The sequence below is a fragment of the Rattus norvegicus genome, chromosome 3, assembly GCF_021556685.1.
Source record: "Rattus norvegicus strain SHRSP/BbbUtx chromosome 3, alternate assembly SHRSP_T2T, whole genome shotgun sequence".
Classification (NCBI taxonomy): domain Eukaryota; kingdom Metazoa; phylum Chordata; class Mammalia; order Rodentia; family Muridae; genus Rattus; species Rattus norvegicus.
In genome coordinates this window covers 8013115-8290401 of record NC_141536.1, presented here as the reverse complement: position 1 = coordinate 8290401, position 277287 = coordinate 8013115, and the positions used below count along the sequence as shown (strand labels likewise).

Genomic DNA, 277287 nt, shown 5'->3' with positions numbered 1-277287 from the left:
AGAAGCTCTGAGGCCAGGTCACTTCTGTGTCTCCAGCATGGCTTCCTGGGCTCCTCCAGTGTTCTATTTCCTTCTTCCCTTGCCTTGAGGGCGAGTATATGGTGATGGCCCTAGGCTCTGCCAGTCAGAGGTGGAGTGCCCAGCCTTCTTAATCCCTGGCAGTCACCGTACACAAAAAGGAACCCGCCTTGAGCCCCAAGCCACCCCACATGGCCCCTCCTGGACTCAGCCAGGATGTCCCCAATTCCCTCCCCCACCATCACTCTTTTCTGAAGATCACAGCTTCCTGAGCCAGCTCTAGTCTGGACAATGGCCGGAAATTCCCCGCTCAGGCTTCAGGGTCAGGCACGTGTGATCTGGGAGCTGTGGGGGACTGGCGAGTCAGGGGCTGGTAAGTGAGGGAGATGCTGATAAGCAGCTGGAGGCTGGCGAGTGGGGGGTGATGAGTGGGCGGGGGCTGCTCAGAGTGTGTTGATGGATGATAGGGCTGGTGGGCAGTAGAGGCTGGTAGAAAGTTGATTAAGGACTGATTAGCCGTGAGGTGGAACTGGTGGTCAGGAACCCGAGGAGCCGCCCAGACAGCTCCAAGCTGTCTTTAAGGGGCCTTCCTGCTGGGTGCGCAGGCCACGTGCGGACACCACCGTACGTACGGAGACCTGAGAGAGCAGAGTATTCACAAGCAGACCTCTGAGCTCAGAGAGGACCCCCCGAGCTTGTACTGGTTTCCTCTAAGTCTCTGTTATGAAGTAGAAGGACTACAGCCACCTTTGCCATCTGGACAGGGGCTAATTTTAGAGAAGCAGCATACACGCCACTTCCAGAGCTCTGCCCACACCGCTGCTGCGTCTCAGAAATGGCCACCACTCCAGCCTCACAAGCCACTGATAGACAGAGCCCACACCCACAGTGCCCAGGTCACAGGCCAGCAAGGCCTTTGGACTAACAAGCTACTCCTGCCCCGTCCCCGGGTAGGGTGTGGCAGGATACACAGCTGCTTCCTACTAGGAGAAGAAGCCCCAACCTGTGCCTAGAAGGTGGCTGGAAAGGCTACCATAGGACAGGGACTACCTGTTTCTTTCTTCTTTTTAAATGAAAACTGGAATTGTTGAGTGGACTGTGAAGAAGTTTGGAGTCTTCAGAAGAGACACCTGGATCAGGGCTCACGAACGAATGCCCCCAAAACCTGGTGTTTGCGGGGCTGTGGTGCTAGTCACACACAGCTTGATGATAGGAGGTCCTGAGGACTGAAAGGGTGGCCCCATCCCAAGCCACCTCCCAGTCTCCGAGGAGATGAGAGGGGCCAGCCTGCAGCCCAGCAGAGGATTTTTAAGAGGACTTATGCTTTGTTTTGGACCGGTTTTAGGTTCACAACAGAACTGACTGAACCAAGTGGAGAGATTTCTGTGTGTCTTCCCCTCACCATGAGACCTCAGCCATCACAACTGGGAATTCTCCTTGTACTTAGGTGCCGAGAATTCTTAGGGTTCCGACGAGTGTGATGGCCCTGTCTGCCATGGAGTTCTCTACCCCTAGAGCACCAAGCAGCCGGTTCCAGTACTGGGCAGTTGGGCTTGGGGAATCCACCACCGTGGACCTATTGTGAGACACTTTTCTGTTCCACAGAAGCACCCCTATGCCTCATGCAGTCCTTAGGAAATCCCTGAAAAGTCTCCACTCCTCCCTGGATCTCCATGACCCTGGAGCTGTCCAACAGGGACTCTTCATCACCTTTGAGATGCCGCATGCCACAGGGGAGTCCGTGCTTGGTTCCCTTCTACTTCTGAATGGGAATCCGTGGGTTGAGGGGCCACCGTGGTCACGGATGTGACTCGACCGGTAGAGCACTTGCCTAGTGAGTGTGAAGCCCTGGCTTCCAACTCTGGTACTACAGAGAAGCATGCAGTGCCAGTGCTGAAGAGGAGGCGGGAGGAAGAGGAAGGTTCAAAGGACTCACGATGCCCTGTGTCAACAAGAATAAAACAGCCCCAATTTCTAAAAATTACCATACCTTCCAGCAGTTCTGCTCCCAGGTAGCCTCCAAACAGATTGGAAGTGGGTTTTCCGTCTACCTGGCCTGGACTAGGATTTACAAGAGTGAGGAGGAGAGCGCCACAGATGGGTGATATCAGCCGGGGGCTCAGAGCACTACTTACAGAGCATGCACAAGAGCCTGGCTTCTGTTCCCAGAATACAAGCAAGTAAATAAAAATTAAGGAACAGCCAGGTGTGGCAGTGCAAGCTTTAATCCCAGCACTGGTGAGTGTGAGGCCAGCTGGTCTATATAGCCAGTTTCAGCTACATAGTGAGACCTTGTCTCAAGGCGGGTGGGGAAGTTCTGGTTTATGCTATTCTATGGGGGAATTGCCCAGGAGGTGCCCAGGGGAGGAAGCCGATGGTGTACGACACACACTAGTGGTTCCATGTACCTGGGGTGTCCAATGTGGGAAACAGAAATAGCTTCTCAGTAGTCACAGGAGTTGGTCACGGGGATGGCTGTTAATGGGGAAATTTTCAGCTTGAAGGAGGAAAAAGTTTTGGAACAAATGACTATGCTGATCACATTGTGAGTACATTTATTCTACTAAAAGATACTCACAGATGGCAAAAAAGCAACCTGGGAAGGAGTGTGGGCTCCTCTAAATGTCAAAGGAGAAGTACTGTGAGGTCAGCAGCAGCCCCCTTAAAGGGTGTGGGAAAGAACACGAGGTCAGTGTTGGAAGGGACATCACCCTCCCGTGTTCACTGTAGAGCTATGACAGCAACCAGGGCAGCTGTCAGCTCCAGTCTGGCCATGACGGGTGGGGAGGACGCGCACTTGCATTGGAGCACCGCCCAGAAGAGAGAGAGCCCATCACTCACCCCAGCAGAATTAACTAGGCAGGGGAGACAGTTCTGTGACCTCGCTCGCGTAGAGCCTGAGCGTAGAACCCTCACAGTGGCTGCAGTTGCCAAAGCGGTCACTCAGCAACCAGCCGCCAGGCACGTAGCGACTGCGTGATGACCACACAACAATCATACTTCATACTTTGACTACACAGTGTCTGCAAGGACTGTGTAGTGATCACATGATAATCTCAATGGCCATAGGGACCGCATACTGACAGTGACCATGTGGTCACCACAGTGAGTATTCAATGAGGACCACACAGTCCATTGAGCATGTGATAAACACATAATGACCAGGTAGTGATCATGTAGTGACATTGGTGACCTCATTGTCACCCAAAGACCAGGTAAGACCACACAGTGATCATCCAGTGACCACAGTGATCACAGAATTTCAGCAGCACAGTGACTGCCAAGTGACCATAGTAGTCACCGACAGTCATAACAGTCATGCAGTCACCATGACTACAAGGACATGTAATGACCACTAGTAACCACCATTGAACACAGTGACCCATTTCGTGCATGGCCACTGTAGTTACTTGGTCACTGCATGGGGACTGAGTTCACTCTGTGTTCCTTGTGGTCACTGTGTCACTGGATGTCCACAGTATGGCCACTTTAGTCAGTGTGGCCATCGGCAGCCAGTAATTATTGTGAAGCTATTCTGAGGTCCTTCCATCAGCTCAGTACCCACTGAGTGGTCACGACTGGCAACTAGCTTGTCATTGGGTGGTCACTGTGATAGCTAGATGGTCACAAAGGATTCACAATGTGGTCATTAATGTTACTGTGTGGGCTCCAGGTGGTCACTGCTTGGTCACTGAATACTGTGAGGACCACGGGGGCAAGGATGTCAGTCTCTCAGTCTTTCATTGGGCTGGGGCGCAGTGTCACGGAAGACAGACAGACAGAGCAGCCTAGGGACTTGCTCTCAGGCCAATGCCTCTTTGGGTTCCCAGGCTAGAAAGTCACAGAGGGACCCTAGAGTGGAGTCAGATGCAGGAGTGCCTAATGCTGTCAGGGCAAGGAGAGTAGGAGGGCTGTCTACCTCCCACACCCTACCCCACCCAAGAGGAGAACCCAGAGCCCTGGTGAGGGCCTTATGCTCTCCGTGGGCCCGGGCTGCACCTATAATGTGAACACTCTCTTGTGTGTGCTCATTCCAGGAGTGGCTGTGCCTGGGGTTTCAGATTCTCTACCATCCCAGGCTGAGAGGTGCAGAGGGAAGGGAGACACAGGCAGGCCACAGTCCTCCCGCCCTGGCAGACATGAGCAGGAAAGGCTGGTGGGGTTGGGACAAAAGGCGGACGTGCAGAGGGCCATGTGTGCCTTATCAGGGCCTGCACTTGCTCCCCCTGGCCCAAGAGGAAATGCTGCTCTACTCTGCCCGCCTTCCTGTCTGTCCCCTATGCTACCAGGGGCAGGAGAAAGGGGAGGCCTTCGAGGGGACCAACACCTACTCCCAGCAGGGAAAGGGAAAGGGCAGTTGGCAGCCACTCTGGAAAGATGCATGGACATCATTTCAGCCTTGGGCTGCACCGTGGCAGCCAAAACCATCCACGTTTGTCAGATGAGAGAACCGAGGGAGGCCTAGAGAAGCTGTGAGCCCTGCAGGTCATACTAACCTAGGAAGGGAGCTCAACACACATACAAGCTCCCACCCTGGCACTTACTGCCAAAGCTCTGCAGTCCCCAAGGGAGCTGGAACTGCTGAAGGTGAGGGTTGTCGACTAACAAACTCCCAGTCCTTGTGCAACGGTGCTGTAAGAGCCCAAGCCCCATGCTCACTTTGGCAGCACATACACTGAAGTTGGAACGATACAGAGAAGATTAGCATAGCTCCTGGGCAAAGATGACAGGCAAACCGGTAAAGCGTTTCCCTACTTTTTCTTGACGCCCCAGTGTAGGGGAATGCGAGGGCCATGAGGCAGGAGTGGGTGGGTAGGTGGGGGAGCACCCTCATAGAAGCAGGGTGACGGGGGATGGGATGTGGGTGTGCAGAGGGGAAACCGGGAAAGGGGATAACATTTGAAATGTAAATAAATAAAATATCCAAAAAAGAAGAAAAGCGCCCAGGCCGCAGCCGCCCTCTAGTGGATGTGGAACAGCACTGGGCAGGCTAGGCTGTGGCAAGGGGCGCTGCACTCCCTTGCTCCCTCCAGCCTTCCCTCCTGGGGAAGCAGGCAGTAGGTTGGAAACCTTGCTGTCTGCTCAGGTCCTTCTTGGATGGTCTGTCTGTTGCTGCTACTGTTGCTGCTGCTGCTGCTGCTGCTGCTGCTGCTGCTGCTGCTGCTGCTGCTGCTGCTGCTGCTGGTTTGTAAAACGGGATCAACAGCCTGAGCTCATTCCTTCCACCCCAGCAGAAATCACAGCTCCCTCCCATCCTCTCTCTGGTTCTCTTTTCACTTTGGTTAACCAACAGTTTATTCGTTTTGTGTGTGTGTCGGTACAAATGTATGTGTATGCATACACGTGTGCTAGAGTACATGTGTACAGAAGATCACGCACTTCTCTCCTACTGTGAGGGTGGAGTGCAGGTCTTTAGGCTTGGTGGCAAGGACCTTTATCTGCTGAGTCATCTCAAAGACCTTTATCTGCTGAGTCATCTCAAGGACCTTTATCTGCTGAGTCATCTCAAGGACCTTTATCTGCTGAGTCATCTCAAGGACCTTTATCTGCTGAGTCATCTCAAGGACCTTTATCTGCTGAGTCATCTCAAGGACCTTTATCTGCTGAGTCATCTCACCCTTTCTATTTCTTTTCCTTTCTTTTTAAGACAGTCTCACTGAGTAGCTAAAGCTGGCCTGAGGCCTGTAATCCTCCCGCCCACCCCTCCTGAGTACTGAGACTCCACACAGCCTACTCCACATAGCCTACTCCACACAGCCTACTTGAGCAGGGCATTCATACCCTGGAGAGACTTTGGAGTCCTGGCTCTGCCTGCCTCCTCCTCTTTACCCTTGTAACAGCCGGGGCAAGGCCAGCCTGCTGCCGACAGCCTACAGTGGCTGACCGGATCTGTCATAACTGTTGGACCCATCTGTGCCACAGTTCCTAGTCCAGCAAACACGTGGTCAGGGCTTGCTCTGACCCTGTGATGCCTGGGCTGTGGAGACTGGAGGGTGGGACGTGGCCCAAGAAGAGGCCTACACTCATGTCTGGAACTCATCCGAATGCTAGCCCTGGCCTGGCTCGGCCTGGGGAAGGTTCTGACTCCATGAATCCCAGAACCAGAGGCCCCAGTGGCCTCTAACTTCCCCTGCTGACTTCACCACCCATTCCTCCAGGAAGCGAGGGCTGTGCTGTGGAGGCCTGACCCTTTGGCTGCTGACCATTGTTGCTTAGGCCCAACCCTACACTCCACAGGACCTGCCTGCTGGAGCCCTGGGACTGGGCTCCTACTTGGGTTTCATCTCTGTACTACATTCACTGAGACTGGGGCTCAGACTCCAGGTATCTCTGAGTCTTCACCCAAGACACAAAGCCTAAGCCAACCTGCCCAGGGGCCACCACCTCCAAGCCACCAATACCTGTCCCCTCCAGGGACATAGTTGGGTAGAGTCCTGTTCTCATGACCACTGGGGACTCCTGGGACTGGGATCCTTTAAGCCTCAGCAGAAAAGGCAGACCCCGCTCATGCAGTTCACCAACCAACCACATGGGGGCGGTGTTTCCACATATAGGCAAAGATCCTGAATCAGGAATAACTCAGAACTTCCTGGTACCAGTCACGCCTCGCTTCCAAACCACTGAGTGTGGGAAGCACAAGCAACAAACTGCCAGCTCATCGCGCGAGGCGACTTTGCATAGCTTCCTTCAAAAGGTCCCTGAGACGCAAAGATGAAAGGTCTTACTAATTCAGTATGGCACAACATCCTGCTTGGTTGACTGCTACTGTTCTGAAAGGTGGGCACCTCTTCAGGGAGCTAATCTGGAGACAGCACTTCCCTGAATGCCTGCCAGGCTCTGCCCACAGGAGGTCTCTTTTAGGGCCCTGCTTTTTCTCTGGGACCAGCTGGCCTAGGTTGGATTTCAGCATTTGAGGTATGAACCCACAAAGCAAAGAGGAGGTGTGCTGTCTAGTTTTATGTCAGTTTAACACAAGTTAGAGTCATCTGAGAGGAGGGAGCCTCAATCAGGAAAACTCCCCATAAGATTGGGCTCTAGCTGGCCAATGGTGGTGCACACCTTTAATCCCAGCACTTGGGAGGCAGAGGCAGGTGGCTCTCTGAGTTCAAAGCCAGCCCAGTTTACAGAGTGAGTTCCAGGACAGCCAGGACTATACAGAGAAACCCTGTCTCAAAACAAAACCAACTGAATAAACAAAGATTGGGCTATAGGCAAGTCTGCAGGACATTTTCTTAATTAGGGTTAATATGGGAGGACCCAGCCTATTGTGGGAGGTACCACCCCTGGTCTAATGGTTTCTATAAGAGAGCAGACTGAGCAAGCCATGAGGAGCAAGTCAGTAAGCAACGATTCTTCATAGCCTCTGTATCAGCTCCTGCCTCTAGGTTCCTGCCTGGATTGGGTTCCTGCCTCGGTTTCCCTCACTGGCCTGTGATTTAGGATATGTAAGCCAAACAAACCCTTTCCTCTCTGAGTTGCTTTTAGTCACAGTATTTCATCACAGCCTTAGTAACCCTGATAAAGACAAGGAGGTTCCAAGCAAAACCCGGGAGTGCCAAGAGTCCAGCCTGCCACTTGTATTCAGTTCCTGGGTCTGCTCACTGTGCAACCCAGCTCCATGACACTGCAATCCTGCCCAGGAACGCAGCGTCAGGAGACAGGAGGGTCGGGGTGCTCGACTCCTATGGTTTTTATTTGGTTGGTTTCTTAACTTATTTTATATGTGTGGGTGTTTCATCTGTGCATATGCATGTGCATCTTGTGGGACCAGAGTTGCAGGTGATTGTGGACCACCATGTGGTTGCTGGGAATTGAACCCAGGTCCTCTGGAAGAGCAGCCAGCGCTCTTAACTACTATTCTGGTCAGCTTCTGACCAGAGGGTGGAAAATGAGGTCCTAACGTTTACATCTCTCTCTGCCTCCCCCTGCACACACACACTTCTGCTCTCCTGCCCTCCAGCACCTCCACATCTCAAGTTATGAGTGGGAGTGACAGTCGGCCCAGGTAGTGTTCTAGATGCATCGTGACCACCACAACTGATCCCTCTGCGTTTACCCTCTCCCACCACAGTGCTAAGAACCCAACTAGGCCTCCCACATAGTAAGCATGTACTCTTGTGTATCGTGTAGTTTCTGCTACCCCGCTTTAAGCTCTGGGAATGGGTTGCACTACCAGCCCCCACCCAGATTCCCTTGGATCCATGGATGAAACACACATACCATTAATATAATTTTCAACCTGCCTTATGACCCAATTGCTTCTAGTCTCCTGCCACTCCACCTGAGATGTCACATAGTTGGTCATCTTTGCTCACTCCAAAGTTGACAAAAAATCCTTCTCTTCTGCGTCTCTAGTTTGACTAAGGGGATCCCGAAGTCCCGCCTATTCCTCCCAGCTCATTGGCCACTAGCATCTCTATTGCTGCATCAAGAACCAATAAGAAATAGGACCTTTAGCACCAGAACCACCGTCTATACTTGAGCCATATCTCCAAGCCTGTTCCCTCTCCACTCTACTCTGGCTTTCTGCTGACTAGACAAGGTCCCCTGATTGCTACCAGGGTGGGTGATCAACTTTACTCAGTGTCATTCCAGTGTCACCTGGAAACATCCCACAGATATGTCCAGAATGATAGGTGTCAAATATCTGGGCACACGGGAGTTAGCGAACGTCAACTTGACACGTGAATGCTTGTGAAAAATGGAGCTGCAAATGTTCATCCTTCTGCAACTGTCGGTTCTGCTGAGTGTGGTGGAACTTGTGTGTGAACTCCCTTCCCTTTCAAGGCTTCATAGAGGGGACAACGTGGAGAACGGTAACACCAGTCGATGCTTACTTCCTGGAATGGAGCAGTGAATGACTCTTTGCATCTTGGGGAAGTTCTTTTTTTTTTTTTTTTTTTTTTTGGTTCTTTTTTTTTCGGAGCTGGGGACCGAACCCAGGGCCTTGTGCTTCCTAGGTAAGCGTTCTACCACTGAGCTAAATCCCCAGCCCCCTTGGGGAAGTTCTTAAACGACATGCACATATCCTTTTAATTTAAAATGAAATTAAAAAAAAAAAAGCTGGAAGCCTGGTGGTGGTGGTGTAGGCCTTTAATCTCAGCACTTGGGAGGCAGAGGTGAGCGGGTCTCTGAGTTCAAGGCCAGCCTGGTCTACACAGCAAGTTCCAGGACAACCAGGACTACGTATAGAGACTCTGTCTCGAAAAACAAAAAAACAAATCAACCAACGAGCCAACAAATAAACAAAACCCCAAAACAAAACCAAGCACACAGACAGAGATTTTGCTGTAAAGTGTTTGCTGGGAAAGCTGTAGGCCCTGAGTCAGATTTGCACCAGTCACAAAATCACACACAAAGCCCGAACTATACAAACTACTGAGTGTTTGTAACCCCAACACTAGAGAGGTAAGTACAGAAAGAGGCTCCCTGAGGCTCCCTGGCCAGCTCTGGGCTATGACGTGCCTCAGACACTCAGTTCTCTGGTGACCCTGGCAGCTCAGAGGCCAGCTGGGTGGACGTTTTAACTCCCCTTGGTGGCTTATAACTGCTGTAACTACGGTGTTGTCCTGCAGAGGCCACCCTCATCATGCACCAGCCTTGATGGCCAGGAAGAACCTTGCTAGGCTGCTCTGTGGGAAGCTGCCATCCCAGCCTGCCCCTAGAAAAGGAAGGTACTGTGTCCTCGCCCCCATGTGGAGGTGTGGGTGTGGCCTGTGAGGTGCCACAGGTTTAAATGTGTTTAAGTGTTGCCATTGACTTCCGCATAGGCTGAACCTAAGTCTGACCATGTTTCGGGTGCATGAGCCTCTTCAGCAGTAAGGAGGACTGGCCCTGAGCTCATGAGAGTGATGAGAGGGTAAGATTTATTTTTATTTTAAGTCGTATGGGGTATGTGCACGTGTGTGCGGTGGATTGCTGAGGAGGGCTCAGATCCCTTGGAGATAGAGTTAGAAGCAAGGTGAACTTCCCGATAAGGATGCTAGCAGATGACTGGGTCTTCTGCAAGAGCAGCACACATTCTTAACCCTCTGTTCAGCCTGACTGTCCTGTGCCCACCTTTTTTGACATAGGGTCTTGTAGCCCAGGCTAGTCCCACACTTGCTCCTCTCACTCTCCCGGCACTGGATTGCAGGAGTGCATCACTACATCAGTCAAGTTTAGTGTGCGTGCGTGCGTGCGTGTGTGTGTGTGTGTGTGTGTGTGTGTCTATGTGTGTCTGTGTGTGTATATCTGTGTGTATGCTGTATGTATGTGTGTATGTGTGTACCTGTCTATATATGTGTGTGTGTATGTGTAAGATGTGCGGGACTGACTGTGTGAGATGTGTGTTTGTCTGTGTGTGTCTGTGTGTATGTTGTGTGTATGTGTGTGTATCTGATGTGTGAGATGTGTGTGTGCGTGTGTCTGTGTGTGTGTCTGTCCATGTTGTGTGTATGTGTATGTGTCTGTGTGTATGTTGTGTGTATGTGTGTGTATACCTGTGTGTGTCTATGTGAGATGTGTGTGACTATTTGTGTGAGGTGTATATGTGTGAGATATGTGTGTATGTGTGCATGTCTATGTGTCTGTGTGTATATACCTGTGTGTGTGTGTGTGTGTGTGTGTGTGTGTGTAATCATGCTCATATGGAAGTCAGAGGACATCTTCTGGGAGTCAGTTCTAATTTTTCATTTTGTGGGTCTCAGGGATGGAACAGGATCCTTCCAACTGTTAGACTTAGACCATAGACCTTGGTGGTAAGTACCTTTAACCTCTGAGCCATCTCACCCTGTCCTCTGCTTGTTTTGGTTTTCATTTTGTCTTATGTGGCACTGGGAATCAAACCTAGTGCTTAATTCGTGACAGGCAGACACTGTACCAACTAAGTCTCATCCCCAATCTTGGGCAAGGGCTTTTCCCTTTTTTTTTCACACTTAAACATTTTATTTGTTTATTTTTATTTATGTGTATGTGTATCAACATGTATGAAGAGGTTAGAGGGACCTGTGGTTTGAACTCAGGTCCTCAGGCTTGGCAGCAAGTGCCTTTTTCTTTCTTTCTTCCTTTTTTTCTTTCTTTCTTCCTTTTTTTCTTTCTTTCTTTCTTTTTTAAATTGGATTTTTTATTTACATTTCTTTTTTTTTTTTCTCAAAGATTCATCCATCCATCATATACAAGTACACTGTAGCTGTCTTCAGATACACCAGAAGAGGGCATCAGATCCCATTACGGATGGTTGTGAGCCACCATGTGGTTGCTGGGAATTGAACTCATGACCTCTGGAAGAGCAGTCGGTGCTCTCAACCGCTGAGCCATCTCTCCAGCCCCTTTATTTACATTTCAAATGTTATTCCCTTTCTGGGTTTCCAGGCCATAAGCCCCCTATCCCATCCCCCTCCCTTCTATAAGGATGCTCCCCTTCCCTGACCATCCCCCATTCCTGCCTCCCCACCCAACATTCCCCTGTATTGGGGGGTTCAGACTTGGCAGGACCAAGGGCTTCTCCTCCCATTGGTGCCCAACAAGGCCATCCTCTGCTACATATCCAGCTGGAGCCGCGGGTCTGTCCATGTGTACTCTTTAATGGTGTCTTTGAGTCCCTGGGAGCTCTGGTTGGTTGGTATTGTTGTTCTTATGGGGTTGCAAGTCCCTTCAGCTCCTTCGATGGGGACCCTGTTCTCAGTTGAATGGTTTGCTGCTAGCATTCGCCTCTGTATTTGTCATGCTCTGACTGAGGAGCTATATCTGTCAGGAGACAGCTATATCAGGCTCCTGTCAGCATGCACTTCTTGGCTTCATAGCTATTATCTAGTTTTGGTGGCTGTATATATATATATGGACTGTATCCCCAGGTAGGGCAGGCTCTGAATGGCTGTTCCTTCAGTTTCTGCTCCAAACTTTGCCTCTATATCCCCCCTATGAATATTTTTGTTCCCCTTTTAAGAAGGTCTGAAGCATCCCCAGTTTGGTTGTCCTTCTTCTTGAGCTTCATGGGGTCTGTGGATTGCATCTTGGGTAATTCGAGCTTTTGGGCTAATATCCACTTATCAATGAGTGCATACCATGTGTGCTTTTTGGGATTGGGTTACCTCACTCAGGATGATATTTTCTAGTTCCATCCATTTGCCTATGAATTTCATGATGTCATTGTTTTTGATAGCTGAGTAATATTTCATTGTGTAGATGTACCACATATTCTGTATCCATTCCTCTGTTGAAGGGCATCTGGGTTCTTTCTATCTTCTGACTATTATAAATAAGGCTGCTATGAACATGGTGGAGCATGTGTCCTTGTTGTATGTTGGGGCATCTTTTGGGTATATGCCCAAGAGAGGTATAGCTGGGTCCTCAGGTAGTTCAATGTCCAGTTTTCTGAGGAAGCTCCAGACTGATTTCCAGAATGGTTGTACCAGTTTGCAATTGCACCAACAGTGGAGGAGTGTTCCTCTTTCTCTACATCCCCACCAGCATCTGTTGTCACCTGAGTTTTTGATCTTAGCCATTCTGACGGGTGTGAGGTGGAATCTCAGGGCTGTTTTGATTGTGCAAGTGCTTTTGATTATTAATTGAACTTTAGTAGGTGCAGGATTTTCCCGTGTCAGTGTTAGTAATTTTTGTCCTTCGAGGAATTTTTACATGTCATCTGAGTTGCCAAAATTTTGACCATCAGGTGTTTTATAACTCTGATACATTATTTTTCCTGTCTCCGCTTTCTTCCCCATCCCACGATGTTCCCTGGGCTAACCATGAGCTCTCCTCTGGTCTTTTCCTCCTCAGTGCTGATCACGCAGTGGCTCCTGACTGAAATATTGTTTTCCCAGTGTCTGCTGAGTGTGAGGCAACGCTTCGTCTTTGGATCCTGACTTTGGTGGAGTATGTCTTTTCCTTGGAGAGCTACCTTTTTATAAGTCTTTCCAGATTTAACCGCATTACACTGACTTTTTGGTTGGCCCATTTTATTTATTTATTCATTTTTAAAAGACTTGTTTATTTAAAAAATGTTTTATTACCTCTTATTTATATGAGTACACTGTAGCTGTCTTCAGACACACCAGAAGAGGGCATCAGATCTCATTACAGATGGTTGTGAGCCATCATGTGGTTGCTGGGATTTGAACTCAGGACCTCTGGAAGAGCAGTCAGTGCTCTAAACCACTGACCCATCTCTCCAGCCCCTTAATTTCAATTCTATCCACTCATTTTTCTTCTGCTTTATTGGTATTTAATCTCTTCATCTACAACCCTTGGAGGTGGCAGCCCTGCCATACCTTCACACAGGCCTGGATCACGGGGAAGAGCAGGTCCTAACCTACCTCTGTTGGCCCTGGCCCTTCTCTGGAGAGGTCCTGAGTCCTCTTCTTTCCAACACTGGGGTGTATGAGGGAAGTGAAGGTTTCCAGGCCAGAAACCCTGGCTCTGAGTCCAAACCACAATGTTTTAGAGCAAGGGGCTCCCCAGCTCCTTCCTTCCTGGGGCCCTGTAGGCCCCAAGTGGCCAGCAGCATCCTTGGCAGCCTGCTCTCAGCACCTTGTATTTCTCATTTCTGGTCTGGGAGAGAACCCAGATGATGCAGAACCACAGGCGACCACAAGGGGACAATGTGGCTTTAGAAACAGTCATGGACATGAACTGTGTACACAGGTGTGTATGATCCCACTCTCTCCCAGGTCCCCATATTTTGTACCTTCCTCAGCTTCTTTCCCAGCCTAGACCCAATGTCCATCAATATCCAAGCCTCTGGAAGCCCTTCAGTATCCTCATGGCCTACCAAGGGGCACGAGGAAGGTTTGTGCAGGATGGGAGAAGACATGATGGTGGTGGGGAGAACGAAGGAAGGAAGGAAGGAAGGAAGGAAGGAAGGAAGGAAGGAAGGAAGGAGGGAGGGAGGGAGGGAGGGAGGGAGGGAAGGGAAGGGAAGGGAAGGGAAGGGAAGGGAAGGGAAGGGAAGGGAAGGGAAGGGAAGGGAAGGGAAGGAAGGCTGTAGTCCAGGCCTCTTCTCCAGCCTTCCCTCAGAGGGGAGCTCCCCATTTTCAGAGACACAGACCTCAAGAGCTGACAAACTTGACGGTCCTGACTGGAAGTCAGCACAGGGCCACAGGTGGGTCCACACCAGTGCTACTGTGGAATGGAGAAGCCTTTGGCAAGGCAGACAAGGATGTGTGTTGGAGCTCCCGAGGCCAGCAGAGAGCCACCCTCCCTTTGCTGCCTCCGGAGCTGATGTTGCTCTCAGGTTCCATTTACTGACATCCCCTGGTTAGCCCCTCACAGGGTACCTCATGCTCAGGCAGCAAAGCAGGCGGCTGAGTTGTAACTCCTTTGGCTTGCGGCAGCTGGGATGCTTATAGCCCAGCTGAGGGGGGTCTCTGAGAGGCTAATGGGGCACAAGGACATGCACAGCCTGCCTGCAGGGTGTCCCATTGTGCCAAGGTGGGTAGGGTGGAGTGTGTCAGCCGCTTCTAGCCCTCGCCCCAACAAATCAGAGCAGCAGCATATGGTCAGCAGGCCTTTGTGTGCCCAGAAGAGTGGGCTGGGACGCTGCCAAGGTCCCATCACAGCCCATCCCTGTTCCGCCTTACCGCCTCTGCTCAGCTCCATCCCTGGCACTGGCTACAGCCAAGTCTGGCTCCCAGCTGGCCCAGAGCAACAGGTAACTGTGCTGTCAGAGAAACCAGGGTGCAGAACAGGCAGTGGGTGCGATGTCCAGGGAGGACCCCAGTCTCCAGAGTCCCAAACAAGCCACACCTGAGCTTGCACGTGCAGAGTTCTGTTACGCAGAGGCACGGCGCTGTGTCCACACTTACGGCACTGGAAGGCAGCTTAGGGCTCTGCACTCTGCACTCAGATACAAAGGCTGGGGAGGACAGAGCTACAGGCTTTGTCCAGAGATTTGTGGTGTCTGGGTTTCCTCTTCTGAGAAGCAGTTCCAACTTCAGGGTGTCTGGCTGCAGGCTTCGAGCTGCTCACCTGGCATTCACAGGACTGCAGGCAGGTCCACAGCCCTGAGGCCGCAGCCTGGTGGCATGCCTCAGTGTCCCCGAGAGCCTTCGCAAGTATGGCAAGCCCCAATTGGGTGCCAAGACAGATTGTGGAGGGCAAGGACTGTGGGAACAGGAGAAAGCAGATGTCACTGGTGGCCACATCTCCCTGGGGATGTGAAGAGCTGTTATTCACAAGTGAAAGAGAGGGATAACTTGAGGCTGACCTGTGTGGTTGCTGGGCAAACAGCCCCAGGTGGCCAGGGGAGGAGAAACGTGCACAGGGCTTTGTCTGTGCAGGTACCCGGACCCCAGCTTGAGACACTGGTGAAGACACTTTCCCTCAGCCCATGCCTCCCCCCTTGGATTTTAAGGAAGCTCTCCAGGGCTGTCTTTGCAGACTGAGGTCTGTCCTCTTGGTCTATCTAGTGGCCTTTTCTGCTCAGTGAGCCTGTGGAAGCCTGGGACCAGGCACACACAGCCTTCTACACCCCAGCAGCCTTTCCCTGAGGCCCCAGGCTGTGGCCTCAGTTCATCACTATGTCCTCACCTCTTACTCCGTTATGTTGATCCCCACCCTCCTAGTCCAGTCTGACCTGCTCTGAAGTTCAGAACAGACCCTGGGCTTAGGCTCCACTGTCCAGGGCCACTGGGCCCCTCTGTCCTCTGCTATTCAGATTACCTTCAATCTCCTACCCTTATATCCTGACAGACCTCTCTGCTCTCTGACATCCAACCTGCCCAGCCAGACCTAGGTCACATGACCCAATGGACATGCATAGCACATGAATTATCTTTTTAATTAAATTTACATCCTACTGAAGCTTCCCTCCCCCCTCTCCTTCCAGTCCTCTCCACTACCCCTATCCACTCTTCCTCCCATTTTTCTTCAGAAAAAGGGAGGCCTCCCATGGTTACCAAACAGCCCTGGTATATCCAGTTGCAGTAAGACTAGGAGCATCCTCTCCTATTTAGTCTACATGAGGCAGCACAGTAGGGGGAAAGGGTCCCAAAGGCAGGCAATAGAAGCAGAGACAGCCCCTAAGCCCACTGTTAGAAGCACATGAAGACCAAGATCCACAACTGTTACACATTTGCAGAGGGCCTAGTTCAGTCCCATGCAGGCTCCTCCTGCGAGCCCTGGTCAGTTGATTCTCTAGGTTTTCTTGTGGTGTCCTTGACCCCTCTGTCCCCTCATTCTTTCCTCTCCATCTTCCACAGGATTCCCTAATCTCTACCTAACGTCTGGCTGTGGGTCTCTGCATCTGTTCCCATCAGGTGCTGGGTGAAGCCTCTCTGATGACAGTTATGCCAGGCTCCTGTCTGCACGTGTAGCAGAATGTCACTAACAATATCAGGGGCAGGGTACCTCTGATAGCATCACATGGATTATCTTAACTTCCTTTAAAACAAGGTAGAAAAGTAACCTTTGGGGGTAAGAAAATGTTTTACTTGTAGTATTAATAGCGTTGCTTTTGCTAGTTTGACTTTCTTTTCCCTTTCTGTCTTCTTTCCTTCTTTTTTCTTTCTTTTTTTTTAAAGATTTATTCATTTATTATATATGAGTACACTGTAGCTGTCTTCAGACACACCAGAAGAGGGCATCGGATCTCTTCACAGATGGTTGTGAGCCACCATGTGGGTGCTGGGAATTGAACTCAGGACCTCTGGAAGAGCAGTCGGTGCTCTTAACCGCTGAGCCATCCCTCCAACCCCCTTCTTCTTTTTTCAAGTATGTCATTTATCATGCCAAAAGACACCGCAAATCATACTCATAATCGGGATCTTGTTTCCAGAGCTTAGGTTCCACTCGTCACTCTGGGCCCTCTTCAGACATAGATGCCATCCAAACACTTTCTGACGTCCTTGTTTTTAACTGTTACGACTTGAAGAATCAGAGCCGCTGGCTTTGAAACAAGTTCAATATCATTTCCTTCAAGGATGAATTCATCCTTCTGAGGTTGAGAAAAAGAGCAAGCAACACCCTTCATCCAGGCTCTGCAGATGTATTTTTTTCACCCAAGAAATTTCAGATTTCAACCAAAGACCCATTCCACTATCCCAAATAAGGGTGTTGGTGGGGAAGGGAACATCCACAGACGTCATCTTGTAACGGAAGCCCAGCATAAAACCTTTGATCACGTTCTGAACATGACTGCAGATGGTTCTGACAGTGGCCAGTCCTTTCTGTTACCCCACCATCTGTCAACACGAGCCTCTTCTTTTTCTTTCCAGGGAGACTCAGCTCTACATTGACGTGATTGAAGTCCCTCCCGAGGGTTCCTCTGGGGTCCTTCATAGTGACTGTGCACCCCTTCAGAGTGACGTCGACACTGTCTGAGATGTCAACAGTCTAGTGCTCAGAATAGTCTTCATTCTCCCAGTAGATGGGACACAGAGCTTTGTTGGTTTGCTTTGTTCTGGTTTGGTTAGTTGGTTGGTTTTGGTCTTGACTTTTTAGACAGGGTTTCTCTGTAAAGCATTGACTGTCCTGAGAACTTATTCTGTAGATCAGGCTGGCCTCCAATTTACAGAGATCTGCCTGCCTCTGCCTCCTGAGTGCTGGGATTTTCTGTGGTGGAAAGGGAGGATGACCTTGTGTACCACACTCACCAGCCCCAGGGCTCTCTCACCTTAGCCTGACTGTCATGATGTCACTCTCTAGGATGGATATCCTGCTGGACTGAGAGTAGGGCCAGGCATACATGGACATGGCACCTGCAGGTCTGACTGTCCCCCTGAGGCCCTCAATGACAGCAAACCCACTTGGCTCCCCAACATGCTCTCTTGGCTTGTGGCCTGTGGGGTGGCCCAGAGCTCTACAGAACATATAGTTGAGAGTTGCTGACAATTTGACAGTGTGTTTGTCTTCTTCCACAAGGCTGGGATGAGACACCATGAGCAAACCTGTGTGTGTGTGTGTGTGTGTGTGTGTGTGTGTGTGTGTTTGTGTGTGTGTGTGTGTGTATACTATATATATACATACATATATATACATATATGTATATATATGTATGCATGGTGGTGCTCACTCATATATGTATACATGAGGGTCAGAGGTCAACATTAGGTGTCTTTCTCTATTGCTCTATACCTTATGTTTTGAGACAGAGTCTCTCACCAAACCTGGAACTCACCATTTTGGCTAGGCTAATCAGCCAGCAGAGCCCTGGGATCTGCCTGTCTTTGTCCCTAGTATTGGGATTACTGATGGGCCCCAACATTTACAACTTTTTGCCTGTTGCTGGCAATCCAAATTTGGCTTCCCATTCTTGCTCAGCAAATACTGTATCCACCAAACCATTTTTTCCTAACTTGTTTGTTTGTTTGTTTGTTTTGTTTTGTTTTGTTTTGTTGTTCTTTCAAGACACGTTCTCACTGTGTAACTCTGGTTGCTCAGGAGCTCACTATGTAGACTGAACTGTCCTTGAATTTACAGAGATCTACCTGTTTCTGCCTCGGGGTTAAAGGTGTGCTTTAAGCATCTCATTTTATAGCCAGAAAACTGAGGCTCCTTAGTTACATGATGCTCTTGTCAGTGACACCTTCTGGATACATCAGCGGCAGGTTTCTCATTCGGGCAGAGTCTGGCATTCCATGGAAGGGCTCTGACCCAGGGCAGGGCTCTACTTCCTGCCACTCCCCAAGTCTAACCAGTTGTCTGTTGTAGAGTGAGAGCCAGAGCCTATGTCTGAGGCTTAGCCCAGCCCTGGACCCCCTGAGGCTCTCCGTAGAACAACACAACCTTGGGGCTTTCCCACGGTGCAGGTGTGGCTCCAGACAACCTCAGGGAGTAGCCTTAGGGAGCAGGGGGCTTCCCTATGAGAAAAGGCTCTTCCAACCCTGCCATTGTCGGTGACTCTATCGGAAGCCAAACACAGAGCTGGGGAATGTCAATACCTCAGGCTTGCCACCTGGCATCTGGTGCCCAAGTGCTAGGCGGTGCCTGTGGAGGACCCTGCAACCACCCACAGCCAAGAAGCTCCAGGCTATTTATAACATGGCTGAAAGTAGCTGGGCAAACATCAGCCATCCCTCCCCACTCCGTTGACCTCCAGACCTAATGTTTAAACTCTCACTGGGCAAATAGGAGGCAGATAGGGGCAAATAGGAGGCAGATAAGGTGCAGAGATTAGAGGAGTAGTTCATCTCTGACAAGCAGCTTCCTCCCTAAGTACAAGATTATCAGCATGGGACTTGGGCAGGCGTGGGGAGCTGGACAGGCATGGGGGAGCTGGTGTTGTCTGTTGGCTGAGTCCCTATAATGTCCCTTCCCTCTGCTGTCTCTGTTTCTTCTGACCACCCCCATCTGAAAAGCACCCCACCCAGGCACCTGCCTCACATGTCTGGACCTGTCAAACTGAGGTCTGCTCCTAGCGTGTAACTGACCTAGTCAGAGCTCAGCACACCATCCACAGCTGTACGTACTTGGGCACAGGGTGGACTAGCCTGGGCAAAGCCCAGTGAATCCTGTTCACTCCTTGGAGCTAGCTTAGAAAGGCTATGATACAGCAAGTATTCAGAAGACCCGGGAGCCCCCTCTCCTCTTCCCCTCCCCTATCCCCCAGCTCCTCAGCCTTTCTGCAGGTCTACAGCTGGGTTCTGTCCTTAACCCTGCACTAGCTGCCCCAATTTACTTTGAAAATGAACACAGGAAAGTTTCAGAGCCCAGTGGGGACGGGGTGTTACCTTCTGTGTTCCGCTGCTCACCTCGCCTCCCCTAAGGCAACTAACCCACAGGGTCTTCAGTCTAGGGAATGAGGGACACAGGGCTGAGACAGGCACAGCTAGAGCTGGGAACCTGCAAAGAGAAAGCCAGCTCACCTTGGAGTCCGGATCAGTTTAAAGTCAGGAGCCACGCTCAGGTTGTGGTCCTGGTCAGTCTTTTATTCTGTGCTTGTGTCAGAGCTTAGTGTGTGGCAGGGATCAAGGTTTAGTCAGTGCTATGTCAGTGTGTGGCTGGGATCAGGATTCCACAGGACCACAGCTCAGTTTGTAGATAGGATCAGAGACGGGTCTATGGCTTTGATTAGGGCTCTGCTTGGGTTAGAATCAGGGCTCGCCTTGGATGTTGTTGAGGGGCTCAGGCTGTGACGAGGACCAAAGACAAACTTGTATCTGAAATTATGTATGTGTCTGTGGCTGGGGTCAAAAACTGTTAGGCAGATAGCATCAAGACTAGTGCATGAATCGCCTAAGTTAATCTGTATCTGGGATCAGCGGTCAGGAGGGCTACTCATGACCAGGGCAGTCTGTGCCTCTGCAAAGCCTCCATCCGTGTCTCGAATCAGGGTTCACACTGTGACTGGAATCCAGGCTCTGACTATAACAGGAATTGGGGATCGTCCCAAGGCTCGGCCTGGACAGTGTGCATCTACCCAAGGCTTCCTCACTTTCCAGTGGTCTTGGGTCGTGTTGGGCAACGGAGCTGTGCTTCCTCTTCAGATCAGAGTGTTCTTGGCCAGCACCCAGGTGCTGATTCCCGGGGGAGAGGCCTGTTCCTGCCAGCCACATTCCCACGCTTGCCTGGGAAGGTGCCAGTGGGTGGGGAGTGTTGGGGGCTGCCGTCTAGGGGGCCTGCGTCTTACCCTCCTAGGTGTTGCCTCTGCCACCACAGGAGGCTCCTGCAGAAAAACCCCTGCTCATGGGTCCATCATCCTCCTGCCCTAGCAAGGATTAGAAGATGGAGAATTTGGGAGGTCTGCTCCCCAGAACTAAAAGACCAAGTTATTTCCCCCAAGCGAAGTAGCAATTCCTGAGGTTGAGTATGGACTTGTGCTTCCTTGGGCCTCAGTTTCCCAAAGTGATAACAGAGTGAGGATAGGTGGCAGCTAGCATGGAATCTATCCAAGGGCCCTCTGCTGGGGCAGCTCTGACAGGTGGGGGATGTGCAGGAGTTCCATTTGTCACTGGAGGGACTTCGTTAGCCTGGGGACTCCCAGAGAGGAGTACGTCCTTAAAACTACAGGCCCATCCCAAGGCTTAGTGGGATAGAGAGAAGATTCAGGGGTCAGAGGCCTAGCCTGACTCTAGGGATTTTCACTCCCCTCGGGTCTGTTACCAGAGGTATGCAGCTAACTATCAGAGGGCAGAGCCATTGCCGGGCAGCAAGGTAGTTCTTGCTCTCCTTGGGGCCAAGGAAATCCACCAGTGTAGCTAGACACATCCAGGGACTGAATCCAATATTAGATAAGATCAGTGAGGTAGAAACTACCAGTCTGTTAGTGACAGGACCTAAAGAGATGACCACCTGGTGGGGAGACAAGATCTGTGCACCCAAGTAGCCATTCCCATCACTGTGTTTCTCTCCAAGGAGTCTCACCGGGGCCTGCGATGAGGGTGCCACTGTCTGTGGTGGATAAAGAACACGGCTGAGCAAGGCTGCGTAAGCATGTCCCAACCAGCTTTCTCACCCCAGCTTCAAGAGGTGGGGATAGGACCAGAGAAGGCCAGGACCCTGGCTGGTCCAGGCCTCTAGACTAGCTTCAGGGAGGACAGACAGGCGCTTATGCCCTAGCTGGCTTGGGGTCTGGGAGGTATGTTTCTCAGGGGCCTCCTAGAGCTGTTTGGCCCGTGTTACAACTTCTCTATTCCTGCCATGTCCAGACTTGCCGCAGCTCCTGCCCCCCGGGCCCAGAGGAGAGCCTCTCCTACCTTCCAAAGACCAAGACAACAAGTCTCAGCGTGGCCTGGTCTCTGTGCCAGCTCTGAGCGTGAGAACATGCTGAGCAGAGGAGGGAAGAGTGGCAGGTGGCCAGGTGTGAGCACCAGCGAGTGCCCCCTCAGGAAGCCACAAAGCTGTCCAGCCCCAGCTGCTCCCTGGCTGGTTGTCCAGGTCACTACTGGGGCTAGGGAGGAACCCTCCCTCTATACCCCCAAGTTGACCAGGACGCAAGCCTATCTACCCCATTGGCTCTGCCCACATCGCCATTGTACAGTACACAGCTGGTGCTCAGTAATTGCTTCTGCCAGGAGGTAGATAGAACTGGGAACTTTGACCACATGATCGGCAAAGGACACTGGTGCCTGGCCAGGGTTGTGGAAATCAGAATTATGGAATCTAGATACTCCCAAGGCTATTGTCCCCTAGTATGAGGATGGAGAGCTACATCTAGAGTCCTCTGGGGCCGCCGTGACGGCTCAGGGATGGAGGTAAAGAACCACTACACTAGAGACACTCAGGGCTTGGCACACTGATTGGGTGATCCCTGGTCCCTTAGGAGCCACTCGGTAATGGAGAGACAGTAAGAGGGGCTCCCTGGGGATGGGAGAGAGAGAGCTCTAGGGACCAGGGGATCCATCCCTAGCATCTAGTTGCATCGAGCATTGCCCGGGCATGTGCCCTGCTTGATACAGCAGCTGCCCTGAGAGGCATCATCCGTAACTTACCACTAGAGAAGCTAAATAGTGGTCTTCAGGCACTGACCTTGGCATTAATAAATAGCTTGCCCAGGACACCCTGGTGTGGTTTCAGAGCCTGTCCAGGTTCCAGGACATGAAGAGGTCGAGTCAAAGGCAGGGGGCCCTTGGAAGAGGTGGACATGCCCTGGACCACAGAGTTATGCTCTGTTTATATCTGAAAAGATACATCCTGAGGAGCCGAGGAAGGGAGCTTTGGCCATGAAGGTCCAGGCTGGGTGCCCTACAAGGCAGGAAGGGGCAGGTAGGTGTGGATGGGCACCTGAGACTGTGCCCGGCCCTGACCAGGGCCCACCCTGGGCTGTTTGGTGCCACCCTTTGTTCGCCCATCTCTGTTCTGAGCCCTTCCCCACTGTCACCAAGCTTCCCTGGGTCTGTGTCCTGGACACTGAGGGCGGAGGCCCCTGGAGAGGCTTTTCTCAGCCCCCTAGTAGCTGTAGGAAAGCCCTCAGAACAGTGAGTGCAATAGAGAGGTCAGACAGGGCCTGTACCATGATCAAACACTGGTGGGGCAAGGAAGAAACCAAGGAAAGAGGAGACCAGGGAGCTGAGGAAGAAGTGTAGGTGGGTAATAGGGTACCACACTAGTCTGAGTTCCAATGTGCACCGTTGAAAGAGCCTTGGGGTAGGCCTGGCTGCTGCAGTGCTGAGTCCGGTGAGCAGTGCACAGCTTGCATCATGGCAAGGAGAGCTTTGCTAGGCGCATCCAGAAAGGCCAAAGAAGTATTTCCTTGGCACAGAGAGGAGGCTGCTCCCTCCGGGAGCCTCTGTCTAAAGTCAGTCCCTTATACCACGCACCCCGCCCCCCCTCTAGCAGTGCCCCAGCAGGGAGAGTACCTTCCTTGTTTATCCCCAACTTACTACCTCTGCTTCATCTGCCCAGAGGAAGGAAAACCCTGTCACTGGCCCCACCTGCGGCAGCCTGCGATGTGAACAGGAAGTCCAGGGCATGGGGCCACCACCCACCTGCCTGCAGCCAGGAGAAGCCAGCAAGGAAGGGGCTGCTTGGGTCTTGGCTACATGTAGGTCCCAGGCCCCCCACCCGTGTGTCTATCCCAAACTGCCTTTCTCTCTAGCTTGGTCCATACTCCAAAGAGACTTCTCAATTTCCAGACATGCCTGGGCAAAACTCCGCTAGGCACCCAGGGTCTCTGAGAAATAGGACGCTACCCCCTCCCGAGGGCATAGGGTGCAACTGGGGACCAGGAAGAGGAGCCGATCTCAGTGTGTCCCTCGCTCACACGCATTTCCCCAAAGTGGACCAGGCTGAGAAGTGGCATCCCCAGGCATCTGATGGGGGCTTTGGGCAGAGGACCCTTTGACTATGCAGAGACCAAGGCAGCAGGACCCAGTGATTATTGTGAGGCCCTGGTTGTTTGGGGTCTGGGCATAGGGCATTATTTCCCAGGCAACAGAGACAAGCAGTGCCCACCACCACTCTCTCAGGGACCTGCAGCTCAGGGACATGTCTCCACAGGGTCTCTGGGCTGATACCCCCTCCCCCGTGGGAGAGAGCCTGGGAGCCCGAGGCAGGCAGCAGGTTGGGGCCTGAAAGTGACGAGGGTTTCCGCCACAGCCTTCATATGATGTTGCAAGAGGAGCAAGAAGGCTGGCTGCGGGCACTGGGTGGGACCGAGGAGGGTGGGGGTGACTGAAAGGCTCCGTGTAGGATGAGGGGCTCTATGGGATCCCAAAGAGCCCCAGGTTCTCTGAGACCCCCCACATGGAGAGTCAACTCCTTGTCTGCTCCTAGGAAGCCTTTGCTGGTGTCCCTTCAGTAATGTTGAGGTAAGCAGGTCTCTTTCCTGGTCTCCAGTCATGAATCCTATGCCTGGTCTGCAAAGAGCCTGGTGGGGGGGTATGGCCTGGAACATGGCAGGCAAGCTCTTGGAAACTGGCTGGCTGTCCCTCCAACCATGTCCCCCTTTCCAGAGAGCACCTAGCAGGGCCTGCAGTGGTGTGACCACATGATGAGAGGAGGAGGGCCCAGTGTAGTCCATGTAACTGCGTGTAGTCCATGTAACTGCACGTACCTGCAACCGCAGGGCATGTCACCTCCCTTTCCTCGCCTCGGTTTCCCTCGAAGAGCCACTATGGCCGAATCAGCCCCTGTAGACTTCTGAGATTCCCTGGCCAGGGCCACAGCCCCTGACCATGTTTGTGAGATCTCCCTCCTTGGCCCTGTGACAAGTTCCCACCATCTGCTCCAGCTATAAACAATTATCTCTGGCAGGGCAAGGCAGCTCCAGATAATGCCGCCCGGAGGACAGGGGACCCACGCTCCTCCCCATGCCAGCCTGGCTTGCTGAGGTCATGCACACAGGCCCTGATAGTGGTGGCCAGGGTGGAGCCCTGGCTCTGTTCTATACTTAATCAGGGACGCCACAGTAATCAACGACCCTGTCCCCTTCCCTCCCCTGCACTTTCAGGGTTGTCCCTCAGAACACTGCTACCCCTGGAGGCAACTGGGCACTTGGGCACCTACCTGCCCTCTGGAACCTCTCTGTGGAGGATGAGAAGGGCTCCCCCAAAACATCTTATGTTAATTGTTGCTGTTGCTCTGTTCAACACAATCCCGACCCTCCCATAGGCACAGAGGCAGGGGGTAGCTCCTTCCCAGCCTCTCTTGCTAGTCAGGGTAGATGCCAAACTCAGTGACTACAGTGCTTGTCCTTGCTCCAGGCTCTCTGGGGTACTACGGCTCTTCACTCACAGCCTAGCCCTGGGTCTTACCTGACACCTTTTCTACTTAGTCTACCCAGGGTGCTGCCCCAGTGCTCACCCAAAGGACCTGCTTCAGTTCCCACAGGGACTTCTGAGAGCAGAGTTTAGACAGACCATCATTCAGACCAGAGTTTGGCTCTGACCCAAGGGCCAGGCCTCCAGCTTTGTTCTGAGAGACATCAAGGACTCAGCCAGGTCTGGCGGGAAGACAGTGTTTGCATATATGGTGAGGAGTGTGGTCTTGTCCCCCAGGCTCTAGAGTAGGTGGCACAGGAGCCACATCAAGGGTGGGTGCAGAGCTGAGGACTGGCAAGCCTGTGGGGTAGGATCCCCTGCCTGGTTCAGCCTGCAGGGTAGAAGCCCAGCCGGGGGGTTATAACCCTGCTATGGCTTGGTGGAGACACCCTGGGCTACTCCTGATGACCCACAGCTGCCCCTCGCGTGCAGCCACAGACAGCAGGCTTTCCGGGCCCCACATCCATTGCACAAGTTCATGGGTCAGCTACACAAACATCCCTCTTTCACCAGAACTTGTGCCTGCTTCCTCTTTGCTCTGCTGAGGCCTTAGCCAAGGGCAAGCAGAGGCCCAGTTGCTACGATCCTGCCCATCCAGAGAGCCCATGTGCTTAGTAAATCACTGGAGCCACAGGCTTTGTGAGATGGGTTCGGCCCCCCCAGATTGCCTGGCTCCCCAGTGAACTCCAAAGCACAGTGTTTCTCAGACCTGTCCCAAAACACAGAGACAGAAGCACAAACTGGGAAGGAGCCTGGAGCCTTGCCCACAGGTTCATCTGTCCTCACCAGAAACGGCCAGGGCAGATAGGACCAACTCCCATCACACAGAGGACTGCTTAGCCTCTGAAAACTCTGGAAATAGTCTTCTCCCTCCAGGAAGGCCTTCTGGATGACAGCCCTCCCCTCAGAGGCGTTTGTCTCCTCAGGTGACAGGTACTTCTTGAATTCTGTACACACTTGGCACTCTGTAAGATTGTTGATTGCCTCATCTGATTAACACATCTTCTAACTGAGTGTCTGCTCTCTACCTAGAGAGCTGTTTTCTGTCCTGGCACTGACACCTCTAAACCACACAGATCTGTCTGCTCTAAGACAGTGGAGCTGGAGAGAGCTAGGACAGTCTGGCAGAGCCCAGAACCTTTGTTCTTGCCTCATGCTATGGCCATGGTCCCTGTGTCCAGAGCCTGTGTCCAGCTGCCTATCCCAGTAGACATGGAGGTTAGGACATAACTCAGGGCCTGAACCCAATGCCACCCACAGAGACTTGAGTGGGGCCTCCCTCATGCTGGCCGAAACAGAGGACTAGCCTGCTTTGGTCTGTTTTTCTTTCTTTCTTCCTTTCTTCCTTCCTTTCTTCCTTCCTTCCTTCCTTCCTTCCTTCCTTTCTTTCTTTCTTTCTTTCTTTCTTTCCTTAGTTTTTGTGGGTTTTATTCTGTTCTGTTCTGTTAGGTAATTTCTTCCCAGAGAGAAGAAACAGGACATGAAGTGAGTCCATGTATGGCCCAGTTACCAAATAGTGGGTATCCACCAGGATGGGTCAATCACAGTCCTGTCCTGTCCACAAGGGCCCATTCTGCTGAGTGTTCTCTTCTGGGAGGTGGCCTCAGGGCCACCTGTGTACTTCAGAGGATGTGCAGGAGGCAAAGAAACTGTGTGGGCGCCAGCATACCTACACCTGTCACCCAAGCCAAGTCTGGAGACAGGTACGGCCTGCAGCACGCAGAACTGGCTTAGCCAAAGGCTTACAAGCCGCAGGTTCTGTTGATGTGGGGAAGCTGGCAAATGTAGAGGGAACAAAAGAAAAACAGGACATCCCTGTTGCCCGGCGGCCTGAGTCTCAGGCCTTCTAGACAGGTCTCACAGAATCTAACAAGTTGCCTTGATTGCAGGCCGGAGCCTGACAGCTTTTTTCCATTTTTTATTTCAGGACTTGTTGTTTGATCATCTTTTCCATGAGAAAGTGATCCCCCACTCAGCTTCAACTCTCTTCCTCACAAACCCCCAGCATCACCCAGCCCTGCAAACCACCCCATTTCTAGTCACCTGTGGCCTCCAGCAAGCGGGTGGGGCTGCCCTGTTGATGCTGGGCTGGGCCTGAGCAGGCCTGGGCAGAAGCTGGTTCATCTTCCTCCAGGTTTCGGCTGCTGGGGAGTTAATTGCCCCCGAAACGCAGGTTCTATACACAGCTGTGGCCTGACTCCTTGCACCTGTCAGAAGGTGTCCTGGCTCAGCCTCTGAGTGCAGGGAGTCCCTAGGAAGAGTCTGAGAGCAGCTCTGTCCTCCTCCTGATTATGCCGAGATCGAGAAACCCCCATGCAAGCTGCCAGGCAACTCACAAATTAGACTCAGGCCCAGAGAGTAAGAAGTTCCCTCGAGGATGGTCTAAGCCTCCTCCAGTACTCCCTTACTGCACATCCCTCCCTGAACACTGAGACACAGCCGCCTTCACCAGGTCTTCTGTCACAGTCAGCCCCATCCCCTGTAGCGTGCAGGCCTGAGCTGATCCTACATGGGCCTTGCAGCAGAGACACAGAACATCCACGCAGCAGGTATTTGGCAAGACCCCCCCAAACCAGTGGGCTGTTGCCACTCCATCCACCAATGTGTGTCTCGAATACAGCCTGGGCATCAGCCCCAGACCTGGCATCCTGCTGGGTTCCTCACACCGAGAGCACAGACCCCACTGGTCCTTTCTCACAAACCCACATGGTTCCCCTATGTCCTTTGTAGTCCTGAGGGGCTCCTCATGGTACCCTCTTTGTCCCCCTCTTAAAACCCAAACACAGGAAGCTGATGTGTTCTCCAGACAAGACAGCATTCAAGCCATGCAGGAAGTTCTGTCCAACCCCTAGCTTGATCCCACAGCTCAGGGCCTGGGAAGGCAGGTTGGAGGGGTGAGATCAGTAGAAAGTGCTCCCAGGTGGCTCTGCAGGCTGTGTGGACAGCTGCACACTACTGTGGGAAGCCTTTAGAGGGAGGGAAGTGCCTTACGGTGGTGGTGAGCTGATGAGGCATGGGCTCTGGGTCCGAAATGGGGAGAACACAGAAAGGGTGGGGGCTCTGGGAGAAGGCTCTGGAATGTATGGCTCCCAAAGGCTTCAGAAAGATGTGAGGAAGGTTTTTCGTGGCCAGAGACAGCAAAATCCTCTGCATCCTGTGGCCCCCATTCCCCTGCTGAGAGCACAGAGGTGGGGCATATGGAAGCATGCTTGTAAGAGCCGCTATGGCCCTCAGAATAGCTGGTAGAGTTGCCCAGCTTCTTAGGAGACAGAAAAGGCCTCGAGAGGCCTTTAGGTTAATCTAGATGGTCTCTCAGAGTTAGAAGAGGAGATGGAGTCTGGCGGGGTAGCTGGAGAGAAATGTCCTTGCTATGGGGACAGGGTGTAGCTGCCAACAGACCCTCTGGTCAGTGAGGAGCTTGCTCTGGGACCCTCCGGGTCCCTCTGTTCTGATAGCCCAGAGGAACAGCTCCTGAGAACGTCCTAGGTGCAAAGGGATGCTTGTTTATCTAGTCTGACCCAGCCCAGGGCAAGCTCAAAGCAGCCCTGCGTGGTAAGTGGTTCTATTCTCCTAATGAGGTTTTGCAGCCTAGAGAGGTTAGGCAGTTTACCCCAAGCCCCATACTGAACAGTAACTGACGTCACAGTGCTGCCTCCCTTACTCTGTTCATGCATGCCCTTGATCCCAGAAGGAAGGTGAAACAATACCACAGCTAAGGTGAGGTATTCAGGATGGCTAGCCTCCCGGGAGGGGAGTGGCTAAAGGCTTCATGGTGGGACCAAATGGGGTGTTTGGGGTCAGCTGGGACCTTGAACGCAGGGAAGAGGGCGCATCTGGGAAGCATGGGTCTCCTTAGATAATGAAAACCGAGAGAGCTCCATCAGGGACAAAAGGCCAGTTCTCTCTTGCCTTGGATGATGTATACTGGCTGAGAGATCTGAGATACTGGGAGGAGGCTGATCCTGCAAGAGAGCACTCCCTACTGAGGAGGAAGTCCCCCAGGATTAGCCTCATCCCCAGTGGTTTCAGGGGCTGAGTAGTGTCCTCTTGAAATTCTTGTGTTGAAGCCCCAACCCCCAGGGCCTCAATATGTAGCTTTTGGGGACAGGGCCTTTAAAGAGCTTGTGTTAAGAAGTGGGGTGTGAGAGAAATCCCTAGGCAATATGACAGATGTCTTCCTTACAAGAAGAGACCAGGACACACCGGGAAGGATGGTCACACCAGGGACCAGGGAATAGATGGCCTTTGCAGTCTTAGAAGGATATCTTTAGAGGAACCAGCCCTGTGACCTACAGGTTGGCCTTTGTATTTTAAGGCTAATACTGGCAAGATGGAAACCCCAGAGTGGGATTAAAACTTTCTTCAACAGTGACCCTCTGATCTCAGACCGCTTTTCATATATGTGGCATGAGAAATGGAGTCCAGGGCCTTGAGCAATCTATGTCACAACCTCTACCTCTGACATCTGGCTATAAGGAACCTTGAGACCCTAAGTTCACGTTGTTTAAGCTGCTAATCTATGTGACTCTGTTACCATAGCCCAAGCCAAGTGATAGATCTGGCCTGGCTCCCTTGTCCTCACCCCATTAAGGAGATGGGCATGGATGGGTTAATGTCCCCCTAATGCCCAGGTCTGGGCTCATGGGGCCTGCCTCAACTTGTGTAGCTTCATCCTTTCCTCTGGTCTCTTTGACAATCACACCCCCAGTTGTAGTTGTTGGGAGTCAGAAATTGCCTTTCCTAGCTTCCTGTGGCTTCTGGGACACAGAAGGTTCAAGAGAAGCCAGAAAGCCCCTGTAAAAGGCCCAATATCACACATCCTATATATATTATACCTACTCTGTCCAGCAATCTCTCAGGGCGACTTCTCAGCCGACCCCGAGATACTCCTCTTCTTTTGGGGTACCTAAGTGTCCTATACCCCAACAGGAACAATAAAAGCAGAGGTTAAAGTGCTTTGGGTCATGGCTTCTGACTGACACCACTTGAAGCTGGTTACAAAAGGCACATGGACAGTTCCGGAACATGTGCTCAGTACTGGAGACACATGGTCATTCCTGGGAGTGGAAAGTTAGTCCTAGTGTCACATAGGCTGCATGGGCAGTCATGAGGGTATGATTAGTCCTAGAATAATGTGATCAGTTTGGGGTGCATGAACTCTGTCCTGGGAAGGGGGGTGAGGTAAATGATCAATACTGACATTTCAAAGACACATGACGTCTGGGGTCATGTGGTCAGTCCAGGAAGACATGTAGTCACTGTTAAGAGCATGTGGTCTGTCCTCATTGGACAGTCCTAGGGGTGCACAGTCAGTCCTGGGGGACATACAGTCAGTTCAGGGGGTTGCATGAACAGCAACCCACTCTGTGACCCACAGGACCCAGGGTCAGCCAGTGGGGCTGGGCAGTAGGTAGCTACCTTGGCTACTGGTGACTAACATGCCAGTTTCTGGGAACCCCTGCCTCTGTATCCTGATGGCCCAGGACTCAGTATGGGGTCATCTACAGGAAGACGTGTGACTGTGGCTAAGGCCAGTACTGGGTGGGAAAGGAGAGAGGGCTGGAGAAAGGACAACTCTCTGGGCCACCAGGCAATGGACGGCCTAGCTGTCCTAGACCTCTCTGGCCCAGCATTCCTTCACTCTTGGACAGGGGTCAGAGGCCTGGATGTCACCCACAAAGGGGACTGCATGAGTCTCCTTCCTGAGTCTCTCTTCAAGGCCCTCATACTCAGGGTCTGTGACAGGCCCTATATATGGAGCTCACAGTGGGCACAGCCTTCCCACGGTCTGGGCAGTCCTGGGTCTCACCACTCAGAGGGTCTCTGCCTTGATGCTGGACACAGGCCACTTGTTAGCAGGGGTGGGACGTGGGGCAGCCCCCACCAGGCTTCCTGGGCCACAGTCCAAATGCTGTTTGCTCTTCTGTTTCCTTCTGGGAAGATTGTGGGAGGGAGGAGGTCTAGCAGGGTCACAGTTGGGGCCCGGCCTGCTGAGCAAACTGCAGCCAGATGAAACCCTCCCTCTTCACTCCCGTTGTACTGTAAAAGGCCATGAGGGAAGGGACAGCCCTGCCCCAGGCCCACATAAACCTGGCACCCAAGTTGTGGACCCAGGGCAAGAATTTTAGTTTTGCTTTTTTTTTTTTCAACTTTATTGTGAATTAACTCACCTGGAACTTTTACAGGCTGGCACACCCCCGCAGACCCAACCATCCATCCACAGCACCTCAAGTTGATATTGCTTGATGGGTCCCATTCTGTAGACTTGTCTCTGAGACAGTGACATAAATTGTGGCCTGCTATGTGACTTCCGCAGCTTTCTGAGTTCCTTCTAGGTTCCTCCTAGACCAGCAGCTGTCAGACCATCTTTCCTTATTGTGGCTGGTCCGTCTGAGAGCTGAGTCACGCTTGTGTATCTGCCATCCACGATAGCCAGGCCCAGCTCCCCTCAAACAGCTAAGCTTTTTGGGCTGCAGGTTTCAATGCCTTGCTTTCTGTGGATGTGATATCCTCGCAGGACATTTAGTCTGTGGCCATGCTTAGTGACAGGATCATCTGGTACCGGCTTCCAGCGGAGACGTGGGTTTAGAGATGGATATCTGAAGCTGGTCCCCACTGGCTAGTTTTTTCTAGGCTTTCTCCAGGGGCACAGGACCCTTCTACCCTCAAGTCCCACACTCTGCTCAAGGCTCAGCTTGGCTATTGAGCTAGAGAACCTGGAAACTGAAAACTCACGTGTGTAGTTCTAGAAGGTTATCAAGAATTCTGGAAATTTCTGCAAGAGTCTGGAGCTCCCTAACTCCGGATCCAGACGTCACAGGCTCCAACTCTGTGGTCTCCCTCATACCACAGGCCTTTTGTTTCTGAGTGCTTGGCTGCAGCCCAGGAAGCCTGGGGCAGGGTCAAATGCACAGCATCCTGCTGGTCAGCTTCTCATCCAGCTGGTCTGGATATGCAGCGCGAGCACCCTTGTTCCAAACACTCCCAATAACCTCTTGGGGGGAGGCCAGCCTCACAGTGAGTACCATTGCCAGTTAGGTGGGTATGGAAGTATCAGGCTTGAGGTCAGACGAGAAAATAAGCTGACTTGACACTCCTGAGAGGTGGCTCAGTTGGTCAGAGCCTCCATTTTAAAACGCCAGGTTTAATAGTATATACGTATAATCCTAGCACTGAGGAAGCAGAGACAGGCAGATCCCTAGGGCTCACCGGCCAGCCAGCCTAGCTTAATCTTTGAGTTCCAATGAGAGACTGGTCTCAAAATAACGAGGCGGTGTGTGCAATGATACCCAAGGTTGACCTCTGGCTTCCGCTTGCACACGCAGACATACACACATAAAGAACTCTATACCCTGACGAGCCATTACACGCATTGGCACAGCAGCCTCCAGGGACCACCCTATCCCCATTCTGAATGCCTGTCATTTTTCCTCCAATGGCCTGAAAGGTGAGTATGCCATCTACATTTGTGGGGAAACTAAAGTTTGGGTCACTGTTTCCCTCCAAGATGGCACCCGGCAGGTACTGGGGTATCTGGACAGGAGCAGCTGTAGTACCCTAGCTCTCCTGTTTCCAGAGCAGCTGGTCCCTGATACTGTGGTCTTTCAAGGCTTGGCTGAGTTGTGGCACTGTGCTCTTATAGGATGTTAGGTCCTCAGACCTTTTAGCCCTGTTTATTCGCCCCTTAGAAACCACTGCTCCTGTCCTGACTCAACATGCCAGGCTCTCTTATTTCCACAAGGACTGTGGATGCTGTAGTCTTCCCTACCCATGATGCCATTGTCCTTGTAGACTGCCCTATATGGAGTCAGGCCTGCCATTTCACAGGGCCTGGGAAGAAGTTTTTGCCACAATGGCTAGGTAGAAAGACAAGAGCCAGGGTAAGGATGAAGATTGAACCCTGAGCTCCACCAGTGGCTTCCAAGGCAGCCTAGAGGTACCCAGAAGCCCAAGACCAGTGGCCACAGACCTAGCAGTATGGTTCTCAGGGACTGTATCTGGGGCTTGGGTAGGACTCTGTGGAACACAGAGTACCAAGGGCCCTGTGCACAACGTGCGTTCAGGAAAAATTTGAGGAAGAGGGTGTCAGAGTCACCTTCAGTCCTCTGGGAAGGCAGAATCTACCACACTGATGATCCCTAGGGAGGCATCTCCCCAGAAGCCTGGCATGTTACCCTCAAGCTGAGGAATGAATCCTAGACAAGCCCTACCCAAGCTAAGGAGCCCTGGCAGGTAGGAATGAGGCCACCTAGGTACTTGCCAAGCAATGGGTCTCAAGGAAGCTGAGCCATAGGAGTCAGGGAAAGAGCAAGGCCAGGATAAAACTGCCCTGGGGCATGCAGTTGATGCGTGGGAGGGGCACCCAGAGAGAAATGTGAGAACCAGCAGCTGACTAGGGCCTGGAGCTCTAGTAGTTTCCAAGACCGCCCTCAGGGGCAGCTGTAGAGAGGGATGGGTGCAAAGCTGGCTGCTGGGGCCTCCACTTGGCTGAAGCTACCATTCCAGCCCTACCTAGGGGCCTTGGCTATCTCACAGAATAGAAATGGGCAAACTCCAGCTCAGATCGTAGTATCACTGGACTCTCTCTTCTCTGGCCACTCTGTACCCTGTCCATGACTTAAGAGGAGTACAACACCTCTAGAAGTGGGGGACCTTGTGGGAGCCAGGTGTCCATACCACATACACCATTTGGCGAGGCTGTGGGCCAGCTGTCAGCTTGGCTTTCCCCCACCCAGGAGACAGATCCAGCCCATTTGCCATTTGTTCCCATTCAGAGACCTGCAGTGTCTATTTTCCTAGGAAGTATGGTCTGTAGTCACACACACACACACACACACACACACACACACACACACACACACACACACAGAGAGAGAGAGAGAGAGAGAGAGAGAGAGAGAGAGAGAGATATCTTGGAATCCCAGTGTTGACCAAGGACAGACAAGAGTCTGGTGTGAGAGGGAGCCATTGCCAAGTCATCTGGCTTGTAGAAGTACAGGTAAACCAGGAGCCCTGTCAGGCCCACAGGCCAGCAGGACACAGGCTGGAACAAAGACCCCTTTGAAATCAACATCAGGTGCTTGTTTTATTTGAGCTCTGCTATAGCATGCTAGCAGGAGCTGCTTCAAAGGCCACAGGTATCCCTGAAGGAGGTAGGAGGCCAGAGAGACTTGTTCAACCAGCCAGTGCTGACCCAGGACCGGCTTAGGTTGGGCCAGAGAGGCAGAGGGAACCATCCACGTCAAGTCTGGAGACCACCTCTCTACAGAGCCCCCTTTTCTAATTAGCCCCTGGTTCTACCTACTGAGCCATGTCCTGGGAACCTGGGTACTGCCTCCTCACACCCCACATCCATCCCCTAGGCCATTGCTCCATGAGCTTCTAGGGAAGCTTCTTCCCGCTCACTCCTTCCCATCTGGCCACAGCCCCGGAACTGTCTGTCTGATTATGTTTGTGCCCGTGTGCTCGTTGTGGATAAAAGTTAGTATGCAGGATACCCAGGACAGTTGGTCAAGATGGATGTGAACAGAGAGCTGAGAGAAAGTGGGGTCTGCCCCAGGAAAGGAGCTGATCCCCAAACCAGGACTGTTTAGCATGCTACAGTGAGAGCCTCAGCACCTGCCACCTGTCTAATCAGGGCAGCCTGCCCACTCTCAGGACCCCTTCCTGCCCACGAGGAGCAAAGGGGCTGGAGTGAGACTCTAGAGTCTCCAGGCTGCACCTCTTGCCTGAGGCAGATGCTCCTGAAAGGGTAGGTGGAGAGGGAGGGCTCACAGACACCCAGAAACTTTCCCTGGCTGCCTGAGGCCAGCTGCCTTTGAAGTGGGGCAGCCTGGGAGGTGAGATGGTTCAAGTTGCAATTACAGCAAGTTTCACTCTCTCACAGGGCGTAAAACCAGTCCTGACTCCCAGGACAAAGCTGGCCTTACTCCTGACTTGAGCAGGGTCTTCAGCTCTGTGACTTGTCACCCCAGGAGGGTGAGCGGCTGTACCCCAAGATGTTCTAAGAAGGCCAAGTAGAAGGGTCAGCGCCCTGCAATATTCCTTGTTGCTGAGTTTGCTCCCTTTTGCCTAGTATCGCATATTCTGTCTTTAGGGAATGTGAGGATATGAGTGTAGATGATCTAATGCCCAGTCTCCTGCCAACATCTCCTTTGACCTAGGAGTTTGGAGCAGAGCACGATCCTGGGCTAGGTGAGGTTCCTTTTCCTGGGGGAGCACAGTCCAGACTGAGCTACAGTCACTCTATCCCCGAGTAACATGCCAGTTCCCCATTGCTGGCTCTGAAGCCTAGCTCCATGTTGATGGGGCAGCACGCTTAGGGCTGGGACTCCTTCACTTTTTCTTCCTTCCATATCTGCTTGCTTCTCTCTGTTTCTCCTTCTATTTCTCTCTCCATCCCTTTATCTTCCCGTCCCTCCCTCCTTCTATCTCCCTACCACAAAAACAAAAACAAAAACAAAACAAAAACAAAAACCACTCTCTGTGTCTGGTAGACCTTAGCAAGGTCTAGAGCTAGCTGCTTTGCCTTGAAGGAACACCTCGGAAAGGCTCCATCACAGATAGGATCTGGCAGAGCATCTCAGATGGACCAGTTCAACCCAGGGTGGGTTAGGGTCACTAGGCTTCCCAGAGGAAGAGGTTTCCTTGACCCTAGCAAAGAGGAGTGGAGGCAACTCCAGGAATGGTGTGCAGAATTCCTGGGTATATTTTGGTGTGCAGTGGCAGAGGGTTTGAGGGCTCTTAATGGGCATAGTTGGGGATGAGCATCAGATTTGGGGACAAGCTTTCAGGCAGGGGAGCTTGCGTCCTGTGGATAGAGGAAGCCAGGGGTCTGCTGACAGAGGAGGGTCTGGCCGCTTCTTCCCTTCATTCTTCACCATTGATTTGAACAGAGCTTTGCAGCGAGTCTGGCCTCTTGTTTAGGAACAGCTTTGGGAATACAACCCATTCATGTGCTTCAAGGTATAGTCATTCAGGAAACCCTGGTCCTGGAGTTGTGGGGGTCTCAGAGCTCAATAAGGACTTGTCAAGCATCTGAGACAACCTTCTGACAGTGCCTACAGCCATAGACCTCCCTGTACCCTCCACATCTGGATGCCTCTGTACTTTGGCTCCACTCCTAAGCTGCCCACCCTCACCTCTGATCCTGTCCTCTTAGGGCTGCAGACTTATCAGCCTCAGACACGGTAGCCCTTCTCCTTAGGAAAGTGTGGAAGGTCACAGCTTTAGAGTTCTAGAATCTCAGGGACCAGGAAGCCTCCACAGCCTGCCCTAAGAGGAATCATAGGTTGGGCCTTAGCCAGATGTGGTGTTTATAGTCCATTTATAGTCCAGCCCTCAGAATGCTAAGGCAGGTGGATCAAAAAATTCAAAGTCATCCTGTACAACATATTGAGACCTTGCTTTCAAAACAAAGTTTAAAGCCAGGATAGGTGGCACAAGCCTGTAATCTTAGTGACTTGGAGTGCTGAGGTGAGAAGATTTGCAAGTTCAAGTCCTGCCTGGACTACAGAGTGCCACCTGAGCCAGCTAGTGAGGCCCTGTTTCAAAACAAAGAAAGGGCCAGCACAGTGCCTTTAACCTGACACTCAGAGGGCAGAAGCAGGCAGTCCTCTATTAGTTTGAAGGCAGCCTGGTCTATATGCTTTACCATGTACACACATGTGCACATGTGTTTGCACACACACACACACACACACACACACACACACACACATTAAAATAAAAGAAAAGGCACTGGAGATAAAACATGATGGCAGAGCACCTACCGGGCATGTGCAAACTCTCCATTCAATTCAAACCCCTAGTGTCGGGGCTCAGTGGAAAAGAGCAAATGGGGTGATGTCTGGGAGGAAGTAAGGAAGGTAGGAAAGGAAGGGAAGAAAATAGCTTCTGGGCAGAGGTGGAACACTGCACATCTACAATCCCAGCACTCAATGTAGAAGGACCATGAATTCAAGGGTAGCCTGGACTACCAAGCAAGACCTCGAAAACAAAACATAATAAAACAAACAAACGTTTAAAAAGAATGCATTTCCGAGCAGGAGGAGCAGGAGGCTGGGCCAGTGAACAGAGTGTGTCCAGCTCTGTCAGACAACATGGAGCATCCTGGGCACGAGAGTATGTTGACAGTTGGGCAGCTTAAGTTGCTCTGGGCAGGGCAGTCTGTTCCCAGCTGGCCAGTCTCTTACAGTCACCCACTCTGCCCAGTACTAGGTCCCAGGATCCCAGCATAGAAAGAGCCTGACCTCTAGGCTCCGATCTCAGCTATAGCCACAGTTGGCTATGCAGTCTGGAATTGTGTGTAGTTCCCCCCTGCCTCAGTTTCTCTAACTCAGACGTACAACCTCCATATCCAAAAGAGCCCGAAGTCCAGGATACCTTTGCAAAAGTCCTGACTGTTGTATGGATGCTCCAACCAGGTACACTGTGAACGAATCCATCCGCTTCACCCTGTAGACGCCAGCAGTCTATGAGCCCAACCATGGTGTCCCCAGCTGGGACGTGAATGGCACCCAGGATTATAGGAGGCCTGGAAGAGGGCCTGCTAAGTACTGAAGAACCAGTAAAACCTGGCGTGTGGCTAGGGTACTGTGCAGAAAGCTCTGTCCTAGTGTTCTCCAGGGCTTGTGGTCCTCAGATAGAAGAGCCAAGGGCTTGTCATGAGGAGATCACCCAGGGGAGAAGGCATGGACACTTGCTCTTGTTCTGGGCAGCTAAGCAGTGCCAGGCATTTGGGTCAGAGTTGCTATATTAGAGCCCAGTAGGGTACCGAGGCGAGAACACCATTCTCGCTAGGTGCAAGTGTCTGCTAACTGACCGGACTTAGATGCTGGGTGTGGTTATGCTCAACGTAAGTAAGCAAAGAGCCTTGGTAAGAGGATTGGAGGAAACCATGGAGAGGCTGAATCAGGGCTCCCTTCTCAGGGTTCCCATGGTTCTTGCCATGTGATCAACAAGGGACCACCCATCCCAGATGTTCCGTCCCTCCTTTCTCTTGCTCTGCAGGCCTCTTGGGAGTAGAGGTGCAGGCCCAGAACTGGTTCCCATGACACCAGGCCATGGCGGGGTGGACTGGCGGGGGGAGCTCCTTTTACAATACTTAAAAAAAAACACAGCCAGAGCCACAGGAGCCACAGCTGCCACCTGCTGCCACCTGCCAGTGCTGAGCCAGTGCATAGGAAGGCCCTTCACGTGCCCTCCTGACCAGGTGTCTACAACCAGGGCCTCTGAAGTCCACACATGTTGCACCCTTCTAGAATTTCCATGCTAGTCTGCCCAGCCTCAGTTTCTTATTCTGTGTCACCCACACCAGCCTGGCAGCTCAAGGGCAAGACAGGGTCTGTCCAGGCTCTCTCAGTGACTCCCAGGGTTGGCATGGGCAGTCATAGCACACCTAACGCTCACAACCTTGCAGAGAGCCCACTAAAGTTAAGGGGAAGCTGTCTCTGCCGCTACCTCCCCACCTTTGCCTGGGATGTTCCAGCTCCCTGTGTCCATGGGAAGGATGCTGGTGCCCTAGGCTACGTGTCTGGGTGTCAGAGAGTACCCCCAGGAAGTTGGGAAGGAAGTGTTGACGTCTGCGGATCCTGACTTGTTCAACCGATGGAGAGGCGTGCATATGGGTGCAAGCCCTCTACAATGGATGGGGGAGCTGATGATAGAATAGAGCTACCCTGAGCCCAGAGGCCCTGTGTACTGTGCTTCTGGGCCTCAAGCCCTGGGTCTAGGATGGTGTTCAGAGGACTTCAAGAGACCAAGGCTTGGTAGGGTGGGGATGTCCACTCTTTCAGACCCTGGGGTAGCTGGTCATGGATGTAGAGAGGAAGCTTTGCCTCCCAGCTACCTCAGTGTCACCAACACTGAAAAATGGCTCTAGACATAGACAGTGGGGCTGCAGGGTCCAGCAGCCAGAGACAAAGAGGCCTTTGTATTGCAGCCAAGGCCCCTCTGCCTTGGGTTAAGGCAGCTGAATGAGTTCCTTGGAGGCAGTCCTCCCTCTGCATGCCAAAGCCACAGGGACAAACAATGGCCATTAGCATAGGTTCCTCCCAGGCACCCCAGCCAAGTTGGCCATAGGATAAGGGACTTGACCTTCAACCTCAGAGGCCTCTCTTGGACATGGGAGTGAGGATACCCAAGGCCCTCAGCCCACTAGAACTCCACTGGCCACCACCACTCACTGTCAGCGGGGTCTCTGCCTGAGACCACAGGTCACAGGATCAAGTGCAAAAGCGGCTTAGGGGGAGAGTCACAGGGGTCTCAGACCCAAGCCAGTTCGCCCTTCCTTTTGAGTCTCACTGGATTCTGGCATGGGAAAAATAGGATGGGATGCCCTTAAACTCGATTACCCAACTCAGTCCTGGAAGAGATACAGGGAGCCTCGCCCTAACTGAGGCCACAGCATTTGTGTGGGGATATCTCGGGCTCCTAAGCAGCAACCAAAAGGTTCCTGTCCCTTGATATTGAGGACAGCCCAAGACCCAGCGGAGATGGGCCAGTTCTCCATGACTTGCTCTGTATGTATAAGGTCTACCATGGACTCCACTGTGGAGGTGAGTAGGAGGATGGGCAGAGGGATGGCACCAACCCCATAGTTGGTCTGAGCAGGGGTGGCTAGAGAGCCCGAGGTCAGCAAAGGCAGCACATGACCTACGGGCTCTTCCAGTGTAGAGCATGGAGTCTAGGACAGGGCTAGCAGAAATCCAGGGCTCTCGTCTCTGCACTGTGTGAGATTTCCTATACCCAGCAGGAGTCTCGAGTCCTGAGAAACCTACTTACATGACAGACCACTCCAGGGACAAATGTCCTATAGACAAGGAGTGGTCCTGATGGTCTTGTTGGGAGGGCTGAGGACTTGTGGCTGGGATAAATGAGGGTGGCATATGACAGCTGCCAAGTGTCATGAGGGCCCAGAGGCATTTCAACAATCCTATCCCTCAGGCCTGCTGCTGCCCACAAGGGCCCAGATACTTTAGACAGGCCAGAAGAAGTCTCCTAACTTGTTCAAGTCAGCCATCTCCAGAAGGCCCTGACAGCCCTGACAGCATTCAACTGACTAGTGCCCAGCCCCACACTCCAGGTACTTCCTCTTAGTTTTATTATCCATCCCAATCAGTCAGGACATTTACAAACCCAATCTCCTGCAGCCTGGGCCCAGCATACCCCCTCTGAAGCTGGACCCTACCAGAGAGGGCGAGAAGGGGGCAGTGCCCTCAGAACACCTCACTACCCTGCTCACAGACTTGAGTGTCCTCAGTTTCCCCATTTTTGCTAAGTAGATGGACCCTGTTTCTGTTCCCATGTAGGCTGTAAACCCCTCCCCCCGACCCATTTCTGGGGCCAGTCTGAAGCTGGTTTGGTAAAGAAGGTGGCCCAGGCCTGTCCAGACTGAACCATCCCTGAACCTGGTGGCATAGCCCCTTTCCTGTGCTGCAGCCAGCCCAGCACCCTCTTCCTGAAGGTTGGGGATGTACCTTCCCCAGCTTGTCATGGAGGCTGAAACCAGGATTAGAGCCCAAGTGGAGTGGAGACAGGGACAATGAGGAACATGCTGGTTTTGGGGTCCCCTACCCAGAGCTTCAGTGGCCGGCAAGCACCCCCTGATGCCAAGCAAGTGGCCAGACTTTGCCCTCTGACATGATCCTCTTCCCGTACAGAGACACTGCGAGCTAGCTCCAGAGGGGCCCACTACTGCCTTCCTACTTCAGTGCCCCCCGTTGTCACTAGGCAGCTGGTGGCTGTGCCAAGCCCCTGGCACATACTCAAAACAGCACCTGCCTTGTCCGACCCTGGTGAACCACTGGCTACTTGACAACATCTCCAAGGAGCTGGGGCAAGAGCAATGTCCTGGCGTGAGGGTCCCAGAGAGGAGTGTCCTTCTGGTCACATAAAAATGGGCCAGCCCAGGCTTGGACCCTTGCCCCGTCCTTTGCTGAGAAGATAAATTCTATCCCTCCATCAGTGCTGGGAGGAACAAAGAGGCCTCGTGCAGCCTTTGAGTGACAAGCACAGTGTTTTCCCTCCACATGCAGGATGAGGTATCAGGGATCCTTTCTTCATAGCCTCTCCTTTCCCAGCACCGAATCATCCTGTTATAGGCGGCAGGTTCATGGCAGTCACAGAGGCTTTCTACTCTACACACGGAGGGGGATGGGGGGTATGCAGGGGCTGGGGAGTAGAGGGGGCAGCCATACTCAGGTTAAAAATGACCCCACCCAACCCACCCTCATAGAACATGGGGGTGAATCTAAAGAACCCCACACACCACTATAGAATGTCCAGGGATCTTTCCTGTGATTTCAAGAGTTTCTCAGTCACTGAAGTAACAAAAGAAGTGTGCACACTCATACATGGATACACACGCAGTTACACACATTGTCACGTACAGGCATGTGACATGAATAGACACATGGTTACATATTCGGTCACACATACAAGTGGCACACTTACAAAATTACACACAATCATGTGTGCAAATATACACACATCACATCACACGCGCACACAGAATGGGGCCCCACCAGATACTTGTGCACACACACTGGTGCACACAAAGATGCAAGGCAGCCTGAGACCTGCTTGTCTCCTGTTTTTCTCTGTTTTTATAATTTGCATCCTGCTTCATGAAATTGGAATCATACCTTCCTTCATTTGTTTATCCAGCCATTCATTCCCTCCATAGTAATGAATTACTCACAGCCTTACTCATCCCAGGGACACTGTTAAAACAGCTGAGCTCAGCCCTGCTCTGCCTTGTGGGGTCTATCAAGGCCACACGATAGACCACAGGAAATCTACGTATGGGACCAGTGCTCAGCCACTACCCAAATTCTCTTCTTACTTCTAAGTGTCAGTCCCCTGCAATGTGCCCTGTCCCATCACAGCTGCCGTGACAAGTTCCATCATTCAACGAGTTGGTATAGTGCGATGTTTCTTAAGAGATTCATTTTTCCACTTATTTTCTGCGCGTTGGCGTTTTGCATGTGTGTCAGTGTGAGGGAACCAGAGCCACTGCAACTGGAGCTACAAACAGCTGTGAGCCACCATGTGGTGTCTGGGAATCGAACCCAGGTCCTCTGGAAGAGCGGCCAGTGCTCTTAACCTCAAAGCCACTTCACCAGCCCATAGTGTGATGTTTTTATGCCACTCTCTACAGAGATGTGGCTTCTTAGAACCATCCCTGTAGGTGTGTACTGGTTTGAGCCTGCTGTGAAGACGTGAAGACCTGGCCAGGGGGAGGGGGAGTAGGGGTCCGTGTGACCCAATGACGACACGCCATTGTCTGACTTTGTAACTCCTCATGGAGCAGTCCTTAAAGCACTTCTTACAGGTTCTGACCTTCTTTTTAAAAATATTGTTAAAATATACTTGACACAAGCCCTACCGCCTTACCTGGGTCAAGAGCACAGTTCAGAGCAGGAAGCATCTGCAGTGCTGGGCAACACCACCTCTTCCGGTATGAACACCCAGGTATGTTAACGCCTGGTCATGTGAGGCAAGAGGGTTATGTGGTTCAGTCCCCATGTCCCGTGTCCAGTAGTCAGCACTCTTGTTATTGTCCCCAGCTGCCACAACAAAGTGTCAAAAGCAAGAGGCTTTAGGGCTATGGAAGAAAGAGTTTTTCTGCCAAGATCTGGGGTGAGTTGTGGCAGGGCCTCCAGGCTCTGCGTGGGAGCCTTCCTGTCTTTTCCTGATCCCGGTGCCTATAAGTCCTCCAGGCCCATGCAAGCATTGCTCCAACTGCTGCCCCTCTTCCCTCCTCTTGGAAAGACACCTGGTATTGGATTGAGAGTGACCTAAACTTCAGATAACATCAACTCAAGATTCCTCATTAAATTACTTCATCCCAAACGTTAGTCCCAACTAAGGCTACACTGTGAGGCGCTGCCAATATGGACTCGGGAGGTTCTACCCTGATCGCTGGACCAGCACCCCAGAGATTAGATGTAAAGGCCCTCCAGTCACTCTAGGTTCATCTCCAACGCAGGTAAGTAACCAGCTTCCCTTACGAAACCTGCTTCCCCAGTGGATCTGCCGAGCAGGTGTGCCAAGACATACCTAGACTCGTGGTGAACTCTTACTTCATGGCCCAGAGCTGAACCCAGACTGCCCTAGGGCCTCCTCTAAAGCACCAATCACAATCGAAGAGGTCCCCAGGAATCCAACAGCAGGCCAAGGTTTGCCAGCTGCCAAATCTAGCCATAGGACAAAGACAGAAGGAACCTCTGTCTTCACCCTGGGGTAGGAGACAGTTGAGAACCATCCCTGGCCAACTGTGACCATCTTCATAGTCAGTGGCTCACTCCCAGGGCATGGCATGGGTCTGCGTCCGTCCATCCCTGCACTACCCAGTAGTGATAGCTGGGGCCTGCTTATGAGCAGTAGTGAGGGCCAGGAGGCTCCTGGCCAGGTGCCAGGTTTTTGAACAGACACTTCTGCCGACTGATTTGTGCCAGCTTGAAACAACCTAGATACACGTGGAAAGGGACAACATTTGTTGTCGTCGTCATCGTCGTCGTCGTCGTCGTCATCGTCGTCGTCATCGTTTTCAAGACAGTGTTTCTCTATGCAGTCCTGACTGTCTTGGAACTCACTCTGTAGACCAGGCTGACCTTGAACTCTCGGTGCCTCTGCTTCCTGAGTGCTAGGATTAAGCAGGGCAGCTCTCCTATGGCCTCTACACCAGTTCCTGCCTCGACTTCCCTCAATGACGAAAGATGTTAACAATCTGTGAGACAAAATAAACCGTTTTCTTCCCAGTTTGCTTTTGGCTGTGGTGTTTTATCATAGTGGAACTCTAAGCCAAGGGCCCTTAAGGGTGAGAGAGGGAGCATGGGGGTGGGGAGACCTCAACCCTCTGGGAGGAAACCCAGGAAGCCTTCCTCAACTTAGGTCTCAGTCTCCCCCAGGGTGCATACTTATTCTCTGCACCTTATTCACACGTAAGGAGCTCCTATGGCCACTGTAACATTGAGGCAAGAAAGGAGATCAGGCATTCTATATAATTTTAAATTTTATTGTGGCGTGTGTGTGCATCTGTGTGTGTATATATGTGTGTATGTATGTTTGTGTGTATATGTGCGTGCGTGCGTGTGTGTGCATGTCTGTGTGTGTGTCTGTGTGTATGTGTGAGTGTGTGTCTATGTGTGTGTGTTCATATGTGTGTGTTTGCATGTATATATGTGTATGTAAATGTTCATGTGTGTGTTTGCATGTATATATGTGTATGTATATGTGCGTGCGTGTGTGTGCATGTCTGTGTGTGTGTCTGTGTGTATGTGTGAGTGTGTGTCTATGTGTGTGTGTTCATATGTGTGTGTTTGCATGTATATATGTGTATGTATATGTTCATGTGTGTGTGTCTATGTGTGTGTTCATATGTGTCTGTTTGCATGTATATATGTATATATATGTTCATGTGTGAGTATGTGTGTGCATGCGTGTGTGTCTGTGTGTGTCTGTGTATATATATACATGTATGTGTATGTATGTGTGTATATGTGTGTGTGTGCATGAGTGTGTGTGTTGGCACTCGCTATGTGTGCACCGGTGGAGGTCAGTGACTAAGCTTTAGAAGTTGGTTCTCTCCTCCCCCATGTGGGTCCTGGGCCCCAAGTTCAGGCTGCTGAACTTAGCCACAGGCTCATTACCTTCTAAGCCTTCTCACAGGCCTGAGAACATGTCTTCTACCTGGGCCAGGGCTACAGCAAGTGAGCAATGAGGAGCCGGCCCAGTTCTCAGCCTTTTGCCTGTCTTCACTTTAAAGGCCCTAGGTCCCCCCACCACCACCACATTCCTGCCAGGAGAAGGGAGTTCAAGCGTTGCAGCTCTGAGGGGAAATGCTTCCCCAGTGGAAGAAAGGTATCATGGCAGTCAGGAACCAAGGAATACCACAAAGTCACACTGTACAACCAACCTTGCACAGGAGATTTATTGGTAGAGACAGAAGAGAGTGGTTGCCTCTGCTCGGATGGGAAACAGCACTGAACTGAGCAGGAGACAGGCTTTATATAGGGTTTCTTGGGGGCAGAGTTTTCCAGGGTGGATGGAGATTGGGGAGATTCCACATCATGAGCTTGGATTGAGCCCAGGATTGGTGGGATTTTGAGCTCAGGAACTGGTGGGGTTTTTTAGCTCAGGGGTTGATGGGTTTTCAAACCTAGAAGTAAGCTTGAAGCTTGTGCCCTACAGGCAGGCTTCCGAGCATTCCCAGCAGGGAACCCGTCCACCCTTCCCAGGGCGGCTGCAGCAGCTTCTTTTCCTTCTTCAACCCTGGGTTTAACCCAAGCCAGCTTCAGATAGCCAATCATGGGTCACGGCATCCACTTCCTAAGGGCCTTCCCTAAGGGCCAGATGAAGATGCAGTGTATCTGGAGGTATTGTGGGGTGTCCCTGCCATCCCAGCACTCAGGAGACTGAGGCAGGAAGATTGTGATTCAAGGCCAATGCAGCCTGTACAGTGACAGTTTGTCTCAACAATAACAACAACACCCAGAGGGCGTCCCAGAGCCTAGGAAGTAGCATGTGACAGTTACTTTACCTGCCAGTTGCCTGGCAGCCCTAGTCACCCTTTTCTGTTTCCTGGAGGCATCAAGTACCTTTCTGCCCAGGCTGCACAGGGGCATGCAGATAGTGTGACCTTTTTTGTTTGTTTGTTTGTTTGCTTGTTTTGTTTTTCAAGACAGGGTTTCTCTGTGTAGCCCTGGCTGTCCTGGAACTCGCTCTGTAGACCAGGGTGGCCTCAAGCTCAGAGTCAGCCTGCTTCTGCCTCTCAAGCACTGGGATTAAAGGGGTGCACCACCACAACCAGCCTGTCCCCATCGCTTTAATGCAGGTGCAACTGTGGACTTCAGAGTGGGTCTCCCCCCTAGAGTCAGGGGCTGTCTTGCTAAGGCTGCATCAGAGTCCCTGAAACAAATGGAGGATGATTGGAGGAAGGTTCTATACTGAGTGGCTCTGGGTGACTTGTGTGATTCCCATAGGCCCAGGTGTCTCCCAGAGTCCCAAGTGACCCCGACCACCTAGCTGGAATTTCTGGAGACAGAGAACAAGAGGCCTTCTCCCAGTCAACAGGGAGCCCTTGCCCACCCAGGGTTCCCTTCCTGCCCTGCCACTCTATGGCTCCAGGGATCTGGGGGACAGTCCCACCCGAGCAGAGGAAATCCTTGAATTTTCCGAGGGTGAATGGAAGCAAACCTTCTTGTTTATTTCCTGGTGAATTGTAGAGGGTGGGAAAATGGCTGGGGGCTGGCTTTAACTCTTTCTCCCCTGGATTTAATTGTCCCCTTTCCGGCCAGGCTCCTCCAAGCTCCCGGCGCCTGGCTTTCCTGAGACTTGGGATGGGGGGAGGGTTGTGTGAAAAAAACACAACAAAAAACAACGTTCAGCAATAAATAAGTCCCTGGCGTGTAAAGTCTGGGAACCAGGAAACGCTTCCCCAGGCCCCGGCTGGAGCTAGGATGCGAAGGGGGTGGTGGGGGCGTACACACCTGACCAGGAGCCAGGCCTGCTGAGGCTGGAGGAGGCCATAACATCAGCTCCTGCCCTTGCTGCAAAGCTCCGACATCCCACCTCGTCCCACCCACCCCGCAGTGCAGAATAAACTCACAGGCAGCTCTGGGGTTCTGGGATGTTCAGTTCTGGCAGGGGGGCTAGGCAGCCAAGGCAAGCTTTTCCCATTACCTCACCGGAAGGGCTGAGCGGAGGCTCTCAGTGGGTTATGGATCTGGTCTGAGCCACCCCTGCAGATGTGTACCCCAAGCCCAAAACCTAGGGGTCTCCTTCCAGCTAGGACCAGTTTAGGAGTGGAGTAAGTCCACTGGGACCCCAGATGCAGCCCCAGTGTACTAAGGACCTCCTTTGTACCCACCTGCGATCCTCTGGAACACCCAGGACTGTATGTTCTTCTGAAATCCTTCTCTCTGCATAACAATGGATGCACTCTTGGGCTCAGTCAGTAGAGCACTCCCCTTGCACCCCTGACACCTTGGATTTCATTCCGCAGCGTTATAACCCCCATACTTATAAGTTAGCAATTTATACCTGTAATCCCAGCACTTGGGAAGCTGAAGCTTGGGGGCCGTCGTGAGTTCAAAACTAGCCTAGGCTATAGAGTTAGACACTGACGACAACACTAAACCTTCCAGACAGAAGCCTGGTCCATGGAGGAGGCACCCCTCCCCCCACCCCAGCATCAACACCTGATCTGAACATCTTAGTACTGCTTTGGCCTGCTCACCAACTCTCTGAGTCATGTCCTGGGCCACCCCCTCCCCCCAACACACACACACTAGCCTGGGACTCGCCAGGAAATGTGATCTGTCCCTGTGACCGGCAGGCCAGCTCCGCCCTCCACACACCAGTTCTCACAGCCCCAGAAGCAGGACCCAGACTCCCACACGGCTGATTCCCTCAGCAGATGCTCCTCCGCCCCCAGCTTGCTGCAAACACCAACCAGATGTTGGGACGGTCGCCCATGGGGGGGTGCTGTGAGGAAATGTTTTCTCTGGGGAGCCCAGCCTGGAATAAATAGGACCTGGAGGGGTGCAGATCTATACTGAGGACACAGCTAAGAACATCAGAACTAGAGCACTGCAAGCCCTCCGTGTGGCACAAATAGGGAGGCCAAGAACGGGGAGGCCACCAGGTTAATCTGCCTGCAAGTAGAAACCCAGGCCTCCTGAGTCTGACCAGCACAGACCTCAGGCCTCCCTGAGCCTGCCTTCCTTCTGTCCCCATGCAGTAGTTGGAGATGTTCTCATCAGGGAGAACAGCACAGCAGATTCACAAGGAGGAGGATGAGCCCACACAGCTCAGCTCACCTCTGTATCACTGTGGAGAACCCACAAGGGTCAAGCCTCTGCAGGCCAACCCTTGCTAGAGACCCATGTCCTCTAGGTTGGACCTGGGTGATCTCCGTCCCCCCATTCCCCCGCCACTCAATGTTATTGTTTATGCATATATGCTTACACATGCACACACCACAGGTTACATACCAGTAGGAGTATAAAACCAGGAACTTACACATGCATGTGAGCACGCACACACACACACACACACACACATACTCACAAATACATATATACTTTCACACATGACAGCAAGAACTTGAGCAAAATTCACATATAGACACACACACACACACACACACACACACACACACACACACACACATTTGTACCCCACAAAGCTGTTTCTGGAGTTCACCCTCCACCCTCTATGGAGTAAATGACTGTTTCACAGAGTCACTCACCCCAAGCCTTTGCCAGTGCAGCTCTGCCAGGATCTGCATCAGTGAAGACTCAGAGCAGAGTCAAGATGGCCTGACCCAGGGGACCCCAAAAGCCACCACAAAGCTTCACAGGACAGGCCTCTCTTCCTGAAGACTTCAGGGGTAGCAGCATTGCAGACCTGGACAGAGGAGAGGTGTGTACCCAGAAGACACGCAGGCACCTGCCAAGCTGCAAGAAGTTAGTCTTGGCACAGTGCAGCCAAGATTGCCTCCAGCTACCAAACCCAGGGAGTAGAGACTGGATTGGTCCCCTCCATAGAAGCAAATGAGTGACTTGCTTTTTCAGGTTGGCTCCTGCCACTTGGAATTCACACACACACACACACACACACACACACACACACACACACACACACACACACACACACACTCTCTCTCTCTCTCTCTCACACACACACACACATACACACACTCTCTTTCTCTCTCTCACACACACACACACTCTCTCTCTCTCACACACACACACACACACTCTCTCTCTCTCTCTCTCTCACACACACACACACACACACTCTCACACACACACACGCTCTTGGGTGAGTGTCTTAGGAACTGGCTCTGGAGTTCAGGCTCCCCACACCGCCTGTTGTCCTGGAGGACGGCAAACACCTTGTCCTGGCCTTTTCTGCAATTCATCGCACCCTTCACCTGTACACTTTACCACGCCACCGTGCCAGTGAGAAGGCCCGGTACGTGAGCATAGGCAGTTGAGTGTACGGGGAGCACACGGGTAGCGGAAGTGGGTCAAGTCCTCTTTTTCTGGCCTCCGGAGCCACAGAGCTCTGCAGAAATGATACAAAAGCCCCCTCCTTTGGAGTCTCCAAACTCTTTCCTCGTTTCACCCAGAAAGGTCCTGCTGCTTCTCTTGAGAGCCCGAGAGCCCACTGGCTCCCTGGAACCTGGTGTCCATGTCCGTGCTGGGGTGTGGGTTCTGAGAGTTGAACCTGGGTCCTCTGAAACAGCAATAAGTGCTTTTAACCACTCTTGGTTTTTTTTTTTCTTTCTTTCTTTTTTTTTTTTTTTTGGTTCTTTTTTTCGGAGCTGGGGACCGAACCCAGGGCCTTGCGCTTCCTAGGTAAGCACTCTACCACTGAGCTAAATCCCCAGCCCCTCACTCTTGGTTTTTACAGTAAATTACATCCCCAGTTTACCAATCCCAGGTGGTTAGGCATCCCTGCCAATCTTCCCTCCCCTCCCCCGTTTCAGCACTAACTCCAGGGTTCTCATGGTCTCCATGTACGCACTCGTGTTGTGTGGCAAAACATTTCCTGGGGAGATCAACACACCTGTCTATTCACGTCAGATAAGGAGCCCATGACAGACCAAAGTAGGGACACCATCCCGTCAAAGGGCAACTTGGCGAACCAATGAGTTTTATTTGGTTTACTTACAGGAGCAGAAGTGACTCAAAGACCTACATCACCCAAGCCCACCCAGCGTGGGTGACAGCTCACAGGGCTGGGAACCTGGAGCAACTGTGCAGTCTGCAGGCAGCTCAACGGGTTGAAAGTGTTTTTTCCAAGTGTCCTGGTCTAAACCTTCCAGGAAGCTAGCTTAGCTTTCTTTTCTTTCCTTTCCTCTTCTCCCTCCTTCTTCTACGATGTAATATTTTTATTGATTATTAGCAATTTTCACATCATGCACCCGGATCACAACCACTTCCCACTTCTCTAGGTCTGCCACCCACCCTCGTGACTTCTCCCCTGCAAAAAAGAAGAAAAAAAAAAAGGAAAGTTCAATGTGTGTTATCCACATGCTCGTGGAGCATGGTCAAAATAGCCGTGGCCAGTCCCTTACGGAAAGTCCTTCCTCACCCGCACGCCAGCCGAGGCCATCGGTGGTGGAGAGCTACACTTCAGCATCCTCATCTCATTTTTAAAGACTTCTCTTGGGCGGCTTCCTCTCCAGGCTGTTACTTTTGGGGGGATTACGTGGGCGTAGGAGGTAGGGGTTGTCACAAAGGCCTTCTGTGTCCCTCCTTCTCAACTGTGAGTGTGCGGTAGGAGGTAGGGGTTGTCACAAAGGCCTTCTGTGTCCCTCCTTCTCAACTGTGAGTGTGCGGTCATCGACACCACTGCAAAAGTGGCTCCTTTGCCCTTCGTGGTCAGCAGGAGCATGGAGCATGGACCCAGACGGCTTCTAGTGACATCACGACCATGGCCATCCGCATTGCCTTTGGTGGTAACGTTTGGTTGGTTCTCTTTCTTACTTTAGATTCTTTTTATCTTTATGAATATTTGGTGTTTGGGCTACATGTAAGGGAGTCAGATCCACTGGAACTTGAGTTACAGACAGTTGTTGGCTGCCACGTGAGTGCTAGGAAGTGAACTCAGGACCTCTGGAAGAGCAGCCAGTGCTCCCAACCACTGAGCCATCTCTCCAGCCCAGTTAGTTTTCTAATGGTAAATAATTAGATTTTTTTTTCTTTTTTCTTCAGAGTTGGGGACCGAACCCAGGGCCTTGTGCTCTCTAGGCAAGTGCTCTACCGCTGAGCTAAATCCCCAACCCCAATAATTAGATTTAAAATTTTCAAGACTTATAGACATTATAATGATCCAAAAATAATACAAGTTATAAACATCCAGGATATGAAAGGCTAAATAAAGTATGAGGGTCCAAGAAAATAAAGTACATAAATACGTAATATATATAATATATATAAAATACATAAAATAAAATTCGAGGCCGAAAGATATAAAAATAATTTTAAACGAGCAATGTTTCAGAATTCTTTTCCCCTCTATGATATTATTATACTGAGATTTCGAAAGTTCACAGTTTAAACATCAGTCAATGAAGTTCTGGGACGCTGGAAATAAACTCCGAAAAGCACTCTCTGCTATTATTGCCAGAAGTGAAAGATTTTAAATGTTTTCTGGGCGTCTTCTAAGTATAAACGTGAAGACGTTTCTCATCAGGCTAAAACATCTCTGTCCAATCTACTTCTCTAACCACGCAGACAGAGAAAAGAGCTTTCTCTAATTAACCTAAAGCCTTCACCTTTGCTGCGATTCACAGCAAGAGTTGAGAACCCCAGCGGTTTTGCAGGCACCTATTAGCTGCTTTTTCTACAGTGTGGATTTCAGGATAGATTACAATGATTGGTTGGTAATGCTAGTATATTTAAAACCTTTATCTCTTTTTGTAGCTTCAGGGAGTCACAGGAGTCATAAAACTTGAATCCTGCTTTCACAGTTCAAGTGAACTCCAGACAGGTACTCCTGTCAATCAACACCCTGTCTCCCCCACCTCCTATTCCCCCTCATCTTGGAACTCCTCACCTTCCCAACTACCAGGACCATGGGCCTGAAAGTTCCAAATGTCAGATTTCCCTTTAAGTTTCTTAACTTTGACTTCTGTCCCTAGCCTATATCTGTCCCAACAGATTTCCACTCAGCTACTAGATACTATACAGAAATTGGCGGTAGATTACAAACTGCTCCGAAAGCAATCTTCACCACGTCAGCCCTGGGTAGTCCTACAAAACTGGAAAGTTCTGGGCTTGCTGAAAGCTGATGTGAACAGTCCAGCCAATGTGATTTCTCCCTGTCTCTTCAGCTGGGTTAGAGATCTGAATGCTTCTGATGAAAGTGCCATTGTCGGAATCCCATCCTGGCCACTGACTAAGGGCCAGCTTTCCTGGGCCCTGACAATGACATTCCAATTTCATATGGGAAAGCAGTTACAGAAGGGAGTGTGTCGCCTCTTATCTTCAGTAAAAGGCTGAAGTGTTAAGCTAAAAGTAGACACTCTGATAAAGCGGACAAAATGGCTACCTTTAAGGTCTAGTGACATACCAACCAGGAAAAGTACCTCTTAAACAAACAAACAAACAAAAAACAAGGCAGGAAGGGTGTGGGGCTAGTGAATCTTGTCAGTTTCAGGGACTTCCTGAAGATATTTTGGAGTTGTTTACCATCTGGGAGGAAACTATTACACAATAAGGGTTTATGTTTCTGGGGCTATCAGCATGTTGTGCTCCCAAGGACATTCTTGTGCCTTACACAAGACCCAACTTGGTGAGGTTTATAGCTGCATACTACATAGATGGATGAATGGATAGAGAGATGTGCTTTTGACCAAGAAGAGCAGGGAGATACGGGGAAAAGGGACTCAAGGTCCATGGAGACAACTGTATACCACACAGTACTATCTCCAGGAATACCCCCAGGGATCCTGTTCCCTATTTCCCCATCCACTCAATGAAGAGGACAGGGTTGTAGAGTTCCACACTGTGGTCCCAGGGGAATCAAGGACAGCAAACTGGAATCTTTGCTCAAAGTCATACAAGGGATTCTACAAAAGGCTTTAGGTTGTGGCAATGAAAGTGGCTTCTACCAGATGCTGCGGCTAACCTTTACAGGTTCAAGTGGGTGAAGGAGCAGAGACCAGGGACAGGGATGGGAATCTAACTAGCATCTGGGCAGGTCTCGCCCTACTCACCCAGAGTGTGGTGACGTCAACAGTGGGCCTTGCTGGGCCTGCGCAGTTTTCCATCCTCTGTACATGTTTCTGAACATGGCTGTCTTGGCTCCCAACAAGGACCCAGAGTACCTGAGGCACAGAGGCTGGGTGGTGAGCAGTTGGTTGGCTATGGGAAGCAGTCTTGAGGGGGAAGGAAGGCTGGCTCCAGACAACCCAGGACAAGGGTGACAGCCCGTGGGAGCTGCTTATTGTGAACTGACAGCTTGGGAGAGGGAGGAAGTAGGGTAGGGGTGGGGCCTGCAGATCCCAGACTGTAGGAGGGGAGAGGAGCCGCAGGTGGGTGGGAATAGCTGTCCCTGGAGACTGGCTCCTTGTGACCAGCTGACAGGACAGCTGATTTGGAAATGGCTGTCAGAACAACAGAGCTGAGGACTTATTGTATGCGGTCCATTTGAGGAGTTCACTGCCTTAGTGTAAGAAGCTCCCAGCTATGGGTCCTGACTAGCATGGAGTCCAAGGGACTTAGGGGATCACTCCGGGCGGCTACTGGCCATGCCATAGGGTTTAAGGCACCAGGACATCTTACCAGTGTCTGTAACCCAGTTTTGTCCTATGTCCTTGGAAAATCCACTGCCACGGTGCATGTGCTGTGTGTCAGAGCACCACAGCCCCGGTGTCTTGAAACAGCAGAAATTAATTCCCTCTCTCTCTCCACCAGAGAGGTCCCAACAAGTCACACCCTTGTCCCTCATGGGTGGCCTGCCTCCTTACCATGAACCTAGAAGGCTCTGGTCCTCAAAGCCAAGAACAGAGCTGTGGGTAGGAAAAGCTGTGGGCCGAGCCCGGCATGGCCATAGAAAGAAGACACCTCCTGTGGGTCCAAGAGCCTGGGAAGCCTGTGGCAGGCATGGTCCCCAACCCCCAGGTCCCAGCCAGGGTTGGGCTAGGGTTTCCCAAACTGGTGCCACCACCAGGCTGGGGCCTCCCTGGCATGTCCAGCCTGTGGCTGGCTCCCAGGACGCTGCAGAAATGTCCTTTTGTTGGCTGAACAAAGCAGCTTTGAGCTGGGCCCTTATCGCAGGCTCTAGTGAGATGGGACACCATAGATCCGGGCAGAGGCTGGCTGGCCAGCCTGAAGAGGCATCCCCCCAAGCCCAAAGAAGCATAGAAAGCCTGTGAAGGCTTGGGGGAGGGACAGGCAGGTGCCACCTGAACTCAGGAAACATTTATACACAGCAGACACAGATGGTCACAGAATGGGCAAACTCTAGCACACAGGTAACCAGGCAGGTTTCTCTCTCTGGGCCAGCAAGCTAGTCAAGTCCTTTTCTTAGAAAATCCACTGCCACAATGCATGTGCTATGTGTCAAGAGCATCACAGACTGGGGGTCTTGAGACAGCAGAAATTAACTTCTCTCTCCACCAGAGAGGACCCAACAAGTCACATCCTTGTGCCTCATAGGTGACCTGTCTTCTTCTTTTTTTTTTCTTTTTTCTTTTTTTCGGAGCTGGGGACCGAACCCAGGGCCTTGCGCTTGCTAGGCAAGCGCTCTTCCACTGAGCCAAATCCCCAACCCGTGACCTGTCTTCTATGCATAGTCCCCAGTGAATTTGGTGCTGCTCACCCTGTGTCCATGCCGGGGTCATCCCAACAACAAAGCCGATGGTTCTGGACACCATAAGGGTTAGACCGTGTACTGCTAGGCTAGGACCCCCTTAGGATATCATGTTGAGCCATCTCCTGCCTTGGTCAGCCTGTAGGGCTCTGAGCAAGCTTCTCCGGCTTGGTCTGCATCCTGTGCCAAATGAATCAGGAGACATATGTCAAATGAACAAATGACTGAGTGAGGGCAGAGATAAGGCATTCATGTAATATGCACAAAGCCCCAGGTTCTAAACCCCTTACTACAGAAGCAAGGTGTGATCTTAGCACTTAGAAACAAGCCGTAGCAATGGCCACCAGGGGTCTTAGCGCTTAGAAACAAGGTGTTGTGATCTTAGCATTTAGGAGGTGGAGAGAGCAGGATCAGAAGCTCAAGATCATCTCTGGAGTTCAGATCTAGCTTGGGCTACATGAGACCCTGTCTCAGAAAGAATACTATGGCTTTTCAGGTAAGGGCCCTTGCCACCAAGCCTGATGACTTGAGTTTGATGTCTAGAGCCCATATGGCAGAAGGTGAGAACTGACTCCTGAAAGTTGTCCTCTGATCCAAATGCATGCAACGAATAAATGATTAAAACAAAACTGGAAAAAGAATGAATAGGGTTAGGAAAAGAGTCTCAGACCACAGCCCTCCTACCCTAATGGCTCACAGAGGGAACAGGTGTTTCTCAGATCCCAGATTAAATAGGGGATCCCTCTAGATGGAAGGAGGCCAGATAAAGTACCTGTCTTCTCCATATCGTCTTCTCCAAGAGGCTTTGCTCTGCTGGACGCTGGGTAGGTTCTATACAAATAGCTTCATGACTGGGCAAGGCACCAAGGTAAAGATCATTACAGGCCTGTCGGTATCCAGCAGAGGATAGGTACCCAGCAGCCATGCTGCAGGCTCGCCTGGACCTGGGCTGGTGCTGAAGTGGGAAGAGCATCTGATGGTCCCTGCCTTCACATTCTCCAGCTCTTCAGCACTGGCTCCCATCTTAACTTGGCTCCTAGCGTGGTGCCCAGGGACACCAGTGGTCAAATGATGGGGACGGGTCCCTCACCTCTGCAGCTGGTCCTTAGCCAGGCCAGTCTGTTTCTCCTTTGTCCCTTGAGCTCCCCACCCCTGTAGCCTCGAGCATCTTTCCACCTATAACTGAGGTCTCCTGTTATTCCTCACTCCAGCCTGCATAACTTTCCCACAAGCATTTTTAATTTTCTGGAGACAGGATCTCATGTAACCCTGGCTAAACCTGAAACTTTATCTGGTCAAGGATGGCCTAGAACTTTTGAGCCTCTACCTCTCAAATGCAGCAGCAATGCTGTTTCTACAACATCAGAGCCCAGCACAGAGCTTCGTACTTGCTTGTCAGCACTCTTTTTTTTTTCGGAGCTGGGGACCGAACCCAGGGCCTTGCGCTTGTCAGCACTCTATTAACCTAGTAAAAGTCCTGGCCTCCACCAGCAGAAAAGTAACATCATCTGCATATATACACACATGCACATACACACTCACACACTCACACACACATACACATATATACACATACCTCACATACACATACACACACATACACACACATATACATACACACACTCCCACACACATATATACACATACACACATGTACACACACATATACATGCACATACTCACACACACATACATACATACACACATATACACACTCATGCATATACTCATTCACTCATACACACTCACAAATACACTCCTTCACACACACATACATACATACACACATATACACACTCATGCATATACTCATTCACTCATACACACTCACAAATACACTCCTTCACACACACACACATACATACACACATGCACATACATACATACATACATATACACACACATAAGCACATGACAGGAAAAAAGGAAGACATTTTCAGTTAACTTGTCCTAGGCCTGACAAAAATGGACAAAAACCTAATACAGAAAAGTGTTTTGATGAACTCAGCTATGATGAACAGCATAACTTCAACACAGCAGCAACATGGAATGACTGACTGTTCTGCATAGCAACAGCCTCTGAGAAAACCAGACAGAGCAAGAGGGCTCAACAGCCAATGGTGCTTGCTGCCAAGAATGACAGCCTGAGTTTGGTCCCTAATTTCCACTTCCACCCCTATGGAGCTTGCTGAGGAGGTAGAAAAAGAGGAACAGCTCCTGCAAATTATCCTTCACACACACACATACACACACACACACACACACACACACACACACACACACACACACACACACACGTGTGTTGGAATAGTTTTCTTTAAAAGTCCAAGTCTGCTCTTTAGCAAAATGGAGAATAAAGAGCTACATCAAACCAATGGCCAGTGTCAGGGTGTGTGGAAGGCGGAGTTGTGAACAGCTGGGCCTCAGGAGAAGAGCTGGCCCACAACACTTTGAGAGAAATGCAAATGAAAGCTGTGCTAACTATCAGATTGGCAGGGTCTGCTTCCAAGGCCGCAGCAGCAGCAGCAGCAGCAGCAGCGGGAGGCACCGAAGCTCACACACTGTTGTCCCGCTTGCGCCTCTGCAGTGATTGGGGGATTGCCCCAGCATTACCTGTGCACAGCCTTTGACCTCATCCTGGGAAGGCATCATGACATCAGTACATTACAGGAAAGCACCTTGCAAAGGCTGTGCAGACCACTCTGGAACATTCTACAGGCAGACACAAAATGAAGGGAAGCGCTTTCCATCCCATCACTGGGAAAAGAGGGTGCAGTCAGAACCAGTCACAGGACACAGTGCAGTGCTTGTAGGACCTGCCCAAGGAAGGGGCCACTGGACCCTGTCACCTTGGTTGTTCTTCAGAGAGAAGTTTCTCTGAACGTGGAGCAGGTGAGCCTCTCTCTTTTGAACCCCTTGCAGGAGCAGAGAAGGTGGCTGCATCCCTCCTGCTCTCTGCCTGGGTCAGAGATCTGGGTACCAAGTGGGAGGCGGGAAGGATGAGGTTGTCACTCCTTTATCAGGCACTGCTGTGTTGGGTAGGCAGAGTTCAGTGCTGACCAAGGGAGCCTTGTCTTCTCAAACTCCGGCTTGTAGACGGTGCAGTGACAATCTTCATGTGTCCTGCTGTGCAGGGCCAGACGCAGAGAAAGGAAAGAGCAGGGCAAAGACTGGTAGCTGTTGGGCCCTCTCCTGCTGAGGAGAGTCCCCTGGTCCTATGCAGCAGGCTAAGTGGAGTCTGCATAGCCAGGCTGGCAGAGAGCATTGTGTGCCCCGAGTGCCTGCACACCTAGTGTCTCCCTGTATGTGGCATGAGTTTCCCATGAATGTTGCCAGAGCCAATGAGACTGCCTGGACCCCCACCATGGGGCCACCCCAGAACTGGCTGGTCCAGCAGTGTATAAGCTTCCCAACTTCTGAATTTCCTCATCACTCATGCCTGCCAGGAGAGAAGGGGAAGTTCACACACTAAGGAGAGGCTGAGGCCTACTGAGCACAGTGGCCCAGCTAACACACTGAGCAGCTAGCTCCTAGCATCTCTCCAACATCTGTTGCCTCGGTGATCGCAACTGTAAAAGGGACAGGAGACCCCCTCCTGAGGGACATCAAGTTTCAGCCCAAGGTGTAAGGGGTGGAGGGAGATGAGGAGAAGGAAGAGAACATTCTCTCTGGAGATGAGCACATAGTGTTCTTGTGTATCTGGTCATAGTCTTGTGAGTTATGGGTTCTGTCTTACTGCCCTCTTCTAGTGGGCCAGCTGTGGACAGGCTGAAGCTCTAGAGGCTGCTCCTTCCCCTAGTGGTCCCACAGGATGATAGGAAGGCACCAGGTATCAAGACCCCAGGGACCAAGGTGACTACAAGCAACAAAGCTCAAGGTTGACCCCAGGGGCACAACCTTGCTTCACCCTAGTACTCCACCTCTTTGTTAACCCAGATCTTACAGGGCTGACTGCACATTGAGACCATCACCCTATGGACCTACCTGAGGGTACAGTTTCAGGATGGATTTACAGCTTCTGTCTTTACTTATGGCATTGCGTATGGGAGTGCACTGTTATGCTCCTGAATCAGAAGAGCCAGCCAGTGGCCCTGAAATTTCAGGCAGAGAGGCCCAGAGCCAGTTCCAAAGGAGAGCAGCCAGGTTGCCAGACATTGGCCCCAGGCTTGCAACAGTGGGCGTGGGCTGCAAGAAGAAAGACCTGGACGGGTAGCACTTGTGAGTCTGGAAGCTGCACAGGGTGATCACAGGATAGGGGACAGGCAAGTCACAGGAGCCTTGAGGTAGGAGAGAGATTTGGGGAGAGGGGAAGACGTGGGGGCAGTAAGGAGCTGAGGCTCGGAGTGCCTACCCCTCTCTATGCCTTCACTCTGTCATGGGAACAGTTGCTCTGTAGAAGACACGGAAGCTAGGGTAAAAGGGGCCAGGCTTTGACCTTCCCCAGTCTAGTGTCCAAGTCCTCTCAGATGACTGACAGGAACCAGCCTGGACCAGTGTTTGGCTGAATGCCTGTAGTAGCTCTCCTCCTCTCTGTGTCGGGTGATGCTTGCCTAGCTGTCTCCTCTAGGGGATGGACAGAGGGTTTATTCTTGTCTGCATCAAGAGAATGTGAGCACTCTTTGGCGGATAAGAGTTCTGATTCTAGACCCTGCCCAGCCACATGTTCCTAGTGTGTGATGTTTGACCAGTTGGTCTCTGCTCTCACACTAAGTTTTCCCATCTTTAAAATGGGTTTGGTGACTGTCCATATGTCAAGGCTGAGGTGTAAACTCTGAGCCTGGCTAAAGGCAGCAGGCTGGATGGGCCTATGGCCAAGGGCAGGCCATAGGTGAGATCCTTGGGGTTGGGACAGCAGGCTCTGCGTGTAGGGGAGGAAACACGAGGCATCGAAGTGGTAGGGACTTTCCGAGGATGGAGCCTGGGAAAGAGCGTTAAGTAGGGTGAGCTTCGGGGCCTCAGAGGTTAGTTACAGTGTTGAAGAAGACAGGGAGAGGGACGGCAAGGGCTGGAAAAGAGCTGTGCCTACCAACAGGCATTCAAGGTAGCCTATGAGCCTTGGATACCTCTGGGCCATGCATCGGGAGGTGGAAGCTGATGGCCAATAGGATGCCTGCTGTCACAGGTCACAGAGATACACAGAGCAGCGATGGCCTGGGCCGACATGACTGTAAGTAAGTGTGGCTAGGGAGATAACGTGGTCACACAGATACCTCCCATTCTTTGGGATCCAAGGCTCCTCCTAGCAGGATCTGGTCTGTACTTGTTACTCAGAGCTCTCAAAGGCCGCTCTAGGCTTTCGACCCCTGCACAGGCTGGGAACTCAGAGAGGCAGTATCCTAAAGAAAAAGCCAGTGTCCACTCCCCAAAGCCAGTGCTGTGTTTGTTTCGGGGGCCTCCCTCCCTAGAGCTGTCCCTAGGCTCCAGAAAGAGATCCACAGACCATGGTACTTTCCATGCATGCTGTCAGCCCTCAGGGCATGGGTGCTGATGGAGGCACTTGGGTGTTAATAGTGCCCCAGCTCAACTAGGACCCTCTTAGGCCTCCCCTCTCTCTCCCCTGGGTGGCCCTGGCTCCAGTTCCCTGGAACCACTGGGAGACAGTGAAGGGAAGGCGCCCTGGTTCTGGAGTAAGGGCCACAGGGATCAGAAGAGGCAGAAACTGGGCTGGGGATTTAGCTCAGTGGTAAAGCGCTTACCTAGGAAGCGCAAGGCTCTGGGTTCGGTCCCCAGCTCCGAAAAAAAAAAGAACCAAAAAAAAAAAAAAAAAAAAAAAAAAAGAAGAGGCAGAAACTGCTGGGCCAGGCCTCTCCTGGAGCCACCAGACCCCTGCCTCAATCTCAGACAAACTGTGCCCCGTTTGGCCAATGTCCCTGTTGTCCCTGCCTCTGAAGATACCCTGGGAAACACAGGCCTTTGACCTCCAGAACAGGATCTGACCCTTCCCTACACTACAGACTTGTGTGCTTCAGAAGGAGAAACTGAGTCAGGTTCCCTTGTCCACACAGGTGCTCTGCAGGATACCCCACCTGAGCTGTTGACTCACTTTCCCCCTAAGGCCTCCCTTTCTGACACATGAACTACGAGCTGGGGTGGCCTTCACACACACACACACACACACACACACACACACACACACACACACACACACACACACACACGTGATGAACAGAATTCCTGTAGCACAGAGGCTGCCTTTGCCCAACATTGAACATCCAGCGTTGTCACCAGGCCAGCTAATGCAGGCCATCAAATACAGCATTTTGTTACCACCCAATATCCCACACTCTCTCTTGCCTCATGTCCAGCAGCCATGAGTCTCAGCAGATTTCTACCCTGGACATATCATATGAAGGCCATATAACCCATGGCCCTGACCCCAGTGCACGCTGGACCTGCAACCGGAGCTTAGTCTCCTTCCTTGTTCCTTCTCCAGTCCTCTGCCTTCGTGTGTGTGTGTGTGTGTCTGTCTGTGTGTGAGTGTGTCTGTGTGTGTGTGTCTGTGTGTGGGTGTGTCTGTCTGTCTGTGTGTGTGTGTCTGTCTGTGTGTGTGTGTGTGTGTGTGTCTGTCTGTCTGTGTGTGTGTGTGTCTGTCTGTGTGTGTGTGTGTGTGTCTGTCTGTGTGTGTGTGTGTGTGTCTGTCTGTGTGTGTGTGTGTGTGTGTGTGTCTGTCTGTGTGTGTGTGTGTCTGTCTGTCTGTGTGTGTGTCTGTCTGTCTGTCTGTGTGTGTGTGTCTGTCTGTGTGTGTGTGTGTCTGTCTGTCTGTGTGTGTGTGTGTGTGTCTGTGTGTGTGTGTGTGTCTGTGTGTGTGTGTGTGTGTCTGTCTGTCTGTCTGTCTGTGTGTGTGTCTGTGTGTGTGTGTGTGTGTGTGTGTGTGTGTGTGTGTGTGTGTGTGTGTTGGGGGGTGGGGAGCTGGGATGGTCATGCTGTAGTGCCCTTGTTACCCTGCTGGCCTTGCACTGGGATGTGGGAAGGAAGTATCACTCCGATGTTCCAGTGAGAAGACCAAGGCCAGGAGGTGACAGAGACTTTACTGAAGTCCCCAAGAGTTTCCCCATGGGGGAGGGGGGATGGAGAGGCCCCGCTGACCCTCCAGGTAGGGACTGAGCACCTGTCAGGTTGTCTAATGTGACTCTGAGTAGGGGTATGGGACTTTCTCTCTGGAACCCTCCCCACAGCACTGCCTGGGCATCTCAGCAGCCCAAGGGAGGTTTGCCCAGCATGGTGAGGAGATAACTGCCCCACTGAGCCTAGTAATTGCGTCTGGAGAACAGGGGTGATTGATTCTGGGCGGACACCACTGGGCCACGGCATGCTTTCCCAGAAGCCTGGTTGTCTCCTCTTTGTTCTAGATCATTCCAGAAGCTGGAATGTACTAAAGCCTGGCACAACTGCTTCCCAGATGACCCCCAAGCTCCTGTCTATCGCCTCCCACACCAGCAAAGCTCTGTGCTGGCCTCCAGAACGCTGGGACTCTCAAGAGACGACGCACCTATTCCCGGCTCCTCAGCTTAGGCAGAGACCAGAATGGCAGATCTAGGAGGGGCTGGGCCCCCACAGGATACCAGGAGGTTCTACAGTGTGTATCTCAGAGGGCCTGGGGGAGACTCAGACTGTCAAAGCTGCAGGAACCCCACAGTATCCTCAGAACCTCTGAGCCAGTGGTTCCTTATATGTGGTGACCCCCTCCCCCAAGCATAAAATTATTTTTGTCCTGACTTTATAACCATAACTTTGTTACTGTTGTGAATCATAATGCAAATATCAATGTTTTCTGATTGTCTTAGTCAACCCTTGTGAAAGGATTGTTTAACCCTCAAAGGAGTCACAACCCACAGGTTAAGAACCACCCCCCTGGGCTGTGTCAAAGTTTATCTCTGGTTTATCTCTGCCTTTGTCTCCATGGTGACTCAGTTTCCCCATTCTTTTATTTTCTTTTCAACGCAGTGTCTTATTATGTAGGCCTGGCTGTCCCTGAACTCACTATGTAGACCAGGCTAGCCTTGAATTCTGCCTCCTCTACTTCCTTTGTGCCACTATGCCTGGCTTCAGTTTCCCAATTCTTTCTTTTTCTTTTTAAGATTTATTTATTTTATATGTGTGAGTACACTGTCGCTGTCTTCAGACGCACTGGAAGAGGTATTGGTTCCCATTATAGATGGTTGTGAGCCACCATGTGGTTGCTGGGAATTGAACTCGGGACCTCTGGAAAAGCAGTCAATGCTCTTAACCACTGAACCATCTCCCCACCCCCAGGTTTCCCATCCTTAAAGCAAGCCTCACAGGTTACTGTTCCTGATGATAATGCATCAGGAAAAGTAAGTGGCTGATTTCCACAGTCTAGGGCCTGGGGACCACCAGTGAAGTGAGCTAGGGTTAATCACCCTTATTCACGAAAACACCCTGACCAGGAGAGTGCCAACCCAGCTCAGGTCCACAGTGTGGGGCCAGAGCAGGCACTGAGCCTAGCTCTGCGACTGACCCCGCTGTTTGGGGTGCAGTATCCATCCTCTGTCCAACTTGGCTAAGAGGAAGCTAGTAGAGATAGCTGCGCTCTCTTGGAGTTGCTCATGACAGGCTTCCAGGCCTGCCAGGCCCTGCTGCATCTGGCCAAGGCCGTGGTTCGTGAGTATAGTCAGTCCCCGGGCTGGGTCAGTAGTCCCGTCAGCCATCTGGTCTCCAGGTGTCGAGGGTCTTGTCCCCACCCTCCCCATTCCTAGTGTAGTTTCCATGGTTATGGGGATACCGTCATACTCCTGGCAGCTCCAACCCCACCTTTGGGATCTATACCCCATCTCTATTCTCAGGAATTGACTGGTAGGCTTGTGCCTAGATGATAGAGGTTCTCAGCTAATATACAGGGAGCAGGAGAGACAGACAATGAGGACTGGAGGGCTGAGAGACATGGTGAGAGCAGTTCAGAATGCCACCCCTTGCTTTCTGACCCCCCCCCCCAAAGCACATCTGGCTATGCATCCTCCAGGAGCTGGGGCAAGACCTAGAGATGTCTCTGCCCAAGCTCTGGAGATTGGTTGGTCCAGGTGTTATGACCCTGCCCTCTGCCCTGCCACCTACTCACCCCAGCCCACTCAGTGACCCGGAGACAGATCTGGAATCCGAATAGAGCAGAAGGCTGCAGCTTCCCACCCTCATGGCTGGTGGGTGGTGATCTCCCTCCTGTGTGTTCAGGCACAAGCTGGAATGCAGACTCCATTGCTCTCCCTGGCTGGAGCAATGCGGAGCTCAGCTTTCTGTCTGCCTCAGTCCTGGCCTCTTCTCTTCCAAGTCCGTCCCTGTGAGCATTTCCCACGCTGTCTGTTGGACTTTCCGTGGTTTTGCAGGCGGCACTGGTTACTGTCAGCAGCCCACTGCTTAGTCAGATGGCGCCGCCCCACTCCACACATTTGGTCCCCTTCCAGGTCTGGGGTTATAAATAACACTTCCAGGGGTCCCCGCGGTGTCCAGCTTTCTGGCTCCCACGATGCTTCCTCAGGAGGAACTCCCAGAGGTAGAGCCATCAGGACTCTAATGCTCTCATTACCCATGGTCGCTGGAGTGGATCTGGGAACCAGCTGAGAGAAAAGAGAAAACTGCCAGGCCCTTGCTGCAGCAGGGACCTCGATTGCTCAGGACCAACAGAGTCTCCTCGGGCCCCACACTGCTCAACTTGCCCAATTCTAAGGAGTTCTCACGCTATCAGCCCACACGACAAGCTCACATTTTTTGATGGACGATTCGGATCTTCCGGGTCTGCTTTAAAATGTCCCAGGGCTTTTTTGTTTGTTTAGTGATGCTGCTGGAGATGGAACTTAGGGCCTTGTCCGTTAATAGGCAAGTGCTCCATCAGTGAACCCCAGTCCCGCCCCTCCTGGAGCTATTTCATCCATAGCAGGCATCAAATCAGAGACAACCTCAGGATGACTTTGACCTTCCTTTCCTACTGGGCCTCAGTTTCCCCATATATCTCTAGTTGGGGGCTGGGGCAGCATTGGCTAGAGTTCCAACACATGCTGAGGAAATCATGCTTGGGTATGTTGAGGGGAGCTGTACTGAGAGGCCAGGCCCCAGAGCCTAGGGGAGCTGGCTAGGGACTCTGCCTCTGTCTGTGATCTTGAGCCTGTCCTGTTCTGCAGCCCAGGCCCTGGGCTCCTGAGACATCCACTTGGGTAGAGCTGTTGTGCTGGCCTGAGAGCTGGTTCAGCCAGGTAGTAGACACAGTATAGGGAAGTCAGTTTCTTGCTGATTTCACGTGTTCTGTGATGCCTCTGGCCTGTTCCTTCCTTTCTCTCAGGACCTCCAGTCTCTGTGGGCTTTCCTGTTTACTGTGTCCCAGAGGCCTGCTTGGATCTGGATGGTTGGGGTTGGTTGTTAGAATTTATTGTCATCCCATTCACAAAAGGTCACAGCACTGTTGGGCAAGAGGGTTGGCAGAGGCAGCCTCCGACATCTACCTCTGACACCACGCAGCTGGCTCTGACTCTACTCCAGACCCTGGCTTACTGGCCCAGGCCTCTTCAGCAACCCAGTCCAGCTTGGCTGCTCCTCCTATAGGAAGCTTCTCCTAAGCTCGAGGAAGCAAAGGAACAGCCTATCCTCAGTGCTCCCCACCCAAATCTACCTCCCAGGCCACCTAGGCAGGCCCCTGAGCAGTATGACTCTTGGACTGGTGCTCAGAACCAGGGCCTTGAGCAGGGCCTAGTTAGGGGACCGTGAGTTCCCCATACCGACACATCTCAGACTATCATCTTGTTTGGTGATCTTAAGGAAGTGGGGTATAGGAGGAATACCTAGAAGTAGGGAGGTCTGTCTACTCCCTATCACAGGACCTCCCAATAGCAAACTGCAGGTAAGCAGGTAGGACTGGGGAGAGAGGCTACCCAGGGCTCAGAGGCTATCAGGAAAAAGGTTCAGTAAACTAGGAAGCGAACGGTGAAGTGCCTGCCTTACTCTGTGAATTACCCCAAGTCCAGCTCAGATTCAGTCAATGTTTCCCAAGCAGGTGTGACCAGATAACGTGGCCGGAATGATCTAAACTTTTTAATTTTATTTTAATTTATTATACAGAGTCTCGTGTCTCAAGCTGATTGTGAACTCACTATGTAGCTAAGGGTGACCTTGAGTTTCGGCTCTTCTTGCCTCTACCCTCTGAGACTGGGAGTACAGGCATGTGTTACCATGGTCAGTTTACAGTTTATGCAGCGTCTGAGAGGCCATTGTGTTTCCTAGGCCATCACCCTACCCTCTACCCATGGAGTCCCAGCTCCAGCTTACACTTTTAACTACGTTGTCTCATTTTGTTTGGGAGGGATACGGTTTCTCTGTGTAGCCCTGGCTATCCTGGAACTCACCCTGTAGACCAGGCTGTCTTGGAACTCAGAGGTCTGCCAGCCTCTGCCTCCAAACGATGGGACTAACTGTGTGCTCCGCCATGCCTGGGAGGCACACATACACTGTAGTTTATATTCTTGGCCCATGCACGGGAAAGTACGGGAAAAAGAAAGTATGGACCCTTTTCACATGAACACTTAGGGAACGCCCACAAAACCTGCCTCCTGGAGGAACAAGCAGGCCTAGGACCCAGACTTCTCCTGGTAGTGAGGTGGGGGACAGTCTCCAACACCCTCTTTTCCACTCAGGTTTCCTTCCTGGCTGAGCATGGCATCCTGTGAAAAGTCTTCTTTCCTACAGTACGGAGGAAGCAAGATGGTCTTGAAAATGGTGACCACCTTCCTAGGATGAATGAAGAAGCGAGGCTGGAGGTTAGGGACCCAAGGGACTCCCCCAGAGCTGGCTGTGTACCCTAGGCAAGCGTGACTGCAGCTGCAGAAGCAGGGCATTCTGGGACTCGCTGTCCTCTAGATAAGATGACACCACAGATTCTGAACTTTACACCCCACATGGTGGAACCCCACTCTTTCACAGCTGACCACTGCCCACATCTGGATAGAGTCCCCAGCCTTCACCCAAGCAATCCGCTGGATCTCTCCGTACCCAATCTCTGCATACCTCCCTGCTTTTACCATCACAGTTCCCTGGAACCTTCTCTCTGTTTTAAGCTCTGAGCTGTGCTCTCTAAGACTTCAGGGTCTCAGGCAAGCAGGAACAGGTGGTAGAGAGTCACCCCAGGGCAGGCTCTCCCCACACCCCCAAAGGAAGCTTTCTTCTTCCAAGAGCAAACAAAACCTGCAGTTTGGCTGTGGGGCCCCCAGCACCTCTGACCCCATGGTGAGGCCCTGAGTCCTCCCAAGCGCCTGGGTGTGCGGAAACACCTGTTGGCCCTAGGACGCTGGCAGCAGACACAGTTCAACATGTGGGAGAACACTGGGCGGCCGTTTCCCTAAGGAGCCACCAACCACAGCCACAACTATAGCTGGTTGGATTGAGGAAGTGGGCAAGGGGTGGGTACATAAATGTCCTCAACTGAAGAGGGAGTGTAACTCGGCCAGGTGGGAGGGGGCTCCTGGTCCTGAGGCAGCCATTGTGGCAGGCTGAAGACTGCCTCAGTAGCTTGGCGAGGAAGGGCGTGGTGGACACAGTACTGTTGTGACAGACTTTGGGCCAAGGCCTTTCCTATATACCCTGACTGAGCTATGGCTGTGGAAAACAGGCTCTGTACGCATGCTGGTCCTTGTGCTGGCCAGCCTGGTTCATCTCAGACATAGTCTGAACAGAGGTAGAGAAGGGGAAGATTGTAGGTCCTCATCTCAGCTGTCTGCTAAAAATACTGACCACAGATGCATCAGGACAGTACCCTGAGAGTTCAGCTGTACCAGTTACACACAGTTCTAAAAGCAGATCCACAGCGGGGAGCCTGAGGCACTGTATATATTCCACATGCTTATAACACCTATGGAGGCCAGAAGAAGGCATCATATCTCGTGAAACTGTTGTGAGCCTCCATAGGAGTGCTAGGGCCTGAAACTGTGCTCTCTGCAAAAGCAGGAAGTTGGGTTTTTTTTTTTATTTTTTATTGATTCTTTGTGATTTCACATCATGCACTACAGTCCTGTTCGTCTCCCCATCCCCTCATATCCACCCTTTGCTCTTGCAACGTCTCCCCCCAAATAAAATACACAAACACACACTCACATACGTACACACAAATAAACAAAAGCAAAGCCCAGAAAAACATCTCGTGGTGGAACCTGTGCTATGTCACAATGTGTCCCACAGGATATCCTTCTGTCCACACATCTTTACTTGCAAATTTTCTTTGCAATGAGTCATTGGACTGGTTAGAGTTCTCTCCCTGGCCATCAATATTGTATCCTCACGGGGACTCCTCCTGGTTATGCAGGAAATGTTAACTACTGAGCCATCTCTCCAGTCCTTATACTCAGGTTTTAAAATGTGAATGCATAGTTAGTGGAGTGGGAACTAGGGAGTTAGCCGGTCTTCACAGAGATGATCTACAGACCTGAGTTTCTAGTCCTCTCCCTACTGTTCTGTGGGCAAACTCCCTCAGGAGTCCTCTCCCTGTTTCCAGGGTGTCTAGCTACCCAAGAAGCTCAAATAGAGACCAAGAGTCCAGGGAAGGACAGATGGCCATACACGCTAGAATGCCCTCCAGTCCACCTTGCCACAAAAGCCACTGGTTACAGCAGGCTCCCGACACCATGGGGCTCAGACACACATCAAAACCAAAAATTACCATAAGTCCTAACCCACCTTGTCCTCAAATTGAAAGTCAAAGGATGTTCCCAAGATGCTGGAGTCTGTTTTGGAATACATTCATTTTTGCTTAAATTTCGTTCCATCAAATTTGGATGTCCTTGGTGGTTCCAGACCACTCAGGACCCAAGCTTCTCTTCAAAACAAGGGCTCTCAGTGGCAAGGGATAAGCTTCCTGGAAGGCTATGACCATGGAGTACCAGGGACAGGATGGCAGGAGGAAGGAGGACACACTACCCTGTGCTGGCACAGGGGGCCCTACCAGATCTGCTCTCCCATCCATGGTGAAGTGTCTACTCTGTGTGAGGCAAGCTGGGCCAGCATTTCTGCGGCTCTGTGAGTCCCACCCCGACCTGCAAAGTAACTGATGTGAACCTTACTCACAGGCCCAGTAGGCTGTGCTGTTGGGAGGGAGGGCACCCGCTTAGAGGAGTAGGATGCTCCACCTCACCACATTGCACAGTGTGAAGGAGGAAGGACTACCTTAGTTCCCTGGAGGATCCTAAGCAGGGCACCTGGTTTTCAACCTGTCTTGTTGAATTTTTATAACGGGTGGAAAAGCCATTTTGTGTGTGTGTGTGTGTGTGTGTGTGTGTGTGTGTGTGTGTGTGTGTGTGTGTGTGTGTGTACATGTAACCAGTAAACACAAATTTACTGTGGCTTTCTCACAGAGGAGAGGTAGGCATAGAGGCCTTGAGGGCTAGGGCCCTACCTTTCCCACATTTAAAGCCACCTCAAGATGCTTGTGACTCAAACCAGTTCTGTCTGGTTATCTTGTTGTTTCCTTGGCTATGGTTGGCCAGACCAGTGCAATAGCTAAAGACACAATCTGTCACTTAGTTCCTTCTGTGTGTCTTCAGAACGCCATGGGGCCCGGGATCCAAGAGCGCTTGTCTTTGGAAACCCAGGCCTTGGGGGCATTGCTGGGTGATTTATAGACACTAAGACATTTCATCCTATTTCATCTAAAGTCCATGCTGCAGGTTTGCACGACACAGGTACCTACCTGGCAGCCTTAGGAAGTCCCAGTTCACCTCCATTGAGCCCGTACCTATGAGCCTTGGACAAGGCTATGACCTGAAGAACTACCTTTGTCAGCACGAAAGTACACCATGCTGTATCTGCTTCCAGCACGGCAAACTACCAGGAAACCCAGTGTCCTAAAACCATGGAAATGTATGCTCTCTCCATTCTGGAGGCTAGGACATGATTCATTTATTCCTTCACTGAGACGGGCTCCTCCCCTGCAGTTCTTTATTTCTGAGGCTGGCCTTCCTTTTTCTAACAGAATAGAGAATAAAGAGCCGATTCTTGATCCTTGCCTCTATCTCGAGTGCTGGGATTATTGCTGGACCAAGAGCCTCAGCGGAGGTGTGGCAGGGCCTCAACCCCTCCACAGAGTGCACCCTGCAGTCTCCAGTGTGCTTCTTCCTTCTGTTTGTACCTTTAGATTACTCCTCCCTACCCCTCTCCACAAAGCCTTCTCTTCTCCTCGGGCACCAGCTGAGCAGGGACACTCTGGTGTGTAAGGACCTTATTTTAATCAATTACGTCTGCAAATACAGCTACATAAGATTCCTGGGTAGCCCATCAACCTACCTTTGGGGGACGCACCTCAACTCATAACACCCTATGATGAGGGACGATGCAGGATCTGGATTCTGGTGGGGAGAACCAAAGCAGAGCTAGGTGAGAGTGGCTTTGAGGGTTACACCATAGGGCCCGGCCTGACCAGCCTCATGTCCCCTCAAGCATTCACTGCTCTCAGTCCCTCCAGACTTGGAGAATCGTCCCATAGGTGCACAGCTGGGCTCCAGGACAGCAGAGAACTGCAGGCACCCCCTACCCTCACCTGCTCGGTTCTTCATTCACACAGTGCTTCTTTCGGGCCTACTACCCCAAATGGCACCCAGTACTCCATCTCTCCCGTCCCCACCCCAATCCTAAATCCTCAGACTCCCTTTCACCCTGGAGACACCTGTTTTCTGTCTTCCTCCTTCTAGGGGCTCTACCCATAAGGGTCTCTATCTTGGTTACGGTATCCAAAACCCTGCTCAGCAGGGAGAGACTTAAAATCTAGGCTCTGAACTTACAGAACACTAGCTCTACACTCTAAGGCCCTGTTCCTGCTCCCAAACTTCCTCCATTTGGATCTTATTAAAACCTGAGATGTTCTCTTTTCTTTTCTTTTTTTTTTTTTTTTGGAGCTGGGGACCGAACCCAGGGCCTTGAGCTTGCTAGGCAAGCACTCTACCACTGAGCTAAATCCCCAACCCCGACTCTTTTCTTTTTTACTCTCTCTCTCTCTCTCTCTCTCTCTCTCTCTCTCTCTCTCTCTCTCTCTCTCAGATCTCAAGCCCTTCAACAACAGTTGTCTGCTGATCATTCCCTCAGACTCAGTAAGAGACCTCTGGGCCCAGGCATCAACTCTGTAACCACCAGACCTGGGAAGACAGCTCTAGCCCACCGAGAGGCTCAGACACACTGACCAACAGATGTAAGGATGGAGCAACGTAAGGGACAAGCTACTGTGGCCTGTCCGTAGCTGCCTGCGACTCTCGAATACCTGTTCAGGTTCCCTGGGCTCTGTGATCCCCTACAGTACCACAAAGCCCAACAAGCTCTCTCTCCAGCCCCCACTCCCACCCCTCCTAGTCCCCACTGACCGCAGACTTGAAGCTTCCCAGGCTCCCGGGCCGTGGAGGAGCGCAGGAGCACAGGAGGTCTCAGTACAAGACAGCATCTGTTTTGCTTCATTGCTCTCTGGAGGGGCTCTCCGACTCGCTGTTCTCTAAGTTTGCTGCAGATGTTGTCCTGATTGGACTCAGGACCCCCAGTTTTGGGGGAAAGAGGTTAGGTGCTCCCAGGAGTGTGGGCTCTGAGGACCAGAGGAAAATATGATCAGGTCAGATTCTTCGTAGCAGTCCACCTTTCCCGTTGTCCCCAAGTGTCACCCTAGCTTAGAAGGACTTACCGGGCAGTTCAATGTCATCAAAGAATGACAAAAGGAAACCCCCCAACTCACACACACACACACACACACCACACCACACACACACACACACACATACACACACACCACATACACACACACACACACACACACACACACACACACCACACACACACACCAAAGAGGTCCTGGGCTGTCACCCCCACCCTTGCCCCACACTCACTTTCTTTCATTGGTGAGAACAGAAGAGTGGAAAGACAAGTAAGTTGTAAGAAGAAGCCCCTGAGACTGCCCTTCCACAAGGAGCTCACAGAAGTGCTGTCAGTACCCAGCCTGGCACAACGGGTGCCTGGCACGTGCTCACCAGCATTCAGTCCTGGTCCCACATGCGTAGCCCTGGCATCTTGGTTCCCAGGGTTTTCATGTGCTCTGGCCAGGCTAAGAAGCTCTGCCTTGCCTGTCACTGGGATCCCCTGGGAATGAGTCCTACTACAGTTGGTTGGTTCTGCCCCCTTCCACCCTTGCGACAGTTCCTCTGATTTATGTGCTGCAAAGACCTCAAGTACCTCAGAACTGAGCACCAAGAAGTGCGGAGGACTCCCTGTCCAGCTCAGCAGCGTCTTAGGCCGCATAGAGGACTGACTGGTCTGTCTCCACTAATTTTCATATGTTCCTTGTGATAAGCAGCTTAATCTCGACCCCCCTTCCTGGGTCCCGTCCCAGAAGTACCAAGCACATTCGAATGGCATTGCCACAGAGGTGCCTGTTTTTGTTTAAATGGCCCTGAGCAAGACTGACTAAACCAACGTTCCCACGCCAACCCTCGGCGGTGTCCCTGGTTTGTGCGATTTTTTTTCCCTTTAGCTGTCAAGGCAAAAAATATAGAATTCTGGTATTACTTAAGGATTGTTGTTTTTTTCCCCCTTCTCTCTAGAGACCCAAAAATAGCTCACAGATGTGCTGTACCTGCTATTGTTCAAGCTTTGGTTGCTTTACCACCAGAACTCCAGGCTGTCCCTGTAACCCAAACCCTGATTTCCAGGTCCATTTTCTTTTAAAGAGGGGCTGTGGGAGGGAAGAAGGCCTAGAGGACGGAAGCTCTAAACATGTCTAAATGTGTCTGCAGCAAATTCCAGGAAACCAGTGAGAAGCTATCCCGTGGGGGGTGAGGGGGTGGGGGGGTCTCTAGGATTGTGGCCAGGGCAGAAGTAGGGAGACAGAACGGGTGCAGGGCCTCACAGATTTCTGTCTGGGCAGGCGACTACAGTGGGAAGCCCATCCAGTCCCCGGAGAACTGAAGTGGACTTTTTTTTCTTTTTTCTTTTTTTTTTTTTTTTTGAAAAGGCAACTTCCTAGCTATTTTTATCACCAAAAAGGAAAAGAGGAACGAAGAGGAAAGGAAGGAGAGGAAGAGAAAGGGAAGAAAGAAAGGAGAGCCAAGGGGCGGGAGAGTTGGCTTTTCCAGTGACTCAGCCTCTAGGCTGGTGAAGGCTGAGCTGGTACTGAGCCCAGGGGGTGGAGCTTCGCAGTTTCGTCCCCTGGGGCCTTTTCTTTTTGGAGAAAGTTCTGAGCTGGAGCGGGCAGGGGGCCAGGCAGGGTGGAGGCTCCCCTCCTCCCAGCTCCGTAGGGGTCTTGGGCCCCAGGATCCTGGGACTCTGAGGGTGTGTGGGCAGACCCTGGCCAGGCTCCACAACCCTACACAGGGTAAGCAGGGTAGCATAGTGACAACCTCCTGTGGGCCCAACCCCCCCCCCCCCCCCCCCCCCCGCCTGGAGGTACCGTTTCTGGGTTCAGCCTCACAGCTCTCCTGGGCTCTTCCTCTATAAAACTCCCCTGGTTTGAACGGGGGAGTGCTCAGCTTCTCAGTGTGCCAGCTCGCATGATGCCCACCCAGGCACTCACGGCCTTCCTGTCTTCCTTGGAGCTCTTGGGAATCAACAGAAGTGACCCACCGTAGGCTGTGTGAGCCGTTGAGGGGACCCTAGGGCCTGGATAAACTTCAGTAAGACACTGCTCAGAACATCCCCCCAGGGCTCTTGCTAGCTTTTCAGAGCCCAGGGTCTGTTCCTTGAGCAGTTTGGGGACAGGCAGATAGATGGCCTCCATCAGAGGGTAGGGTACATGGCATCAGGCCTGAGGCCATCTCTTGGATGACTATAGCAAACCTGCCCGGTAGGCTAGGCCTATAACCTGAATGCACATCATGTGGGCCCTGGCAGCTCACCTGCTTGGGAGCTGGGTACCTTGGGGACTTGCCCAGGCAGCACACTCTTGGGCCTCCCCACAGTAGGAGAACAGCAGGGCCTGCTTCTGGGATGCTTTTGCCCCTTCTAAGGCTTCCTGGGCATTGGGAAGCCCTGGGCAGGTGCCCAGCCATACACAGGGCCCTTGACCTTGTAGATAGCTCAGAAAGGTCCTGCCCCTTGCTGAAGAACTGGTCAATACATTACCAGCTCTTTGGGATGCCAGGACACTGCACTAAGAAATCCTTGAACCTTCCCTGCTGGCCCCCGAGTTATGTGTCAATCAGCGAACCTCACAGAGTATTTGGTACTGAGATCCAGCAGGGTCAGACCCTTCCACAGAGACCCAAGCAGACAAGGTATCACCAAGGCTCGTCTGACAAGAGTTTTTGGGAAGAAAGCCCAGAACTGGGGGGTGGGGGTGGGGAGGGCATCTTGCGAGACAGGGGCCCTGGAATGTGCTTTTGCATTGGCACAGCTGGGGTAACCAACACCAGTCACAGGGGAGCCAGCTCTGGCCTGCCCGTCTGGAACTGAAATCACATATAGAGATATGGTCAAACCTCCGAAAAATGTTCAAAGCGGTACTCAAAGTGAAGAAGGGTAGACAGGAGCTACAGACTTAGTAGGGGAGAAGCTGCCTGTTCGGATGGCACCCCACTCAGGACAGAACACTCACCACCACGGACCACTCCATGCTCATACCCCTTCCCTGTGTTGTCTCCGTTGTCACTCCAACCAAGCATACTGTGTGCCCTGGGCTGACTTGACCTAGAGTTATTCTCCTAGGGATACTTCTGAGCCTCTCCTGAGAACTGGGTAGTCTCACTCTACCTGCATTCAAACTTCCGGGTCCCGCAGGGCACAAGTGCCAAGGTGAGATCCTGCAGGAGGGAAAGGCACCTGCAGCCCAGGCTCGGGAGGCCTAACCCTGGTACTCCTGGGACTGCGTGCTGCCCATCACACCCCCGACGCAGACCTGCTCCCTCCAGGACAACTGGTCTGTGTTCATGATGCAGGTGGTTATAGTGTTCCAAGCCTGTCAGCAACAGCATCTGAGGCTGAGTATTCAGCAGGAAAAATGGCTTCCCACTGAGGTGGCCTTGCTAGGCATCCTCTTCCTTGCTTCCACTGGGTCTTTGGAAGGCCTCTCTTGTGTCTGATCAGGCTTTGGTTTTGGGGTGTGTGTGTGTGTGTGTGTGTGTGTGTGTGTGTGTGTGTTGTTGTTGTTGTTGTCATCTTGGTTGTTTTTTACACTCCAAGCCCTTTTCCTAGTAGACACAGATTAGAAGGCCCAGTATCTCCTGCCTACTGTGTGAAACAGCTTCACACCCACTTGCCAAGAGCTCAACCTCAGCCCTGCCCCCACCCAGGCCTTTTTTCTGGCCCAGCTATCTGAGGGTTCTACAGCTAAGTCCCCCTGCCTGTGTGCTTGGCCTCTACCTACAAAAAGAGCCAACAAGTGTCTGTGTTCAGCTGGTCCAATGTACAGCCATATTCATTGCTGGACAGAGACAGTGGAAGAGGTACAGACACCCATGGACAGACGGATGGCAGATGCTGTCAGGACAGCCACTCCCCCAGACTCCAGAAGGATGAGGCCTTCTTTGTATCCAAGTCAGGTTGGGTAGCACGTGCTGGTGAAGCTGGAAAAGAGTTGCCACACACCCAGACAGCCAGAGGCCTTCAGGACCCATCTCAGAAGGGGCACTTGAGAGCCAGACGTTCCTTCTATGGAAACTGCTCTCCGGGGCTGCAGATCTCTTATATAAATATTTCTGTAGCATTGGGCGATTTTTCTCGCGGGTGTTGACCCCGTGTTGCCAACCCCCAGGCTTGAGGCCAGCTTCTGAGAGGAGCAGGAGAGTGGGGGCCTGGACAGCTGTTGGCACTGGCCCTTCAGTGCCTTCTAGAGACAGGTGTGGCAAGGGAGATGGGAGGCTCGTAGGACAATATAAGCCTGGGCCCTTACCCTGTGTCACACTCACCATCCTGTTTTGGGATGGGAAGGTGTTGTTTGTGCCAAATTCCATTGAATTTTGGCCGCAAAGGGATTAGGAAGATATCTTGGATGTCCAGTGCTAAGCAGCTTAGCACAGGATGTCCAAACCTCAAGGTGGAGAGATTTAAAACACGAGAAGCCGTGCTGGCGCTAGCATCATTGTAATGGGACAGCACTTTTCCGGGCCACCTAAGTGGCAGAGCCAGGGACCAGTGAGAAGAGTTACCGTGGAACGTCTAGACTCGGGTCCCTGCTGGGACTGGAGAGCGCAATCTGTCTAGCAAGGCACCGGTCCTTGGGGAGTTCCCTTGGGGAGCCCCGAGCTCCCTTCTACAGAGGCTGCGGGCGCGATGCCACCATCCTTTAAGGTCAAGCGTTCCGGAAGTCATGGCTAAGAGTGCCTGGCCTCAATCCTCCTGATGCCTATAGCCAAGACCAAACGACTCCCAAGAGTGGAGCCCCAGGGTTAGGACGCACGAAACGCTGTCAGGGTGCCACATCTAAACTCCTACCCCGGGAGTCCCCAAAACTTGACTTCAGCTGATCCTGCCCACGGCCCCAGACCTAACTCCAGGGTAGAGCTGGTTCCTGGTGCAGCTACGCCTTTCCCACCAGACCCGCACCTCCTCTACTATTGAAATGCAAATTCTGGCCAAATGTCGCCAAGGGCCGCTACACACAAAACCTGATCCTTCCGCAGCCCCAGTTCAAACTTTTGGTCTATGTAAACTTTCGAACAAGAAGTAGTCCCTAGGTGCCTGTTCCCTACACCATGCCTTCTTGTCTTGTGAACCATAAGATCCTGACTAGAGACGCTCTCCCTAGCCCGGGGAGGCGCAGAGCCCACCAAAGCGTTGAGAGAGACAGGGTCCACAAGGGGAGTAAGGGTGCGCAGGAACCGGGGGCGGAGCGCGGTGGGATGGGGCGGGGCAGGGGCGGGCCCGCACGGGGGCGGAGCGCACGCCTGCCCTGAGCCTCACTAGTGCCTCTGCCGCGGGAGGGAGCGCAGGGGCGTGGGGCGCAGGGCGCGGGTGCGAGCGCAGTGAAGGAACGAGCCTGGGTGCCTGTAGTGCCGGGGAGACCCTGAGAGCCCAGCGCCGCCCACCCGCCAGGAAAGAGGGCAGCAGCGGGTGGACGCCCGCGGGACCGCCCGTGGTGCGCGTGAACGTCCGATCCCCGCCGGCCACCTCAAGAGGCCGCCGCCCCGGCAGCGGGCAGCTGGCGAGCAGGCATGCCGCGGCTCCTGGCGCCCTTGCTCTGCCTAACGCTGCTGCCCGCGCTCGCCGCAAGAGGTAGGCGCCCGCGAGCCCGCAACTTCGGGCGCCCTTCGGAAACTTCTGGTGCGCCCTGCGCACTCTCTGGGTAGATAGGATTAAGGGACCAGATGCCAGAGCGGGTGGACGGGACATGGAACCTGATGTCCTGGTGTATGAGAGGGACTCCTCCTTCCAGGGGTACCGATTTTTCTCATAGCGCCCAAAGACGCTGAAAGTTTGGTATGGGGCTCTGGGGCTTCGAGGCCGGGTGGCCCGGGAGGCCCAGCCCTGGCTCGCACTTGGGCAGACACTCCTGGGGCTCGCCTCGGGGGCGGACATGCTGCTTGCGCCTGCTACTTTTCGATTTGAATCGAATCGGTTTTGGTTTCCTGTTGCTTCTTGGGACCATTTATTTTCTTTCTTTTTTGCCTCCGGCCCGTGCTGGGGCGGATGTTGGGGTGCAGTATGAGGTCAGGGGCGCTATGCTCGCGTTGCTTACTTAGAGCAGGGCGGAGACGATGTGCCCTGACTTCTAGTATGGGGTTTCAGGATCACTGTCCCCTAGCCGGAATCAAACTTTAGAAGAGGGGCGATGTGCAAGCGGCAGCCTAGGGTGGGGGTGGGACTGACTCACTTTGGAAGTTTGGAAATCCTGCGCCGATTGGAACGGGGGTGGGGGTGGGGCGCTTATTTCCCTGCCGGCTCCAGGAACTGGGGACTCCTGTCGTAGTAACCAACTGCACTCTTCTCCCAGTAGTTGGAGAGAACTGCCTACCCTTTCCTTAAAAGTGGGGTTTTATGTGATGCTCCAGTTTGGCCCCCACTTCGGGGCTTAATTTCTTAAGATGGGGTGGGAGGGGCTTGATTAATAGCCCCTTCCCGAGAATAGGGTGGAATTCCTTCTAAGTGAGGTTTCTAAGACCCCCTCCCTGGGTGCGGCGGGGGCTGCCCCTGGAGATGCCTGCGAACAGGTATTGGGTGTCGGAGGAGGCGGGGCAGGTCTCCGGGTGCGGCCCCGCTGCCCCAGGAGGCGGCCCTGGCGCGACAATGGGCCGCTCTGATTCCCGGGCCGGCGCTTTGTTGGAGGGCGGGGTGGCGGGCTCCGCAGCTGTCGCTTTTTCCCACGATCCGGGGAGCTGAGTGTGGCCACCCCCTCCCTCCTGCGGCCCCCTCGTATCTTGTGTTTGAACTGAAGCAAGGGTGGAGGTTGGTCGGGGGCTTTTTCTGGGCTCCTTAATCCACTCCCACTTCGACTGCGTGGTTAGAAGTTTGGGAGAATTTCCTAAGTTTTTCTGTTGCCGTCCACTTCGCCTCACTGTGAATGGGGCTGTACACCTGCCACATAGCCAGCCTATCCCTTCCCCACTAGTTTTTGACTGCCACGCTGTGAGCAGAACATTGATCCGTAAGGGCTACCCAGAAGCTCCCCCTCCCACGCTTCACCTCCGGACTGCCAGTAACTCTAGTACATAGGCACCATGGCTTTAGTCTCCGTCCACCGGCAGGACCGAGACTGACCTCTCTCTTCTGACCCTTTCCCAGGCTTGAGATGCTCCCAGCCAAGTGGGACCTGCCTGAATGGAGGGAGGTGCGAAGTGGCCAACGGCACTGAAGCCTGTGTGTGAGTACCGCCCCTGAGGGGACCTGTTGCTTTTGTCAGAGCAGAGCCCCTGCCTTCTGGGGACAGAACACTGGGCTATTGTCTTCGGAAGACAGCCCAGAGGTTGAGTGCAGTCACGTGCTGACTTTTATTGGACAAAGTCTGGCAATTACTTAATCACCAGCAATTATGCCTCGTGTGGAGCTACTCTGGCCCCTGGAGGTTGGCACGCTCCCTCGTGGGCCCTCAGGCTCCTGGGAATCCACGGCACCCTAATTCCTGTTTAAAATACTTGAGAAACAGTTGTTTTTGGTGATGAGACTGAAAGTCTGAGCCCCCGCCCCTTGTCACCTGAGATCCCATTCTGAGCAAGAGTGCCCTAGGCAGGAAATTGAGTATTGCGTGTGTTCTGGTTTTGTTGGTACTGGTGTTTTGGGTTTTTTTTTTTTTTGTTTGTTTGTTTGTTTGGTTGGTTTTTTTGTAGACAATATCTCACAATGTATCTCTGGCTGTCCTCAAACTTCACTATGTAGACTTTGAACTCAAGAGATCTGCCTGCCTCTGCCCAGTGGAAATTTCCTATTTTAAGACAAGATCCACCTCTCCCTGAGGTTAGGAGAAGTTAGAATGGTCCTTGTTGGTACTGCTGTCTGGGTGGTGGGTGTAAGTGCTGGAGTCTGTCTTCTGTCTTGGCAGCTGCAGCCCCACCTCTGCACTGTGTTCCAGGGGTCCTCAGCCTCAGGCCATCAACTGTGCAGCTGGCGTGATTTGGGGATGGGAAGGAGTAGGCAGCCAGGGGAAGTCTGCTGGTGCTAGGGCTCGTGCCTTTCAACTTGAGCTCCTCCCCGATGAGACTAGCAAGGTGCTGGAAGCTGAGGCCTCCCCTGGAGGCTGGAGACAGAGAAGGCTCCAGCCTGCATGGCGCGCCCTCATTCCAACTGCTGAAGGGCCCATCCCCTTGACAACGGTGCTGCTGCCTCCAGTACCCAGCCTGTGGGCTGCAGCCCCACCTCCCTGGCTGGCCCGCCCTGTACTGAAGCCAATTAAGCTGGTCTGTGAGCAGTTTATTGGACAAAGCCGATTGTGCCTCTGTCAGACACTAATGAATGCACACTACTTTTTTTTTTGCTTTTTTTTGGGGGGGGCCTCTCTCCCCCTTGCAGAAGCCTCACGGACGCTTGATGCCCTAAATCTTATTTCCTTCCATTCAGAGGCCGACAGCTGGGATTCAGTAGAAGGGCAGCAGCTATTGTTGGGAGACGATTAATGCTGTGTGATTAATTATGCGTGGCTTCCCAGAATGTACAACCCCCTTCCCCCGCCACTGTGCTCCTTGCTCTGCCTGCCTCACTCGCAGGGCAGGGCTGAAAGGCTTCTTCCTTCTGCCCAGGACTTGGAGGGGTCCTGCCAGACTGGAGAAATTGAGGGTAGTTTCTTCTTAGCCCCACCAGAAAAGGGGCACGGTCTGGTCTGCTGCCTGCCATACTTGGTAGAGTCGTGCATGGGGGTACAGTCCCTTTGCTGCAGTCCCCCAATAGCTCGTGTCTTAGTATCTGTGTGAAGACCTCTTGAGCCAAAGGCACAATGGTGCTGTGCTTTCTTTCCCACCTCCCAGAGTTGGGGAAGCTGCTTACAAATCCCTTGCAGTACAGGCCAGGCCACTGAAAGGATCTCAGTGCCAGGCCTTCTGTCTTGCACTAGATCCTAAGGCCCTTCCTCCTTGGCAGAAAACTCGCTTCAGTTTGGCTCAGAGTTCCACTGAGTTCTATCCACAGAGGCCCCATTGTGCTCACTCCGTAAGTCCAATGAGATGAAAGAGATATGCTCACTTCTGGTCAGCAGAGCTGGAGGCCAAGGCTACAACCAGGCCTGGCTGGTGATAGGCACAGGTCTGGACTCACTGTGCAATTTGGGGTGGGGGGCTTACAGCCAATCCACAGAGGGGTTCAGCTCACTGCATAGGCTTGGGTGCTTGCAGGTCCTAGCCCGTTCCATGGTGGTATCTATGTTTCCATCCCAGATTACTTCTTCCCATGTCCGCCGGAGGCCTGCCCAAGAGTTTGCCAGAGCGCACACAGAGGGATCCACCTCTCCTGACTGGGAAGAGGCAGCTCCCCCTTTCCTCATAGCTTGGAACCTGTAGACTTCTGTCACACCTAACCACAATCCTAATGGTTTTCAGCTTCTTGTGCTGCCTGCTCTGAGAACCTGGGAACCATGGAGTCATAGGACAGCGAATTGGTACCTTGTAAATCATCTTTTCTACCTGAACAGAGAACCTGCTCCCAAAAGCTGCTGGGCAGGGAACTTCAGGCCTCGTGATTTCGAAGTGAATCCTCTTGGTACCAAGTTCCTTGTCTTTTTTTTTTTTTTTTTTTCCGGAGCTGGGGACGGAACCCAGGGCCTTGCACTTGCTAGGCAAGTGCTCTACCACTGAGCTAAATCCCCAACCCCCCAAGTTCCTTGTCTTAAGTACTAGAGTACCACTGAGGTCTAGTCTAGCTAGCCAGTGACCATGTAGGAAAGGCCTGACTTGGTACCCCATAGACAGAGAACAGTCTGGGCAGCTGCTGTGTGTTGTGGGATATCAGAAGCCCTTTGGGGGAAAGTTTGAGGCTCACCATACCTTTCTTGTAGGCCTAATGTGTGCTGAGAGGGAATGCTGACAAAAGGCGATCATTTGAAGAGCCACAAGAACCTATACACTTGAGTGGATATGAGTTCAGCTCAAAAGGGTTTATAAGGGGCTGAAGGCTCTGAACTGAGGGAGCTCAGGAATAGTGTTAGGGAGACTAAGGCCACCTTCACTGGTGGCTAAGTCAGATGTGAGGAGGACTTGCATTTTAAATGCATTTAGAAGTCAGGTGAACTATGCCCAGAGAAACTCAGTGTGGTGGGTGATAATCTTGGGACATCCTATGTTTGAGAGGTCTGACCTTAACTTTACCATCTTCAAGTCAGGGCAGAATCAGAACTGATATCTTGGTGGTACGCAAGGATTGCGTAAGAGCTATGAAAGGGGTGGGTAGCACTAGAACGTTCGTGTCCTTTTCCCACTCTGCTGGCGAGCTCATGGGGCTGGTTTCAAGTGCCTCATTTTCCTATACTAAGTTGGGTGATGAATTAATTCACCATCCCAGGAGTGCTATCCGGTGGGTCTGTTTACCTATCTGCTATCTGGGTGGTTACCGTTTAGGGACGGCCGAGCTGGCTGGCTCTGAGGATTCTAGCTGGGGACGGGGCTGCAGTTGTCAGATCTTTCGATTTCCTTTTTTGGACTTTCTGTGTCTGTGCACTCAGAGCAAGTATACGTATGGAAGTCCCAGGACGACTTCTGCGAGATAGTTCTCTCCTTCCAGTGAGAGATCTGGGGATCAAAATCAGGTAGTCAGGCTTGTGAAGTAAATGCCTTTACTCTCCGAACCATCTCGCTGGTCCCTCAGACACCTTAAAGCAACTACTGTGCTTTGAGTTCCGCTCTAGGGAAAGCCTAGAACTGGGACAGGACCACTCAGGAGTAAGTCATCCAGCGTGCATGTGATATTCATGTACGTGGTAGGCCTGCCCCACCATGGCCTGACAGGGCTCTCAGCAGATCCACCAGGATCAGGCACAGGGAGAGAAGTTAGCCATGCTTGGCCATGCAGTGTTGCAACTGATGCCATTCCCTCCCTTCCTCCCTCCAGAGTGTGCGTCGTAGCCACATCCCTGGCCCATCACTTCCCGCCTGTTTGATGAGGAAGCAGGGGCGAGGCCGGAAGTGATTGGTGGGCTGAGGAGGGACCCAACGGAATGTTCTCTGTCTTCTGTCACCCGGCCCTGCTACTGTTCCATTGAGTCACATGCCATCTTGGGCTGGTCCCATCCGACCCAGTAGGAGAGCCAAGGCTGTCCCTGGCCTGCCTGTCTGTGCAGTGCCATGTCTGGCCTTCAAGGACGTGAGGTTAGAAAAACAGGTTAAAAAAAAACAACAAAACAAAACAGCCTCACAACCTCACTTGTCACGGAACCTGTGGGGAGACGTCCAGGTACTGGAACACCTGAGCAGAGGCGAGATGTTCCATGAAGGAAAACGCCTCTGTGGGCAGCCCTGCCTCTGGCCAGCAGCCAATAGTTTTTCCATTGAGGGAGTAATAATAAAGCTGAAAGGGAGAGACAGAGCAAGCCGTGACCTCAGCAGGAAGAGGGTGGGGTAGGGCAGACAGGAGAGCCCTGTTTCAAGGAGCTGCGCAGGGTGTAGATAACCAGAGCTGGCTATTGGGATCCCCAGAAGGTGGGCAGAGGTAGAGGGGTCTCCACAAGTTTCCATGTCCAGGGTCAAAGATAGAAGCTTCACCGGGGAAGATGGTTCTGGCCCTTGCTCCTGGCCCCTGTGGTGGGAGAGTAGACATCACGGTCAGAGAGGGCCCAGAGGGCAGGCAGGCTAGGCTGAGGGGTTGGGCTGTCTTGTGTGTGGGGAGGGTTGTGCTTCGTGTGTCATCTCTAAATGGTGAGAGGATGTGGCTTTGTAGTCAAGTGGCGTCCACGTTGCTTTCCTCAAAAACATGAAGGCGGCAGCTCTCTCAGGGCTGTGATCAGCCCTGCAAACTTGGTGGCAGAGGGTCGGGTTTTCCCAGAGGGCCTGGCCCACCCTGCTTGTTTCATCTCCAGTTTATAGGTGGGAAAAAAACCAAGGCTAAGGGTGAAGAGGCTTGGGGGATGGGGGACCTACGGGCAGCTTGCATCAGCTCTCACCTTCATGTGCAGGCGTATCCAGAACTTTCCAGACCTTTCCCAGAGGCTGAGGGGGAATCATCACCGGTTTTAACGAGCGGCTGGCTTCAGGGCATCGTGGTGACTAGGTCAGGACGTGTCTGATCCCCCTTGTTTCCCAGGCATGGCACACCCTGACACCTGCTGGGTGGAAGACACAGCCCAGCTGGTTGCGATGAACTGTACTCCAGTCTCAGTTTACCCTTTCTGCACGAGAGGGCACCGGACCCTTCTCTGCCATATCTAGGCTGCTGTTGGAGGTAGCAGCTCCTGGGATGGACTATCCATGTGGCAGTGCCAGTTCTGGGAGCTGGGACATATTTTAGCCTCAGGCTGGGGACATCCCTGCTGGAAGGGGGAGTGATTGGCAGGGTGGGAGGGCAGTGGATGTCTTCCTTGTGGCCTTACCCCACACTCTCTAGCTGTACCAGAGTCTAGGATTCTGAGGACTGATTGGGGAGATGGAGCTCTGGGGTGGTAGATTACGCATTTTGTGAAATATGCCATTCGAGCCATGGAAACTGCACAACCCACATACTTAGTAGAGAGGCATGGATTGCATAACCAGCCCACCTATCCAGTTCCAGACTCCTTAATCGCCCGAAGGCAGCTGCTTCCCACTCCCTTCCCCTCCCCGGCAGCCACTGAGCTGCCTGCCCTCTGTCCCTGAGCCTTTGCTGTCCCATGTCCTGTGAGTGAAGTTGACACTGAGTTCTGCTTTCTGAGCATGGATGACGTCAGGGTCTCTCTTTGCCACCATGGGAGCCAGCTCTGCACCAAGGGGCCAGAACGTACATCTCTGGGCCTCTGCTCCCTGAGTGGGACCTGGTGTGCTCCCATGTCAGTCACTGATAATGTGCCCAAGGCCCCACAGTGCCCAGTGCCCATGGCAGACTCACAGCCAGCCAGCCTTGTCTTGCCTTCCAACAGCCATCTAGCCTCTTGGCCTTACTAATGGAGGAAAAGCTAGTGGAAGAGCTAGTACAGGACAATGGAAGTGGAGGGTTTTTGTTGAGGGCTTTGTATGTATGCTCTGGAGCCTAGGATCTAGGGCAGGCAAGGCAGCCGCACAACTAGGCACTCAGCTATGAGGAGATGGGAAGCTAGGGAAAATGGACTGCTGGAGTCTCTAAAGAGTAAAGCTTGGGGAACCGTGTGTCTGAGTGCCCTAGGCCTTCCACAGCTTAGCATGAGGCCCACCACAGGGTGGCATCTACAGTAGCCTGGATGGGTCTACAGGCAGGGAGCCTTAGCCAGCAGGAACAGTGTGTAGGAGCAGTAGGGAGGGAAGCTTTGGCTCTGCCTTCCATAGGCTTGTGCTGTGGTTTTTCCCTCCACAGACTAGGAGCTTTGAGCAGGCCTACCAGTCTACAAATAGGCACAGGCTATTCCTTGGGAGGGACACCAAGCTCTGTGAGGTGAGGACCTTAGAGGTAGAGACTACCCTTCGGTTGTCTCCGATGCTCAGAGGGATGTAATGTCTCCTGCAAAACTGTATCCCTAGCCAACACAGGAGTCCCCAGTGGAAGGGGTAGGGATGGTTGGATGGACTTGGCATATAGGGGCTATGGGATTCTAGGACTTGCCCCTTCCCCAGGGACCTCACCTCTAGACGGACCTTTTATTTCTTTAATTATTGATTTATTTTTTATTTTATGAGCATTGGTGTTGTCTGCGTGTGGGTCTGAGTGAGGGTGTTGGATCTTCTGGAGCTGGAGTTACAGTGCGGGTGCTGGGAACTGAACCTGGGTCCTCTGGAAAGGCTCTTAACTGCTGAGTCATCTCTCCAGCCCCTAGACTGTGCCATTTTGTTGCAGTCCCCAGACCTGAAGTGCTCTGGGTAGAAGGCTCCTGCCATCTGCACTCTAGAGTGAATTAACTAGGCTAATTCTCCTCCTTCCCCCAAACCTCCTAAAGTAGTTTATTTGGTTGGTACTCACCAGGTGAGCTACGTCCACTGCTGAGACACAGGTAAGAATGCCTGTGTCCGGTTATGGAACGGGGCCAAACGCTGGTTCCAGCCCTGCCCTAACAGGCAGATAGGAGGAGCTGTCATTGGGTTTCCACTGGTTTATCCCATCACCTGGCTTGGTGTCCCTATGCAACTGAAGTGCTTGTAGTACTGCCCTTTTGAACCAGGTAAATGAGCCCCTTGTCATCATCTGAGGTCGCTGCTAATTTGCTGAACAAATTCTACCACAGGTAGTGCCAGAGACCAGCCTGAGCCGAGCCCCAGCACAGGCCTGGGGAGGCAGGTCCTGCCACATGTGTGAGTGACGTGCTCTGTGCAGTCAGCTGAGGATTCTGAGATGTGGCTATGCCCACCCCTTAGACCTGAGTGGGAGGACAAAGGACTGTCCTCCCAAGATGATACCCAGGCACTGAGGCCATAGTTTGGCTCTGGGCCTCCTGCCTTAACACCACATGTGGGTCACCCTGTATGAATCACAGCCCAGCCACAGGGAGGCCAGGGAGCCGCAGGCTGCATGGAGGCCACTGACGTTCCTAGAGAAACATCTGTGTTTGATCAAGTTCAGGAAGAAATCTGGGCGGCAGCCTGCTCCCTAGAGCAGGTTTTCCCACGGTCCAGAAGCGCGCGCGCGCGCGCGTGTGTGTGTGTGTGTGTGTGTGTTTGTGTGAGTGGTGTGTGTGAGCGTGTGTATGTGTGTGTGTGAGCGTGTGTATGTGTGTGTGTGCATGTGAGTGTCTGTGTGAGTGTGTGTGAGCTTGTGTGTATGTGTGAATGACTGTGTGTGTGTGCATGTGAGTGTTTGTGTGAGTGGTGTGTGTGAGTGTGTGTGTGCATGTGAGTGTGTGAGTGTGTGTGTGAGTGAGTGTGTGTGTGCATGTGAGTGTTTGTGAGTGTGTGTGAGCATGTGTGTGTGTTTGTGTGAGTGATGTGTGTGTGTTTGTGTGAGTGGTGTGTGTGAGCGTGTTGTGTGTGTATGTGCATGTGAGTGTTTGTGTGAGTGTGTGAGCTTGTGTGTGTGTGAATGAGTGAGTGTGTGTGCATGTGTTTGTGTGAGTGTGTGTGTGTGTGTGTGTGTTTGTGTGAGTGGTGTGTGTGAGCGTGTGTATGTGTGTGTGAGCGTGTGTATGTGTGTGTGTGCATGTGAGTGTCTGTGTGAGTGTGTGTGAGCTTGTGTGTATGTGTGAATGACTGTGTGTGTGTGCATGTGAGTGTTTGTGTGAGTGGTGTGTGTGAGTGTGTGTGTGCATGTGAGTGTGTGAGTGTGTGTGTGAGTGAGTGTGTGTGTGCATGTGAGTGTTTGTGAGTGTGTGTGAGCATGTGTGTGTGTTTGTGTGAGTGATGTGTGTGTGTTTGTGTGAGTGGTGTGTGTGAGCGTGTTGTGTGTGTATGTGCATGTGAGTGTTTGTGTGAGTGTGTGAGCTTGTGTGTGTGTGAATGAGTGAGTGTGTGTGCATGTGTTTGTGTGAGTGTGTGTGTGTGTGTGTGTGTTTGTGTGAGTGGTGTGTGTGAGCGTGTGTATGTGTGTGTGTGAGCGTGTGTATGTGTGTGTGTGCATGTGAGTGTCTGTGTGAGTGTGTGTGAGCTTGTGTGTATGTGTGAATGACTGTGTGTGTGTGCATGTGAGTGTTTGTGTGAGTGGTGTGTGTGAGTGTGTGTGTGCATGTGAGTGTGTGAGTGTGTGTGTGAGTGAGTGTGTGTGTGCATGTGAGTGTTTGTGAGTGTGTGTGAGCATGTGTGTGTGTTTGTGTGAGTGGTGTGTGTGAGCGTGTTGTGTGTGTATGTGCATGTGAGTGTTTGTGTGAGTGTGTGAGCTTGTGTGTGTGTGAATGAGTGAGTGTGTGTGCATGTGTTTGTGTGAGTGTGTGTGTGTGTGTGTGTGTGTTTGTGTGAGTGGTGTGTGTGAGCGTGTGTATGTGTGTGTGTGAGCGTGTGTATGTGTGTGTGTGCATGTGAGTGTCTGTGTGAGTGTGTGTGAGCTTGTGTGTATGTGTGAATGACTGTGTGTGTGTGCATGTGAGTGTTTGTGTGAGTGGTGTGTGTGAGTGTGTGTGTGCATGTGAGTGTGTGAGTGTGTGTGTGAGTGAGTGTGTGTGTGCATGTGAGTGTTTGTGAGTGTGTGTGAGCATGTGTGTGTGTTTGTGTGAGTGATGTGTGTGTGTTTGTGTGAGTGGTGTGTGTGAGCGTGTTGTGTGTGTATGTGCATGTGAGTGTTTGTGTGAGTGTGTGAGCTTGTGTGTGTGTGAATGAGTGAGTGTGTGTGCATGTGTTTGTGTGAGTGTGTGTGTGTGTGTGTGTGTTTGTGTGAGTGGTGTGTGTGAGCGTGTGTATGTGTGTGTGTGAGCGTGTGTATGTGTGTGTGTGCATGTGAGTGTCTGTGTGAGTGTGTGTGAGCTTGTGTGTATGTGTGAATGACTGTGTGTGTGTGCATGTGAGTGTTTGTGTGAGTGGTGTGTGTGAGTGTGTGTGTGCATGTGAGTGTGTGAGTGTGTGTGTGAGTGAGTGTGTGTGTGCATGTGAGTGTTTGTGAGTGTGTGTGAGCATGTGTGTGTGTTTGTGTGAGTGATGTGTGTGTGTTTGTGTGAGTGGTGTGTGTGAGCGTGTTGTGTGTGTATGTGCATGTGAGTGTTTGTGTGAGTGTGTGAGCTTGTGTGTGTGTGAATGAGTGAGTGTGTGTGCATGTGTTTGTGTGAGTGTGTGTGTGTGTGTGTGTGTGTTTGTGTGAGTGGTGTGTGTGAGCGTGTGTATGTGTGTGTGAGCGTGTGTATGTGTGTGTGTGCATGTGAGTGTCTGTGTGAGTGTGTGTGAGCTTGTGTGTATGTGTGAATGACTGTGTGTGTGTGCATGTGAGTGTTTGTGTGAGTGGTGTGTGTGAGTGTGTGTGTGCATGTGAGTGTGTGAGTGTGTGTGTGAGTGAGTGTGTGTGTGCATGTGAGTGTTTGTGAGTGTGTGTGAGCATGTGTGTGTGTTTGTGTGAGTGATGTGTGTGTGTTTGTGTGAGTGGTGTGTGTGAGCGTGTTGTGTGTGTATGTGCATGTGAGTGTTTGTGTGAGTGTGTGAGCTTGTGTGTGTGTGAATGAGTGAGTGTGTGTGCATGTGTTTGTGTGAGTGTGTGTGTGTGTGTGTGTGTGTTTGTGTGAGTGGTGTGTGTGAGCGTGTGTATGTGTGTGTGTGAGCGTGTGTATGTGTGTGTGTGCATGTGAGTGTCTGTGTGAGTGTGTGTGAGCTTGTGTGTATGTGTGAATGACTGTGTGTGTGTGCATGTGAGTGTTTGTGTGAGTGGTGTGTGTGAGTGTGTGTGTGCATGTGAGTGTGTGAGTGTGTGTGTGAGTGAGTGTGTGTGTGCATGTGAGTGTTTGTGAGTGTGTGTGAGCATGTGTGTGTGTTTGTGTGAGTGATGTGTGTGTGTTTGTGTGAGTGGTGTGTGTGAGCGTGTTGTGTGTGTATGTGCATGTGAGTGTTTGTGTGAGTGTGTGAGCTTGTGTGTGTGTGAATGAGTGAGTGTGTGTGCATGTGTTTGTGTGAGTGTGTGTGTGTGTGTGTGTGTGTTTGTGTGAGTGGTGTGTGTGAGCGTGTGTATGTGTGTGTGTGAGCGTGTGTATGTGTGTGTGTGCATGTGAGTGTCTGTGTGAGTGTGTGTGAGCTTGTGTGTATGTGTGAATGACTGTGTGTGTGTGCATGTGAGTGTTTGTGTGAGTGGTGTGTGTGAGTGTGTGTGTGCATGTGAGTGTGTGAGTGTGTGTGTGAGTGAGTGTGTGTGTGCATGTGAGTGTTTGTGAGTGTGTGTGAGCATGTGTGTGTGTTTGTGTGAGTGATGTGTGTGTGTTTGTGTGAGTGGTGTGTGTGAGCGTGTTGTGTGTGTATGTGCATGTGAGTGTTTGTGTGAGTGTGTGAGCTTGTGTGTGTGTGAATGAGTGAGTGTGTGTGCATGTGTTTGTGTGAGTGTGTGTGTGTGTGTGTGTGTGTTTGTGTGAGTGGTGTGTGTGAGCGTGTGTATGTGTGTGTGTGAGCGTGTGTATGTGTGTGTGTGCATGTGAGTGTCTGTGTGAGTGTGTGTGAGCTTGTGTGTATGTGTGAATGACTGTGTGTGTGTGCATGTGAGTGTTTGTGTGAGTGGTGTGTGTGAGTGTGTGTGTGCATGTGAGTGTGTGAGTGTGTGTGTGAGTGAGTGTGTGTGTGCATGTGAGTGTTTGTGAGTGTGTGTGAGCATGTGTGTGTGTTTGTGTGAGTGATGTGTGTGTGTTTGTGTGAGTGGTGTGTGTGAGCGTGTTGTGTGTGTATGTGCATGTGAGTGTTTGTGTGAGTGTGTGAGCTTGTGTGTGTGTGAATGAGTGAGTGTGTGTGCATGTGTTTGTGTGAGTGTGTGTGTGTGTGTGTGTTTGTGTGAGTGGTGTGTGTGAGCGTGTGTATGTGTGTGTGTGAGCGTGTGTATGTGTGTGTGTGCATGTGAGTGTCTGTGTGAGTGTGTGTGAGCTTGTGTGTATGTGTGAATGACTGTGTGTGTGTGCATGTGAGTGTTTGTGTGAGTGGTGTGTGTGAGTGTGTGTGTGCATGTGAGTGTGTGAGTGTGTGTGTGAGTGAGTGTGTGTGTGCATGTGAGTGTTTGTGAGTGTGTGTGAGCATGTGTGTGTGTTTGTGTGAGTGATGTGTGTGTGTTTGTGTGAGTGGTGTGTGTGAGCGTGTTGTGTGTGTATGTGCATGTGAGTGTTTGTGTGAGTGTGTGAGCTTGTGTGTGTGTGAATGAGTGAGTGTGTGTGCATGTGTTTGTGTGAGTGTGTGTGTGTGTGTGTGTGTGTGTTTGTGTGAGTGGTGTGTGTGAGCGTGTGTATGTGTGTGTGTGAGCGTGTGTATGTGTGTGTGTGCATGTGAGTGTCTGTGTGAGTGTGTGTGAGCTTGTGTGTATGTGTGAATGACTGTGTGTGTGTGCATGTGAGTGTTTGTGTGAGTGGTGTGTGTGAGTGTGTGTGTGCATGTGAGTGTGTGAGTGTGTGTGTGAGTGAGTGTGTGTGTGCATGTGAGTGTTTGTGAGTGTGTGTGAGCATGTGTGTGTGTTTGTGTGAGTGATGTGTGTGTGTTTGTGTGAGTGGTGTGTGTGAGCGTGTTGTGTGTGTATGTGCATGTGAGTGTTTGTGTGAGTGTGTGAGCTTGTGTGTGTGTGAATGAGTGAGTGTGTGTGCATGTGTTTGTGTGAGTGTGTGTGTGTGTGTGTGTGTTTGTGTGAGTGGTGTGTGTGAGCGTGTGTATGTGTGTGTGTGAGCGTGTGTATGTGTGTGTGTGCATGTGAGTGTCTGTGTGAGTGTGTGTGAGCTTGTGTGTATGTGTGAATGACTGTGTGTGTGTGCATGTGAGTGTTTGTGTGAGTGGTGTGTGTGAGTGTGTGTGTGCATGTGAGTGTGTGAGTGTGTGTGTGAGTGAGTGTGTGTGTGCATGTGAGTGTTTGTGAGTGTGTGTGAGCATGTGTGTGTGTTTGTGTGAGTGATGTGTGTGTGTTTGTGTGAGTGGTGTGTGTGAGCGTGTTGTGTGTGTATGTGCATGTGAGTGTTTGTGTGAGTGTGTGAGCTTGTGTGTGTGTGAATGAGTGAGTGTGTGTGCATGTGTTTGTGTGAGTGTGTGTGTGTGTGTGTGTGTTTGTGTGAGTGGTGTGTGTGAGCGTGTGTATGTGTGTGTGAGCGTGTGTATGTGTGTGTGTGCATGTGAGTGTCTGTGTGAGTGTGTGTGAGCTTGTGTGTATGTGTGAATGACTGTGTGTGTGTGCATGTGAGTGTTTGTGTGAGTGGTGTGTGTGAGTGTGTGTGTGCATGTGAGTGTGTGAGTGTGTGTGTGAGTGAGTGTGTGTGTGCATGTGAGTGTTTGTGAGTGTGTGTGAGCATGTGTGTGTGTTTGTGTGAGTGATGTGTGTGTGTTTGTGTGAGTGGTGTGTGTGAGCGTGTTGTGTGTGTATGTGCATGTGAGTGTTTGTGTGAGTGTGTGAGCTTGTGTGTGTGTGAATGAGTGAGTGTGTGTGCATGTGTTTGTGTGAGTGTGTGTGTGTGTGTGTGTGTGTGTTTGTGTGAGTGGTGTGTGTGAGCGTGTGTATGTGTGTGTGTGAGCGTGTGTATGTGTGTGTGTGCATGTGAGTGTCTGTGTGAGTGTGTGTGAGCTTGTGTGTATGTGTGAATGACTGTGTGTGTGTGCATGTGAGTGTTTGTGTGAGTGGTGTGTGTGAGTGTGTGTGTGCATGTGAGTGTGTGAGTGTGTGTGTGAGTGAGTGTGTGTGTGCATGTGAGTGTTTGTGAGTGTGTGTGAGCATGTGTGTGTGTTTGTGTGAGTGATGTGTGTGTGTTTGTGTGAGTGGTGTGTGTGAGCGTGTTGTGTGTGTATGTGCATGTGAGTGTTTGTGTGAGTGTGTGAGCTTGTGTGTGTGTGAATGAGTGAGTGTGTGTGCATGTGTTTGTGTGAGTGTGTGTGTGTGTGTGTGTGTTTGTGTGAGTGGTGTGTGTGAGCGTGTGTATGTGTGTGTGAGCGTGTGTATGTGTGTGTGTGCATGTGAGTGTCTGTGTGAGTGTGTGTGAGCTTGTGTGTATGTGTGAATGACTGTGTGTGTGTGCATGTGAGTGTTTGTGTGAGTGGTGTGTGTGAGTGTGTGTGTGCATGTGAGTGTGTGAGTGTGTGTGTGAGTGAGTGTGTGTGTGCATGTGAGTGTTTGTGAGTGTGTGTGAGCATGTGTGTGTGTTTGTGTGAGTGATGTGTGTGTGTTTGTGTGAGTGGTGTGTGTGAGCGTGTTGTGTGTGTATGTGCATGTGAGTGTTTGTGTGAGTGTGTGAGCTTGTGTGTGTGTGAATGAGTGAGTGTGTGTGCATGTGTTTGTGTGAGTGTGTGTGTGTGTGTGTGTGTGTGTTTGTGTGAGTGGTGTGTGTGAGCGTGTGTATGTGTGTGTGAGCGTGTGTATGTGTGTGTGTGCATGTGAGTGTCTGTGTGAGTGTGTGTGAGCTTGTGTGTATGTGTGAATGACTGTGTGTGTGTGCATGTGAGTGTTTGTGTGAGTGGTGTGTGTGAGTGTGTGTGTGCATGTGAGTGTGTGAGTGTGTGTGTGAGTGAGTGTGTGTGTGCATGTGAGTGTTTGTGAGTGTGTGTGAGCATGTGTGTGTGTTTGTGTGAGTGATGTGTGTGTGTTTGTGTGAGTGGTGTGTGTGAGCGTGTTGTGTGTGTATGTGCATGTGAGTGTTTGTGTGAGTGTGTGAGCTTGTGTGTGTGTGAATGAGTGAGTGTGTGTGCATGTGTTTGTGTGAGTGTGTGTGTGTGTGTGTGTTGTGTGAGTGGTGTGTGTGAGCGTGTGTATGTGTGTGTGTGAGCGTGTGTATGTGTGTGTGTGCATGTGAGTGTCTGTGTGAGTGTGTGTGAGCTTGTGTGTATGTGTGAATGACTGTGTGTGTGTGCATGTGAGTGTTTGTGTGAGTGGTGTGTGTGAGTGTGTGTGTGCATGTGAGTGTGTGAGTGTGTGTGTGAGTGAGTGTGTGTGTGCATGTGAGTGTTTGTGAGTGTGTGTGAGCATGTGTGTGTGTTTGTGTGAGTGATGTGTGTGTGTTTGTGTGAGTGGTGTGTGTGAGCGTGTTGTGTGTGTATGTGCATGTGAGTGTTTGTGTGAGTGTGTGAGCTTGTGTGTGTGTGAATGAGTGAGTGTGTGTGCATGTGTTTGTGTGAGTGTGTGTGTGTGTGTGTGTGTGTGTTTGTGTGAGTGGTGTGTGTGAGCGTGTGTATGTGTGTGTGTGAGCGTGTGTATGTGTGTGTGTGCATGTGAGTGTCTGTGTGAGTGTGTGTGAGCTTGTGTGTATGTGTGAATGACTGTGTGTGTGTGCATGTGAGTGTTTGTGTGAGTGGTGTGTGTGAGTGTGTGTGTGCATGTGAGTGTGTGAGTGTGTGTGTGAGTGAGTGTGTGTGTGCATGTGAGTGTTTGTGAGTGTGTGTGAGCATGTGTGTGTGTTTGTGTGAGTGATGTGTGTGTGTTTGTGTGAGTGGTGTGTGTGAGCGTGTTGTGTGTGTATGTGCATGTGAGTGTTTGTGTGAGTGTGTGAGCTTGTGTGTGTGTGAATGAGTGAGTGTGTGTGCATGTGTTTGTGTGAGTGTGTGTGTGTGTGTGTGTGTGTTTGTGTGAGTGGTGTGTGTGAGCGTGTGTATGTGTGTGTGTGAGCGTGTGTATGTGTGTGTGTGCATGTGAGTGTCTGTGTGAGTGTGTGTGAGCTTGTGTGTATGTGTGAATGACTGTGTGTGTGTGCATGTGAGTGTTTGTGTGAGTGGTGTGTGTGAGTGTGTGTGTGCATGTGAGTGTGTGAGTGTGTGTGTGAGTGAGTGTGTGTGTGCATGTGAGTGTTTGTGAGTGTGTGTGAGCATGTGTGTGTGTTTGTGTGAGTGATGTGTGTGTGTTTGTGTGAGTGGTGTGTGTGAGCGTGTTGTGTGTGTATGTGCATGTGAGTGTTTGTGTGAGTGTGTGAGCTTGTGTGTGTGTGAATGAGTGAGTGTGTGTGCATGTGTTTGTGTGAGTGTGTGTGTGTGTGTGTGTGTGTGTGTGTGTGTTTGTGTGAGTGGTGTGTGTGAGCGTGTGTATGTGTGTGTGTGAGCGTGTGTATGTGTGTGTGTGCATGTGAGTGTCTGTGTGAGTGTGTGTGAGCTTGTGTGTATGTGTGAATGACTGTGTGTGTGTGCATGTGAGTGTTTGTGTGAGTGGTGTGTGTGAGTGTGTGTGTGCATGTGAGTGTGTGAGTGTGTGTGTGAGTGAGTGTGTGTGTGTGCATGTGAGTGTTTGTGAGTGTGTGTGAGCATGTGTGTGTGTTTGTGTGAGTGATGTGTGTGTGTTTGTGTGAGTGGTGTGTGTGAGCGTGTTGTGTGTGTATGTGCATGTGAGTGTTTGTGTGAGTGTGTGAGCTTGTGTGTGTGTGAATGAGTGAGTGTGTGTGCATGTGTTTGTGTGAGTGTGTGTGTGTGTGTGTGTGTGTTTGTGTGAGTGGTGTGTGTGAGCGTGTGTATGTGTGTGTGTGAGCGTGTGTATGTGTGTGTGTGCATGTGAGTGTCTGTGTGAGTGTGTGTGAGCTTGTGTGTATGTGTGAATGACTGTGTGTGTGTGCATGTGAGTGTTTGTGTGAGTGGTGTGTGTGAGTGTGTGTGTGCATGTGAGTGTGTGAGTGTGTGTGTGAGTGAGTGTGTGTGTGCATGTGAGTGTTTGTGAGTGTGTGTGAGCATGTGTGTGTGTTTGTGTGAGTGATGTGTGTGTGTTTGTGTGAGTGGTGTGTGTGAGCGTGTTGTGTGTGTATGTGCATGTGAGTGTTTGTGTGAGTGTGTGAGCTTGTGTGTGTGTGAATGAGTGAGTGTGTGTGCATGTGTTTGTGTGAGTGTGTGTGTGTGTGTGTTTGTGTGAGTGGTGTGTGTGAGCGTGTGTATGTGTGTGTGTGAGCGTGTGTATGTGTGTGTGTGCATGTGAGTGTCTGTGTGAGTGTGTGTGAGCTTGTGTGTATGTGTGAATGACTGTGTGTGTGTGCATGTGAGTGTTTGTGTGAGTGGTGTGTGTGAGTGTGTGTGTGCATGTGAGTGTGTGAGTGTGTGTGTGAGTGAGTGTGTGTGTGCATGTGAGTGTTTGTGAGTGTGTGTGAGCATGTGTGTGTGTTTGTGTGAGTGATGTGTGTGTGTTTGTGTGAGTGGTGTGTGTGAGCGTGTTGTGTGTGTATGTGCATGTGAGTGTTTGTGTGAGTGTGTGAGCTTGTGTGTGTGTGAATGAGTGAGTGTGTGTGCATGTGTTTGTGTGAGTGTGTGTGTGTGTGTGTGTGTGTGTTTGTGTGAGTGGTGTGTGTGAGCGTGTGTATGTGTGTGTGTGAGCGTGTGTATGTGTGTGTGTGCATGTGAGTGTCTGTGTGAGTGTGTGTGAGCTTGTGTGTATGTGTGAATGACTGTGTGTGTGTGCATGTGAGTGTTTGTGTGAGTGGTGTGTGTGAGTGTGTGTGTGCATGTGAGTGTGTGAGTGTGTGTGTGAGTGAGTGTGTGTGTGCATGTGAGTGTTTGTGAGTGTGTGTGAGCATGTGTGTGTGTTTGTGTGAGTGATGTGTGTGTGTTTGTGTGAGTGGTGTGTGTGAGCGTGTTGTGTGTGTATGTGCATGTGAGTGTTTGTGTGAGTGTGTGAGCTTGTGTGTGTGTGAATGAGTGAGTGTGTGTGCATGTGTTTGTGTGAGTGTGTGTGTGTGTGTGTGTGTGTTTGTGTGAGTGGTGTGTGTGAGCGTGTGTATGTGTGTGTGTGAGCGTGTGTATGTGTGTGTGTGCATGTGAGTGTCTGTGTGAGTGTGTGTGAGCTTGTGTGTATGTGTGAATGACTGTGTGTGTGTGCATGTGAGTGTTTGTGTGAGTGGTGTGTGTGAGTGTGTGTGTGCATGTGAGTGTGTGAGTGTGTGTGTGAGTGAGTGTGTGTGTGCATGTGAGTGTTTGTGAGTGTGTGTGAGCATGTGTGTGTGTTTGTGTGAGTGATGTGTGTGTGTTTGTGTGAGTGGTGTGTGTGAGCGTGTTGTGTGTGTATGTGCATGTGAGTGTTTGTGTGAGTGTGTGAGCTTGTGTGTGTGTGAATGAGTGAGTGTGTGTGCATGTGTTTGTGTGAGTGTGTGTGTGTGTGTGTGTGTTTGTGTGAGTGGTGTGTGTGAGCGTGTGTATGTGTGTGTGTGAGCGTGTGTATGTGTGTGTGTGCATGTGAGTGTCTGTGTGAGTGTGTGTGAGCTTGTGTGTATGTGTGAATGACTGTGTGTGTGTGCATGTGAGTGTTTGTGTGAGTGGTGTGTGTGAGTGTGTGTGTGCATGTGAGTGTGTGAGTGTGTGTGTGAGTGAGTGTGTGTGTGCATGTGAGTGTTTGTGAGTGTGTGTGAGCATGTGTGTGTGTTTGTGTGAGTGATGTGTGTGTGTTTGTGTGAGTGGTGTGTGTGAGCGTGTTGTGTGTGTATGTGCATGTGAGTGTTTGTGTGAGTGTGTGAGCTTGTGTGTGTGTGAATGAGTGAGTGTGTGTGCATGTGTTTGTGTGAGTGTGTGTGTGTGTGTGTGTGTGTTTGTGTGAGTGGTGTGTGTGAGCGTGTGTATGTGTGTGTGTGAGCGTGTGTATGTGTGTGTGTGCATGTGAGTGTCTGTGTGAGTGTGTGTGAGCTTGTGTGTATGTGTGAATGACTGTGTGTGTGTGCATGTGAGTGTTTGTGTGAGTGGTGTGTGTGAGTGTGTGTGTGCATGTGAGTGTGTGAGTGTGTGTGTGAGTGAGTGTGTGTGTGCATGTGAGTGTTTGTGAGTGTGTGTGAGCATGTGTGTGTGTTTGTGTGAGTGATGTGTGTGTGTTTGTGTGAGTGGTGTGTGTGAGCGTGTTGTGTGTGTATGTGCATGTGAGTGTTTGTGTGAGTGTGTGAGCTTGTGTGTGTGTGAATGAGTGAGTGTGTGTGCATGTGTTTGTGTGAGTGTGTGTGTGTGTGTGTGTGTGTGTGTGTGTGTGTGTGAAGGGGAGGAAGCAAGGTTGACAGTGGCTTTCTTTTCCCTACATGCTAGGGTCTCTCACTGAACCTGAAGCTGTCACTTCAGCTAGCCAGTCAGCCTTTGGGGTTCAGGAACCCTTCTCCTATCTTCCCTCTCTGGAAGACTGGGCTACATGCCAACACGCCCAGAGTCTTACCTGGGTTGCAGAGGTTTGAACTTAGGTCCATGTGCTTACACAGCAGGTACTTTGCCTATTGAGTTGACATCTTGTGTGTGTTTGTGTAGGTGTGTTCACATATGTGTGCTTGTGTGTTGGTGTGTGTGTAGAGGCCAGAGGTCAACACTGGGTGTCCTCCTTTTGCACTCCACCTTATTTTTTGTAACAGGGTCGCTCACAGACCCTGGGGCTCACTGCTCCAGCTAGAGTAGCTGGCTAACGAGTTCCAAGAGCCTCTTGCCTCCCCCTCCCCAGCGCTAGGATTACAAATGTGTGCTGCTGCTCCTGGCTCCTGTGGATGCTGAGGACTGACTTCAGGTCCTTCTGCTTGCTCAGCAGATACTTTACTGACAAAGCCAGTGTCCCGGTGTTCTTACTCTAAAAGCAGATTTGCAGGTGGAGTTCTTAACATTTTTTTTCTTTTTTTTTTCTTTCTTCTTTTCTTTTTTTTTTTTTTTTTTCCGGAGCTGGGGACCGAACCCAGGGCCTTGCGATTGCTAGGCAAGCGCTCTACCACTGAGCTAAATCCCCAACCCCGCAGGTGGAGTTCTTGATACACAGTGTCCCCTACTGTAGACCAGATCCCAGAGAGACCCAGGACGGGAAGAAGCGGCTGACACTGCAGTCTAACTTGCTCTCCCCAGGCTCCCAGGGCCATTGCTCTGCATGAGGAGGAATGTGGGTGGTAAAAGCTGGAACGATCACTCAGGTCTGAATGGCAGCAGCCCGGCCTCCCACCATTTCCTCTCAGTTTCAGTTCTGAGTGAGCGGAAACAGCAGTTACTGGAAATGAGAGGTTTGGGGGGGAAAGTAGGGCTTCCAGTGTATGTGCCCAGCCCTGAGGTGGCTGGGGTAGGGGCAGATGCTGCCTGTGTGCTTGACCCTCTGCTGCTCTGTTGCTTGCCTGGACTGGATCTGGTCAATCGTGTCTTCTAGGGGTTGATCCTTCGAGGTGGGGCTTTCCTTCTCACTTCCTCTTCTAAGGGTGAGACAAAAGTGACCTCAACTCTGTCTCAGAGCCTGATAGTGGAAACCAGGTGGGGCGCTGGTTTGTGGGACTGTGATGTGACAGGTCAGGCCATGGCTGTGTCCTATCTTCATGGCTCCGAGTCTGGCCTACTCTGTGGCCTTGGCAGCTGGCCTAAGCTGGGACAGTCCAGTCAGGTGGACTGGGGCAGGCCTGGTGCCCGGTGGGTAGCTCCAGGTTTCTAAGACCTGGCTTACAGTTTCAGAGGCCACAGTGAAGGCTGGATCCCCCCTCCCCTCAGAGTATACTCTGGACTTGGCCTCTGAGCCAAGCTTGTCCCCCTCCATTAGGCTGTGTCTGGTTAAAGCTCAGATCGCGGACACTTCCTCCCGAGCTGGACTGCACTACAGTCCCACACTTCACTTCCTCTTCTTATGGCAGGGGTGAGTGGAGGATCCCATGGAACCACTGTAGCTAAAGGTGCTGGCTGGCCTTGCTGCTGGTATATGGCCTTCATTTGGGGGTCTCACTTTGAGAGCTCTACCTGTTACTAGGAGGCTACAGAAAGTGTCTGGCTGACCTGGGGCAGCTCAGATTTGATTGGGGCATGCCCTTTTCACTGTGCCCAGTCTCAGCTAAGGGTTGGAGAGGTCAAAAGAAGGCCTGTGAAGTGATACCTAAAAAGAGGTCAGGCATGGGATATCAGTGTCCACAGGGGCAGAGGGGCCAGGATCTGCAAGCTCAAAGCTTGTCCTAGACCCACTGGCCTGGGACACTGTGGGTCCTATACAGTTCCCTCCCCAGAGCACCTCTGTCTCACTCTGTCTGCCCTGCAGCGGGTGTGGCCCTGCCCCCGTGGGTAGCTAGACATGGGCTTCACCAGCACACCTTCAGTGCCACCAGTTGGAAAGGGTAGCCACAGGGATGATGACAGGTGACCCTTCCACTAGGAGGGTCCTGAGGGGTTTGGGGAAGCTGGGAGTTTCTAGGTTACCCTTGCACTGGCAGGGGCCTCCCAGTTCCTGGGTCCCTCACTGAGAACCCTGCCCCCTTCCTAGGAGTTTTGTTTCAGCTAAACTCCTCCATTGTGGGCCTTTGCCTTGTTTTTTCAGGGAGATCAGGTGTTCAAAGAGATGAGGCGGTTTGGGATAGAGGGAACTTCTCACATTCCCAGGGAGTCTCTGCTACTCTATCTTGCCTGTGACTGTTTTCTGAACCAAGGCTGCTCCACAGTGGGCAACAGGAATTAAGCGCTACAGAATCTGGAGTGTGTATGTAGAGCCTCTGTCTTCCTATCTGTAAAATGGGTCTAGCCCACCTCCAAGACTGTAGTAAGGTCTAGTGTGGTGAAGCTTCTGGCATCCAAGGACCAGTTTAGCCAGATGGGAGTATGTCTTCTCTTTTGGACCTTGATGGGGGGAGGGGACAGAGGGACAGAGTAGCCTCTGGGCATCTCCCTCTTAGCGTTTTCACATTTATTTGGGGAAGCAGAGATGGACAGGTGCCATACTGCTTTTGGCTTTGGGGTGTGAGGTGTGGGGTGTCTGGCTTCATCTTCCTCTGGATGAAGCTTTTCCCTCTGCTTAGTTGGAGCAGCTTCAGGTCCAGGGCTGAGTTCCACCCTGCACAGGCTGGAGAGGCCTGTAGTTGTCCACTGTGGGCATTCCTAACCTTCTTTGGTACTGCTGCACACACAGAGGCCTGTCCCTGTGAGTCCCAGGGACGACTCAGAGTGACAGGCAGGCATTGTGGAGTGGCAAAGGAAGACACATTCCCAACCTTGCTTGCAACTTGGGACTGTCTGTGTTTGGGGACAGTCAAGCAGGAAACTGTCCCCAGTGGAGGCAGGGAGCTTAAGCAGGTGTTTTTCACACCCTAGCAGTGACCCCTGCTTCCTGGTGACCCCAGTTTGCTGGATGGTGCTTTCGCCAATGTTGGAAGGGGCAGAGTGGGCGGGGTCTCCCACCCCTGCTCCCATGGGTCACCACTTCCCACAGACCAACTCCAGGAAATTGTTTAACACCCCCCACACCCCCAGGAGTCTTTTTGTCCCCTCAGAGGGGCCTTCACAGGCAGCAGTGGGGAGGGGGGTATTGTTTTCTCTGTAGTGGGAAAAGGTGGCTTCCCTGGAGGGCAGGTTCCAACCTCAACTGTCTCCCACACAAAGGGCTTCCCTGAGCCAGGCCAGGAAGCGGGTGCTTTTCCTGAGCTTCCTTTTCCAGCATATTTTAAACCACCCAAGGATGCAACTGGGGGGAAAGATTTGAAGACAAAAGAGCTGAGTGTGCTGGGAGTGGTTCTTTGGGCTACAAAGCCTGAACCCTGGCTTCAATCCTGGCTAGCCCTGTAGCCACCTGTAGGCGTGCTATACCTGCCCTAACTGTGACCCACGTTCCCGCTCTGTCCACTGCTGTCCTAGTCTGAGCAGCAGCTGATGCTTGGTGCGGGCGAGTCTGCGTCCCCCAACCCTTACTGTCTGTCTTCTCAGCTCCCTGCTGCTCTGAGAGCCAGGGTCCATAAGGCTGCAGAGGCTGAGAGGAGACCACAGCTCAGTCATTCCTGCCTGCCTTCCCTGCTGGCACAGGCGGTGGCACAGACGCTGGCTGTGAACAGCAATGTTGCTGTTTCTGGAAACAATGCTAGCTACCCACGGGCTTGTGTACCTCATCCAGCCGCAGTGGGGAAGGAAGCTGGGGCAGGGGTATGAAGGCCATGAGGTTGAAGAGGGCTATTCTCACCTCTGAATGATCTTCAGACAAGTGTCTGGATCCAAGCAGGTTTAGCTGGAAAGCTGGGCTCTTGTATGCTCCTTGCCTTGCAGTCTGTGGGCTAGAGAAGGAATGGAACTGTGGTCTGCAGGAGTCTCCTGCCTTTTGGACTTTGGCTTAACTGTTCTGAACCAGGGAGAAGACCAGGGAGTCACTCAGCCTGTTGTGAGCACCTTCCTTCAGAGAGGCAAGGGAATTTGGGGGCCTTGGGCTGCTCAGGTCCCAGGACTGAGGTCCCAGAAGCCTTTGCCATGGGTGGGGTTGGCATTGTTGATGCTGTGAAAACCCTACAGGCAGGCTGGGCTATTTGATGAGAGGCAGCCCTGGTCTTGGACCTACTGTGCAAAGGCTGAATGCCAGGCAGCCAGCTTTACTGGGTTTTAGCTGGGGTACACAGCTAAAACAGAACAAAGTCGGGCTGGGGTAGGGATCTGCATCGAACCATGCCTTGGGCACAAGAGAATGGTCACTGTTTGTTGAGCGGGAGCTTGCAGAACAAGGGCTTCAGCAACACTCGGGTGGTTCCCGAGGCAGGTAGAGCAGACAGGGTCTTCCTCCACTACCATCACCTGGTGCCAGATACTCTCAGTCGTGCACTGAGCCACCCTCTGCCCACCCTCTGCCTCTGGATCATAGATCTGGTGTGTGCTCTGGGTCCCAGGAGTTCAGATGCCTTAGGGCGGGCCCCTGGTCCCAGAGACGAATAAGCAAGAGCCTTGGTACTCAGGGGCCTCTGGTGCCTCCAGTCCTCAGATGGGTGATTTTACCTGTGCCATGAATACATTCCTTGAGGACAGGACTGGACCTTTATGACTCAGTCCTAGCCATGCCCAGAGTGAGTCCCTCAGCACCTTGGATCTGCTGGTGCCTGCTGTAAGGGCCTCTCTTCGACCTCCCTCCTACAGATAGACACACGCACACACTGAACTCTTGCAAAACTGAGGTAAGCAGAGTTCCATCTCACCATGTACCAGCTGAAGCTGAGCAGGGAGGGTCCCACAAGACGCACCCACTTCTGGAAGTGTTTTCTCTTACCCCAAAGTTCTTCTGGGCACTGGGTTCTGGGAAGCCAATGAAGGGACTCCAGCGTTGACAGCCCACCCCACTCCCACCCCACCCCACCCCAGCTATCTCAAGTCTAGTAAACGTTCTACTCTTTTCCCCAGCCCTGCTTGACCATAAACCCACCAAGGGCAGGAGCTAAGGAACTCTCACTACAGTCCCTCTGCCCTCTCCAGATTTTGGGGTGGAGGGAGCTGTCATCTGTCCCCTGGGGGCGGCAGATGGCCATGTAGTTTAGAAAGGAAAACAGTACAATTTAGAATTAGTCCCGGGTGAGAGGCCACAGCAACATCTGCCTCTGGATGCTTTGGGGAGTCACATTTCCATGGAGTGGCGCTGCCAGGGAGGTGGGAGGCAGCACAGTGGAAGTACTGAAGCAGCCACCAAAGCGCAGGCAGCAGTCGTGGGACAACAGGATGACAGGCACAGGGGCCATTTGTGCTCCTCTGCATCTGCGGAAGCCCACCCCTTCCTGCGCACAGTCTGCCCGTTACTCACCTGCAGCCAGCCACAGTGGGACAGGTCGCACCCCAGGCAGTGGAGTCTGTGGTGTAGAAGAGCCAAGGTGAAGAAGTAGGTGCCCTAAGAAGGAAATAAGGAGAGGGCACACCTGCCATGGCTGGGTTCCCACTGCAGAGGCCCAGAGTGCCAGGGGAGAGCACTGAGCGCACTGGGGCTTCTCGTCTGGTTGATGGTTCTCATCCTGAGGAAGTCCCACCTTTTAGTCCTGGGAGGGTCTTTCCCTACCTAGACAGGAGGCGACTCAGGAAGCAGAGGGCATCCTGGGTCACTCAGGGAGGCTCTGGTTGATGCTCAGGGACTCCCCAGAGAGCGAGGCTTCCCATGCAGGCCTCTACGTTGCTCACATCCATCAGTCAGTGTTGAGGACCAAATGGCCACTGGACATATAGCAGTGGGGGCTGTGATCATGGCTGCAGCCCAACTGTGTCCTCAATGTCCCTTCTTAGGGACATTTGAATGCTGTGAGGAGAGAACGTGGCCAGGTGGTACAGAGGTCAGACAGGTAAGCCACAGACAGAGAAGGGCATTTGAGCTGTTGTCTGACCCCTAGCCCCCTACCCCAGCCCTAGAACCTGCCGCTTGGCTCCAGGCACCTGAGGGATGGTCCCATCCAAGTGGCCTGCTGGTCTTGCAGCTATGGAATGCTGGTGGTGGATGGCGGCCTCACCCATGGTGGTAGGCCCAGATAAGCAGCATGCCTGCACTGTGGTGTCCCCAAGCCCAGGGTGGCGGTGGAGTGGACAATGGGCCTTCTCAGCCACCACATTCCCCCACGGAGGAGCTTTCCTGGCCACCAGCTTCCCAGCTCCTGCCCCACCCGCTGGTGTTGGCGTCTGGCCTCGCCCAGCGGGAGCAGCTGTCCCCTCCACAGATGCACCTGCTCCCTGCTGCCCTTTGTCCGTGCTGCGGTGCCTGATTTATTGGCCATATTTTCCCCCTCGCTGGTCCAGCAGAGCAAAGCATGCATCCCAGCAAGGAGGGTTCCCCCAGACTTCTCATTGTCGTTCCTATTCAGGGTGCTGTAGGGACCGCAGCCATGGCCTGAGGGGAAGAGGAATGTGAGCAAGCTTGGAGCCTTTGGTTACATTCAGTGTCTTTACCCTAAGAGACCTAGCAGGGGGTTGCGTAAGGACTTGGAGACCTAGCATGGCACTGGGCTTGCCCCATTTTTCCCCACCCCAGGGAAATCTTCCCGCCTCTCGGAGCCTCCTTCTCACTGGCCTAGAGCCCCACCCCCACCCCACTCCCTTCGCCCCGCAGGAATGGGTGGACGGCAGCTCCGTTTGGCTTTGAAGATGAAGCTCCCTCTGTCCCTTAACACTCCCTCCCCCGTGACTTCACCAATGGCTGGGAAAGAAAAAAAAAACCTTTTCTCCAAGTGGGCTGAGGCCAACCCTACCCCGACAAAGGGGCATTGATCCAGAGAGGAGAGCTTCTAGGGGCCAGCCTCGCCGGGCAGAGCCAGGCTCCCGGCAGCCTCCCCAGCCAGCTAGTAACTGGACCCAGCGTGGTGCCGGCAAAGACTGCCTCCTCGCCTCCACAAGGTTGATTCTACCAGAGCCTAGGTGCCCCAGAGAAGCAGATGTGGATCTCAGTGGCTGACCACACTGGTGGGGAGGTGCCCTCCAAGGCTACCCCATGCAGGAGGAGCCAGATGTCCCCCATTCGCCCCCACCCCTCCCTACACCAAACACACACATCCCATGCTGGACAGGAACCATTGCAAAGGCTTGAGTTAACTCCCCGGGGGGTGGGGGTGTAATTTGTTTTCTTTCTGCCAGTTGGTTTGAGACTTTTGGCTTCTGGCAACAGATGGTCACCAGAGTGGCCATTTTGTGTCTTCCATACCCAAGCGGTAGACACAGATGAAAGGCTTCAGAGAGGACAGATGCCTCCCAGTACTTCTACTGAGATACCTGACCCCAGGCCCCACGCTGCCTACAGCAGCTCTTATTAGGGAGGCCTCTCCTGGGGCCACCGTCACACAGGGGTTTGGTTATAAATAGCAGTTCAGAAACAAGTGGAGACTACCAGGTCGGCTGGAGGTAGGGATTGAGGCAAGTTACAGCCATAGCTTTGGGTGCTTGGCAAGAAGAGGGAAGGGGCAGTGAGCAGGCTCTGGAAACCAGGATGGCTGTTAGCAGGGGCTTCGTCCCTGGCTGGGACCCTGCTGTAGGGGCTGCCCTGTCAGCTAGCACGTTCTGCCTCAGAGCCTTCGCCTCTGGGAAGAGCTTGGCTTGGCGGCTCCCAGAGCCTTCTGTGGGAGTGTGGGGCCAAGAGGTGGGGCAGGAGTGGGGTCAGGAATTTATGGCCCAGGCTCTGGGAGTCGGCAGGCAGGTGGCTGAAGAGGCTACCGAGGCTGGGGCAGCTGTGGACCTTGAGCTTGTCCCTGCAGGGAACCAGTAAGTCTAAGCCTGGACACAGGAAACCCCTCACCTGTCTGAAGGTGGGACAGGCTCTCCGCTTCAATCCTTCAGTGTTTCATGTCCTCAGAGGACAGTGCTGATGCTGCTGGGTGTGTGCTACAGAGAACTTGGAGGTTTTATCTGTCCCTGAGGGGGCGCCATTATGGTTGGGGGTATGATATGAGTTGTAGAGAGTGGGCACCAGCCTGCATCCTGGCATAGCCCCCTTGCTACTGGGCAGGAACTGAATAGAGAGAAAGCACATACAGTCTCCAGTCTGCTCTGCTTCCCGCGTTCACTGTGCTATTGATGTTTGAAAGTGGAAGGGACCGTGAACTCTTTTATTACCCAGATGATGCATATTCATGACAGAAGCTGGGAGAGAAAAGCAGATCGGCCTCCTAAATGAGAGTTTCACAGAGTCGTTGACATCCCCCCACTGGGGGTGGGTGGGGTGGGGGCCTGCAGGGGCTTCTTCTCCATGGCTGACTGCGAGTATAGACCCAGGTTTGAAATCTGCCTGGTTTGAAATCCAGGCTGGTCTTGTCTGTAGCCTGCCTGGCCCCTAATTAACAGTCGTTATTATTATTTTTTTTTATTGCACTGAAGTTCGCTTGTTCTGTGAAAGTAACCATTTTATAGTGAGCACCCACGGCACTGACTCATGCTTTGGAGCTTACATCATTTCAGAAACCTCTGCCCACCAAGCAGCCTCCATTCTAGAGCCTGATCCCAGTTGCACCTCCAGGGTCAGGTAGCTGTGGCCATGAGGAACTAGGGCTGGGGAGCTAACTGCCCTACGTGTCTGTCAACAGCTGCAGCGGAGCGTTCGTGGGCCAGCGATGCCAGGACCCCAGCCCTTGCCTCAGCACACCATGTAAGAATGCTGGAACGTGCTATGTTGTGGACCATGGCGGCATCGTGGACTATGCCTGCAGTTGCCCCCTGGGTTTCTCTGGGCCCCTCTGCCTGACACCTCTGGCCAATGCCTGCCTGGCCAACCCCTGCCGCAACGGGGGGACCTGTGACCTGCTCACTCTCACAGAATACAAGTGCCGGTGCCCGCCAGGGTGGTCAGGTAAGCTGTAGAAAGGCTGTGAACTTCACGGCTGGACCCTGAGGCCTGGGCCTACACTACTATTCGTGCTGGCTTGATATACTCTAGCACACCAAACTTTATCCTCCTGGCTCAGTTAAGCTGGGATCTAATATCCAGAAAAATCTTGGTGGTTCTTCAGGAACTCCGGTCCTTTCTGGCCCCAAACTATCTGATTTTTGGCTGCCCTATTCCAGGGCCCCAAACTCTCACTGTTTCTGTGAGTAAAGGGGCAGTTCTCATGTAGCCCTGGTCTTACCATCTCCCTGTCAGGGTCCCCCGAGCTGCCATTGCTCACGTACGTGGGGTCCAGGAGACAGCTAGGTACAAGTTTTAGACGACTTTGCCTACTTTCTGTCCTTGGGCAGTGGCTTGGTCTCTTGTGACTTCCAGTCCTCTCTATGCAGACAGATGGCCACATTTTGCAGCAGGTACTGAGAATCATGAGGATAACACTTTAGGTCTATCCCTGGTTGGTGCCTCCGTGATGTCCAAATCTGCCATGAGCTCATCGGGAGGCCCTGGCTACAGCTGACCCTCTTCCCTGCTCCTCAGGAAAGTCATGTCAGCAAGCCGACCCCTGTGCCTCCAACCCCTGTGCCAATGGTGGCCAGTGCCTGCCCTTTGAGTCTTCATACATCTGTGGCTGCCCGCCCGGCTTCCATGGCCCCACCTGCAGACAAGATGTTAACGAGTGCAGCCAGAACCCTGGGTTGTGCCGTCATGGCGGCACGTGCCACAATGAGATTGGCTCCTATCGCTGTGCCTGCCGTGCCACCCACACTGGTCCCCACTGCGAGCTGCCCTACGTGCCCTGCAGCCCCTCACCCTGCCAGAACGGAGGCACCTGCCGCCCTACGGGGGACACCACCCACGAGTGTGCCTGCCTGCCAGGTAGGTTCCATCTCGTACGCCGGCCTCTAACCCACGTCTGTGCCTGTTCTGCTGTCGAGCCTAAGGGATGCAGAGAAGGAATTAATGCCCTGTGGAGGGTGCCCAGAAAGAAGCTTGGAGCAGGGCAGCAGCTATGGAACGGTAGTTGTGGTGTAAGAGCAGGTCAGGGTAGGGATACCAGAAGCCAGTTGGCACTCTTTTTTTTTTTTTTTTTGGTTCTTTTTTTCGGAGCTGGGGACCGAACCCAGGGCCTTGCGCTTCCTAGGTAAGCGCTCTACCACTGAGCTAAATCCCCAGCCCCGCCAGGTGGCACTCTTAAGTGCACCACACATGTACGTCAGGCCCCACTGGTCCATTTCTGTCTGGGCCATCTGCTAAGATCCACATAGCTTGGTGCATAACCCCCAAGCCTTCTTTCTGCTGTCAAGAGTGCCTTCCCTTGGTGTCTTCTTCGTGCCAGGCCTCCCCTAATCCCTGACTGACTAATACCTCTTGAGTCTCCGTATGTCAGGGGAGCACCTTGACATGGGCAGTCCCTGGGGTTTCCCCTGTCTCTGGGGATGATAATTGGATAACAGGGCCTTAAGGGCCTTAGGGGCCTCATGTCATTCATTATTTCCTCCACAGTGTTCCTTCCACTGTGCCTGATGTCTCTGCAGGGGTTGGGCCGGCAGGCACAGCCCTATTCCTTTCTGTTGCCGCTCACTCTAACATGGTAACTCAGATTTGAAGCAGCATAGAGCTGCCACCAATCCACATCAGGCAGGGTGGGGTGGGTCAACATACCAGGCAGTTGAGAGGAAGGAGGAGTGGGCTCAGGAAATAGGAATAGACTTGGTTGCACAGGGGAGGGGGTGTGTGTGACCTCAGGCCACTCCCCTTGCAACCCCGGGGCCACCTTACCCCCTGAAAAAGGGAAGTTCCCTTCTGCCCCAAGCTCGCAGAGCTAGCCTCAAGACTCTGCGTGCAGACACTGGCTTATGCATTTCCTGAAAGTCATTGGACAAGCTTGGAAGAAACAGACAGCCGCCTACACACTCCCTGGCCAGTTAGGCTCTCCGGAGGGCTGGGACAGGATCTTCATGCTCTGTAGGGCCCCAGAGCTGTGGGCTCAGATCTGTCTTGGGGGCCACATAAGACCTCAGGTGTTAGAACCTGTGCTGAGAGGCTAGAGTGGGTCTGTCATGCAGACTGCGAGAAAGCAGCCAAGTTCAAGGAGCTTGTGCATGGAGCTGCCAGCCATCCACCTTAGGCAAGGTGGGTCAGATCAAGTCAGAGTGCTGGGAGGTGGGCAGGAGGGAAGCAAGGGCTGCATGGGGTCCAATTCCCATAGCTGGTGTGTCTCAGAGGCTGGTGTGCAGTGGCTGGGTCACCCCTAAAGACGGAACGCACACTACCCTGTGTGGAGACAGGCTGTTTCAGAGTAGGGAGAGGTGAAAATTGTCTACCCAAATTGCTGTTGAAGGGAGGATGCTGTACAGGCAGAGAAGGCGTTGGCCAGGCTCCACGTAGGACCTACGATCCCTTCTCCTCTCCCCCAGTGAAACCCCACACCTGCTCAGGGCACCTCCAGGCTTGCTTCTTCCTGGAAGCTTGCCCTGTGTTAGAATAAATCTCTGCCCAGGCAGAGAGACAAGCTACTTGGCCTTGCTGACCCCTAGGCGGGCACTAGCCCCCAAGTTGGTCTCTCCCTCACCCAAATAAGCCTTTTCCAAGCCTCCAGCTTTTTGCTGTGGTGCAAAATGGTGGGCTGGAGGGGGATCTTTGAGGAGGAGGCAAACAGGTGGGTTCTCCGAGGGCAGGAGGGGTTCAAAGGCATCCCCAGAGATGGTGTTAATTAGTAACCGGCCGCAGGTTTGGCTGTTGCCAGACTCGCCTTTCTGGGTTGATCATTGAACCGGCGGGAGTTGAGGAGATTAATAGCTAACCGGCTGCTGCGGAGGCCCTCATGAAGGCCACCCTGCAGGCCACACCTTGGGGCCCAGCCCCAGGCTAGATGGGTTGCCTTAGCCTGTAGAGGAGAGATAGTTGCCCCGACTGTGCCCCGAGGAAATCACAAGTCCCAATTGAGCAGGCCTGCCAGGATCCCACCACTCTGGTTTCCAACTTAGTCCTCCCAAGCCCCAGTTTTAGCTCCAGGAGTTTTAGGTATTTGTGGCTGCTTCACTGGTTCAGTGTAGACAACCCCAGTGTGCAATCATCAGAAACCCCGTTAGTGGTTTTGCGGCGGAACCTTCTAGAACACTGTGTACCCAGATCCCTGTCTGTTTAGTCAGCTGTTTACATACCAGCTTTCTAGAGAGGAGCTGTCACCTGTGGACACAAGAGTAGGGGTGTCATGGAAGGACAGACAGATGCCTTGTCCAGAGTAGGACATTTCAGATCCATCTAGAAGATACCGGAGCCCAGCAGAGGCTCCTCGGCAGACTACTTAGGTCAGGCTAACCTATTGGCCTCACAGGCTTTGCTGGACAGAACTGTGAAGAAAATGTGGATGACTGCCCAGGAAACAACTGCAAGAACGGGGGTGCCTGTGTGGACGGTGTGAATACCTACAATTGCCGCTGCCCACCGGAGTGGACAGGTACGCACTTGGGACTTACATGGGGCAGCCTTGTACTCACTAAACTGCACACAGCTCTGCACTCAGTCCTGTGCTGGGGAAGCCCACGCTGCAAGAGGCAGGGTGGCCCAGGAGACTGGTGGGGCAGCTCCTGTGCTTCCAGTTGGGGTCAGCGCAGCTCAGCCTCAGATGGTTCATGTGAGCTATTAGCAGCTCATATCCAGAATCAGGTTCCTGGCCGCACAGGAGTCTAGCATTCTGGTCTAAGCTACCAGGTTGATACAAGGTTGTCCTTGGGGACTCACTGGATAGTGATAGCCAGGTCAGCCATGACCTACGGGCTGGCCGCACAAGTCATCTAGGAGGACTTCCTGGAGAGAGTGGCTTTCAGCCCCACAGCCCAGAGTGGGGAGCTTATCTTGTAGCAACTCCTGAGGTTGATGGCCCTGTGGCCCCTTGCAGGTCAGTACTGCACAGAGGATGTGGACGAGTGTCAGCTCATGCCCAACGCCTGCCAGAATGGCGGAACCTGCCACAACTCCCACGGTGGCTACAACTGCGTGTGTGTCAATGGCTGGACTGGTGAGGACTGCAGTGAGAACATTGATGACTGTGCCAGTGCCGCCTGTTTTCAGGGTGCCACCTGCCATGACCGTGTGGCTTCCTTCTACTGCGAGTGTCCACATGGGCGCACAGGTGAGGGAGCGCAGGAGTCTCTGGGAGAAGGGGACTTGGTTGCTCACCACCCCTGGCTGCAAACAGCTGGTGTATCACGAGTGAGGTGGGAGGGACCAGTTTCACTCAGATGTAGGTGCAGGCCTGGGAGTGCAGCTCTGTCAGTAGAATGGCTACCTAGCATGCACAGGTCCTGGATTCAACCCCTAGTGCCACATAAACCGAGGGTGGTGGCACATGCCTGTTGAGGAGTGGATCCAAAGTTCGAGGCCATCGTTAGCTCTATAGCAAACGAGTTCAGCCTGGAATATGTGAGACCCTGTTCCAGGAAAGGAATGGGGAGAGACAACGCTGTGTCTCTGTGGCACCTCCAGCAATGACCTCGTAAGCCTTGCTGAACAGAGGTAGCCTGGTGCTCTGGGCTTTGTGGGATGCTCGAGGGGGTCACAGAGGTTCACCCCAGGGCGTTGGGTGAGACTGGCCCAGCTGCAGCAACCTGTTAATGCCAGGATGGGGAGAAACAGCACCCACTCACCGCGGCTGCCTTGTCTAGGCCTGCTGTGCCACCTGAACGATGCGTGTATCAGCAACCCCTGCAACGAGGGCTCCAACTGCGACACCAACCCTGTCAACGGCAAGGCCATCTGCACTTGCCCCTCGGGGTACACGGGGCCAGCCTGCAGCCAGGACGTGGATGAGTGCGCTCTAGGTAGGTGCAGATGTAAAAGCACAAGCAGCAGGAACAGGCTAGCTGCGCTGAGGGGGCTGTGACCTGTCCTGGAGGACCGCCAGCTTGAGGCATGGGCTGGGACATTGTGGGTGGTCTGGAGGCCAGAGAGCCCGACGAGCCCTCATCTGTGCCTCCCTCACCAGGTGCCAACCCGTGTGAGCACGCGGGCAAGTGCCTCAACACACTGGGCTCTTTCGAGTGTCAGTGTCTACAGGGCTACACTGGGCCCCGCTGTGAGATTGATGTCAACGAGTGCATCTCCAACCCATGTCAGAATGATGCCACGTGCCTGGACCAGATTGGGGAGTTTCAGTGTATATGTATGCCAGGTATGTCTTACGCCACTTCGGACCATGGAGCCTGCCAAGAGCAGGGAGTGGGAGAGTGAGTCAAGGCTGGATTGCTTCAAGTAAGATTTCTGTGAGGGTTGGCAGCATCTGGGAAACTGAGGCCAGGATAACAGGACAAAGTGGAGAATGTACCCAGAGTTGGGTGTACAGACCCCAGAACAGATATAGACATGAACCCCAATGGGCACGCTCGGCCTGTGTGAGGGAGGGTCATTTCTCTCCCAAGCCTTCAGCTGGAGGGCTCTGGAAGAGCCTAGTGAAGCCATCCTCCATCCAACCATCTCCCATCCCCAGGTTATGAGGGTGTATACTGTGAGATCAACACGGACGAGTGTGCCAGCAGCCCCTGTCTACACAATGGCCGCTGCGTGGACAAGATCAACGAGTTCCTGTGTCAGTGTCCCAAAGGTGAGGCCACCTACTTACCACAGGACCTGTGTCCTCATGCTCTCTTCCCAGACACCTTTGAGGGAGGAATTTGCCTTGTGAGTTGACTAGGAGGTTTTCAGGCTTTCCTCAAAGGTAAAGAAAGGCCCACATGAGAGTGGGCATTATAGAGAGCCTGGCACCAGAAACCCTTTACTAAAGGGGGGAAAGATAAACAGGAGCTGCGGTGCTCCCGAGATAAGGGGGTCCACCTGCGAGTGAGACACAGTGTGGGGATCTGACCTGTATATCTGGGAAGGACTTGGAGGAACTGAGGAGGGAACATAAAAGCCCCGGGAAGGTGTCTCTTGCCTACCCCAGAGCTGGACCAGACTTTGGGCCTTGTGAGATGTAAATCAGCCATCTTAGACTTGGTCGAGCAAGGGGAGTCCCATTCACAACCTAGTGCAGCTGTAACCATAGCAACCAGACGCTATTTAGGAAAAGGGCCCCTCTGTTGGGCCAGGGAGGCAGCCACTGAGCAGTGCTGAACCAGGAACTGATCAGAGGGGTAAGGGTACCAGGGCAGGTTGAAGCCTGGAGGTCAGTGGCCACTGGTGACAAAGTACCCTCTAGGGAGCCCAGGTGAGCAGTCATTCAGCTAACTATAGGGTCTGTGGGTAGCAACCGAAGGGCTAGGATACTGTCAGACATAACCATCTCCTCTTCCCTGGCCACAGGCTTCAGCGGGCACCTGTGCCAGTATGACGTGGATGAGTGCGCCAGCACACCATGCAAGAACGGCGCCAAGTGCCTGGATGGGCCCAACACCTACACCTGCGTGTGCACAGAAGGTACAAGAGGCAGTGTGCAGGGTCTGGGGGAGGGGACTCGGGCTTAGATAGTGGGAAGAAGGGACAGGAAACTGGGGAGCCCTTCGTTTGGGGCTATATAATCTGAGCGTCAAGAACTTAACTCTGCTTTGACTCCAGACAGGAGTGATGAGAACATCCCGGGGTATGTGACACTCCCACATCCAGTGACCCTGGGCTGGGCCTGCTCAGTATTTTCCCTAGGTGTAGCCAACTGAGTGTTGAGGGAGTAACTGGCCCTGAAGCTCACCAATGTCCACCTTTCCTGCCATCTAGGTTACACGGGGACCCACTGCGAGGTGGACATTGACGAGTGTGACCCTGACCCCTGTCACTATGGTTTGTGCAAGGATGGTGTGGCCACCTTTACCTGCCTCTGCCAGCCAGGCTACACAGGCCATCACTGTGAGACCAACATTAATGAGTGTCACAGCCAGCCGTGCCGCCATGGCGGCACCTGCCAGGACCGTGACAACTACTACCTCTGCTTATGCCTCAAGGGGACCACAGGTGACTGGCCAGAGCTGGCAGTGGGTGGAAAAGGGTGAGGCTAGGCTTGGAGGCTGACCACATGTCACGCTGCCCCTAGGACCCAACTGTGAGATCAATCTGGATGACTGTGCGAGCAACCCCTGTGACTCTGGCACGTGTCTGGACAAGATCGATGGCTACGAGTGTGCGTGCGAGCCAGGCTACACAGGTGAGCGGCTGAAGTTGGAGGTCAAGGTCAACCCTAGAGCCTTTAGATGAATGAGGTCTGGGAGGGACTGTGGGGTTAGCAGGGGTCCAAGGGCTGGAGGACACAAGTTAGGTATCCGCCTCCCAGATCTTGGTCTGCCCACAGGGCGGTTATCATAAGGACTGGGTGGCCTCCACATGCCTTCTGTCCCCTGTCAGTGTCAGCCCTGGCCACATCAGACTTAATGGCTGAAGTGGGGTGGCTAGAGCTCCGAGGCCAGGCTTTCGGACACACGTTCTGCCTCTGACACCCTTATATCTGATAAGAACCTTAATTTCTCTGAGCCCTGGGAACCTTGTCAACAGAGGGACAGTGTCCCAGAGGTCTCAAGGGTGTAGTAAAGTTTGGCTGAAGAATGACTCGGTTGGTAAGGTGTTGGCCTAGCGTGCAAAACCCCTGCCACATACATGTTCAGTTCTCCTGCCACATAAGCCAAGCGTAGCGGCATATGTTAGTACTCTGACATTGAAAGCAAGAGGATCAGAAACGCAGGCTGTTCTCAGCTATGCAGTGAGTTTGTGGCCAGACTGGACCAACAGGAGACCCTGAAGCTACTGGCACCACAGTCACTTAACTCATTGCTGCATAAGGCACTTTCCCGTGGCTTAAAGTTCCATAGATTGGCACACGGGGAAACTGAGGCCCAGCCAGGTTTAGCTCCAGGAGGGTTGGTCTCTGGGTGGCAGGCCTGGTATCAGCCCCTTCTCCCCCACAGGGAGCATGTGTAATGTCAACATTGACGAATGTGCGGGCAGCCCCTGCCACAACGGGGGCACCTGTGAGGATGGCATCGCCGGCTTCACTTGCCGCTGCCCCGAGGGCTACCACGACCCTACGTGCCTGTCTGAGGTCAACGAGTGCAACAGTAACCCCTGCATCCATGGAGCTTGCCGGGATGGCCTCAATGGGTATGGCAGACTGGCCTGGGGGGAACCAGCTAGAAGCCTGGGGCAGATACGGACTGGGTGAATGGGTGTTCCTGTGAGACCAGTAGTGTGAGGTCAGCCCCAAGAGTCTTCCCAGCATCCCTGGGTTGTGTCCTTATTGGCTAACATCAGCTCAGGATATAGACCTTAAGCACCCTGGCTGTTGAAACGGTCGTCTGATACCTGTGACAGCAGCCCTCTGTCAGTGTGTATATGGGGAGACTGCTAAAGTCCTTATTCAAACTGTTAAAAAGTTTGGTACAGAGGGTCAGTACTGGATCACACTGTCCCAGTCTAGAACCCTTGCATGGTCTTGGGAAAGGCGGGTACCTCCAGTCCAGTAGATGATGTGTCCTTGCCCTCAGACTGGATCTGTAGTCTAGGAACTGTATCTGTAGCCCAGGCTACAAACAGAGGCCTCTCTACAGATACAAATGTGACTGTGCCCCTGGGTGGAGTGGGACAAACTGTGACATCAACAACAATGAGTGTGAGTCCAACCCTTGTGTCAACGGTGGCACCTGCAAAGACATGACCAGTGGCTACGTATGCACCTGCCGAGAAGGCTTCAGTGGTGAGTGTGGTGGGTGACACAGCAGAGTGGGTCCTCCCTGGTGGCAATACAACCCCACGGTGTCTTCTTTCTTGGTCTACCTGATGAACAGGAGCTGCTGGCATTTCTCAGGCTGGGCCCCTGGCTCTCCCGAGTAAGGGCAGAGGGCAGAGGCTCAGGCCCACCCACTCTTGCTCTTCTTCCTACAGGCCCTAACTGCCAGACCAACATTAACGAATGTGCTTCCAACCCCTGCCTGAACCAGGGCACCTGCATTGATGATGTCGCTGGGTACAAATGCAACTGCCCTCTGCCCTATACAGGTATGAGCAGCCAGGGACTGTAATTGGCTCTGGTGGTAGCTAGTGGGGCCGAGAGTGTATGGGCTCACCAGGCATTGGAGAAGGTTCTGCTCCTCACTGAGTGGGGATCTTGGATCCTGCGGCACTTGGGCCTGGGGATTAGTCCCCAGATGAGCAAATACAGAGGGTGCCTAGGAGGAAGCTCCAGGGTGTGTGTATCCAGGTGTTCACCTGGCATGTCTGGAGTGAGGGGAGCCCTGGACTCCTCCAGAGAAAGTCCAGGGGCCTGACTGGTAGAGACTGAATGGATCACGGTCCACTTTGCCTGTGCCTCTGGGGGCCCTGGCTGCCCTCCTCCTCTGGCTGAGCCTGGGATTCCTTTGATGGCAGCTTCTTTGTGTGAGGAGACAAGGAGCCCTCTGTTCAGATGAACAGTGGCAGCTCCTGCCATGGGCACTGCCTGAGGAATGGCGAGAAGTAGACCCCCTGCAGGAGAGATGTGCATTGAACATGAAAGCCATGGCCACATTGCCCCCCAACCCCTGCAGCTCCCAATACTGCCACTGAATACTGGTGGCTTTCTTGCTGCTGCTGCTGCTGCTGCTGCTGCTGCTGCTGCTGCTGCTGCTGCTGCTGCTGCTGCTGCTGCTACTGGGTTCTGGACATCGCAAGTGGGTCTGTGAAGGTGGAGCCCTTCCAGTTCCTATGGTGCTTTGCAGCTAGTGACCAGGATGCTGTTTTCTTTGACAAAGTTAAAGGGCCTGGATTTTGTCTCCTGCGTTGGTCAGTGAGGAAACTGTCAGCCGCCAGGCACACCCCTTGTCCCTTTTGGTCCTGTTGCTATCGAGGCTGGCGGGAGGAGTCAAGCCGCGCTGACCAGCTTCCTGCTGGCCTGCTTCCTGCTTCCCTTTGCACAATTGTCGGAAACTCTGTCAAAGTTCCTGTCTGCCCAGGTCACCGTGGAAACCGATAGAGAGAGAGGCCCTGGAGACTCTCACCAGCGGGCTGGGGACATGGTGGGAGACAAGGAAGATAAGGCTTCCTTGCTTAGCTCCTGGAGCCAACCATGGCCATAAACAGGAAAGCTAGCTGGGATTATGAGGAGTCACCTGGGTCACGCATGGCTCCCCCAGGCGGTTATCAGATGCACTGCCCTAGTGTGAGGCTGCACCCCGTGTAGGATGTGCTTGGGGTAGCCATGGTAGCTCTGTCTCAGGAGTGACCTAAAACCTCAGGATCAGCTCAAGGTTTTTCCTGGAATGGGCACCAGGCCAGGGTCCTCCAGGCTCAACCACCTGTTATAGTAGGGTTTTGTTTTGAGGTTCTCTGGTTGAGCAAGGCCCAGGTTTTATCTCGCAGCATTTGGAAGATGAGCAATGGCTTCTGGGATTAGATAGATGGCTCCTGGAGAAAGAGTGCTTATTGTGGAAACCTGAGACCTGTTCCATGAAAACTGGGTACCGTAACCCCAACATTTGGGAGCACAGACAGATGTATCTTGAGAGCTCACTGACTGGCCATCCTAGCTAAAATGATGGCAGGCTTCTGATTCAGGGAGACTGTCTCAAAGGAATAAGGTGCAGGGTTGGTCGAGGACCCCTGACCTCCATCTCTGCTTCTGCATACACACTTGTGTGTACTTACATGCCCATGTGCATACACTATACACTTTTTAAAAAAGTAGCTTCAGAGAGAAACTTGATTCTGCTTTATCTCTAACTTCCTGTCTGCAATCGTCATTCCTCCCGGGATCAGAGTCTGGCTGGCCAATCATACAGCATCTCCTATACTCCCCCAGCCCCTCTATGGAAGACACTGTGGGCCAGGTTAGCTGGGTCCTATCTACTACGTATCTTTCTTTCTAGGAGCCACATGTGAGGTGGTGTTGGCCCCATGTGCCACCAGCCCCTGCAAAAACAGTGGGGTATGCAAGGAGTCTGAGGACTATGAGAGCTTTTCCTGTGTCTGTCCCACAGGCTGGCAAGGTGAGGCTTGCCTGGTCCCACCAGACTGGGACAAGAATGGTGGGTGGGAAGTCAGGGGCCCCAGCTTGGCTGTGGGATGGTCTCCAGAGATGAGCCCATCCGTGCTGAACCACCAGCTCTGGGAAGCCCAGGAGCAGAAGAGGACCTTGGATGGCCTTTCCCATCCTGACTCCATAGCCTCTGTTCTCCAGAGGTCAGGGGAGAAGCCCTGGGGATAGCCGGACCAGCTAGCACAGAGACTCAGAGGCTGGGGAGGTAACCAAATGAGTTTTGTCCTCACAGGTCAAACCTGCGAGATCGACATCAATGAGTGTGTGAAAAGCCCGTGTCGCCATGGTGCCTCTTGCCAGAACACCAATGGCAGCTACCGCTGCCTCTGCCAGGCTGGCTACACGGGTCGCAACTGCGAGAGTGACATCGATGACTGCCGACCCAGTAAGTGGTACCCGGCTCTGTCCGTCCTATATTCGTATGCCTCTGTCCCTAAGCACACATAGCAGAGAGCTGCTGAGGTGGGAAAACAGTCCTGGTGCCCAGCAGTCATGTAGGGCTGTGGGTAGCTGTGCCCTCAGCTCAGTCCACCTTCCTGTGCATGAAAAGAGACAGGTCAGAGGCTAGAGACAGGCCAGGAGGTGGCTGTTGAACATCATCAATGTGTGCTTCACACGGACTGAGCAAAGTCTCTAAAAGGCTTTGTTGCTACGTTTCCCAACCCAGCAGAGGCGCCAGTCACTTCAAAATGATGACATGGGGACTAGCTCTATTCAACCTTGACCCCCCCCCAGTTGTGTAGGGCTTTGGGGATGCCCCCATCCTGAGTCAAAGATAAAGACATTGAGGGAGGGTCCACCTGGCACCATCAGTGGGGGAGGGGGGCTGGCTTCCCCATGACTGCTCTGTGAAGCCTTGGGCCTGAGGGAAGGAGCGTTTGCAGAGCAGATCCCAGGCTCAGTGCTGGGATCAACCTGAGGTGAGTGGCCCCATCAACTAGTGTCATGGAGGCTTGCTAGTGAGCTCTTGCCATCCCACACCGCCTTCTCAGGTCCCCGTACCATGGCCAGTGGCCACCCTAAGGCTCATCCCTCTGTCCCTTCAGACCCATGTCACAACGGGGGTTCCTGCACTGACGGGGTCAACGCGGCCTTCTGCGACTGCCTGCCCGGCTTCCAGGGTGCCTTCTGTGAGGAGGACATCAACGAATGCGCCAGCAATCCATGCCAAAATGGTGCCAACTGCACTGACTGCGTGGACAGCTACACGTGCACCTGCCCCACGGGCTTCAATGGCATCCATTGCGAGAACAACACACCTGACTGTACCGAGAGGTGGGTCCCCGCCTCCGCTGGGAGGGGACAGAAATGGGTGGGGGAGGACACAGCCTTCACAGCATAGCGTGTCAAGCAGGTGTCTTGTCCAGACCCAGGGGGCATTCGGCACTAACTGAGCTGAGTCCAGCATTGCTCATTATGCTGCAGTGTCCCTCCTGAAGGAGCCTTTGTGGCCTTCAGTGACTTAGAACAGGGAAGTTTATCCAGAGGAATTGGGGAACCAGCCTCCTATCAAACAAGAGTTTTGTAATTCATCTTATTTCCCCTTTTGCCCTGGTTGCCAGGAGGCTTACAGTTAAATATCAGTGTCAAGCCTGAGGTGTGATGTGTTTCCTACAGTATTCTTATTTTGCCCTCGATTTTTTTTTTAACCATCATGCACCCATATGTTATAAAGTCTTCATTCATGATTTGAGTGTAGGCGTAGAGTTGTCTCTCCTGGCAAGGACCTTAGGATCCTCCTCACTCTTCCCTGCTTCTCGTCTGCCTCCAGCTCCTGTTTCAATGGTGGCACCTGTGTGGATGGTATCAACTCCTTCACCTGTCTGTGCCCACCTGGCTTCACGGGCAGCTACTGCCAGTATGACGTCAATGAGTGTGACTCACGGCCCTGTCTGCATGGTGGCACCTGCCAAGACAGCTATGGTACCTATAAGTGTACCTGCCCACAGGGCTACACTGGTCTCAACTGCCAGGTGAGCTGAGGTTGCAGGGTGTGACCCGGAAGGCCTAGGACTCCCCACTGCCCAGTCCTGAGCCATGCTTCCTTCAAAGGGCTCCCCGCGGTCATCATTGGTTCATGGAGTCAGAGTGAGCCCACATCCTCTGGGAAAATGCCAAGCTGGGTGCTTCTGAGAGAGACAGTTGGGCATGGGTGCCAGCCAGGCCCTTGCTTCCGTGGAGTGTATTATGTGGCCGTCTGTGTGGAGCAGCCTGGGGGCAGGATGTCCAAGGGAAGGCAGCCAGTGGGCTGTAGAGAGCCTTGAAGGAGAGTAAGGAGACATGGAGCCCAGTCCAGGTTGTTTCCAGGGCAGGAGGTGTTTGCGAGGCCTGTGCCTGAGAGTCTTAGGTGACACTCTTCTTGAGCGGGTGGGGACAGGAAGGAGTGGAGGAGTCAGGACGTAGAATGCCTTACTCCACTGGTGCTCTGCCCGTGGGTCACGACCGCAGTAGGAGTTGCATGTCAGATATCCTGCATATCACGTATTTACGTTATAGTAGCAAAATTACAGTTATGAAGAAGCAATGAAATAATTTTATGGTTGGAGGCCACCACAACATGGGGAACTGTAATTAAAAGGTCGCAGCGTTAGGGAAATTGAGAACCACTGTGCTACTCAAAAGCCAGCCCAGACCAGGGCAGGAGGGTGCCCCTGGCAGTCAGAGTCGGTGGGGGAGAGGTGACCACTGCCTGTCTCCTCAGAACCTTGTGCGCTGGTGTGACTCAGCTCCCTGCAAGAATGGCGGCAAGTGCTGGCAGACCAACACACAGTACCACTGCGAGTGCCGCAGCGGCTGGACTGGCTTCAACTGCGACGTGCTCAGTGTGTCCTGCGAGGTGGCTGCACAGAAGCGAGGTAACCATCTGTTCTCGCTCCGGCCCAGCCTAGGCCAGGAGCACCCTGGTGCTACCAGGTCGGGAAGGAATGGGCAGTAGTCCTGAGAGTTGGAACCCAGGCCTCATCTCCTTCCCTTCTTGTCCCCACAGGCATCGATGTCACTCTCCTATGCCAGCACGGAGGGCTCTGTGTGGATGAGGAAGACAAGCATTACTGCCACTGCCAGGCAGGATACACGGGCAGCTACTGTGAGGACGAGGTGGACGAGTGCTCACCTAATCCCTGCCAGAACGGAGCCACCTGCACTGACTATCTCGGTGGCTTTTCCTGCAAGGTGTGGGCCGTCCTGGGGTGGAGGAGGGTGTCGGTGTGAGTGTTGCTAAAGGAGGGCAAGGCTAGGACATAGTGTATCGTAGCAGACTGAGCCATGTTAGAGCCAAGTGTCCCGTATCTGCTCAGGATCCAGTCACATGACAGATGTGCTGGGGGAGGAAAAACATGCCAGGCAGTGCTTAGGGTATCTCTTCCCTCTGGTTTCATGGTATCTGACACCTGGTCCAAGTCCTCACCCCCGGGGAGCCAGGTGTTGTCCCCTCCCCACCTTGGACACTTACTTCAACTTACTGAGGTCCTACCTGGGGTCTGCTGGGTGGAGCTCCCACTTGAGGGCTGACAGGATATGGCTGCATGGCAAGTGGGGGACATGATACCACAATCCCAGCTAAGCTGTGACCTATGCCATTTCTACAGTGTGTGGCTGGGTACCATGGCTCTAACTGCTCTGAGGAGATCAACGAGTGCCTATCCCAACCCTGCCAGAATGGGGGTACCTGCATTGATCTGACCAACACCTACAAGTGCTCCTGCCCCAGGGGCACACAGGGTAAGGGTGGGGACCTGGGTGGGGACCTGGGTGGCATGGGAAGGATCCAGCCAGAGATCACTCAGTCTTGTCTTGTGAGGCCAAGGTGATTCAGAGCTGACCACGGGACAGGGATCTTAGTGGGAAGATGGGCCCCAAAAGCCCTGTGCTCCCTTCCCTTGGTCCCAGTTCCTGATTGGTTGCTGGACTGGGCCACACAGGACAGTACAGCCAGTATCTTCTGATGGTGTCTGTTGTCACTCTGCAGGTGTACACTGTGAGATCAACGTCGATGACTGCCATCCTCCCCTAGACCCTGCTTCCCGAAGCCCCAAATGCTTCAATAATGGCACCTGCGTGGACCAGGTGGGTGGCTATACCTGCACCTGCCCGCCAGGCTTCGTCGGGGAGCGGTGCGAGGGCGATGTCAATGAGTGTCTCTCCAACCCCTGTGACCCACGTGGCACCCAGAACTGCGTGCAGCGTGTTAATGACTTCCACTGCGAGTGCCGGGCTGGCCACACTGGTACGTGCCCCGGGCAGGCGGGTCGGATGGGTGGATGGGCAGGGTCAGCAGGGCTGGCTCCTTACTGTCTCTCCCACAGGACGCCGCTGTGAGTCGGTCATTAACGGCTGCAGGGGCAAACCATGCAGGAATGGAGGTGTCTGTGCTGTGGCCTCCAACACCGCCCGTGGATTCATCTGTAGGTGCCCTGCGGTAGGTGTCCCTGGCTCTGTGCAGCTGCAAGGGCGCCAGGTCTGAGGGTGCCTGAATCCTGACTCTTCTGTTGTGTGGATCTGTCCCTCACTCTGAGTAGTCAGCCTGACGACCTCCGGCAGAGGCTAGGGTCTAGGTCACATGCTTTCTCTTGTCCCCAGCTTGTTCATAAAACAGAGTGATCCTAGCACTCTGGAGCCTGAGGCTGAAAGATGGCCTTGTATTTGAGGTACCTTAGGCTACAGAACAAGCCCCAGTTTAAAACATTTATTTCCTGCTATACTATGTTGGGAACTCACACATGCTGGGCAAATGTTTTGCCACTGTATCCCAGCCCAACATCCTTAAATAGATATTCATTTTAGAGCAGTTTTAAGTTTGCATGAGAACTTAGCAGGAGGGCCAGGTCCCCACCCTGCCAGCCATTTCCTATGGTTGCTGCCTTGAGTGGAAGGTGTTGAAAGTCACAGTCTGAGCTGGCACTAATATGCAGGGTTAACATACTAATATGGGTGTTGACACACAGGGATTTGTACACGTACAGTGTAACAGTATCAGCCTTGGGTTTCATGGATCTAAAATCTCCTAGGGTTCTACCCATTCAGATATCCCTCCAATATGAAGCCCTTGGCACTCCTGACCTGCCTGTGGTGAGGACTTTTCAAGGGCCTCGTTACTAGGGCAAGGCTATGGACACCTTTCACAGATCACAGACAGTGGCTGGCCTAGGCTAGAGTGCATGTGACGTCCCTGAATCCATGCACCCATACGTTCTCTCTCCACCACAGGGCTTCGAGGGTGCCACTTGTGAAAATGACGCCCGCACTTGTGGCAGCTTGCGCTGCCTCAACGGTGGTACGTGCATCTCAGGCCCACGCAGTCCCACCTGCCTATGCCTGGGCTCCTTCACTGGCCCTGAATGCCAGTTCCCAGCCAGCAGCCCCTGTGTGGGTAGCAACCCCTGCTACAATCAGGGCACCTGTGAGCCCACATCCGAGAGCCCTTTCTACCGCTGTCTATGCCCTGCCAAATTCAACGGGCTGCTGTGCCACATCCTGGACTACAGCTTCACAGGTGGCGCCGGGCGCGACATTCCCCCGCCACAGATTGAGGAGGCCTGCGAACTGCCTGAGTGCCAGGAGGATGCAGGCAATAAGGTCTGCAACCTTCAGTGTAATAATCACGCGTGTGGCTGGGACGGCGGCGACTGCTCCCTCAACTTCAATGACCCTTGGAAGAACTGCACTCAGTCCCTGCAGTGCTGGAAGTATTTTAGTGACGGCCACTGTGACAGCCAGTGCAACTCAGCTGGCTGCCTTTTTGATGGCTTCGACTGCCAGCTCACCGAGGGACAGTGCAAGTAAGTAAGGCTGGGTCGCTTCAGAGGCCCAGGGCCCAGGAGGCACCAAACCAAATACCAGGAACATGAAGCCACTGTCCGTCCCTTCCCCTAGGGGGGTCACCGAGCACATTTCCCAGGTCTGGCCCAGTTAGGGTGGGTTTGAGGCCCGCAGGCTGGGATGGGACTGACCTCGTCCTGTACCTCCTCAGCCCCCTGTATGACCAGTACTGCAAGGACCACTTCAGTGATGGCCACTGCGACCAGGGCTGCAACAGTGCCGAGTGTGAGTGGGATGGACTGGACTGTGCAGAGCATGTCCCCGAGCGACTGGCAGCCGGCACACTGGTGCTGGTGGTGCTGCTTCCGCCCGATCAGCTACGCAACAACTCCTTCCACTTCCTGCGGGAGCTCAGCCACGTGCTGCACACCAACGTGGTCTTCAAGCGTGACGCGCAGGGCCAGCAGATGATCTTCCCCTACTATGGCCGCGAGGAAGAGCTACGCAAGCACCCGATCAAGCGTTCTGCAGTGGGCTGGGCCACAACGTCACTGCTTCCTGGCACCAATGGTGGGCGCCAGCGCAGGGAGCTGGACCCCATGGACATCCATGGGTGAGTGAGCTCCTGCCACTGTGGGCTGGTTCCCGGTGTGTCCCTGGGTTCTCGAACCAGCTCATCCCTGGAGCTGTGACCTCACCTTACCTTAAGGTCAGAAAGCACCAGGAACGATGAGGCCATCCTTCTGCTGGATGCCCAGTGTTTGCCCGTTGTGACTGTCAGGCCCCACCGTGTACCATGTGTTGGAGACCAGGCTGATGTCCCCTGGGGCTAAGCCATCCTAGGCCAATCCTGCACCTCAGTTGTAGTGACTCATCCATACCACAGAAGAGGAGTGAGGGGTACACAAGGGCGCTCTTGCTGAGCCTTAAAGGCCGAGGAGCCTAGGGTGGCGGTGAGGAGGCAGAGATAAGAGTGTCTCCTGGAGGGGTTGGGGATTTAGCTCAGTGGTAGAGCACTTGCCTAGCAAGCGCAAGGCCCTGGGTTTGGTCCCCAGCTCCGAAAAAAAGAAAAAAGAAAAAGAAAAAAAAGAAAGAGCTGGCTCTCTGGCATCTGAGCCTGCTATTGCCTCAAGCTACCCACTAGGGAGTCACAACTGCATCCCTGCACTTCTGTGGGGCACCAGGCACTGCTCTCAAGAGGGCATTGTATGCCTAGAGGCTATCTGTTCTCTGAAGTGAGGAAAAGGGGCGCTGTGCACCTAAGGGGCAAGGCTGGACAATAGAATGAGCCCCTGCCGAGTGCTAAAAAACTGGGGCTGCAGGGAGACTGTTCCACTGCAGGACTGTTGTCTGATATGCCCTCGGGGGGTCAGGGAGATAGGTAGGGAGTCAGAGCTGTGTGCCCGCAGCACACTGGAGTGTATCTGATCTCACTGTGCTGTGTGTTCTCAGCTCCATCGTCTACCTGGAGATCGACAACCGGCAGTGTGTACAGTCATCCTCGCAATGCTTCCAGAGCGCCACCGATGTGGCTGCCTTCCTAGGTGCTCTTGCCTCCCTCGGCAGCCTCAATATCCCCTACAAGATCGAAGCCGTAAAGAGTGAGTGACCAAGGGCTGGAGGGGCGGCTCAGTGGTTAAGAGCACGGGCTGCTGTTGCAGAGGAGCTGGGTTCAAGTCCCAGCACCCATGCAGCATCTTAATAACTTTCTGTAACGCCAGTTCCAGAGCGCCCAGGACCTTCTGACCTCTGAAGGCACCAAGCGTGCACAGGGTCCTGACATACATGCAGGCCAAACACCCATGCACATTAATTTTTTTTTTAAATGAGTGCCCTACCCCTGCCAGCCCTGCCTCTTCGGGGATGGGTTCCTTGCGTGGAGGAAAGTCTGAGAGGGTCACAAGCAGGCCATCTCTTCACTCCTTGTGCCCAGTTGTCATCCCCAGCTCAGGAAGTGCTTTTCTGGAATATTTTCCATGGCCTTTCCCCGCTGTGGATGGTGGGAGCTATAAGTACAAACTGCCCCCTAAGATGAATACATGTACCAGAAAGTGTGGAGGAGCCTTTCCTCTCTCCCCATTTTCTACCCCTGATTTTTCTTTGTTGGATATTATTTCAAAATCATTACTGGGGTTTTGTGTGTGTGTGCGTGTGTGTGCGTGTGTGTGTGTGTGTGTGTGTGTTGTTTTTTTTTTTTTAAAGAGAGAGAGAAGAATTGATCGGTGTCATGTGAAGTGTTGAAGTTTGTATCTTGAAAATCCCCCTAAATCCTTTGTCTTAACAGCTCAATGCGAGCGCAGTGATTTGAAGTTCGCTAATCCTCCTTCTCGAAAGGGGAGAAGTGAGCACTGTCTCCAGACAGATCAGCCGGTGCAGAAGAGAATTTAGCGATAGTTTGCAATTCTGATTAATCACGTAGAAAATGACCTTATTTTGGGGGGTGGGATGGAGGAGAGTGGGTGAGGAGGCACTGGCCGTGGAGCCAGTCCGCCGCCCCCCACCAGCCCACAGCATCGCCACGCCTGACGTGGGGTGCTTGCCTGCCGCCCCTGCCCGCAGGTGAGACGGTGGAGCCTCCGCTGCCCTCACAGCTGCACCTCATGTACGTGGCGGCAGCTGCCTTCGTGCTCCTGTTCTTTGTGGGCTGTGGGGTGCTGCTGTCCCGCAAGCGCAGGCGGCAGCATGGCCAGCTCTGGTTCCCTGAGGGTTTCAAAGTGTCAGAGGCCAGCAAGAAGAAGCGGAGAGAACCCCTCGGCGAGGACTCAGTCGGCCTCAAGTGAGTGGACACTGATGCCACTGTGCGGTGGGGGGTGGCTGGCAGGGTTGGTGGGGGTACTTAGCTCCTGCTGGCCCATCCATCCCTGTCCGTTACCCTAAGTCCATCTGCACGTAGAGGACACCCTTGTGAGTTGTGGCTTCAGGGCATTTCCTGGAGGACCTGCTCAGTCTCCCTACCCCCACACCCAGGCCCCTGAAGAACGCCTCAGATGGTGCCCTGATGGACGACAATCAGAACGAGTGGGGGGACGAAGACCTGGAGACCAAGAAGTTCCGGGTGAGTCCATTAGGCTCCCAAGCTTCCCTGGGTGGCATCTCCCACTTGAGCCCCAAGGGACGACGCTCTGCTTACTCTGCCCAAACTCAGTTTGAGGAACCAGTGGTTCTCCCTGACCTGGATGATCAGACTGACCACCGGCAGTGGACCCAGCAGCACCTGGATGCCGCTGACCTACGTGTGTCTGCCATGGCCCCAACGCCGCCTCAGGGGGAGGTAGATGCTGACTGCATGGACGTCAATGTTCGAGGACCAGGTAAGGCCACTGGAGATGCATGCACACAGCCCCTAGCATAGACTTAGAGGCCGGTAGGGATTGAGGAGGACTGGGGCACCGAGCGGCTCTGCCGCCACCCCCAGAATACACTTTTTCATGAAATGCTGCCTTTTGTTAGTCAAAGTGTTAATGTTTGTTTGTTTGAGACAGGGTCTTACTCTGTAGACCAGGCTAGCACCAAATATGATTTTTTTGTCTCAGCTTCTAATATGCTGGAATTATAGGTGTGGTCCCATGCCCAGCTAAAGTGTTGACTTTTAAAATTATATGCATATATAGGTGTATATAAAATATATACATATACATTTTATTTTATGTGCGAGGTCCTGCCTACATATATGTGTGTGTGTGTCATGTGCATGCCCAGTGCCTGTGGGAAGCCTGAAGAAGCCAGTGGATCCCCTGGAACTGGAGTTACCGATGGTTGTGAGTGGCCCTGTGGTTGCTGGGAATTGAACTCAGGACCTCTGGAAGCACTGGCTATCTCTCTAACCCTTATTTTATGTTTTAAATCATGTATTCATTTGAGTACAAGGGGCACACATGTACCATGGTGCACACGCGGAGGTCAGAGGACAACTTGCCAGGGCAGGTTCTCTCCTGCCATGTTGGTCTCAGGGTATCTTCCAGGTGGGCACCACTGCGTCCTTGGGGACCTCGTCTGGGGTCCCTTAAACTGAAGGCCGTGTGGAAGGACCGCCAGGGCCAGGGTTGGATGTTGGCCCTCCCTGAGGCGGACATCACCCTTCCCACACCTACCCATTTCTGTCCTCTCTGCAGATGGCTTCACTCCCCTAATGATTGCCTCCTGCAGCGGAGGGGGCCTGGAGACAGGCAACAGTGAGGAAGAAGAAGATGCACCTGCTGTCATCTCCGACTTCATCTATCAGGGTGCCAGCTTGCACAACCAGACGGACCGCACAGGGGAGACTGCCCTGCACCTGGCTGCCCGATACTCTCGTTCAGATGCTGCCAAGCGCTTGCTGGAGGCCAGCGCAGATGCCAACATCCAAGACAACATGGGGCGTACCCCATTACATGCCGCTGTTTCTGCAGACGCTCAGGGTGTCTTCCAGGTGATCTTCCAGGTGTCTTCCAGGTGATCTTCACGCCAGTGACTGGTGTGGACCCTGCCATCTCTGATTTCAAGTGTGACTGGGCAGGGTTAACTGGCACCTCTACACGGGAACTGCACTTTGAAGGAAGTCCAGGTTACAAAGGGCACCGAGCCCCACCTGTGTTCTCTGAACAGGCTGGCTGAAGGTGGTCTTGAGGAACCTACGGGGTGAGGCAGGGCCTCCCTACCCTCAGTAAGACCCTCCAGTCTCAAGGCTGTGGCCTCGACTTGAGGTCTCCACCCCAGAGCTATAACCTTTGCAGCCTAGTCCCACCCCATTCAGCTGTGGCTGCAGGCATAGCCCATGGCAGCAGAAAGAGCTTTAGAGGCTGCTGGTTCTGGCCTGCAAACCTATCTCTTGGCTTTGCCTAGAAGCCTGGAGGCAGCCAGGGTGATTTAAGGATTTAGCTGCCTGGGTCTCCAGGGACCATCCCTAGTAGTTGCTCTTGCGTCTCGCCATCCAGTGACCCCCACTACCAAACCTGTCCTCTAGGCGGCCCTGGAGCAGGCTCCAATGGGGAACAGACCAGGCATCAAAAATCATTTAATCATTGTTGTTTAATCATTTCTTAACTTGAGCCACACTTTGTTGATCTACAGAAGAAATTAAACAAGACAGGGCAATGTACACCTGTTATCCCAGCACTCTAGAATCTGAGAGAATTGTGAGCATGAGGCTGGCCTGGTCTTCATAGAAAGACCCTGGTTCAAAATAGCAAAGAGAGGTTGAGATCAGCCCAGGGTTAAGTTGAGCTCATGGCAGGGGCTGCCTGGTGTACAGCTCTCCACACGGTCTGCTTTGCTTGCATATGCAGATGTGTGCACTTTTCTAGGCCTCTAGGCAGTGCCGAGAATCCTTACCCAGGTCACAAGTATGGCTGTGGGTCGTGAGCGGGATTCCATCCTGGCTACCCTGCCCTCTGTCCCCCATGCTATTCAGTTTGATTTCTTTAGCCTGGAAGTAATTCTGACAGCCATGACCAAAAAATGAGGCCACCTGTGGTCCCAGTGGGTCCCCAACACAGCCCCTCCTGTACATGAAATACAGCTCCATAGCATCCAGTCTTCCTCAGGGGCTCATCCGAGTCACGGGAGCAGCTGAGCCCCGTCCAGGCATTGGTTCCTGGAGGTATGGGCTTGTGTTTAGCTCACTGCCTGAATCCATCCCTGTTTTCCAGATCCTGCTCCGGAACAGAGCCACAGATCTGGATGCCCGAATGCATGATGGCACAACCCCTCTGATCCTGGCGGCACGCCTGGCCGTGGAAGGCATGCTAGAGGACCTCATCAACTCTCACGCTGATGTCAATGCTGTGGATGACCTAGGTAGGCCCAAGCTCCAGCCCAGCTCCTGAGGATGTCAGCCTAGCGCCTGATCCGCTCAGCCTTAAACTCCTCTCTCCTCTCCTCGCTTCCTCTCCAGGCAAGTCAGCTCTGCACTGGGCAGCCGCTGTGAACAATGTGGACGCTGCTGTTGTGCTCCTGAAGAACGGAGCCAACAAAGACATGCAGAACAACAAGGTAAGCAGAGGGTGTGCCTGAACCACAGGGGTAGGCCAGGGACTCCGTCTGGTGCACCCATACGTTGGCCAGAGTGTGAAGAGTGTCTGGGACGCAGCTAGCTTTTCTGACTTGTCCAAGAGTGGGGACTGGAGCAGCAGATAAAATAACCCATGCCCTTGCTGGAGAGGAGATGAGGCAGCAGCTGTCTTACGTCACTGTTAATTGAGCCTTGCCTTTTGTTCCCTTCTGTCCCTGGGGGTGTGTGGTGACCTTAGGGGCTCAGGATCGGCCAAGGGCAAGGATGGGGTGGCCCTGTCTCTTAAGGCCTGCAAGGCCCCTGGCCCACTCACTGCTACCATCGTCCTTCCTTTGGGATAAGGAACTGTACCGAGCTGGGCCGCAGCCTTGCCTCCCGGTGTCACTGTCTACAGGGCTAGTTGTTTCTTCAGGACTATGCGTAGTTACTCAGAAGGGCAGAGTTTGGGCCTCCCTTACCAGGTCCACTGCAGGCTGGGACGTGCACCAGGAGTCTGGCACCAGGTTCCCTGCAGTCCAGGGTGGGCCTAGTAGACAGTTCTGTAGGCTCCTATGCCCTTTGCACTCCTCACAGAGAGTCATATGACTATGTCTACTGGGCAGAGCAGACCAGAAGAAGCTGAGATGCCTTAGCCACCAGGGACCCTTTGGACAGGAAGTACCTTCCCCACGTCCATTCATTTGCCTTATGGGTTCCTGAATCCCAGGATTGCAGATTCCGTACCTGCATTTTTGGGAAGGAGAGCTAAAGGCACATGGTTCATTAAGTTTCTTGGCAGCCTGACGCCACACAGGGGAAGCCCTATGGATTTATCCCACAGACCTTCTCTGGGGGTGTGAGGAGATAAATCTAGGTTCTCTAAAAAAGGACTCAGGATCAGCCGGGTGTGTTTCCTAGCACCAGGAAGCTAAGGCAAGACGATACTGGGTTCCTGGCCACTCCGGGTAATATAGGGAGGCCCCATGATAAACCCTCTTCTCCCCCAGCCGGGTCCGCTAGGGTGTTTGGTCTAGATAGGTCTCTCCCTCTGTAAGGAAGCAGAAGCACTGCTTCCCTAGCCCCTCCTCCCAGGCCATCCATCATAGATGGCTCAGCGAGTTCTACGCCAGGCCCAGCTCCCTCATGTGCCTCCTGTCCATTACCTACAGGAGGAGACTCCCCTGTTCCTGGCCGCCCGTGAGGGCAGCTATGAGACTGCCAAAGTGTTGCTGGACCACTTTGCCAACCGGGACATCACGGATCACATGGACCGATTGCCACGGGACATTGCACAGGAGCGCATGCACCACGATATCGTGCGGCTTTTGGATGAATACAACCTGGTGCGCAGCCCACAGCTGCATGGCACTGCCTTGGGTGGCACACCCACTCTGTCTCCCACACTCTGCTCGCCCAACGGCTACCTGGGCAACCTCAAGTCTGCCACACAGGGCAAGAAGGCCCGAAAGCCCAGCACCAAAGGGCTGGCTTGCAGTAGCAAGGAAGCTAAGGACCTCAAGGCCCGGAGGAAGAAGTCCCAGGATGGCAAGGGCTGCCTGTTGGACAGCTCAAGCATGCTGTCACCCGTGGACTCCCTCGAGTCACCCCATGGCTACTTGTCAGATGTGGCCTCACCACCCCTCCTTCCCTCCCCGTTCCAGCAGTCTCCATCCATGCCTCTCAGCCACCTGCCAGGTATGCCTGACACCCACCTGGGCATCAGCCACTTGAATGTGGCAGCCAAGCCCGAGATGGCAGCTCTGGCCGGAGGCGGCCGGTTGGCCTTTGAGCCACCCCCACCACGCCTCTCCCACCTGCCTGTAGCCTCCAGTGCCAGCACAGTGCTGAGTACCAATGGCACAGGGGCTATGAATTTCACCGTGGGTGCACCGGCAAGCTTGAATGGCCAGTGTGAGTGGCTTCCCCGGCTCCAGAATGGCATGGTGCCCAGCCAGTACAACCCGCTAAGGCCAGGTGTGACTCCGGGCACACTAAGCACACAGGCAGCTGGCCTCCAGCATGGCATGATGGGCCCGATACACAGCAGCCTCTCCACCAATACCTTGTCCCCGATTATCTACCAGGGCCTGCCCAACACAAGGCTGGCCACACAGCCCCACCTGGTGCAGACCCAGCAGGTGCAGCCACAGAACTTACAAATCCAGCCTCAGAACCTGCAGCCACCATCGCAGCCACACCTCAGTGTGAGCTCAGCAGCCAATGGGCACCTGGGTCGGAGCTTCCTGAGCGGGGAGCCCAGCCAGGCAGACGTACAGCCGCTGGGCCCCAGCAGTCTGCCTGTGCACACCATTCTGCCCCAGGAAAGCCAGGCTCTGCCGACATCACTGCCATCCTCCATGGTCCCACCCATGACCACTACCCAGTTCCTGACCCCTCCTTCTCAGCACAGCTACTCATCCTCACCTGTGGACAACACCCCCAGCCACCAGCTGCAGGTGCCAGAGCACCCCTTCCTCACCCCATCCCCTGAGTCCCCTGACCAGTGGTCCAGCTCCTCCCCGCATTCCAACATCTCTGATTGGTCCGAGGGCATCTCTAGCCCGCCCACGAGCATGCCGTCCCAGATCACCCACATTCCAGAGGCATTTAAGTAAACAGAGATGTGGGATGAAGGACCCCAGCTTCCGTTCCCAAGCTCTGTTGGGAGTCCTTTCCAGTGCTCCAGGATGCTGGGGCGACCAAAGGAGCCTTTTAAAAAAAAAATGTTTTTATACAAAATAAGAGGACAAGAATTTCCATTTTTTTTTTAGTATTTATTTATGTACTTTTATTTTCCACAGAAACACTGCCTTTTTATTTATATGTATTGTTTTCTATGGCACTAGGGGAAAACATCTGTTCCAAGAAAATAAACTAGTTCTGAGAGCCTCGATTTTCCTGGTCAGGGTGAAGTTCCCTGTGTGTTTGTAAAATACGAACAAGGATTCATGATTTGTAAATGCCGTTTATTTATTGATTGCTTCTTTCCAAAATCGTCGAGAAAGAAAGAAAGAAAAAGAAAGAAAGAAAGAAAGAAAGAAAGAAAGAAAGAAAGAAAGAAAGAAAGAAAGAAAGAAAGGCATGCTAGGAGAAAGGAGGAGGAGGCTGGAAACTGCCTCGCCAGATTTCCCCCTCCCCAGATGCCTGCTACCCCACTCACTGCCCCTCCTCCCAGTGTCACCTGGGATTTGCAGATGTGTTTAGAAACAGGCCAAGACCTTGAACCTCGGGTACATGGATTAGTTTTGTATCTAAAACAGGAAACAAGTAAAATGATGTGGTTTGTACATTTTCTGTAACCACCGCATGGGCTTGGAGAAGTGTCCTCGGTGTGTGTGGAGTGTTCTACCCAGTACCAGGTATGAATCTGCAGGCTTCAGTGTTCTGTACTAGTGTTTATGGCCCTTGGGAGTACTACTCCCCTGCCCTGCCCTGCCCTGCCCTGCCCTGCCCAACTGTCCCCTTCCTGACATCTTGAGCCAGTAAGCCAAGTGGGGTGTGGTGCCTCCTGGAGAATGACACTGCCTGGACTGTTCCGTGCGTCACCCCTGAACAGCATCATCCAAATTCAACTGAGGATGGACTGTCCCTGCCTGGGCCTGGGCTCCTGACATCCGACTGCCAAAGGGCTCCAATGTGCACTGTGAACTCACCAGAGCAGCCTACATTGAGACCTCAAGAAGATATAAGCTGTGTGGCCTCTGATCCCCCAACTGGCCTGGGTGGGGACGTGCCTTGAGTGTGCTGGAATGTGGGCGGAGCCTGCCTCTGGGCCACCCCTCCTGGTTCAGGGCGGTGCTCACAGCAGATTTTTGCAGTATCAAGTATACGCCTGTGGCAGAATAAGTATCTGTAAATACATGTTTAAAGGTGGATTTTGTTTAAGAAATCTAAAGGAACAAGTCTGTCCCGTGTCAAGCTGATGAGGAATGTCAGACCATGGCTCAGCTCGGTGTGACCCAGGCCTTGTGACCTGACAGTAGCTCCTAAGAGCACAACCCAGGATGGCCCATCTGCTGTCCACCAAGCCCTTTCCCAGCCACTGTGTGCGGGGAGGGGGGCTTTCGGGGGCAGCTGCCTACCTCCTCAGGGCAGCTCCTCCTGGCCTTTTGGGAAGCAGTGTCTGCGCTATACCTAATAGATATGACCAGACACATCCTAAGATGTTGATTCTTACTGTGTTTTATTAAAAAAAATGTAGTTTACAGAAAAAAGAAACTTAAAAAAAAGTTATCTACATGTAAAACTGTAGGTAATAAAAGTGATGTATTTTTTCATCTTTTTTGTTAACTAATTTGCAATAAAAATGAAGCTGATGGTCTTCCATGTTTTGCTAACCTTGGAGTGTGGTTTGGTTCACTTTTCAGAGAGTATGGCCAGGCAAGGGCCACCCAGCACTGAAATAGCCAAATCCAAACCCTCTCTTACACAGAAATACCAAGAAGTTACTGAGGGGGACACACCGTTCTCAGAAGGGCAGCAAGGCGGGAAGACAGAGTCTTCCTCTCAGGAGGGATGTGGATTTGATGTCAGCTCCATTCCTATGAGCGGCAGAGGGGTAAAGGCACCGTACATTGTCATAGATGACTATCCTCTGAGCCCAATAATCCCCAACCTCTTCAAGTTCAGCCATTCCTTCTTGCAAGGGGTCATCCCAGTCGTACTTTTCTGACTGCTTATATTCCCCCTCAAAGGCTTCAGAAGCCATGGGACTCAAAGCACCCTCGCCTGATGATCCAGTCACTCCATGATGCCTGTTGTATGCAATCCTGTCCTGATTGTGCATGACCTCAGGGAGGGACAAGAGTATATAGTCTGGGAAGACTGGTGGAGGGACTCTCCACCTATGTGGCTGTGGGGAAAGCCTTATCCCTGCTAGGTAAATGTATTAATATTTATTTAATAAATCCCAGCAGCGGGCTGGAGAGATGGCTCAGCGGTTAAGAGCATCCGACTACTCTTCCAGAGGTCCTGAGTTCAATTCCCAGCAACCACATGGTGGCTCACAACCATCTGTAAAGAGATCTGATGCCCTCTTCTGGTGTATCTGAAGACAGCTACAGTGTACTTATATATAATAAATGAATAAATCTTAAAAAAAAAATAAATCCCAGCAGCAGGCACCACCCGACTCAATGGTTTAAGTTCCTGAATGAAAGGCACACACACGGTCTTTATATTTTAATATGTCCTATTCGGCACAATAGCTGGGCAGCTGCCTAATCTTCATGTTGCTAAAATCTACCTCTCGTCGATAATTCTGAGTTATTACTTACTAATTCTGTGTTCTATCTTGGCTGGTCTAGACCCAGTTGGGCATCCTTTAGGCCAGCACTCTCCTGGCTCCTTCATATGGTGGCTATGCCTCTCTGCCCTGCTCTCTCAGGCATGGTGTCCCTCCTCTCCCCCACCCTCTCCCCCACACTCTCCCGGCATGGCATGATGGATCTCCCCCTTCTCCCTTCTCTCCCCCCACTTCCCCACTCCCAAGACCAGGAATCCTAAAATCCCGCCTTTGTCTGTCCTCCCCAGCTAATTGGCTATTGACATCTTTGTTTACCAATCAGAACCCACTGGGGATAGGTTCCCAAATGCTACATTGTAAACCTTCTTAAGCAGTTATTTGGGGTAACATAATTAACATTTGTAATACAAACAGCTACATTTTGTGACTCAGTAAGTAACCCTTCACCTGTGTTCTGCTTGTCATTCCAAATCCATTGGTGCCCCAGTGAACTTTGGTAGAATTGTACCTAGGAACTTAGGAGGAGGGGTAAGTGTTGTTTCTCCCTGGGAAAAAAACAACAGCGGGGTTGGGGATTTAGCTCAGTGGTAGAGCGCTTGCCTAGGAAGCCCAAGGCCCTGGGTTCCGTCCCCAGCTCCGAAAAAAAGAACCAAAAAAAAAAAAAAAAAAAAAAAAAAAAAAAACAAACCAAACCAAACCAAACCAAACAAAACAAAACAAAACAAAAAAAAAAAAACCAACAACAGCAGTGGAAGGGAAGGTGGGGAGGGTGCCTTAGGGCAACCACCTTTGTCCAAAGAAAGGACAAAGAAATCTGGAGAAATAACAGAACAGGGTACCATGGGACAGGGCAGGCAAGTCTGGATTGTTCTATGATTTAAGATTAAGTGCTACAAAGGCATCTAAGGACAAGTGTGAATCCAAGTCCAGATGTCCTGTCCCTGCCCAGGGTTGCACATTGTTATAGCAGAGGGGGCCCAAGGTCCTGAAGGGATGCTCACACACAGAATTGTGATAACTTGTCTCATTCTTGCCCTCAAGGGGGATTGTCTGAGCCCGAATTCTGCCCAGAGAGCTAGCACCCCTAAAGTTCCATCCACAGTGGAAATGACAGCTCAGAAAAGGTTTAGCAGGCCCATATGCCTCAGTGTTCTCTAGAGCATCATCTGCAATGGCACATACAGCCCAGTGTCCACAAATGCAGTGGCTGGACCATTGGGAACACGTTTGGACTGGGTTGGGGGTGAAAAACATATACATTTGCAGACCAAAGCAAAGGCCTGCCCATGTGGGCAAATCTTCTCCAGTGAGAGGCCAGACACCGAAAGGCGAAAGGGGACCCTGCCTACATGTGCAGAACATGAATTCTCTTCCAACTTCAGACTCCATGGAAAGAGTGTCTGTTCTTCTTGGGTCTCCAGAACTTGGCAGCTCTGGGGACTTGCCAATCCTACAACCTCTCTGTGTTTATACCCTAGTAAACATTCAGTGGAGTATTCTTCAGCCATTAAAAGGAGCAAAGCTCTGAGCCGTACTAACGTGGGTGAGCTGTAGGAGGACCCTGGGCTCAGGGAGAGGCGCCTCACAAGTAACCACATGATTTCATCTTTATGAAATATCCTCAGTGACTAAGGCCACAAAGGCAGAGAACAGAGTGGCCATTCCTGGGTCCGGGAAAATGGGTGTGACTGATAACCTACAAGTTTGACTTTGCATGGGTAGTCCGGCACTGGGTCCATCTAAGGCAGGAAGCTGCAAGACACTGTGAAGGCCCCGGACTTGTCAATACTAGAATTCCACACATCTGTCTGTGCGTCTGCTAAAACTAGCAAAGAAAAGTAGCAAAGAAAACTGTGAACTTTCAGAAATTTGTTCCCAAGGACATGACAGCAAGTTCTCTTTTATTTTGTGACAGGATCTTGCTGGGTTTGTTGACCTCAAACTCACCATCCCCTGCCTTAGTCTCCCAAGTGTTGGGATTCCAGGTGGTATACCGCCATACCCAATTAAACATAGTACTCTTAAGGGACATCCATCTACCCCTAAAGTCACTGGAAATAATTTTTAAAAATGTAAAACAATATTTTTAAAGGACTAAAGATGTAGCCTCGTAGTAACTTACTGTGCACAAGGCTCTGGATTCTGTCTCCAGGACTGTCCTCGTTAGGGTTTCACTGCTGTGAACAGACACCATGACCACAGCAACTCTTATAAGGACAACATTTGGGCTGGAGAGATGGCTCAGTGGTTAAGAGCACTGTCTGCTCTTCCAGAGGTCCTGAGTTCAATTCCCGGCAACCACATGGTGGCTCACAACCATCTGTAATGAGATCTGGTGCCCTCTTCTGGCCTGCAAGCATACATGCAGGCAGAAAGCTGTGTGATGTATACATAATAAATAAATAAATGTAAAAAAAAAAAAAATAAGGACAACATTTAATTGGGGCAGGCTTGTAGGTTCAGAGGTTCAGTCCATTATCATCAAGGCAGGAACATGGCAGCATCCAGGCAGGCATGGTGCAGGCGGAGCTGAGAGTTCTACATCGTCATCTGAAGGCTGCTAGCGGAACACTGACTTCCAGGCAGCTAGGATGAGGGTCTTAAGCCCACGCCCACAGTGACACACCTATTCCAACAAGGCCATACTTCATAATAGTGCCACTCCTGGGCCAAATAAAGTAATCAATACGTTGGCTTGGGAGATAAGCTTCCATAAGTTCCCTGTTCTGTAAACCTGAGCTCCTCATTTTGAGCCATGTAAAAAAGCTGGGAGAGATCATATGCAATCACATGCTGTGACCCCAGCGTCACTGGGGTGGGGACAGATCCCTACTCAGCCTTGCCTATCAGTGAGCCCCAGGTCCCAGGGAGATCCTGTCCCAAACCCAAACACAAAAGGACTGAGGTCTGGGGAGATGGCTCAGGTAGTAAACATTCCTACTGCCCTAGCACAGAGGCCTGAGTTTGGAATCTCCGGCATCCACATGACAGCGTGACTCCCATCTGTAACCCTGTGCTGGGGTGGAGAGGGAGACAAGAGGGAGCTCCATTGGCCTAGGCAATGATCAACTGAGCAGTAGGTCCAGTGAGAAAGACCCTGCCTCAGAAAACAGGGTGCAGTCAGGCAGTGCCGCACATGTTTACCCCCAGCACTCAGGAGGCAGCAGCCTAGGGCCCATAGTCTCTGTCTCAAAAACAAACTAAAAACCAAGATGGAGAATAAGGATGACAATACCTTATGGCTTCCATATGCATGCACATATACACACATGCACATTTATACACATGCACATATACATACACGCACATATACACACATGCACATATACATACACGCACATATACACACATGCACATATATACACATGCACATATACACACATGCACATATATACACATGCACATATACATACACGCACATATATACACATGCACATATACATACACGCACATATATACACATGCACATATACACACATGCACATATACATACACGCACATATACACACACGCACATATACACACATGCACATATATACACATGCACATATACACATGCACATATACACACATGCACATATACACACATGCACATATACACACATGCACATATACACACACGCACATATACACACACGCACATATACACACACGCACATATACACACACGCACATATATACACATGCACATATACATACACGCACATATATACACATGCACATATATACACATACACACACATATATACACACACACACATATATATACACGCACACACATACACAGAATATGGCCATATACAGGCTTGGGAGCAGAGGTAACTGGGTAGTCTTGGATCAACCTTCCCTGTGGCACCTGGTCGTAGATATCAGCCTCCAGGACAAAGAAATTCCTGTGAAAGCCAACTGCTATAGGGCTGTTTACACAACCTGGATACATTGATCCAATCTCAGGCTGAGGTCACCTCTTGGATGCCAAAATCTCTCAGGGGGACACAGGCCAGTTGAGTCCCCTAGGTACTGCTTTTTCCCCACTATGACATGGCGTCTGTGTGGACTAGTTGTATGTCAACCTGACACACACGCTAGAGTTATCTGAAAGGAGGGAACCATAACTAAGGAAATGCCTCTCTGTAAGATCTGCCTGTGGGACAGTTGCTTAATTAGTGACTGACGAGGGAGGGCCCAGTCTACTGTGGTGGTGCCATCCCTGGGCTTACGGTCCTGGGTTCTACAAGAAAGCAGGCTGAGCAAGCCAGGGGAAACACGCCAATAAGCAGCACCCTCCATGGCCTCTGTTTGCATCAGTCCCTGCCTCTAAGATCCTGCCCTGTTTGAGTTTCTGTCCTGACTTCCTTCAGCGATGGACAGCATTGTCTAAGTGTAAGACCTTTAACTCCTTTCACCTCCAACTTGTCTTTTGGTCATGGTGTTTCGTCACAGCAGTAAAAACCTTAACTAAGACACCTCCCCTCCCCAGGGATCTGCCATCTTGTACTGTTTTTGTTTGCTTAGAAGAACAGTTATCGTGTATATCTTACTAGAGGGCCATGAGTTGGTCAAGAAGTGGAGTAAGCAGGGGCACACTATGTCCTCTGGCTGGACCTTGGTCCTCCTGCCTCAGCCTCCTGGTTCTAGGATTGCAGGTTTGCACATCAGGCTTGACTTTAAGTCCTACTTCTCAACATTCAAAGTGTGTAAGTAGTGGCAGGCAAGCACGGTAAATCCCACACTCAAGACAAGAGGCTGAGGCAGGAGGACTGCCACAAGCTCCAGGCCAGCCTGAGTTATATAGCTAGACTCTGTTTCAAAACAAACAACCAGGGGTTGGGGATTTAGCTCAGTGGTAGAGCGCTTGCCTAGGAAGCGCAAGGCCCTGAGTTCGGTCCCCAGCTCCGAAAAAAAGAAAAAACAAAAAAAACAAAAACAAACAAACAAACAAAAAAACCCAAAACAAACAACCAGGTATAAATAACCCAAGAACAGCCTGGCGGTGATGGTGCTGTACGCCCTTAATCCCAGCACTCTGGAGGCAGAGGGAGGCAAATCACTGAGTTCCAGGCCAACAGAGTGAGTTTCAGGACAGCCAGGACTACAAGGAGAAACACTCTGTCTCCAAAAACTGAAACCAAACCGAATAGCAACAAAACAAAACCCAAGAACTAGTCCTCTTCCTGTCCCAAGTGTCATTCGTCTGGCTGCCTGTATGTGGGGGTCCCATCCTTTTGAGAGAGAAGGGCTTCCTTAGCCTCTTGGGGTCATTCAGAGAAACCGGTGCCAACAGAAATATGACTGAAGCCACATAGGTCATTCAAAAATACTTCATAGCCCTTCATAAAAGTACAAAGGAGCAGGTGAATTTACTTCAATACTACATTTTGGTTCATTCAATGTAGCCACAGCTACCACTGAATCAGTAGTCAACTTAAGCAAAGTGGGGAAGAAGACAGAGTTCGCAGTCTCTGTATTATTACTTGTATGTATTTATTTACATGTACTAACACGTGTCATACATGTGGAGGTCAGGGGACAACTGGAGAGAGCCAGCCCTCTCCCTCTACCATGTGGGTTCTAGGGATTGAACTTGGCTTGTCCTCCTTGGCAACAGGCACCCTTACCCACTGAGCCGTCTCGCCTGCATTATGATTATCTGCACCTGTGGGTGAAACCCAGGCTCGGAGTGGCCATGCTGAAGGTGCTCAGAGGCACACATGGCTCAAAATGTCATCCTTGGCAGGACGGTCTAGACTTCAAAGGCTTTGCCCCCGGTACAGATGTACCTATGGAGCCAGATGTTGGGAGTACATGGGAGGCAAAGGCATAAGGTTCAGGAGCTCGAAGCCAGACCCTGTTTATTATAAACAAGTAAACAAACAAGTAAAGAAGGTGAGGAAGAAACAGCCATGCTGCTGTTTAGTTTGTCAGAGGAGGCACCAATGTGGCTCTGCATTGCTCTGTCCAGTACAGAGGGGGACCCGAAGCCAGCCAAGGCAGCAGGGCTGTGCCTGCGACCAACAGCAGTGGAGTGCTACTGTCCTCTTGAGGCTCCAGGAACCAACCAGCCATGGGTCTTGCCTTGCCCTGAAAGCCATCAGGGAAGCTCCATGGAAGATGATTTTTACTGTGTGACTCCAGACCCTACCCTGTGAAGTTGTGGTGACCCAGGCCACAACTTCAGCTGCACACGAGGGCCTCTGGTGGAGGCAATAGTGGTCCTGATAAATGTCCCAGCAGAACACAACGTACAGTGCCTCTTAGCACGGTCCCCAAAAATGGCCCTTGAGGGCTGGAGAGATGGCTCAGCGGTTAAGAGCACTGACTGCTCTTTCAGGGGTTCTGAGTTCAATTTCCAGCAACCACATGGTGGCTCACAACCATCTGTAATGGGATCTGATGCCCTCTTCTGGTGTGTCTGAAGACAGCGACAGTGCACTCATGTAAAATAAACAAATAAATCTTTCAAAAAAATGGCCCTTGAGAAACCTGGGATTAGGAGTTAGGGGAAATGGGGCCCTTTTACTACGGTATCCTCAAGCCTGAATGTCTGTGGATTTTGAAAGAAGGGTGTGTGGAGCTTCTCCAGAGGATCCCACTTTAATGATGGTATGGATCTACCCTACTTCCTGACCATCCTCATGGTTGGTGTTTACATGTACTACCTGGCAACTGTGGGACAGAAGGTGACCTCCAACGTCTATGTGTGGGTGCTTTGGCCATCTACAGAGAACTCACTCTGGAGCATGGTAAGGACCCAGAGACAGCATGGCTGCTGTTATCACAATGGATTTTAAAAGCAGTCGAGCCTAGCACACATAGTCACTGGTCACCACCATCTCACGGAGAGATGGTGTCTTAGTTAGGGGTTTAACTGTTGTGAAGAGATATCATGACCAAGGCAACTCTTATAAAGACAACATTTAATTGGGGTTGGCTTACAGGTTCAGAGGTTCAGTCCATTATCATTAAGGCAGGAACACAGCAGTACCCAGGCAGGCATGGTGCAGGAGGAGCTGAGAGTCCTACATCTTCATCTGAGGGCTGCTAGCAGAACACTGGCTTCCTAGCAGCTAGAACTAGGGTATTAGAGCCCACGCCCACAGTGACACACCCACTCCAACAGGGCCACACCTCCTAATGCCACTCTCTGGGTCGAGCATGTATAAACCACCACAGATGGAGACACCAGGTTTCCAGTGACCAAGAATTGTGTGCTGCTGGGCTTCTTTATGCACACACCACCTACGATGTTCCACAAAGTGCGGGGTTCAGTGCTTGCACACGACTCTGACCTCATGGCTTATTTCCAGATTCCACTGCTTGTGAGATCCATTCTCTACAACAGCATGTTAATTCTATGATTCTATGTATAACACTGTGCTCTGTTTCTCATGGGTGTCCTCTGCATGGGGTGAGCATGCTCTCTCCTGAGCTGTGGACACTCTGGTACTCAGAAACATGTCTGACCTAAGTTACTTATTTCCTCCCCATCAACCCAGTCTTCTTAATCTGGAAAAGGGAAGGGGAGAAAAAATGTCCCTGACCTTAGCCTCAGCAGGCCAGGTGGAATGGATGGCACAGAACAAGGTCCTTTCCTCTATCTTAACAGCAATGCCACTGGCTCCCACAAGGTAGAGCCTGGAGATCCAGTGTGTTCTCTGACTCCAGTGCGCTCAACTCAGGGAGCGTTTACAGAGCGCCTGCTCTCTTCAGCAAGCTCACCACCTCAGGGGAGTCCAGAAGTAAAGACTTCCCTCGGCAAGGGCTCCTGTGGGGAGTCTGCAGGGTGTGCACCTAACTGAAGACGCTCTGGAAGGAGTCCTCAGTGGCCGGGTGGATTTGTAGGTGGCTCTCTGCCTCCCTCTGCTGGCAGCCTTCCACCAGTGCGCCTCCAGATGTCATTTGTGGCCACCCCAAGATATAATTCATACGAGGAAACTGAATGAAACAGTTCATTCAGCTTTATTCACTAAATCCATAGATCTATGAGAGAGGTTGTCTCCCCTAGAAAGAATGTAAGGGATTCATCTATGTTGCTCACAATCACTTCAAAGGCAGAGACGGATGCTCGGGGAGAAGGAGGGGTTTGACAGGGCACTTTTCCAGGGTCCCTGGAGACAGACAGTTTGTCACATGGCATCCTTACACACTGGGGTTCCTCCTGGATCTCTCAATGTCCTTGTTCTTTCCCTGCCAGGACTCCTGGGGGTCCACCCATTCAATGCAAATTACCACCCATGTTTCAGATTCATGCCCTGCTGCTATGCTGGTGCTGTCAGAAGCAGTTACAGCCAAAGAGCTCAATCTCTGCCCAAGGGCTTCATTAAGGTGGGCTCCACATTTGCTCCAGAAATACCACTTGCCTGGGGGGTCCACGGCTAACTCAAGCAGGCCAAACTGAGCTGAAAAGCCCCTAGGACCTCCCTTACTTCCAAATATCCTATGGCAAATATCCCTTGGCAGGCCTACAGACCCACAACCAACCCTTCCCTTTCTTTTTTTTTTTTTTTCTTTTCTTTTTTTCGGAGCTGGGGACCGAACCCAGGGCCTTAGGCTTGCTAGGCAAGTGCTCTACCACTGAGCTAAATCCCCAACCCCAACCCTTCCCTTTCGATACACAGCTTTACACACTGTCCCAAAGAACAAGTACCCCACCCCCACCCCACCCCCTGCTTTGACAAATGCCTCACAAGAACTTTCTAGTGTCCACGTTCCAGGACAGAGGGGTGGCCAGTTGTCCCAATTCCAGACAGCTGTGTGTGAAGTACAGCTGGGGTCCTGCACCATCTTTGTATGTGTGTGGGAACGCAGTTTCCTATGCTCTCTAGGACCCCAGAACAGCTGAGAGACCTTCCTGCTCTGTCTGTGCCCCTGCGTTAATAGCAGCCAATAGGGATGAAGTAGAAAACACAAGGCAGAGGTTGACATCACATTAACCCAGGGGCACAGACAGAGCAGGAAGGTCTTATAGGGTGGGTCTGTGATCTAAAAATGTCCCCGAGACACACAATAAGCCAAGCTGAATGCAGGACTCTGGAGACACGAAAGTAAAGCCATAGGCCAGGAAGCTGATAACGGTGCGGTTAACATGTATGAGCCCTTGTTACCCAAAAACGGTTCGAGAAGCCTTCGGGGAAAGTCTAGGACAGGTTGCGATTGCTTCACAGGTGGAGAAATGCAGGTATCTAGTACCCTGAATCTCTGGCTTCTAGAATCTTACAGTACACTCGCACTAAACCACCACCCAACAAACTGCTCAAGCCATTTTATCCATGTTCCAGCAGCCAGGCTGGGCACACAAAGGTGTGCCCATTCCCGTGGGGAGGAAGGACCACAGTCCCCATTCTCAGCAGGCCAGATAGGAATAAAGGGCCCTGGCGTCTCTGGTTGGTACCTTTTATCCACAGGTCAGCCCTCATCCCTACCCACAGTGAGTACCCGGGGGCCCATGACACTGTGGGTGGGAAAGCGGGGCTGCCGAGGTGTCACTGCCTGGTACGGAGCCCATCTGCAAACTAGCCTTGCACTACGGGCATGAGAAAAAGTGAAACTGGCCTGAGGCTCCTTTCGCGCTGTCTACCAGGGCTCTCGGGGGTTTGGTCTTAAGCTTCAAGAAACGCTCTCCACTCACCTTGGCCACAAGGGAGCCAGCCTGCGTGGCACCGCTACATACTATAGGGCCCGGAAGCAAACAACACACAACCAAATCCCAGCTGTCTCTGCTTCCGATCCCCCTCAGGCCATCACCTCCTCACCCTTTAGGAAGCCTTCCTCCCCGTCAGCTCTTTCCACTCCTGTGGCCCTACCATGCTTTTGGCTGGGACTACTCAGGGAGCCCTGGCTCCCGGAAGCTGATCCTTTCTTCTCTTCAGGTTTTGTGTCTGAGAGTCTGTCAGGGGCTGAGCACAGGGCCACAGAGCAGGCACAGACCATCAAGAACCCCTGATGGCTGGAACTACACTTAGCAGGTGTGAGGGACAGAGGCTTGAGGCCAAGAGATACTCTCTCTTCACCAACACTGCTACCTCTTCCTTTAGCACTCCTCAGAGTGCTTCCATAGAAGTACCCCATTCCAGTCCTCAAACTGCGCAGTGGCTCTCCCAGTGCCCAGAAAGGTTACAGTCAACAGAGCAGGGCATGTGGGTACAGACTGGTCCTAAAACTGGAGTCTCTGTCACTCAGAGGCCCGGTTAGTTTGGCTGAATCATGCCAGCCAGTCTACAGGCAATGAGTACCTAGGAAGGAGTCAGAGATAGGAGCCAGCACCGCTGTCCCTCTAACATCTCATCTGGGCTCTAGAGTAGGGATGCCAAGTACACAGCATTTATGCTAGCACTGTCCAGGAGGAAGGTACTGTCAGCTACACATAGAATTTTAAACTTCCTGGTTACATTAAAGAAAAAAACATATCTTTTTTTTTTTTTTTTTTTTTTTTTTGGAGCTGGGGACTGAACCCAGGGCCTTGTGCTTGCTAGGCAAGCGCTCTTCCACTGAGCTAAATCCCCAACCCCAAACATATCATTTTTAATAAGAACTTTTATTCAATATAACATACTCAGTATACTCAGAATTCAATAAACACTCACCAATGAGTCACTGTGAATTCTTACCTATCTGTGTACTTTATGTTCACAGTCCGGCTCAGTGTGAACCAGCTAGATGTAATGGGAGAGGCTGACTGGGTAGAGCTACTGAGTCACAGAGTCAGAAACAACAGGAAGTTCTGACATGGTTTTCATGCACAGAAGTCTTGTGTGCTCTGTGGTGCAGACTAGGCTGTAACAGCTTTTACCAGATTCTGCCTACATAGGACTCCAGGAAGCTAGGCGTGCTGTGCCCAACTTCCAAAAAAAATGAAGACTCCCAGGCAAAGAGGAGGAGGCATAACCAGGAGTACCCATGGTAATGGTGGGGGTACCATGGACCTATCTGCCTCAGGCTGTCCCAGTTTGTGCCCCTTGTCTTTGCATAAGCATTAAAGTACCCCATTCCAGTCCTCAAACTGCCCAGTGGCTCTCCCAATGCCCAGAAAGGTTACAGTCAACAGAGCAGGGCGTGTGGGTACAGACTGGTCCTAAAACTGGAGTCTCTGTCACTCAGAGGCCCGGTTAGCTTGGCTGAATCATGCCAGCCAGTCTACAGGCAATGAGTACCTAGGAAGGAGTCAGAGATAGGAGCCAGAACCGCTGTCCCTCTAACATCTCAACCCTTGGGGGCGGAGAGTGGAGACCTTGCATTTTATTATTTACCTATGTATTCATTTATTCCTTCATTCTTTTTGAGAAGAGGCCTTTCTACTATGTAGCTCTAGCCATTCCAAGGTTGGGTTTACTGCTTCTCTTTAGGGGCTTAAAGATGAATCTACATGTGTTCTCCTGTGTACAGAGTTTGGAAATCTGGCTCTCTAAAGACAAATGTTAGCTTTACAGAGTGGCTCACAGTGCCACGTCAGTGTAGATGAAGCTGGCCCTCAGCACTCCCAACTCTGCTTGCGTGGCTGAGCGCTGGCCAGCTCCACCACACTCCCTCCTTCCCTGCCTCTAGATTCAACACTGACCAGGCGTCTTCGCTGGGGCACCACCTTCATGCCCTCTGGAGGGCAGGTGAAGGAGCCAGGACTGGTCACTTCCCTGATGACAGCACCCACCTTTTCCGGAGAGCCACTGCTCTGACAGACGGAAACCTGACCTGCTGACATCCCTGGTCTAAGAAGGCCAGTGCTCAGCCGCGGGCTTTAGGCTAAGGGAGACTGAAGGACTTGGCCTCCAGGATCTGGCTCCTCTCCCCTAGGCAAAGGTTGGAGGGGGTGGAGGTGGGACTCTGCCGCTAGCAGATAAAGGTATCTGCTTTAGCCGCGCGAACTGCATCCAGCAAGCTGCAGCAGAAAGCCGTAACCAAGCAACGGATGCAGCCCCGCGCACGCGCGTGTCCAGCCCGCAGAAGACGACCGCCTAGCTCTACTCGAGCAGGGTGGCGCACGCGTAGTGGTCCCGACCGCATCCAGGAGAATCCAACGGAAAAATGGGGAGGGGGCAGGCGGCAGAGCCCGCTGGGGCTCTGGACTCAGCGGAACCTCTGGCTTCGGTTTTTCAACACTGTTTCTCACTGGGGATCTGGATTGAAGAATCCTGTCTGCTCAAATCCTAGAGCAGGAGACAGAACCGGCGTAACCAGGGCGCCTTGAGAAGGCGGGGCCCGCGCTCTTGGCTCAGCAAGTGGGTGAGGGCGGGGCCACGGGTGGAGCTGTACTGACGTAAGAGGGGCGGGGCCTAAGGGTGAGACGAAGAGATGAGGCGGCGAAAGACTGGAGAAGAACAAAGGGCGGAGTTAAAAGGAGCACAACGAAAGGCTCTTAAAAGGAATGGGCGGGGAGATCCTGGGGGCGGGACAAAAGGATGAAGCAGTGAAAAACTGGACGGGAAGAGGGGGCGGGGCCAAAGGGGGCGTGACGTGATTGATGCACTGAAGACGGACTGAGCACGGCCAAGAGGGCGGGGCAGTGGGGGCGGGGCAATGGGTGAGGCAGCAAAAGACTGGGCGAAGCGAGAGGAGGGGCGATTAAGGGGCGGGACGCGCGCTGACGTCTCCGTCGGACACGTCGGCGGCGGCACCTGGAGCCGGATGTGGCAAGATGGCTGCGGCTGCTGCTGGATACGCGCTAGTTCCCACTACTGCCGCCGCCGTCGCCGGCTAGGTTTCAGTTCGCGGCTCCTGAGAAGCCAACCGCAGCTGAGCGGGTGAGGGCTGAGTATATGGAGCACGGTGGAAGCCCGAGTGCGGGCGAGGCTGCGGAGGTCAGGCAGGCTCAGTGAGCATCGGGCCTAGCCCGAAGTGGCGAGCGCATTTAAAGAGACACCGTCAGGCCAGGGGAGAACGACAGTACCGGGCCGCCTGGTGCTGAGACACCGGACAGGTTACAGCCCGTGTCGCCTTGGTGAGTTGTCTAAGGGTCTCGTGATTCCCAGGCCTGACGTGAGGCATGGTCTGGGCTGCGGGAACTGGTCTGCCGCTGGGAAAGGTGTGTTAGCTTGGCCAGACAGTGACGCCTCAGAGGAAACCTACAACTTATTTAGAACGAAGGAAGATGCAAGAAATTGCTAAGCTTGACTTTTGCCGGGTTCTGAAGAAATTTGATTCTTGTTGGCTCGAAGACTTCCTCAGCAGAGCTGGTGATCATGGGACACATTTTCTTTTGAAACAGAGAGTAGCAGCATTTATTTGTAACCTCTTGGCTGGCGGAGCAGGATGTCGCAAGGGAGGTCGTGGTTTGTTTTTTTACCAAGGTGTAGAAAAATGTCGGCATGTCCGTGGAGCGTCCTGTAGATAACTTTGGCTGTCCTGCTTTCACAGGTTTTTAAGTGGCATGTAGAATGGTTGTGCACTGAAGGAGAGATTTCCTTTCAAACGTGTTGACTAGAGGCGTTTTCCATCCTAAATTTGGCAGTAAAAAACAGCAGATTCACAAATTACTGTTTCTGCGGGTTCTTTTGCAAGTTGCAGCCCAATGCAGCCTCCTTACACTTTTTGTCCACAAACCCTTCCTAGGGTTTCAGTTCTCATGTCTTGCAGATGAGATAAGAGGCAAAGTAGAGACTGTTTCTTCTTGTGATTCACTATTCCCGAATGAATCTCCAAATTGACCTTGGAATTTTCTGAGATATTGTGCAGATTTGATATCCCATCTTGCTTTTATGAGCAGTTTTGAACATCCTCACTTCCTGTGTGTCTTCCTCACATAATACATAGCTCTTTCTCTTCTGTGACTGCCTTCTTCAGCATTGAAAGGGCTCGGATATTGACTTAGAAGAGAGGTGTTTATCTTGTCTATCTGTTAAGAGTACCACAGGCAGTCACCTTAGGGGAGATTGTTGGCCAAGTGGAACTCACTGTTTTTGGGTGCCCCTGTGTTTTACAGTTTACAGCTGTTAAATCTGGCAGTGAAAGGATCAGGGAATGTTTAAATACCTCAGTCACACAGAGTCATGCTTAAAATGTCTTGTGTAAGCATGTATGTAGGCATGAGGCAATTGAGCTACAAGGCTGAGTTCATGAGTACTGCATCTGAGATCAGTCGGTCTCTGAAACAGGTGCTTTTTTGAAAGGTAGAAAACTGGCTGAAGAGAATAAGTGTGATCCTGAGATAAGTGACGCGCAGTTCATTATCTTTCTGTTGGTAAGTAAAGAAGATTAAAAGACTAATGTTCCAAGTTACAGTGTTGTTTCACCCGAAGCAGGCATATTGTGGGAAGTCCTCTGCGTGGTAGCTGTGGGTTTTCTTTGTAGGTGGTAGTATTAACTCATAAAACAGCTCTTAGTCCATTACAGTTGAGGAAATAGTTTCAAGTTTCTACAAACAAAATAATAGTTAAGTACAAATTTAAGGCAATTTATGTTCTGGTAGGCAGCATTAGGAATTGGGCCCTTGAAAGAAAAACATGTGGCTAAAATCTTTAAATAGTGAGTTCAGAAGACACTTGAATGGGAAAAGATGGTCTTCTCTCATTCTGTGAATGTAGAAACTAGCTGCAGAGAGAGGTGGCTGCCCTTAGCTGCTCAGTGGATACCCAGCCTTTGGACACTTGATGCTTTAGCCTGTATCTTGTGATGTATTGTCGTTTAGTTTTTGCTTGTTTGTTTGTTTTTAATTGTTTGATGTGTTTGAGATTGTTGAGATAAGGACAGCCTTTTATGCTTGCCAGCCAGGTTTCAGGAGGAACATGGAAGTGTGTGTGTCCAGTCTAGGTCCAGATCCGTGTTATTGTGTCTATGGTGGCTCTGCAGCTGGTCAGATAAAATAAGGTGGCAGTTCTCCTACTTTTGGTTCATGTAAAGTGAAGCAGCAGTGTTCTTTATTATGTGAATGACAAGGCAGAGCCTAATGAACTCCTGGCATTACTATTTTTTTAAAGATTTGTTTATTTTATGTATATGAGTGCTCAGTTTTCATTCACAACAGCAGAGGGAATTGGATTCCATTACAGATGGTCTTGAGCCACCGTGTGGTTGCTGGGGTTGAACTCAGGTCCTCTGGAGGAGCAGCTAGTGCTCTTAACCACTGAGCCATCTCTCATCACCCCCCTGGCATTACTTCTAATTGAAGTTTCATTGTAATCCATAGTCAGGTGCTAGTCAGTTGATAGGGTCCTCTGTTGACATAGGAAGGAGTGTATGTGGGCAATAATGGAACTGAGTTAATAGATTAATAGAACTAACATTTAGATAGGGATTAGAGACCTTTTGTAAATTGCTTTACTCAATGGTTTGTTTTTTAAGCTGAGTATCAAGAAGATATTCAAGAACAAAGTGTGCATCTGTGAATTAAACTGTCTTCGCTTTATTTTTCTGTGGATTAGCTAAATACATTTCTTCTTAAGGATGGTGCCAAGAAGAAGGACTGACACAAAGAAAAGGGCTTGGCTTTTAAGATGTCACACTTGAATTGTGTCTTGCTCAAAAACAAAAAAACACTGATGAGGACCTTGTCCTATCTCAAAGCACCCCCCTCTTCTTTTTTCCTGAGGATTGTTGGAAGCTGTCTGTTGGAAGTGTGAGATCAGTAAAACTGCTGTAAATTTCCTTGAGAATTTTAGTTGCAGCCTTGTTACAACTTCAGTGGTCAGAGGCAACTTTGTTTCACTGTTCTCAGAGGACTACCTTAAACGTTTCACTTGGTTTAGTAACTTTATAACTGTGTTTTAGGAGGTGTAAACTCTTCTAGACTTTAAATTAACATTACAAAACGCATGATTATGTATGTTTCTTACTTTTGAAATTGGCTCTGGATGTGGTAGTGGTGGCTTAAGGAGGTGTCAAGGACTAGGGAGCATCGGGTAGTCTGTCAGACTGGCAATGGGGTTGTTGCTTGTCCCTGACAATGTGGGGTGGGATGTGGAGAGCTGAAGTCTTTGTATTTAAATGATTTGAAATCACATTTAGTCTTTTTATTTTCAGAGTTTTATTGATTGTAGTCAGGAGTGTGAGACTATAGGCCTTATGTTCCTCTTCTGTTTTCTTTTTTAGCACAAATTACAGAAAAGACCTACCCTGCCTCCTTTATAAGCAGCATCTCCTGCAGGAAAGACTCCACCATGCAGCCACCACCTCAGGCAGTCCCGTCTGGTGTGGCTGGCCCACCCCCAGCTGGGAATCCTCGAAGCTCGTTCTGGGCCAACAGCCCTTACAGGAAGCCAGCCAATAATAATGCACCAGTGGCTCCCATAACACGCCCACTGCAGCCAGTAACGGATCCGTTTGCTTTTAACAGACAGACTCTTCAAAACACACCAGTGGGCAGTTCATCCAAAAGCAGCCCACCTAATTTGCCTGGCCCAGCCCTCCCTGTTTTTTCTCAGTGGCCTGGTTTGCCTGTGCCTCCCACAAATGCTGGGGATAGCTCCACAGGACTTCATGAGCCTCTGCCAGGAACTCTGTCACAGCCTAGAGCAGACCCCAGTCTATTTCCTCCTGCATCTACCCCTTCTTCATTGCCTGGGCTGGAGGTGAACAGGAGTGCTGAGGTTGATTCCAGCTCAGGACCTGAAGTCCAGATGCTGCCACATCCACCTCACTACATTCCAGGAGTGGGTCCTGAGCAGCCTCACGGAGGCCATCTGAATGACAGTGGGGCTGGGCCTGACCAATCCATGAATAGGCACGCCCCACATGATGGTGCTGTGGCCCATGCAGCATCTCCTTTCTTCCCTCAGCCCCAGATGCCAGGTCAGTGGGGGCCTGTGCATGGAGGCCCTCCGCCCTCCTATCATCATCACTCACCCTGCCTGGAGGGCCCTGTTCAGGACATGGGGCCCCAGGCTGCCAGCTTGCCCCATTTCCCCTCTCCATCTAGTCTACACGAGGGACCTGGCCATGAGTCCCGTGTCCCACAAACGTTTACTCCAGCATCCTTGGCCAGTGGTGAAGGAAATGAGATAGTCCACCAGCAAAGTAAAAATTACCCATCGAGTAGCTTCCCCCCTAAACACAGTTTTGAGCAGAATTCCAGAGTTGGGAATATGTGGGCAAGCGCGGAGTTCAGGCAGAATCCAGGAGTTAATAAAGAGCATCTGCTAGACCCTGCCCATGTGAATCCCTTCACTCAGGGAAACAGCCCTGAGAACCAGGTGCACCATCCCCCAGTGGCCGCAACTAACCATGCCCTGCAAGAAGCAGCCTCCGGAGCGCTCTCAATGTTTTTTCAAGGGGAGGAGACAGAGAACGAGGAAAATCTCTCATCTGAAAAAGCAGGCCTTGATGACAGATTAGACTCGGGTAGCTTCTCTTCTACCTCCAGACTGGGCCATCCACCACTCCCTGGAGCTGGTGGTGTCTACCAGGCCGCTCAGGAAGGAGATGTGCAACCTTATTTTTCTCAGTTTGTGGGCATCCGTCATGACAAACAGACCACTATGACTCCTGCTAATGATGCGTGGGGTGATATTCCGGGTGCTGGGACCCACTGTGCTAGTGGGCCACAGTGTGAGAATGTAGAGAACCTAGAATTTGTTCAGAATCAAGAAGTTTTGCCACGTGAGACCGTGAATGTGGATCCCTTTTCCCCGAGTGATCAGTTTCGATATGGGCCCCTTCCTGGGCCAGCTGCCTCCAGGCCTGTTACTTCGGGCCTCACTAGAGGAGGAGGGCTAAATCTTGAGGCCCCTGACATGCCACTGCACCCTACACGACCTGACAGTGTGTCATCCAGCTACAGCAACCATAGTCACAGAAGTCCTCCTGGGTCAGCCAGACCCCAAGAATTGGTGGGCACATTCATTCAGCAAGAAGTTGGAAAACTCGAAGATGATACGTCAGGGAGTTTTTTTAAGCAAATTGATTCTTCTCCGGTTGGAGGTGAAACAGATGAGATGACCAGGAGTCAAAATTACTGCAGCAGCCTGTCCCAGCCTTCAACTCCAAGCCCTCCAAAACCTACGGGAGTCTTCCAGACAAGTGCAAATAGTTCTTTTGAGCCAGTAAAATCCCACTTGGTTGGAGTGAAACCAGTTGAAGCAGATCGTGCCAACATGGTGGTTGAAGTGAGAGGGACCCAGAACTGCCAGAAGCACGGGGCCGCTGTTCTACCACCTGATGCCACCCCAGGAAACCTGGAACAGCCACCAGACAACATGGAGACCCTGTGTGCACCTCAGGCCTGCCCTTTGCCTCTTAGCACCACTGGAGAGGCTGGGCAACTGGTTTCACACACAGCAGGGCCACCCTTGGATACTGTGCGCCCCATGCCTGACAAGAGGTCCTCAGCCAGGGCCCAGGGGCCTGTGAAATGTGAGAGCCCAGCCACAACTCTGTGGGCACAAAACGAACTGCCAGATTTTGGGGGCAATGTCCTTCTAGCCCCTGCTGCCCCTGCACTTTATGTTCCTGTAAAACCAAAACCTTCAGAGGGTGTTCATCATCCAGAAAAGGGCATGTCTGGACAGCAGTCATGGAAATCAGGGTCTGTGCCCCCTTTGCAGAACCAAGACCCTCCTGGTGCTTCTGAGAACCTTGAGAACCCTCCCAAGGTAGGAGAAGAGGAGGCCCTTCCATTGCAGGCAAGTTCTGGTTATGCGAGTTTGCTGTCCTCACCACCCACTGAATCTTTACACAATCAACCTGTCCTGATTGCCCAGCCTGATCAAAGCTATAATTTGGCTCAGCCCATTAATTTTTCTGTGTCCTTACCGAATCCTAATGAGAAGAATCAGTGCTGGGGAGATGCTGTGGTGGGGGAGAAATCCATGGTGAGCACCCGGGCTCTTGGTGCTGACCATGAAGAACATGCTGCCTTGTCTGCAATTCCAGCCAGTACTGTCACTGGCTCGTCTTTGCCTAACAGTGTCACCCAGAACTGTGCCCCTCGAGGTTCTGGGTCTTCTGAAATGATTGCTAGCCAGCCTGCCAGTTGGTTGGTTCAACAGCTGTCCCCTCAGATTCCTCAAAGTCAGCACCCCAATGCAGAGAAGGGTCCTTCTGAGTTTGTTAATAGCCCTGCTAATGGAAGTGTGATGCTAGCTCCACCTGCAAACAGTGCTGTGATACCTAACAGTAATAAGGGGTATCACTCTAGAAACCCGGAAGAAGCCGTCGGTGCCCTAGACTTCACATTGAGTAGAACTTTGGAAAATCCTGTGAGAATGTGTAGCCCATCTCATTCAAACAGCCCAGCTTCTCAGCAGCCTCTTGCCAATCATCCCAGACAATCTGGGCCTGGGCTGCATAACCAGGATCATTTCTACCAGCAGGTAACAAAAGATGCTCAGGATCACCGTAGCCTAGAAAGAGGCCAGTCAGAGCTGGTGCCTCCTCCGCCACAGAATTCTCCCCAACAAGTACCCCAAGCTGCGTGTCCAGAGCCTTCAAATCCAGAAAGCCCACCCACACAAGGACAGTCTGAAGGCTTGGTCCAGCCATCAGCAAGTCCAGCTCCAGTCAACACAGGCCAGCAGCCTCAGCCACCGCAGTCCTCCAGTGCATCGGTTACATCTACCAACTCCAACCAGGCAGCTGTGCGGTCAGAACAGCCATGGCTACACCCACCTCCCACTACTTTTGGCCCAGCACCTCAAGACTTGGCATCCTACTACTATTATAGACCCCCGTATGAAGCCTACCAGTCTCCGTACCCTTCACCGTACCCATCAGATCCTGGAGCAGCCTCTTTATACTACCAAGTAAGAGCACTGACATTTAACCATCTTGCTTTCCTCACTTCACCCCCTTTTTTCTCCTCTTAATGCTGTTTCTCTCAGTAATGACCTTTCTTTAGACCCATGTGGTCCCCCTGAAAAGAATCTTCCCTGCCCACCAACAAAGCTCTTCTTTCAGAGAGTCCTGTAGCATGTGGCATTGGTTGTATTGCCAGTGTGATACCGACCTCTGGCTGACAAAGTGCCATGCTTCCCAGAGCATTCTTGGGCTTGCTGCAGTTATAGTGCTAGACTGACCTCTTTAGGGAGGAGCCTAGTAGGTAGACTGTGTGCTGCTGTTTATTTGTTTGTGCTTCCAGACAGGTGTCACTGTGGGCCAAGTTAGATGTGAATTTAAAATCATTAACATTTTACTGGGCCTCACTTTTGTGTATGTGGTGGTTTTGGTTTTGACAGGCTTCATTTAGCCCTGGCTAACCCCATATGTAGCTAAGGATAACCTTGAAGTCTTGAAGCCCTTATATTCCTGCCTCCACATCCTGAGTAGTGGAATTACCAGTATATGTCACCATATCCAGCTCTTTTATATATTTTAAAACATTTATTTATTAAGTGTATATATATATATATATGTTTATGTATTTGCATGTGGGCGCACACACGAAGAGGTTGGAAGATAATTTTCAGGAATTAGTTTTCTTCCTCCACCATGTGGCTTCCAGGGATCAAACTCCAGTCAGCCATTTTGATGGCACCTTTCATCTGGTTTAAATAACAAAAACAACTTATGAAACTAACGACAGGTTATATTCCTAATAACTCTAGGAATCTTCTATGGCCTTCCTTGAGAATAAAGTCTTGAAGGAAGACTTTATTTAGATTGTCCATGTGCAGTAATGAGCAGAGGTGAGGGACAGTAAACCTCTCAGGTGCATGGCAGTGATCCTGCAGACTGGGAGGCCACTGCAGAGAGGGAGGCCACTGCTGGTTAGGTCCTGCTTAATCCTATAGTGGTGTGAAGTACCGTGCTTGATCGCTCTTAGCTTGTCCTTACCCCTGGCCCAGACTCATCACTATTCCAGTTAGAGGGATTGTATTGCTGAAAGGTGAAAGACCCAAGTCCTCCAGTGTTTGGGGCCAGGCGGTGTTGGATTCTTGTGTGGCCTGAGAGCAGTTGGCACTGTGTCAGAAGGAACCTTAGAAACAGTTGTAGCAGCTAGGCCAGAGCTGCCGTGGCCGTAGGCCTGTGCCTCCCTTCCTATCAGCCTAGTATAGCATCAGGTGTACATGTGTGAGCAGTTACAAATCTTCCCTAAAGACTAGTAAGTTCTAGACTTTAGAAGAGGAGCCATAGCTATTCTTTCTGTAGGAGGCATTTCCAGTTTGTGGCCTGATGCTGTGCTACAGAGTGTGGAGCCACAGATGGGCTGCAGGCTCCTTCAGAATCCCAAGCCTTACAGCTCTCCTCTGAGTGTGCATCCGTGCCTCGTCATTGCCAAGGTTCTCAGGAGTCAGAAGAGCCATTTCCCACGATTTCATATTACCTGTCAGCTGATGGCAGAGCTGAGGCTTTTGCCTGTATCACTTCATTTCTTTTTAGATCTCCACATGTCCTACGTAGCCCTTTTTCCAGAGATAGGGCAGAGCCATGGTTTTGTTACAATGGGGCTGAAATCCTCATCAGAATAAGATACAATTTCCTTTTAAAGCCAGGTATGGTGGTTCAGGCTGTAATTCTAACACCCGGGAGGCTGATAAAGGTAGATTCTACAAGTTCAAGGCCACTGTGAGCTTCATAGTGAGTTTTAGGCCAACGTAGGCTAAGTGTGAGACTGCTGCAAAACAGCAGCAACAGAAAAACAAAGCAAAGCACCCCTAGATTTGAAAACAGTGACCAATGCTGTCTTTCTTCGTGAGGCTTTTGGGGCTGACTCACATGGGTCCTTGGCCCTGTTGCTTTACTGAGGGGTGGTGCTCTATTTATGTTGTTCAGACTATCATCTCCATGTTTAAGACTGCAGGGGGAAGCTTGCCCTGGAGGGCCTTAGGGAGATGCTGCCGGCTGCCCTTAATGTGGACTATGCTTTGGGCTTTGTTTCCATGGGAGAATCCTATCCACAATACTGCTCTTCGACAGTGGGCATCTGCAGCACCTAGAGCTAGTTCTGTCACGAAATGTCTGCTCTCCATGGAGTCTAACAATGCCCCAAACTTCTTTCCACAGGATATCTATGGCCTGTATGAGCCTCGTTACAGACCCTATGACAGCTCGGCATCTGCTTATGCCGAGAACCACCGCTACTCTGAACCTGAGCGGCCCAGCTCCCGTGCAAGTCACTATTCTGACCAGCTCACTCCCAGGTGGGAACACATCCCTTGTGGCTGCTTTACTCTCATACTCAGTTGTGTGTGCTGTTGGCTATGATGGTGACTTAGTGATGATAGTAATTCTTTATCTGTAGAGAATCCTTCAAACCCATTCTGTCAGCATGAACAGACCAGAGCTAAGTACACTGCCACATGTAGTCCTAGCAGAGCTGTCACTTAGCATTTGTCCACAATCTTTAGCCAGGCCAGACTCTAGGTAAGGCCATAAAGAAGTGATCTCTATGCTGATAGATGAATGGTTGTTCCTGTCCTGGGCACACCCACTCTGCTGCTGGCATTTTGGTTGTGGGTGATTAGGGATCTTAGATTAGGGCCGCAGATGTTTTTAACGTCATGAGGACCCTGTCACAGAGATGGCATAATCCACCGTCCACCAAATGATCTCTAACACAAGGACGGACTAAAAGCTGTGTTCTGTGCCCAGCTCTGCCCACACTGGTGAAAGTCCCCCGCCCTCCCCAGCCTGCATATCTCCTATACTGGCTATCCACCACCCTGGCATTGTGCCCTCTGAGTAAGTCTGTAAGCCAGGTCAAAGTTCCATCTCATTTTCAGTTGCCCAGAGCCTGCTTTTCATCTTGTATCACTCTAGGCCATTGACTCCATTGTGAAAAATAGTGGGGTGCTGGCCTTGGTCAGTACACTCTTTTACCTCAGTTTCTGCAGTGTCCTCTTACTTAAGCCCAGTAGTCAAGGAAAGCTCATGGTAGCTGACTTTGCTATAAGAATCCTTCTTTTCCTTAGAAACTCCCAGCTGCTAAGGTTGTATGTACACTTGCTCTCAGAGTTTTCTGTAAGTTCTTGAGGTATCTGGTAACTTGTCTGAAGACACACTGCTTTGCGTGTGAACCTTTGCCCATTTAGCTATCCTAATGTACCTTGCTCCAGAGGTACATGCTGAACCATGCACAGGCATCCATAGCTAATCATTGTAGGTCTTTATGAAGCAGCAGTACGGAGGCTTGGGTGAGTTCCGGAGTGCCTGCCTGGTAGATATGAGCCCCTGGATTGGATCCCTACTACATACACTTCAAGCACATGCACACGTGTGTGTTTGAGGAACAGAGACAGGGAGACAGACAGACACATACTTGGTTGTGAGAAAGTTTGGGAAAATCTTAGATGGGAAGTAGCTTTTGGACTCATACAGCTCAGCTTTCTGATTGAAAATCTGTGAGAGGAGTTGGGGATTTAGCTCAGTGGTAGAGCGCTTGCCTAGCAAGCACAAGGCCCTGGGTTCTGTCCCCAGCTCCAAAAAAAAAAAAAAAAAAAAAAAGAAGAAAATCCGTGAGAAGGCAAGAGGCATGTGGATCTGTTTGCTGGAGTGCAGAAGGGAGAAGGCATGGGGGCAAGAGCCAGGGTGAACCAGTTTGCCTTCCACGTGTCTGCCTGCAACTTTATTTAAGAACTAACTTTGAAGAGTGACTGTGTCAGAGGCTCAGGCTGGGTGATCTGTCTATGATGACAGCTTTCCTTCCTCTCTCTGGGTCCTTTGAGTGTCTCTCATTTGTCACAGCCCACAGAAGCTTGCTCTCTTGTCTGTGTGTCTATGTGTGTGGATGCTCAGTGCTGATATTCAGTGTTAGGGCCATAGCATCCCTGGAGGACCTGCTTGAGGTGGGACACACTTCTCATGTTTGTCTGGGTCCTTCCTGAACTGTATGTAGGTAGGTTGGTGAGAGCAGCTGAGGTAGTGGCAGGCTCTTGATCTCACTCTATATCAAGGTGTTTTTCTGGAATCAATGTCAGATGAAAGTCTGGGGTGGCCAGCCTGAATGAACCTTAAGGCCAGGTTGGTGGTATTCCTGGGCTGCACATCTGGCCAAGTAGATGCTATGCTAGCCAAACAGCCAAGCTCAGTTGAGCAGTTTCTTAAAAGGGTCTCAGAAAATTCAATAGTGTTTAGCGCTTTTGACATTCCTGAGAGTGTCAGATCCTCTTAAGTAAGTGCACTTACTCCCTCTTTTTTGAGTAAATCTCACCTTCTCTGTAATGAGTCAGGGGCATGGTTCAGTTATTGGGCATAGAAGAAGCTAACTCTTTATTGATCTGCTGGCGCTGGCCCTGGCTCACCTCACAGATCCACTCCTCCAAGGCCACACTGAGCACTCGTAATTAGTAAGGTCACTTTCTTGTGGTTCACCTTTGTAATTCCATCACTATGGAGGTACAGGCAGGAAGCTTGTCATGAGTTTAAGGCAGGCCTAAGCTACACAGTGAGACACAGTTTCAAAAAAAGAAAAAAGAAATGCTTCTGATCTGGTCAGAGGTTTCCATAACTGAGGTGTCCTCATGCATGTCTATGAGCTTTGAGTTGGCTACTCTCTCAGTACACTTTAGAAATAGATACTGTGTTTAATAGCTCTTTTCCACCGCAGGCAAGGATATCCTGAAGGATACTACAATTCTAAGAGTGGATGGAGCAGTCACAGTGACTACTACGCAAATTACTACTCTGGCCAGTATGATTATGGAGGTACGTTTAGAAGTTGTAAGCATTAGCAGGGGACTGTCCAACTACCGCCTGTGATCATGCAGCCATGTAGAAGTCATGTTCTGGCAGGTGAATCAAGATCACTTCTCCTTTCACTGTGTTTTTATCCCAAGAGTCAAAGTAATTAAGAATTGTGCACATCTGGAAATGATCGTTTTGACAACTTCATTGAAAAGTCACATTGTACCCATAGCATAGTGTCTCTGTCATATTGACGTGAAGTGCAGTGACTACTTCTAAGACTACCTGGTCCACATGTGACTGACTTCTCAAGAACAAGCTAATGAGGCTGGGCAGAATGCAAGGCCGGCTCCCCAGTCACGCTGCCATGCTTAAATGCTCAGAAGCCACATGAGGCTGACACTCGCTCCTTGGTGACAGCTACAGACTGCTTATTGTGGCAGTTATGGTTACTTGACCCTGCTGTGTGCTGTTTTGCCAGGTCCACGTGCTGTTTCCTTCTGCCTCCCAGGGGCGTCTGTATGAATTTTAAACAGGGGTATTGTATGTAACAGTACCTTGTGTTGGTTATAACATTAGTATTTCTTTTTAAGAGTTGGCTTTTGGCTTTTTTGTTTTTGTTTTTGAGATAGGGTTTCTCTGTGTGTAACAGTCCTGGCTATCCTAGAACTCACTCTGCAGACTAGGCTGGCCTGGCTAGTTCTGCCTGCCTCTGGCTTCTGAGTGCTGGGATCAAAGGCATGGGCCACTACACCCAGCTTATAGTTTGCTTTTTTTTTTTCTTTTTTCTTTTTTCTTTTTTTTTTTTCGGAGCTGGGGACCGAACCCAGGGCCTTGCGCTTCCTAGGTAAGCGCTCTACCACTGAGCTAAATCCCCAGCCCCATAGTTTGCTTTTAATGAAATTATTTTCTTAAAATATCCTGAAACATGAGCTGGAGAGATAGTATAGTCTTAATTAAGATTAACAATTATAAGTATTATTGGGACTGGAGTTGTAACTATGGCATCTAGCTATAAACTTGAAGCCTTAGGTTTAATTCTTCACATTGTAAAATAAACCAAAAAAGGTGAAAAAGAGCTTATATAGTACTCTTAACTCTTGCCTTAAGAGAATGACCAGTGCCTATTCCATCATGGGCAGGAGGCAGGCAGCTGGGCCCTCTGGGTCAGTCAGGGCTTGTTCTCTAGGCCAGGCCTGTCCTTCATTCCTAAGCTGTCCACCTGCTTCAGGGGAGCTGGGTCTTCTGTGTGTGGCCGCCACATTCATGCCTTTGTTCTTCACTGACAGACCCAGGCCGCTGGGACCGTTACTATGGGTCTCGATTTAGGGACCCTCGCACCTGGGACCGGAGGTACTGGTATGACTCTGACCATGACCCATACAGGAAGGACAACTATGCTTACAGTGACAGGTTGGTGACAGGCACATGAATGAAGGAGGTTGGAGAAAGCCGAGGTGTGCTCTTGCTTGCCCTCGTCCTGTCTTTGGGAGTAGTCAGCTACAGTTCTGGAGCTTCTGAGCAGTAATCTAGGGTTTGAAAGAGGAAGCACTGGCCACCTCTCCCTGTGCCCACCTCCAGCTTATGGGAGGAGGACTGGCTTAAGTGTGTTTCTTCCTAGTAGTCCTGGGAGGACCTGAGGGCTGCCTCCTATTTTCTTCTGTCCCTTCTCCATCCTGCCCATAACCCAGGACAGGGACTGCCCTCATTGTACCTGCAGTGTATTCTCTGAGATCACCTGCATCTGAACCCACGATTTGGTTTCTTGTGCCGGGCCTGCAAGGTTAGCTGTAACTCTTCAGGATGAAGACTGCCTCAGGATAGAAGAGGGGCATCGAGCAGTGAGAGCTAGCTGTAGCCTTAGAAAGTTCCTGGTAGTTGTGTGGTGTCCCAGGGAGCTGCCCTTCCAATCTCCTGCCTTGGCCCCCTGCTTACTCTAGGCCTGAGAAATGTGATGATCACTGGAGGTATGACCCTCGCTTCACTGGGAGCTTCGATGATGACACTGAGCTCCACAGGGACCCCTATGGAGAAGAAGTAGACAGACGCAGCATCCACAGCGAGCACTCAGCCCGGAGCCTGCGCAGTACTCACAGCCTGCCCAGCCGCCGCAGCAGCCTCAGCTCCCATTCACACCAGGTGTGCTGGGCAGGCCTGGCAGGGAAGAGCAGGCTTTATGTCTTGGCCTGCACTTTGTCTCTGCCTGGGACTAACAGTGTGCCCACAGTCTTTGTGGTGTTCATGGGTACTTACTTTCTCTGCTTGATCTCTTTCCCAAGAGTCAGATTTACAGAAGCCACCATGTGACTGGCGGTTCCTTTGAGGCCCCCCATGCCCCAGGCTCATTTCATGGTGATTATGCCTATGGTACCTATGCCAGCAATTTCAGCGGTGCCCATGGTTTTCCAGAGTACAGCTACCCTGCAGACACCTCCTGGCCTGCTGCGGAGCAAGGTGCGTTCTCAGCAGTTGAGCGTGCAGCCACCAGGTTGGGGTAGAACAGTAGAGCAGTCAGCTCCTCTCTGCACTCTGCGCTCACTGTCCTGGACGCCATGGCTTGTTGGTACAGGCCGACATTGACCCTTGGATTGACATTTGTCTCAGGGCCTAAGAGCTGTCTGCTTGCCCAGCGTGCATTGTTAATGGGTAATTTTGATTCCAGTGTCCTTTCCAGTCAAGCCTTGGGTGTCTCTTCTCTATGTTCTCACACTGGCTATGTGGGTGAGCGCTCTTGGATCTCCTCTCAGTTCCCCTGAGAGACTCTTGCTCTGATTTGTGCCAGTGTCCCATTCTGACTCTCTCCTGAGTCTTCACCTCCTAAAGTGTCACTGAGAGCTCTCCTGAGTGAAGTATTGGTTAGCATTAGAAACCACTTTTGTGTGTGAACTGCTCAGCTTGTTTGCTCTATGATAGTCTGAGATAGGCAGGCAGGAAGCCTGAGCTGGGAATCTGTTCTAGACGCTGTGAGACACGACCAGCCAGCTCAGTGCTTCTCTTCCTATTTTATTTAAATTCAGTTCCATCAAGACCGACCTCTCCTGAGAAGTTTACAGTGCCTCACGTCTGTGCCAGGTTTGGTCCTGGTGGTCAGCTCCTCAAAGTGATACCCAACCTGCCTTCAGAAGGACAGCCCGCATTGGTGGAGATCCACAGCTTAGAGGTAACCGTGGACCTGTGGTGCTCTGTAACCCATGGCCTTGGAAAAGATGCTTCCCTGAAAGGCTCAGGCTTCTAGGGCTTGCGTTTAAAATTTGAAAATCTCCATTGTAGTTCATGCTCCTATGATTGTATCAAGTGCTTTTACCCTCTGGGCAGAGGGATGGGTGTGGTTCCAGAATTGGTTTTTGTGGCTCAGTCTGCCGGTGGTTCTGACTGCACACACGGCCCACTCCGTCCCTCTCATTGCAGACCTTGCTGCAGCACACACCTGAGCAGGAAGAAATGCGCTCCTTCCCAGGACCTCTCGGCAAGTAAGGTCCCCACTGTGCTGCCTCTCGATGTCTGTCATAAGGGCGGCTGCTGAGTTTGGCTCACAGCTTTGGTACCACCATTCACTGGGTGTTCATTCTTTCCCCAGAGATGACACTCACAAAGTAGATGTTATTAACTTTGCACAAAACAAAGCGACAAAATGTTTGCAGAATGAAAGTTTAATTGACAAAGAGTCTGCAAGTCTTCTTTGGAACTTCATTATTCTGTTATGCAGACAGAATGGGGTATGTTCCCTTTTACTTGTTGAATACTCTCCCTGTTCGCCTGTAGTCCCAGAATCTGTTCCCTGTTCCTATCCAGAGCTGCAGTCAGTGTCAAGCCTGCCATGCAGTGCTCCCTCAGGAAGAGCATCTACCCCATGCAGTGCTCCCTCAGGAAGAGCATCCTACCCCATGCAGTGCTCCCTCAGGAAGAGCATCCTACCCCATGCAGTGCTCCCTCAGGAAGAGCATCCTACCCCATGCAGTGCTCCCTCAGGAAGAGCATCCTACCCCATGCAGTGCTCCCTCAGGAAGAGCATCCTACCCCATGCAGTGCTCCCTCAGGAAGAGCATCCTACCCCATGCAGTGCTCCCTCAGGAAGAGTGTCATGGCCACAACCTGGGAAAGTAGGACAAAAGGGAGGTGTGAGGTTGGGGGTGAGCTGCCATCTCAGCTCTTATGGGAGGCTGAGAATCAGTGTGTCCCTGCCCACATGAAGAGTCAAGTTTCTTTCTTGAGGTCTAACATGTGTTACCTGTTGTAGACCTGGCTATGTTCTGACAGCCTGGGAGTTGTCTTGTTATCTGGCTGGAAACCCTGTTTCTAGTAAAGTCTTATGTTGCTCTCCATCCTGTCTGTGTTAATCCTGTAGACCGTCGTGGGAACAGACATCGCAGAGCTCTTGTTACGGGACCATAGAACTGTGTGGCTTCCTGGGAAGTCACCCAACGAGGCAAACCTGATAGATTTTACCAATGAGGCTGTGGAGCAAGTGGAAGAGGAGGAGTCAGGGGAGGCCCAGCTCTCATTTCTCACAGACAGTCAGACAGTGACCAGCAGTGTGCTGGAGAAGGAGACTGAGCGGTTCCGTGAACTCTTGCTGTACGGTCGGAAGAAGGTAGGTAGCCCTGCAGATGTTTTTTATTGTTTGTCTGTTGGCCCAGGGAAGAGAGACCAACTTCCTCTAGGGAGCAACTGTCGTGAGTGCCGTTCAGTGTCAGTGAAGGTATTAGTAGTGTTTCTTCTGAGAAGAGCCCATGAAGAACTCCAGCCAGCTCAGTTTAGTCATTTAGAGAGCGTAGTTGCTCGTCTGTGTGTAGAACCAGGGTGAAGTCTTCTTACAGACTGAAGCGTCAGACTACTCTTGTGTATTTTTGTTAAAATAGGGTTCTATAAACCTGAGGCTGAAAGTGTGTACAGGAGTGGGAAAGTCTGTATATTAGGGCAGAGGATGTTCTAATAGTGGGAGATAGAGCATACTGGCTCCTAGAGTTCTCTATGGCAGGGCCATCTGATGGGCCCAGAGTTCTCTCTCCTTTACATTATGATCAATTTAGAGGTTCATGGTTTTGGTTTGTTCGGGTCTAAGAATTGAACCAGGCCATGTGCACGATAAGCAAATACGCCCAGCTATAACATAGAATTTTAACTCTGAAATGGGGTCTTGTGGCCCAGCGTAGCCTCAAACTCATCCTCCTCCTGCCCCAGCCTTTAAAGTTCTGTGATGTCAAGTGTGTGCCACCACACCTGACTAGAAAGCTCTTTTTATGAAACAGTCTTGCTATGTTACCCAGGCGGGTCTTGAACTTTTGTGCTCAAGTGGTTTCCTTCTCTCTGTTTCTTGAGTGAGACTGCAGTAGCCCCCATGCCCAAGGAAAGCGCACATGTGGTCCTTGAAATTTTAACATGGAGTTTCACAGCTGGTTTAAATCATATACCCTATTGGCTTTTGTGAATAATTTCTTCTGTTGCCAAGTTTTGCCTCCTAGCCCAAAGTGCCAAATTGTACCAAAGATTATTGGGGTGCTGGGAGACTAGCTTGAGGATGGAGAGTGTCTGCGGGAGGGAACCCATGCTGGTACTGCACTCCACAGTAGTAGTGCTGTCACTCGTTCCCAGCTGCTGTGCTGGGTCCTCACGCAGGAGTGGGGAATGAAGGCAACATGCTTTTCCCTCACTAGAGGGAAAGGGCAGAAGGAGGAGACTGTACTGTTCTCTGTAAACTTTGAACACATGCTCATTGGTCTTACCTACCACAGCCATCTTTTTTTCTGTATGCGCATGACTACTGTGGTTCTATCTGGTCCACAGTAAGCACTGATTATTCACACAAGCTCTGAAATGCATTGCAGGATGCTCTGGAGTCTGCCATGAAAAATGGCTTATGGGGTCACGCCCTGCTGCTTGCAAGTAAGATGGACAGCCGGACACATGCCCGTGTCATGACCAGGTGTGTCAGCTTGAGGTGCACCCCATTCAGTTGCACAGCCTGACTTTGGTACTCAAGTACCTTGCCTCTGCTATGGGGTTTTCAGCTGTGGACTTGTAGGCTTCCTTCCTTGGCTCTTTCTCCGGTTACACTGTTGAGGAAGTTTTAAATTTCATATTGCCTGGTATTCTTTAATACTTCTGTAAAACCTCAGTTGGATAAAGGGCTGAGAATGGGCTGTGGTTTCTTCTTGTTGAACCAGAGGTGGATCTCCCCATTCTCTGTACATGTAGGTTTGCCAACAGTCTTCCGATCAATGACCCCCTGCAGACTGTCTACCAGCTCATGTCTGGACGGATGCCTGCTGCATCCACGGTGAGTGTGCAGGTCCACAGTCCACAGTCCAGTGTGATTTGTGAATACTAAAGACTGACTGTGGAGTGTCTCTGAAACCTATGATTCTTGTTGTTACTTTCTCATTGGGCTTGGCCATCAGGAAATTAAAGGTGACAGTCTCTGAAGGATAAGAATTTGTTTGATGTTCTTCTCATTATAGTGTTGTGGAGATGAGAAATGGGGAGATTGGAGGCCACATCTTGCAATGGTTTTGTCCAACCTGAACAACAACATGGATGTGGAATCTCGGACCATGGCTACCATGGGTGATACCCTAGGTGGGTTAGGTGTGAAGTGGGCCTTTGGCTGTCATGTGATTGACCCCAGAGTCTGACTGTGTGAATAGCTGTGCCAGAACCATAAGAGACATGGCTTTCCTAAGTCTAATGTCTCTGGCACCTTCCCTGAAGCGTTTCCTAGGACTGATGAGATGTGATCGCTTTCTCTCTCTCCAGCATCAAAAGGCCTGCTGGATGCCGCACATTTTTGCTACCTCATGGCCCAGGTTGGATTTGGGGTTTATACAAAGAAAACTACCAAACTTGTTTTGATAGGCTCAAATCACAGGTAAGGAATCAAGTCGAGATAGCAGGATCCATTTTCCTCTAAGAAGCAAATGACCCCCGTTTCTTCAGTTAATCCGGAATGGCCAGCCTTGCAGCTTTGCTACATGATGGGGCGTACTTGGGTTTACTTGCTTTGAGATTTATGGTGCCAGTATTGGCCACTTTTCAAAGTGAGTGAGTAATTCACTTCTTCCACAGTTTGCCATTTTTAAAGTTTGCCACTAATGAAGCCATTCAAAGGACGGAGGCTTATGAGTACGCTCAGTCCCTTGGGGCGCATACCTGTTCCTTACCTAACTTCCAGGTGAGCGGGGCTGTGAGGGGTGGCTTCTTAGGGTTTTGAATTCTCACAAAAGTAATGACGAGGTGTTTTGTTTTGTGAGGTTTTTTTCACTGTTTGTTTAATTTGGTTTGGTTTTTGACACTTTGAATATACAGTTGGTCAAAATGCTATACTGAATAGAGAATTTTTTATATTCTTGTTCTTAATATTTCAGACTATATTTCAAAAGGTTTTATATATAAGGTATTTTTTAATGAGAGTTGTGTGTATCTGTGTGGAGGTGGGTGGGTGTGTGTGTGGAGGTGTGGGGGGGTGAGTGTGTAGAGGTGGGTAGGTGTGTAGGTGCGTGTGTGTACATAGGTTTGTATATATTAGTGGGTAATGTTTATAGTTTGCCCATAAGAAAGCCAGTTGTCTGGACGAGTGGCAGCAGCAGGACATCAAATCTTGAACCTGCTGGCTGTGTCAGAGGGGTCATGGGGAGTGCACGTGTCTACTTTGACACTACACTGTCACGGAGGCTGCTGTGATATACAGCTTCTAAGACCTTAGGGCCGTGGGAAGCCCAGGATTGTGACGTGCACTTGATGGAAGCCCCAGGACTGTGGTGATGCACTTGTCGTTTCAGGTGTTTAAATTCATCTACTTGTGCCGCCTGGCTGAAATGGGACTCGCTACACAGGCCTTCCACTACTGTGAAGTAATAGCCAAGAGTGTCCTGACACAGCCTACTGCATACTCCCCAGTGCTGATTAGCCAGTTGATTCAGGTAGGAGCTTCCAGGGCCTTCCTGTTACCGTCTCGACAACTCTGGAAAGGCACAGACTTCATCTTGCTGGTCTTGGGGGTGATGGGTGGTTCTTAACAAAGAGAGATCCAGAATTTAGATACTTTAGATACTTTGGTGCTCTTGGGTGGCTGTTTTGGACTTTGCATCATTAACAGTCACTGCTTAACAAATTCATCTTGATCCATTCAAATCCTTTAAGGCTCTCAGAGGACTGCATCTTCCCTGGTTAGTTGAGCACTTAGACAGGCCAGTTAGTATCCATCTAAGTGTGAACTGCACCCGGAGCACTCTGACCACTCAGCTTGGCACAACCCACACGCGGCCTTCTTCAGGCCCACTGTGTTGCACTTGGGAACAGTTTTGTTGGTGCCATTTGGCAATAACAAGGACCTCTGTTCTCTGGGGTCTAGATGGCTTCCCAGTTACGCCTCTTCGATCCTCAACTGAAGGAGAAGCCAGAGGAGGAGTCCTTTGTGGAGCCTGCCTGGTTGGTGCAGCTGCAGCACGTGGAGAGGCAGATCCAGGTACGCCTTTTGACAACACAGCCTTGTCCTAGAACTTGGCTTGGAAGCATTTGGTGAGAGGGTTTGTGCCCCTGTCGTTTCCGTGCTGAAGCATCTGATGGGTGCACTGTGACTTGAGAAGTATACACTCTGAGAGTCCCTCCTTGCCAGGAGAGCATCAGTGTAGACCTCTCGATGTGGAGAGTTCACCTGCGCTCACGTGTACTGTTGAGCATGGCTGCAGCTTGACTCTGTTTTCTGTAGGAGGGCACTGTGCTGTGGAACCAGGATGGAACTGAACCCCAGCAGTGTCACATCACATCGGGCTCTGAGGTGGAGCAGCCAGATGGCCCTGGACTCAACCAGCAGGCAGGGCCAAGGGCCGACAACCCTCTCCTGATGCCAAGCACTGAGCCTTTGGTGCACAGCGTGCAGCTGCTGCCCACAGGTGGGACCCACAGCACCCATGTACTTGCTTACTGATGTCTTCTTTGAGAGACAGAACACTGCTGCCAGAATTGGCATTGTGTATACCACGGTGATTGGGATGTTTGGACTTTCTCCTTCTTTCTCTTATGCGTCCCCATGCAGCGATCATGTAAAGTTGCAGAACTTTAGATGCCCTCCTGCTGATGTCATGAATGCCTATGCCCCCTGGCCCTGGCCCTGGCCCCTGACAGACTCAGGGCCATTTAACTGCTTGCTTCCTGTGGTGCCTCGTAGCTCTGTCGGAGCAAGTACCACTACTTCTCAGTCTGCAGCTGCTTCTCCTCATCTTTGGGAAGGGTTACCCATCCCTCCAGGAGATGAGGTCCAGACCTCTCACTCATTTCTTAAACCTCTTTCCTGGCCAGGCAAGCATCTTTTCCGTTGCCCTGTCTCTCATTCTGCCCCTGCTCTGCAGGTATCCTCAACCAGCCTGACAGCAGGCAGTTCAGCCCTGATACCCTGATACCCTCTTACCCTCTATTCCAAAACTCCCCTCCTACCTGGTGTCCCATCCACGCTTGACTCAGACGGCTTCTGGTGCCCACCCTGTGGCCTTCCATCTCTACTGATAGCCACTCCCCACTCCTACATGTTTCCTGCCGCCACACTGGAATTAACCCCCTCGTTTTTCTTCTTCCTGATTCATTTCCTACATTGGGAATCTTGTTTTGTGCTGGGAGATGGAGATCTCACAGCATTGCTCAAGCTGGTGTTAGTTAGACTTGTGGTTTACAAATTACCTAAGCCTCCTGAGCAATTGAGATCGTAGGCCTATTCCCTTGTGTCCAGTGTTGAGCTGACAGAGAGGACTCACTTAGCCAGTTGAGCTGTGCGGAGGATGCCTGCCTGCATAAATGGTCTATTTGACCCTAGCGATGGGCAGAGTGCTCCCAAAACAGCACTGTGCTAGGGGTCACTTGGTGTAGTTTTCAAAAGCTCCTGCCCCACATCACATTTACTGCTGGTCCTTGGCACACCCATCCTGACCCTGAGCTTCTAGGACAGGAACATTCTGCTCCATCCTAGAGCACTGGGGGGTGCTGTTTTTCCAGCTACCTCATCATAAAAGACGCGTGCCTGTGCAGAGCAGCGTATGTGCTTATCATTACTTGCCTGGAAGTCAGCCACAGTGACCTTAGAGTTCCTGTTCTCCACTCTCCCCTACAGCTCCTCAGACATTGCCTGATGGCCAGCCTGCTCACCTTGCCAGGGTGCCCATGTTCCCAGTACCAATGTCTCGTCCCCCCCTGGAGCTGAGTGCTGCCTATGGACCCCCGGGGTCTGTACTTGGCTTCCCAGAATCCTCCAGATCTGATCCTGCAGTGCTGCATCCTGGGCAGGCCCTACCACCCGCTACACCAGGTCTCCAGGAAAGTGGGCCACCACTCCAGGAGGCCAGAAGCCCAGATCCAGGTATGTCTGCTGAGGGGTAGATGTTGTCCCGAGAGCAGAGCTAATTAATTGGTCTTGGTGTTAAAGGAAGTAGCTCGTAGAAGCTATTATCTGGACTAAAAGTTCTAGCATTGCAAACTGCTAAGAGTCTCAGTACGGTTAAAGCGGTAATGTTAGTTTCTGTTGTGGCCTGGCCTCGTGTTACCATTTGAAGCCTAACTGCCATTTAGAGAGTAAGAGAATGGTCCCGGGGCATTTGCGGGCTCTGTCTTGGTGCTGTACTAAAGTCCTTGTGGGTTGCACAAGTCGGGGTGGCAGATGTTTCTCTGGAAGCCAAATTTGATGGATCCTGTGCCTGTGCCTGTCTGTCTGTGATTGCTTTTAAAGCAAGTGGTTAGTTGCCACACACTTGGGAAAGCCTTCCTTTCCCGCACTGGAAAGGGACACTGGTGACTGAGCCCTGGTCATCACTTTGTTCTCAGTCTGTTCCTGGCCAGAGCCCTGCTTCCCTCTTACCCCATGGCAGCAGCTCCAGGACCCAGTCATTCTCTTTTGTTTTGACAGAAATGGTGCCACAGGGCTCACCTGTCAGACACTCCCCTCCTGAGCCCCGTGAAGAGGAGTTTGGCAAGAACGTCGCTGACCTGGTACTTCTATAGCTTGTTGTTGTGTCCCCTGTGAGTTTATTGAGTAGGCACTTTGGCTCCTTGTTCTTAGCCTGAAATAGGAAGGTAAGGAAGGTAAGGAAATTGTTCTTAAATTCGATTCTTACAGAGGAAGTGTTTCTAAGATCATTGGAGCTGAGGCCAGGGAGATGGGTCATTTGTTAAGGGTGCTTGCCACCAAGTCTGATGACCTGAGCTCATTCTCATATGGGAGACAGAGAGAACCAACTCCTACAAGTTACCCTCTGACTTCCACACATGTATTCTAACACACATGCCCTCCAGGACACATTAATTTAAAAGTAACTTTAATTATTCAAATGTTGGTAAAAATGTTGATGGAGAAAGAGGCAAAAAGAGAATCTAGTGTTGTAAAAGCAGTTCCTTTAAGCAGAAAGAACAGCCACCTGTAGTGAAATTCTAGATATAATTCTCAAACATGGAGAACCTTCCAGATGTCTACCCTCACTGTACAATAGAACCTGATATTTTGGTTTCCCTGAAATTGCAGTCACCGTAGCACACAGACTTTGGTACAGATACTCTTCTGTGTGCTCTCAACCAAAAGGGACAGATGGCACTTTTCTTTATAGCTGCCCTGCACTGATGGGTGTTGTCCCATCAGTAGGTGTCTCCTCATTTCAGCTCGCCCGTTCCTGAGAAATAAGCACAGCACAGGGAGCTTCCCTGTGTGGCAATCACGTCTTCACCCAGGGCTGGATCACTGTGAAAGAAACTTTATGTTTATTTGTGTGTGTGTGTGTACATGTGTATGTGTGCATGGGTTCCTATAGAGGCCAGAGGAGGTCACTGAGTCCCTGGAGCTGCAGTTACAGGGATTTGTGACCCACTGGAAGTGAGTGCTGAGAACTAATTGCAAGAGCAGTAAACACTCTTAATAAGTGAGCCATCTCTCCACCCTCTTTATTTTATTTTTATTGTGGTGGGGTGGGGGTAGTGCATGTACCATAGTACATGCACCCTGTGGTAGTCCGAGGAAACCCTGTAGTTTGGTTCTCTCCTTCCACTTTTATGTGAATTCTAGAGATCAAATTCACGGTGGCAAGGTTGAGTTGCAAGTGTCTTACCACTGAGCCGTTCATCAGCTCATGGAGAAAATATTTTAAATTGTGGTATTTTTCTAACAACATCATGCCCAGCTCTAAGCAGTCCCTCCCTCAGGGCATGTGTATACTTCCTCTCTTGGAGTGTGATGCACCTTGCTAGTGTTTGCTGGCTGTGTGTGACATTTCTCTAGCAGACTGGGAAGTTTCAAAGTGCCTGGTCTGCCGGCGAGGGTGAATCCTCTTCCTTGCTCTCACAGTTCTCTGCCCTACTAGGGAGACACAGTCAGCTGTGCTTGCTTACCCCTTCTCTTCCTCACAAGGAGCTCCAGGAAAGCTGGCTTTCATCTTGCTTTGTGACAGGGCTCCTCTAGAACAGCACAGGACTCGGAAACCTCCCCAGTGTGGGATCTTGGCAGCTCCAGTCTGACACGTGCCCCATCTTTGACACCTGATTCTGAAGGGAAGAAACCTGCACAAGCTGTCAAAAAGGAGCCCAAGGAGCCCAAGAAGGTATAGCCCAGTCCTGCAGAGGTGGGCGAATACAGGAGGGAGGCTCAGCACCAGAAGCAGCTTTCCTTGGGAATTAGAGGCAAAGAAGAGACCATTCATTTGTTATAATCAAACATTCGTAAACTATTTTCCCAAGATGTAACATACATGAAATTGAGTGTGTAAAGCATGTCACAACTAGGCAAGTCTGTCTGTCTGTCCGTGTGTGTGTGTGTGTGTGTGAGAGAGAGAGAGAGAGAGAGAGAGAGAGAGTGTGCACATGCGTGTGCGCACCCAGATTGGTGAGGAAATACCCAGGCTTCCTAGAGACTCACTCATAGCCAGTCCATCACAGACAAGCCCCAGTGCAGCCAGAGTAGGGCACATGTATCTCCTGATAGCAGCCAAGCTGAGCACCTTGGCACAAGCTTAGCCCTCAGTGCTCAGTGCTCTTGTACCTGTTGTGACCTTTCTGCATTCTGAGCTGTTGTTTCAGTGATGTGTGAGTCCTTGCATGGTGGCTGCAGGTCCTTCATTTGATGAGTGTGTGGTACACATCCTGTCTCAATCTGCAGACCAGCTTTTTGTTCTTGATGACATTTTAAGTTCTTCAATTTTAAAAAAAAAATTATGTAATTTTAAATTACACGTGCATGTGTGTATCTGTATGGGTGCCTGCAGAGACAGAGAGGGCCCTGGAGCTACAGGTAAGGAGGTTGTGAGTTGCCCAAAGTGTGTGCTGAGAACCAAATCTTGTCCTCTGGCAGAGCGGTCTATGCTCTTAATCACGGAACCATCTCTCTCCCGTAGTTCATCATTTTAAGAAAGTTCAGCTTATCAGATACCCTTCATGATAATTTTTTGAAAATACACACAAGTTTAATTTTTAAAAACATATGAAGGCTGAGGATAAAGTTCAGGTGTACAGCACAATGCCTGGGGTTCAGCCCTAGTTAGTACAGGGTAAACAAAACAAAACAAAAAAGAAGCCCAAGATAATTTTAGGGGCTAGAGAGGCAACTCAATCGTTAATACATGGACTGTTCTTGTACCGGAGATAAAGTTTTTTATTGATTCTTTGTGAGTTTCACATCATGTCTACCAGCCCCCTTATGCCTGCTTGCTGCCCTTGCATTCCCTTCGCCAACATAAAAACCACACAAACAGAACAAGCAGAACAAAGTGTAGAAAGCATCTGGTCATGGACAGATGTCCCACAGTAAACCCCTCTGTCCTCACATCTTCACTTTTGAATGTTCATTGAATGAGTCATTGTTCTGGTTCAAGGTTTCTGGCTTTTGTGACACTGTTGATATTGGCTCCTCATTGAGACTCCTCCCAGTTATCCTGTTGTTGCACTGTGTCTTGGAGATCTTGCAGCTTTGGATCAGCAGAACTAACCCTTTCACTGGCCCCAACAGTTGATGTAGATTTTGGGATTGGCCAACTCAGAGCCCTGGATGGGCCTGGGTGGCAGCTGAGGTGCCCTGCCCACTGGCTCTCCCTCACCAACAACACCAGGGCCAGCTCTTCAGCTCAGTGCTGCTAGACCTCCCAGTGCCGCCATCCACAGGAGGCAGGGCCAGCTCTCCCGCTCTCCTGCCCTGGGGGCCAGCTCACCCACACCCACACTTCCAGAGCCAGCACCACTGTGCTGCCCAGTCGAGGTGCGGAGCCTGCTCTCCCAAGTCCTGTAGCTGGCAAGGAGCTGGGTGAGCTCTCCTGCTCTGACACTGAGGACATTTTAAAAAGGAGGCCATGCCTGGTGTGGCGATGCATGCCTTTAATCCAAGCACTGTGGAGGCAGAGACAAGCTAATCTCTATAAATTTGAGACCAGTCTGTTCTGCTAGGAAGTTTCCAGAATTACGTAGTAAGATCCTGTCTAAAAAATAAAAAAGAGACCAAAGGTGATTGACTGAATGAATATCATAGGCATCAGAGCCTCCCGGAGTCACTGTTTCTCACCTGGGTGCCTGCCATTCAGGGGCCAGCTAGTAATAACCCCTGGGCTTTCCATCCAAACTGTGGTTCCTGAATGATACACCTCTACCATCTTATCATAAAGACTCTGCAGGACCCAGAACACCCAGGAAAGCTCCAACTATAATTCTGATATCTTCAAGGGGCTAGCTGATGGTGGTGTGTGATTTATGCCAACACTCAGGAGGCAGAGGCAGGCAGATCTCTGTGAGTTCAAGGCCAACCTGGCCTATAGAGTGAGTTCCAAGATAGCCAGGGCTACATAGAGAAATCCTGTCTCAAAAAAATTGTGTGTGTGTGTGTGTGTGTGTGTGTGTGTGTGTGTGTGTGTGTGTGTGTCTGTGTGTGTCTGTGTGTGTCTGTGTGTGTCTGTGTGTGTCTGTGTGTGTGTTTTTCAGGACATCCAGGGAGCAGGAAGTAGGAGACCAAGTAGACAAACTCACATCTCTTCCTCACCCAGGGTCCCTTGACATGTATGGCAGGCCGCTCTCAACTACCTATAACCCCAGTTCTAGGGGATCCAATGCCTCTGGCACCTACTCATGTGCACATACCCAACACATACAGATTTTTTTTAAGCCAGGGGGCGGTGGCTCAGGTCTTTAATCCCAGCACTTGGGAGGCTGAAGCAGGCAGATCTCAATGAGTTTGAGACCAGCCTAGTCTATATATTTTCAGGTACATTCAAACCCCTTTGACTTGTGTGGTCAAAGCATCCAGATGAGCTCACCCTCTGTGTCCCATGACGGTTGACTGCTCAGCCCCGTCCTCCACCCACATCCCATCTCTGGACACAATGCTTTCCATTTCCTGCTGGGCTCCTCTCACTGGGAAGTGGCCTCATGTTTTTCTGCTGATTTTATTTAGACCGAGTCCTGGTTCTCTCGCTGGCTGCCTGGGAAGAAAAGGACAGAAGCTTATCTACCAGATGACAAGAACAAATCAGTGAGTGTTGTCCAGATGTAGCAGTCGCTTAGTAGGGTGGATAGGTAAGGATGGCCCGTCACTGCTTGAAAATGCAGTGTATTAGGATTCATACCAGACCTGAAAAAGAACATTCTCTGAAGTTGTGAAGTGTCTAAATCAGATTCTAATTCTTTCTAGTTTCATTGGACTGAGTTTTTTTCTTTTAAAAATCTTGGCAGATTGTTTGGGATGAAAAGAAAAACCAGTGGGTGAATCTGAATGAACCGGAGGAGGAGGTGAGCAGTGTCTTTAGGCCCCTGTTTCAGGGGAAGATGCTTGCTTTATTCCTCATCACCTGGGCAAGGCCTCCCTTTGGAGAGTCCTCACTGGTCTCCATCATGTTAAAGGCATTGCTGAGCTGTCTCTCCCTCTGCAGAAGAAGGCTCCACCCCCACCTCCAACATCGTTCCCCAGGGTTCCCCAGGCGGCTCCCACTGGGCCTGCAGGACCACCCATGGCCTCCGTGAATGTGTTTTCTAGAAAAGCAGGTAATAATAGCTACAGTGAAATCAGAGGCATCTGTATAGAACATGGTGCTATGACATCCAGAGCTCAGTCAGCTGTCGTGATGCTTACGCTGTCCGTGCTAGGGAGAATGCATTTCTACCCTTGAGAGAAAAGCCCAGTTACCCAGTACATGAAGGGATCCAAGTTTTCTATTAGTAAATATGCAACCCGTGTGCCTGGGTAAAACGGAAACTAAGCTCATAGTCAATTCTGCTATGGGTCTCATTAGTTCCTCTGATTCAGCATGGATCAGGTTGGTTGGATATTGGAAGTCGCTCAGTGCTCACCGGAATTTGCCCCCTTCTCATTGGTAGGTGGGTCCAGAGCTCGCTATGTGGATGTTCTCAACCCAAGTGGAACACAGCGGAGTGAACCAGCTCTTGCTCCTGCGGATTTCTTTGCTCCTCTTGCCCCGCTGCCAATCCCTTCTAACTTATTTGTACCAAACCCAGGTATGCAGCTCATGCGTTAGCCCTGCTTCTTGATCCATTTCCATCCATGATCCTCTGGCCCTCGTCTTCTTAGAAGAATAACTGGGCCAAAGTGCAGAGGACCGAAGGCTTGTATATACGTCTTTGGCAATTGGACTTTCCTCCCTGAGGGTCAGTGGTTGAACCCTGCCATGTGGACTGTTACACAGAATGTCCCAGAGATTGGGCCGGCGTGATGACTTGATGCTCCCTCATTCACAGATGCAGAAGAGTCACAACCTGCAGATGGGACTGGCTGTAGGGGACAGGCACCAGCTGGGACTCAATCTAAGGCAGAGCCCACCCTGGAAGCCAAGGTATATATACAGTGCTGTAGGAAGAAGGCGAGGGGTTCCCTGTGTCCTTCAGGATTCCTTTGCCCTCTGCAAATCAGTGTCGGGTGTGACCAGGTTGACAGGTCGCACTGTTTGTATTTGTTTGGTAGAGTGATTAGAAGGTGAATCAAGGACTGAGGAAGGCGCTCAAGGTTCAGTTTGGAAAGAGGAAAAACTAAAGGCAGATGGTGGTGACGGCTGGTTAACAGTACAGTCCATTAATGTTTCTTGCTTTGAAGTGGTATGGGTGGGAATTGTTAGTTGAACATATTTTACCCAAGTTTTTAAAATCAAACAAAAGTTAAAAAACAAAGAATCAGGTAGCAGTGAAAAAAGTAAAGAAGGGACGAGAGCAGGGGACCCCGCCTTATGGAAGCCTCCTGGTCTGGACCCCATACAGTTAGAGGACAATAATGTGGGCTGTACACACGCTTGTGGGCCATGCCAGCAGGACAGTGGGGTCCTGGGGAAAACACCTTCCATGTGACCTCTCACAGAGGTGCCAGGGCACATCAGAATAGTCTTCAGGCTGTGTGACTACAGGAACAGGCAGTTTTCTTTTCCCTAGGTATAAAAGCTTAGACTCTTTGGGATTGGAGCGTTCCACATTTCACACTTTATATTTCCTCATAGGTGGTAAGCTCTACAGTATCAGCCCCTGGGCCTGAACTCTCACCCTCCAAACCAGCAGATGGCTCCCAGGGAGGAGAGGTAGGGAGCACCACTGGTGTATGAGTGCAGAGAGAGAGAGAGAGAGAGAGAGAGAGAGTGTGTGTGTGTGTGTGTGTGTGTGTGTGCGTGCGTGTGCGTGTGCGTGCGTGTGCGTGCGTGTGCGTGCGTGTGCGTGCGTGTGTGCGCATGTGTTATGTGTGCGTTTGTGTATTATATGTGTGCAAGAGAGGAGGTGAGGGCATGCATGTGCATGGGTGTGTGCATGTTGCATGTCTGGGGTGTGTGGGTGTGGTGGGGTACTCTGGCTGGGAATGGAGGCTCGGGCAGCTCAGTGCACTGCCCCATGATGACTCTTTAGAAGTATGTGCAGTGAGTAGGAGAAGAAAGTGCAAGATGGAAACACTTAATGTGTTTGAGTCATAGTAACATTTTAACTTGTATGATCACTCTTGCTCAGGAACTGAGTCAGGGTGGGGCTGACATCATCACCTTCTAGCCAGGTCTCCCTCACAGTATCCTAAGCGATTTCAGAACTTTGAGCTGTCACAAAGTATGAGCTAAGAGCCAGACAGATTTTTTTTCCCTTCTCCCAGCGTAATGATGGTTTTCTTAACCAAAACTGTGGGGGACATTTGAAGCTACCTCTGGCTGTCTTCATTTGAGTGACGTTGACTGTAATGGCGTCGTTAAGCTTTTAAACCAGCCGGCAGCTTGGAGCAGTGGGGCATGCTGATCTTCATGTGTGTATCTGTGTGTGTTCTTGCTGTCCATAGCTCTCGCGCTGTAGCTCTCTGAGCTCGCTCTCACAGGAAGTGAGCCGGCATTTCCATCAGGTACCTGTGGCTGGTGGCTCCCTCCACGGGGCTGGCTGTGTAGCCCCTGTATGTCCCTTAGAGAGTCTGTCATTCTCTTTACTTTGTCACTAACCCCTTGTGTTAACCAAGCATCGTGTGGGCAAAGATGCAGTTTTCCTTATGAAATGGCCTGGGTTTGTGATGCTGTCTAGATATGCTGTGGTAGACTTGCCTCACAGGGTTCAGAATGCTCAAGGGAGCTCCCTAACTCTGCTCCTTGTGAAGTGGCCTGACCCTACCATGCTATCAACATCTCCTGAAATAGGGCACAACTTGGGAAGAAAAATTTCTCCTTGCTAATGAGGCTTGAGGAAGTCTGTTTGTAGACAGTAGAAATGTGGACGTGATAGCCATCATGTGGCCTAACTAGAGGAGACAAGGGATGCTTTCATCTTGTGTTTTGGAGCCAGGCTGTGTCCAAGCTTTCAATGAAAAGTCTTAGGGGGCATTTCTGACTACCCATGGCTCTAGAGCGGCACAGTGTCCAGGCCTCCTAACTGCTTGACCAGCACTAATGAAGTCTCCTCCATGTCCCGCACTCTGTCTGCATGTTGTTCAGATTACTTTGCTGCATGGTGCTTTGACTTTGGCTGTGCCATGACCCATCCAGTAGTGAAAACAACAAGTGTTATCAGAGCTGCCTGTCTGTCTGTCTGTCTCTCTCTCTCTCGCCTATTTGGAGCACTAATGGTCCTTTCTGAGGTGTGGCTTGTATCTACTGCTGGGACAGCAGCTGCTGTGACACACTGGCTTGCTGAGGTCCTTCTCTCTGTTTCACAGGCTCCTGGAGACCACTGTCCTGCAGGGGCCACTCCTGGTGGGTCTGTGCCCTTTTACAACCCTGCGCAGTTGGTGCAGGTGAGTGACCTTTCCCTGTGTTCCCACAGCCCCAGCTTGCCTGCTCACTGAGGCTCCTTTGTTCCCTGGTTGTTCATTTGGGGGTTTTGTTTTGTTTTCTTACTTGTTTTTTGTTTGTTTGTTTGTTTGTTTGTTTGTTTGAGACAGGGTTTCTCTGTGTAGCCCCAGCAGTCCTAGAACTCACTCTGTAGGTCTCTCACTTGACTTAATCTGCATCCTCTGTTTGTCTCGTAGTCCTCTCACTGCTTTGGGCTCTTCCATTCAGGGCTTTTGTTTTTGTTACTTGCCATGACTAAGGGTTGGCTCCCACTATTGCCAACCTCCCATGCCTGCTCAGGATGCATAGCTTCCCTGAGTTAGCCATACATCACAGGCTCCCCACCCAGTCTTCTCCCTCCTGCCGCCGCCTCCTTCTCTTCTCCTTAAGAGCAGCTCTACCAAGGAGAGCCCTGGTTTGGGATTTTTCATTGTTTCATTCCTGATGAATCCCTCCGTCTGGGTGACTTGGGGCCTCAGCACTTGACTCTTTTTTTTTTTTAAATATTTATTATATATACATATATACACACACACACACACATATATATATGTATATGTATATGTATATGTATATGTATATACATACATACATACATACATACATACACACATATATATATATATATATATATATATATATGTACACTGTAGCTGTTCAGACACACCAGAAGAGGGCATCAGATCCATTACAGATGGTTGTGAGCCACCATGTGGTTGCTGGGATTTGAACTCAGGACCTCTGGAAGAGCAGTCGGTGCTCTTAACCGCTGAGCCATCTCTCCAGCCCAGCACTTGACTCTTAAAGACCCTTTGGGTTGAGTGTTTGCTGGGTGCAGTTTTCAGATAGGAGTTTTATTCAGATCAGAAGTGCCCACTCCAGGTCTTCCCTCCGTCTCTGAAGACTGGGATGGCATCTTTGCTCAAGGATCTGTACACCCATTCCCCCAATCGTGCTCTTGTGTACCTGTGCCCAGGAGAGGCTGGGATGTGCTGCATAATTTCTCTCCTTCTCTCATCTTTTGGAGAAGTGTAGTCTGGCTTCTGTGGGGGCGGGATCTGTGGAGGGCATGAGCTCTAGGCAAGCATCTTTATTTTGGGGGACAGGGACTTAAACCAGACACTTAAACATGCTAGCAAGTACTCCACAGATTGAGATGCGGCCCTGGGGCAAGCAGCATGTGTGGGCTTGTTGTGTTTGGTTTTGTTTTTAATCAAAGGACAAGCAAGCAAAGTTTATTTATTTAAATTTTTATTTTATGTGTATGGCTATTTTGCTGCATATATAGACATACCATTTGCATACCTAGTGCCTACAGAGACCAAGAGAAGGCATCAGATCTCCTGGAAGTAGAGTTTACAGATGGTTGTGAGTCATCTTGTGGATGCTGGGAATTGAACCCAGGTGATCTGGAGGAGTAGTAATTGTTTGTTTATTTTTCATATATGCCATACAAAGTCTATGGAGTAATAAAATAGTTCTTTGAAGCCAGGAAGAGCCAAAATGAGTTATCTGGGCAGGTATCTTAACATTCTGAGTGTGATGTTCTCAGCCCACTCTAACAGGGACCTTGCCCTCAGCTGTGCTAGACCCAGCCCTGGTTCCTCTCTGTCTAGTCCTCTTGAAGGTCTTGGGATCCTGTGCTAGGCTCTGAGCAGAAGAGGCTGCTGCCAGCGTCTTTGTCCATATTTTCAACTATAAGATCTTATTTTTTTTTGACCTTGTAGTTGAATAGTTCTGACAGATTTCTTGGACTTGATCCCAGTAAGGTTTAGTGAGGGAGGAAGAATATATGCAGTGCTTTCTCGTGGCATGCGGCATCCCTGTGCTTTCAGGAACAGAAAACCATAGGCCACTAACCACCCTTGGACTCAATGAACCCTTAGCGGGCCCAGCTCTGTAGCACTAATTCAGCTCTTGTGACCTTGACAGAATTGGCAGAACAAAAATAAATCATGTCTGCAGTGCTGTGGCCTAGCAAACGCTGAGCAGCAGAAACTTGGCCCCTACAGAAGGTCTTGCACTTGAAGCTAACATCTAAGAGTTTGCCCATTTGTCAGTCATCTGCAGATTTACCCTGTAGACCCATCCTGCTAAACATTCTCTGGGCATGAACACATGTAGGTCATTGCTGTTCCTTTTGTTCCAGGCGTCTGTCACCTCGGGGACTTCAAGGCCAGGAAGGATTGGCCAAAGAAAATATGCGGCACTGAACTAGGATTGCTGCTGGATTCTTACTTGGCACCCTGAGAGGATTCGATAACTGTTCTTCAACAAGAACCAAACTAGCTGCCTCAGGTCCTGCGGATCCCAGATGGGCGTGGCAGCACTCAGAGCCGGTCATACTGTGTGTCTCCCTCCTTGCAGCCTATGTATATGAATTATTGAAAAATCAATTTCAAGGTTTCTTTCAGATGCTGGATAGAATGAATCTAATTCAAAGTCTTTTATGTAAAAGAACGGTGTTTCTTTTTTAGTTACTTTAGACAAATTAAGGTTTGAGTCACTTGAGAAAACCCCTGAAGAGAGGCTAGACAGGGCTTCACTACAGGAGAGCACAGTTCCTTGGAAACCAGGGCCTCTCTCACCTGAGAAATGGTGCAGACCAACCAGGGCCCCTTAGGTTGCTGAGAGAAGAGTGACTACTTGCCTGGAGAGGACTGACTACTGAGCTGCCTGGCCTAAGAGGAGCCCCAAGCTGCAGTGGGCAACTATGCCCTGTCCTGTGAACCAGGGAATACATGCCAGCTCCTCTAAGGGCACCAGATGGCCAAGGCTCACAGACTGGGAGGGAAGTGGTTACAAGGGCATGTCTCTCAGAGAATTCCCAGCCTCACTCCATTTTCTGTGGCCTGATTAGAGCTGGGTGACTTTTACTGCTCAGAGCTTCCGGTCATGGACCAGTCACTGGGCAGAGTTCCAGGGAGCTGACATGCTAAAGCTGCTGATCTGATTAACCAGGTCAAAAACTGGATGCATGCTGCAAAGTCCTGCCCTTCTAGCCAAGGGTTTGTGTGAAGCCTTCTAGCTGACTCATGTCACCTGCAGACAGCACTTAGAGACTTGGTGGTATCTTGGAGTGGCTTACGGTGTCCTAGCAGATACTCTGGAACCTTGCATCTCTACCCCAAAGCCCACCAAGGACCTTGAGCAGCTACTCACTGACTCACCCATATCACTTCAAGGAGCTGCCACCACGTTCAAACTCAGAGCTTTAAGGCTTCACTGACTGTTCCTAAAACTATCCTTACACTCTAAAGAGGAGGGGAAAGAGATTTAAAATATTTATACAAATCAGCAGGTAATTTGGGTAGAAAACATAAATGGTTTGTTATTAAATTTAGAAATTGTAGCACATGGAATTATACAGCCCTTCCTGGTTTTCTGGTTCCCCACATCATCTAGGGAAGGAAGACTCACAGAATGGTTTCCAGAATGTTCCGTAGATGAGTGTACTTGGAGCCTCCTGTTCCTGTCATTAAGAAAGGCCTGTCCCTGGGTCATTAGCAACGTGTTTCCTTGCTGGGACCAGGCAGGACCCTTGCCTCTGGTGCAACCTTGCCCAGGCTCTGTGTTGACTGCCAACCACTTTTGATTCAAGAAGCTTCTTCCCTGGGAGCTGCTATTTTTCCAAAATTCACATTGTTAAATAAAATATTTTGGGCTCTCGAGTAACTTCCTTTGTGGCTTCCTCTGTATTTTGAGGGTCAGGCTAGCAAGATCTTTAAAGTTGGTAGAGCCTTGGGTAGCTATTGGCTGTGACTCCTGGTGTCTGGGTATGGCCTCTCTGCCTGGCAGGGCGGGAGCTCGTGTGGGGGCGTGGCTTCCAGGCACGGGGCTGCGGTCCTCCGGCCGCTGGGAGGCGCTGTGGCAGCGGTATGATCTTGGGCCGGGCGGTTCTCAGGACGACCACAGAGCGGGACCTGGGCCAGGGTGACCACCAACTAGACTGAGCTGGGGCGAACCCGGGGCCGGGGCACGGGGCAGCAGTCGTTGTTCCAGCCGCCACCGTGACTGGGCTAGGCTCGCCAGCGCCGAGCCCGCCTGGATCAGACCTTGGGCGTCCGGCGGCGGGTCTGCGGCCGAACGGAGGGAGCAGGTGAGCCTAGGACGTTGAGCGTGTTGTCCTACTCTACCACGGTTGGGTGGAGGCTGGTCCCGGGTGCTTGACAGACTTATGCAGCTCCGTGAAGTGCAGCCCCGACCCCCAGTGCCTGTTCTCACGAGGTCACTCTTAGGCTTCGGGGAGCTAAGAGATTTTTCTGAGTTTCCTTAGGCATCATCAGTGTGAACTCAAGTCTCCGGCCATGCAGCTACAGGCCCTGATCCAAAAGGACCGCCCCATGCCACAAAGAGAGCCACCCGAGTTTTCATGGCATCCGGCTGGCGGCCTCTGACGTGCATCCTTGACAACAAGAGTTGCTTGTTAATCTCCCAGGGAGGATCCCTTTCCTTATAGGAGGGCCAGGCTGAGTGGGTCAGGGCTGGCCGTGTCCGGACTATGCCGTCCAAGTCCGCTTGCCTGCGTCACACGGAGGCACCTGGGCAGCTAGAAGGCAGAATGCTCCAGGGACAGCTTTCGAACCCCGAAAAGAAGCTCATCCCAACATCAGCCTCCTTACCAGCTGCTGACTCTCAGAGTTCACAGACAAACTCCATGCCTCCTTTAAGCATGCCAGCAAAACCAAGCAACCAGAACCTACAAGCCAAGGCAAACCTCATCACCCCACAGCCACCCATTAGACCCAAGTTGGAGAGAACCCTGTCCCTCGATGACAAGGGCTGGAGAAGGAGGCGTTTCCGGGGTAGTCAGGAGGATCTGACCGTCCAGAATGGGGCCAGTCCCTGCAGGGGTTCCTTGCAGGACTCAGTAGCCCAGTCTCCTGCCTACAGTCGTCCCCTGCCCTGCCTCAGTACATCCTTACAGGAGATACCTAAGCCCCGAAGGGCCACAGGCAGCGAGGGAGGGAGCCCATCCTTGTGGAGTGACTGTCTTTCTGGAATGATCAGCACCTCCTTGGACCTCCTGCACAGAGAGGCTGCCTCAGGTGGGCCCCACTCCAGGCTGGCAAGTTTGCGTGCTACACACACACCGCCAGCTATGGACCTCAACATAGCCTCCAGCTCCCTGAGAACAGCAAACAAGGTTGACCCTGAGCACACGGACTACAAGCTCCGCATGCAGAACAGACTGGTCAGGGCCCACAGCAACCTGGGCCCTAGCAGACCCCGGAGCCCCCTGGCTGGTGACGACCACTCCATTCACTCAGCCAGATCCTCTTTCAGCCTTCTGGCCCCCATCCGCACCAAGGACATCAGGAGCAGGTAGGGCTTCCAGGAGGGAGGGGCAAGGAGCTGTCATCCAGAGGCCTCTATCTAATCAGGCTGAGAGCTAATGGAGCCAGGCACGGTGGCTCGGTGGCTCGTGCTTGTAATCCCAGAGCTTAAAAGGCTGAGGTTGGGTAATCACAAGTTCAAGGCCAGCCTGGGCTATAGTGAACCACCATCTACATAAATAGATAAATGTAAGACTTGGAAATGGAAAATAAGGCAGATCTCCCATCCTCTCTCAGAAATCATGCCTGTCAGGGTTGGGGATTTAGCTCAGTGGTAGAACGCTTGCCTCGAAAGCACAAAGCCCTGGGTTCGGTCCCCAGCTCCGGAAAAAAAAAGAAAAAAAAAAATCATGCCTGTCTCCTTCTGTCTGTATCCTTTCAGAACCTTGTCTTTGGGGCTCAGTGTCACCCACAGACACCGTGAACTGTGAAAGTCCCTTGTCTACTTCATTCTTTACATAGGCTCCTATTGCACGTTGCGTCCTGCTGGGCAGCTTGCTGTGTCTCAGTTGGCCCCTTGCTCTCTGTGTGGAGGGTCACAGGTTTCTTTAGCTGTGCTTTTTGAAACCATGGCCCATGAGGGGCACTCAGGAGCTTCTGGTGATACCGGAAGGAGGTCTGGGTGCTATCCCGTCACACTTTGAGCCATAGGTCAGCATTTTATCAGAATGTTTAGACACCACTTAACCCACTCAACCAGGTGACATCCAGGGGCACACTTGCAGGGCCAAGGAACAGGCTTGATTAGCTTATCCTATGCCCTTGGAGAGCTTCCACACTGTCCAGAGCACAGGATCCCAGTGTCCGAGATGGGCACTTGCTGATATCCACTGAGACCTCTCACCGGTCACAAACATCCTGAGCCTGTCCAGAAGCTCTGCTTCTTGCTTGGCCTGACACCAGTAATGAACTTGTATGGACTTATGTTGAAAAGAGCCTGGGGGACACCCCAGGATGAGCACTTTCTTGTATGACTTCCCTGTGCTGGCTCCCCTCTCTTGGGGCCACATCCTTCAGGGGGGTCCTAGGACCAGAGCATGGCCTATCCATGCCTGGAGCCTCCTTTCCCAAGCTGCTCCCCTCCTGGGGTCTTGGTGTGGCCTGTAAGGCGTATCCTGCTATAGCTCTCCCACAACCATGTCGCTGGACATGCTGGGGAAGTGAGAGTGGGGAAGGTCTGGAGAGCCCCGTGTTATTTCCAGGAGCCTCCTAAACAGGTGACTATGGACTAGAAGGCTTCATGTGAGAGACTTCGAGTGACTCGAGGATGTCTTGCTCTAGGTCAAAGGACCCTTCCTTTCCTCTGAGAGCGGTGTGGTCTCTTACAGTATGGTTTCTGCCTATATCTCCAGGTGGTCATCTCTAAGCTTCCCAGTCAGTGACTCCAGCCCTGCTAACTGCAGGGCCCTCTTCTGGAGATGTTGGGGTGCTTATATCTGCACAGACAGCTTCCAAAGAGAGCCACATACTGAGGGGCCTCAGGTGGACACATCTTTAGTGGGGCCACCATTCAGTTCCCTTTAGTTGCTGGAGGTAGGCCTCACTCCCAGCGCCCTACCTGTATGCAGCCCTCTATGCCGCACCTTCTCTAAGCCTGGCTCCTCCACAGCCCTGGCATGCTAGCTCCTCGGGTCATTCATTAGTAAACTGGAGGTGTGGATTCTCTGGAGCTCCAGGCGTAGGCAACTGTGAGCTGGGCAATAGTACTGGACATCAGACTAAGGGCCTCTAGGGAAGCAGCAAGCTTTGTTTGCTTTGTTTTTGAGACAAGGTTTCTTTGTAGCCCCTGTGGGTTCAGGAGATCAGGTTCAGAGATTCACCCCCCTCTCCCTAGTGCTGGGACTAAAGGTGTGAGCCGCCACTGCCTGAAGCACTCTTAACCACTGGACCATCGCCCCAGTTCACAGGGGTCTGTTTTTAAAGTTTACTTTACATCCAGATTGATACTTCCCTCCCTAGCCCCTCTCCCTGTTGTCCCCTACCCTTCTCCTCTGAGACAGTGGAGGCTCCCCTGGGTTTTCCCGGACCCTAGCATATCCAGTCTCTTCCAGACAAGGCAGCCCAGCTAGAATATATCCCACATACAGGCAACAGCTTTTGGGATAGCCCCCACACCAATCATCTGGGACCATGTAAAGACCTAGCTGTGTATCTGCTACACGTGTGCAGGGGCCTGGGTCCAGCCCACGTATGTTCTTTGGTTGGTAGTTCCGTCTCTGAGAGCCCCACCCCACCCCCAAGGGTTCAGGTTAGTTCATCCTGTTGGTCTTCCTGTGGAGTTTGTATCCCCCTCGGGGCCCTCAGTCGGGGGTCTTTTTAAAGAGTACTGTTTCTACTACTTTCAAAGCATTGTTTTGTGCAATCCATAGGAAGTGAAAATGAGGAGTGATATTCGTGGACCCCTATTGAATCACAGGGACGGTGAGGGAGGGGCTTCCTTCAGTGTGCCTCATACCTCACAACTGCATCTCGGTCTAGATGAGTGGTTGGCACGTCGCAGCTGTCAGCTCTTTCTGCCTCAGCCTGTAGCCACCCTCTGGGAGAGTGCCTGGTACTGGTGTGGCAAGAAGGGCGGTGGTGTTGACAGCACTTACTGTAGGACACAGATTTGTTTTGTGTGAGTCATGAAATAGTGCTATTGTGTTCCTTTTCAACAATTTGAAAAGTATGAAAACTATTTACTTATCTCGTGGGCATTGGTGTTTCGCCTGCATGTGTGTCTGCGTAAGAGTATTAGATCCTCTGGAGCTAGGGTTACAGTGATGAGCCGCTATGTGTGGGTGCTGGGAATTGAACCCAGGACCTCTGGAAGAGCAGCCAGTGCTTTGAACTGCTAAGTCAGCATCTCTCCAACCCTGGTCCGTCTGCCAGCTGCTTTGCAGAAGAGGCCCTGGCTTCCCCTCCAGGGCTCTTGTTCCCAGAGGCCACCAGGTTGCAGTAGCTGACCTACTAAAGAAAAAAGAATTGCACTTAATTGTATATGCATGCACATGCTCATGGGAGTGCATAGTGAGTACGTGTAAGTCAGGACGGTGTGTGGGGGTTGGTTCTTCCACACCATGTGAGGAATCGAACATAGACTGTCAGGTCAATGGTGAGTCATCTCACCAGCCAGACCCTCCATTTACTTTTTTCTTGCGACAAGGTCTCACTATGTAGTCTTGGCTAGCCTGGAACTTGATATGTAGACTAGGCTGGCAAGGAAATCACAGAGATCTGCTTTTAGGATTAAAGGCTTCCATGCCACCTTTACTCAGAAGATCTGGAGTGCCCTTCCTAAACAGGTTGGGAAGAAGCTATGCTCCCTAAGGCTGGGCCCTGGAATTAGCTTTTACCCTGCTGCTGCCCAGTCATGTTCTGTAGCCATCTGGACAAACTGTGTGACTCCCTAATTTGGAGGAAGCAGAGACAGCTTACAAGGATGGACATGGGGCTTTGGGCTGCCAGCTGAAGGACTAGTCTGTGTCTACCCTGTGCTCCATGGTTCCTTCCTAATGATATGGCCCAGGACTTTGCCTTACCAGGTGGGTGTGTAGACCCAACAAGCATCTTAGTGACTTTCATTCATCAGCTTGGAGGTCAAGAAGGTCCTCCCTACGGCAGGACCTGTAAGTCTACCTCCTGATGGCTTAGAGACCTGCATGCACCCTTATGACCGTCTTCCCGTGGGGTTCAGGAACATGGGTTCTGGCTTCAATTGGCTGTTGTTCTCAGAGACTTGATTAGAATCTGGTATTCAGAGGAACATGGTTTTATTCATGCATTCTTTTTTTTTTTTTTTTTTTTTTTTTTTTTTGGTTCTTTTTTTTCGGAGCTGGGGACCAAACCCAGGGCCTTGTGCTTCCTAGGTAAGCGCTCTACCACTGAGCTAAATCCCCAGCCCCCTTATTCATGCATTCTTAACAGGTTTGGCCAAAAACAGTAAGGAAGGACAGGGTAAGCATTGTGGAGCGTACATTCACCCAGCTGCCCAGAGACAGAAGCAAAGATCTACAGTGGAAGGTTGAGAATAGCCTGGACACGACAAGACCTTGTTTCTGAAAGAAACAAGAAAAGAAAGAAAGAAGAAAGAAAGAAAGAAAGAAAGAAAGAAAGGAAGGAAGGAAGGAAGGAAGAAAGAGGAAGGGAGGAAGGAAGGAAGGAAAAGACAAGACATGGCTCAGTTGGTAGCGGGCTTGGCTTAGCATGTGTGAAGCCTTGGTCCCACCTCTAGCATTACCAAAAATAGGAGTCGGGTGGCTAGAGAGATGGCTCAGCAGTTGAGAGCCCTGGCTATTCTGCAGAGGACCTGGGTTTGGTTCCTGGCACCCATATGGTGGCTCACAATCACAACTCCAGTTCTAGGAGGTCAGGCAAAACACATAAATGAAATAGGTTGGTTTTTTGTTTGGCTGTTTGGTTGGTTGGTTTTTGTTTTGTTTTTAATTAGGCCAAAGACACGAAAATCACTTAGGGCTCCTTTCAGCTGGTATTGGAGTGATGCTATGTCTCTGTCCCTTCTGGAGCCCTAGGAAAGGGCAATAACATAGTAAGTGGGGGCAAAGTGAACCCATGGCACAGGCACTGAGGGCTTCCTTTGGAGGTGCGGTAGGAAGTGATGGCTGATGGGAGGTGTGTGGAGTTAAGAGGGAGGAGGATGCCAGCACTGTATTGTCCCCATATCCCAGCTCTCCTTTGTCACCCCAGGACAGCTTCGGTGTGTCTAGGACCCTGTTTTGCACTATGGCACGTGCTGTTCAGGTAGAACTGGTTAGTGGGAGGGCATGAGGACTAGGGGACATTACCTTGGAAGAAATGGGAGAGCACCTGGGCTCCTAGAAGAAAGGCAGCTCCCATGGCCACTGCAGCCGGGCGAGCGGGCGGGCAGGCATGGAAGGGATGGATGTCTTGCTGAAACGAGCCTGCGAGCTCGAGAAGGGGCAAGCAGTGCTTTTGCAGGAACAAATGCAGGAACGAAGGTGACCAAGTGGCGAGCTTCAGCTTCCCTCAGTCGGTTGCAGCTGGCTTAACCCTGAGGCAGAGCCAGGGCAAGCAGGCAGGGAAAAGATAGAGCTTCAGCGGCAAGTGGGGAGCAAGGCAGAGAGCTGCCCTGTGTCAGAGTTCATGAGGAGAGGACAGTGGTAGGGATCTAGAACAGGGACACTGTAGTCTTGTACTGAAATGGCATTTGGGGGAAGTGGCTTCACCGACAGCATTTAGAGGAAGCCACTCTAAATGGGACAGTGTGTGTGTGTTCAGGCAGCAAGCTCACAGGGACTTAAATTCTTTTAGATTCCTTTTATGCACATGTGAGTCCCAGGGGCTCCAGCATCCCCTTCTGGACTCCACAGGCACCAGGCACACATGTGATACCCACATACATTCAGGCAAACTCTCATACACATAAAATACAAATAAAGCACAACCTCCTGGAACTGGAGCTAGGGATGTTTTGAGGCACCATGTGGGACACAGGAACCAAACTCGGGTCTTGGAAGAGCAGCTAGTGATTTCAGTGCCGAGCCACTCTCCAGCCCTGAGGTTTAGATTTCATTGCCGTAAACACAGCTTGCTGGGCATACAAGCTACCCCGTCGTTCCTCTCCGGAACTTCTGCGTTTCTGTACTGTGGGGATGGAGCTGAGCGATAGGGCAGATTCGGTCTCCAAGGACAGTATCTGTTCAGTATCTCTGTACAGGCCGGCTGGGCAGCCCCTAGAGCACATGGTGCACACATATGTCTTGGGTAGGTCTGAGCTCCACCACACTAAGTTAGGGCTGTATTTCAGCTTGATGGGTGTTGCCTCATTCCGTTGAGACCTGGAGACAGACTGAATTCAGGGGGAGATGGGTGTTAATTGTGTTGTTGTGAGGGTGGTTCTGCACTCTGGCTAAGGAAACCCCAACTGTAGGGGTAACACTGATGGCTGGTATGGTCACGGTTGTCCTCAGGGCCCACGTGGCTTATAGAGCCTGTGGCTTACAGAACTGATACCTTTAGAGAGAGTGGCCCCAAAGGTACCTGCCCTGAGTGAAGGAGCTCCTGGGTCACTCTGGCATCACTGAAGCTGGCTACTCACTTGCTTCTTCTTTTTGTAGGAGCTATCTGGAGGGAAGTCTTCTGGCCAGTGGGGCCCTGCTAGGAGCAGACGAGCTGGCCAGGTACTTCCCAGACCGAAACATGGCTCTTTTCGTGGCTACCTGGAACATGCAGGGCCAGAAGGTGAGAGGGGTCACAGTGAGGTAAGGCAAAGGCAGCTGGGCTCCATGTCCTTGGGGTCCAACCCTGAGGCCCCAGCATAGTTCACTGGTCACAGCAAAGACATAAAGATAGGCAAGTTAGGCTACCTTTGTCTGTGAGTCCTCATGAGGGACCAGGGTTGGGCATGCAGGGTTAGAAGGCTGCTCAGGCCTCCCAGGCAGCACAGACTAAGTACCTGGTGATGGGGGGGGACAAATGAACAGTTGTGCTCAAAAAGGGAAGCTGAAGTATCTGACATGTCAAGGTCCCCAGAAGACCAGACCTACTGTGCACACTTCTCTTTAAAAGAATCTGAACCTGAAGTGATTGTGTAGGGCCTTGCTCTTGAACATCTGCCCCCTGATGTGAGAGAGCTCAATGGCCTTGACTGTTTTGTGGTCCTCACTGCAGGAGCTTCCGGCAAGCCTGGATGAGTTTCTGCTTCCCACCGAGGCTGACTACACACAGGACCTGTATGTCATTGGTGTTCAGGAGGGCTGCTCTGACAGGTGAGGCTCCACTCAGCCTCTTCTATTGAATGGAGCCTCCAGCATCCTGTATGGACAGCGCACTGAAGAGAGGGACCTGGGGCCCTTGTAGAACTGAAGCAGTGTGGATCCGATGAGGGACCTCCATGCCTCACTGAGTCATAGATTTCAGGTTTTGTCAGCAATTTTCCCAGGGAGCACAGAGGCAGCAGAGAGGCACTAGGCCATCTCTGTTCTGGTCACACTCTGGCGCCCTGACTGATTTCTCTGGAAAGTGGTTGCACAGCTGTGTGCTCCTCACTGTAGTTTATGGGGTTTCCTGGCCTGTGTGAAGAGAGCATCAGACTGTGTGTGCTGTGGGGAAGGGAGCCTGTCAGAGATGGGGCCCACCCTGCTAGGTCTCTTATAACTCACATGGGTCTGGGTGGGATTGGAGATCTACATGTGCCCTCAGGTTGAGGTCTTGGGCCTGAAGCCAACCTGAAGAGTCTCATGGTGCATGAAGATGCCTTTGGCCTGGTCCTCCTCAGTACAAGATGAAGTGTGGGGGTCCCTGGGAGTGCTTCCAGAGGCTCGGGGCAGCAGATGGGGGAGGGCGGAGCTGAAAGGCCCATCTAACCTGCCTCCTCCCCACAGGCGGGAATGGGAGACACGCTTGCAGGAGACACTGGGCCCTCAGTATGTACTGCTGTCATCAGCAGCACATGGGGTCCTGTACATGTCCCTGTTTATCCGTAGGGACCTCATCTGGTTCTGCTCAGGTAGGCAATACCACGGGGCTTCTCCCCCCACTTCCTCCTCTCTGTCCCACCTTGTCTCTGTCTCCCTCCCCCTCTCTCATATATGTGCTCGTACTACAGAGCCCATGTGGTTATAGGACGACCTGCAGAGTTAGTCCTTCCATCATGTGGGTTCTACGATCAACTCTGGTCTTGTCCTCAGGCCCTCACCATCTTACTGGCCCTCATCAGGGCTCTAGGTATCTCCATAATCCAGGCTTTATTCACACGTGGACCCTGTCCATGTGGGTCTCCTCACAGCAGCCTGCTCCCTCTCAGGCAAATGTGCACTTTGTGCTTGGGATCCAGCCTTTGAGGTTCCCCTGTCTGAGAACACAACACACAAGCATACCTCGTACAGTTGTGTCTGTGCAGGCCCTGAACCCCGTTCCTTGTCCTGCAGAGGTCGAGTACTCCACAGTAACTACACGCATCGTGTCTCAGATCAAGACCAAAGGGGCCCTGGGCGTCAGCTTCACCTTTTTTGGCACCTCCTTCCTCTTCATCACATCTCACTTCACCTGTAAGTGTTTGCAAGCACAGTCCCGACACTGGCTTGTGAGCCTCTGTCCGCCTGAGGTGCCAGTTCTGGGCTAGTAATGGTGGGTTCTCCCTCAATAGTCTGATACTCAGAACGTCATGTTCTCAACTACCATCCTCTGAGTCAGAGCCCCACAGCAGACAACTGGGTAGGATTTGGGGACAGTCAAGGTATGGGGCAGCTCAAGTGTCTCTTCTGCCTTTGTCCCATAGCTGGAGATGGGAAGGTAGCAGAGCGGCTACTGGACTACAACAGAACCATCCAAGCCCTCGCCTTGCCCCGGAATGTGCCAGACACAAACCCCTACCGCTCTAGTGCAGGTGAGGACTACAGCTGCACAGGACACTCCAGCGACATGACTGTTCCATCCCTTGTGCCCAGACAGCTTAGCAGAAACCACTGGAGGGCTTATGAGAATCATGTAGTCCTCGTAACTGAAATAGCCATTGGGTTTGCAGCAGGGCAGATGGGAGCTCACAAGGTCCAGTGGCTTGCCCAGGGCTGTCATTGTTTGTCCATAAGTCCTCTGTAAGACCACTTCCTGGCCCTCACTGAGCTGTGAGAGGCTGATAGCTGGTTAGCCTGCTGTGTGCATCCAAGTGTCCTTTGCACCTGGACTGCACAGCTTCCCAGTCCTCAGCAGTTGTTGACCTTGGCTGCGCCTGTCACTCATCTCCTGGGGGAGCTGTGGTTCTGTTGGGAAGGGGACCCAGACAAAGGAGGCCCTATTACTCGGCCTAGAGCCCATCCATTTGTCAGCAGATCAGAGCAGATGAGGGAGGTCAGTACCAATGTATTCTCCCACATGTGCCCAGGGGATGTCACTACCCGGTTTGATGAGGTCTTCTGGTTTGGGGACTTCAACTTCCGCCTAAGTGGTGGACGAGTGGCTGTGGAGGCCTTCCTGAAGCAGGACCCAGAGGTGGATGTGCTGGCACTCCTGCAACATGACCAGCTCACCCGGGAGATGAAGAAAGGTAAGTGGCCTGGGGAGCAGCACCTCAGACATGGCCGGCCCTCTCTGAACTCTCCTGTGTTGCAGGGTCCATCTTCAAGGGCTTTGAGGAGGCAGAAATTCACTTTCTCCCATCCTACAAGTTTGACATTGGGAAGGACACCTACGACAGCACCTCCAAGCAAAGGACACCCTCCTACACAGTGAGTATGTAACTTCAGCCTGGCCGCAGGACTCCTGCCAATCACAGCTTATGTCAAGCAGTGTAAGACTTACACTCAGCAAACAGCCAGGTTAGCCAGCCTAAGACTTTAGTCCTGAGGCCAGTGACCACGTGCTCACAGCCTACTGGGGGTAGAGGACAGTACTCTGAACGCATTACAGGCCATAGTTGGATTCACACCGAGTCCATTGCCTGGCACTCTGAGAACAAGAGGGAAACAGCTGCACTCTCCCTGGCTTTTCCACCAGACCATGACTCTTTGGTATACAGTGGCTCCTGGGGACCCTGGAACATTCATGAGGTGAAAGGCAGCCCCTTGTTCTCAGAGGGCTGGAAGGGAACAGACAGCATCCACATAGGTCTTTAAATGCCTAACGATCGTACTGTTGAGTGGGGAGGGCTCCCTGACTGAAACAGCTAGACTAGGGCTGCAGGTTACACTGTGCTGCACGGGACACCTACAGCAGAGTGACAGTCTCTGCTTCACCATCTCTTCTGAAGGACCGAGTCCTATACAAAAGCCGTCACAAGGGTGACATCTGTCCCATGAAGTATTCCTCTTGTCCTGGGATCAAGACTTCAGACCACCGTCCTGTGTATGGCTTGTTCCGGGTGAAAGTGAGGCCAGGACGAGACAAGTAAGCCCCTGCTTGCCCCTCAGAGCTGGCTGAAGCTTTGGGGGGTCCCCGCCAGTTCTCAGATGGGGTGTTTTGGGATGGATGACAGGCTTAGGTAAGGAGCATGCCCATGCTTCATGCAGCCCTAGGCCATTATGGATTTGCTTTCCTCAGAGCCGAGGTCCTAGCAGTTCTCAGGGTATCCATCCCTACAGCCCCCAGGCTACTAACCTTTGTGGTTGCATGAAGAATCGGCTTGGTCTGTGACCTGGTTCCCTAGGGTTGAGCAAGCCTGGGGCAGTAGGTCCAAGGAAGCATCAGCGTCCCCTTCTTTTGGCACTTCCACACCCAGAGTTATGGCTGGGGCTCGAGCAGCCTAAATGGGATGAACTCTAACCTCTGGACAGTGGCCCATTCTCTATGGGGCTCAGCAGGCCTTCAGCGAGTGAAGTCGAGGCCAGCTCTTATTAAAGGTCTTTCCTCCACAGCATCCCGTTAGCTGCCGGCAAGTTTGACCGAGAACTGTACTTGATAGGAATTAAAAGACGAATTTCGAAAGAGATTCAGAGACAAGAAGCACTGAAGAGTCAGAGCTCCAGTGCTGTGTGCACTGTGTCTTGAAGTTACCAGACCAGGACTGGCCAACTGCATCTGAGGGACCAAGGTCACGGCAAAGAGATGGGCTTGTTCGCCAATGCTCCTGTAATGCTGGGTTCTAACCAACCACAGACCCCACCCCTCAGGACTGTCAGTAGTGGGCTGTGGCCAGGACAAGCCTCTTCTATATCATGCTCCCACAGGCACATGGCAGGGGTTTGGTGAGAGGGACGTGTGGACACCAAGCCAGATTCACACCGTGCAGCAGTCCTGACTTCTTGCCCTTGAGCACTACAGTCTTTTCAACCTTTTATTCCTGTTCTCGTGCTAGAGCCCAGGTTCTAGGTCTGTATCCTAATAGCTCCTTTCCTCCAGGGAAAGATCAGACCACCTCTGGTATCTTAGATGCTCAGTGCCTAGAACCTGCCAGGACTAGAATTCTTGGATATTCCCCACAGACATTTTGATAGGCTTTGAGGTTCTGCACCCTGGTCCCAGGCTCCCAACCCACAGTTGAGTAGGGACCTCTCCTCTCTGCAGGCTAAGCCCAGCTCTATCGACTCAGTTCCTAGGAGCTTCGGAGCATTTGCTTTTGTGTTGCTCGTCTCAGGAAAGCAGGCACTGGAATTGTGTTGCTAGGCAGCACTTTGCTGGGTCTCACTCCTTGAAGAAAGCTTAGGTCTCATCCTTCCTTACCCCATCTTACCCCATCCCTCAGAGACATAGCCTTGAATGTACAGACACCTAAGGGCATCCACTCTAGTCTTCTAAATTATTTATTTTTCCATATTTATATTTTTCAATAAATAAGGATATATTCAACTGTAAACTCTTTCTGACCAAAGACTGAACCTTGTAAGCAGTCTGCATGCATCTCAGGGCCTCAGACACCCCAGGGTTTTAAAAAGGCATAGAAGTCAAAGGCAGCAAATTTGGTCTCAGCTGTCAGCTGCGACTCAGTCCCATCTCAGGTCCCTCTGTGTGTTGCCCCTGCTCACAGCCAGAAGCAGCAACAGCTGGAAAGTGACGACTTGGGTCCAACGAGCCACAGTGAAATAAGCCAACAAATGAGATGGAACTCACCAGCACCAGCTTTTAGAATGTGGATGTCAGCAGAGCCAAGTGGCCTGCTTCAGTAACCACTCAGATGAATGTCAATCCAATCAGCGAACTGCATGTTCCCCTGGGAAGGCTGAGAGTAGTGGAGCTGACTAAACTATTCCTGGCTGGAATAAGGTTTGCTGTGGCAATTCCAGACAGTTTTCTCTGTAGCTCTGGCTGTCCTGGAACCCTCTCTGTAGACTAGGCTGGCCTCAAATTCAGAGAACCACTTGCATCTGCCTCCGGAGTGCTGGGATTAAAGGCGTGCACCACCACCGTGACCCAGCAGTTTGGTACCTTGGAAAGTCCTAGAAATTCCCAGTTTGGCCTGAGATCAAGATTGAAAGTCTTGGAGTAGAGGGCAAAGTGCAGCCATAACAACTTACATTTAGAGGGCATTTCAGTTTCGAAAGCTAAGCATTTAAGCCATTGCAGATCAAGTGGGAAATCTAAAAACTAGGCTTTGTAAGTAATTATGAGATACAACTGGCATGGTAACTCATACTTAGAAGACCAGTAATTGAGGCCAGCCTTGTCTCTATATTGAGTTATGGGCCAGCTAGGGCTAAGTAGACCCTATCTCAAAAAGCAAAGGGGTGGAAGACTGAAATACCTTCAGGCTTGTTAAAAAACTTAAGCTTTAGAAATGAGAAGGCCAGGTGTGGTGGCACTTGCCTATAATCCTAGCACTTGGGAAGCAGAGGCAGGAGGGTCTGTGGGTTGGAGACGAGCGTCTCCTGGTAAGTCTCAGCCAGTCAGGGCTATACTGTACTGAGGTCCTATTTGAAGGGAAAACAGTGAGTACAACGATCCATGCCTGTGTTCCTAACCGTGGGGAGGCCCTGTGTGCTTTCAGATTGCAGTGTTGTCTTCCTAGAACCCAGAGACCTCTGATCTTCCCCAGCTTCCTTGCTCCAGAATGTCTAGCGGCCAGACAGCACCTGCTTTGGCAGACACTCAGGGAAAACACATGTTAGATGAAGAACAAGCCACTTGGTGTTTGAGAGACACAAAGGTGCAGTGGCAACAGTAACTTTCATTCAAGTTTCCAGAGCTTCCCTGTTGGCACTGTTCACAGAGCTAGCTATTCTTATGCAGTGTCCACACCAACAGTAACATGCACAGAAGCACTCTGCAGCCTGCCCTGGAGGGCTCTACCGGAACAGCCGGTATGTTCTGGGCAGGCGCCCATCTCTGCTGGACAGCGCTGCCTGGATGTGTTCATACGTGGGCAGGTCAGTCAAATCACCCAGAGCGGCCACAGCAGGCTTGCCTCGGAGCATCTTGGAAGCAACCCTCTTGATATCTTCCGGCTTCACATTGCCTACAACAGAGAGTAAGAGGCAGTGAGAGCAAGAGCAGAGTTTCCATCTCCATCTCAAACTGTGTGTGCACTCAGGCAGAAGAGCCCTGGTCTACGTCACTCCCACCACTGGGGTGTGGGTGAGGGCTCTGGGGGACTGACCCAGGTAAGTCAGTCGAAGGGCAAAGCAAGTTTCCATTAAGTGGGCAACTACAGTGGCTTAAAATTATTTTCAAGAGGAGTAGTGTGGGCCTGTACTCCCAGCACTTCCAGCACTGGGAAATCAGAAGCAAGAGGCTCAGGATCAACACCAGCTTGGGCTACACTAGACCCTGTCTCAACAACAGCAGCAGCAAATATTTTCAAACACACGAGCGCAGACAATCAAAGTGATGCACACTCAGAGCTAAATAGGAAGGTACAGAGTTTAAGGCCAGCCTGAGCTGTGAGTCGGTCTATGAGACTCAAAAACAACCCAACACTGGAGGGCATAGCCACCCATCAGGAGGCTCGTGTTTAGACAGAGTGAGTGAGTTGTCATAAGTTCACTTTATTTTCTAGTCTGAAGAAAAAAAACCTGGATTCCTTCCCTCAGTATTCGCTGGCTGGCAGGCAGGCAGGCAGGCAGGCAGACAGACGCGTGCACACATACACATATACACAGGCACATGCACACACACACACACACACACACACACACACACACACACACACACAGTGAGCATGGCCTTCAGAAGGAATACCAGAAATCCATCCCCTAGACCCCAACAAGGTCAGCACTTTCTAGAGATGAGGGACATTTCTCATGAGGGACAGGGCCATCACGTGGCTTCCAAAGCCCAGGCAGGTGGACTGAGCTGTCTTCAGAAGATAGGTGACAGTACCCAAGCTGCCCCCGCCTAAATTTCTGTTCCAAGCTTCAGACCCAATTCAGATTAAACAGAAACCAGGAGAGACACTGCCAGAGCCACAGGGCAAAACCTGTAACGAGCTCCATTATTCCAGCCCAGCGGCACTGTCCTACTACCACCACCTCCTTCCCAAGGCTGAAGGCCTATTAGTACAGGATGGAGCTGGGAAAGGACTCTGGGGAAGCCCGGGGTGTGGTGTGGCAGACAACAGGAGACCCATCTGTCATCTGCATCTCAAATGAGCCCAAGCCAGGCTTTCGGGCATACTCAGGGCGTACTCACGAATGAGTGTGCACAGCTCATGGGGCAGCTTTCTTGAATGTGTAGCCAACACCTGCCTCCCCACATCCTCAAAGATCACAGGCCTGGACTCCAAGTTCATCATGAGCATGGACATCAGCTGTGTCTTGGCCCGCTCCAGCTCCACCTGAGGACCAAACACCGTCAGTCACCTCTACAGCTGGCTCAAGCAGGCAGAGGGGCTGGCCAAACATGGCCCAGTAAAAAGGCCTCCCAGTGCCCAAAGATGAGCAGAGTGGAGGGGGTGACCCTGTCTGGTCTCCAGTCTGGCACACCCAAGCATGGGAGGAACTACACTGGAAAAGCCATTATCACACCTGAGAGACACATGTCCCATCTCTGCTGCCTGTCTGAATCACAGCAGCATGCATCAGGAAGCCACACCTGGTTGCACAGGAAACCAGAGGTGGTTGATTCTGGTGCTCGGAGTCCTAAACATAGGACCCAAGCCACCATCGCCTAGTGCTACCAAGGAGGCAGCAAAATCTATGGTTGAGCCTCTGGCCAGGTATGAACTTCAAATACGGCACTGAAAAATCAGGACCAAATGGGGACAGACCAAGCTGGGTGTGCAGGTGCTTGCCTGTGAGGCAAGCATGCAGGATGCAGGGGACTAGAGGACTCCAAGTTTGAGGCCAGCCTGGCCATCATATGTTTGTCTTAACACGAGTTATTTATGACCTAATCAATTTCAGGCAAATACTTAATAGTGTATACTAATCTGACTTTAGTGGAAAGCATTTTACCAAGGTATTAGTGGAAACACAGAGCATTAATTTTGGCAATGCTGGGGGTGGAACCCAGGGTCTTAAGCAGACCTAGTAAGCTCCCTACCACTGAGACCAAACCTTGGTCTCTTTTAAGACAGTCTTACACATTACTTCAGGCTGGCCTCGAACTCATCACCTCCTCCCTCCGCTCCCTGAGAGCTGCGAGCACAGGCATATACGTGCAGTAATGAGCTGCGAGCACAGGCATGCACGTGCAGTAATGAGAGCTGCGAGCGCAGGCATGCACGTGCAGTAATGAGAGCTGAGAGCACAGGCATGCACGTGCAGTAATGAGAGCTGCGAGCACAGGCATGCACGTGCAGTAATGAGAGCTGCGAGCGCAGGCATACACATGCAGTAATGAGAGCTGCGAGCACAGGCATGCACGTACAGTAATGAGAGCTGCGAGCACAGGCATGCAGTGCAGTAATGAGAGCTGCGAGCACAGGCATACACATGCAGTAATGAGAGCTGCGAGCGCAGGCATGCACGTGCAGTAATGAGAGCTGCGAGCGCAGGCATGCAGTGCAGTAATGAGAGCTGCAAGCACAGGCATGCATGTGCAGTAATGAGAGCTGCGAGCGCAGGCATGCACGTGCAGTAATGAGAGCTGCGAGCGCAGGCATGCACGTGCATGTGCAGTAATGAGCTGCGAGCGCAGGCATGCACGTGCAGTAATGAGAGCTGCGAGCACAGGCATGCACGTGCAGTAATGAGAGCTGCGAGCACAGGCATGCACGTGCAGTAATGAGAGCTGCGAGCGCAGGCATGCAGTGCAGTAATGAGAGCTGCGAGCGCAGGCATGCACGTGCAGTAATGAGCTGCGAGCGCAGGCATGCACGTGCATGTGCAGTAATGAGCTGCGAGCGCAGGCATGCACGTGCAGTAATGAGAGCTGTGAGTGCAGGCATGCACGTGCAGTAATGAGAGCTGCGAGCGCAGGCATGCACGTGCAGTAATGAGAGCTGCGAGCACAGGCATGCACGTGCAGTAATTGCTGCTTAGCAGTGGTTTTCATTTTTAGGCAGGTTTTTATTTTTTCAATAATGTTATCTTTTCTCCTTAAAAAGACAGTGTGTGGGGTTGGGGATTTAGCTCAGCGGTAGAGCGCTTGCCTAAGAAGCGCAAGGCCCTGGGTTCGGTCCCCAGCTCCGAAAAAAAGAACCCAAAAAAAAAAAAAAAAGACAGTGTGTGGTATGTGGTCACTGAAGAAAACTTGCAGAAAGACAAAATTCATGTCTGAGCAAATCACCTGGTCTTTACAAGCTCTGGCCCAGGAAGTGGCAAAATTTCTAAATATTAACCAAAAGACAGGCAGGCAGGCAGCGGTGGTGTACTTCTTTAATCCAGTATTTGGGACGCTAATCAGGTAGTTCTGAGTTCAAGGCCAGCCTGGTCTACAGAGCAAGTTCCAGGACAGCCAGGGCTACACAGAGAAACTACTTCTCTCAAAAGAAAAAAAAAAAAAAATCAACAAAAACTTAGCTTCCAACACAAAATGGGCCAAGAAAAACCTTGCATTTGTCTGTCTTATACAAATGGCCATTCTGTAGGAACTTAGAGAAGAACACTAGGACACTATCCTTGGGACACACTCGGAGGCTCCACAGTGAGCAGCTCAGCCTGTGACTCCTACACCTGTGGGACACAGCTACATCAGGTGCAAGGGATGCCCCAGTCCTTACCAAATCCACCGTTCGGCCCATCAAAATAAACTCCTTTGTGATGATTTCTACCATTTCTCGAACCTACAAAAGATATGAGACGAGGGCGTGAGCTGAAGCCCTGGCCTACTGACCCTCACACACGCCCTGCTCCCCCATCCGGAGCTCCAGTACAACTGTAGAGTGCGCACTGGAGTGCTGTCCTCACCTGTCGAGGGTCTGCGCTGGCATGGATGCACAGGAGGCCTGTGTCTTCATAGCTGTGGTGGTAGGAGGTTGCATTATACATCCAGTGGTGCCTGTGGGGGACACACGGGTTGTGGTGAAGGTGACAGCCCAGCTGGAAGGTGTCAGCACGATCCATGCTCTCAGCAGCCTAGTACCCACCGATTGAGCACGTTGAGGTAGAGCCTGGAGAACATGCCTTTGCCAGGCCCTCCGGCCGAGAAGGAGCCCCCGCCTCCCATCATCATATTCAACACAGCAAAGGGGATGAAATCCTCCTCCTATGGAGTGCAGAGGCATCAGTCAGTCCGCCACAGCTGCTTGGCCCCACTAGTGTACCCCACCACACCTGGGCTCACCAGGAAGGAGCAGCTCTCTAGCCCCACCATGATATGTGTGAGCTCTGGAATCGGGGTGGGGCCAAGGCTGACATTTGACATGTCTCTCTCCACCTAGAACCAACCAGACACATCAATAAGGCCAGCAAACTTCTAGTATGAAAACAGCCACACTCAACCAGACACCAGGTGACCTCAGCCCTGTCACCTCTTGCTTTGAACATGGGATGTGTTCATACTGCTAAGTGCTGGATTGTACACTAAGAAGTATAAACATGTTCATCAAAGCACATACCCAGAGAATACATGGCACAAGTCCTGAGAGTTTTCCTGCCCAGTTACCTTGATGATCCCCCCCGTGTACTGTGCCACTGAGCTGTCAACATCCACAGCTCCCGGAGCTCCCCAGGCAGGCTGCACTCCCAGGAGGTACTTTCTGGCACATTCGACCAGGTGCTCATGCTCCACGCCCACTCCAGCAAGCACCATGCGGTCGGGGGTGTAGTAGTTCTTCAGGTAGGAATGCAGCACTTCTCGGTCAATCTTCCCTATGTTCTCTACAGGACAAAACCGGTGCAGGCCCACCGTGTTCTCCCTAAAAGCAGCCTGAGGCAGGCAGAAGGAGAACAAACCCAAGTGAGAAAAAAAAAATCATGTCCTCTGAGGCAGGACTCCCCAACATGGCCTACAACACATCAGCAGCAAAAGGCTGGGCATTATCTGGAGTTTGGCTCCATTTCTGTGTTTCTAGAAGCAGCAAGTTTTACCTCAGAAAGAAAAATTGAAAAAACACATAGAAGAGCCAAACAGACGCAAATGGTAAAGACTGTGATAACCTATGTGAGAACAGTTCCACTGCAGGGATGGCAGGCTCAGAAGAATACAGCTCTGAGAGGTGCCACTCGTGCCTGCCATCTTAGCACTCAGGAAGCTAAGGTCATGAATTTAAGACCAAATCTGAACCAAACAGCAACTATCTCAAAAAACCAACAACAAAAACAAAAAACCCACAAAGCTAAGTCTGTTCTGTAAACCTCACCACCCGCGGGGCCAACAGCAGGGAGAGAGGCACATGTGGCCTCCTATGTTACTTCATGAATCATCTCGGTGAGCAGTGGCTCTGGGTCAGGTCTCATGTTCAGGTCCTCAAGTTCAAACTGAACAGCCATCCTCGTCATCTCAATTTCCTCATCTGCAAAAGTCCAGACAAGGATTGGGTCTGAACCAGCAAGGAAGAGGACAGCACTGACCCTGAGAGCAGCTGAGCCTGGCCAGGTGCTAGAGTCATCTCCTGGGGAAAGCCCTGGAGTGCCTGCAAGGGAGTGTCAGATCAAAGTTAGGGACCACAGCCTCTTGCTCTGTCCTGCAGACCTCTGGACCCGCTCCAAGCTCAGCTGCCTCACCTGCTGTCTGTTCCAAAACACACCTGTGAGGACACAAGGTGGATGTGGCAACATTTAGGAAACAGACACCACTGGAGTCAGGGTTCCATTCCTCAGCTGGAGACACCCGGTCAAGCTGCTGTGAAACTGATCAAAGAGCAGCTGGCAGGGACCAGCTGCTATTCCCTCCTGGGTCCACCTAATAGGAATCCAAGTCCTGCCACTCACAAAGCTTGGAAAATAAAGGAGACCACTCAAGAGAAACTTGTGTAGGCATGCAACTCCTGTTTAGACATGGGATGAGGGATATTTCTGAACAGAATTCTAGTAAACCCTTTAAAGTTTCTTCTACATATATGAAAGCATGAAGCATTATGTACAATTGTAAGGGTCTGCTTAAGCAGTGGCACTCTCAGTGTCTGGCACACGAGTGCCCAGCTCTAACAGTGCCCTCCACCCACACCCGACAGTTACAGCCCTTCCAAAGCTCCTCCTAACCACCTAGCCAGAGCCAAACCTGTCAGGCGGGGGTGCAGAACCACATCAGCCAGCAGGCCCACCACAGTGTCCAAGCCTTTGCTGTCAGCAGACACAGCATACATGGTGGTGTCTCTGGAAGGAAATAAACCACAATAGCAGGTGCTAGGTTCACACCAGATAACAACTCAGGGAGCGAGGCTCTGCAAGCCAGCAAAGACTCTACCACTGCCTCTTCCTTGGGTGTGAAGGCCTTATAGGAGCCAGAACTGCCCACAGGGAAGTTTCCCATAAGACACTGTGGAACCAGATGAAGCTGGCTATCCTCCCTTCAGAGGAAGTCTCTTACTGCAGGCTTCCTAAGTCTGGACAAATGATCAGCTGCTGTAAATGAAGACTGGTTTCATGCAGAGACACGCCCAGCTTCAGATAGCTGTTAGCCGCCTACTCGTCTAGCTTAGCATTCCTCACAGGTAAAGGCCTGAACAATAGGTTCAAAGATGTCAGAGAAGAAACTAATAAGGTATGCTTTCTGTCCCTGGCACTCCATCAGGCATGCTGTTCATTTTTAGAAAAGACTCTAACCAAGGATGAGGAATACATTAACACATGGACACAAAATACCTCGAGGTCTGGCAGTCACAGATACCACCATGTTTTTCCAGGGTAAGCAGAATTTCATCTTTGCTGTCAAATCGAGCGGTAGACTATAAAAATTATAAGGTTTAAGTAAGTAACCCAAAATCCAAAAAGTATTAAGTTTACGTTTGCTTTCAAACACACAAAATCATGTCCTAAGTCTTTCGTGAGCATCTTCATATCCAAACCATTAACTAATACAAGCTCTTAAAAAGAAAACTGAAAACTTATAAAAATTACAAATTAGATACTGACCGAAAATGCCAATTTTTCCAGAAAATGAGCAATTCCACTAAGATATTTCGCTTCATATCGTGATCCTGAATTAATAAGAACTGGTAACAGAAAGAAAATTGACAGGTTCAGCCAGATTTTCAAAACATTTAATCAACAGAAAGTTTTCAAAACCACAGCCAGTAGGACTTACTTCCTAAGGTACAGAACTGTCCAAACTTATTTTGAGATGCCACACGAAGCCCATTGTCCAGAGTGGTGACTTTGGTTTCAAACTTTTCCTGTCCATCAACTGTAGCAAAAATAGGCTTGGGCACTCCGGGCAAGGGAGAAGAGAGAGGGATGTTGGGGTAGGTGGCGCCACTGCTGAACCGTCTGTGTGCAGGAGAACCGAACCTACAGCAAAGCAACCAAAAATAGCTATTTATTCGTATCTTATGTGTTTGAGTGTCTGCCTGCACAGATGAAGGCTCATCACACAGGTATGCCTGGTGTCCATGGAGGTCAGAAGAGGGCTTTGGATCGCTGGGAAGTGGAATTACGGACGGTTGTGAGGCACCATGTGGGTGCTGGTAACCAAACCCAGGGGAAACAATCAGTAGGCTTAACTGCTGCGCCAGCCATCTCTCCAGCCCCGATCTTTGGATCTTCATTGCCCACTCGGAACGGTAGGCTGTGTGAGAAACCAGTTCCTGGGCATATGGGTCTGGGCTAGCCCGGCCCCTCAGAGCTTTGCCTTGGTCTGGAAGGCTCCAGCCGAGTGACTCTGCCGACCCCTTCAACCAGGTTCCAGTCCCCGGCTCGTTCTCCAGGCCCACGGCGCCTGTGCTCTGCTCCAGGGCCCATCCTCCTCTTCCAGTTCCCCCCGTTACCTACTTCCCCCGTCCTCCCCTCCTCGCACCGAGAGACGCGTTTTGACTCACTTGGGCCGCGCGCACAGCGCCGCAGAACCCCGAAGTAGCCGCGCAGCCGCCCACACTGCCGTCGCCATCGCGCCGCCGCGCTTCTGCGGTCACTTCCGCTTCCGACCCCGCCCCACGGCGTTCGGCGCAGGCTTCCGGCCGGCCGCGCCGGATGAGGCAGGGGCTGGCGACGGCGTTGTGGGCCATGGGGCCGCGGCCGGGTTAGGGCGCGGCGATGTCGGGCTACGCGCGGCGGCAGGGCGCGCCCCCACTATCGCGGACGCGGAGCCTCGTAGTTCCCGACGGTGAGCGGCGCGCGGCCGGGGCAGGGCCGGGGGGCGCGGGCGGCGGCGGCCCGCGGTGAAGCCGCTCTCGTTGTCACTTACAGCTCCTGCGTTCTATGAGCGCCGGTCTTGTCTCCCCCAGCTAGACTGTGAACGCCCCCATGGCGGGGACCTGCACCCCCAGTTCTTCGGCTTTCGGCCGACGTTTATGTGCTATGTGCCCAGCCCGGTGCTGGCTTCGGTAGGAGACACAGGTGAGAGTCGGGGCGTCGGCCAGAGTGCGGAGCTGGGCAGCGCGGGGAGCCCTCCCCACAGCCCGCCCGCCGGCCCCTAGGCAGGAAGGTCAGTGCCCGGTGGAGCTCGGAGACCACTTCAGCCCACCGTATTGGGAGAGGCCAGGGGCTGGACCTAGTGGGTCTGCATTCCACCGGCAGCTGCTCCTAGAGCGCGCAGGAGTGTGTAGTTTACTTTGTCCAGCCTCAGGAGACAGCCTTCTAGTCCCAGACCAGAGCCTGTCAGTGGGAGTCAGGCGTCTATGGTCTTCACCTCCCTGGACAAACGCTGCAGTCATAAAGCTTGCTGTGATCACGGTGAGCTGACAATGTCTTTTTGCAGATTTTGGCTATGGAAAGGGGAAATGTACTAAACAAGGCCCGTCGGGAGCCCATGAGACGCGCTTTGGAGGTAGAGTAGCTCAGTGCTTCTTCTTTTCTTCTTCAGACACGGTGCCAGGCAGTGGTCTGGCCATGGGCTTTCAGGATGACAGAGTTTAAGGGGGTATACCTGGAGCCCAAAAGAATACTGGAGATGGACGCCCAAGGATTGAAGACTGAGTGTGAGGGCAAAATAATTTATAATGTCAGAGGTGCCTGGGAGGTGGAGAGGCAGCAGGATACAAGTCACACAGAAGCCCACTTTACTCAGGCTGGCACCCACATAAGATGTGGATGTTATGAGACCCACATAAGCAACTGAGTGTGGTAGGTGTGGAGGTAGAGGCTGGTCAACTAGGGTACTTGGAGGAAAGGTCGGAGGAAGGGATGGCATAGAGCAGATCTGGCATCTCAGGAGCTTTGCTTTTTTTTTTTTTTTTTTTCTTTTCTTTTCTTTTCTTTTTTTCGGAGCTGGGGACTGAACCCAGGGCCTTGCGCTTGCTAGGCAAACGCTCTAACCACTGAGCTAAATCCCCAACCCCCTCAGGAGCTTTGAATCCCCTACAGGAGTAGCCTTCAGTCCACACTGAGTGTATGGAGTGAAGTCAGCCTGGGCACGTGACTCAGAGGTAGATAAGTTACCTCATTGTGGACGGACCCCTGGACTTGATTTTCGGCTCAGCATCTTTTGTTCTAAGGAGGCAAGGGTTGTCTCAGGGCAACCACATGGTGAAAACCTGCCAGAGTGGGCCTATTCTCCAATCTGGCTGGGCAGCTCACCTCCCTGTTCTGCAGTGTTCTTTGAGTCACAGTTGAAGTGTGATGGTAGCACACGATGCTGGGCCCTCTCACAGTCTCTGTGGCCTCTGTCATTTCAGGTGACAAACTTGAAGACCTTGAAGAAGCCAATCCATTCTCCTTCAAAGAGTTTTTGAAAACCAAGAACCTCAGCCTGTCAAAAGAAGACACAGCCACCAGTCGAATTTACCCGAAGGTACATCTGGGAAGCTGTCAGTGGTTGCCTTAAAGAAAGTCTCTTGTACCTTACAGCTTTGGAAACTGACTCGAGTGTGGGGAGCAAAGCAGGACAGACATGGCTGCTGGTGGAGAGACTGTGGGTGGAGCGGCCGCTTGGCCCCTTTGGTAGAAGAAATGGGCCCTCTTTGTGGGAGCATAGAGAAGGCCAAGCATTGGCTTCCAGTCCGCAGTGTTTCTCTCCACTGTTTTTAGGAGGCCTCGAGGCACCCACTGGGACTAGACCACAACTCCCCTGTCTCCCAGCCCATGGGATATGGCCTGGAATATCAGCAGCCATTTTTTGAAGACCCAACAAGAGCCAGCAACCTAGAGGAGGATGAAGAGGACGGGTGGAGCAGAGCCTACCTGCCGTCTGCCGTGGAGCAGACTCACTCCACGAGAGCCACGCAGAACTCATCGCCCTGTGGCACCTACCTTTCCTTCTTTTCCAACGCGTCAGAGCTGGCAGGTCCTGAGTCTTTGCCCCCATGGACACTGAGTGACACTGACTCCAGGCTCTCCCCAGCGTCTCCAGCTGGGAATCCTAATGTAGACTTTGCAGCTCATGAAGAATCCTTAGGGGACAGACACCTGCGGACGCTGCAGTTAAGTTACGAAGCAGTAAGTAAGGGCAGTGTGGCACCCAACACAGCTGAGCAATGTAGAGAAGAGCTGCAGTCATCTACTTCCTGGGTGGCCTGGGTTCAATGCCTTGGACAAGACAGTTGGTCGTATGATAGCTTGCTGTAGAATTGCCCTGAGGAGGGGCTCGAGATATAGAGAGCTCAGTGGTAGTTTTTCCTAGCACTTGGGGAGTCCTAGGTTAGATTCTGAATGCTCCAAAGTAAGAGAAAAAGGAATTTCTCCATGGAGAGCTCTCCCCTAGGTTGGTTTTGATTGTGCAATTAGTATAGCAGGCAGACATGAGCTAGAATGGATGAACGGTCTATTGGAAGTGCTGGCTAAGAGTCATCCTGCTGAATGCCCCACATGAAGGAAGACTTTGAAACCATAGTCACCTAGAAACATTGAAGTGTGTGGCCACAAGTCATCTCTGTTAAGGGCTTGGGGGTGTTTCCATTTGACCTGGGGTGTTTATGTTCCAGAGCTGGGCATAGACGTGCACAACTGTCATCCCAGCACTTGGAAGGTGAAGGCAGGGGGAACAAGAGTTCAAGGCCATTCTTAGCTACATAGGAGTAAGTTAGAGGGCAAACAAGGCTGCAGGAGATGCTGCCTCAAAAAGATACTTCATGGACAAACGGGATGTGTCTTCATGGGGCCAGCCCTGCCCTGCCCCGAATGCTAAGGTTCCACCTCCAGACCAACAAAAGAAAATATTCCAGGACAGAAGTATGTTCCGCTTATGAGGGAGACATACTGTGTGTCTAATGAGGAATTTTTTTTCTCTACAGCTGAAAGATGAAAACTCTAAGCTCAGAAGAAAGCTAAGTGAGGTTCAGAGCTTCTCTGAAACTCAAACAGAAATGTATGTAAACTTGTAGTTAGGTGTCACCTTAAAAACCACCTCTACCATTCAGGGAACTCGGTTCCAAGGGCTGAGGGGCATAGCTGCTTGTCATCCTTAAATCTAAAGCAGCAAACACATCTTCTTGTTCTGTTTTAGTCTTTTTAAGACACAAATCAGCTGAGTTTTGTCTTGGTTGGCAGACTTGAGAAAATGGTATCTGGGCCTTCCACAGGGAGCATGAAGCTGGGCGGTCATTGCTACCCTGCGGCTGCCTGAGGCAGCTTCTCCATCCATGGCTCTAGTGGGTCTCACCGTTAGTCAGGCTACAGTGCTGTTGGAAGCACTCTTGGCAGGGCCTGGAGAACTCAACTCCATTTTTCCTTACTGAGGGTGAGGACGCTCGAACGGAAGTTGGAGGCGAAGATGATCAAGGAAGAGAGTGACTTCCATGACCTGGAGTCAGTAGTCCAGCAAGTCGAACAGAACCTCGAACTGATGACCGTACGGAGGGCTCTGCTCTGGGGTGGTGGGCAGGGGACAGGAAGCTGCTTCGAAGGAGCATTTGTTACTGCTGCCAGAGTCCACAACTGGACCCTGCAGTCAGCAGGCGGCCCTCACCGTGCTGAATGTGCACTGTGGTAGGCCAGCATACCCTGATACTGTAAGGGTTCTCTCTGAGGGTGGGTGGTCCCTGATGCTGGTGAGCAGAGGGAGCCCAGGTCCAAGGGGTGGACATCAATGGGCAGAGTAATCAGGAAGGTAGTTATAGCTCACGCTGTCTGTTGAGGTAAGTCTCCTGTATCAACACCGCCTTGGTGATGTGCATTGTGTTTATGTTTTGGGGGCCACAGAAACGGGCTGTAAAAGCAGAAAATCATGTCATGAAGCTGAAACAGGAAGTAAATTTGCTCCAGGTAAGTAAAGAGAAAGATTTCGCTGTTACTGTACTTTGTAAAAGTCTCATAGATGTGAGCTCAGGGAGGAAGAGGTAATGTGAGCCAAGCGTGGCGATGTCTGCTTCTAATTGAAGTATTCAGGCGTCAAGGCAAAAGGGTAGTCATCCATCCGAGGGCAGCCGGGGCTACAGGGCAAGAAGCACTTGTTTTGAGTAGGCCAGGCTCATCCCATGCCCATGCAGTCTGTGCCGTTGTGATACTGTAGCACTGACTACTCACCCTTCCTTCTAGGCACAGCTCTCCAACTTCAAGCGAGAAAACGAAGCCCTTCGGTCAGGCCAGGGTGCCAGCCTTACCGTGGTGAAGCAGAACACCGATGTGGCCTTGCAGAACCTCCATGTTGTCATGAACAGTGCACACGCATCTATAAAGTGAGTCCCTGGGGGGCTGGGGATTTAGCTCAGTGGTAGAGCGCTTACCTAGGAAGCGCAAGGCCCTGGGTTCGGTCCCCAGCTCCAAAAAAAAGAACCAAAAAAAAAAAAAAAAAAAGTGAGTCCCTGGATGGCCTGGCTCTCGGGTGTTCCAGCTCTACAGTCTGACTAGACCAAGAAGGGAAATGTGCTAACCGGCCAGGTCAGCTAGGAAGTCAAGCACGTGGTCTCACTTCATAGCACTGACTGGCCTAGAACCATATATGTAGATTAGGTTGACCTTGAACTCACACGGGTCCTTCTGCCTCTACACTGGAGTGCTAGAATTAAAGGCATGCGTCACCTCACCTGGCTTGTTTTTTTTGTTTTTGTTTGAGACAAAGTCTCCTGGTGTAGCCCTGGTGGCTCTGGCACTGTGTGTAGAGCAGGCTAGCCTCAGACTCATAGATTTCCTCTTCTATTTCCCATGTCCTGGAACTGAAGGTATGCACTATCATACCATTTTAGGGTTTTTATTTTTAATCTGTTCCAGAGAACCTTCCCACTAATAGATGGCGAATGATGCCAGGACTCTGAATCCAGCTCCTTTACCTGTAGATGCTGCAGCTCTAACTAAAGGGCATGATGTGACTTCCACAGTGAGCATACTGTGTGCTAGTTGTAACTTCCACAGTGAGCAAACTGTGTTCTAGTTGTTGATAATGGCAGTTAAACACTCACTGGAGCTGCAGCTGGTAAAGGTGTTGAGATGTACCTGATTCATCCAACCCCTCTGAGGAGAAAGCACAGTAGTCCTCCTGCCAGCTCTCCTCATGACTCGAGGTGTGGCCTGCAGTGACTGCCGCCCACATCACTGAGTACTGCACCATCAGCTTGGCCTAAGCAAAGAGCAAACTCAGAATCAGTTGCTGATGAACTTGTCTGGCTTCCAGCCCACCTTCTTTGGTTGCCTTCCCTGAGCTTTGCTAGAGGGTGGCTGGCCAGTACACAGCACATGGGCCTGAGGACAGTCACACATAGTCCAGTGTGGCAAACCATGGTTGATCTGAGGAGTTTTCCCTCTAGCTTCTCTCCTTTAGGTCTGTCTCTGGCTGCTTTTGCACAGCTGGAATAATGGCCCTGGTGTCTCTCTGTTTTAGGCAGCTGGTGTCTGGAGCAGAGACACTGAACCTTGTTGCTGAAATCCTCAAGTCTATCGACAGAATTACTGAAGTTAAGGATGAGGCAGACTCTTGAGAACACGACCTGCCGCCGGGTCCCGGCACCTCTGCACCGATGGCACCACACAGCTTCCAACTGTGCTCCTAACTAAGCAGTCCTCACCAAACCATCTCACAGCCTAAGCACGTGACCGGGCACCTGCAGTACAGGGCTCCTTTCCACCGGTTGCACCTAACAGTTTACATGAAGTCCTTTGGGGAAGTCCCACTGTTTGATAGACTCACTGATTTACTGGAAGACATTTTTATAAAACCCAGCAATTTTTAGAAAGCACTAAAGCTGAAACAACAGTTTGGTAAAAAGCTGCTTCCACTGTCCCTCAGATTTACTATAGGATGAGCTCGGGCTCAGGGCCAGTTTTACTAAGCAGAACACTAAGTGAGCCAGTGTGGAAGCGAGCAGCCTGTACAGGACTCTTGCTGTCACTCTGCCTCACGAACAGACGTTGACATTGTGGCCTTCACGGACGGCTCCTGCTGTCAGCAGCCTCACCGAGGCAGCACCACTCGGTAGATGCTGCTGTCCTACCAGGACCCTAGTACCAAAGTCACAGACTGCATTGCAGAGCGTCACACACGCACTACTCTGGGCTACCAGCTTCGGGAAGCCATTTGAGGCTGTTGGTTTTGATGAGTGTTAATGTGTCAGTGCATCTTTTGCATAGTGCGGTTCAGACTGGAATTAGAGCACACACCTACCTGCCTCAGGTCAGCACCAGTTCTTTGGGCTGGCTGGCTGGTTTTGAAGGACAAGCAGACAAAAGCAGCACCCTGTGCTGTGCTGAGGGGTCAGGGTTTGGGGACCACTTTCCTATAGATTTTTTAAATTTCCCTCTTCCCCTCCTGTTGAGATCAACAGCTTTCTTATCTAAATAAATCTTGAAGATCATTTATACTGCCTTGTCATTCCTACTTAGATTCGTGCATGAGGGCTGCCCTGCTCTTTTAACCTCAGGGTTTGCACCTCAGGAGGGTGTTCCTGTCATTGCTGGTTTATCAGATCTTCAGGTTCTTGACCTGGAGTCAGCCATATCCAAGAGTCACTGCATTCATTGTCCGTATGCTGGATGAGCCACATCCTAGCTCCATACTTTGAGGCCGGATGGATGGACGCCTAGTAACAAATCTTCAGACAAGGCATTAAAACTTTTGGGCCCTTTAACTTACAAGGGAAGTTTACAGCTTTTTAGAAGTCCCCACTCCCACTGTTGGTGTACATGACAGAGCAAACCAGAGTGCAAGGTGGAAGGACACAGGAAGACCAAGCTAGGTCTGCAAAGCTGCCAACAAGAGCCGCCCTCAGCCTGCCTACACCCCTGCAAGTGAGTGGGATGAAGAGTAGCTGCACAGCAGTTTGTACACTACTCATTTATAGATGAAGTGTACCTAGATAAAAACATTACAAGCACCTCAGCATGGTGTTGTATGCCTTTATTCATAATGCCATGGAGCAAAGACAGAAGGATCACAGTTCTAGATCAGTCTGTTCTACATAGACTGTTGGAAAAAAAAAAAAAAAGTACCCTGGGGAAATTTGCCTAACAGTTTGTACCAGGCTCACCCCACACAAGAGGTCCTACACCAAAAACCTACAGGTCTCTTTTAATGCCCTAGATTCACTCTGGCCAAACCCAACTCTGGGCCAGACTTGACACGACTCTTTTTTTGAGACAGGGTCTATATAGTTCTGAAACTTGCTATGTTGTGTATAGGCGGGACTTGAACTCAGATATGCCTTAAAGGGACGCTCTATCACTCTGTTTTCATGACTCTGTCCCCACTCCAGTAGTGTTGCAGGTACTTCTACTCAGTTCTCCGTAAGACCAAGGCCTTTCCCAGGTCCCACAAGTTGTCAAAACTCCAGGCTTGGTTTTCAACCAGCCTTGAACCTCAAGCCACTGCCATGCTTCTGCCACTCACATGCATTATTAGGCACTAGGAAGACCCAGCTTCCTAGGGGTAGTAGAATTAAGGAAGCTGTGAATAATGTGATTGGTATTTTGTTTCGTAAGAGTGAGACCGATACCACCACTCTCAACTCCCCTTAGCCGGCAACTGTGATGTGTTGGCCAAGCAGAATATTCCTCAGTGAATGAATGTCCACTTCTAGCGGTCCCAGGTTGTGGGCTCCAAGGACGCCTTACGCAGGAAAGTACTTGGCGACACGCTGATGATTAACCAAACCCAGAACACCAGGGAACATGACACAGCGAACCTGGAGAAAGTTGAGCGCCTAGATGGGGACCCACCCCCAGCACACATCCCAGCATGCCCTGCACCGCAGCCTGGGTGGGACTTCCGGTGCAAGCCGCCGGACTTCCGTGACTACCAGAAGCGTGATACGCGTGTGGTCGCCTGGGCGACGAAGCTGGCACTGAATTGTAGAAGGGAGGCCTAGCAGGTGAGAACTGGAGGGCAGCAGCTAGCAGGCGTTGTGTCCAGAAGGGGCAGGACAACCAGCACGGGGAAACCGAGGCCTGGCGTGGCCACGACATTGCTAAAAAGGAAAGCCCGCGTCCGGAGCCCAGCCCAGGTCCTGTAGCTTGGTGAGATGTAGGGCCGGATTTGCACAGCGCTGTGCTCCGAATCGCTGCTCTAACCCGTTGCACGCGCTGCAGCACCAGTTGCCACCCCTGGCTTATCCAATCCAGTCATGAAGGATACACTGGTCCGGAGTTAGGTTATGCCCTTAGAAGGGACAGGCAGAAAAGTGTCTTGTGATGTCAGTAAAGGCGGACAGTGGTTCCCAACTCGGGACTTGAGCGTGCGACTTTTTCTTCCTTCATGTGGACGATGCTGTGGGAAGAGATGGAATTGCTGCTGCCTCAAAACACACGTAACTCTCTCGTTGGAGGCCAGGCATCCAGTGGCAATGGTTATTGCTAGATCTGCAGATCCGACTGCTTCTAGCCAAGTGGTTGACAAACGTTCCCTGTATTTAAGTGAGGAATGTTGTTGAAGGGGATTGTTTTGTTTTAGTCAGTTAAGACTGCTTGCTATCAACTACTTAGTAGGAAGAAGTCAAGCAGGATGTTTCTCTTCATTACTGGGTCTGGGTGTGAACTTGTGTTTGATTTTTGTTTGAAACAGTATCTCACTAACGGTCTGAAATGCAGACATCTACTTAGCTATGCCTCACAAGTGCTGGGATTTAAATTGTGTGCCACCACCCTCAGATTTTTGTTTGTTTAGTTTTATTTTCAAAGATAACATTTCTTTTATAGCCCTGGCTATCCTGGAACTCACTCTGCAGGCTAGGCTGGCCTCAAAGTCAGAGATCCACCTGCCTCTGCCTCCTGATTCTTGGCATTAAAGGCCTGTGCCACTTTGCCGGACTTCTACACCCGTCTTTTTATAATTATTATACTTGTTTATTTACTTGTGTGTATGTGGGTATGCCATGGGGGTAAGGGGAGGTCTCAGGGAAACCTGGAGTAGGGTCTCTTCGCCACTGATTACTGGGACTGAACGCAGGTCATTAGGCCTGGCAGCAAGTGCCTTTACCTGGTGAGCCATTTCACCCACCTGAGCTGGTATTTCCTATAATAGCCTTTCACCCTTCTCTTCCAAATTTCCTTTGCCCTCAGACTTTGCTTACATTGTACCAAAGAAAAGGCCCCCTTTGTACTTTAGCAGATAGTTGCTCAGTGTCAGACAGCCAGGTGCTGTTCTGAAAAGATAGATCATGGAGTAAGCAAAGCCTTGCTCTGACAGTTGGGCATTCAGCACTGTGCAGAGCAGGGCACCTACAGCTCTGTTGATAGGTTTAGATCACAGGGGATGAATGACTGTTGCTCTGCACTTTCTGCACTTGGTGACTAGCGGGGCACCTTAGGGGCACAGAGGCAAGTGTTTTTTACCTGTGCTGGTGGTGGCCTCAGAGAAAGTAGGGTTGTTTTTAGGTGTTGAGTCAAGAGTAGGAGTCCCTGGGTGTGGTGAGAGTGTCATAACTTGTAGGAGTTTACACTCAGGGCAAGCCCAAGCTGACTTCCATCTGGGCCCTCCATTGTCAGCATTTGCCGTCTCCAGCAAGTGTGTCTGAAAGGGATGAGGTCCCGCACACTCAGCTTCTCACGCTTCTTAATACTCTGAAGGCAGGCCGAAGCCATGGACATAGATGCCGAACGAGAGAAGGTAACACAGGAGATCCAGGAGCTCGAAAGGATTCTGTATCCTGGATCCTCCAGCGTCCACTTTGAGGTCTCTGAATCCAGTCTCAGTTCGGACTCTGAAGCAGGTCAGTGTGCCTAGCCTAGCATGGCATGGCTGGGCCAGCCGTGTGACCCTTTAGCTACATGAGGCTGAGAGCTGTTCCATGGTCAGACTCTGTTTCTTGCCCAAACCGTTCTCTGCTCTCACCTCATTTAAGAAAGTTAGTTCCAGTCTCTTGGTCTTAGCTGTCAGGACTGTTGACTGTAGGTGCACATCTACCCCCGCGCCCTCTGGCCCGGGGCCCTCTAGGCAATGGTGGATCCTAGTGGGGAGGGGAAGACCCAGAGTTCAGCCTGTCAGCTTGAATAGTCTCCATGGCCCAGATACCCAGAATTTCTTCCCTGAGCTTCCTGGATAGCTCTCCTGTGGAACCCTGTTATGAGTGTTCATTTTTATCTCTTGCTACCCATGCTCCTACTCTAATATAGTGTGCTTTGCTTGTGTTTCTTATAGATCCTCTGCCTGATGAGGACTTGGAGACTGCCGGTGCCCCCGTCTTGGTAATTGTTGCTTACCAGGCTGGGCTGCCGGGGCATATTTGTTACCACCTTCCACACTGGCCCAAGAGGGCTTTGTTTGCATCCCTGTAGGCTTTTCTACAACTAATGCCTATTTTGTGTGAAAGACAAGCATTACAAAGTATTTACTTATTTGTGTGGTGTGTGAGATGGAATCTAGGGGCCCATTCACACTAGCTTACCCTTTACCACTAAGCTATACCCCTGAACACAATTTATTATCAAAACTAAAGCTTATCCCTAGAAGTAACCACTCAAACAGGCTAGCCACTACAGCTGCTGGCTTGTCCTAAGCTCACAGTCAAAACATCACATGTGAGAGGCAGCCTCTCTGGGACCTGCTCCATAGCCAACCCACTGTGCCTCTAGTTCCCAGTCTAGATGACGGTCACCATGGATGACCTAGGAAAATGTCTGGCAGAGCTCAGCCATGCCAGGGCTGCTAACTATGCCTTGTTCATTTTGCTTACCAAACAAACAAGTACAGAACCCCGTGATATTTAAGGACCACGTGTCTGCTCAGTAGACTGACACAGCTCTGCAGTTGTTGGACATTTGACATTCTCAGGGTTTGACCCTGGTTGCTATGCAGGGAATTTCCTGGCCGATATCTGACACTTGAAGTGCTGGGGATGGGGACACAAACTTGCTGTGAAGTTCAGGCTCCACAGAGATGTCTGTTGTGAAAATGGAAGCTGCTGGCTGTGGTACACCAACCCCGAACCCCTGCATACACTTTACAAGAAGATATGTTGGTTAGAAAAGACACACACCCTCTAGATTGCAGATAATGGCTCTGTGTAACCTCTGCCTCCTTCCAGTAGGGCTCCACATTCAGTGGGTACCAGGGCTGCCTCAGAGCCCCTTGTGGGCTTAGGCTTGAGCTTGGCAACATGAAGGTAGCTGCCTATGTTCCTTCTCTTCATGCTCCATTTCTGGCTCCTAACCAGGAAGAAGAAAGGTCAAGCGAGGGCAGCAATGATGACGAGGACCCCAAGGACAAAGCTCTTCCTGAAGACCCCGAGACCTGTCTGCAGCTAAATATGGTCTACCAGGAGGTGATCCGGGAAAAGCTAGCAGAGGTTAGCCAGTTGCTAGCCCAGAACCAGGAGCAGCAGGTGAGATGGCCTACTCAGCCCCTGTGTAACCCTCCTGGCCCTCAGTGCCCCACAGGGTCAAGTCCCCAGAGCAGGGCTCAGTGAATCTGGTACCAGCTGCTCTCCTTCTCTACCTGGCCCACCGATGGCCTTGCTTTTGTCCCAGGAGGAGATCCTGTTTGATTTGGCTGGGACCAAGTGCCCCAAAGTGAAGGACGCCAAAAGCCTGCCCTCATACATGTACATAGGCCACTTCCTGAAGCCATACTTCAAGGACAAGGTCACTGGAGTGGTGAGTAGTGACGAGCCTTCTCAGCCACTGTCTGAGTGTCCTGGGGGCAAGGGCTCTCTTCTCCACGGCCTGCTGTTAGCACTGGTATGTTCCCTCAGGTCTATGGGGTTAACATGCTCCCTCTTCCTGAAAACTGCTTCATCCTTTGATGAGAATCAAGGCTTCCAACTGGACATTGCCCCCTGGGGTGTGTTTCCCTAAAAGAATCACAACATTTAGCAAGTCAGTAGTATAGATCTCAAACTGCTGATGGCCTTGGATGCCTGCATCTTTCTGGAGTCTCTGGCCACTTCCTTCTCCTGGGTGGGTCATGTCCAGAGTTTTTCACTCAGTAGTAGGTTCTCATACAGAGGTCTTGGGCCTGGCCCTACATGTGGGCAGCACATGAGGCGGCTAGAGAGAAGATTCTGAGTTTCTGTGGGTACCCTGGAGGGTGAGTGTGGTTGGTGTGTCATGTTATAACACTGTACACTCTGACAGGGGCCTCCTGCCAACGAAGAAACTCGGGAGAAGGCTGCCCAGGGAATCAAGGCCTTTGAACAGCTCTTGGTGACTAAGTGTAAGAGTCCAGGCAGGCCTTTGGATGGGCGTCCTCCAACCATGGGAAGCACAGAGGGCATCCCCACAGCCTGGCCTCTTCTAGGCATATGCTATAATTCTCAGGCCTATCTGTGAACTCCTTCAGGACTTTATCACTGGGACTGGCCACTCGACATTTGGCCTTTCCAGTGTTGAGTGGAGTGCGGGCTGAGCCATACATGTAGCCTTCCCAACTCTAGCTATTCTCAAAACACCTAACCCTGAAAGGATACCTTGAGCTAGCCTTTGGGTGGAAGATGGACTCATGGCTGGAAGGGGTTCTGGCTAGCCACCTTACTGGCATCCAGAGATGAAGCCACTCCCTTTCTGGAGCAGGGGGCAGTGGGGATTCAGTGGACATGTATGTCTGTGGAGCAAGCAGAAACCTCATGACATCACATTACTCTCTTCCTCCTCAGGGAAGCACTGGGAGAAAGACTTGCTCCGGAAGTCTGTAGTGAGTGACCGCCTGCAACGCCTGCTTCAGCCCAAGTTACTGAAGTAAGTGTGGAAACAGCATCATAGCCGTTCCCAGAGGGGAGAGCCAGGCGGCCACGAGGCTGGTGAGGTTCATGCTAGATGCTCTGCCTCTTCTGCTGCCCTTTCAGCGCTGTGGTGTCAGTGTCTGTTGATGGGTACACACCATGTGACCATATCGTGTGGTGCTTAGTAGGAGTACGCAGTGAGGAGCACTGTTGTTTGATAGATTGCCAACATCAGTATTGAACACAGAAGTCCAGAAGTGGCTTGTGCCCTCTGGCCCAGCCTAAGAGACATATCAGCTCTGGTGCTGACAACATTAGTGCTCAATACTGACGGTGGGAAAGGCAGTTTTCCTGAAGTCTGAGAGAGCCAGCTCTTCTCTCCCAGATACAAGCAGCTACCACCTGACTGTAAACAACCCGCTCTGGATGCTGCTGTTCTGGTGGTAGGGGTACCCAGAGGTGGGGCCAGGTCTTCCTTTGTGGCAAGGGATCAAGGCAGGAGAGAAAGCACACTCGTATGCGGACTTTCCAACGTTGAGCTGGGAGGCTGGAACAGAAGCAGCCCAGAGAGCAGGGCTCAGCTTACACAGCACATCCCATCCGCAACTCTCCTCCACTCTACCTACCTTGCAGGCTTGAGTACTTACAAGAAAAACAGAGCCGAGTCTCCAGTGAGTTGGAAAAGCAGGCCCTGGAGAAGCAGATTAAGGAAGCAGAGAAGGAAATTCAGGACATCAAGTAAGCTGGGCTGTCTGGGTCCTGGGAAGAGCCTCAGCCTTGCATGGTACCAGCTCCTTGTCCTCTGCTTTAGCCAGCTCCCAGAGGAAGCTTTGTTGGGGAACCGGCTGGACAGCCACGACTGGGAGAAGATTTCCAATGTTAACGTAAGTTAGGAAGACCTGGGAGCCCACTGCTCTAGGAGTGCTTCTAAGCCAAGTGTGGTGGGAGCTTGGTGGTGAAGCCTCACCATCCCTTGTGCCTTAAGCCATTACAACGTCTCCAGTCCAATATGCTTGGCAGTTAGAAGTGGCAAAGGATTTCATGGGACCCTCCCCAGCTGAAAAGGTCCCACTCTTGAGATAGACAGTCTTCAATACTGTTTGGCTGCACAAATGAGTCCACTTGCTTCATGGCCACAGAAGCCACTGGTTGGCAGACAGTGACAATTCAGCCAGGAGCTATCTGCTTGGCACCAGCCACCCCTCTGAAAGCTGTGTTCTTGTGGGTGTAGTTTGAAGGAGCCCGCAGCGCAGAAGAGATCCAGAAGTTCTGGCAGAGCTCTGAGCATCCAAGCATCAATAAGAAGGAGTGGAGCACAGAGGAAGTAGAGAGGCTAAAGACCATCGCTGCCTCACACGGCCACCTCGAGTGGCACTTGGTTGCAGAGGAACTCGGGGTAAGGACTAGGACCTAGGAGACCTTAGAAGGCTGGGAAGACATGGGCTTCTGGACTTGGGTGGTACTCAGTCTCATACTGTGTAATTTGGTACACATGGCAAGCATTAGGAATTGTTTGACAAATTGTGCTTTTAAAGAAATTTGCCTCTTTCATTTTTTAACTTTAAATTCTATCTTGTCTGTGAAAATGTCACCATTTACCCCAAACTCTTGACACCTCTCCTGCTTCAGGATTCTGATGGGATTAACAACAGAACTGTCTATGGCCAAGTTTTCTTTCTATAAGCCATAGAGTCCTCTCTGAGCTGCTACTGTCCTGGGTCCCAGCCATGGCCTAGCAAGCTATCACCTGATAGGAGCCTGGAAGAGGAGAGTTGCCTGTGGCTCAGGCCCACCTGTCTCCTAGAAGCGCTCAGGTCTCCTGGCAGGCTGTTCTGGGTATTTCTGCTTGCGCCAGGTGAAGCCCAGTAATGCCCATTTGTTTCTATCTGGCCTTGGGAAGACGAGCCGCAGTGCCTTCCAGTGTCTGCAGAAATTCCAGCAGTACAACAAAGCCCTGAAACGCAAGGAGTGGACAGAAGAGGAAGACCACATGCTCACCCAGCTGGTCCAAGAGATGCGTGTTGGAAACCATATCCCATACCGCAGGAGTAAGCCCACCACATCCAATAGTATCTTCCAGTTCATTGAGCTGCTCCAAGCCCTGGCGGCTTGAGGCCCCAGGTGCCTGGAAGCAGAGACTTGCAGAAGAGTTTACAGTTAAACTAGGGAGAAGTTGGGGAGGGGAGGTCCTGGTGACAGAGTAACTCTTCCCTATAGCTTCTGGGAGGACCCCGTCCCTGCTTATTGGCTGTATAGGATGGATGAATCCCAGTCTTTCTGTTCCCAGTTGTCTACTTCATGGAAGGGAGAGACTCCATGCAGCTGATCTACCGTTGGACCAAGAGCTTAGATCCCAGCCTGAAAAGGGGATTCTGGGCCCCAGAGGAAGATGCTGTAAGTTCGGCACCCAGAGAAAACTGTTCCGGGAAGTTCGCCTGGTAGTCCTGAGTGCAGTCATATGCCCTTCTTAGCTGAGAGACCTCAGGGTGGGGAGGGTATGGCTGTCTCGTGGACCTTCTTTCTGTTTACTTCTTTACTGCAGAAATTGCTTCAAGCTGTTGCCAAGTATGGGGCGCAGGACTGGTTTAAAATCCGGGAAGAGGTGCCAGGTAGGAGCGATGCCCAGTGCAGAGACCGGTGAGTTGCCCGCACTGGCTGAGGGAGCGACTTGCCTGAGTCACATTTCTGTAGGCAGGCTAGGTGACAGTGGCCCAGAGTGATATGTCCACAGGGGCTTTTCGAACTGGGGCTGGCACTGTTAGGAAGCAGGACTTCGATAATTCTGTTGTCTACCAGGAATTAAATGCTAGTGGTGACTCTTGCAGATGTCCTCCCAAACTGCTAGTGGGAAGGGCTCCTTCCAGAGAGGATCTCTCCTCTCTACTTTCTGTCAGTGATTTGTTCAGACGTATTTCAGTTTACCTTGTTAATGTAAACCATACTGATCACCCTACAAAGAATTTACACTCAGCAGCCCTGCAGAATCCCATTCAAAACAGGCAAAGGTCTTCAGCAAACTTGTCCCAGAGATGCACAAGTAGCCAAAGGCCATGAAAAGATGCTCAGTCATGTATTTCAGGAATGCAAGTCAGAATCACACTGAAGGGGCTGGAGAGATGGCTCAGTGGTTAAGAGCACCAACTGCTCTTCCAGAGGTCCTGAGTTCAAATCCCAGCAACCACATGGTAGCTCACAACCATCTGTAATGAGATCTGATGCCCTCTTCAATGGTAGATTACTGTAGCTGTCTGTCTGAAGACAGCTACAGTGTACTTATATATAAAAATAAATCTTTTTTTAAAAAAAAAAAACTAAACTAAAACATTTCATACGTGTAGGGAAATTGTTTTAACCTTCTTTTTTTTTTTTTTTTTTTTTTCTTTTTTTCGGAGCTGGGGACCGAACCCAGGGCCTTGCGCTTGCTAGGCAAGCGCTCTACCACTGAGCTAAATCCCCAACCCCTGGGAAATTGTTTTAAAACACAGAAACACAGTAACAAGTATTCCTAGGGCACAGATCACAGCCTCCACAAAAACCAGACCACGGGGCAGCATTGTGCTAGGCCAGAATAGTCTATACCTGCAAAACTCATGTCCCAGGAGTCCCAGGAGTTTGTATATTGGACAAGAATGTTTGTAGAACATCCTTCATTGTCAGGAAGAAAGTGTGGGGTACAAATTTGGAGTCCTGGCATTTGCAGGGAAAGTCATTCTTTTTTTTTTTTTTTTTTTTTTTTTTTTTTCGGTTCTTTTTTTCGGAGCTGGGGACCGAACCCAGGGCCTTGCGCTTCCTAGGCAAGCGCTCTACCACTGAGCTAAATCCCCAACCCCGGGAAAGTCATTCTTATAGATGCTCTGTGATACATTTGGATAAGCCTTGAGAACATTCTGAATATTTGGGCAAATATTTATAAAGATGCCCAAGGAATATCCTTGGGTCAGGAATGACTCTTGCGTTTGGCTTTTGGAAGAACTGCCAGACTTTGTGCAAAAAGTCTCTATTTTGTGCTCTCCCAAGCAGCATGTGAGGCTTGTGGCTGCACCCTTCCAAGTGCTGTGGATGGACTCTCTAAGTGTCACCTCACAACAGCCCCTCATGGCTGACTGAGGAGCCTCATTGCTTGTGCCTGCTGGCTTCCTACATGTATACATCTCCTTGGAAAAACATCTGTCAGGATCATTCCCTGGTTTAAATTACCTGTCTTTGGATTACTGACTTTTACATGTTCAGAGTGCAAGTCCCTAGTCAGATGCAGTATCTGCAGACACTCTAGTCAATGGCTCTCCTCTCCTTTCTTTACAAGAGGCCTTAAAGTGGTGGTTCTCAACCTGTGGGTCTCAAACCCTTGGTGGGGAGGGTGTTAGATGACCCTTTCATCGGCATCACCATCAGAAACACATAATTACATTATAATTCATAACAGTAGCAAAATTAGTTATGAAGTAGCAATAAAAATAGTTTTATGGTTAGGGATCACCATGTCATGAGGAACTGTGTTAAAGGGTCACAGTGTCAGGAAGGTGGAGAACCCCGCCTTAAAGCAGACAGTTTTGAAAAGTGCCGGTGGGCAGTGGTGGCTCATGACTAATCCCAGCACTCAGGAAGCAGAGGCAGGAGGATCTCTGTAGGCTAGACTGGTCTACACAACAGTTTCAAGACAGACAGAGCTATACAGAGAAACCCTGTCTCAAGGTAATTTTTGATGAAGTCCATCTTGTTTTTGTTTTTGTTTTTGTTTTTGCTTGTTGTGACATTATCCTAAGAAATCACTTAGAAGGCTGGAGAGCAGTGAAGGGAGTCTTAGTATCTAAAGTGTCCCTGTTTGCACACAATTTTAGCTACATCAGAAGATTACATTTCAGTTTGAAGAAGGGACGGTGGGATGCAAAAGAAGAACAACAGCTGATCCAGTTAATAGAAAAATATGGCGTCGGTGAGTTATTGGACTGCCTGCTGCTGCTGACTCTGGTCATACTGCTCTCGGATCCCGGGCTGTCCTCCTGGGGGTGGGGGAGAGGACGAGGGTGGAATCCAGGACCTCACTACAGCTAAGTAAGCCGCCAAACCCCAGCCCCCCGCCCCCCTCCCGCCCACTGCAAACATAAATATTCATACAGAAAGCTGGGAAACCAGACCAAGTGGTGCACACCTTTAATCCTGGCACTCGGGAGGCGTGTGCAAGCCGTGTATTCAAACACATTGACTGGGTCCAGCTCCAGTCCTTTGTGACTTGCATTTGTTGTATTTCTCAACTTTTTTTTTTTTTTTTTTTTTTGGAGCTGGGGACCGAACCCAGGGCCTTGCGCTTCCTAGGTAAGCGCTCTACCACTGAGCTAAATCCCCAGCCCCTCAACTTTTTACTATAGGGCAAAGAGCTAAGTGTGGCCAAATCTTGCTGACACCTCCTCAGGAAAAAAGCTAAATAGGATTCAGGGACTTGCAAAACACAAGGAAATTTTATCACCTGTTGTCTACTACCCTAGAAGTGTAACGTGTCCCTCTGCAGGACCAGGCACAAAGAGTTGGCGACATCTCTTTAGAGCCTGTGTGCAGCAGATGCACAGGGCCTGCAGTGACTCTCCCTTCCGACCTGTGTGTACCAGAACTTCCTCAGGAGCTGGTCAGCTTGAGTTCACATGCTGACAAGCATAGCTGCTCTGGCCAAGCACAGGAGGGAAGCCCATCCTGATGACCTAGCCTCTGTCCTAGAGGCTGGTCTACTGCGGCTGTCTTTGCAGGTCACTGGGCAAGAATAGCTTCTGAACTGCCCCATCGGTCAGGCTCCCAGTGTCTGAGCAAGTGGAAAATCTTGGCCAGGGTGAGACATTTGTTTGCTTTCTTTGTGCTTTGCTTGAGCCCAGCTAAGAGCCTGTCAAGAGTGCTTGGGCAAGATGAGATGTAGTGGTGGTTGGGAGGGGAGTGCAAAGGTTCTGCTCTCTGCATGTCCTTACTCGTGTTTCAGGGACCTCTCCATAGGGTGCTCTGTTTCTGTTATCTGTATGCCTGGGTGTCTGAGACCTGAAGTAGTCTATTCCTCCCCTCAGAAGAAACAGCATCTCCAGAAGAGGCGAGGGCAGAGGTCCCGTCACAGTAGCCAGTGGAGTTCCTGTAGCAGCAGCAGCAGCAGCAGCAGCAGTGGCAGTGAGGACTATGGCGGTGGCAGCAGCAGCAGCAGCAACAGCAGTGAAGACTCAGAGGTAGAACTGGAGGAGCCTTTGCAGAATAGCAGAGCATTGGCTCCTCAACAGTACAGCGTGCCAGACATCGACCTGTGGGTTCCTACCAGACTGATCGACAGCCGGTCACAGAGAGAGGAGACAGGGTGCTACCCAGTACACCCTGCTGTCTCCTGCCGTACTCAAAATCACCACAAGGAAGGTTCTACCGTAGTCTCTGCTCCTGAGAGAAACCAGATGCAGGAGTGCTGTGAGACCCACAGCACTGTTCCCAGAGGAGTCCAGTCCCTGCACTCCTCAGACACTCACGGAGCAAGTGTGAAGGAGCCAGCCTGCAAGGTAGGCCCCGGTACAGCCTAGAATGTGAGCAAGGGGAGTGGTGGGTGCCCTGTGCTCTTAGTGGTCACCAAGGCTGACACTCTGGACAGCTCGGCAGTTTGGTTTCTGATCTGGCAAAAGCTTTGTCCTTTCATTCACTAGAATTGTTGCTTAGGGTTGGTTTCAGAGTTGTGCAATAGCAGTGGCCTTCATAAGAGCTGCAGCCTCCATTGTCTCCTAGTCATTTGCTTTAAAGGTTGTAAGGATATCTGCCTCAAGGCACATCTGAGTGGGCAGTTCCTCACCTCCAACTGCCGTGAGTTCCCGGAGGTGTCCTTGGGTAGTGTCAGTCCAACTTGCCTGCATCTTCCTGGTCCCCTCTGGACTGCACAGGCTGCTCTGCTGCTCTGCACTGGGGATTGCTGGAGAGACAGTGCAGTCAGCTCAGCCATGGTCCTGCCTGCCGTGGGAGCCAGAGCATCTCCCTTAGAGAGGGAGCTAAGCCAGGCCCTACTTGAGGACCATATTAACCTTACCCCAGAGTGCTTTCCCACATAGCAAGTGGGGTTAAACCTGCACAATGGCAGGTCTGTACCAGATCCTGCTGTAGCCAGCCAGCCAGCCTCACAGGGTCTCTCTTGATGTACAGCATGTGTTGAAAGTGCCCCTAGAGAAAATGCTGACGTTAATCAGTACTCGTCCCACCACCCAGAGCCACACACTGGTGAAGGAAAGACGGAGGCAGCCACCTCTGCCTAATTCACGCTCAGGGTCTGACCCTGGTAACAGTATGGCTGGGCCCCATCTACGGCGGCTGTGGCATGGAACTTTCCAGAATAAGCAGAGACGCAAGAGACAGGCTCTACATCGAAGGCTCCTGAAGCACAGGCTCCTGCTGGCTGTGATACCCTGGGTGGGTGACATCAACCTGGCTTGCACACAAGCTGTCCAGAGACCTGCAGCTGTACAGACTCAAGGTACTACCTACCCTGGGCTCTTTGGGGAACTTATTGGAGCCGGGGTGGGAGCAGGCACCACTCCTTACTGATCCACAGCAGAGTAGGCTGATCGGGTCCTTTCAGGGGCATTCCTCAAAAGTGAGAGTGAACAGTGAAACAAGGGGCAGCCAGATTTGGGGTAATGGTAAGATTTGGGGCCCTACTCTACCCTTTGATGTAGTATGGAGCTTCTAAGGCAGCTCTGCCTTCCTCTGCCTTGGGGATCCTTTTCGAGGGGAGCTTCAAAACTGGTGTCCATTTGCCCTTGTCCTCTAGCTGACAGCATCAGGATGCAGCTGGAGTGTGCACGCCTGGCCAGCACTCCAGTGTTCACATTGTTTATTCAGGTAAGCCCTAGCAGGGTGCTGTCTGCTTTGCTGTCCTGGTGAGAATGTGAGGCTTATGTGGGTCACACATTGGGGTCATTACGTCGCCTCCTGTAGTCTGCAGCTTTCAGCAGATTGATGTGAGAGGAATCTTTGGCTCTTCGGCATTTGCCATCTTTTGAGTTAAACAGTGACTTAGAGCTGAGATAAGCACCCAGGCCCAGGTCTAAGATAAGGAGGAGGCAGGCTTGGGACATGGTAGGATCCTGTGTTGCCAGGGACAGCAGCATGGAGCCCAAGTCCAGGCTAGAGGCCATGAAACTGTCATGACTTCCCTGGGCAGTCAGAGGCTTGAGGAGTATGGATCTGCTCCTGAAACAGCCACCATTAGGCCTACTTCCCGTCTCCTTGACCATCTTTGGGCCTGGTCCAGTGCAGGGTGGAGCAGGGAGGCTCTTATTCTCAGATCTCTCAGCTGTTGCAGATTGATACTGCGGGCTGCATGGAGGTGGTTCAAGAGAGGAAAACCCAGCCACCTGCACTGCTCCAGCCTGGCACCCGGAACACCCAGCCACATCTCCTGCAGGTAACATACAGAACAAGAAGTGAGGACAAATGGGGTACGGTGGCATACGCTTTTAATCCCAGGAGGCAGAAACAGGCAGATGTCTATGAGTTCAAAATCAACCTAGTCTACGTAGCAGGTTTTAAGCCAGCTGGGGCCACATGAGACCCTGACTCAAAAAAGAAGTAAGAACAAGAACGGCCCATCCCTGTCCCAGAGTGGTCCAGGTTCAGTGTCTCAGTCCTTCCTTGGAGGGGCAGTTCCTAGACATTTCCATAGAACAGTGTTGCCTCCCTGAGAACAGCCTCTGCCATATCATCTCAGGGAGTCCTATCTGTGTGAGCAGCCCCATGGGCGACCTGATTAGAGCCTGAGGCAGGTACCAGGTAGGCTGTGGGTGGGCAGGTGGGCTGGCTGACACAAGCCCTGGTCAGTCTCTGTAGGTCACTAATACCATCTAGTCTAGGAACCAAACTCATGAGCTTAGTCTGGGCAGACAGTGAACCAAAACAGAACTCTGGTTCGCATAGCCCAGAGTCCCCACACTGTCCCACGGTAACCTGATGAGCTATGGTCAGGCAGCTTTTAGTGGCACTGTGTGGAAGGCCTACGGCAGCAGCTGTCCTTTCCCAGGCCCCCCAAGCTCAGTGCAGATGGAGCCCCAGAGTTGGGTGCTGAGTGGGAAGAAGTGCTGGGGTCCAGCAGAGATCCTGCAGTCTGACTCTTCTCTTTACAGGCGTCCTCTAATGCCAAGAACAACACAGGTACCTCATGCCACTTCTGTCTCTCTCATGGGGGGACATGCCATGCATCTGAGCCACAACCTTAGCAGCACAGCCAATGGCCCTGAGAATAAGCTAGAAAGGCCTGAAACTGCTTGGGTATTCCTTTCACCTTTGGGCTGTCACTGGGGGCTTGAGGGGGCTATGCTGCGTCATATTAGGGTTCAGGTTTTAAGCATGCTAGAGGTTTAGAAGCCAGTCTCTCATAGTCGGGCAGCCTCTGGCATCTGCTGCCCTCTCTGTGAACAGAGTGCCTTGGGTTGGGGGCCCATGAGGTGAGCTGGAGCCCATGTGGGGTTGCTGGTGTTCCTGGGCACGGAGCCTGAAGTTCTCATCAAGCTACTTATCTCTTCCCTTAGGCTGCCTTCTTCCAGGCATGCTGGATGAGCAAACTGCAAAGAGAACCAGCCAGAAAGGGCGTCCACGGCTGGGGTCCTGCAAGGCAGAGGCTACTCCCTTCCAAGTTCCTGTGGCAGCCCCACGTGGCCTCCGGCCAAAGCCTAAGACTGTATCTGAGCTGCTGAGGGAGAAGCGGCTCCGTGAGTCCCATGCCAAGAAGGCCACTCAGGCTCTCACTGCCCTCAGCAGCCAGCTGCTGGTCTCCTCACCTGTGCTCCTCCAGCCCCCTCTGCTGCCAGCTGCCCGCGGTTCCCCAGTCGTGGGCCCTGCAGCATCCAGTGTAGAACTCTCTGTACCTGTGGCCCCAGTGATGGTCAGTTCAAGTCCTTCTGGCTCCTGGCAGGTCGGTGGGATCTCAGCCACAGACAAACAGCCCCCCAACCTACAAACCATTCCCCTAAATCCCTCCCACAAAGGGACCCAGATTGCAGCCCCTGCTGCTTTTAGGAGCCTAGCCTTAGCCTCTGGGCACGTCTCCACAGGCTGCCCCCTGAATACTCTAGGACAAACCTCTACCACATCCCAGAAGCAGAGCCTGCCCAAGGTCCTGCCCATTCTCCCAGCAGCCCCCAGCCTCACTCAGCTGTCTGTGCAACCCCTCAGTCTGCCACCAGTTCTTAACCCACCTGCAAGTGGGCAGCCCCCGGCAACCAAGTCCAGCCTGCCTGTTAGCTGGGTTCTCACAACTCAGAAGCTGCTCTCTGTCCAAGTGCCAGCCGTGGTGGGCCTCCCCCAGCCAGTGACGACCCCTGAGACCATAGGACTACAAGCGAAACAGCTACCTTCCCCTTCCAAGACTCCTGCTTTTCTGGGACAGCCTCCAGCTAGCACAGACACAGAACCCAAAGGACCTCAGGGCCAGGAGACACCACCCACACCTGGGCCTGAAAAGAAGGCTTTGGACTTAAGCCTGCTTTCCCAGGAAAGTGAGGCGGCCATCTTGACATGGCTGACGGGGAGCCAAGGTGCTTGTGTGCCCCCACTGGGAAGCAGGATGTCCTATCACCCCCCTTCCCTGTGCAGCTTGCGAGCACTGTCCAGCCTCCTCCTCCATAAAAAGGACTTGGAGCAGAAGGCTTCCTCTCTGGTGGCCGGCCAGGCAGCTGGGGCCCAACCTGAGCCCAAGGCTGGAGCCCTACAAGCTTCCCTGGAGCTGGTACAGAGGCAATTCCAGAACAACCCAGCCTACCTCCTGCTAAAGACTCGTTTCCTGGCCATCTTCTCCCTTCCTGCATTCCTGGCCACTCTGCCCCCCAACAGTGTTCCTACCACCCTATCACCAGCCATGGCTGTGGGTTCTGAGAGTGACAGTGAAGACTTTGGTGACCTGGAGCCGAGGGACGGGGCTACGCAGCTGGACTGCATGGCCTGCAGAGTGCGAGCAAACCTGGTGGCCCCAGACCCTGTGCAGGTACGGACGCTGGGCTGCAGCCCCACTTTGGCAACAGGCAGAGGCCGGCAGTGCCATGTTTGCTTGTATGTTTGGCCTGCTGGGAGCGGTGAGCTGGGCAGGTGGAAGTTGTATAAAAGAGAAGGCTGTGGGTTTCTGAAGGAAGAGGAAGTGTGTCCCATCTGCCCAGTTGGGAAAGGGCTTCTTAACAAAAGTTGCCTCTCCTGGGCTGGGCATAGCAGGAGAGGGAGGCAGCCTTCTAATATGGCATACCCCACCCCACACACCTAAACTCAAGGGAGACCGGCCTGACACATGACCGTGGGGTGGGCTCAGGGTACAATGAATGGGTCAGTTGCCCTTGTTCCTGCTCTTGTGGGGACAGAGTTCCTCTCAGACATCTCTCGCTCACAGAGCTTGCCTGGCAAGACAGTCTTTCCCATAGGAGCCTAGGGACAAGATGTCTGGCCCCAATGAGTCCTACCAAGGCTCCTCCCTTGCAGAGGTTAGATATGTGGAGCCTTCTCACAGCTGTCACTCCTTTCCTGGCGGTGCTACCCTAGTTCCAGGGTGACCTGGGAATCTCTAGGATATATTCCTGCCTCTGCCTCCATCGGCCTGCACCTCAGAGCAAGAGGTGGCTCTCATGAATTTTAATGTTGGAGACCCTCCCTGAGGGGCAAACCTGCAGAAAGCTAGGACCTAGTGTCTCCCATGTAACTGTCCTGGGGGAGCAGCTGCCTGTCCCTGATGTTAGCATCGGGGTGGTAGTGGGGGCTGTCCTCAGGCCTCCCTTCCCATCCCTACCTGCTAGAGTCACTCTCATCTCCCCTGGCCTGGCTTTTTTGATGTTTCAGAGAGCTCCAAGTCCCAGTGCAGTGTCTGCTCCCTCCCACCTGGATGCTTCTGATGACCTCGATGACCTTGACGTGCTCAGGACTCGTCATGCTCGGCATTCCCGGAAATAGAGGTTGCTCTGAGCAGCAAGGTGAGTCCTGTGGAGGCTGCCATCCTGCAACCAAGAAGAGGCAGAGTTCTGCCCACGCTGGGATATCAAGTCTGAAGGCCGGGCCATAGGGATACTTGATGCTCCCTGTCCTCTGTCCTTCCCTGCCTGAAGCAAGCTCCATGTCGCCCAGGGTGCCTCTTGGCCTTGGCACTACTCCCCTCTGCCTGAGGGTGTCAGCTCGCAAAAGCACTCTCTCTGATGGCTTTTCAGAGGTGGCACTGCTGACTCAATGTAAGTCTTGGTGTCTTCACCACATGCAGCCCATGAGCATAATTCCCTGCAGTTTCTCTGACCACAAACCCAGGCTGTATACCTTGCTTTCATTGTTGGGTCCCTGGATCTAAGTCGGCAGATAAGCAAGGAAGCCGATGGGACTGAGAGGTGGAGCCACCATAGGCTGAGCTGTCTATCCTCACAGCAGTGCCAGCTTAGTCCTTGCCGTTCCCCAGCACCGTCTGCAGTCTGTCTCCATGTCTAGGGCCTGGTGGACTGCAGGCACTATCAAGAATATTCCTGTGTTGCAGGACAAGGACTCAAGGGATCCAGAAACCCAGGCTTATACCAGGCAAGAGGCAGGGCCCAAGCCTGACCAGAAGCCCACAGCCCTCTGCAAGAAGACGGGAGGCCAGAAAGCTGCAGACTAAGCTGTGCAGCAGCAGCAGCAGCTGTGGGATAGCAGTGGTCATGTGATCACAGGCTTAACTGTTAGCAAACGCCGATCCACATGTGTGAAGGAATAAAGTAATGCCCGTTTCTCACTTCCAAAGCAATGTATAGCATGTTGTGGTTTTGTCTAGTGCTGGGATGTGACTGTCAGTTCTGGGAGCCTCTCACACCCTTTGCTGCCCACACAGCCTATGGAGCCAGCACTTCACCAGAGAGCAGAGAGAATGGAAAAATAGTCCTTCCCATTTCAAGAAAATGTCAGGCTGACTCAGTGGTTAATTAAGAGCACTGATTGCTCTTCCAGAGGTTCTGACTTCTATCTCCAGCATGGTGGATCATAACCATCTATAGTGGGATCTGATACCCTCTTCTGGCACTCAGGTGTACATGCAGAGAGAGCACTCATATACATTAAATAAATAAGTCTTTGAAAAAGAAAAAAAAAGGAACTATGTCAATTGGCCCCCCACCACCAGGCAAGGTCCCTGGAACCAGCACCCATCCCAGACAGCAGCACCTCTCCCTCCTGACTGTCTCTCCCTTTTAAAAAAAAATTAGGGGTTGGGGATTTAGCTCAGTGGTAGAGCGCTTGCCTAGGAAGCGCAAGGCCCTGGCTTCGGTCCCCAGCTCCGGGAAAAAAAAAAAACCAAAAAAAAAAATTATTTGTTTTATGTGTATGAGTACACTGTTGCTCTCTTCAGACACACCAGAAGAGGGAATCGGGTCCCTTTACAGACAGTTGTGAGCCACCAGGTAGTTGCTGGGAATTGAACTCGGGGCCTCTGGAAGAGCAGTCAGCACTCTTAACCACTGAGCCATCTCTCCGGCCCTGTCTCCTTTTTTCTTAGACACTATTATCGTGACACCAGTCCTAAGCCCTTGGCTCTCCAGGAGTTAGTTCTTACATGTGTTCATCCATCCTCTGTGGGAAATTTCATAGTAAAATGGCGTGAGCAGCCTAATCCTGCTGCTTGTACCGACTGTCAGCAGGTGGTTGTCCTGCAGCCCAGCTCATTGCCCTCTGTTATGTGTCCAGGGACCAGTGTTTTCCATGGCTCCCTCTAACCTCTTCTCCACTCTGGAGTACTGGGGTTTTTTCAGCTATCCGATTGATTTCTACCTCAGATTTATGGGCAAGAGCTTCCCATTTTATTAACACTTTTAAGAAAACACCATGATCTGTATTTTTACTGTTTGGGGAACAAACTCCACTATGGAGGCCTTGTGATCTCCTTCCTGGAGTAACTGCAAAGCCGTGGACCCCTCTTTGCCATCCTGGAAACCCAGCAAGGCACAGTCCCTAGCAATGCCACTCCCAACCCCACCCAGGCCAAAGAGGACTCCTGACTGCTGCTTTTAGAAGTATGGTCCAAGGTCACTGTCCCCACAGGAGCAACAGAAGGGCAGTAAGCCACGAAAGACGGGGCTGGTTGGGCTCTGCTCTTTGTAGGTCTCCCAGCCTTCCCACTCAGCTTTTGCTTCAACTCCTCTCGAAGACTAGGCAGCAGCACCTGTCTAACAGCTACACTGGCTGGTCAGGGCTAGCAGGTCCCCACGCCCATCTCAGGCTGGGGCACGCAGTTCACGGAGGACTCTAGCTGCCTACAGCCCGTGGATTGTCCTGCTGCACCTACCCTGCACCACCGTCCTCAGACGGCAGGTGAGGATATGGGCGGCCATGAGGGAAGAGCGGCTTTCAGAAGCCTGGATCCAGGAGGGCCTTAGACCGCCCATCCACAACGCCAGATTTTCAGATTCTGTGGCTCCAGGTCCGAGTTCAGATGAGCAGGCGGGGAGGGCTCCTCTGCTCCCAGAGTACTTCTACTTCCCTCTCTCCTGTTCCTGGATGGACCAATCAGAAGGTAGACCAGCAGGGACTGCCCCCCCCCCCCCCCCCCCCAGGGAGGACTGGCTGGCTTGTGGCAGCAACCAGAACACATCAGGAAGTGCACAGCCTCCCTCATGGCTCCACCCTTCTCCAGTTAGGGAGCATCTCCACACTCCCAGAGGCTCGCTCCTGGAGTGCCCATAGCCCAGGCAGCATCCAGCTGGCAGGTGGCTCCCACAGGACCCTGAGGTAAGTTCACCTTCCTGGAGGTGGGTGGAAGCCTGTGGTGAGTCTGCTGGGGACCCTGGAGCAGCAGTACCTACAGGCAGGTGGCCTCCTCCACCCTCACCCTTCATTTGATTAACCCTGGCCATGGCAGTATAGTCCTCCAGTGCTGGGCCATGTGGCTGTGGGGCTGGAATGGCAGGCAGTGGGCCCAAGGTTTAGAGAAATGTCTGTCCACTGAAGCCACTCACAAAGGCTTCACTTGTCCACATGCAGCTCCACACGAGTAAGCCCCTATGTTCAACTGGCCTGACTGATCCCCATCATGTGGCCAGAGGCCAGGCCTCATCCGGCAGCAGAAAAGCACAGGACTTGCCTAGCACCTGAAAAACTGGAGGGAAGCCGCAGCAGACGTCCAGTGTACCCCAGCCTAGCAGGGAGGCAGGCATGCTCCCACGGCCAACCCTTACTTGCCCTCCCAGAATAGCACCATGCCACAGGCTGTTGCATCACTGGCTACAACGGAAGGCCTGAAGGACTCGGAGCCTGTCAAGGAATGAGGAAGTCACACATAGGCCTGGCCCCCTGGCAGAGTGAGAAAGCCTCCCACCAACCTGACCCTCTTAGTCCCAATCTGGAGACTGGCCAGCCAGGGTCCACGCCACCCAGGGAGGTACTATGTAGGATGGCCAGTAGGGGCAAAAGCTCCCACCTTGAGGGTGTGCCAGGGCACTCCAGGGTAGAGGGCAGAAGCTAGAGCAGGCCTGTTGTACAAGGGCTATTCTCTTAGACCCCCAACCCATCCCTTCCCTGCATATCCACATGACTCAACGAAAGCTTGGGGTGACAGCAGCTTGGGGAAGGTGGGTTTAACAGGTGGCCTGAGGAGGGGCTTGCCTATGGACCTCTGCTTCCCCTCAGAAACTCTCCATGGAGCTGAGGAGATGAAACTGAGCCGTATATTTCCCTAGACTGAGTCCCTTCTGACCCTGCCCAAAGCCCTGCCCTGGCACTCCCAGGCCTGGGTCCTGTCAGGCTGACTGCGCCAGGCCCAGCAGGGAACAGAAGGTGGGCACTTCCTCAGCTGCTCTCCCCAACTGTACCACAGCCTACAGAGGACATGTCAGACTATGAAAATGACGACGAGTGCTGGAGTGCCCTGGAGAGCTTCCGGGTGAAGCTAATCTCTGTCATTGACCCCTCACGAATCACACCCTATCTGCGCCAGTGCAAAGTCCTGAACCCCGATGATGAGGAGCAGGTGCTCAGTGACCCCAACCTGGTCATCCGCAAGCGGAAAGTGGGTGAGGGCTGCTCCCATACCAGCAGGGCCCAGTCCCTCATCATCCCCACAAGACAGCCAGCCAGAGTCTGCTACCTCAGCCCCACCCAGCTCCATCTCCATGTAGGATATGAGTGAGGTCCTCCTCCCCTCTTGTCATGTCTACCTGCTGCTGCCCAGTGGGGGAAGGGAGTCCCCACCATTGTTCAGATCCTCAGAGCCACCAGAGTAAAGACAGCACCCTGTCCCACCTAGACTGAGACCTGCAGGGTGCCTTATGCAATGGCCCAGAAGGGAAGGGGGTGTCTAGAGCTTAGGTTATCTACCCAGAGTAACCATCCTAGCCAGCCCCAAGGGCCTCTACCTACCCAGCCCTGGGCCCTGACTCTGTCTCTTCTGCCTGAAGGTGTGCTCCTGGACATCCTGCAGCGGACAGGCCACAAGGGCTACGTGGCCTTTCTTGAGAGTCTGGAACTCTACTACCCTCAGTTATACAGGAAAGTCACTGGCAAGGAGCCAGCGCGTGTCTTCTCCATGATCATCGGTGAGAGGCACAGGTGTGGGTTGGTGCTGTGGGTGGACTCGGTGCTACTTGGCCCCGGCTCCTGTGATTGCACTGGAGTGACTAAGTCTGACACGAGCCTTCTGATGTAGATCAGGGTAGTGGTCCCTGGTGCCTCTCCGGTTCTCGGGAGCAGGGCCTTCCTGGATTGCTGAGGTCCTGCTGGTCTCCAGAAGGGGAGCCCTTCTCTGCTTCTCCTACTCACAGCCTAGAAATTCCACTGAAGTGGTGACCGCTCTGCAGTGCCATTTCTGCAGGGCCCAGTTGTCAGCCAAGGGCAGAGTCGTACAGTTTCCAGAGGGGACAGAGGTGTCCTCTCGTGGTGGAATAGCCACAGCCCTATCAATTCTCATCCATCTCACAAAGGTCACTGTAAGAGTAACAGAGGGCAGGCATGATGACACACACCTTTAACCTTTAACTCCAGAGGCAGCGACAAGCAGATCTCAGAGTGAGAGGCCAGCCTGGACTACATACATACAACATAAATACGTAAAACAGGGGCTGGGGGGAGACAGAAGGCCGACTGCAGTCCTGGCATGTGAGTGTTTGAGTCAGAATCTCAGTTCGCCTGTGAGGGACAGCAAGGCAGACTGGGCCTAGTGAGCACACTCAGTCTTGAGGGACCCATCCTACCCTCTGGGAGGCCAGGAGTGCTCCCTCTGTCCCTCAAGCTGCTGGTCTTCAAGCACACACTTGTAGACAAGGACGAGCACAGGGTCTGCAGGTGACAGCCACAGCTCCACCTGACACTGCATGGTCCCCAGACGCATCAGGGGAGTCGGGCCTGACGCAGCTGCTGATGACAGAGGTCATGAAGCTGCAGAAGAAGGTTCAGGACCTGACGGCCCTTCTGAGCTCCAAGGATGACTTCATCAAGGAGCTGAGGGTAAAGGACAGCCTCCTGCGCAAGCACCAGGAGCGGGTGCAGCGGCTCAAGGAGGAGTGTGAGCTGAGCAGTGCCGAGCTGAAGCGCTGCAAGGATGAGAACTACGACCTGGCCATGCGCCTGGCTCACCTGAGTGAAGAGAAGGGAGCAGCACTCATGCGGAACCGTGACCTGCAGCTTGAGGTGATGGCTCACTCCACAGGCAGCGGGGTGGTCAGGAGGAGGCTGTGGCTGACTGGACCACCCGCAGGTGGACCAGCTCAGGCACAGCCTCATGAAGGCAGAGGATGACTGCAAGGTGGAGCGCAAACACACACTGAAGCTCCGGCACGCCATGGAGCAGCGGCCTAGCCAGGAGCTGCTGTGGGACCTGCAGCAGGAGAGGGACTTGTTGCAGGCCCGGGTGCAGGAGCTGGAGGTCTCCGTGCAGGTAGGAATACCACCGGTGCACACCAGGCCTCGCATCTGCATGGGCTTGAAGCTGGGCACACCAGATGGTACAACTGCAGTGGCTGTGGCACTGTGGGCCTCCTCAGCCAGGCTTATTGTTCCCTACCACCTCCAGGAGGGTAAGCTACACAGGAATAGCCCATACATCCAGGTGCTGGAGGAGGACTGGCGTCAGGCACTGCAGGAACACCAGGAGCAGGCCAGCACCATCTTCTCCCTACGAAAGGACCTCCGCCAGGCTGAGGCCCTCCGGACCCGGGTAAGAGGCCAGGGCAGGCAAGCAATGCCCACTGGGATCCTGGATGGTGGGGTCTGGGACAGCTCACTGTCTCCCCTTTATCAATTCCTAGTACACGGTGGTGTGTCCACAGCTAAGGTCACCCTTTGGGCTTAGGTTAGCCTACTGTGGACTGGGACTCCAGTGTCTTCCTCATTACCCCAGCCAGCCTGGTCTTGTGTGCTCTGGGGCTGTTGTCTGTCCAGCTCGGGTAGGGGAGGGAGTGAGGCTGAGCGGTGCTTCCTGTAGTGCATGGAGGAAAAGGAGATGTTCGAGCTGCAGTGCCTGGCCTTGCGCAAGGATGCCAAGATGTACAAGGACCGGATCGAGGCTATCCTGCAGCAGATGGAGGAGGTCTCCATTGAGCGGGACCAGGTGGGTGCCACACTTGCATTCAGAAACTGAGAACAAGCAGTGCTGGGGTATTGGTGTGGCAGCCTTTGGAGCTGCTGCGGCCAAAGCATTTTTTTTATTTATTTATGCTCAAGGTAACTTGGCAGTGTTGAAAGATAGAACCTGGGGCTGCTCGTACAAATGCAGTCAGGTCTAACCTTACTCAAAGGAAGAGCTTATGTAGCAGGAGAACACTGCAGTCCCGGTGCTGGATAGGGAGGGATAGGTGGGAGGGAGACTTCAGTAGGGGAGAGGAAGCTGCCAGATGCATAGGTTGGGGGTGGGGAGCATTTGGTACAAGAGCTGGTGGTGGTTCCCGGGTAGGGGCAGTGGTGACTCACTCACACCTGTAATCCCAGCACTTGCAGGTTGAGACAAAATAATTACTGTGAATTTAAGGGCAGCCTGATTTACAGTGAGTTCCAAGCCAGTTTGGGGCCCAATGTGAGACCCTGTCTCAAAAAGCCATGTTTAGTAGTACATGCCGGTTCCAGCATTTAGGGGTAAAGACAAGAGAATCATAAACTCAAGGCCATCCTCAGCTACCTAGTATATATGAGGCCAGCCTGGGATAAGAAAGAAAAAACACACATTGTGTTCATTTAAGGACAGCCATGGATCCTGCTTTTGATGTCAAGCAACATCCAGAATTTATAAAATATGTCCCATAGGAGGGACGGAAACACACACACACACACACACACACACACACACACACACACACACACACACACACTGTCTGCTGGGAATGTAGGACTTCTCAGTTGGGCTTCCTAGGAACTGACTTGTGTGTTAATCACAGAGGTTTTTGGCTGTTTCTTTGCAGTGTTTTTTGTTTTGTTTTGTTTTGTTTCTGAGACGAAGTCTCATGCAACCCAATCTTGCCTCCAGATATGGCATTGAACTATTGATTCTGCTTCTGCCACCCAAGTGCTAAGGTTCTGGGCCTGCCCTATTCCACCCAGTGTTTGTTCACTTGTACTTCGAGCCCCAATGCTTTGAGAATCCCTCCAGTTCAGCAACTCCAGCAGCACAGCAGGGTGGTTGATGTCCCGCCAGGACCTCTGGTAGGGGCCAAGACCTGTACTGCCAAATGAGAGCCAAGGTCCCTTGCTGAGGGTGTGGCCTTGGCCATTCCTACAGGCTATGACCTCAAGGGAAGAGCTGCATGCACAGTGTGCCCAAAGCTTTCAGGACAAAGATAAGCTGCGAAAGCAGGTTCGAGAACTGGATGAGAAGGCCGACGAGTTGCAGCTGCAGCTGTTCCAGACCGAGAGCCGATTACTGGCCGCTGAGGGCAGACTCAAGCAGCAGCAATTGGACATGCTCATCCTGGTAGGTCTCTGTGTCTGCTGTAGCTAGGGCAGTCTGGGCGATTCGGGAGCTGGGGAGAATGCGGGGTCAAGGCAAGATTCCTGAGGGACCATGCATCCCAGAAGCATCCCCAGGCCTAGCCTGAAATGGCTGGTGCTCTGCTTGTGATCTCAGAAGATGCCTGGCCTTCCTGAATCCCATTTTTCCTCTTTAGAGCTCTTCATGGTGAAGTGACAGCCATAAATATAACCCAAGGCCCAGTCAGTCACACCACTCCAAGGACAGTGGCCTTGCCCCGGGAGTCACCTGGTGGCTTGGCAGTGTAGTGTTAAGAAAGACATATCTGGGCATATCTAGAGATATGTGCAGGGCTGCCCTAGAGGATGGAGCTTGGAGGGGGCTCTTATCTTGCCCTACATGCCCCATGCCCAGGTGCTTGGAGCCCCTACCGCCCACTGACCAACTCCCTTTTCTGTGGCCACAGAGCTCTGACTTGGAAGACAGTTCCCCCAGGAACTCCCAGGAGGTGAGTATGGACACAGAGTGGGCCTCTCCCTGTCCTTCAACCTCCACCTGACCTCACACTCATCTCCCATGTGGCTCTTAAACTGGATTGTCCCTTTTCTCTCGTTTTGGGCTGGATACAGGGAAGAGTGCTAGCCACACTCCACACCATTGCTTGTGAGCAAAGTGAAGCACAGACCAGCGCCCATCTTCTGTCCTCTCAGGGCAGAGGGTTTCATTCATGCTAGGGTTTCCTTTGCCTGTTGGCCTGACTGGGACCGAGGCCCTGAGGATCTCTATGCAGTGGGGTGACAGTGATGGCTGTGTCAACTGAGGAGCGAGAGTCAAGCGGGCGGGGGCTGGGCCACACCTCGTCCTGGAAGGGCAGTGGTGGCTTGTGGCCTAACTGGGTGGCATGTCTCTGTCTGGAAGCTTTCACTGCCTCAGGACCTGGAGGAGGATGCCCAGCTCTCAGACAAAGGTGAGGAGGTGGGGATGCCGTGTTCTGCCAGAGGCATCTAGGCTGCAGTCTCCTGGCCTCCCTAAACCCCAGCCCGTCCTCAGCACATAAAGCGGTGTGACTTACCTTGTCTCAGAATCACACCGCTCCAACCAAAGACGATGCTCCCTGAGGCAAGGAGAGGCAGTGGCAAAGGGCTGACCCTTAGGCTCATGCACCTAGAGAATAAGGAATCTGGTTTGAACATGGGTCTTAGATCTTAGGGTCTGTGGCTCAGAGGACAGTGAGTGTGGACGCCCCATCCTGCATCTTTCCCTCCCAGCCTTCTTCCTGCAGAAGGAGATGCTAGCCAGTATCCAGATGAGCTCAATGAGGAAGGGAACGGTAGCGCTATGTGACAGGGTAGCAAGCAAGGAGGTGGGGACCGCGCTATCCACAGTAGCAGGCTGCCAGACAGGCCACTCCTCTGATCTAACAGTTGGGGGACAGCAGTTGGGGCAGCGGAGGGTGGGTGGTGAGAGGGTCTAGTGCAGGGAGGAGCCCTGGGAGCTTTCGTGAGAAGTCAGACAGACTTCCTCAGCTCAGCCTTACCCCAGGCTATAACCAAAGGCAAAAGGGGAACAAGAGGTGTAGATGGAGAAGCATGGGCCACCCACCGCAGTCCCCAAGACCCAACCTGAGGCCACCAAGCTCCACATGGGCATACGAGGAGAATGCAAGAGTAGCCAGCTCTCTTGAAGGCACACCAGCAGTTAGGCACCATGAAAATGAGAGGGGAAGGGGCAGGGCTCTCATACCCCGAGTCCTCTCTGGATATAACTGTTTCTTGATATTCATAGCCCTCTCAGCACACCTTCTGCCTGGAGCCCTGAGCCTTGGTCTGCCTAGGGCCTGGGGCAAGCTGGCTCTGACCACCCGGAATGAACGTTCTTGTAACTAATATGGTGTACTTGCTCTACACTGAGGCTGCCCCTACCCCACCCATGGGAACCACTAGGCACAAAAATTTTGCCAAGCTAATGGACTGGGGACCTGGAGTCTTTCCTACCCATCTGTCCTTGTGTTTGGTGACAGTCAGCTTGGGAGGTATGGGTGAGTGATGGTAGGAGCTCTGTTGATGTAGCAGCCAAGGGCTCAGCCTGTTCCTATCTGTGAAGTGCAGTCTCCACTGGATTCATGTGGTGTGAGGGTCCCAGTCCAGAAGACTGGCCTAGGCCAGTGCTAGTTGGGCTGTGAGCAGAGGAAGGTGGTGACTATGTCAGCAAGCGAGCCACTGTAAGCACAGCTCTTCCTTTCAGGTGTCCTGGCAGACAGGGAGAGCCCAGAGCAGCCCTTCATGGTTCTGAACAAGAAGCATCTTTCGCAGACCCATGTAAGGCTGACCGGGGTCCCCAAGAGCCCTGATGACTAAATGGCTCATCCTGGGGAGGAGGGTGACTCCACCTGCACAGCTGGGGATCACAAGGTCTTTGTAGTGCATGTGGTGTGTAACATGTGGGTAGTGTTTGGTGCATTAACTGGAGCCCCTCTTCTTGGACAGAACCCTAGATGTAGGGTGGTTGGACAGGGGAGGGAGGCAGTAATGTAAGGACATTCACTGCAAAGAAGTCTTCCACTCAGCCTGGCTGAAAAGGGGTGATTGCCCCATGTTCACTTATCTCGGAGTCCAGTAGACCCCAAGGCCAGCTAGCTTGGCTTCACACCTGCTGGAGTAACAGGGCTGCCGTGGTAAGGCCACGGTGTCCAGCTGCCCGCCCTGTTGTCCAGCTGCTGGCACCGTTCCTTCTACAGGACACGGTGCCCAGCAGCAGCGAGCCCCCGGAGAAGGAGCGGCGGCGCCTCAAGGAGAGCTTCGAGAACTACCGCAGGTGAGGGGCGGCAGGAAGGACGGCTGGGCGGGTGGATTACCTACGCTTACCTGCTCACAACCTGCTCACACTGCGGGTCCCACAGGAAGCGGGCGCTCCGCAAGATGCAGAACAGCTGGCGACAGGGAGAAGGGGATCACGGGAATACGACAGGCAGCGACAACACCGACACCGAGGGCTCCTAGAGGACCACGCCGAGGCTGAGCGTCTGTGTAATTGTGAAGGGATGCTGCGGGTTTTTTTACTGTACGCTACACATACGTTGTACAAGTATTAGAAAAAAATGCAGCCTAATAAAATGACCTCTGAGCTGAGCCTGTTGGTTGGATGTGCAAGCGGGGTGACACCAGGGGGCGACAGAATGCAGCGCGCCGGTGGCGGATGGAAGCTGAAGAGAGCTGCTTCCGGCCGCTGCGCCCATTTCCAAAATGGCGGATACAGCTTCAGTTGTACGGGGCGGTGCAAAAAGAGGTGGCCAAGAATCGTCGTGGTGACGGTGCCCTGGAACGGCATGTTGCGGACAGCGCTGAGCCGCATGCCGACACTACTTCGTAGTGTGAGGACCCGGGATTCCGGACCGCGGCAGCTTTGGGATTTGGGGGCTCGCCTAAAAACCGCGAAGAGACTTCGGGGCTGGGCCTGGGGCTGGCGGAGCTCGAGCTCCGCGCCGGGATCAGAGCATGCGGCGGCGCTAGGGCGCGTGAAAGCGGACCACTACCAGCTCGTCTACACCTGCAAGGTGGGCGCGGTCGGCAGCACCCAGCGCTGGCTGGTTTCCTGAAGGTATAGGGTTCCGGCAGAAGTATCCTTCGGACGGGGAGGGGGCGGGGTCTTTACAAAAGGGCTGGGAGGAAATGAAGCTATCTATGAGGGTCAGGACCTTCTAGGATGTCCCTCCGGGTGGAGTTAGCCCTAGGGAGAGACTTTCCTATGTGTACCTTGCCTGACCACCTCTCTAACCCAACTAGGTCTGTGGGACTCGGTCATCCAAGCACATCTCAAAGTTGGCCTATCACCAGGGTGTGGTCATCGTGACTTGCCCTGGTTGCCAGAACCACCACATCATCGCAGACAACCTAAGCTGGTTCTCTGACCTGAAGGGGAAGAGGTGAGGCCCGCTGGGAGGGGTAGGAGACTGTAGGATTGTGTGCCTTTATGAGCCTGGGTCCATCGCCTCTCCTACCTGGATAGCCCAGCTTCCTCCACGTGGATGATCTGGAAGCGGTTGAATTTGAACTTTAGATAAACTATAATCGGCCTCGAATATGGCAAACTAGTTCTGTGGCTCTACTGCTCTCGCTGCCTGACCTCTGATCTCTCCAGTGGCCTCATAACTTTCTAGTGGAGGCTTTTTGTGTTCTGCTAACTCAGGGCAGATGGAAGGGTATGTGTCAGACTGTGAACTGGCACTGGCCTTCAGTTGGTATTCTCACCTTGGGGAGAGCAGTGGGGAGAGCCAGGAGTCAGTTCGGAGGAGATTGGTCTATGGCTAGGACTGATGGTCACTGAGGAAGGATCAATGGCAGGAGTAGGACAGAGCCACAGAGGAGATAGCCTGTGACGAGTGTGCAGGCCTTGGGTCTCTGGTTTACCTCTTAGACCTGTGCTGCAGAGAAATCTCAGCTCTGATAGGTAGGAACAGGACAGAAGTGCAGGAATGGCCGTTACCTAGTGGCTGTTACCTGGTGAGAGGCAGGGCCAAGGCCCTTGGTGGTACACTGTACAGGATAGATGGCTTCTGAGGTGGGACTTGTTAACAGACACATTTGGTGAAGGTGCCATTAGGTGCCTGCAAGGTATTGGTGTCCTGGATGCTGGGACATGTGTTCCAGGCCCAAGATGACCATGGGATGCCCTTGAGGGAGCCCAGAGGAAGGCTGATGCTGCCCTTACTGTCTTATAGGAACATTGAAGAGATCCTAGCAGCCAGAGGAGAGGAGGTACGCCGGGTGTGCGGTGACGGTGCCTTGGAACTGATTCTGGAGGTGGCTGAACCACCTGCCACCCCAGAAGGGGGTGAAGATCCCACTCACCCCGGCAAGATGGACCAGAGCTGACCCCGTACACTCTTGCAACTGTGGACTCCTCCAACTTCAGACTCCAGTCTTCCCAAAAGTCTCCCCCTTCACTTGGAGCCTCTCCAGCCTGCTGTTCTCTGTCAGTAAACAACTGTCAATCCAGGTGCTGGGCCCGCACTCCTGTCTTTCTCTTCTGAAGTCAGAACAACTCTGTGGCTATAGGCCCCAGCCTCATGACCGTCCACCTCTTCAGAGGAGTCACTCTGTCCCTGTGCAGTGGTTCTCCTTTCTAAGTAGTGCTGGATCTGGGAGTTGAATTAGACTGTGGCCTTGGGCGGTTTTTGTTCCTCAGAGCATCTTTCTACTTCCTCCTCTATTACCTGCATCTCCCCCCACCACCACCACCTCCCAACACACACACACACACACACACACACACACACACACACACACACACACACACAACTGGTGGCTTCTGTTGTGTGAGCAACTGTCCAGCCCAGCACTGAGGCTTGGTTTTTGTAGCAAAAGAGGCTGCTGAGAGGCTTAGAAGGAGAGTGATCCAGGCAGAGATACCACACACACAGACACTCCCCCCACAAGCTGCCTGCACCTCTCAATTCTTCTTCCTGTTTCGAGCCCCAAGAGGAGATGTGTGGAAGTGATGAGGGCCACATCACGATTGCCTTGTGGTGTACTTCATCTCCTAACTTTGCTTGACATGCCTTCAGGATATTCTTGTGTTTAGGAAGTCAAGCGGATGCACAAACAGGCTTTTTGCAGGGGTTTCTGGGCCCTGTGACCTTCAACATTAATCAGCAGTCCATCCGGCAGGGCAAACCCTGGAGCAGGAGGGTGGAGAAGGCAATTGGCAGTGACACAATGCCTCCCCGGCTCCTGGGACCCCAGCTAGTGATTAGCAGTTCACTCTGGGCCGTGGGAGGCCGGGTGCAGTTGCAGTCTGTGCCTTCACTCGATTACCCCCTGTTCTTCTCTCAGCAAACACCCTGCTATTATCCCCACCAGAGCCTCCTGTGCCATTTGTACAAACTGTCACAGTCCTAGAGGCAGAGCCAGCCTCCTACTCCAGCCTGCTCCCTGTGGAGGGCACAAAGGTCAGGGGGCCGACTACGTTGCTTGTGAGCCCTAAGTGCAGAAGGCCAGTGGAGCCTGGCCAGGCGGTCTCATCCTCAAGTGTCAGAATTTCAGGAGGCCCGGAGCTGGCTAGACTGAGTGCACAGCTGGACCTAGCGCATCTCCTGGATGGGAAGCCCACGGTTCGGACTTCTCTCCTCTTCTGTGTCGTCTGCGTATTGCTGCTCCCCACTTGGGGCCTTGCTGCTTCAGAGCCCTTCTTCCCAGGGAGGCTCTCCTGTGTATCAGGCTTTCACCTGAAGATTTACTCCCCACATAGTCCATTCTTGCAGAATCCACACCTCACCCTGTTCTGCAGACTCACCCCGGGGCCATGGTTCCCAATCATATGACCAGGTTCCTGGCAGTTTGTTCTTTTTTTTTTTTTTTTTTTTTTGGTTCTTTTTTTTCGGAGCTGGGGACTGAACCCAGGGCCTTGCCCTTCCTAGGTAAGCGCTCTACCACTGAGCTAAATCCCCAGCCCCCAGTTTGTTCTTACTAGTTTAGTTCTCCACTCCTTCCTCCCTCCCAGTGGAGACTTTACGTAAAGCACCACCCAGTATCCTCCTGGCCTGGCCAGTGCTTTCAGTGTGACTCCTGTCTGGTGGCTTGGCTCTCTCACCACATTCCCTTCTCGTGGCAGCCATCTTCAGCAGCTGGCCTCCCAGTACCTGAGCAATTGCAGCCTGCCCCTAAGTGTGGCTGCCTCCAGAGCAACCATAGCACTCCTGACTTTAGAGAATTCTCTAGGCTAGTTTACCAGTCTAAGCTGTATTGGCCTCTCCTGGCCCAGGTCAGGGCACTCCCTAAAGGGCCCAACCATGGTACGAGTCACATGGGTTACTGCTCACTACATGAACACTGAGAACAAGCCTGGACCGTCTCCAAGTTCCTCTGTTGCTTAGATCACCGTAATCCAGTCAGGGTCGAGGCTGCTCCTGTGCCGGGAGGCCTGTCCCCAGAGTGTTCACCAAGACTGTGACACCGCTGGCTTCTGCTACCTGTCTCTGCAGAGAATGGAGTAGCAGATGCCCTGGCCCAGCCTCCCGTGCAGCAGGGACATCCCTCGTGATCTCAGGTGGCCTCTGTGCTGGAAGACGCTGCACTAGGGAGGCTGATACCATGTCCCGGGAAGGCTGACAAATCCCCACAGAAGCCACATCCACTTGGCAGATTTTTTTATTTTTGGGTAAAACAAAACAAACGTACCTCTCGGGTTGGAAAGGACCCGTGAACAACATGGCAAACACGTGTAAGCAATAAATATGCATGTACATTCAAGTATGCGGGCGGCCACCGTGTCCCGCCCAAGACCCTGTGCTCTGGTTTCCGCTTCTGCCCTCAGAGTGATGTTGTCTCTCTCTCTCAGAAGTTGGGTCCCCAGTTGCCCTTGCCCTGGCTCCCTCCTAGGCTACAGGGTAAGAGGCTCTGGGTTAGAAGGTTGTACAGAGCCCTCCAGGAGGGCTGCCTATAGTGCCTGCAGGCAAGAAATAGGACCACGGTTCCCAAGGGTCTGTCTCATGGATGTAGTTCTCAGTTCTGCCTGAGTCTCTCCACCCCAGCTATAGTGCCCTATGTCCAACTCAGATATTGCAGCTGGACCCCTCCTTGGGGAGAAAGCCAAGATACCATCTCCCTAGTAATCCAAGGTAGATGTTCACCAAGAGGCCTGGAGGATCTAGCAGAGCAGATTCCTCATGAATGTCCACTGCCAGCCAAGCACTCCTAGGACAAGACCCTATGCTCTTGGCTTGGAGGCTTGCCTCTTCCCGCTGCCAGAGGCGGGGTCCAGCTTTTCTCAAAGGCCAAGTACAAGTCTGGAGACTATCAGGTCAGGGTATCTGGACTTCACAGCCGCCAATCTCCCACAGCAGGGTTGGGCACAGCCAGGCCTGCCACAACCAGGATAGGCCTGCCCTGGGGAGGTGAGGCAGAGCAGTGTACCTCCTTCATAGCCGTCCCAGGACCAGCTGGGGGACAGAAGATGCCTTGCCACTGTAGCCCCCACCAGAAGTCTTTGAAACCCCTCTGGGGAGCTTGGGAGAGTTGGCAGAATTTCACATTTGGCAGGGCAGGGCTTGAGGGAGAAGACTCTGGACAGCACCGGGGCTTGGGGCCAACATGCTGAAGGCCCGGCCTGGGGCAGGACAGGGCAGGGCAGGGCCTGCAGTTAAGCTGTGGATCATATGGGGACAGAAGCATGCCCTCCCCCATACAGCAGCTCTAGCCTGAGCCCACCACCTAGGGTGGGGGGTTCTTGAGGGGTGTGTGCCCACCATCTGGCTCAGTGGGAGGAAGGGGTTGGGGCTGAGCTGGCTCTCCATCATGGCCTTGGGAGGATTTGGCTTACTGGGGGGTCATGGCCACTGTGGACAACTGTGAGCCTACAGAGTCCAGAGTAGGGCATGGCTGGCTGTAGGGGTGAGGCCTTAGCTGGCACCTGGCGGACATTGCTGCCGGGGATCAGGCAGCCCACTGGCCTCTTGGTCTGGACTCCCAGCCAGGTCCACACGCTGCTCATCCATCCGCTTAGCCTGCACCCTCTGGATAAGGCTGAAGAAATCCTCATCAGGCATGGTGGGGCCTCGGGGCAGCACATCAGGGGGTGGACAGCGCTGGTCATCAATCCTGGAGGACTGGGCAGACACACAATGCAGGTTGGTGGCCTTGCTTTTCTTGGGCCTTTAGGGGACCTACCGTCCTATTCTGGCACTGGGTGGGTGATGGGCTTATTGAAAATCTGGACAGCAAACACCAGCTTGGAAGAATGGTGTAGTCCAAATGGGACCTATTTCAGCCACCTCTTGCCCATGATTCTGGGGTAATGCTAAAAGCCCTGTCTCACCAACATCTCCTGAAGACTTCCCCAGAGCTGTGTGGCTAGCCAACCAAATAAATAGAAAGGGCTGGGTCATATATTCTGCTTGTAGAACAAGTCAGCAGCCACCAGGCCCAACTCCTGGGACTTGCTGATCCAGATACTAGACCCCTAGAAGTACCCTGAAACCTGGCACAGCCCCGGACTGCACTTGGAGGGCCTGGGGGCTGCAGCTCAGAGCTTGTTGCTTGGAAATCACCACCACTGCTCCAAACCCCCAAGCCCACCAAGGGTCTCCTTTGGATCAATCAGCCGACACCACAGGTTCTGCCTGTTCTGATGTGGAGGCTGGGGGGCCTGAAAGGTGTTGGCTTCTCTTCAGGACCCGAAGCAGATGGGAGTGGAGCTGGTGCAGCTGATGGCCCAGGTATTTGAGTGGGTAAGGCTTCTCTGGAGGGGCTGGCTTAGAGGAGGCTGTCTGGATGCTGCTGTGGTTCTCTCTCCTCTGTGAGAATGAACATTGATCTGGAAACTTAGCCTAATGGAGAAGTGGAATGCTGACCCTAGTCACTCCCATGTCTGCTCAAGCCCCACCATGTACATGCTCCTGCTGGAGGGCGCTGGCCAGCAGGGTGAACTTACTACCCCCCCTGCCAGGCCTTGGGTAGGTGGCTCAGACCAAACACCCCAGCCTTACCCAATCCCATTTAGTGAAGCCCACTCACGAGTAGCCCTGCCCTGGTTCTGCCTTCCCACGCCTTCTCCATCTTACCTGTCCACCCATGCTATATGGTCTCTTTCAGAGCCATTTCTGCTCCCATTCCTACAGTCAGCTGCTAACATCCCAGCTCTTCCCCTCTCCTTCCCTCCCAACTCCAGGCTACCACTTGACCCTCAGCTTTCTCTGCCCAGGTATGGAAGCCGGGAATGGACATCCCTGGATTTGGGGACCTGACAACCCCAGGCTGAACTCTGGCACCAAAGTGCACTAAGGCTGTTATCTCTAGAGGTCCTCAGCCCCTTGGCAGAAGTGGGGCTTCAAGCATGGGCATCTGGGAATGGTCTCTCCCTCTCCTCAGGTATCCCTCAGATAAGGCCGGAGACAGCCAAGACAGAGCTTGCTGTGGGGCTGCTAGGTGTCTTTTCTGCAGCTGGTGGAGCCACCACTAGGCTGCCTGGATGAAGCCCCACCTATTCTCTCCTGAACACAGGCCCACCTGGTATTTGATAAGCATGTTGAAAAACTCATCCCCTGGCTCCTGGGGGTCCCCGTCGCCTCGGAGGTGCCCCACGTTGTTGAGGGTGATGCGAAGCCCAGGCAGGCTGCCTACGCTAGCCCTCTGGTCATCCAGCCGGCGGCTCTGGGAGCTGGCAATGAGGTCAAAGAACTCTTCAGTCTGTGGTGAAGCTGTTACAGAGGGCTGAGCTGCGAGGGGCAGAGAATGAGAGCTGGAGAGGGGGCTGCTAGTGGTGCTGCCATCCGGGGCTGCCCCACCCTTCCCCAAAGGGAATATGGCCCTAAGAAATCTCCTATGCTTGCTCCTAACCATCTTGCCCCTGCCCTGCCTCCCACCCCTGCCTCCCAGGACTTCAGGAGCTGACAGGAGAAAGCTCTGGCCTCCCACACGCTCAAAGGCTAGGATGCATAGACGACACTGCGTGTTCTTCAGGGTGGGGTAATTACATACTTCCCAGGACGCAGCCTCAAGGACAAGTGAGGAAGGAGCACTGGATGACAGGGGCCCTTTGCAGCCAGCCTATCCTGCTTGTTGGAAGGCTCCCAGGCTCAGGGCTAGGTGTGCCTGGTGGACCCGACCCAGGCTCTGTACTCACCCGCTCTCTCCTCCAGGGTTGGGGCAGCTGTAGCCTCAGCAGCCCCAGCCTGGCCTTCCTCCAGGGGACAGCGTTGGTCATCCATACGACTGCTCTGGAACTTACTCAGCAGATCGAAGAAACACTCCTCGTCAGAGGACGGGGCCCTGGGGATACCCTGGGTGGGGAGGGAAACACCGATTCAGCCCTCTGTGCCTCAGCCTCCTAGTACTAGGACTAGTACGAGCCTCCTAGGACTGCCCACCCTGACCACATACATTTCTAAGACCTAACTAACACACCACCTCCACGCCTGCCCCGTCTCCTGTCTCCACTCCTGTGGCGGCTACCCTGCAGCCAGACTCAGTCACTTCCCTGCCCTGCTGCTACCTTGGCCTGAGCCACCTCTCCCCTCCCCAGCTTCAAGCCTGGACTATTGTCCTGACCCAGGTCAGAAGCCACCATCTTCAGGAAGCCTCTTGTACTCCATCCCAGAGGGTCCTGTCAGTCATGCTCCACTCTGTGCCTGGCCCTGATCCTGTTACCCTCCACTGTCCGGTGAGCAGGCCTCTGCGAGCACAGAGCTGGGATAGTCACTAGGTGCATGACCTCAGTCGTCAGTCGGGAGGCAGTGATGGGAGAATCATCGGTCATATCTCCAAGGGCATAGAGACCCAAGGGGGAGGTAGAGGCCACACAATGGGTCCTAGACCAGTGTCAAGCTCAGAAGACAGCTGTTTGGGGACCAGTGCATGAGGAAAGATACCAACATCCCTAAATCCCCTGTTAGCTGGCTAGGGGAGGGCCCAGGTGACTGAAGCCTTGCCCAGGAATGGCAACAGCTAGACCTCCATAGGAGCTGAGGGCAGGTATACAGATGCCTACAGCTGAGAGTTCTTCCTCAAGAGGAAGGACTTTCTGGGTTCTGGATTCCTGAGCTGAATGAATGGCAGGATCTGTCTAGGTCAGGGATGACTGTCCTAAGCCCAAGTCCAGGTTCGGGAGGCTTGCAAACTTCCGAAAGGAGAGTTTGGTCCTATGAACCCCAAGCATCAGGTGACTAGAGCAAGCTGTGCCTTCTCAGACTCAGTGACACTTCCTAGGAGGAAAAGGGCCTTGGCTTTGCTTACCCTACAGGCTGGGCCTCAGAAGCTTGGTCTGGGGTCCAGGAGTAGCAATGGATGAGATGGGCTCCAGAACCACTTGCTGTGAGAAGCTGGAACCTGCCCCCAGCCCACCATAGTCCACACAAAGAGCAATGAAGTAATAACTGGGAGTGACCTTCTGACAGGGCACATCCCATGCCTGCGACTGCCCTGTGCAAGGCACAGCGAGGTTTTACGGCCTACGTAAGGTTACACAAAGGTAAGAACAGAGCTGGGATACAGATACAAGCAGACCTGGTGGACTGAGTTCAGGATTCTGAAGCAATGGGAACAGGGCAGTCGCAGGGCAGAGAAGAGACCCTACTGGATCGGGTCCCCAGGTTGACCTTCAGGACTTTTGTCCTTTTGTGGCACTCAACACTGTCAGAGCCAGGAGCAAAAGCAGAGCAAGAGAGGAAAGAACACTGACAGCCCTGGCGGCCAGAGGACAACGAAGACTTGGGCTGAGTGGAGCCTGCAGGCTCAGCAGGGGCTGCACAGGTATCTCTGTGCAGACACCTGCTCAAATGAAGCTGCCTGCCCGCAGGGTCCAAGTGCACCACGGGAAGGGTCTGCTTCGCAACGCACCCCACCTCCTCACCCCCCACACTGCTCCAGACTTCCCAGCTTGACAGAAGCTCTCAAAGGATCTGGATTTGCTCTGAGACCCCTCTTGCCCTCACTCCTGAGACGTCAAGATACAGTGGAATCAAATACGGCTGGAGACTTGGGACTTCCTATGCTTCCTGACCTGCCCCTCTCTCTTATACCCCCTCAGGAACATGATCCCAGGTCTGAGACCATAGGCCCCTGTGTAGGTCCTGTGAGGACTGTGAAGAGTCTCCCTGTCCCCCGTCCACCACCCAAATCTCGCCTTTGCCTCAGGTCCTGGTTCTTTCCCACGGGTCTGAGTTCCTCTTGATGTCTAACCGCAATCTCTTCTGTTTTAGTTAAGCCCAGCTCCTAGAGAAGTGTACAGTCCTAGGCCAGCCCACCTCTACCTCGGCTGACTGTATACCCAAGGACCCCACACTCACGCAGAATCACAGGCTCCTTCCAGCCGCAGCAATCAGGAGCTGTATGGGTGCCAGGCCACGTGCAGCCCAGGCAGGATGCCAAGGTGCCAGGCACAGCGGCTACCACCTGCCCGAAGTGCCAAGTGCCTCCTCACTGCTGTTGCTGGGACCCACGGTCTTTGCCTGATGCTTAAATAGGAGCCAGGGAGAAGGCTGGGCTCTCCTGGTACACGCCCTCGCTGCTGCAACTCACGAGTGCTCCAGCGCGCGCGCGCACACACACACACACACACACACACACACACACACACTCCCTCACACCCTCACTCCATAAACACTGAGCTGGCTTCCCCCAGCTCAACAGAGCACACCCCTTGAGGCCTGTGGGTGGGCATGCTAAAGGCTGTGGGGGTGGACAGCTTATTTGAAAGCCCTTTCCCACCCAACCCCTGGGCCCCTGGGCTTCCTTCCAAAGCTGAAGCTAGGCCCCTAGAGAACAGTTTCTTCTCTCAGCTTTGCTCCTGAGGCCACCCCAGACGGTCTCTCATTCTGGCCTGTGTAGCCCTTGACATTGGCAGGGTGGCCTCTTGGCTCTACCACAACCTTCCTCTGAGCCTAGGGATAAGAGACTGTGTGTTCCTTTCCTAGCTCCCTGTGATAGGAATAAGTGGGCTGGATTGGGACTGGAGGCAGCCGCCCTGGCAGGAAGGGTGGGCTCCAGGCACTAAGAATAACCAAGGCGTATGCGGCACGGGCCACCTGAGCCCGTGGCAATGTAAGCCTGTGAGGTGCCACTTCCTAGAGCCTCAGGACCTCAGTGCCCAGCACAGAGACTCTTACGCCTAAATACAGACTCTTTCTCTGGATCTCTGGCAGGCCCCACCCTCCACCCACTGGCCACCAGTCTTTTATCTGGCCATTGAGCTACACAGTCTACTATTTCAGGAAAGCCCAGTGCCTCCAGGAAGTCTGAGTTTCCAGGCTATGCAGTGGGTCCCTGCTGGTCCACACCAACTCCTTACCCAGTTTGCAGTCTAGCTTTAATCAGGATGCTAAACCCAGGTAGAGTAGGTGGTACCCCACTGCCCAAACCTGTCAGAACTCTGGGCAGATGCTAGCTCTCTGCCGTCCTTTCCATACTGGGTCTGCAGTGTACCCAGCATGCCCTCCACACGACGCCATGCCCCACAGGTGAGCATGTGCCCCCTCTCACACTCTCCTGCCCCAAGTACTGATGCTCATCCCTTAGGCCCTGCTCTGTGGGCGAGCTTGGGGCCTTCCCATCCATCTCCAGCCACCCCTCACATCCCTCCGCTCAGGGCCATCACTTTGCAACTCAGGAGACTCCCCAGAAGGCCTCTTAGACTGAGACACACTGAGGAGCTACTGGCTGTTCCACTTCTCAGGAGTCCCTGTCTGGGCCTGTACTCAGCCACTCTGGAACCCCGAAAGCGCCTGCTGAGATGTGGAATGTATATCTGGAGTAGGCTGTGTAGCCTGGCTCCTTAGCTTGGGCAGGTCTCAAGGGTCCCAGGAAGGCCATGAAAGGGCCTAGGACAGAGTCACCTGAAGACGAGAGACAAGATGGAAACTGAAGTCCACACAGAGGCAGAGCCTCCATGCAGGAAGGCTGCCTGTGAGGACTCCTGAGCTGCACCACCCTTGGAGTGCCTGGACACACAAGGCTAAGTGGAGGCCCAGTAGCTGACAACTCTGCTCCCTTAGGCACAGATCACCCTGGCCTTGCCTCCAGGCTGGATAGGCAGAGAGGGAAGAAAGGCCGTCGTAGTCATGCTCACAACTGTTCCCTCAACTCAGGAGCACCTACCGTGCGAGGCACCTGTACCCTTACATCAGCACTGTCCAGTGGAGAGTGGCTACCCTCCCGGGGTCTCCTCTCAATGGCATCTGGACCTTCCTGGTACTTCCTGCTCCTCATGGGGAGAGGAAGCGAGTCCCTGCTTGGACCCCTCCAGTCCCCTGTGTGGTGGGTCTCTCCATTTTGCTCCTGGAGAGGGAAAGGCAGGTTGGACATGGGCTATGGTAATTTAAAACCAAAGTCCCCTCTCAGCATGTGGCCCAGCCGCCCCAACTTCATGGATACACACAGAAGGCACTCAGTCTCAGAAGGAATACGAAGTCCAGAGGGCACAAAACAAAGCCAGCCAGACATTCGAGCGGTGCCAACTTCCTTAAATGTCAGCCTTCCAGTGCTAGGCAACATAGATGACCACAGGTGCCCCTGACCTTGAACCCATGTTATGTTCCAAAGACTATTTACTACTAGAAGATCAGAGAGTCTAAGATACTGCCTAGGGCCACACAACACCCACACTAGAGTCCCCCCACCCCATTTGGGGTTTGCCAAAACCCACCAACTACTCCAACAATAACAGCTGTTCTCCACCCCCTCCCCCCAGAGTCCAGGGCATGTCACCCAGGGGAAGGTTCATGCCAGAGTTTAATAAGACCACCTCATGGTGGAATGGTGACAAACAGGTTCCTGTAGGGCCTCAGGCTGCTGAGGGGAGGGACATTTATCTCCCAGGGGACAGGACCCAAAGAGTACTGACAGCTCAGCAAATACTGCACATTAGGCTCATTAGCCTAGAGTCCACATGCTGACTGTGTCTCTCCTGCCATCTGTTCTCAGTCCCCAGCCGCCAGCTTCCATCCCCAGCTCACCCGGTCCAGGGGGAGCCGCAGCAGGTCCCAGGTCTCCGCACTCAGCCTCTGTGTCCTTTTGGGTCTTGCTCCTGGAAGAGATCACAGCCCATCGGCCCACTGCTGACCTTGAGCTCTGAGGCCACTAGCCAAGCAAGAGATCTGGGAGGCCAAGGACACAGCAGTAGGGACACAGGGCTGGAGTTCATACATAGCCTCTTGTGAGGGGAAAATGCAGCCTCTCTCTGAGTGTCCAGAGTCACTGTGGGCACTAGATAAGCCAGGCAAGGAACAAGGAGAGATCTGACCCCGAGGAGCGCTAGCTTTGGTGGTGTCCCCCACCACCCTAATGGGACTGATTCTCTGCCAAGCCCTGCCCTATACTTCCTGTCATCTTAGCTGGCACCGGTCCTTCCGCCTGGAAGTCAGCCACCATACTCCTAGGATCCTCTCCATGAGGCCACACCTGATCTGCGCCCATCCTATCCCCTGAACCCACATGAGGACGGGGCAGGGAGGAACCTCTGGGTCGATGAGGCTCACTGTGGACCACCCAGGCTGGAGTAGCAGTGACATGGTGCATGGCTCAGGTCAGTCCCGCCATAGGGAACTCTGGACTCTGAGCAACCTCAGATGGTTTGAACTGAGTCCTGGGCTACCACAGGAGATATGTCGTCAGCCCCCAACTCCACAAACACAGTTGGCCCCCAGGACACAGACTGCTCAGTGCCACCACCAGCCCTAAGGGTCCCTGGCCTTCATTGTCAGCTGGCTGGGGAAGCAATTCTACCCTGGTCCCCAGGTCCCCTCCTAGGAAGTGAGCCCAGCTTTGGTAGCTGCTCTGACCACCTGTAGGACCTAGGTCCTGGGAGAGTCAGCCAGGTAGTCTGTACCCAGAGCAAAGCCAGGCCAGCCAGCCACAAATGGACAATTCAGGATGGAACCAAGCTGTGAAGAGACCATACAGGGGCACCCTTGGGAAAGGACTGTCGTCCCCAGCCCCCGAGGAGGTATGACAGGAGTGGGGAATGGAGTGTGCCTGGTGATTTGAAGACCCAGCCTCTTCCTGTCCCTGGTGCACCAGTTCTCCAAGGGACTGCTGGCTGCCACCATTCCCACCTCTCATTGGGTCACCAGTCCCCCACAGGTACTGGGTGCCTACGGTTCGGGACCACATCATACAGTGTATACATATCCGAGGCAGGGCTTGTGAGGCAAAAAAGTACACTGAGGGGAGAGCCTGGCACTGGCAAACACTGTCCTGCAGGGCTCGCCCTCTAGGACTATTGAGTGAACACCAGCAGTGGACAGGTACTGGCCACCATCATACCTACAATGCCCACCATGCTCATGGCAAACTGGCCAATACCCGTGACCTATCCATTGTTGCCTTACAGGACAATCTGGCTAGCACTGCACTCACGAGAGCAGCAGATTCAAGATCAGCCTTGGCTACAGAGGGAGTCTGAAGCCACATTCTCTAAAATAAAATAAAATAAAATGGACAGGAATGTATGAGTGGCAGGCAAGCCCAGGGCTCCAGCAGGTCCCACAGGCCTTTAACAGGATGGCTGTAGACCTAAGTGAGAGAATACAGAAGATAGAAGACCCAGCGAGACAGGAAAAGCCATCAGAAGGGCATGACTGACTCTCCCCTGTCCAAGCTGGCACATTTGAGGGAGACAGACTTGTGTCCTAAGTGGTTCAGAAATAAAACATCCCAGGGGGAAAAGCAATCTGGAGGGATATGAGGACTGCACCCAGGGACTACGGAGGGACCCAACAGGGAGGCCACAAACCAGTCCCAACACACACACACACACACACACACACACACACACACACACACACACCATACACACTCACACCACACACACCACACACATACCATACACACTCACACCACACACACACACCATACACACTCACACCACACACACACACCATACACACTCACACCACACACACACACCATACACACACCACACACACACACCATACATACTCACACCACACACATACACACCATACACACTCACACCACACACACACACCATACACACTCACACCACACACACACACATCCCAACACACACACACACCATACACACTCACACCACACACACACACACATCCCAACACACACACACATATCAACACACACACACCATACACACTCACACCACACACACATGCACACGCGCACACACACACACACACACACACACACACAGAGGTATGGCTCTGAGCACCCAGGAGGGCCCTGCCTGCTGTCTCTCCTGCCCTTGACACAGGGTCACCATAGCCACAGTCAGTCCCAGCTACAGCAGTCATGGGCCACAGGCCACTTAATGCCCACTCAGTGCCCAGCTTAGAAGAGAAACCCTAAGGCAAAAAGAATGAAGACACACAAAGCATGAAGCCATGTTCCAGGTCCCCGACGTGTACTCACTGAACTACTAGATGTGTCCTCTGGAGAGCAGAGAGGGCCCAAGCAGTCTTTCTGAACCAGAGCCTACAAGCTGGCTCGGGAAGGGCACCTCCTTGTGCACAGACAGACAGGGCGGGAAGCCTGCTGAGCCCAGTTAAATGAATGGATCCTCTGTCTAGAGTCAAAAGTCAGGTCAGGCCAGTGCAAATGACCATGCCTCCTCGGCTGAGCCACACCCACTGAGGCCTCAGACCTTGACCCCTCCTTCAGCTTCCTGCCTACAGTACAAGATCTGGACACTTCTCCATTATGCCTATCTGCCCAAGGTGGATGGTCACTGTCTCGTGGAGGCCCCTGTCCTTTACGTCTGAGGGGGACCATCCAAACCCACGAGTGTTCCTCGTCCAGTCCTCGCTCCAATGCATCCAGAGTTCATGGTGGCTCTTACTGGTAGTCTTAACTATACAGATCTAGACACTGGCCCCTTTCTCCCTGTGTCAGTCCCTCGCCTGTCCTTTTAGTCCCTTCTCCATGCTAGAAGTACAGTGAGCTCCTGGATAGACCTACAGATCTCCCCTCTACTGGGTCTGCAGGCCCATAAGGCCCTCCACAGGGCCCCCAACAGCGGCAGACACTTCTGCATAGGAGGCTCAGCACTCAGGCCGGTTGCCCGCCTGTCACCCTCAGCACTATTAGTGAACCCTCCTCCTGGATAGGGCACTGAGGTATGGGGACTGCAGCAGACAGGGCCAGGGCTGTAGAGCCCACAGCCTACACCTCCCCTCAGACACCATGCCAAGCATATCCCTGACCCAGAGGTGAAGAAAGGCCTGTAGGACACAGGACCTCAGGGAGCTGCCCTAGGCTGATACTGCAATACTGAGCCCAAAGGATGAGAAGGACTGCAGACCATCAGAGCAGAGGGCTTATATTTTGTCACTGGGAAGGGGGCGGTTTAACCCAGGCCCATCAAGTCTGGCAGGGCTAGCCAGGACTAGCCAAGGCTAGCATCCCTTCTCCCTTGCATGTTCCTCAAAGGGCAAACAGAAACTGCCTGCATGCTCCTTGTACTACTACAGCCTACGCACGGCACAAGTGTGCCGTATATCAGGGTCTCAGACAGCCACACGACCAGAGAGACTGCGCAGGGGAAGCAGAGGGCAGGGTAGAATCCCCACTGACTAGAACACAGTCTGCTGCTGCTTTATTGACTGAGAATGCACCACCAAGGGGAGGTAAGGCCTCCGGCTGTCAGGATCTATCCTCCTGCACAAGAGTCCCTTGTTTACACCGATCAAATCAGAAAAACATACAAACGAAATAAAAAACAAGACTGTGCCTTTGCCCTGCCTCAAGTCACCATCACACCTACAATGCCCACCATGCTCCAAGTACCACTCTACAAAACACACAGCACTCCCTGCCCAACGCCCACATACATGGTTCTGCCTGCTGCCCACTCAAACCACTCCCACTCTTTCAAGCCATCAATGAGTACCTTGTCCTGAAGTCCCACAGGCCACAGCCTCATGTAAATATCGTACCAGACTGAGCCCAACAACGGAATGCCATGCTCTCTGGCTCTGACTTCCCTCTGGCCCAGGCAGAACGAATTCCCTAACCCCAGGAGGCCATCCATCCCCAACCCTTCTGGGTGTGTGCTCTTTGGGGTGCCCGCCTAGCCCCCTGTACCAGAACCACTCTCACTGACTCTGGATGTGCACCTGCCTAGCCTAGCTCCGGACAGTCCACAGGAGGCGGGCCCAGCCCATCTCAACTGCCTCAGCCAAGCCCAGTTCTCTCCCTGCTTCCCGATCCTGTACACTCCTGGCTCACCTGAGTAGGGGGCTCCCTCAGGACCACTCAGACTCTCACAGTGCCGGCCTGCCTTCAGCAACTGCATCCCAGAAATTCAGGGTAGCAGAGCCCTCTCCCCGATGTCCTCCTTGGACAGACTATTTCCCAGCATCCAGGACCCAGCCGTTGGACACAAGAAGCCCTGCGGGGAGGTGGCTTCCGGGGGCCCCAGCTGGGAAGGGTCTGGCATGCAAGGCAGAGCAGAGGAGCCAACGTGGGGAGGACAGAGCTGCCTTGTCCCTCACCATTTACTTGTGACTTACCCCCCCTTTTCGCTTAGCTTGGAGGTTCAGTTAGGATGAGGAGCTGGCCGCCTCTGTGGGAATCTTTCCAGAAGCTGGCCAGCTCTGCTCAGGCTACGGGGGCTGAGGGCTGTGCTAGAGGCTTTGTACAGATCTATCTACCCTGGGAAACCACAGCCTGTGCAACCCCATCCCACACATTAGCCACTGTATCTCTTGCCGCACCGAGTGGCTAAGGGTCCCAGAAGCCTTTGCTCCTCCCCTCTGTCCCCAGCCTTATTATCCAGGCCAGGTCATACTGAGAAATTCCAGGCTTGAGGAACCAGGGGTTCTCATGGTAGGAAGTGTCCCTTCTGAATGGCCTAAGAGGCTGGAGTCGGTGGGCGCTCCTGGAAAAACTCACGAGGAGCTGGGGCTCCATTCTTGGCAAACTCAATGATAAGCAGGGGGCAGCTGGCTGGGCTCCCTGATGACGCTCGCTTCCTCTTAGAGCCTTATGGGCCTCAAGAAGCCAAGTCAGCATGACACCCTGCATCCACTCAGCCCCTCCTATGTACGTACTAATGTATTTGCTCTGTGGGGAACATTCTGTCCTCTTATTCATTCACTATGGGTCTGACCCGCATGGGGACAGTCAGCAGTCTGAATGAGGTCACTGAAGTGCCTCAGCCTGATTAGTACTCCAGGCAGGTACTGACCGGCTCCCTCCAGCCTCTCAGACGCCCTCCAGCTTCCCAGACGACAGCCCCTTCCCCAGAGTATGATGATGGGCGCTGCCTGCCGGGCTGCTTAGGAAGGTGTCATTTTCTGTCTTCTTACCAGCAGTCCTGTGGTAAATTAGGATCATGGGAGGGAGGGGCTCTAGGAGACCAGCGTCTCTTTCTCTCAAGGGTATGAATAACTGACCACCAGCCCTCTGCCACTGGTGTTACTACCCTATGACCTATCATTCTGGCCCCACCTTTCAGCTGTCCTTTGTGGTGGTTTGAACAAGAATGGCCCTCATGGACACATTTGTATCCCTGATAGTGGAATTGTCTAGGAAAGATTAAGAAGGGTGGCCTTGTTGGAGGAGGTGTGGCCTTGGAGGGGTGTGGCCTTGTTGAAGGGGGTGTGGCCTTGTTGGAGGAGGTGTGGCACTGAGAGTGAGCTTCAGGTTTCCAAAGCCCATGCAAGCCCATTTTTTTTCTCTCTTCCTGTAACTTTTGGGTCAGATGTACACTCTTAGGTGCTTCCCCAGTACCATGCCTTCCTGCCTGTCACCATACTCCCCGCCATTATGATAATGGACCAAACCACTGAAACTATTACATAAGCTCCCAATTAAATGCTTTTTTCCCTAAGAGTTGCCTTGGTCATGGTGTCTCTTCACAGCGATAGAACAGTAACTAAAATATCCCTGGTCCCTGATATACCCCAGTGGGGTCCATCTGTGGCCCAACACTCTGGACACCTTGTCTCTCCCACATCACACTGCAATGCAATTCTGGGTCCACCTGTCTCTACTCCCACTGCGGTCTCTCCCCAGCTTGGAGCAAGGGTGGGAAGAGCCGGTGCTCAGATTGGGTATAGCCTCTTCTCTTACTGAGTGGCTGTTAGTGGCTCCCTTTCTGGGAGACTCACCCTGTGCCCTGAACCAAGGGCCAGTCCTGTTGATATAACCCTCTGTCTTCCCCCTGAGTTTCTCTCTTGCCATATCTCTGCTCAGACCTGACTGTACCTCATGCTGAGGCTAGAAACACGAGGAAGCCCAGCCCAGCCCCCAGAACCACAACTCACCTTGTGCCTCATAGCCAGCCAGATCTGGCTTCTCTGCCGCCGCAGGGCTAGTCAGCCGGCCCAGTGCCAGCTGCAGGTGAGCAATATTCATGCGGGCCGTGAGCTCTCCATTTCGGTCTCCAATCTGAAGCAAGTGGGGGTGGGGTGGGGGTGGGGTGAGTTAGGCTTGGGACTATGCTGAGTGTTGGTGACAGGATTCCAGCACACCATCCTTAGCCTGCTGGACAGCCTGGGCTAACCTCAGACCCTTGGATTTCACAGACAGCCAGTTCTTCACTACCAGAACTTGACTCTGAGGGTCTATCCCTAGATGTTCTGGACGGCCTCTAGTCCATCCCAGAAGTGCTCAGAGTCTTGGGAAACCCCTGAAAGTGGTCAGCCTGGCCTTGTCTTGGACTAAGCTTGTCTCAACCATAGGGACCTGTCTTCTGAGGCCTGCCAGCCTCAGGTTCCCAGTAATAAGGCTCCACCAGTGGGACCCTTTTGAGTATAAACCCAACATGAGGAATACAGGGAATCACGAAGCTCAGAAGTCTTCGGAGACCTCTGTTTGGACTCATAGAGATGTGGGGCCAGTCCCCTGTGGATCTTCAGACAGAGTCTCCTGCTCTGGACCATCCTGTCCTCATACATGAACCTGGGTGCCTAAGAAGCCCCTTTTGATGCTGTAGGGGCTTGAGGGGCACCCTTAGTTAGGGAGGCCACATTTCTCTGGGATGTCCCTGCACTGTCCATTGCAGGAGGAACCACTCGGCTTCCTAGAGAGATGTCCCTGGGTATGCCTGGGCAAGAGAACCTGTCTCCCTGATTACTCCCAGCATCCCTGATACCCAACATGGCTCCCTGGTCCACCTCTAAGAGGTTACTCCCGGCATCCCTGATACCCAACATGGACCAGTTCCACAGGGACTGGAGGAGGGAATCCACACAGGGGACACCAGCATTCTAAGTGGAAAACAGATCCTTGTTCCCCTCAACTGCCTCTGATACACACAAGTGGGAACTGTCCTCTTAGGTAGCGTGTTCAGAAAGGGCTGTGGGGAACAAGCACAAGGAAGATGATGAGCTGCTGAGGCCAGCACAGACCTGGGGGAGTGGGCCCAGCTTACCTCCTGGGAGATCTGCAGATGTTTTTTGGCAAAGGTCAAGGCCTGTGCGGGGCTCCCCATGGACACGTAGGCGTTCCCCAGGCTCCAGCAAGCTCGGCCCTCTCCCACCCTGTGGATGGTTAGACGATCACACCTGCCTTCCAGGACTGTCGACTGCCCCAAGTCCCTGACCCTCTCCCAAGCCTGGTACATAATGTACCAACAGCACCGTGCTTGCCATGGTGCTCCCTGGTCCACCCCACCCCTTGAGGGAGACATGCCGACCAACCACACTTTTGTGCTTTGTTGTGGAAAGAAACTTGATGAACCTAAGCCTGTTACCAGCTTACCCTGGGGCCAGTTGGGCCCTCAGGGTCCAGCAAGTGTGTACCGTTCCTCAAGGCCTGGATCGCCCCCTAGTGGCCAGCAGGTGCCTCCCAGCAGCTTGTCCATGCTCCCTCACCCAGGTCCCAAGTGAATGTGCTCTCAGGGACGTGTAGCTGTTCCTGTTGCTATTCCCACCATCTCTACCTCGTTCCAGGACACTTCCATTACCTGCCCCTCCCACGGAAGCCCCAAGGACAGAACAGTTCTTGTAGGATACCTCCCATCATACCACAGGTCTGTGGCTCTGGAACCCTGCTCCAAACAGATCTACACAGAAGGCTATTCCAGAGTTGGAGGCCACTGGCCCCTTCAGGCCTTTAACCTACCTATTTACTTAAATTGGTTCCCACTGAGGGATTGGCTGAGGGCCTAGGGTGGGAGGCTGCTCTGATCATGCATGCTGTGGTCCGTAGGGGAGCGGGTACTCCTACCCGGGCTGTCACTGTAAGGTAGTCCCAGCCAAGGCCGTGTTCTCACACACCTATCAGCCAGCTCCTGGGCAATGACAAGGTGCCGCAGGTGGTACTCAGCAGCCCGCTCGTAGTCCTGCAGCAGTGTGTAGGTGTTCCCCAGACTGTAGCAAGCCTGTGCTTCCACGGCCTGGTCCCGGAGCTGCCGAGACAGCTGCAGCGTCTTCCTGTGCAGAATGGGAGAGTCAGTCAGCAACATCTCTCCTTCCTCAGGAACGCTAATCTTCCCATGGCCGCTGCACTTAATTCACAGCACCGGATGCAAGCGGGTACATGGTTCCCACTGGGGAAGGGGCTGGCTAACTGTGACCTTGGCTAATATCACTAACCACTCTGAGCCGATGATACTTCACAGGGACCCAAGACTTAGTGTCCACACCTCAGAACTGTGAGATGAGCACGCGGGCCCCACAACAGGCCTAATCCTGACTTTCCTGCTCCATCTAGTGGCCAGCCCTCTCTCTACCCAGGAAGCAGCTGACTAAGAACGGTGACAGGTCAGGGACGCCCATGAGCTTCAGGTGCCGGCCTTCTTCGGGGCAGCCAGGGTTTTCCCACTCCTGGGAATGCACCATGGGAGCGGCATCTCTGTAACCTGGTGCTCAGCACCCCGGGGCTGTCTCCCCTGCTCACTTGTAATGTTCAGCAGCCACATCAAAGCGCCCCAGGAAGATGTGAGCATTGCCCAAGTTGCTGTAGGCTCTCCTCTCAGCTGCCTTGTCTCCAAACTCCTTAGCAATGGCCAGGCGCTGCAGACAGATCCAAACCCTGACATCATCACATAGCCCTGCAACCCTAGGAACACGGTGAGGGATGCCTCCCGACCCACGGTGCCAGATTGATTCTGAGTGTCCAGGGGAGCAGACAGGGACCACAAGACCAAACACAACAGGAGCAGGGGGCTCAGTGGCTCTCCGGCTGCTGTGCTGTTGAGGGGGTGATCTTAAGCCTTCCTGTTGTAGCATCCCCACCCCAGCACCCAGGCCCAGCTCACCTCTTTGTGGAAGGTTGTAGCTTCTGTGAAGTTCCCCAGCAGGTAGTGGGTGTTACCCAGGTTGCCATAGGCTCTGCCCTGGGCTGCCCGATCGCCTAGCTCCTTCACCAAGGACAGGTTCCTCCTAAGGGACCAAGTCTTTTAGAGCTGTGTCCTTCCTGGCATCAGGAAGTGGCTACATAGCTTCCTCCTGAGGCAGAAGTAGTAAGTGGCTCTGCCTGGGAGAATGCCAACCACCGTTGCTTGGAATGGGTTCCTTGGCTCAAATGACATCGGAGCCTCAGGGCTGGAAGTTTGGTCAAAGCCTACCATCCATGACAAGTGTGTGTGAGGGGAAGAGTGGTCACAGAGCAGTAGGGCTATCTATATGTAAGGGTGATTTGTGCCTGGGATCCTGCCCAGTTCTTCACCAAGCACGCACTGGCTCAAGAAGTATTTAAGGAATGCAGGGGCATTCAGCCCAGACCAGCCCCATAAGCCCTCACCCCGTGGTGCCAGCCCACCCCACTCACTCACTCATAGAACTCAGAGGCCCTGTGCAGTGTCTCACGGACATCAGGTGGCAGGTGCCCAGGGTCCTGTGCAGCGTTCCAGGATAGCTGTTTGCCCTTGGCATGGTACACATTTCCAATGTTGTAGAGTGCTCTCGCTTCCCCAACCTGTAGGCAGCAGTGAGGTATAGAGGCATGTTCTATAGTCCCTCAGGGAACTCCCTCCAAGGTGTACATGCAGGAGATACGCTCTAGTCCCCGGGCCTGCTGAGTCCCAAGGAAGTGCAAATCCAGCTCTACCCTCTGCCCTCTACACCCCCATCCAAGGGTCCAACCACTCTCACCTTGTCCCCCTGCTCCTGGGCAATGTCCAAGTGTCGCTGGCAACAGACAATTGCCTCATCGAATCGGCCCAGGACCTTGAGTGTGTTGCCCAGGTTCCCACTGGCCTTGGCTTCCCCCATGCGGTCGCCAATGGTCCTGGAGGGCAGGAAGGAGGAAGGAGCCAGTTGGGTTTAGCTGGACCCTGAGTTGAGCCAGAGAAGCTCAGAAGAGAAAGACCGGACGTGCAAAGGTAGCTACACACGCACAGGTGAGCCACCAGCATCAGACTGTACTGCGTGCTGAGGACAGGGAAAGCGGGTGGGTGGGGTCCCCAGCACGGTCAGGGCCGGGAGAATTCTGCCCCCTATCTAGGCAGTCAGGATGGCTCTGAGGCCTAGTAAGAAGCTGGGTTGGATGTGGAGCGAGAGGGAGGCCCTGTAGGACACAGTAGGAACCAAGAGTCAAAGGCTAGATAGGAGTGGAGACATCAAGATAGAAACTCAGGAATGGTGGGAAATTTGAGAAGGGTATTTGAGGAGGGGAGACCACAAACCTCCAAGGAGTTAGAGTTCACAGGGAGACAGGGGGCCCCCAGAGTAAGACCAGAGAAGATGGCAAGAGTAGCCCGAACCCAAGTGGTACAGCTATGGGTGGTAGATACATAATGTCAGGGAGAAAGAGTCACCGAAAGCTAGACAGACACATGGACAGACACACGTTCACACACACACACACACACACACACACACACACGCAGGCAAACACACACATACAATTGCATACATATACACATGAAGACAACACACACATATATCTTAACCTGAACACTGACTTTTCTAAGGGATCCACAGATTCCCCCTCCCAGGCCAGACCCTCCTGCTGAGCTCTCCTCAAGGGCAGGGGGACTCCACACGCAGGGGACCAGGCCACTGCCATCAGGTCACAACCCACCAGTACTTACCGTGCCAGCAGCAAGTCATGTTTGTGGAACTGCAGGGCCCTGGCATACTCCTTCAGGTAGAAGTAGGCATTGCCCAGCTGGCTGTAGATAGCACTCAGTGTCTTCAGGTCCTCAGTGCCCACCTGCACGGCAGCCTCAAAGAAGGCCACACCTGCCTTGAAGTCCCCCGCCTTGCACAGCCGCTCACCTTCCAGTGCCAGCTCCAGACAGGAGGCCTCCATCCTGAGCAGAGAAGGGATATCATGGGCCACCCCTTGGCACACACTGTGGTAGCAATAGAGACCATGTCCCTCAGCAGCTGTGGCCCGTCACAGCTGTGTTCACAGATAATGCTGGCCGGGAGTTCATGCCTCAGGGCAGATACTGGATCCAACAGCTCACCTTTGCCTTTTGTTTTTGTTTTTTTCTGAACAGGGTCTCTCTGTGTAGCCCTGGCTGCCCTAGAACTCACTCTGCAGACCAGGCTGGCCTCAAACTCAGAGCTCCACGTGCCCCTGCTTCCCAAGTACTGGGATTAAAGGCATGAGTCACCACTACCCAGAAATCCCTACCTTAATATCTATCCCTCACCACCAGGAACCAAGAGCAGCCTTGCTCTGAAGGTTTCATCCGTAGTTATAAGCTCCTTGGGCTGTGCTGACAAGTGGAGATACCCTTGTGGAAAACTATGTATGAGAAGTCCCTTCCTCAGACCCTGAAAAGCCCCTCACCATCTACAAAGTCCCCATCCTATGCTGCTCCTGCACTCCTGGCCTGGGGACTTGAGCAGGCTGCCCCTGCTTCCGTTTCAGACCAACCTGTCATTTTTCTCTTCACTGTTTGAGTCAGGGTCTCTACGTTGCTGGCCCAAGCAATTCTCTTGCCTTGGCCTTCCCAGAAACTAGAATAACAGACATACAGCATTGGGCCCAGCTCTGACTGAATACTTTTTTTTTAAAGATTTATTCATTTATTATATATAAGTACACTGTAGCTGTTTTCAGACACACCAGAAGAGGGCATCAGATCTCTTTACAGATGGTTGTGAGCCACCATGTGGTTGCTGGGAATTGAACTCATGAGCTCTGGAAGAGCAGTCGGGTGCTCTTAACCGCTGAGCCATCTCTCCAGTCCCTGACTGAATACTTTTAAAGTCAGCATCAAATGCCTAGTTGTCTAAGACACTGGCTCAGCCTCTGTGTCATGAGGATCAGTCAACTATCCAGAGTATTCAGGGAAGGGGTAAAAAAAAAAAAAAACAAGGACAGAGATGCTAAGCATTTTAAGCAAAAGTTCTTTGACACAAACCACAAAGCCACACCTCTCTGTGTTCTGTGTTATCAATGGAGCATTTTGAACTTCCCCAAGATGGTGGAGCCGAAGGACCCCTGAGAAGCTGCCCAGGTGTCTGCATCCCTGGGCTCGGAGCATTGCGCTGGGCAAAGTCCCATCCTCCCTGTGCCCAGGTGCCCACACAGCCAACAAGCTTGGAACCAGGCCATGGCGTCCAATGCCCTTGGTGTCCCCACAGCACCGACAACTTCTTTTCTGCAGCACTGAAAATGTTCCTGATTCCCAGAAGCCAACCACTGGCTGCCCCACCTTTCTCTTCTGACACCATTAAGACCATGTCTAAGGAGCTGTGATGCCTGCCTTCGATCTCCCCAGGAAATGGAACATGAATTCTCAGGATAGGTGGGCAGGAGCTTGTCTCCCACCTGCCTCTCAGGCTTCTGGTACCTACAGTCATGCTACAGCCTGGGCTTGTCTTGCTACGGCATCTCTGGCTATCACCAGGTCAGCTCACTCCACCGCCCCCCATGCTGTGCCCAGTTGGGACCCTGCTTCAGTGTGAGTATCATTCTCTGGGTCTACTGGTCTGACTGCCAGAGGGAGGCTGTGAAGACCTGTCCCTTCTAGACACACAGTCCAGACATTCCTAACCAGAGCTGAGACCCAGGCACAGCATTTGAAGGGGCTTTGGTGAGATGTTGTAAAAACAGAACATAATCACTGAGAAGGGTGTTCCGGACATTAGAAACACACTCGCATCAGGGAGAATGGACTTCTTGTTGGACTAGGGCTCAGGGATTCCCTCCACTTCTCTGTTTCCTCCAGAGACCAGCAGAACCACGTGGCCTCTCAAGGGTCAGGGCAAGGCTTGTGACCTTGAGACCAGGAATTCCCATCCATACCTGCTGGAGTCCTGGACAGCCACCTTACCAAGCCCTCTGGGAAAGGCCATCAGATGCCACGTTGGCCACGAGGGCCATGGTTACTGTGGCAACTGGCCACAAGACATCTCTCCTGTGGCCAATGCCAAGTTCTGGCTTCTTAATTAAGGCCTATCAGTCCCTGCCCCGTGGTTTCTGAGCAGCCAGATGCGTCTCAGCTTTGTCGTTCTCCTAGATGACTGCATAGGAGTATCTGTTACATGGAAATACTATTGATCAGTGGGAACTGTCTTCCTACCCTACCCTCCTCCTAGACCAGAGAGCTGACACCCAAAGAGCAAAGGTTTGGGAGAGGAGTGGGGAGAAGCCCTGGAGAATATTCCAGAAGGGACATTGTTGTGATGGTTACTCTGTACCAGACGGGGAACTGACTTAGGCCATGACACAAGGAGTCTTTTTCCCACAAGACATCCCTGAATCATGCCAGACACCCATCTCTGACACCTGTCACCTGCTTGTCAACCCCTTTCTCTGCAGGTTCCTGTCCCTCCCCAACTCCAAGACACTCCCAAATCATGAATGGAGCCACCCAGGCACCCGGCCTTGAAGCCTGATACCTGCCTGATCCCCACCTCTTTCTCTGGAGGTTACGCATCTTCTGCACATACAGCCACAGCTCCAGGCCCACAGGCAGCAGCAACGGGCGAGGGCGAGGGGCACCATACACCACCTTGCACACAGCCTTCTCTGCCAAGCTCAGGGCCAGAGGCTGGCCCTCCATGGCAGAGGCCAGCATCACAGGGCTCTAGGCGTAGTCCCAGGGGATGCGCCAATCTCAGGACCTTAAGGCTGGGCTATAGGAGACCCCAGCTCTCTAACAGTCCCTCCGTCTGTCCCAGGGTATAACGTGGATCAAGGGCAGCTCAGGCTGGCTGGATGAATGCTGATGGCAGAGGGGGTGGGGTAGGGAGCCTAAGATAATCCTCTGCTGACCTTCTGTCCTCCTTGGGGGCTGGGCAGGGAGCAGAGAACCAATCCCTCAGCAAACTTTTATACAGCTCAGACCCAGGACCCAGGGGCTTCAGGAGTGCTAGAACTGGATATGCCAGGCGCTGGCAACATTGGTGGTGAGCAAAAGGCAGGGATGAGGACCTCCCAGTCCGGCTCTGCTCCCCACCTGGTGTGACAGGTGCACCTGTCCTAGTGCTGGGCAGTTAGGATTCCAACAACATTGGTACTTGACCGCTTCACTCTCTCCAGCCGCTGCCCTTTGGTCTGCCCTGGACCCTGGCCCAGGCAACTGCACTGACCTGGAGCACAGAGTCCTCCTCACCTTGCAGGACTCCTGCCCACGACACACTCAAGCAGCTCTTCAAGGTAAGCTCCAGATTCCAGCTCTAAGCAGGGTGCAGGGCCATACAGGGTCTGTGGAGGCTGATCCCAGCACAGCTGGGCTCTTCCTGTAACTTCTAAGGTCCCACCCACCTCTGTAGCCCTTCCAGGGCAAAGTAAGAGACCCCCAGAGTAGAGAGGAGCTACCAATGTCCTCTGATGGACAGAGGACCACAGAGTCAGGGCCTGATCCAGTGTGTGAGGGCAGTGCACTGGTGGCTTCTCAGAGGCCTTTTCCCGGACACTGCCCCATTTGGCCTCATTCCCCCTCCCCCCCATGACAGGACACACACACACACACACACACACACACACACACACACACACATCACCAGGCTACATGTCTTTGGGCTATGGAGTCCTGCGATGAGAACAGGGTGAGTGTGGCTGCAGCCACAGGAGCTGAGACTACTTTGGGCTCTTTTCAGAGGTAGCAACTCCAGGGCGAGTGGAGACTTCTAGGCCCTAGATAACTTCCTTCCTGCTCTAGGGCTATGTGGGCTGCACTCTGCACACCCTGGCTAAGAGCATCAGTATAGCCTGGAACCCCCAGGGGTGCTCTTTCAGGCCTGCCTGCCTCCCATCAACACCCCTACTTTGCTTTCTACACTCCCCTGCCCTCTGGGGGCAGCCAGTCTGATGCGGCTGAGCTGAGAAGTTCCGGAACCTCTGTTCCCCAAGTCATCTCTGCAGGACTGTAAGGTGTTGTCTACCTGTCACCTGTCAATGTGTCCCTATGCCCAGGGGGTACAGTCATTTGAACAAATGCTCAGGCCTCTGAAAGACCTGTTCAGGTCACTCTGAGGGTGACCTGAAATACTACTCTTGAGGCTCGAAATCAAATTTATCTTGAGTCTAGAGCTTAGTGTCTCCCACTGGCCATACCACTCCAACTCTGGAAGTGAGCAAGTCTCGGCCTGGGATTTGTCACCTGGCCAGACAGACCTACTGCTGAGCAGGTAAACAGTGACCCTTCACCTCACCAAAGCGGAAGGCACTGCCCACCCAGCTGACCCACCTCCACACTGAGGTCCTGACTCCAAGCCATGTCACCTACGGAGCCACTTCAAAAGGACCACAGCTCTGTGCCACTCCCCTTACAGAGGCCAAGAACTTAAGAACCAGGACCCAGGCACTGTCCGCCACAACCCAGTCACCGAAGCAGTAGGTGACTCCCTAGTGGCCAGCCACATTCTGCTCATAGCCTCCTGATCTCACTGTGTGTTCCCTTACGACTCTTGGTGTCCTCTGGGACCCACACGAGCTGGCTCCTTAGCACTCCATGTCTAGCACCCTGAATCTCTGCCTGCCTCCTTCTCTGCAGAGCAGTCACCTGGCACTGGCCTCTGGCCAAAGGCTTGAGAGACCCTTGCTCACAGCTGTTCCAGCCCCCTACTGTCCAGCATCTCATAGGAAGAAGTTATACCGACATTCCCTCAGCAGGCAGGGGAAGGGGGACACACACAGAAAGAGTGGGGGAGGGGTAGAGGGAGGGTAGGCAGTAGAAGCTGCTGGAAAGGAGAGGATAACAGCTTCAGAGCCTAAATAAGGTCAAGTTTGCAGGGATACCTGGGGAACTGGTCCTGTCTGGGACAGTGCTGAGGAGAGGACACAGAAAGAGATAGTTAGGTAGGGGACCAGCATTGTTTGGTCATGTGGCTGCAGAGGCCTTGCCATGCCTGGGCACCAGTAGCCCCGACCTGAGGTGCACCTTTTGTAAGGCCACTCCAGATGGGTTTCCTGCTAACCCTCCCTTCCCAGCTTCACTCAGGACTTAGCCTCTTCCTCGTGGGGCTGGGAGGGCCAGAAGAGGACATTGTAAGGACTTCCCAGCTACTTGTCCCCAAGCCCCTGTTCTGGCCCCGGTGCCAGTGGACCGGGGATTCCCCATAGAGACACTCTCCACTCTACCCCATCCCTCCCAGTGTTCCTGCCTTCCTGAGCCAGCCCCTCTCTGCACTCTATGAGGAGCTGGTAGTTCAGGGACAAATCTGTGGCTCTTCTCAGCTTCCCAGACCCATTTGATACATATCAAACCCTCTCAGTCAGACGCCAGGAGGAATGGGAATGCTCGCGGACGATGGGTGACACAGAGAACGGCTCCCGCCAAGACATCCCGTGTCAGCCCAGAAACACCACAGGCATTCTTAGATCAAATGGATGCAGTTCCGCTTGGCCCCCCACACACCTAGGCCGCCACAATTCTCCCATGGCAGCAGGCAAGCTTCCATGCACACACAGGTTCACAAGGGGACAGCACATGCTTGGATTTCTTCTTCAGTCCCAGTGGCCACAGGTTGCTGGGCTTGACGGTGCAGACTTTTCATCTCTGAACCCTAATACCTGCGTCAAAATGCTTCAGGTACTTCACATCTGCCAAGCCTAACGAAGCCAGGGAACTGGCTGTCCGGGACCTGGCTGGGACCCAATAGGTGGAGGCCAAATAGCTCATGGGCCTCCTGGAAGGCCCTGTGGGAAGCCTCTTGGCTGCTCAACTTAAATCTGGTCCTAGCTCAACCCTCTGAGCTCAGCTTGGGTTTCAGCTTGGAGGGATGCCAGGCTGAGCACAGGGCCTCAACCAGCATCCTGAATACAGTTCCTAACCAGTGAGGGCTACACAGGGGCCAGCACTCTGCCTAGTGAGTCACCTCAAGGGGGAACTTGGAGCAACTGACAGAGCTTGGAGACCGGTGTTCTGAATGTCCACCTCTCTCTCTCTCTCTCTCTCTCTCTCTCTCTCTCTCTCTCTCACACACACACACACACACACACACACACACACACACACACACACCACACGCTGCAATCTGCCTAGTAGACACCTCCTTCTCACAAGTGACTGGTCCTGAGGTAAATTCGACCCCACACAGCCTTTGTTCTCAGGGGACTCCAGGAAGAAGCTGCTAGCAAACCTCTGACCCCGGCACCAGAACTGGGAGACAGTGTGAGGCCAGGCGTGATCTTCAACATCACACAATGGGAACACTGTCTCTGCGCTACAGTAGAGTAGAACAGGAGGGCAAGGGCTCTGTTCATCAGGCACCAAGCCCTCATTTTGCTCTTTGGGGGGTACTAGGCAGTGCTTGGCTAGCCGATGAACCACCTCACCTGGGGTAGATTGGGGAAGGTTAGAAGAGGTGGGAGTCAGAAGCGCTGGGCCTTCCTTTGGGGCTGATGACAACTACCCAGCACTCAGGCCCTTCCAGCTCAGCCTGAGGCCAGAGTGAACTGACAGCACTGGTCCACTTCTGCGACCAGCATCACACTGGGGAACACCCTCATCAGGCAGGAGTCACCAGGGAGGCATGGAGCCAGGGACAGGGCTATCCCGTCATTCCCAGTGGGCGTGGGCACACAACGCAGACCGCTGGATCACCTGTGAACCTGCCTGGAAGGCAGATGCCTTTGTAGGGAGGCACACACCCACCTGCCTGGCTCAGGCCCAGCTCCTTCTAGCCTAGGGCTGGGGATAGCTAGTGAAGGCAGGGCCCCATCATGACAGCTTGGGTCATGGCCATGCTACACCAGCACCGGATCGTAGCAGTATCGGGCTAGAGAAGAGAACTCCAAATAACGAAGACTGACATCCATGCTACTCAGAGTCCCGCAGAGCCGAGTGGTGGAGTGCCCGCCCCGTAAGCCCTTCTGGCACCCGGACACGGTTGCAGGCAGAACCCAGCCCCAGCCCCTCTGCCGCGGGGCCGATCTTAGGGCCCCGCGCCCCCACCGCTCCCTACGCAGATCCAGGGAGGCGCGTCCCCGGCCACGTTGCGCGTCGCCGCTGCAGCCTTTGTTCTGGGCCGGCAGCCTCCCGCCCGCGTCCGCCGTTTAGGTCCCCGTCCCCATCCCGGTCCTCGAACTACCTGGAGTAGAGGCGCCTGGCGGCTGGGCCCGGGAGCTCCTCGGCCGCGGGCGGGGCCGGGCTCGCCATGAGTCGGGGACGCGCCGAGCAGGAGCACCGCCCCGCGCTGCGGCCGTCCGACTGCCGATCTGCCCGCCTGTCCGCGCGTCCGTCCGCCTGTCCGCGCGTCCGCGCGAGACGCCGAGGAAGTGATGTGCTGGGGTGCCGCCGCCCCTCCCGCCAGAGCTGTGATGTCACCGCCGCCAGGCGGAGGGAGGTTGGGGAGGGGCAAGCGCCCACCGGCCACCACTGCGGCGGTCCCGCCTACAGCGGGGTGGGCGGGGCTCTGCCTTTGAGGTCCAGTGCAAGGAGAGCCCTGCTCTAGTCTGGACAATACTGTGCTTCCTTTTATTTGGGGGAAGACCTGCTAAGCCCCTGGAGTTTAGTGCCGAGGTGCTGTCCTCCTTTTCTTACACACACATACACACACACACACACACACACACACACACACACACACACACGACTTTGCTGTCACACACACATCCTGTTCCTCTTGTAGGGTACAGGCCATGCAGATGCACCCGGGGCTAAAGAGAATCCAGGTCTTCCTGGATGGAGTAAGTGTGGGAGGATGCTGTCCGGCCCTGGGCAAGTCTCTACCTTGCTAGGGCTTTCACCACCAGTCTTCATGTTGTCACTACCTGTGAAATGCAAGCGTTTGGAAAATATACTGGAAGAACACCAGGGGCCCCTGTGGGAGACTGGCGGTGCTCATTCACCTGTCTGCCCTCCTCTGAGTGCTCCCAGGATCCTGAGGATCTGAACCCCGGAGCGATTTTTCTTCACCCATACTTGAGTAGCCTAGGAGACTTCGCCCCAGCCAACTCCCAGCACCCACAGGGCACCATCTGGACAGCCAGCCCAACTGGGACTCACCTAGGTCCCTCCTGTCCTCTCCAGCCCTGTCCAAATGTTCTTGAGGAAGTAGCTGTTACCTTCAGTGGGACAGGGACGAGTCAGGGTGCAGAGATTGGCAATGCCCTTGGCAGTTTTCCTGCACCCTGGCCCCTGGCCTAAAGATGGACACCATGCCAAGGTCACCCCAGACAGACCCTGCAGACGCAGCCCACAGTACAGTGGCTTCAGGCAAAGAGAATGGCAACAAAAACAAACACAAGATAAAACTGGGCTTCAGCCGGAGCTGGTTTGTTTTCCTAGGAAAGAGCAGGGGCGAGCAATGAGAACCATCTGTGCCTGGGGCGAGGCCCAGGCTTGCTGCTGTCCCCACACCTCCCCCGAAGACCACAGGAGCCAGGTCTTGCTCTGGCTTGGCTAAGGCAGAGTGTGTGTTGTGGCTGGCCAGGCACCACCCAGTCTCACACACAGACACACACAGACAGACACACACACACAGAGACATACAGAGGCGCGCGCGCGCACACACACGGCCTGGTCTCTAGCAGACCCTGGCTCTGGAATGCAGGCACTTCCTGGTTGCCCTCAAAGGACACTACATGCAAGCAGAGGCTGCTGCGACCCATTTGGTGTCAGACTGAGCTTAGATTCCCAGTTCCTGACTTTAGGAGGCCCTTAGAGACATACTGCAGCAATGTAAGCCCCTGTTGGCCCTGGGCTTTGCCAAGGACCAAACCAATGAATGAATCCCATATGTGGTATTTGTTGCAGTGTTCTGTAGTTAAGGGATGTGTGGCCCACAACATTCTCACTGGGGACAAATTTGCTTCTTCCCTGAGGCAGGAGGAGGGGCACGGATTGTGAGTCCCAGGTTTGTAGGGATGCTCTGAAGCAAGCTGGCTGAGGATTCGGGTTCTGCGTTAGAAAGATCTGGACTTGAACACTATCTCTGTCCCTACTGACCAGGAACAAGCTGCTTTCTCCAGCCTTCCATTCTGTCTCCCGCAAAGGGTCCGAGATATGGGGCCCGTGCGTGTAGTGCTTATGGCACATAATGAGCACCTCTGGTCCAGAGGACGATCACAATTGTACTACAGTCACTCCTGGCACACACGCCACCACACAGACAAGGGAGCGTCTCCCACCAAGGCCCTTCAGAGGAATAAATGTAGTAAGAGTAGGCACAGGGAAGCAGGCCCAATGTAGGCTACTTGTGGGAAAGTGCGAGGCGGGCCTAGAGGAGGAGGGAACCTTGGGATATCAACCCACATCTCTGTGGGTCTTCTGCCAGCTCTGAACATACACACACAGACACACACAGACACACACACACACAGACACACACACAGACACACACAGAGAGACACACACAGACACATACACACAGAGTGACACACAGACACACACAGACAGACACATACACACAGACACACAGACAAACACACAGACACACACAGACACACACACAGACACACACACGACACACACAGACACACAGAGTGACACACAGACACACAGAGTGACACACAGACACACAGAGACAGACAGACACACACACAGAGACATACAGAGGCGCGCGCACACACACACACACACACGACACACACAGACACACAGATACACAGAGTGACACACAGACACACACAGACAGACAGACACACACACACAGAGACATACAGAGGCACGCGCGCGCACACACACGACACACACAGACACACACACAGACACAGAGTGACACACAGACACACACAGACAGACAGACACACACACAGAGACATACAGAGGCGCGCACACACACACACACACACACACACACACAGACTCTGTTCAGCCTGAAAAAGAGCTCCTTCCTCTCACCCCTTCACACACACACACACACACACACACACACACACACACACACACACACAGACTCTGTTCAGCCTGAAAAAAAGCTCCTTCCTCTCACCCCTTCCCTGCTGCGACTTCCCTGCCTATCACAGCTAGGAACCTGTTATCCTCCACCTGTAAAGTCTCAGCAGCAGTTGAATGGTTGTATTTTCTTCCCTGTGGGACATTGGAGAGAAAAAAATTATTTGCCATGTGAGAATAACCACTGGCTGTGCTGCTGACAAGGGTGGATGACAGGTGGCTTCACCACCACCCCATGCCAGGTGAGTGCTAAGGGGTTCATGTCATCTTCAGTCACCTTCATGCCGCATCACCAGATGACATCCTACAGTCACCTACCTGTGCCCGCTGTGGTCACTTGATGGTCTGTGGCATGCACAAGGTGGCAATAGTGACTCACTCCAGGTCATCTCAGGCCTAAACCTCACCTTGTCCTGGGCCCTTCACCCTGGGTCGGGAGTGGGTTAGAACACCCTTGTGATGGGTGTCTAGACCCTGCCTTCCACCTGATGCCGCCTAGGGCCTCCCTCCCAGCAGAGCTGGTTCTGTAGGGCTTTGTGGGGAGAGGCTATAAACATCCTAGAGACCATTGCTGTGGTATCAAGTCCAAGTCTAACTGAGGACAAGGGCTCGTAGTAGCCTGTGCCACGAATCCCAAACTGTTGTGAGAGAGAGACAGGAAGACAGGAGGAGGAGGAAGAGGAGGAGGACGAGGAGGAGGAGGAGGAAGAAGAGGAAGAGGAAGAAGAGGAAGAGGAGGAGGAGGAGGAAGAGGAAGAAGAGGAAGAGGAAGAAGAGGAAGAGGAGGAGGAGGAAGAAGAAGAGGAGGAGGAGGAAGAAGAGGAGGAGGAGGAAGAAGAGGAGGAGGAGGAAGAAGAGGAGGAGGAAGAGGAGGAGGAGGAGGAGGAAGAGGAGGAAGAAGATGAGGAGGAGGAGGAAGAGGAGGAAGAAGAAGAGGAGGGGGAAGAAGAGGAGGAGGAGGAAGAAGAGGAGGAAGAGAGGAGGAGGAAGAAGAGGAGGAAGAGGAGGAGGAAGAAGAGGAGGAGGAGGAAGAGGAGAAGGAGGAAGAGGAGGAAGAAGAGGAGGGGGGGGAGGAGGAGGAGGAGGAGGAGGAGGAGGAGGAGGAAGAAGAAGATATGGGGTGGGGGTGGGTATACCTGTAAGAAACTGCACTCAGTTTTACCCTGGTCTACAAATAAGTTCACTGGTCTGAGGAAAGGCTTGCTTCCTAAATGTAGGTGTGAGTTCCTCTCTGTTGTCCTGATGGAACACAGACACAGATGATTCTGTGGCAGAACCAACCACTGCTGCTCCCTTGGGAGCTTCAAAACACTGGTGACTATAGTAGCAATAGATAGCTGGATCTACGTCACATCCCCATAGGAGCCAAGGCAGAAACAGTCTGTCCCCTCACGAGAGCCTCAGGAAGATGACATACACACACAGACACACAGGAAAATAGCTCTCAGGCCATGTGAGGCAGAATGCACTGTCGGCATGAGACACCTAGCCATGCAGCATTCCTGAGCCATGGCTGTTACAGGCTCTGTCACCCAGGTTGTCCCCAGGGCCTGCAGGAGCAGGTAGACCACACAGGAAGTGGTCATGCACTCATGCACTTCCTCCTTGTTTGTGACTCTTGTCTTTGCCCTGCTTCCCACCCATCTGTGCCCTAATAGGAGGGGTCACAGGCAAGTGACCAGAGAGTGCCAGGGAGTAACACAGAGGGGGACACTTACTAGGACCTCATGTGTGTTGCTTCAGATAAGGGTGTAAGGTGGGAAAGACTTGCAAGGTGCCTAAACCCAGCAGAGTTAGGGAGGTGTGCCCCTCTTCTGGGACAGTCCCTGCATAGCAGCAGAGCCCAGTAGGTTCCTCCCTCCTCCAGGCTCCAAATCCCCCAGGCTAGTGCGATGGTTGAGTGTGGACTGGAGGGGAGTGTGACGGTGAAGTGTGCACTGGAGGGGAATTGTGTTACGGATCTTTCGTATTCCTACTGGCCCTCCTATACGCGTGGTCAAGAGTGCACCACCCAGCTCTCATTCTGACCTCTCAGAATCGTGAGATGGAGAGCCCTAGGAAGGGGTTGTAGTGGTTGATAAGTACTCATTAAATGTGACCAGGGAGAGGCATGTGCCACATATGGTTGTCCCACTGCTGGTACCATCACAAACCGGGTGGCTTAAAACAGACACTCAGACACTCCACAATACTAGGGCCAGATGCCCCAGGTCTAGATGCAGCACAACCCACTCCACGCAGAGACTCAGAGCAGAAGCTGTCCTTATTAGAAGGGGTTTGGGGCTCTGCAGAGCTTGTGATCACATCCCTCCCTGTGGTCTTTGCTCCTCCCCATGTCTTACAATGACACACGCCTTGGCATTTAGGGCTGACCTAATCCAGGTTGATCTCTGGAGATCCTCTCTTTTATCTTCAAACACTTTTCTCCAAATAGATCACACTCGTGGATGCGGGGGTGCCTCTGAGGTGGAACTGTTCAGCTGCTGTGCCCTCTGTTCAGTCCACTCACCCACACTGGCTATTACAGAACTTGGGCCATGGATTGACTGCTAGTAGGTATTCCCACCTTTCACTTATGCTATACTGTGATTTTTACCCACATCAGTACAACCTGATTTGGCAGTATTAAGAGGTGGGACCAGGACCTGGAGAGGTGGCTCAGCAGTTAAGAGAACTGACTGCTCTTTTGAAGGGCCTGGGCTCAATTCTTAGCACCCACATGGCTGCCCACAACTTCAGTCCCAGGGTATCCAATGCCTCCTTTTGGCCTGCATGATCAGTGCACACACATGATGCGCATACCTACCTGCAGACAAAACACGCAGACACATAAAAATAAAGGAAGAGATGCCAGGATTACACCTGTGATCCCGCACTCGGGAGGCAGGCAGATCTCTGAGTTAGAGGCCAGCCTGGTCTACAGAGTGAGTTCTGGGACAGCCACGGATACAGAGAGAAACTCTGTCTCAAAAACACAAACAAACAAAAAAGTAAATAGATAAATAAATAAACAAACAAATAAATAAAATAAAACAAAGGAAGAAGTGGGTTTATAGGCTATGGTCAAATCAGGAGGGAGGGACTTCTTACCATCAATAGGATTAGGCCACCTCACCAAAGTATTCAGAGGAGCCAGCTGTCCTTTGCCCTTTGCCCTTTGCCCTTTACATGTGAAAAGCATTGGGTTGGGAGCAGAGAGCAGTTTTCGACAGACACCAAATGTGCAGGTGTCTCTCTTTTTATTTTTTTTTTTTGGTTCTTCCCCCCCCCCCCCCCCCGAACCCAGGGCCTTGCGCTTCCTAGGCAAGTGCTGAGTGCTCTACCACTGAGCTAAATCCCCAACCCTGTGCAGGCATCTTAAACTCAGACTTCTTCCCAGCCTCCAGGCAGAAATCCAGAGCCAGCCTCTTTCTGTTTGGACAGTGTCCTGTATGGAATGTAGAAAAAATGGTTTCTGCTGTCCCTGAGCTGTGGGAGACCAGATTCCTGAATTTAGCATCGTTACTGAAACTGGGATCACTTCTGGACTGTGGCATGAGAATGACCCAGGCATTTTTCCTCCCCCCACCCCCTTTTGAAGTTTTGGTCAGAATGTTGGAAAGCCTAGGTTGTGTCTCTGTGAAAACTCACATGGAAATCTTCAGGATAGGTGTTACAGGAAGGAAAGTAGGCCACACTAATGTAATCTGTCTGAGAGAAAAGGACAAATTGGGGTCTTGGTCCAAACTCACCTCTGATATTTCCATCCTGAAACCCCACCCAGAGGCCCCATCTATGGGCTCAGCAGTTACCTCCCCTCTGGGACAGCTGCTCTGCCTGATGGAAAAATCACAGGGAACCTGGCCACCTCTCGAGCTAACAGGCAAGAATCTTTTGGCCAGGATCCTGGAAAAATTCTGGCTGCACAAGGAAGCCATCTGGCCCTTGGTCCTCCCACAACTGCCCATCTAATCTCACTCAGGTTCCAGCCCCAGCTGTTTGGGAGCAAGGGCCACCGTGCTGCAGGATGGAATCTAGGGGTAGGTGTTGGGCAGGACTGAGCTCGGGTTGGTGGAGACCCGTGGGGACAGTTGAAGGACTTTGAGCAGGACAGGTAGGCTGCAGAGAGGTAGGGACCCAGGATGCAGGAGCTGAGGAGACAAGGTTCTCAGGATGTAGCTGGGATGCCCCTTACATTCCCCTGAAGCTACAAAACTCAAGCCTCAATGTCCTACTGGCTGTGTGACACTCTCCCCTAGTCATGTGAGACAGGGCATCCCTCAGTGGTTGCACATGCTTTGTAAAGTCCCTGTGCAATGTCTGTCTGTCTGACTAGCTGACCTCAGGAAGGAGGACTTGTACTCTGTCTCGCCTCAGAGGGTCTCTTTCCTCAGTCTCTTCTTCCCGACCCCTATGTCTGGTGACCAGCTACTGGCTGTTCTTTTTACAGCAGTCCCTTCTCTGCTCTCTTTCAGTCTGCCTTCGAATAACAAGTCAAAGCTGGCCAGCTGGCGTGGTCTTCAGTTTCTCCTCACTG

The 277287-nt window shown here is 52.3% G+C and overlaps 9 protein-coding genes, 5 long non-coding RNA genes and 1 other non-coding gene across 66 annotated transcripts; 8 read left to right on the top strand and 7 right to left on the bottom strand.

Moving 5' to 3' along the window:
* The first annotated feature begins 4669 nt into the window (after positions 1-4669).
* On the top strand, positions 4670-4776 carry Rnu6-198 (RNA, U6 small nuclear 198). Its single transcript, XR_015685036.1, has one exon. It is a non-coding gene; the product is annotated as a U6 spliceosomal RNA (small nuclear RNA).
* An 8168-nt stretch (positions 4777-12944) lies between these two features.
* LOC120101512 (uncharacterized) lies at positions 12945-24698 on the bottom strand. Its single transcript, XR_015684204.1, has 3 exons — positions 24428-24698; positions 19665-19776; positions 12945-15099 (listed from the first exon to the last, which is right to left on the bottom strand). It is a non-coding gene; the product is annotated as an uncharacterized LOC120101512 (long non-coding RNA).
* Positions 24699-62545: 37847 nt separating this feature from the next.
* LOC103691754 (uncharacterized) lies at positions 62546-72213 on the bottom strand. 3 transcript variants are annotated; one of them, XR_015683470.1, is made up of 4 exons: positions 72058-72213; positions 70805-71016; positions 69738-69799; positions 62546-64039 (listed from the first exon to the last, which is right to left on the bottom strand). It is a non-coding gene; the product is annotated as an uncharacterized LOC103691754 (long non-coding RNA). The 3 variants fall into 3 exon arrangements; XR_015683469.1 differs by lacking the exon at positions 72058-72213 and adding an exon at positions 71456-71572; XR_015683468.1 differs by lacking the exon at positions 72058-72213 and adding an exon at positions 71315-71526.
* A 4104-nt stretch (positions 72214-76317) lies between these two features.
* Positions 76318-132474, top strand: Notch1 (notch receptor 1). Of its 2 annotated transcripts, none has more exons than XR_015682082.1 (34): positions 76318-76628; positions 78135-78213; positions 105127-105389; positions 105963-106301; positions 108763-108885; positions 109327-109560; positions 110093-110248; positions 110413-110598; positions 110914-111027; positions 111726-111839; positions 112134-112367; positions 112447-112557; positions 113312-113504; positions 113951-114096; positions 114285-114398; positions 116243-116362; positions 116645-116797; positions 117459-117687; positions 118184-118385; positions 119114-119267; positions 119399-119583; positions 120000-120132; positions 120380-120637; positions 120717-120829; positions 121618-122189; positions 122381-122782; positions 123622-123770; positions 124729-124945; positions 125137-125224; positions 125315-125480; positions 126282-126600; positions 127797-127944; positions 128042-128139; positions 129307-132474. XR_015682082.1 is itself a non-coding variant. In NM_001105721.1 (34 exon segments), coding segments are annotated over 34 exon segments (7596 nt in total). In that variant the 5' UTR covers positions 76342-76567; the 3' UTR covers positions 130753-132354.
* A 12843-nt stretch (positions 132475-145317) lies between these two features.
* Sec16a (SEC16 homolog A, endoplasmic reticulum export factor) lies at positions 145318-180763 on the top strand. 11 transcript variants are annotated; one of them, XM_087645585.1, is made up of 32 exons: positions 145318-145594; positions 149400-151927; positions 152618-153046; positions 155247-155383; positions 157789-157886; positions 159155-159278; positions 159806-160004; positions 160145-160319; positions 160883-161025; positions 161274-161335; positions 161443-161581; positions 162211-162456; positions 163691-163788; positions 164061-164142; positions 164324-164441; positions 164619-164730; positions 164928-165033; positions 165641-165781; positions 166213-166326; positions 166570-166753; positions 167962-168207; positions 168751-168833; positions 170279-170428; positions 173257-173334; positions 173535-173591; positions 173732-173843; positions 174177-174314; positions 174555-174649; positions 175301-175378; positions 176113-176172; positions 176974-177051; positions 179238-180763. In XM_087645585.1, exons 2-32 carry the CDS (start codon positions 149468-149470, stop codon positions 179304-179306), a joined length of 6411 nt encoding a protein of 2136 aa, XP_087501711.1. In that variant the 5' UTR covers positions 145318-145594; positions 149400-149467; the 3' UTR covers positions 179307-180763.
* Positions 180764-180999: 236 nt separating this feature from the next.
* Positions 181000-193672, top strand: Inpp5e (inositol polyphosphate-5-phosphatase E). Of its 2 annotated transcripts, NM_001429626.1 has the most exon segments (11): positions 181000-181187; positions 181365-182413; positions 188502-188625; positions 189055-189152; positions 189768-189892; positions 190314-190433; positions 190664-190771; positions 191267-191428; positions 191494-191609; positions 192131-192267; positions 192735-193672. In NM_001429626.1, coding segments are annotated over 10 exon segments (1947 nt in total). In that variant the 5' UTR covers positions 181000-181187; positions 181365-181589; the 3' UTR covers positions 192868-193672.
* LOC147995393 (uncharacterized) lies at positions 186160-189313 on the bottom strand. The gene is made up of 2 exons (XR_015684203.1): positions 188483-189313; positions 186160-188233 (listed from the first exon to the last, which is right to left on the bottom strand). It is a non-coding gene; the product is annotated as an uncharacterized LOC147995393 (long non-coding RNA).
* Positions 193604-203197, bottom strand: Pmpca (peptidase, mitochondrial processing subunit alpha). Of its 2 annotated transcripts, none has more exons than XR_015682806.1 (13): positions 203111-203197; positions 202381-202583; positions 202209-202288; positions 201939-202021; positions 201355-201449; positions 200547-200647; positions 199798-200061; positions 199477-199569; positions 199280-199398; positions 199101-199191; positions 198914-198976; positions 195616-196585; positions 193604-195499 (listed from the first exon to the last, which is right to left on the bottom strand). XR_015682806.1 is itself a non-coding variant. In NM_001003673.1 (13 exons), exons 1-13 carry the CDS (start codon positions 203176-203178, stop codon positions 195099-195101), a joined length of 1575 nt encoding a protein of 524 aa, NP_001003673.1. In that variant the 5' UTR covers positions 203179-203184; the 3' UTR covers positions 194920-195098. The 2 variants fall into 2 exon arrangements, 1 of the variants encoding a protein (NP_001003673.1); NM_001003673.1 differs by having other exon boundaries at positions 194920-195268; positions 196441-196585; positions 203111-203184.
* A 29-nt stretch (positions 203198-203226) lies between these two features.
* Entr1 (endosome associated trafficking regulator 1) lies at positions 203227-209954 on the top strand. 25 transcript variants are annotated; one of them, XR_015682822.1, is made up of 10 exons: positions 203227-203394; positions 203478-203627; positions 203989-204057; positions 204905-205020; positions 205257-205648; positions 206459-206532; positions 206904-207015; positions 207366-207428; positions 207702-207841; positions 208981-209954. XR_015682822.1 is itself a non-coding variant. In XM_087651531.1 (10 exons), the coding sequence occupies exons 2-10, from the start codon at positions 203582-203584 to the stop codon at positions 209075-209077; spliced, it is 1125 nt and encodes a 374-aa protein (XP_087507657.1). In that variant the 5' UTR covers positions 203227-203394; positions 203516-203581; the 3' UTR covers positions 209078-209954. The 25 variants fall into 25 exon arrangements, 13 of the variants coding, with proteins under 13 accessions (XP_087507657.1, XP_087507659.1, NP_001013153.2 ...); XM_087651531.1 differs by having other exon boundaries at positions 203516-203627; positions 205257-205664; XM_087651533.1 differs by lacking the exon at positions 203989-204057 and adding an exon at positions 204094-204208 and having other exon boundaries at positions 203516-203963; positions 205257-205664.
* Positions 209955-211374: 1420 nt separating this feature from the next.
* On the top strand, positions 211375-228977 carry Snapc4 (small nuclear RNA activating complex, polypeptide 4). Of its 3 annotated transcripts, none has more exons than XM_087652951.1 (23): positions 211375-211462; positions 213160-213298; positions 213727-213773; positions 214742-214909; positions 215055-215180; positions 215661-215739; positions 216179-216260; positions 216878-216982; positions 217056-217128; positions 217476-217640; positions 218145-218292; positions 218532-218638; positions 218787-218881; positions 221083-221177; positions 221983-222062; positions 222289-222759; positions 223451-223715; positions 224013-224083; positions 224538-224648; positions 225364-225391; positions 225769-227219; positions 228056-228186; positions 228732-228977. In XM_087652951.1, exons 2-22 carry the CDS (start codon positions 213169-213171, stop codon positions 228164-228166), a joined length of 4008 nt encoding a protein of 1335 aa, XP_087509077.1. In that variant the 5' UTR covers positions 211375-211462; positions 213160-213168; the 3' UTR covers positions 228167-228186; positions 228732-228977.
* On the bottom strand, positions 220680-224642 carry LOC148006409 (uncharacterized). The gene is made up of 2 exons (XR_015684202.1): positions 221599-224642; positions 220680-221496 (listed from the first exon to the last, which is right to left on the bottom strand). It is a non-coding gene; the product is annotated as an uncharacterized LOC148006409 (long non-coding RNA).
* A 1751-nt stretch (positions 228978-230728) lies between the features above and the next one.
* Positions 230729-239239, top strand: Card9 (caspase recruitment domain family, member 9). Of its 5 annotated transcripts, none has more exon segments than NM_022303.4 (13): positions 230729-230950; positions 232035-232230; positions 232615-232752; positions 233538-233842; positions 233910-234089; positions 234225-234368; positions 234636-234761; positions 235923-236114; positions 236578-236619; positions 237030-237078; positions 238356-238429; positions 238849-238925; positions 239011-239239. In NM_022303.4, coding segments are annotated over 12 exon segments (1611 nt in total). In that variant the 5' UTR covers positions 230729-230950; positions 232035-232046; the 3' UTR covers positions 239111-239239.
* LOC147995392 (uncharacterized) lies at positions 234806-239283 on the bottom strand. Its single transcript, XR_015684201.1, has 3 exons — positions 238976-239283; positions 237184-237275; positions 234806-236163 (listed from the first exon to the last, which is right to left on the bottom strand). It is a non-coding gene; the product is annotated as an uncharacterized LOC147995392 (long non-coding RNA).
* Positions 239284-239325: 42 nt separating this feature from the next.
* On the top strand, positions 239326-241105 carry Dnlz (DNL-type zinc finger). 2 transcript variants are annotated; one of them, NR_024073.2, is made up of 3 exons: positions 239326-239708; positions 239894-240033; positions 240829-241105. NR_024073.2 is itself a non-coding variant. In NM_001130990.2 (3 exons), exons 1-3 carry the CDS (start codon positions 239437-239439, stop codon positions 240980-240982), a joined length of 522 nt encoding a protein of 173 aa, NP_001124462.1. In that variant the 5' UTR covers positions 239326-239436; the 3' UTR covers positions 240983-241105. The 2 variants fall into 2 exon arrangements, 1 of the variants encoding a protein (NP_001124462.1); NM_001130990.2 differs by having other exon boundaries at positions 239326-239664.
* Positions 241106-243238: 2133 nt separating this feature from the next.
* Positions 243239-270153, bottom strand: Gpsm1 (G-protein signaling modulator 1). 6 transcript variants are annotated; one of them, NM_144745.2, is given in 14 exon segments: positions 243239-244713; positions 246113-246321; positions 246729-246885; positions 250697-250876; positions 251554-251624; positions 257842-257965; positions 258951-259059; positions 259798-259953; positions 260420-260535; positions 260781-260904; positions 261297-261439; positions 261616-261751; positions 262557-262778; positions 269965-270150. In NM_144745.2, coding segments are annotated over 14 exon segments (2022 nt in total). In that variant the 5' UTR covers positions 270033-270150; the 3' UTR covers positions 243239-244506.
* Between the last annotated feature and the right edge of the window lie 7134 nt (positions 270154-277287).

What these genes read in the sequence shown, in the direction of transcription:
- Sec16a (XM_087645581.1), top strand. Translation starts at nt 149,468, where the DNA reads ATGCAGCCACCACCTCAGGCAGTCCCGTCTGGTGTGGCTGGCCCACCC. An exon ending in TGCTGTACGGTCGGAAGAAG is followed by an intron (nt 162,457 to 163,690) that starts GTAGGTAGCCCT and finishes AATGCATTGCAG; the next exon opens with GATGCTCTGGAGTCTGCCAT. An exon ending in AGCCCAAGGAGCCCAAGAAG is followed by an intron (nt 170,429 to 173,256) that starts GTATAGCCCAGT and finishes GATTTTATTTAG; the next exon opens with ACCGAGTCCTGGTTCTCTCG.
- Pmpca (NM_001003673.1), bottom strand. Translation starts at nt 203,178, where the DNA reads ATGGCGACGGCAGTGTGGGCGGCTGCGCGGCTACTTCGGGGTTCTGCG. An exon ending in ACAGTTCTGTACCTTAGGAA is followed by an intron (nt 202,289 to 202,380) that starts GTAAGTCCTACT and finishes TTCTGTTACCAG; the next exon opens with TTCTTATTAATTCAGGATCA. An exon ending in TGGGCCGAACGGTGGATTTG is followed by an intron (nt 196,586 to 198,913) that starts GTAAGGACTGGG and finishes TTTGGTCCTCAG; the next exon opens with GTGGAGCTGGAGCGGGCCAA.
- Entr1 (NM_001013135.2), top strand. Translation starts at nt 203,325, where the DNA reads ATGTCGGGCTACGCGCGGCGGCAGGGCGCGCCCCCACTATCGCGGACG. An exon ending in GAGCCTCGTAGTTCCCGACG is followed by an intron (nt 203,395 to 203,477) that starts GTGAGCGGCGCG and finishes TGTCACTTACAG; the next exon opens with CTCCTGCGTTCTATGAGCGC. An exon ending in TCTGAAACTCAAACAGAAAT is followed by an intron (nt 206,533 to 206,903) that starts GTATGTAAACTT and finishes TTCCTTACTGAG; the next exon opens with GGTGAGGACGCTCGAACGGA.
- Snapc4 (XM_087652951.1), top strand. Translation starts at nt 213,169, where the DNA reads ATGGACATAGATGCCGAACGAGAGAAGGTAACACAGGAGATCCAGGAG. An exon ending in CTGCCGGTGCCCCCGTCTTG is followed by an intron (nt 213,774 to 214,741) that starts GTAATTGTTGCT and finishes GCTCCTAACCAG; the next exon opens with GAAGAAGAAAGGTCAAGCGA. An exon ending in ACAGCTCTTGGTGACTAAGT is followed by an intron (nt 215,740 to 216,178) that starts GTAAGAGTCCAG and finishes CTTCCTCCTCAG; the next exon opens with GGAAGCACTGGGAGAAAGAC.
- Card9 (XM_087654253.1), top strand. Translation starts at nt 232,047, where the DNA reads ATGTCAGACTATGAAAATGACGACGAGTGCTGGAGTGCCCTGGAGAGC. An exon ending in CTGAGGCCCTCCGGACCCGG is followed by an intron (nt 234,369 to 234,635) that starts GTAAGAGGCCAG and finishes TGCTTCCTGTAG; the next exon opens with TGCATGGAGGAAAAGGAGAT. An exon ending in TGCCCAGCTCTCAGACAAAG is followed by an intron (nt 237,079 to 238,355) that starts GTGAGGAGGTGG and finishes TCTTCCTTTCAG; the next exon opens with GTGTCCTGGCAGACAGGGAG.
- Dnlz (NM_001130990.2), top strand. Translation starts at nt 239,437, where the DNA reads ATGTTGCGGACAGCGCTGAGCCGCATGCCGACACTACTTCGTAGTGTG. An exon ending in AGCTCGTCTACACCTGCAAG is followed by an intron (nt 239,665 to 239,893) that starts GTGGGCGCGGTC and finishes TAACCCAACTAG; the next exon opens with GTCTGTGGGACTCGGTCATC. An exon ending in TCTGACCTGAAGGGGAAGAG is followed by an intron (nt 240,034 to 240,828) that starts GTGAGGCCCGCT and finishes ACTGTCTTATAG; the next exon opens with GAACATTGAAGAGATCCTAG.
- Gpsm1 (XM_087648321.1), bottom strand. Translation starts at nt 270,032, where the DNA reads ATGGCGAGCCCGGCCCCGCCCGCGGCCGAGGAGCTCCCGGGCCCAGCC. An exon ending in AGGGCCTCTGAGTTCTATGA is followed by an intron (nt 260,905 to 261,296) that starts GTGAGTGAGTGG and finishes TTGGTCCCTTAG; the next exon opens with GAGGAACCTGTCCTTGGTGA. An exon ending in CTACAACCTTCCACAAAGAG is followed by an intron (nt 260,536 to 260,780) that starts GTGAGCTGGGCC and finishes ATCTGTCTGCAG; the next exon opens with CGCCTGGCCATTGCTAAGGA.